The 219,063-nt window shown below is 47.6% G+C and overlaps 54 protein-coding genes across 54 annotated transcripts; 31 read left to right on the top strand and 23 right to left on the bottom strand.

Moving 5' to 3' along the window:
• Positions 1-11,224: 11,224 nt before the first annotated feature.
• On the bottom strand, positions 11,225-11,787 carry LHYA1_G003807 (uncharacterized protein; the record flags this gene model as incomplete). The annotated part of the gene is made up of 4 exons (XM_031148776.1): positions 11,225-11,286; positions 11,345-11,525; positions 11,575-11,640; positions 11,692-11,787. The coding sequence occupies 4 exons, from the start codon at positions 11,785-11,787 to the stop codon at positions 11,225-11,227; spliced, it is 405 nt and encodes a 134-aa protein (XP_031006567.1).
• Positions 11,788-18,373: 6,586 nt separating this feature from the next.
• LHYA1_G003806 (uncharacterized protein) lies at positions 18,374-19,396 on the bottom strand (the record flags this gene model as incomplete). The annotated part of the gene is made up of 1 exon (XM_031148775.1): positions 18,374-19,396. The coding sequence occupies one exon, from the start codon at positions 19,394-19,396 to the stop codon at positions 18,374-18,376; it is 1,023 nt and encodes a 340-aa protein (XP_031006568.1).
• Positions 19,397-20,486: 1,090 nt separating this feature from the next.
• On the bottom strand, positions 20,487-20,952 carry LHYA1_G003805 (uncharacterized protein; the record flags this gene model as incomplete). Its single annotated transcript, XM_031148774.1, has 2 exons — positions 20,487-20,822; positions 20,908-20,952. The coding sequence occupies 2 exons, from the start codon at positions 20,950-20,952 to the stop codon at positions 20,487-20,489; spliced, it is 381 nt and encodes a 126-aa protein (XP_031006565.1).
• Positions 20,953-22,486: 1,534 nt separating this feature from the next.
• On the top strand, positions 22,487-24,606 carry SPAC926.02 (UPF0656 protein; the record flags this gene model as incomplete). The annotated part of the gene is made up of 8 exons (XM_031148773.1): positions 22,487-22,503; positions 22,574-22,674; positions 22,732-22,770; positions 22,846-22,862; positions 22,919-23,004; positions 23,058-23,198; positions 23,387-23,957; positions 24,043-24,606. The coding sequence occupies 8 exons, from the start codon at positions 22,487-22,489 to the stop codon at positions 24,604-24,606; spliced, it is 1,536 nt and encodes a 511-aa protein (XP_031006566.1).
• A 723-nt stretch (positions 24,607-25,329) lies between these two features.
• Positions 25,330-27,188, top strand: nxt3 (putative G3BP-like protein; the record flags this gene model as incomplete). Its single annotated transcript, XM_031148772.1, has 4 exons — positions 25,330-25,662; positions 25,710-25,784; positions 25,833-26,840; positions 26,892-27,188. Coding segments are annotated over 4 exons (1,713 nt in total), but the record flags the coding sequence as incomplete, so codon positions are not given.
• A 1,114-nt stretch (positions 27,189-28,302) lies between these two features.
• Positions 28,303-30,150, top strand: ctc-1 (FACT complex subunit ctc-1; the record flags this gene model as incomplete). The annotated part of the gene is made up of 4 exons (XM_031148771.1): positions 28,303-28,569; positions 28,615-29,126; positions 29,176-29,547; positions 29,595-30,150. Coding segments are annotated over 4 exons (1,707 nt in total), but the record flags the coding sequence as incomplete, so codon positions are not given.
• Positions 30,151-31,405: 1,255 nt separating this feature from the next.
• On the bottom strand, positions 31,406-31,967 carry LHYA1_G003801 (uncharacterized protein; the record flags this gene model as incomplete). The annotated part of the gene is made up of 2 exons (XM_031148770.1): positions 31,406-31,750; positions 31,833-31,967. 2 exons carry the CDS (start codon positions 31,965-31,967, stop codon positions 31,406-31,408), a joined length of 480 nt encoding a protein of 159 aa, XP_031006561.1.
• A 2,823-nt stretch (positions 31,968-34,790) lies between these two features.
• On the bottom strand, positions 34,791-38,546 carry ppk6 (Serine/threonine-protein kinase; the record flags this gene model as incomplete). The annotated part of the gene is made up of 3 exons (XM_031148769.1): positions 34,791-35,065; positions 35,115-38,248; positions 38,365-38,546. Coding segments are annotated over 3 exons (3,591 nt in total), but the record flags the coding sequence as incomplete, so codon positions are not given.
• Positions 38,547-41,730: 3,184 nt separating this feature from the next.
• On the top strand, positions 41,731-43,872 carry FBXL2 (F-box/LRR-repeat protein; the record flags this gene model as incomplete). The annotated part of the gene is made up of 1 exon (XM_031148768.1): positions 41,731-43,872. The coding sequence occupies one exon, from the start codon at positions 41,731-41,733 to the stop codon at positions 43,870-43,872; it is 2,142 nt and encodes a 713-aa protein (XP_031006592.1).
• A 4,457-nt stretch (positions 43,873-48,329) lies between these two features.
• LHYA1_G003798 (uncharacterized protein) lies at positions 48,330-50,057 on the bottom strand (the record flags this gene model as incomplete). The annotated part of the gene is made up of 1 exon (XM_031148767.1): positions 48,330-50,057. One exon carries the CDS (start codon positions 50,055-50,057, stop codon positions 48,330-48,332), a length of 1,728 nt encoding a protein of 575 aa, XP_031006593.1.
• A 481-nt stretch (positions 50,058-50,538) lies between these two features.
• TBC1D5 (TBC1 domain family member) lies at positions 50,539-53,181 on the top strand (the record flags this gene model as incomplete). Its single annotated transcript, XM_031148766.1, has 8 exons — positions 50,539-50,561; positions 50,611-50,716; positions 50,778-50,936; positions 51,007-51,545; positions 51,595-51,737; positions 51,787-52,171; positions 52,222-52,818; positions 52,935-53,181. 8 exons carry the CDS (start codon positions 50,539-50,541, stop codon positions 53,179-53,181), a joined length of 2,199 nt encoding a protein of 732 aa, XP_031006586.1.
• Positions 53,182-54,642: 1,461 nt separating this feature from the next.
• On the top strand, positions 54,643-55,836 carry rnc1_0 (RNA-binding protein rnc1; the record flags this gene model as incomplete). Its single annotated transcript, XM_031148765.1, has 2 exons — positions 54,643-55,057; positions 55,109-55,836. Coding segments are annotated over 2 exons (1,143 nt in total), but the record flags the coding sequence as incomplete, so codon positions are not given.
• A 533-nt stretch (positions 55,837-56,369) lies between these two features.
• coaA (Coactosin) lies at positions 56,370-57,408 on the bottom strand (the record flags this gene model as incomplete). Its single annotated transcript, XM_031148764.1, has 3 exons — positions 56,370-56,456; positions 56,839-57,160; positions 57,293-57,408. 3 exons carry the CDS (start codon positions 57,406-57,408, stop codon positions 56,370-56,372), a joined length of 525 nt encoding a protein of 174 aa, XP_031006584.1.
• A 375-nt stretch (positions 57,409-57,783) lies between these two features.
• Positions 57,784-59,218, top strand: hut1 (UDP-galactose transporter-like protein; the record flags this gene model as incomplete). Its single annotated transcript, XM_031148763.1, has 3 exons — positions 57,784-58,019; positions 58,071-58,876; positions 58,944-59,218. The coding sequence occupies 3 exons, from the start codon at positions 57,784-57,786 to the stop codon at positions 59,216-59,218; spliced, it is 1,317 nt and encodes a 438-aa protein (XP_031006585.1).
• Positions 59,219-60,265: 1,047 nt separating this feature from the next.
• pmp1 (Tyrosine-protein phosphatase) lies at positions 60,266-62,584 on the bottom strand (the record flags this gene model as incomplete). The annotated part of the gene is made up of 1 exon (XM_031148762.1): positions 60,266-62,584. The coding sequence occupies one exon, from the start codon at positions 62,582-62,584 to the stop codon at positions 60,266-60,268; it is 2,319 nt and encodes a 772-aa protein (XP_031006590.1).
• Positions 62,585-66,994: 4,410 nt separating this feature from the next.
• LHYA1_G003792 (uncharacterized protein) lies at positions 66,995-69,681 on the top strand (the record flags this gene model as incomplete). The annotated part of the gene is made up of 2 exons (XM_031148761.1): positions 66,995-67,843; positions 67,975-69,681. 2 exons carry the CDS (start codon positions 66,995-66,997, stop codon positions 69,679-69,681), a joined length of 2,556 nt encoding a protein of 851 aa, XP_031006591.1.
• A 4,798-nt stretch (positions 69,682-74,479) lies between these two features.
• LHYA1_G003791 (Adenylosuccinate synthetase) lies at positions 74,480-77,179 on the top strand (the record flags this gene model as incomplete). The annotated part of the gene is made up of 15 exons (XM_031148760.1): positions 74,480-74,508; positions 74,628-74,655; positions 74,772-74,820; positions 74,973-75,166; positions 75,218-75,335; positions 75,390-75,535; positions 75,590-75,680; positions 75,746-75,767; positions 76,029-76,136; positions 76,271-76,402; positions 76,493-76,537; positions 76,606-76,651; positions 76,740-76,900; positions 77,021-77,045; positions 77,123-77,179. 15 exons carry the CDS (start codon positions 74,480-74,482, stop codon positions 77,177-77,179), a joined length of 1,251 nt encoding a protein of 416 aa, XP_031006588.1.
• Positions 77,180-77,829: 650 nt separating this feature from the next.
• Trpt1 (tRNA 2'-phosphotransferase) lies at positions 77,830-78,988 on the top strand (the record flags this gene model as incomplete). Its single annotated transcript, XM_031148759.1, has 2 exons — positions 77,830-78,189; positions 78,317-78,988. 2 exons carry the CDS (start codon positions 77,830-77,832, stop codon positions 78,986-78,988), a joined length of 1,032 nt encoding a protein of 343 aa, XP_031006589.1.
• Positions 78,989-80,980: 1,992 nt separating this feature from the next.
• efg1 (rRNA-processing protein) lies at positions 80,981-81,947 on the bottom strand (the record flags this gene model as incomplete). The annotated part of the gene is made up of 2 exons (XM_031148758.1): positions 80,981-81,546; positions 81,602-81,947. The coding sequence occupies 2 exons, from the start codon at positions 81,945-81,947 to the stop codon at positions 80,981-80,983; spliced, it is 912 nt and encodes a 303-aa protein (XP_031006559.1).
• A 308-nt stretch (positions 81,948-82,255) lies between these two features.
• SEA4 (SEH-associated protein) lies at positions 82,256-85,553 on the top strand (the record flags this gene model as incomplete). The annotated part of the gene is made up of 5 exons (XM_031148757.1): positions 82,256-82,838; positions 82,883-83,500; positions 83,557-84,096; positions 84,145-84,237; positions 84,286-85,553. The coding sequence occupies 5 exons, from the start codon at positions 82,256-82,258 to the stop codon at positions 85,551-85,553; spliced, it is 3,102 nt and encodes a 1,033-aa protein (XP_031006558.1).
• Positions 85,554-86,013: 460 nt separating this feature from the next.
• fnx2_1 (Vacuolar membrane amino acid uptake transporter) lies at positions 86,014-88,010 on the bottom strand (the record flags this gene model as incomplete). Its single annotated transcript, XM_031148756.1, has 4 exons — positions 86,014-87,200; positions 87,254-87,420; positions 87,476-87,576; positions 87,765-88,010. The coding sequence occupies 4 exons, from the start codon at positions 88,008-88,010 to the stop codon at positions 86,014-86,016; spliced, it is 1,701 nt and encodes a 566-aa protein (XP_031006551.1).
• A 580-nt stretch (positions 88,011-88,590) lies between these two features.
• Positions 88,591-93,014, bottom strand: snf21 (Chromatin structure-remodeling complex subunit; the record flags this gene model as incomplete). Its single annotated transcript, XM_031148755.1, has 3 exons — positions 88,591-88,812; positions 88,863-92,843; positions 92,919-93,014. The coding sequence occupies 3 exons, from the start codon at positions 93,012-93,014 to the stop codon at positions 88,591-88,593; spliced, it is 4,299 nt and encodes a 1,432-aa protein (XP_031006550.1).
• Positions 93,015-94,204: 1,190 nt separating this feature from the next.
• Positions 94,205-95,368, top strand: LDAH (Lipid droplet-associated hydrolase; the record flags this gene model as incomplete). The annotated part of the gene is made up of 4 exons (XM_031148754.1): positions 94,205-94,899; positions 94,947-95,076; positions 95,126-95,255; positions 95,301-95,368. The coding sequence occupies 4 exons, from the start codon at positions 94,205-94,207 to the stop codon at positions 95,366-95,368; spliced, it is 1,023 nt and encodes a 340-aa protein (XP_031006553.1).
• A 7,880-nt stretch (positions 95,369-103,248) lies between these two features.
• INO80 (putative DNA helicase) lies at positions 103,249-108,518 on the top strand (the record flags this gene model as incomplete). The annotated part of the gene is made up of 4 exons (XM_031148753.1): positions 103,249-103,635; positions 103,712-103,978; positions 104,037-108,288; positions 108,349-108,518. 4 exons carry the CDS (start codon positions 103,249-103,251, stop codon positions 108,516-108,518), a joined length of 5,076 nt encoding a protein of 1,691 aa, XP_031006552.1.
• Positions 108,519-109,472: 954 nt separating this feature from the next.
• IP5P8 (Type I inositol polyphosphate 5-phosphatase) lies at positions 109,473-112,586 on the top strand (the record flags this gene model as incomplete). The annotated part of the gene is made up of 1 exon (XM_031148752.1): positions 109,473-112,586. One exon carries the CDS (start codon positions 109,473-109,475, stop codon positions 112,584-112,586), a length of 3,114 nt encoding a protein of 1,037 aa, XP_031006555.1.
• Positions 112,587-114,230: 1,644 nt separating this feature from the next.
• amt1_0 (Ammonium transporter) lies at positions 114,231-114,704 on the top strand (the record flags this gene model as incomplete). The annotated part of the gene is made up of 2 exons (XM_031148751.1): positions 114,231-114,317; positions 114,369-114,704. The coding sequence occupies 2 exons, from the start codon at positions 114,231-114,233 to the stop codon at positions 114,702-114,704; spliced, it is 423 nt and encodes a 140-aa protein (XP_031006554.1).
• A 174-nt stretch (positions 114,705-114,878) lies between these two features.
• On the top strand, positions 114,879-115,983 carry amt1_1 (Ammonium transporter; the record flags this gene model as incomplete). Its single annotated transcript, XM_031148750.1, has 4 exons — positions 114,879-114,927; positions 114,983-115,126; positions 115,448-115,622; positions 115,683-115,983. 4 exons carry the CDS (start codon positions 114,879-114,881, stop codon positions 115,981-115,983), a joined length of 669 nt encoding a protein of 222 aa, XP_031006557.1.
• Positions 115,984-116,845: 862 nt separating this feature from the next.
• sfc4 (Transcription factor tau subunit sfc4) lies at positions 116,846-121,988 on the bottom strand (the record flags this gene model as incomplete). The annotated part of the gene is made up of 9 exons (XM_031148749.1): positions 116,846-117,058; positions 117,221-118,063; positions 118,136-118,221; positions 118,308-118,679; positions 118,739-119,098; positions 119,147-119,374; positions 119,419-120,175; positions 120,230-121,334; positions 121,393-121,988. The coding sequence occupies 9 exons, from the start codon at positions 121,986-121,988 to the stop codon at positions 116,846-116,848; spliced, it is 4,560 nt and encodes a 1,519-aa protein (XP_031006556.1).
• A 626-nt stretch (positions 121,989-122,614) lies between these two features.
• VTS1 lies at positions 122,615-124,589 on the bottom strand (the record flags this gene model as incomplete). Its single annotated transcript, XM_031148748.1, has 3 exons — positions 122,615-122,643; positions 122,695-124,011; positions 124,079-124,589. The coding sequence occupies 3 exons, from the start codon at positions 124,587-124,589 to the stop codon at positions 122,615-122,617; spliced, it is 1,857 nt and encodes a 618-aa protein (XP_031006574.1).
• Positions 124,590-126,264: 1,675 nt separating this feature from the next.
• Positions 126,265-126,568, bottom strand: RPL29 (60S ribosomal protein; the record flags this gene model as incomplete). The annotated part of the gene is made up of 2 exons (XM_031148747.1): positions 126,265-126,300; positions 126,362-126,568. Coding segments are annotated over 2 exons (243 nt in total), but the record flags the coding sequence as incomplete, so codon positions are not given.
• Positions 126,569-128,416: 1,848 nt separating this feature from the next.
• Positions 128,417-128,989, bottom strand: tsp-1 (putative tRNA-splicing endonuclease subunit tsp-1; the record flags this gene model as incomplete). Its single annotated transcript, XM_031148746.1, has 1 exon — positions 128,417-128,989. The coding sequence occupies one exon, from the start codon at positions 128,987-128,989 to the stop codon at positions 128,417-128,419; it is 573 nt and encodes a 190-aa protein (XP_031006576.1).
• A 730-nt stretch (positions 128,990-129,719) lies between these two features.
• Positions 129,720-131,342, top strand: LHYA1_G003776 (uncharacterized protein; the record flags this gene model as incomplete). The annotated part of the gene is made up of 1 exon (XM_031148745.1): positions 129,720-131,342. The coding sequence occupies one exon, from the start codon at positions 129,720-129,722 to the stop codon at positions 131,340-131,342; it is 1,623 nt and encodes a 540-aa protein (XP_031006577.1).
• A 641-nt stretch (positions 131,343-131,983) lies between these two features.
• On the top strand, positions 131,984-133,421 carry LHYA1_G003775 (Uncharacterized protein; the record flags this gene model as incomplete). Its single annotated transcript, XM_031148744.1, has 3 exons — positions 131,984-132,067; positions 132,154-133,097; positions 133,157-133,421. The coding sequence occupies 3 exons, from the start codon at positions 131,984-131,986 to the stop codon at positions 133,419-133,421; spliced, it is 1,293 nt and encodes a 430-aa protein (XP_031006578.1).
• A 2,774-nt stretch (positions 133,422-136,195) lies between these two features.
• On the top strand, positions 136,196-137,443 carry LHYA1_G003774 (uncharacterized protein; the record flags this gene model as incomplete). The annotated part of the gene is made up of 1 exon (XM_031148743.1): positions 136,196-137,443. The coding sequence occupies one exon, from the start codon at positions 136,196-136,198 to the stop codon at positions 137,441-137,443; it is 1,248 nt and encodes a 415-aa protein (XP_031006579.1).
• A 1,062-nt stretch (positions 137,444-138,505) lies between these two features.
• On the bottom strand, positions 138,506-141,239 carry palB (Calpain-like protease; the record flags this gene model as incomplete). Its single annotated transcript, XM_031148742.1, has 5 exons — positions 138,506-140,132; positions 140,186-140,499; positions 140,547-140,754; positions 140,803-141,167; positions 141,222-141,239. 5 exons carry the CDS (start codon positions 141,237-141,239, stop codon positions 138,506-138,508), a joined length of 2,532 nt encoding a protein of 843 aa, XP_031006580.1.
• A 448-nt stretch (positions 141,240-141,687) lies between these two features.
• ANT1_1 (Peroxisomal adenine nucleotide transporter) lies at positions 141,688-143,002 on the top strand (the record flags this gene model as incomplete). The annotated part of the gene is made up of 4 exons (XM_031148741.1): positions 141,688-141,893; positions 141,995-142,542; positions 142,593-142,830; positions 142,879-143,002. Coding segments are annotated over 4 exons (1,116 nt in total), but the record flags the coding sequence as incomplete, so codon positions are not given.
• A 697-nt stretch (positions 143,003-143,699) lies between these two features.
• Positions 143,700-147,285, top strand: tpr1 (Tetratricopeptide repeat protein; the record flags this gene model as incomplete). Its single annotated transcript, XM_031148740.1, has 2 exons — positions 143,700-146,312; positions 146,362-147,285. 2 exons carry the CDS (start codon positions 143,700-143,702, stop codon positions 147,283-147,285), a joined length of 3,537 nt encoding a protein of 1,178 aa, XP_031006582.1.
• Positions 147,286-152,508: 5,223 nt separating this feature from the next.
• On the top strand, positions 152,509-155,019 carry LHYA1_G003770 (uncharacterized protein; the record flags this gene model as incomplete). Its single annotated transcript, XM_031148739.1, has 1 exon — positions 152,509-155,019. One exon carries the CDS (start codon positions 152,509-152,511, stop codon positions 155,017-155,019), a length of 2,511 nt encoding a protein of 836 aa, XP_031006583.1.
• An 820-nt stretch (positions 155,020-155,839) lies between these two features.
• Positions 155,840-157,519, top strand: dapA (Aspartyl aminopeptidase; the record flags this gene model as incomplete). The annotated part of the gene is made up of 2 exons (XM_031148738.1): positions 155,840-156,005; positions 156,060-157,519. The coding sequence occupies 2 exons, from the start codon at positions 155,840-155,842 to the stop codon at positions 157,517-157,519; spliced, it is 1,626 nt and encodes a 541-aa protein (XP_031006541.1).
• Positions 157,520-162,141: 4,622 nt separating this feature from the next.
• Positions 162,142-162,472, bottom strand: LHYA1_G003768 (uncharacterized protein; the record flags this gene model as incomplete). The annotated part of the gene is made up of 2 exons (XM_031148737.1): positions 162,142-162,294; positions 162,347-162,472. 2 exons carry the CDS (start codon positions 162,470-162,472, stop codon positions 162,142-162,144), a joined length of 279 nt encoding a protein of 92 aa, XP_031006540.1.
• Positions 162,473-162,722: 250 nt separating this feature from the next.
• AIM9_6 (Altered inheritance of mitochondria protein, mitochondrial) lies at positions 162,723-164,251 on the top strand (the record flags this gene model as incomplete). The annotated part of the gene is made up of 2 exons (XM_031148736.1): positions 162,723-162,726; positions 162,819-164,251. 2 exons carry the CDS (start codon positions 162,723-162,725, stop codon positions 164,249-164,251), a joined length of 1,437 nt encoding a protein of 478 aa, XP_031006549.1.
• A 1,516-nt stretch (positions 164,252-165,767) lies between these two features.
• Positions 165,768-168,380, bottom strand: FAO2 (Long-chain-alcohol oxidase; the record flags this gene model as incomplete). Its single annotated transcript, XM_031148735.1, has 5 exons — positions 165,768-166,504; positions 166,552-166,636; positions 166,781-167,648; positions 167,701-167,913; positions 168,016-168,380. 5 exons carry the CDS (start codon positions 168,378-168,380, stop codon positions 165,768-165,770), a joined length of 2,268 nt encoding a protein of 755 aa, XP_031006548.1.
• A 2,590-nt stretch (positions 168,381-170,970) lies between these two features.
• Positions 170,971-172,410, top strand: SPBC9B6.03 (FYVE-type zinc finger-containing protein; the record flags this gene model as incomplete). Its single annotated transcript, XM_031148734.1, has 2 exons — positions 170,971-171,663; positions 172,009-172,410. Coding segments are annotated over 2 exons (1,095 nt in total), but the record flags the coding sequence as incomplete, so codon positions are not given.
• A 1,438-nt stretch (positions 172,411-173,848) lies between these two features.
• ARL3 (ADP-ribosylation factor-like protein) lies at positions 173,849-174,544 on the bottom strand (the record flags this gene model as incomplete). The annotated part of the gene is made up of 2 exons (XM_031148733.1): positions 173,849-174,438; positions 174,496-174,544. The coding sequence occupies 2 exons, from the start codon at positions 174,542-174,544 to the stop codon at positions 173,849-173,851; spliced, it is 639 nt and encodes a 212-aa protein (XP_031006546.1).
• Positions 174,545-174,853: 309 nt separating this feature from the next.
• Positions 174,854-176,812, top strand: LHYA1_G003763 (uncharacterized protein; the record flags this gene model as incomplete). Its single annotated transcript, XM_031148732.1, has 5 exons — positions 174,854-174,951; positions 175,087-175,353; positions 175,403-175,762; positions 175,815-176,453; positions 176,506-176,812. 5 exons carry the CDS (start codon positions 174,854-174,856, stop codon positions 176,810-176,812), a joined length of 1,671 nt encoding a protein of 556 aa, XP_031006545.1.
• A 1,590-nt stretch (positions 176,813-178,402) lies between these two features.
• Positions 178,403-180,785, top strand: YEL023C_2 (Uncharacterized protein; the record flags this gene model as incomplete). Its single annotated transcript, XM_031148731.1, has 11 exons — positions 178,403-178,458; positions 178,518-178,575; positions 178,605-178,727; positions 178,780-178,903; positions 179,032-179,192; positions 179,240-179,327; positions 179,390-179,651; positions 179,699-180,004; positions 180,163-180,289; positions 180,393-180,643; positions 180,782-180,785. 11 exons carry the CDS (start codon positions 178,403-178,405, stop codon positions 180,783-180,785), a joined length of 1,560 nt encoding a protein of 519 aa, XP_031006544.1.
• Positions 180,786-184,584: 3,799 nt separating this feature from the next.
• trz1 (Ribonuclease Z) lies at positions 184,585-187,107 on the bottom strand (the record flags this gene model as incomplete). Its single annotated transcript, XM_031148730.1, has 1 exon — positions 184,585-187,107. The coding sequence occupies one exon, from the start codon at positions 187,105-187,107 to the stop codon at positions 184,585-184,587; it is 2,523 nt and encodes an 840-aa protein (XP_031006543.1).
• A 935-nt stretch (positions 187,108-188,042) lies between these two features.
• On the bottom strand, positions 188,043-190,384 carry lkh1 (Dual specificity protein kinase; the record flags this gene model as incomplete). Its single annotated transcript, XM_031148729.1, has 6 exons — positions 188,043-188,294; positions 188,347-188,434; positions 188,486-188,948; positions 189,005-189,352; positions 189,408-189,489; positions 189,539-190,384. 6 exons carry the CDS (start codon positions 190,382-190,384, stop codon positions 188,043-188,045), a joined length of 2,079 nt encoding a protein of 692 aa, XP_031006542.1.
• A 1,843-nt stretch (positions 190,385-192,227) lies between these two features.
• Positions 192,228-193,435, bottom strand: fsf1 (putative mitochondrial transport protein; the record flags this gene model as incomplete). The annotated part of the gene is made up of 4 exons (XM_031148728.1): positions 192,228-192,917; positions 192,965-193,059; positions 193,110-193,243; positions 193,332-193,435. 4 exons carry the CDS (start codon positions 193,433-193,435, stop codon positions 192,228-192,230), a joined length of 1,023 nt encoding a protein of 340 aa, XP_031006572.1.
• A 614-nt stretch (positions 193,436-194,049) lies between these two features.
• Positions 194,050-196,782, top strand: LHYA1_G003758 (uncharacterized protein; the record flags this gene model as incomplete). Its single annotated transcript, XM_031148727.1, has 3 exons — positions 194,050-195,297; positions 195,914-196,236; positions 196,281-196,782. 3 exons carry the CDS (start codon positions 194,050-194,052, stop codon positions 196,780-196,782), a joined length of 2,073 nt encoding a protein of 690 aa, XP_031006573.1.
• A 3,608-nt stretch (positions 196,783-200,390) lies between these two features.
• Positions 200,391-201,204, bottom strand: LHYA1_G003757 (Translationally-controlled tumor-like protein; the record flags this gene model as incomplete). The annotated part of the gene is made up of 5 exons (XM_031148726.1): positions 200,391-200,475; positions 200,524-200,683; positions 200,735-200,872; positions 200,928-201,039; positions 201,190-201,204. 5 exons carry the CDS (start codon positions 201,202-201,204, stop codon positions 200,391-200,393), a joined length of 510 nt encoding a protein of 169 aa, XP_031006570.1.
• Positions 201,205-201,973: 769 nt separating this feature from the next.
• On the top strand, positions 201,974-203,142 carry SUR2 (Sphingolipid C4-hydroxylase; the record flags this gene model as incomplete). Its single annotated transcript, XM_031148725.1, has 2 exons — positions 201,974-202,670; positions 202,721-203,142. The coding sequence occupies 2 exons, from the start codon at positions 201,974-201,976 to the stop codon at positions 203,140-203,142; spliced, it is 1,119 nt and encodes a 372-aa protein (XP_031006571.1).
• A 3,090-nt stretch (positions 203,143-206,232) lies between these two features.
• Positions 206,233-207,828, top strand: LHYA1_G003755 (uncharacterized protein; the record flags this gene model as incomplete). Its single annotated transcript, XM_031148724.1, has 2 exons — positions 206,233-206,517; positions 206,581-207,828. Coding segments are annotated over 2 exons (1,533 nt in total), but the record flags the coding sequence as incomplete, so codon positions are not given.
• A 613-nt stretch (positions 207,829-208,441) lies between these two features.
• klf1_3 (Zinc finger protein) lies at positions 208,442-211,772 on the top strand (the record flags this gene model as incomplete). The annotated part of the gene is made up of 5 exons (XM_031148723.1): positions 208,442-208,461; positions 208,728-210,099; positions 210,154-210,426; positions 210,642-210,786; positions 210,832-211,772. The coding sequence occupies 5 exons, from the start codon at positions 208,442-208,444 to the stop codon at positions 211,770-211,772; spliced, it is 2,751 nt and encodes a 916-aa protein (XP_031006569.1).
• Between the last annotated feature and the right edge of the window lie 7,291 nt (positions 211,773-219,063).

Here is a 219,063-nt window from a genome sequence, read left to right as displayed (position 1 = left end):
ATATGCATCACATAATATTCCCCCAAAAGGAGGATATTCGTGGTGTACACTAAACTTTAGGGCCCAATGTAATTTCGGTTTGCCTGATAGGCTTCTCACCAAGTGGAACTTAACCCTACGCAATTTGTTAATTGAAACAGTTCAAAGGCGATTGATATATCCAATTTAATAGGAGAAATGGGGAGTTTAATTTATAGCATGTCGTTGGATTTGAATCATACCCCGCTATTAGCACGGATGTTTCTGAGAGCTGATTCGCCGCCACCCGAAGGATTTCCGGCAGTCGGGTTTCTAGATCCGGACTAGGCTAAGGACGGGACTTGCATATGCCGGCAGATTTCCTGGAGGCTAGAAATGAGTTGGAGTATGTTATTAATTCTTCCTGAGTGATGATGGCGGGGGTTAGAAATTGCCGCGTACGAAGGGCTTTTTACGGGGTAAGAAGTTGAGATATGCTGTAGGTTAATTACGGACTTGAGCTAGTATAAAAGTCTAGCTCAGGGGCAATGAAGAGGCGAGAAAATGGCATAAATTTAGGGAGCATGAATATGCAAAAGGGGACTTCCTCCCTCTTTTAACTTTACATCAAAGTTAATATTACCCGAGATATCTCGCAGACACATGATCCTTACTAGCCAATGCTTTTAAAACAGACCCTACATACCTACGGTGCTTCAAGTGGGGTACTTGGAAAAGTCATGGGGTACTGACATTGGGAGCGGGTTTGTTATATACGGAAGAAAAATTATTCCAAAAATTCGGAGGGATTTCCAGAGAGGAGAACAGTGGATTGGGCATTTCTAGGGCAGATTCATTAGGAACACTTGCTGGCGATTGACCGAAAAGGGGCCTTGGGAGGATATATTCACACTCGATAGAGCACTTCCTAATTTTCTAACTGGCAGACAAGTAGACCCACTATCCTACGATATGCAAGAAACATGAGAAGAGTGCTGAAAATAGTACAAATATACATCATGTAAGGCGTAATATATCTAGTTGTGGTATACCGTAGATGGGAATAGGGTGGTGCGCGGAGGCGCTTCTCCAGACGCCTCTTCAAGTGAACCATTTTACTTCGTCACAGGCCAAACTGTTACGCCAAGAAGACCAAGGTAAGGGGGCCTTGCTTTGGTGCATTTACCACCCTTCTTAAACCCCCTGCTATAGATTTCTTGGCGTAACAGTTTGGCCTGTGACGAAGTAAGCTGGGGAATACTCATTTCTAATTCGCAGCAAAGAAAAAAGGGCCTTTTTGACGACGTGCAACAATTTACCCAAAAGGGTTTTAGAAAGATGTATCAATCGGTCAAGGTGGATATTGTGCTGTGAACGTGGGGTACTAAGTAAAGTGAGATGGATAAAAAAAGGAATGACTTAATCATGGTTGGCAGAAAGCCATGTGGGGAAATCCGACGAGATGTAATGGATAAGAGCGGGTTAAGAATGGAGAAATGTTGCTTACGTGGAGAGACTGTGCTGTGGAATGAAATGAAATGAAATGGAGTCAGGTGGGCACGTGGGGTGGCTAAGTGGTTCTGGTACTTTACAAGTAGACCATCCGTTGAGCCTCATTAATGGAGATAATACTTGTCATTGGCGGTCAGGACTTGAACCCCCACTTGCTCGACGTGCAGCAAAACGACCGAAATTGGGCATGTACTTACTTCTAAAAGTATCTGTGACACTAGGGGTGGAGAAAGTTCCCATATATAAAATGGATATTCAGGGGTGGTGGATGACTTTTGCCTAACTTTTGGGCCATACAGTAGTGACACTAGAAAGGATGTGGAAACCTTATTGCAGACCGAGACTTGTAATCGATTTTAGGTGAGTTTTGGATCGCCCCGTTGCCCCGTCTTTCGGGCCCGCTCTGACGCTTCTAGTACGAGTGAGTATGTCGAGAGGGATGGATTTGGGGACTATGGGGAGACGTTCTGGTGGATGTTTTGACGCTGTGTACCTACCCCAGGTATCTTGGGTCTCTTCACCCACCAGACCTTCACCTTCTAGAAGGAAGGTTTGTAAGACAGACATGGATTACGCTTAACCGTACAGTATTGGATACACAGTAGTGGGGCAAGGCACTTCCCCTCTTATCGATAAGGATTACGAGTATCCACGTGATCGTATATCCAACACGCGCGCGCCCACGTACTCGACTTCAACACAGCGACAGCGTTACCTTATTTGTCCCTCACCTTGTCCTACAGATCTCTCATACGTGTTTTTACGCCCCCTCTCTCAACTTCAAGTACTCGATCTCCTTGCCGAGTCTCTAAATGCTACCAGACGCCCTCCTTCGTCTTTCGAGTGCTTTCCTTCAAGTCATTTAATTCATTCATCTTCACCAACTCTGAAAGTAAGCTCGCTCTCCTACACTAAACATCTTTCTGCTGTCACATTCACTTGAAATGTAGCTTTGGCCGCTTCCTCTACTTCTACCCCCACCGAAACCGCACTGCATCGTCTTCGAATTCACTTGCTTTAGTCTTTTGCTTCCTTCCATCTTTTATCTCCCTGCCATGTCTCCCCCACCATGCCTCCATTCATGACTAACTTCCATTTAGCAGGTCGAGACGCTGTGCTTCGCTGGCTCGATCTTCTCCCCATCCACCCAAGTCTCAACCTTCCATCCTTATTCTCCAAGACAAGTACAACCATGGACGATGATCCATGGGATTGGGAGGTCGATCGCATCGTGCAGGAACTTTGCACCGAGAATCGAATATGGCAACCATTCTCAAGAAAAATGCCGAGACCAGACCCCGCACTCTTGGAGAAGGGCCTGCGAGAACAAATGGTCACTGGCGCCGTATTACTGATGGTTATAGGTGATAAGGAGATCAAGGAGGATCTCGGGATCAAAGTTCTTGGTCATCGAGGATTCATTCGCAGTGCTATCGCTGACCTCAGGGTCAAGAGCGCTACGTATAAGGTGTACATGGACGAACACCATCCCCAAAGTGCCTCGGCCTCGCACCGCACCCGAAGCGTCCATAACTTTGCGCCTGAGCACGTTCCTGCCATCCAACACTCAAATCCAAGTCAATACCCATTGTCTCCTAGCCTAAGTCTTGGCAACATAAACACCCCAATCAGCAGGCAATCCCCAAATGGAGAATATGCTCTCGATGCTTCTGGTCACAAGAGACGTAAATTGGGCTTTGATGATTTTACTGAAAATGACGGGGGCCAATTTGCAAATGGTGTCAACCAGGAAGACTCCACAAACCATATGGTCAACGACCTGGAAGATCACAATGCAGGGTCCAACACTGTTGTTCAACCGGATGCTGATATCCCTTTTGATAAGGAGAGAAAGAGAATCGCGCCCACCTTGATCACATCCGAGATCGACCCCAACCGGAATCGTGATATACCTACCAATGCAGACAATGTCATTTTAAATGCTCTAGACGATCACAACAAAGGGCCCGACACTATTGTTGAAGCGGATGCTGATACCACTCTTGATATTAACGGCAAGAAGAGAAAAAGAATCGCGCCCACCCTGGTCACATCCGAAATCGACCCTAACCGGAATCGTGATATACCTACCAATGCAGACAACGTCATTTGTAATGATCCTCAAAGCATTAAACCTGGAGTCCAAGTTCTTAGCGATGAGGGCAATACGAGACTGGTACCAGTTCTTCAGTCAAATCCCAAATCGAGAAGGGAGCCTATATTTGCAGAGGACAACATAGGTACTGGTTATCTAGGTAAGCAGAAGATGTGTGTAGACGACATCTTCTTTGAGGGAGTAGAAGTCGGGCAAGAACTCCCAACCTCTGCCAACAGCAACGATTTTTTTTCTGGACACACGAACATCTCAAGTGGACGGCGTCTATACGTAACGCGCATGATGAGGCATTTCTTGCGTGCACAGCCACAAACTTTTGTTCGTGGCGGCAAATCTTTTTCTGCTATAGTTCCTTACGCTTCGGAACTTATGCCTAGGTTTCATAAGCCTTCGTTCATCTTGTACTACTCATCTTCAGATGGCCAAGTGCTCTCTAGAAGAGAGGAAATACCTTCTTGGCCCGAAATTTACCGTGAAGCTACGGCTGAGAAATCGTATTCGGGACTTGAGGATCATTCGGCAACTTTCAACCCAGTCGGTCCTGATATGCTTAATGGTCTTGGGTCATATGACCAATGGGACCCAGACTCTCTTCAAAAGTATCAGCACCTTGAAGGTGGGGATCAAATCTTGCCTGTCTATGGAGAATCTGACGAGGAAAACGAGTACGACGAGGAAACATGGCAGGAAATCGAAAAGGAGCGAGGCGCGAAGCTCGAAAAGCCTGAGAGGCCAATGAGAAACCCGCCCATTAATGCCAATGAAGTTAATGCTGCCATTGATCGTGGTATTGCTGGCCTTGTTGCGAAGTGGGTTGAGAAGAAGCTCCCGAAGTTGCAGTTCAAGGCTTTCAAACTGTGGCACAAGTCTCACAAACTCAAGACTTGGAAAGATGATGTATTGTCCGCCCAGGAAAAGCTTGTTCACATAGCACACCGAATCACGAAAATCCGCGAAGAGATTTTGTCTGACAAATGGTCAAGCGAGATGCAGGTCTTGAAACAAGTTTCGATCCTAGAACCAAGTGTCTTCGACCGTGAGGCTTTGGCATGGACGATTGCTGTTTTGGAGAAGAAAGTATCTCCTGAAAAGCCGTCAAAAGCACCCTCGATTAAACCCAAGAAGTCAACAGTACGCAGTGATGATGGCGAAGGCGACGGCGAATCCCTTGACAGCGACAGTAGCTCTGATGATGATATGGAAGATTTCATTGTCGATGATGATCCTATGGATCTAGAAGAGCACGAGCTTAATCTGGCAGATGGCGAGGCCAGTGACGATGATGACACTATTTCAGAAATAAGCGTCTCTGAGCGGCATCCCGCAAAACTTGATACTTCCATCGAAGCTACGAAAGTCGTCCGCAAAAGCCCTCCGGCAATAGGCACTGCTTCAAGTCCTCAGATCAATGAGAGACAGACACCGTCAGCTACAGCTCCAGTGAAAACCGAAGAGCCAAGTCTGCCGAAACGCCGTCCTGTGGCTGCAAATGCCCCTAACACGATTGATTTGACGGGGCTGACATCAGATTCTGATCCCGTTACACCGAAGAAGAAACCTAAGCTTAAATTGTTTAACCGCAACAGTCCCTTCAGTAGTCCTATTTCGTTGGAAGTGGAAGAGCAGCCTGATCCAAACGAATTGCCTGACCTCCAGGATACCCGAAGCATTGGCAGATACCAGAGCCAAGCTTGGGAGTATCTGATGGACCGAGATCGCCTATTAATTTCTATTCTGTGCCGCATGGAAGGTCTGACAAGAAGACGAATCTTCGACTTCATCTCGACCATATCAGAACCGGAACTGTGGTACAACATGGCACAAGTCATGTCCTCCTGTAAAATTCCTCGCTACAGCGTGAAGGGTATGGACTCGCATACTTTTGAGACACTCACCTTTTTCATTCGGCTTTTCGAGGTATATATTGATTGCAAAAGCCATCCATACCGCGAGTTGCCAACGCCAAGTTCTATCCAGAAGGTGGAAGACGGACAAAACACGTACTTCTCAAAATTCTACAAATGTTTCAAAAAGATACCCGGTTACTTTAACTGCAAGCTGTCGCCGCACATATCTCCCTCGCTCACTAAGCAAAAGGGCAATGCTATCGCAATTGATGAATCAGATGAAGACGGTGAACCTGTCCCTGTCATGAGGCGTCGACGCTTGAGAGGACTTACGTAAGTTTCACGACTTATTCTGTGCGATAATAACAAGTATTAACACTACATAGAAGCAGCGAGGATGAACTCGTCGAAGATACACCTCGCAAGAAGCCGCGGAAGATCTTTGAAGATAAAGATGCGCGCAACCTTCGAGAACAAGATAGACAGCGGCTGGCTGAACAAGAGGAGCGGCGGAGAATCTTGCAAAAGACTTTGGCACTCAATAACCAAAGTGGGGCAATCAACAAAAGTCAAATCATAATCAACGATGCTAAGGCAGACGACCAAGGATATGTTTACGTACATCCGCACATTTCTGGTCGCATCAAGAAGCATCAGATTGAAGGCGTTCGTTTTATGTGGAATCAGATCGTTGGGGACGAGAATGTGATGCAAGGATGTCTTCTCGCTCATCAAATGGGACTAGGGAAGACTATGCAAGTGTAAGTCTAGTTGTTTGAGACGTAATTACCTCGCTGATTCAAAATTAGTATCACTCTCCTCGTTACAATCGCGGAGGCATCTGCGTCGAAGGACGAGACAATATCATCTCAAGTTCCGAAGATTCTTCACAAACCTCGGACATTGATTCTCTGTCCCCCGGGCCTTATCAACAATTGGATGGACGAGCTTATGATCTGGGCACCTTACGACCCTGAGGGCATTAATATTCTCGGAGGCTTCTGGCAAGTTAGCTCCTCAGTACTTTCACTTGGACAACGGCTACAGAATATCGCCCAATGGTACGAACGCGGTGGGGTTCTTGTCATCGGCTACGAAATGTTCCGGAAACTCATTCTTAACAAAAAAGCCAAATCTGGGCGTGCTCCTCTCGATGAGGAAGCGCACGCTCAAGTCCAGAAGGAGCTTCTGGAGGGTCCGACCATTATCATTGCTGATGAAGCGCACAAGATGAAGAACGCGGCTGCTGGCATAACTGAGGCTGCTAGTCAGTTCAAATCGTCGAGTCGCGTTGCCCTAACTGGTTCCCCTCTGGCTAACAATGTCGAAGAATACCACACCATGATTGACTGGGTTGCACCTAACTACTTAGGTCCTGCCAAGGAGTTTAGGGGCAAGTACGTTGGACCAATAGAAGCTGGCTTGTGGTCAGATAGTTCATCGAGCGAGCGCCGCAAGAGTCTTAAGATGCTGGGCGTCCTCAAGGAAGACATTGCACCGAAAGTCCACCGAGCAGACGTCTCAGTTTTGCGCAACGACTTGCCTCCAAAGAAAGAATTCGTCATCACGGTCCCTCTAACGGAGCTGCAGAGGAAGGCTTATTCTCTTTACGTGAAGTCTATGCTGTCCGGAACTGGACATGCGCTTACGAAAGATGGAGAAATAAGACAGAGCACACTTTGGCACTGGCTCGCAGTTCTTTCATTGCTTTGCAACCACCCGTATTGCTTTAATGAGAAGCTCAACGAGCGCAAGGGGGACGCGAAGATGGAAGCTGCAAGAGTCGAAGAAGCCCCCACTTCTTTAGAACCTACCGATCGCGGGGAAGAAATCGCCCAGAAGTTCAACGAGTCGATCTGGAAAGTAGGCGTCTCGCAAGAGCTCATCCAAGCAGAAACAGCCTTGTTTGAGGCCGAAGGTGTGGACATGCAGTCGATCGAATTATCAAATAAGGTTAAGATACTTTGCCAGATCCTTGATGCCTCGAGAGCTGCCAAAGATAAGGTTCTCGTTTTCTCCCAATCCATCCCGACACTCGACTTCTTGGAAAGGCTTTGTATCAAGCAAGGCCGCAAGTATGCCATGCTAACCGGTAAAACCAAGATGAGCACTCGTCAGAGTTCGACGAAAGATTTCAACACCGGAAACGATGAGTTGTATCTCATATCAACTACCGCCGGTGGTCTTGGACTGAATTTGCCAAGTGCTAATCGAGTTGTTATCTTCGATTTCAAATTCAATCCTATCATGGAAGAACAGGCTGTGGGTAGAGCCTTCCGAATCGGCCAGCAGAAGGAGACATTTGTGTATCGGTTTGTTACTGGGGGCACTTTTGAAAACACTGTGCACAACAAGACGATTTTTAAGATGCAATTAGCATCTAGAGTTATCGACAAGAAAAACCCTGTTGCGCACGCAAAGAAAAACGTGGGGGACTTCCTTTTCGAACCCCGGATTGTAGAACAACAAGACTTGACAAATCTGAAGGGAATGGATCCTAAGGTTCTTGACCGTATATTGGAACCTCAACACACCGCTTGTACGATTAAAGCCATTGTGCAAAGTGACACATTTGAGCTTGATGACGATGACAAGCTCACTGCCGAGGAAGAAAGAGAAGTGAAGCAGCTACTCGTTGATCAACAACTAAAGCGCTTCAACCCTCAAGCTTGGCATGAATTGCAACTTCAAAAATCCGGCCGATCAGTGCAGCAACAGTATGTTTCTCAAGCAGCCCCAGCCATGACGCATCAGGGAGCCATAGTACATCCTGCTATCAGACCGCCACCGAACCTCACAAACACTCCGATACAGACTTATTCACAACCCATGATGGCTTCTACCAACTCTGCGACGGTAGAAAGCCCCGCTATCAGACCGCCACCTAACTTTACAAACACTCTAATACAGACACCATCAAAACCCATGGTAGCTTCTACCAACTCTGCGAAGGCAGAAAGCCCTGCCATCAGACCACCGCAAAAGCAAAACCCCACTTCAGCCGCTGGTAATTCTGCAAGCGCTGCCACTCAACAGACTTCCCCAAACACTTCCAACACAGGAGTGAGTCGCACCAGTAAAGGAATTAAAAATGTTTCGCCTCCACCTGACCGAGGTCTAGCGAGCATCCGTTCCGTGCTTGTCGAAGCAGCGAAGAAGTCGCACGTATGGTCTAATACAGCCGAGCAGACTCTAGCAACAGCTAGCAAGCTCTCTGACCAAATTGCTGCAGCGATTGAACGTCGTCCCGGATGTAAACTGTCGCTAAATGTGGTCAGGGTTGCACTTCAAGGCGACAGCATCAAGTGCCAAGCTCTTCTAAGCGCGCAAATGAGTCCAGATTCATTCGTGCAAGAAATGTTAGCCTCGGATGAAAGCCCTGGCAGCAATATGGAGATTGATGAGGTAACAAAAGTAGGCGCTTCACAAAACCCTTCAAGTTCTGTTATTTTGCCATTCAAAACGACTCAACGGTCAAATAAGACAACAGTTTCTGGGAACAAGGAGTCTCAACGGCCTAACAGCCCGAAGTCCCAAGTGGGCTCCCAGTCTACAGTACCGCGCTGGGAATTCCAGTTGTATTCCCAGCTACAGGAGTATCTAAGAAGTCATGGCTTGAGCGAAGAAGGCAGTAGGGAGGAGCTGATTCTACGTTGTCAAGCTAAGCAGAAAGAGTTGTCTGCTCAAACGATGAAGGATCAAGAATGAAATAGTGAACCATCAACAACAGGGGAGCCGTCTCAGTCAACTGCCGTTGTTGCTACTGCAATGGGCGATTCGTCTATGTCAGGCGATTGACGACTATCTTCATCAAAAACTCCAATTTAGCGCGTTCTCAATTCATTGATTCATCTGGCTTCAAGCGCTAACACAGTAACTCCAGTCCAACATGTTCGTCGCGATGAACCGACGACCGGTACCAGTCACTATCAAACCGCCCACAGTCCAGATTGAGAAGAGTCGTCGGAAACCCATGCGAGAAGACGATGCTCGAGAGTTGCAAAGAATCAGCACAAGACGGACGCGTGCAGGGAACAGAACACCTTCACAACTCCCCGGCTGGGCTCAGAAGGATATAGACGAAGCGAAATCCAACCGCTCAACACGCCGTCACCACTCTCGCACATCATCTATGGCGAGTCCTTCATCTTCACGAGGAACATGATACCTTGCACATTTTGCTTCTTTCTGTACCATATCTCATTTCGTTTGTCATATCACATTACTGGCATCATTTGCAAAAGGTCGCATACATATGGGAGGAGCTATTGGCATTTTTATGAACGAAAGGCGTTGGTGCTTGAGATTGATACCCCTGGGTGGCACTGGCTATACATCTTATTTGCTTTTCATTGCTTGCGTGGGTCTGGGATTGCATGGATTAGATTAAGGAGGGTATTGCATTCAACGATTCAACGGAAGGACTCGCTTAGACTTCTCATGATTTACATAAAGTCGTGGTCAGCCAGTAAATACCATGCTTTCTTTCATGCTGCTTTCGCCTCTCAAATGTGTTCTCGATGAAAGATGTGCTCATCTTGTAACAGGCAGAATCTTCCAGCTTCCCTAAACATCTTTTGCCGAAACCACTGAAGTACAGTTCTTGACCACCAATTTCAGCGCTGTGTAAGGAACACATCTTAGACTTGCCTTTCTTTCATCGTATCTCACCACCTTGGCTTCAATCTTCCCGAAATGAAATCTATCCGTCTATTGAAGAAAAGCCCTGCATTGTAGTATCAAGGTAAAAAGTCATCATCAAATAATCACCTCAGTGCAACTCTGCAAGGAATGGAAATACTGTACAAGTACAAACGCAAAAGGCTATCCACAGAATACCGCCGCGAGGGCGAGGGCCTGGTCATAGAGCTGCATAGGCCAAATTACTCGCGCATGAGAAAGCCGCAGAAGAAGATAAACGGACTTCAAAATAGCTAACTACTCAAACCTCCCTGAGATCCAACCCTCCACCTCCACCCAAAACCAGGAAGCAGGGATACCCCGAACTTTCCCCCTCTTCCCAAGAACAACCCAGCAAGCAACATTTCATCTTCATCTCAATTCTCGTCTTCCCCCTCAGCCTCACCCTCATCAGATCTAATCGACGAATACAACGCCTACCAGGAAACGCAAGGCCAAGAAGCGGACGTGATGTGGGATATGCACGGTGATGCGTTCAAGAGGGAATGGTTCGGAGAAGCACGTCAAGAGTATGTCGAGGAGTGAGAGGGCGAGTGTGGTGCGTCAGGCTGAGGAAATGGGGATGGAGGATTGTGAGGCTTTGTTGCCTTCGTGTAGTGATGATGGTGTGGATGGGGGCGGGGACAGGGACGAGGACGAGGATGATGAGAATGATGAAGAGCAAAGAGCTGCTGGAGGTAATGTTCTTCTTAAGGCGAAGTTAAAAGAAAGTAGAACGGCTGAGGATGCGGTAGTTTACTGATACCTTCATGTGCCTTTGGATGGGCGGGTTTCACTAGAAATGCAAGAGCAAACTTGCCCCTTCAATCTCTTGAATTGTGAGTGTTCAAGAAACTGGGATACGGAACCTTTTGAAACTAGATCACAAGCCACAGGAAGTGGGGTAGCGAGGAGGTCAGACGCAACACAAGAATACCATTATTGATTACTCGTGAAGAGCTTCCATCTCTACCTAAGCAATGCTTTTGTACGATGAAAAACCATAATACCATGCTACAAGCCCAAGGATGCAAACATTACACAACGCCTCCCACAAACAGAACCTAGGCCGTTATTCCAGGGTGTCGCACATGCCAGCAACCTCCATCATCTAAGCATGAAACTCGACGAACTTCTTGGAAGCCTCCGCGTCGGGGAAGTCGTCCTCAAAACCTGCAGACGCGTTAGTCGGATAATCAATCATTCAGGACTGAAAGAGCGAGGAACATACCAAACGAATAAGTGGTTCCATCATTCGAGATTGGTGGGACATTGTAGGTGAAGGGGGCTGCAGATGGAGTTCCGTATGTCGCAGCGATACCATTATTCTGGGTGTCCCAGCTGAAAGAGAGAGAGTATCCGGCATTGCAAGTGATATCGCCAGAGGTAGGAAGATCGCCTATTGTAGCGGTCTGAAGAGCAGTTAGCAGAATCCGACCAAGGCTTGGGGAGGGAACATACGCCCTTGCAAGTTGGGTTATCGCCTACGTTGCCGTTCAAGACGGTGAGAGTGACATAAGAGCCGGGCTGAGAATCGTGTTAGCAGTTTCTCTCATCTTATAGAGTGATGGAAAATACTTGGGCGGTTCCATTGATTGCAAAGATACCTGCTGCAGATGCAGAGCCGAGGAAGGTGGCTCCCGCAAGGAGGAGGGTGCTTGCTGTGAATTGCATGTTGACGGTTGGATGAGATGGATTGGGGTGTAAGAGTTTGTTGATTGATGTGTTTATTGTTTGGAGTTGTGGTTGCGTGCAAGTGAAGATGTTGTTGAATGTTTAGAAGTGAAGACAAGAAGAGGGAAGTGCTCGCTCTTATACACAATCCCCCTTTCGCTCTTTCCTTTTTCTTTGGCTACGGTACTCCCGAGATGAGAGTGATGGCGCGTTTGCGAACTTGTTCCTTCCCTTGCCTCGCTCTTTCGATGCGAGTATAGATCGCCAACCTCCTTCCTCTCAGGAACAATTCCACTCCAGGATAATCCGGGGTCTCAAATACGAATTCCAATGACGAATGCCAAGTCTCCAGAGTATGAAGATTAATGCATGCGGATATAATTTCATGTCAGCTGATTATGTCGGCACTGCGCACGCTGGCACTTCGTATTCATATCCATATGATCCATATACATGTAAACAACGCAGGTGCAGGTACCGAACATTCGCACCAACCACAGCAACGTTCCCTCGTGATTGTGGCAAATCAGAGGAGCGGAGAGGTATCATAAGGCTCATTGGTTGTGACCTTCATTCTTAAATTCTTTGAGGGCCTTTTGGAAAATGCGGGGAAGATCTCAAAATACGATGGAGGATACGAGGATGTTGATCTTCACTCCAAGGGGGATGCTTGGCGTCGTTTTCAGTTGACGAGTACCTATAAACATCAATGCAGGTACAAGGCTGACGATGTCGGTGGCTCGGTATTAATTAATTTCGCCGGTCTCCCGTCCAAGGGATACTTGTACTCGTAGAATATGATTCTGCTGCCTTGTGCTAGGGCTCGTATCTGCTGTCGAACCTACGAGCCACTTATTGTTGGTATTCAAGATCGACATGAAAGACAATTGATCTTTTAGTATATACGAAGTGGAACCTTTGCTTTCCGCATCTCTCCGGAGACTTTCCCAATGCTGGATCAGTTTTAACACTTGAGTAGTTTAAACAAAAAAATCCTACCACGTGGAAAGACCTAAGGTAAGGATTCACACACAATCCTCGCGTAAAACGAGGCATTAAAAACAACCCGACAAAGTTTCTCTCAACAACAATGACTTCGTAGCGTCTTGTTGCTCACCGCTCATGCGACGATGCTTGCTCATGAGTGACTTCCTTCCTTCAAATCAACTGACTTCGCCCCTAGTTCTAAAAGGAGTGACACCATTTCTAGTGTACCAACGTCTAGAGCATAGACCATCGGCGGAGTTTTCGCAAAGGTTCCCAAATGATCGCCATCAACTACCTCGGCTTCTCCGTCAGGACAAAGCCGAAGCGTCAGAAATAGCCATCGAACCATGTCAAGGCGATTCATTTTCATCGCGTTCCATAGAGCGTAATAGCGCCATCCTTTTGATTCTGGTGATTTAATATGAAGCCCGTGGTTTATGAGGAAATCTGCAGCTTGAATCTGACCAGCATGTGAGGCGGCAACAAATGCTTGGAACATCCGATTGCGAACTTCCATGTCTATGCCGCGCTTCAGCATCATGTCAAGAACTTCTAACTGCCCACCTTCGGCAGCACATATGAATGCATCGTGGCTGAATTGCCTCACGTTGGCACCACGGTCTAGAAGGAGGGCCACCGTGCTGCAGTGCCCATTTTCTGCGGCACCCGAGAGCGCCGTCCCTTCCCCGTTATTAATTGTGTTCTGATCAAGCCCAGCATCCAACATCTTGGTTACAATTTCGTCGTACCCGTGTTTGGCAGCCAACCAGCAAAGTCCCTTCTGCGAATATAGTGGTATCTTCGCGTTCCTGTTCAGTATAATTGACGCGATTTCTGGGTGCCTCCGCTTTACAGCCTTACAAGCTGCTTCTCCAAAGTTGGGTGTAGAGGTTCTCAGATTGTACTTTGGGTGCAAAAGCAATCTAACAACATCGATATGCCCATGCCACGCGGCTGTTTCCAATGCAGTCCATCGAGTAGAATACGCCAGTTGGTTGATATCTGCTCCTGAATCCAGAAGTGTCTCCACCGTGTCACAGTATCCATATTGAGAAGCAATCTGTAGCGGACTGCCAAAATACCTAGTTTGAACGTTGCTATCAAAGCCACGTCGTAGATATTCAGCCTGCACCTCAGTATAGCGTGATGCTAATGCTACAATGAAGCTAGAAGCTTGGATATCTTGGCTTCTGCTTTCTTCCGGCGTCTGGATGCTACCTTCATCCGCGTCTTCTAGGTCGTAAAACAACTTCCAATAGCCACGGCAGGCAAGTGCTGTTTTGCAAATGGATTGCAAGACATCCAGCCGTTCCAAGGTGTGTTCACATTCAATCATGCGAGACACCAGCTCATCAGCCACAGCGTGAACAGCGACTTTGATGGCAATCTGTCCGTGATATTGCATTCCAACATTCTCTACTATCAACCGAAGTTGTAATGACTCTGAAATCTTGCGTTGATCGTAACCATAGTGCGATCGTAACTCTGCAAGCCTAGTTTTGGCCAGTTGTTTCGTGACTTCGCGATCAAAGAGCTCTGGAGCACATAGAATTAGTTGAAGCTCAACAGTTGGATGGCATGCGGTTCATACGGTTTACCTGACGCAGCCATAAGCAGTCTATAATCTGGCCAGATGTTACAGTTACAGCTATGATGTTGGAGATGAGATCTAGAGGTAAGTCCAATAAATCCATGGTACTTTTTCCGTAGATGGTTATTAGAGATTGGAACGCGGGTGGGAAATATTTGATGGCTGTCAGTAGCCTTGAGAATGCCGAAATACTGGTCAATTAGATTTCTCCGATTGAGGTTCCTATTTTGAAGTCGGAAGATACAGAGTAGGACTCGTCTCATACAAAATCTGGGCTGTACACAGTGGGGTATTGGGTATTTGTATTGTCGTGCACAGCCTGGACCTTGGCATGCTAAATTTGAACTCTCATCCAGCTCTGGACAGATTGTTGATATGACGGTATTCAAGCTTTCATAACCGAAGAGTTGTAAGGACCAATAGACTTCTCGTCGGAGAGACAGGTAGGATCAGGATCAGGATCACGGTTCTGATGGTGACAAATGCTCTTTCAGGTCACGAGACCAACAACCTTATTTTGACAAGCACTGAGAATTTCCTCTTGCTTGACTGCGACCATTAAACCGGGGACATGAAGAATGCAATCATGAATCTTAAGGTCGATTTACAAATTATGCCAAGTAAATCTTTCACTTCATAATGCCATCTACGGAGTAAGATCTTGTCTGAAGAGAGATCCCCCTTCGAAACTAGTAGCTCTGGATGATGGAGCGTATTTCTTATTTCAAAGTACTATGATCCTTGATTCCTGGGTGGAGTTTCACCTTATTTGACGAGTAAACGACCGCTACTTGTTTTGACATTCTCATGAACCAAAGCACTGAATATACAGTTAATCACCCCCCCTCCCCTCTTTCCCCCACCCCCAAAACACCACAATCCACACCATCTAGCTAACAAGAACGTGCAAGAAATGGCAGAACTCAGGAAGCAGTCTTTGAGCCCCGCCTTGTTTGCATCCTATGCTGGTCCAAGCTCGAAAGCTATTCCCGAAGTTTTTTCACCATCAAATTTGGGTCCGCCGGGGACTTGGTCCCACACATGCACTTTTTTTTATTGCCTGTGTCCCAAATCCCTTCGTATAGTCTTTCAGCCAAAACGGCGCTGCGTTTCCATTCCTAGTTCCTTCAATCGTAACGGCAGCATCTACATCATTGGGCTCCGAGAGATCGAATGTTCCTTTACCATTTGCGTTAAAATTCTTCGGGTATCTTTGGTGAGCGGTCTTGATGACATTTATAGTGCCGTCGTTGTCGATGGCTTCTCGGATTATGTACTTGATATCTTTCATGTTATCAGTCCCTCGAACCTTGTTCAATGTCCCAAATTGCAGATCTGTCCACTGGACTTTGTTCGTCGCAATGTTGTTCTCTTTCATATCATTCCATTTTGCAACAATTGAACCAGGCTATATGTATCTCAAAAGTCAGTAAGATACTTTATTGGCTAATTGTGGGAGTAAGGTAGGCCTGGACTTCATCTAGAAGTGCACGTACCTGCCCTGCTGATGCTGCATCTTCAGATCTTGAGATATAGTTTTCCCCAACAAGTTTTGAGTTCCCTCCAGAATCAACCGCACGAGTCTTTACGCCCTTATAGATCGTCTTACTTTTGTCAAGACCAAGGTCTCTGAAGATGGTTGGAACGGTCTCAAAGTAGGCCCAGCCTGGTGTCTGGCTAGGAAGTTCCTCCATTTTGTATGAGCCACCTTCATCAACATTCCATTTTGGTGGAGTCTTATCTGGATTGCCTGCGGGGTTACTCTTGACCTTTGCAATCTTCGCATTCGCATCGGCACTTGCCTGCTTTCCCTTTTCACTGTATGCGGTCCATCCCAAGTCTCCGAGATGCGGGTCGTCTGGTTCAGAGGCATCATCCATACTGAAGCGAATTAGTATCGTATTCCAAAGAATAATGAGCAGCAGCCGAGAGGGTTGAGATGCAGATCAGAAGCTGCCCAACGTAATCATCCAGGAGGTGAAACAAGAAAAGTGTTGTTTACTCTAAATCCGACTCTTCTTCATCTGAACAACGCCCATTCAACTCTCGTGCACATTTTCTGGATTTTGCAATTGCAGGATTGGTTCCCGAGTCACCTGGGTTCTTGCCTGTCTTTGGTGCATCGGGCGCTTCTTTCGGTCGAGACGTCTTTGGTTTTGGTGTAATACCACGAAGCTGATTTATGACTGAGTATACATCGTTCAGCACGCCTCGTTTGACTGCATTGTTAACATTGTTGTTCCTCTTTTCAGAGGCTGAGGATCTATCAGTACACGGGGTTGATTGATAGGATGGACTAGATTTCACCAATATCAATGTTCGTTTCAATGGGAGCAGAGCCCATCGAAGGCAAGGCCGCAAGTGCTGCTGCTGCCACGGCCAACAGTGTTTTCAGGTTGAAATACATCTTGAATGTATCCCGCTAATAGGAGGAAAGACAGTTCTCGGTAAGCACAAGGTGATAAAGCACAACTTGGTGAAGAGTTTTGATGATAGGAGAAGGGTGACGAATCGCTTTCAAGATAGATAGAAGCACATCTCTTATGTGTCCATTTCTGTGTATTATTCTGCTCCCGAATTGACCAAAAGTCTGGATCTATTTTGCCAAGTACTACTACCTGGGCAAAGGAATGGCGGATGCGAATATTGACCCATGTTGAAGCTATTTAGAAACATATTTCCATGGCAAGATCACACTATACCAGTCCTGCTAAACCGAACATCCAACTGCGTCTGGCTCGACGGCAACGGATCAAACGGCCTCCGCTACCAAGGATTAGGAATCCGCCTCCTGGACTTCAGCTCCTCCAAAGACTCGTACAACGATGGCCGCGAGAAGCAAAACCACGCAAACCCAGAGACGATGTGCAGCAACGCTCCCAGGTCCAACATGTACAAGGCCATGCATGCAAAAACCCAAATCCCCATCTTCTGGCCGAAGCTGTCGTATAACACCGACAACAGTGATCCGAACCTCAAGGCAGTGACCAAGAACAACGGAATGATACTGAGCAAGAGACGCAGAGCTAGATCAAACCGCGCACGTGCACAAGACGCATACGTATATATTCCATACGAGCCAGAGAAGGCCCAGAAACGAAGCTCGTACAGTAACGGCACTGCATCGTTGAACTCCATAGCCCCCGCTTCATCAAGCACCTCCCTCCCTCCCTCTCCTGCGCAACACCCTCGTCAAAAGCCCCTACGCCCAGCACACAGCCAGGCACCTCTGCAACAACAGCAACGCCGCAGGTCCAGACTTGGTATCTCTAGCCGAAGGCATCTTCTGCGCCATGGCAGCCAAACTAACCTGGCCAATCTGCTCGAAAACAGCCACTCACGCATGTTTCAACTTGGACACAAACCAAATGCGGCCTGGTGCTCTGGGCCGTCGTAGTACTATTAACGGCCGCCAGATTCCGGATAAGTCGTATACTGAGGAGGTTCAGTGGGGTAGTGGGTAGAGGATTAGCCGCGGGAGGTGTTAGGAGGAGGTTCATCGGTGCTTGGGGAGTGTGATGTTTTCTTGTGTGTTTTGATAGATTAATACACATATACGGTAATGGAGTGGCGTATAGGTTGCTATGTATAGTTCGCACCGGTCGATATTGCAGGGGATTTTGAGTATTGGGAGTAGGAGGAGTAAGGCTCTATGGAACGGTCATCTTTCTTAGATCTATGTTTTGGCGCTCAGGAACATAGTTTATAACAATTGTAAGACAAAAGTTCACTCTCATTGCTGGACTTTCTCAAAAGGGGTCAACTGGTCGTCAATTGAATAAGCGAGACAGTAACCCGTCGTATCACGTGCTGATGCTCCTCATTATACGAGTACCGACCGGAAGCAAGCCGAGTAGGATTCCAACCCCGTCGCTTTTGTTTCCGGGCAGATTTGCCGAAGGAGAAGGGAAAACAAATAAGCAAACCGGGCTGCTTGGTAAATAAATATTCCAGAAATAGACTTACATGAGAGATATCGGGATACAATGACAACAAAACTCCCTTCTTTCAGAGCTTGGAAACTCTCAAATCCGCTTCATCGAACGGCCCGAGAAAGGCGTCCAACCTTGCAATCTCAATCTCGTCCCTCCCCTCCTCCACAACCCTATCAATCCGTCCCTCGTCCCAGGCAAATCCCCACCAAAGCAGTATCCCGGCTATCCTCGCCATCTCCACCCTCTTCCTCTCCTTCTCACCAACTCCCTCGCCCAACTCCCTCCAAAACACCTCTCTCAACCCCTCTGCAGCAGGATGATACTCCCAACCATCCTCCGTCATTTCACCCAGTATCTCTTCCAGCCCATAGAGACACAGTCCGAACGGCAACACCTCTGCCTCTGCCCAATCCACCAGCCCCGTCAAGTATCCGCAGGAAGGCGAAAGCATGATATTACCCGGCACGAGATCGCCGTGCGTGAGGACCCAGGGTAAACTGGTGATATTGTGCATATTGTCCACGAGCTGTCTTGCTATGGGGCGGAAGCGGGCCGGGAGGGCGGTAGTGAGGAGCTGGAGCCGCGCATACAGAGATATGCCTATTTTGCCGCGGGGCGTGGGAGGAGCAGGAGGGCGGCGGTGCCATGAGTGGACCAGAAAGGCTGCGAGAGACGTACACAGGTTCTCTAGGAACTGTGGGGAGCGAGCGAGGGTGGGCGAGTGGGAGCGGGAATCACGGAGGGAGGCTCCGGGGATGCGGCTCATGCTGTAAACCTCTAGGCCTGAACTGCGTAGCACGGCACGGTGGGATGTCTTGGGGACATGGACGCTGTGTATAGATGAGGCGAGGGAAGTGACGAGTAGGTCTAGACGGTAAGGGGAGGGGCGAAATTGGATGACGGTTGAGGGGCCGACGAAGAGGGTGAAAGAGCAGTAGCCCTGACATGATGCTGGGGAGATGGTTTGGTTTGGGTATAGTTGTGAAACGATAGCGTAGCACTCGTGCTGGTCTTGAAGAGTGAGGTTGTTGCGGGTGAAGAAGGGATCTATGAGTGTTGATGTCTCTGCATCTTGAATCTGTGGTTCTTTAGCCATTGTTATGATGCATATTTAGACATTAATGAAATTGTGAGAGAGGAGAACTTGAACGGATAGCTTATATATGGGGGTTGTGAGGCAACTGAGGGGTTGAAGTGGTGTACCCCACGCTTATCAGTGATCCTATGACCTGCTTGCATGCGGGCGGATAAGACCTTGTGTAGGTGGATGTGGATGCACGAGGTTTGAATCGTACGTTGAAATTGCACCCAGGCAGTCTGGCTGTTATTATGTGTTGTATAAGGTAGTCTGTGTTGGCGAATTGGATGAACAATTCGGGCGAGATAAGATGAAGCTTTGCACATCGCTTTCACATGGTGGGAACCTAATGATGTGCTATAGTATGCACAGGACTGATATAGTGTTTGTATTAGCTTCAAGTGCTAAACCGATATAAATTTGTTGACTTGAACTTACCTCCCTGTAATCCAGTCAATCAAAGTTGATTCCGGATTGGCAATAGATTCAGCCTCCTCAATGTATCTGAGCGTTCGATGAAGGGTACATAGTTCCTCAGATTCATATGCTATGTCTATTGGCTTGTCGAATGTAGGAAGATGAGAGGCTCCCCTTCGATAGATGGATGAGTAGAGCTTGAAGAACACGAACCACCACTACGGCCCGCCCTTGGTTAATCTCAAGTCAATCATTATAAATAGAGAAAAAAGTCTTCACGATGCCCACCATGCCAAGTCCTGTAGAACAGAAGATGATATTTTTGAGTCTACAGCACTCTTATCGCATATATATCACCAACGATGGACCTGTAGGAAGAAAGAAGAATCACCAGACAGATCAAGTCCTGACCCTGACAGACCTCTGTAATGAAAGCTCTCAACGTTGGCATTCAGCTATATAGAGAAAGTGCTGTGCTGTGCGAAAAAGGAAATGGTATAAAAAGGGCCAATAGGGGATGTGCTGTAAAGCAAAACAAAATAACTAGAGGGAGAGAATAACGCCTTCGTATGCCCAAAGTCATCTCGATCCAGAATCTCACAGCCGAGTCGGCCATATTCCACCTTCCAAGAGACCCAAATTCTCACATCGACCGTCGTGTCATAATTAAGCAATCCGATTCATACGGTATTCAAGCAAGGGCAGTTTTCTCGCTCAGCTCCCCATCCTTGTTCGTAACCGTCTTCCTTCTGTCTCTCATGACGGCATCCTGGCTACCCATTCGTCGGCCCAGAGCTCTCTCCAACTTCGCTCCCAATGCCAACTTGCTCAGACTCTCGGACTTCTCTTGGCTAGGGACGAAACGCTGACTGGCCAATTTCTTGTTCTCAAGCTTATTCAGGCCTTCCTCAATGTCTTTGATTTCTTGGGTCGCGGAAGCGGAGGAGAGCGTTGTCTTGACGGTGTTGGCAACAGAGGGTGCTGTGCTGTAGGTGCTGTAGCGGGCAGATGCGCGTTTTGATCCTACCTGTCAGGAGATTATTGTTAGCATTGGCTCAACGAGACGGCGCGGATGCGAGGAGCTGGGAAGGAGATGTAGTATTGGGACTAACACTAGAAGCCATCATCGGACGAGATGATTCGAGAGAGCCTCCCATGTTTGGCTATTGAGATTTGTATGCGGTGAGTCGCTCTGCTGACCTGTCGCGATGAGAATGCTTGTGGCGGTCGCAGATGAGGTTTTGGTTGAAGCTGACGGTTTGTTTCTCGTAACGTTCGTGAGAGAGCAAGTGTGATTGATGCGCAACAGAAGGGTTTTTCTTTTCTTTAAAGGATCGTAAATGTTGAGCGGTCAGAGCAGAGGGGGTGCTTCGTTTTGTTTCGTTACCACCAGAAGTCTCAATCTAAAACAAGAAGAAGTGGAGGCTCCACTGCTTGGGTCAGGGCTAGGAATAGAGATTGCGCACTGTGCCGTCTTAGATAAACTTTGTGATCTAGTCTTGGGGACACAAGAGCTGTAGTAAGTAGTGCGGTAATACGTCAAGAGGAGAGGAGGCAAGAAGTATCTCTTCTAGTTGTTTTCTTTCGTCTTCTGGCGTGGTTTGAATGTTTGAATTGGCAGCTGGAATGGTGGTTGGCTCCTTGTCAATAACATGGGAGCGTAATAAGGTACGGTACGGTACTGTAGCAGAGGTCACTGGGCTCGGCAGAAGAAAAGATAGCACGAATCCACATGTGCAGTGAGTGCAGTGCAGTTGCTTTCCCGCCCGTACCTACCTTCGTACCTACCCTACTACCCTACTACCCTACTACCCTACTACCCTACCCTTCTCCGAATGCTCCGTACTAAAATCCTCCGCACTCCACACTGTTCAGTAGTCTACTTCCCTTCCTGTTCTTCTTCCTCGGCCAGATAGCTGATCCTACCCAACAAGTGACCTTGATTCCGGTTCTACTCGAGTAGTCAAACCAGGAGGACAGATGATGATGACTGGCCGATCAATGCATCAAATGGGATCCTTCTCCCGTGTGGGCCTATGCACCAATACGGGAATCCAAAGACACAGGCAGTGAGGCACAGAGGGAAAAGCCAGGGATTGTGCGCCAGGGTAGAAATTAGCACCCGGTCCCACGTGGCTCTGCTTTATGAAACAACGTGGGCTTCAGGCATTACATCGACACCCCGGTAGTTCATCAAATGCTCAACCATGTTCTGGTCGTTGGGGTTGCCTTCCTTTAGCAGTAGTATTACGGTAGTTCTCGGCAATCATACGGAGTAATGCCAAACCACATGGCGCCATGGGAAACCATGAGAAATAAATGTACAAATCCAAATCCAAACTCAAAAGAATCTTGAGATTTCTATCAAGATGTACTTCGTAAGGTGGGGCGATCATGCCATGCAAGTGGCCATCCCATCCCATCTGATCTAGGCACAGTCATACATGATTATCAAATCGGCGGGTAGAAGCTGGTGGAGTGCGAGGGCAAAAAACCTAATCTGCCTGCACCCGCATCATCTCAACTCAATGCTTTGTGCACCGTAACCGTACTCCGTAATACAACAACGCCATTTCAACCGTCTACGTCGAAGTAGAAAGACAGCCACTAGGTTAGGTAGTGACTTCCTTATCCCAATTGAGACCTACCTTACCTTACCTTACCTTACCTTACCTCTCCAATACCGGTAATATGCCAAAACCAAAGCAGTTTCTGAAAGAATCCAAAAAGAAGTCGAAGCACGCTCCTCAGGTGACTCTCACCCCCACCCCCCACCAGACGATTACAATTTTACAATTTTGGCTATGAGGGGCATGGAGAGCTGACTTCAAGACTTGGCTTTGGACAGGTTCCCACTACTGCAGATGAGTACTTGGCGGGTAGGCCATGACAATGGATCAGCGGCGAAATGCAACAACAGCTGACTAGAATAATAGCTGGGGTTGATTTTGAAGAGGCTGGTGAGAAGTGGAGAGGTATGTTTTTGAGCAGCGGCTCGCCCGCGTCCGTCATTGCTTCAAATCCATAACTGACCCTTCGCTTTCCTGCAGCGGGCGACGCGGCTAAGGTTTTGCCCCTCCGACTATGGACCTAGGATACACCACTAATCTCGTCCTACCTTAGTCAACAAGATTCTTTGTGCGGGCTATCGACTGCTATGATGAAGGACTGAAGAAGTTCCCAACTTCATTTGATTTGGCTTATAATAGGTGCGTAGACCTTGACATCATTTGAAACGTCCTCGCCTACTCACTACCTACAGAGGTCGACTCCAATACGAGCTTACGCAACATCCCAAGTTGCTCAAGGAGCTACCCGGCAGTCTTCTGGATCTATTGCAAGTCGCATTGGAGTCAAGTAAATATGCTCTAACATTGAATGGAGAGGATCCGGATGCTTTATTGTGAGTGACTTGTGTCTGATCTTCCTACAAGTTCATTGTTACCTAAAGTTACATATTTTCTCTCATTCTCGTCCCAAGAAAACTCTTGGAAAATCGAGACTGAGAATCTTCCAACGAGGTGCTCCATACCTGTTGTGCTACTCTTCCTTTATGAAGCTGCCACGTTAAGCCTATGCTGACCTGGTTAGCAATACGGCACAAGTCCTCACCAGTATTGTGGATACGATTAACGAGCAAGGTTCTGCGGCTTACAATCCAGATCAGCCAAGTCTTTTGCTTCAAGAGGCCCTGGAAATCTTTGCACAATGCTTGAAGCAACAAGAGGCAGCGTACTCAGCATTTCAAAACCAACTTCGCAGTGATGACAACGAACCTGCCGATGCTATTTTGGATGACACAACGATTGCCAATACCTCCAGCACATCCGGGAACCTCCAGGCCAAAGATGGAGATCAAGTTCAAGAGCAATGGGCAAGCGTGATAGTTCCTGTCTCGAAATCTTCGATCCTGGACACAATCCTGGCCCAGTTAGAGACAATGTCTACATTATATAGCCTTTTACGAAGTGACAAGCTGATACCATCTATCGTGGCATATGCCCAGCCTCTTGTCGTCGAGAAGCTTCCGTTCTACATGACCGAAACTGGTCAAGATTTGGAGGCAGCTATTACTCTCGCTGGTTACGTTAGCGCAGAGGCAGATGCGAAGTTCCGCCTGATGGGGCTTGATATGCAGAGTTATATTGTATCAGTGCAGCAGGTATGTAAATTCTGCATGACTTAGATTTGCTGAAAGCGAACTTCTCTCACTCCTTGTGGCGCTCATAGCTAATCAAATGTTACAGGCTTGGAAGGACGTCCAGCTAACGTCAAATGCCTCACACGTCGAAGGACTTTGTGACCGAGCAGAGTCATACATCAACTGCAGCAACACCCTGCGCTTGAGCGGAAATGGCAACTCCTTAGACTGCAGCAAACTGCGTTGGGACTTGCTCACGGCTGCAAACCAAGACCTCACCATTGCCTCCAGCTTCAAAGACGACAACAATGTTGTAAAAATCCATCTCAAGAAAGGCGATGTGGAACTCTGGCGTTTTCAATTGGGACAGGCACCGAGAGGTCTCGAGGTTGCAGCTAAAAACAAAGCGGTCCTGCTTAAGAATGCCGAAAAACATTATCGCGGTGCAGTAAACTTGTCAACAGTAGCTGTCGCGTACGACAATGAGGATACCCAAGCCAAAGTAAAAGAATTATTAGCTAAGGCGCTTGGCGGTAATGCAAAACCATTGACTGATGCACAGGCGCAGTCTAAGGAAGCTGGGGATATTCTAGCGGATGCTGTGGAAGAAGGGCTAGTTGACTGGAATCAGCTTCAGGGGCTGAGAGATCTAGATGCGATGGTTGAATAATAGTTACATGTAAATACCAAATTGACCGATTGTCTACAGATTGTATCAAGTCTAGACATGTAATTCGTCTCTTAAAAGCTTATTTCGTTCGGCATTTCTTAGTCTTTTATCCATTTAAGATATACGAAAGACCAAAGTATATATACACACTTTGAATTATATGATCTATAGTCCTGTATGAAAAGTAGTTCTCTTTATACTATATTTTCTAGTGAAAAGTTGTCTAAAGCGATCTGACTGCGAATACTTATTAAGATATAGAGCTTTGCTTTGCTTGAACTTTTCTTTCTTACCTTGCTGGTGCTTGTTTCGCAACTCCAAGACTACGTTAATTTAACTCATTCTCCCCAAAAGTAAAACCTACCTATTAAAATTACCATAGTTCTAATATTGGATTTCACAAGACAGAGCTTGCAACTTTTCAACGATGCACACTAACGCCCCCACTTTGCTTTCAGTCACGTGGCTAGATGGATGACCCACTTTATTTGATTTATGAATTTTGAACTCTGATGTCCACCCTGACCTCTCAACATCACAAATTGTCCTCACTCTTCCCCTCAGCTCTTGATCCTTCCTCTAGAACTTCATTTCAGTTCCGATATTCCACTCTTCCTAATCTTATTGTATTTTGACCTTAGTGGTACTGCCCATCCCTCTCTTCTAGAGCTTCTCACGGTATTCTCCTTCGGTCCCAGAAAACGCGTTCGATATCCGTGACAGGACTCGATTTCTTTCACGACCGATTTCCTGCATTTGATTCATCTCGCAGCGGCATCTTCACGCCTCTGTCTGAATAGCGCGCCAAAGTCTCTCCGTCCGGTTCTACCACCCTTCAATTCGCCTCCAGAGGTTGTTCTCAAGTCACCTTTCCCCCTCCGACCTCCATCCACCATGGCGACCAACGGCAACTTCACGCAGCAGGAGCAGTATACTGCTACCTCGGGTGCCGCTGACTCCAATGCGTCTGGCAATGATCTGCCCAAGGAAGAGGTTGCCTGGTACTTTGTCGAGCAATACTACACCACCTTGAGCAAATCTTCCGAGAAGCTTCATGTAAGTTTAAAGCCCCAATTCCAACACCTCCTGCTCACAAGTAATAGCTCTTCTATGGAAAGCGCTCCCAGTTTGTTTCAGGACTTGAAGGTGTTACCTCCAACGTCTCTGTTGGTCGACCCGTAAGTTTGAAAAGCTTCTGCATACTGCAACTTATCTAACTTTTTCAGGCTATCCAAGAGCGCATCCGCCACCTCAACTTCCAAGACTGCAAGGTCCGTATCTCGAATGTCGATTCCCAAGCTTCCGAGGATAGCATCGTCATTCAAGTCATCGGCGAAACATCAACCAAATCCGCCGAGCTCAAGAAGTTCTGTCAAACCTTCGTTCTCGCTCAACAACCAACTGGATACTTCGTTCTCAACGACATTTTCCGATACATCAAGGAGGAAGGCGAGGAGGAGCCAGTTGAGGCAACGCAAGAGGAGACTGCTGCCGCTGGCCCTTTAGTTGAAGATGTTGAGATGCCGAAGGCGCAAGCTCCAGCTGAGGAGGCAGCGCCTGCTGTCTTGGACGCTGATGTTGTGGACGAGAAATTGGAGAAAATCGAAACGGAGCCTACTAAGGCGGTTCCAACCACCAATGGAACTGCTGAGACTACTGCCGAGGCCAAAGACGCCGCAGTTGCTGCTCCTACTAAGGTTGAAGAAGTTCCTACACCCGAAGATGCTTCGAAGGCCATTGAGGAGGAGATCAAAGAGCCAGAAAAGCCCAAAGACCCACTTCCAAGCCCAGTGCCAGTGGCCTCCAAACCCCAGCCAGCCGCTAAACCTGCTCAAGCAGCCCCATCGAAGCCATTGAGTTGGGCCCACCGTGCTGCTGCTGCCGCTGCCTCCACACCAAAGCCTGCCGTTCCCGCCCTTACTCCCAAGACCGCTACGCCTCCTACACAGACTCGGGCTGCCCCTTCCACAACTAAACCCGCCGCTACCCAAGCCACACCAGCTCCCGCTACTGCAGCCGAGAAGGACAAAGAGAATACCGCTCCTGGTGGCTGGCAAACAGCTGGTGACAATGCCAAGAGACAAAACCGCCCTCAGTCAATCTCGGGCCCACCTGAGAAGGAAGGCACAATGGCTTACATCAGAAATGTCACCGAGAAGCTCTCGCCTGAGGAGTTGCGATCTGCTTTGGAGGCCTATGGAGCCTTGATCTACTTTGATATCAACCGAACAAAGGTGAGAAAGAGTCAGTGCCATTTCATTTGAAAGTGACTAATATACATCTAGAACTGTGCCTTTGTTGAATACCAGACTCCCGAAGGCTACCAAGCTGCAACCAATGCCAACCCACACCAAATCGCTGGGGAGGCCATCTTTGTTGAGCCTCGCAAGCCAAAGGCCAATGCATATGGTGGAAATGGTTATGCTGGCGGACGTGGCGGCCCTCAACGAGGTCGTGGTGGATTCCAAGATCGACAAGGATCCCAGGGTGGACGAGGAAACTTTGGAGGACAAAACCGTGGTCGTGGAGGTGCTGCTACTCCTCGAGGAGGTCGAGGCGCGGGTCAGGTCGCAACCGCATGAACCTGGTGATCTTTTCCCTCGATCCTCAAGAACGTCGATGCATCCCTCATGTTTTCCATTCCGCGACTTCGGCGATGTACCATACATACTTTGGCCACGGTTTTTTCTTCATCACGAGACCAAGACCTTGTACTCTACCTACTATTTTCGGCTGCCGTTCATCCCACAGCATGCATTCTCGTCACACCTCGTTCTCCTCTTTTATATGCAATTTCCCTTTTGGTCAAAAAGAAAAGTTCAGCGGCATGATTACAATGGATGAATGGATTGATCTCGTCATTCTGGGGATTCGGGTGGGTATCATGTTTCAAGCTTGCTTTGCTTGCTAGTCTCAAATTTACCTTGCGTTACGATATTGTGCATTTTCATGGGAGGAACTGGGCAATTGCTTTACTGGCAAGGCAGAGCGTGTCTCTTAATATCCTTGTTCTCTTTTAATATCTATGGGCTGGATGACGGGTTGTTGGGCGGGGTGGATGGGAGATCATGCTTATGGAGGGGGATGAGTGTTGGATTTGTGGCAGTGGCAATGCGGGGATCCGTGGAGAATGTAGTATTGGGAGAGTGATGCCACCGCATGAGTGATGGATGAGTTCAGACCAACTGTAATTATTCGGCAGAAACTAATGATAGCATGCCTATATCTGAACAAACCATATCATTATTAGACTGGTTTTGGGAGCGCCGCGAAATACTGTGACTTGTTGTGCGAAAACATCCCAGCTCTGAAATAAGCACAAGGCTCTAACTTTCAGGGGGGGTTATTTTGGTTAAAGCAAACTATGATTCTTTCTATATTAACAAAATCTTTGACTACCTAACTTACTAACTTAACTAAATAAGTTGGTAAGTCTATTTAGTTAAGTTAGGTCGTGGGGTAGCTTGTTGTAACATTATAAAGTGGTTTTTATACATGCACTGCCAAGAGTCACTCTTCCCACGCCTAAAATCGCGGTGTCGTAGAGACCTCGCGTTTTGTTACGCGCATTTCCTCTAGACGGCAACCCGCATCTTCAAACCCAGTATATCATTCAATCAGCTAAATTCACCGCCATGACAATGTAAGACACTATAATTTTGTGACCTAATCTCTTCTTATTTCTGCAAACCCAAGTCCATCAACTTAAATCAAAAGCTGACCACCATGGCTTCATCTAGGGAAAGCTTCGACAATATCTACCTTGACCTATCCAAGGAGTCAGGTAAATGCCGATTCGCAGATTCGGGATTTGGATGGAAGCCTTCTGGTGGCGGCGATACCTTCACCCTTGATCACAGCAACATCGGTGGCGCAACATGGAGTCGAGCAGCGAAAGGCTATGAAGTCAAGATTCTCCTTCGAAATTCAGGCACCGTTCAGCTCGACGGGTTCGCCCAAGAGGTTAGTCGAATCCACTTTTTACATATATGGATCTGACAGAAGCAGGATTTCGATCGCCTGAGCAAAATCTTCAAGAACTGGTACAGCACGAACCTCGAACACAAGGAGCATGCGCTTCGCGGTTGGAACTGGGGCAAAGGTGAATTCGGAAAGGCAGAGCTTGCATTCAACGTCCAGAACCGACCCGCGTTTGAAATCCCCTATTCTGAGATCTCGAATACAAATTTAGCGGGCAAGAACGAGGTTGCGGTTGAGTTCTCACTCCCAGCTAATGGTGACGACACGGGAACCAATGGAGCATTGGGTGGCGCAAGAGGAAAGGGCAAGAAGGCTGGTGCCGGCAAGGATCAATTGGTTGAGATGAGATTCTATATTCCTGGTACTACGACGAAAAAGGAGACCTTGGAAGGTGAGGATGCGCCTAGTGATGCTGAAGCTGAGGAGGAGCAAAATGCGGCAAATCTATTCTACGATACTCTCATGGATAAGGCAGAGATCGGAGAAGTTGCTGGTGATACCTTTGCTACCTTCCTTGATGTGCTGCATCTCACTCCTAGGTACGTTAACGGTTCTCGACTATGCTTAGAATCTACTGACATGACGCAGAGGCCGTTTCGATATCGATATGTACGAAAACTCCTTCCGATTGCGTGGTAAGACATACGACTACAAGATTCAGTACGAGCATATCAAGAAGTTCATGATCCTCCCGAAGCCCGACGAATTGCATTTTATGATCTGTATTGGTCTTGATCCTCCCCTGCGGCAAGGTCAGACGAGATATCCATTCTTGGTCATGCAATTCAAGAAGGACGAAGAGGTTACGATCGATCTGAACATGACGGAAGAGTTGATGAACGAGAAGTACAAGGACAAGCTGCTGCCACGTTACGAACAGCCATTACATCAAGTTGTCACTCAAGTATTCCGTGGTCTTGCAGGAAAGAAGGTCAACCAACCTGCTAAGGACTTCTTGAGGTGAGAAATCCCCAACTTTACATATAGCAAAGCTAACAAAACCCTAGCCATCACCAACAATTCGGCATCAAGTGCTCCATCAAGGCTAGCGAAGGTTTCCTCTACTGCCTAGAGAAAGCCTTCATGTTCGTCCCCAAGCCCGCAACCTACATCGCATACGAGCAAGTAAAAACCGTCATTTTCTCTCGTGTCGGCGGTGCCGTTTCTGCTAGTCGCACTTTCGACATCACGATCGACATGAAAGAAGGAGGCGAGTCGCAATTCTCCAACATCAACAGAGAAGAGCAGAAGCCCCTCGAGGACTTCTTCAAAATCAAGGGTCTACGCGTTAAGAACGAGATGGACGAAGATAGCTCTGCAATTCTGAAAGCAGCCCTGAGAGCAGAGGAGCTGGCCAGCAGTGATGAGGAAGTCGTGGCTGCTCGCGCCGATAGAGGCAGTGCGGATGAGGACAGCGAGAGCGCGGACGAGGACTTCCAGTCAGATAGTGATAGTGACGTCGCGGAAGAGTTTGATTCCAATCATTCGAGTTCGGGAAGCGACGAGGAAGAGGCTGGCAGTGATAAGGAGGAGAGGCCTAAGAAGAAGGCAAAGACTGGTTAGGTTGGGTTAGTTTAGGTGCTGTGTTTGGAATGGGAGAATGGGAAAATTGCATTTATTGCGGCGTTGGAGGGAGGCGGTGGCCCGCGATCAAAGGTCTTCAATTACGTTTGTTAGCACAGTAAAGAAAGGATCTTTGCGGGAAATAATATAAGTTTTTTATTCAAGTCGGCTTTCAACTAACCGGCTAGCTTGAATCCGTGATTTTGACTCTATATTGAGGCTTGCAATGGATTGTACAGTAGGTAAGTTCTTCTCTCCCCTTTTTTATCATTTACAATTGTGTGATTTAAGCTGCCTGCCTATCGCTAAGTAGGTTACAGTAGAACTTCGGTGAGCAAGGACCGGGACCGTATGTCTTATATAGCGTGTTTTGTTTGAGGGCCAGGGGCTGTCTTCGGTTGACGTCCAAGTCTCTTTCGAGATGCGGGGGTTGTTTGGCCTGCCCTGGGATTGAACACTGTGTGGGGATTGGGCTGGAAGGTGTTCTCTGGGGGCGCTGGTGCTGGTGCTAGTACTGTCCCGTCTGGGCTGAGTGAGAACTCGGGAGCGGCGTCGTTACCGACGTTCAAGCCGGGAGCATGCTGAACTGGTGGTCGTGTTGGGACCTGGATACGCAGCATGAGATGATAATCTTACGCCTTTTGTGGTCATGCGTATTGGCTCTGAGCGGCGTACGCTGGAGTGGAATTCTCCCTGGTTGGTTGCTGACGGATTCGGGGTTTCTGCTGGCAGACATGTTGCTTGCTTGTTTGTTTGTTCTCGATTTATTGGGGGTTTGAAATTGTTTGTTTCTGCTTGAAAGAGGGGGGGGGGGTTGTTAAGGGAATTGATATATAGTATAAGGTAAGGTAAGCTGTATATATGTCTATATATAAGGAATGAATGAGTTTGATGTCGTATGTCCCATGGCTGCTGACATGAATTTGTTACATGATGAAAAAACAGGGGTGATAAAACATACCCGGTTGTACTTCGTACGCACGAAACTGTGTTGCAGGGCTCCGAGTTGATTGTACTGTAAAGAAATGATGACATAATACTACTTGTGATGTGTATTTTCTTACCTTTCCCAGTACCGTGTTCGTTTATACCGTGAAGAACGCCCGTTGAAATAGCAACGTTATATTCCTCTGCGCCGTCCCAATTCCCATTTCCCGCATTCCATAAAAGTATATTCATTTCATCCATCCATCACGCCCTCCTTTTTATCCCTTCCATCCTTTCCTACATCTCAAGTATCTCGCTTCCCCCAACCTCAATACTCCCCATTCTTCACCTCCCCCCTCGGCGCCTCCCCCTCCCTCTTCTCAACCTTGACAACCTTCCCATTAACCAGCTCCACCTTCCCGGCGCCCTTCACCGGCACAAGATTATATACCCATCTGACCACCACAAAACTGCTCACAGCCCAGATCCACACAATCAGTCCCAGCGACACCGTGACAAACAGCGTCGGCACGAGCAAGAGGAGCGCGACACCGATCCAGAACAGCGAGAAGAGGAGCGCGCTTATGAGCGAGAGGGAGAGGACGCCGAGCACGAAGGAGGTGAAGAGGAGGAGGGGTGTGAGGGAGAGGGATAGTTGGATTGCTAGGAAGGACTGTTTACGAAGAGATAATTAGATTACTGGTGATTGATTGATTGATTGATTGATTGAGATTAATAGAAAGGAACAGACATACGGCTAAAAGAGGCTGTTCTTTCGCAAAGCTGATGCTGCTGTTGTACAGGTTCTGGCGTGTAGAAGGGCTGATGATGCGGTCGACGAGGGATTGCGCGTAGGCGATGAGGCCGGATGCTTGCTGTTTGATTGCCATTATTTCAGATGTTTGTTGGGTCTGTTGGAGAGGAAGAAAGGGTGGTGAGTGATGGGATTGAGCGTTCTGCGGATTGGCAGAGGGTCGAACAAAGAAATGCCATGTGCAACATTCACCATGGTGGTTATTGCTGACACGTGATTCTGTGGCATGCTTGGGCTTTGATTGGCTGAAGGGTAGCACTAACTCCCCCCTATTTCTATGCCGACTTTAGTGCCTACCCACGGCTCATAATCTAGTTCTTCGAAGGTTTGTTTTACTTTCACCTGCTATAGATCTCATATATTGGTTCTTGTCTAACAGCAATAATAAGTGAGAGAGCGAGTTTTATGCACGAAATATAGTAGAGCATTATATTCTGATATCAATTAATACCTTCTTACTTATCTTACTTAGGACGGACATATGAGACCACTCTTTTCACATGCAAAGTCAAAACTCTTGTTTTCTCTGTTCTAGTCCAAGAATACTTTAACGTCTTCAGTAGAGTCTTTTCTTGTATGCCTGGCTCCCAAGTGCCCTTTTATATCGAGCTTACCCGAAGACGTCTGTCCAAGAAGGGTTAACCATACCTGTAGAATCATACATGAATGCATACCATAAAAGGCATACAACTAGATTGATAAGAAAGAAACAAAATGATATCCACGCATCTTCCTCTATTAGCGTCTCTTCGACTGAGGAATGAGCGGCTTCAGATCCGGACTGAGCTGGCTGCTCAAGTTCTTCTCCAATTCGAGGCTCCCGAGTAATCAACAGCGCCTCACCAACATCTGGCCAACGTCTACAAACCGAACTCATTCCCCGGAAATACACATAAAAAGAAAACTCCCATATAGCTCCATATACTTATAACATCCGCCCAGCTGTTAAAACGTGATGGTGGGGGACCTTTTCCCCACTTTGGGACAAGGCAGAAGAATAACACAAATTTCGGCATCCATAATAACGAGGTTTTGAGGATCCGGTGTATGATAATGTTGTAATCATGACCTGAACATCTAAGCACCAATAGTATAGCAGTTAGTAGCGAAATTAAACCATAGATGCATAATTGTATCCAGTCGGCCATATGACTCGCGGAGGACGAAATATATATTGGTTGCAGCCCAGCGAGCCAGAGTGTCTGAATGGTCCAAACTATCAGAATCATGTGGGCGATAAGAGCAAAAACGAAGAGCGTAACGTTAAAGGCTGCCATCTTGCGGGCCAATAGGCTGGTCTTGAGGCGGAGGTTTTCATGATGAGCCTCTTCCCACTCGAATGCGCTGAATCCCAGAATCGCAGGGACAGACGCGGTGTCCCCAGCAGACCGAGAAAGCAAAGTAAACAATTCTATTGTTGTGAAAGATGCTACGAACATCATTCCAAAATGCCTGTGTCCACGGAACCCCAGTGAAGGAGCCAAGTTTTATAGCTGCTGGGAGCGTTCCCATAATGAAGAAGAGCCACCGGGGCCAGGTATGATTCTGTGGGTCCTCAGCTGGCTTCTCCGTCGACAAACCGTCTGACTTAAGTAGATTGACTAGTTGGCTGGCTTTCTTCGGGCTGGTCCTCAGGTACAACATCGTGCTGGCAATGCAAACAATAAAGGACACTGCGTCAGCTGCGCAGATTATGGGGGAGCTGGACAGATAAAGCCGGTAGCGACGTGAGGACCCATATAGTTTTGTGGGGGGTTGGGCCATTGAGTTGATTGCTAGGCTAGTAAGAAGCCAGAATAAAACATGCCATGTTACTGGCGACTCTGAAGATGCCATACTCGGCAAGGCTGAGGAGTTGACTAAAGTATAATGTTAGTTTGAATCTGGCAAGGAGGGTGGTTGGTGTAACGGTGTAACTGACCGGACGGTATCAAACAAACCGAGTTCTAGGTATAATAACAAAAGGTCAACAGGAGGTAAGGCATCTAAATATACTCTTGCAATCAAGAAAATCCGGATAAGTTGTGGTGGCGGAGTTACCTTACGAGCTTACTGTATGTACACAGCACTGCGGGGCGAGGTACATTAATGCAATTGCTTCTGGGCAGTTTCCAGGGCTTCCCTCGGAATTTTGCATCATTCTGGGAAACGAGCCAGGGGTCTGGTCTGCTAAATGGTACTGTACGTACAGTAAGCGAAAACTACACTCCGACAACATCAGCGATTTTAGGATTTTAAACTTGGAATTTTAGATCTTTAATTAAATATATAAGACACTTTAAATCGTTATAATCTATTATATATTATAGATAATAAATTAGATAGCCATAAAGTAAACTATATTAAGTTACAAGTCCACTCGTTTGGCTAGACAATGAGAGAATTTGAGCTTGATGAATACATGGTTCACTATTTCTTCCTGCTGAGATTTTGCACATTAGGGGAGACCTCTGTTTCGACATAGTGTTCAGCTTGATCTAACACAAACTTTGCTTCCAATACTAGTGTATTTATTGATAATAATAATACTGGATGGAGCACGCCCACTTCCGGGGGCTCCTTTCTAGAAAGTTCGGATCTGTATCCCAAAATGACCGTACGCCAGGCGCCCTGTAATTCCATCTAAAACATCATTCATATACACGATAAAAATCTGGTATCAGCGCTCAACTTTAGTGGTATAATCCTGGATCCATCCCACGCAGTCTCTTCCTCTCTCTTTCCTCCGGGTATCATCCAAAAACCTCCTATCCTGTACTCATGATATCTATCTCTTTCGCGGGTTTCATCTCTTAGGCTTTCTGCCTCACGGACTCGTGCGTATATGTACCTATATTTGGTGCGTGGGTGTATTGCGTCTCTTCATGAGAAGCTCGAATGTTTCGCTCCTCAATATCCTTCAATCATCTTCGTCGGTTGAAAACCAAGGGTGCTCTATCACTTTCTCGATCGTGATTCTGGAAGACACATCGCGATCTAGCATTTTGCGGATCAAGTCAATGCTGTCCTCGCTCATGATGTATGGGATTCGGAGATCGCGGTCCATGATTTCGTCAATGCTGTAGAATGGGTTCTCCTTGTAGATGATGGTGTAAAGTAATATCCCCAGAGCCCAGACATCTTGCTCTTTACCCCGATATGGCTTGCCAGCTAGGACCTCAGGGGCTGCATAATCTGCCAAAAGTTAGCTCGATTTTGATGCATTGTATAAAGAGCCACTTACCGATTGTACCAACAAAGACGTCGAAGGGCCCGTTCTTGATATACGCAGCGCTCCCGAAATCAATCAATTTGATATTTCCTTCCCCATCTAAAACTACATTCTCGTCTTTAATATCGCGGTGGACCACAAGGGCTTTCGTGTGCAGATGGTGGATCGCCTTTGCAACCTGGACAAATATGCTGCGGCACTCGTTCTCCTCCATGTTGACTCTAAGTTCGATATAATCAAAGAGATCCATCCCAGGTAATCCATGCGGTATCATTTCGATGTAGTAATTAACATCATCTTCGAAGAAATCATTCATTTCGACAATGTTTGGATGCTTAAGTCCGTCCCGACGCAGGTAGTCAAGAACGTGTATCTCCAGGGGAACAGTTCCTAGCTTCCGATCCCGAGTCCATGTATCTACGAGGATGCGTCGCTTCGTAACATACTTAATAACCATCTTACGATTGCCGTTCTTCTTGTATCTTGCAAGTTTCACCTGCCCATAAGCACCTTGACCCATTTCTTCGAGAATGACAAAGTCATCGATTGTCTTTTTCTCAACTGGCTCGACAACTTTTGGTACGATGTCCTTTTCTTTCACTTCCTTGGGGGCTGGGGGCTCGCGCCCAGTGATCTTGGCGGCAGTTTTTATGGCGGCAGCCTTGAGATGAGCAGTAAGTAGAGAAGCATGAGACGGTTCATTCTTCGGCTCATCTGAGTCCATCTCCATGGGAGTAGCAATTTCGGTCTGTCCGGGAGAAGGCTGATGTAAAGGAGTCTGCCAACCCGAAAGCAGTGGTGAAGCGGCGCCAAGGTTCTCTCTGTTGGCGTGAATATGGCGTGAGTAAGTAATCCATAGAGCGTAAACAAGTTCCGCTGATGATTCTGATTTCGATCCACTATGATCCTCCTCTTCATCGATTCTTTCCTCGATTACATTCTCGTCGAAACCAGGCTTGTTGGAATCCGACTTCACGACCCTCAGCTGCGCATCGATCTTGATTTCTGAACCGTCTCTATGCTTAGCAGGGAGGCCATCAGGTCGTAGAAAGTATGATGCGGCATCTGCCTTTCCATCTCGTACAGCTAAGAATGCTCGGGCACGGCGAAAACTATGCTCGGGTACAACAATGCCATCAACTAAACGCACGCCATCCTCATCGGTTAGAATTTTCAAGATCCGGTCGAAGTCAGGAATGAGGTCGGTAATTGGGCGCCCGTCGGGCTTTTCTTGCCCAAATAATGCGGCGGAGAAGACAGAATTGGAGCTTGTAATCTCTAAACTTTTTGCTGAAAGGACCATGATGCCTGCGATGTGTGGGAAGCTAGAGACACGCAGATCGGTACCACCTGGGACCCTATCAACCGCACAAGGAATATTCACGCGCCCCGAGTTACGAGCTGTAAAATATCTGCGTTTTGCGACTTCTGCGTAATCAATCTCACCCGTTCTGGAGTCGATTCCTTGTCGGGGTATTCTTGGTAAGAGCTTTCCGATGTCCATTCCAACTCGAGTGATATTTTCACCCCAGATTGGGCCAGTGGCGCCAGTAATCTTTGTAACTTGGGCATCATCATCAAGACTCAGGACAGACACATCTTCATGAATCTCCTCGAGGACCCAAATCAAACCTCCTCTTTTCTCCTTGACCCATAGGCTTGCCGAACCGGTTGCTCCATTTCTCTTCTGAATAGGTACTACATCGCCACAGAGTAAGACGCCCCGGGACTTATTGCTAGGATGATATAGACCTCCCTTGACAGCCTTCGTCCTTGCGACGATACTAGAGCCTGCGCCATCGTCAGTTTGCGCCCTACGAGGCGTTTTGGGGGCCTGTCGAGAGTTTGGCCTGTTGAGAAGACTAGCCGTGACTCCAGTTCGCCCAAGGAGGAAAGAGGTTGTTGAGGTTGGGCTTGTATGCTGGCTCTGACTTTCGTCAGGTAAACGGGGAGTTTGTTTCCCCGACGGCAGTCCAGAAACAGTTCCGGGTGAGCGCAACTTTTCCTCCAGCCAAGATCTCCTCTCCTCTTGTACTACTTCCAATATGCCCATTTTCCGCACTTCTGCCTTTGTAACACCAAAGACGAGACAAGCGAGATCATTCGCTGCTAGCACCGTATACGGTGCAGTACTGTCTGTGGTAAATATGGCCTGCGCTGCGGGAGCCCATCGACTTGAATGACCATGTACAGCGGGGCCAAGAGGATGAGGGCCAGACATCCCAAAAGAAGACGGAGGACTTGAAGGGGACAGAATTGGTTCGTGGAAAACATCATTAGCTATGAATGGTTGTGCTAAAGCGTCCATGAGTTTGTTCTTTAAAGTCAAAGGTGCTGTGTCTGTATATGTTCTTTTGAGACTTTGCCGCCGAGTGACTGGAGGTGAAGTCTTTGCGGTTGTCCGGCTTCCGCTGGTTTGGGTTCTAGACGAAGGCTCGGAATTTGGCTCAGAAAAAGTCTCCATCTCATTCTTTGGCTCGTCTAACTGTACTGTGTCTTCAGGGACGGTTTGGACCGCAAGAACAGGCTTTCGCAGGGTATTCGGCGATGAATGAGGACTTTCAAACATATTGGGACTATCTGAACGAGAGAAAAAACTAGTATCAAAAATGTTTGCAGCGTCTTCGGCTGTTGCAGGTCCAGTTAGTGGGCCTGCAAAAGCTGCTTGGCCAGAACCCGAAATGTTGTTTGCCCCTACAAGTTTTGCCCTTGCCAACAGATCCAACATGTTTTGCATATCGTGGTCTCCGCTGACCCGCGCTTGAGCGCTTGCTATGCCAGCGTTTGTATTCACCCACCCCATCTTCTGGGACATGAACTCCACAGACCTCTTCAATACATTTTGGCGATTATGAATGGCTTCTTCGGACTGATGGGCGAAGGAGAATGAATGCAGAGATTCGGAAGGAAATCGACTTAAGTCTTCGGTGAAGTTAAGAGTAGGCGAAGATGATCCTGGTGCCAGAGATCCCGAGCGTGAGTTGGGGAAGGACGAGGTCATGGAACTTGATCGGGGGCCGACTGAATGGTTCCGAGAAGAGACCTCAGAAGAAGGAATAGTTGGTACTCGGGAGGGGGGTTGTTGTCGAATACGCCTAAGCCCTGATGCTCCGAGGCCATGCTCGTGCTCTGTCATGATAGGAGATCTGAGAGAAGAACACAATCAGCTATCTGCGAGTTGCCATATGCAATCCATTTTGGGCCATGAGGGACAAGAAGGCCATGTCTCTTGTATTATAAAGTCGAGACAACTATAACTAACCTCGAGATGTTATCATATTCTGCAGCTGACGGTCCTGCATCGAATGAGAAGCGTATTCGAGCCTTCTCTGTTCCTTTGTGGCCATACGCAAGCAGGTTGCCTGTGCTTCGATTTTTGGGAATAAGAAGCTCGCCGGGCGCTTCGGTTTTCCGGCCTCTGGTCGTGTTTTCATATATGTCGTCGCCTGTATAGAATCCGGATCAGCCACTACGCATATCTATCATCATCACGAAGTAGTGGGAGGGTGTCTTGGTTCACCAGATGGCGTGTCTGTCTGACCTGACATCACGCTTGCTCGTCTCGGTACGAGGTCCAGTGAGGATGTTTGCAGAGGTCAAAAGGAAGACAAATTGCTTACCATTTTGATGGGGTGGGCCATCTGACTCCAGCATACTTGGACACGTCGGGTCCTCTGTCCTCAATACTCGATGTTCGTGGTACGTTGGCAGATGACTCGTTTGGACTGGGAAATCTCTGGGGAGATCGAGGCTTTGAGTGGTGCGGGGAGGACGAAAAGATCCGGCTTCTGCTGCAAGGCTACAACTTAATGGAGGGTAGATCTCGAAATAATCTATATGTATCAATCTCGTCGTCCGCGTTTCCTTCAATGGTACGCGTTGCTCGGTATCCGAAAGGTTGTCGCAAGAAATCTCGGACTCTGGGGTGTGGTGTGGTGTAATACAGTATTGCTTGGTTGGTAGTGGGGCTGAAGGGTGTAGGATCTCTCGGGGATTTGTGATACGCCACACAACTGGAGTTTACGGGGAATACATGCCCGCGTCTTTGAGATGATAATAGTGTGTGCTTATGGAAGATAAAAGTTGTACGTGAAAGCAGAGATATAATGATCTTGATTCATTCGTTCACTTAGTGCTTGGGTAAGCTGGGAAATATTATATAATAATTTCAACCCCGCCGAAACCCCAAGTGCGGGCGGGCTTCTTTAGGAGTCCGGAAATCATGAGACAAGTACAGTACTTGCAAATCAGGTAAACAACATCCATTCCCGTACTCTTCCCAAGTTAGAATCAATTAAGCAACAATAACAATCGTGTTGTGGTTTCTCGATTTCGAACCTTTTGTTTTTCGTTCTGGAATATATTATTCCGATGCACATTTTGGTCAGCACTGAACATTTACATCTCAAGGCTGCGGGAGTGGCACGCGTTTTGATACCGGAGTACCCGCCCGCCCCGCGTTTGTTTGGGCATCGAGACCGATCTTGCGAGTCTATCACGAGTCATTACATATTTTGTACTTTCCATCGTTCTTTTCATGTCCACCATAATCAAGGATTCATGGTGGCTAGTCTACGACAAGACACAGTGCTTTGCTGTGTGAGTACATGCTCTTCATATCGGGCATCTTGTGATACCTAGAAGGTGGTTGGTCTCCAGCCCTACTGTACGCCTCTTCTATACCTTGTGTCTCACACCTCTTTGAATTACATGGCTGGCGAATGATTCGGCTTTCATCCGGGAGTGGAATTAAAGACATCTGTATGACCTCTCTTTCAGCAAATCATGTGTTTGCGAAGCTTGTGACCAAAGGCAAGCCAGCCAAGTTCACATGAAAGATACGCTGAAGCTGAAGATTAAGAGCGTCTCTACTATAGTCTGTAGGTCAAGTACACCGCTTTCTTATAGCTTCTCTTTCTAGCCACTGCGATTGCACTGATCCTAATTCGGGCTTCATCCTCAAAACATCAGAATAGTAAATCTTGTAGAAGAGAGGGAACAGGATAAGCCAAGATGCTTAGAATCGAATTAAGCAGTACACGAGTACATAGGAAGGCACTTTGGGGTTGAACTCGGAAGATCTCTGGTATCTACTACCGTATGGTGGGGTAACCCTATTTTTACATTGTCGGCCGGCTAAATGTACTAATTTGGAGTATGCCGCTTCTTACGCAGAGAGCATGCATTTGTACTGATAATACTTCAAAGAATTGTGCAATATCTTGATGACTGTTCACCATCGCCCTGACACATGATCCACTACACCTAACACAATGTTTCTGAAGCACCAAGGGTCCCTTATCGTTGTAGGAGACCATATCATGGTGTGGGCTACTCCCGCCGGATGATCAGCTCAGGCACTCACTCGCAAGGCAAGGCAAGGTTGTAGAAGACCGATATAGCGCCGTTTACAACGCTGCTTTTTGAGATATCTTCTCGTTGGACCCTTACTGTACGTTTCTTTGTCTGGCTCAGCTACGCGAGCTGAGCATAGCGTCGCGTTGTAGGACATCTATGGCCGAGACTGTACTCTACGGCATGGTATATACCTAGCCTAGATAGGTACCTCGCCCTGGGCCTTGGGTTCGGACCCCACTGTTCATCGGACACCCCGCTATTTCAGCGTCAAGCATTTGGCCCACAGTGATCGACTCGGATGGGTCCAAAGCATTATTGGATAAATGAAGATGCCTTACTTGTTCGGGTTAACACATATCTATATGATGGAAGATGGGATGGTACAAAGCGGCAGCACAAGAGGAGAAGATGGAGATGGGTGCTCTCGTGTCTCGAGCCGTCGAGCCTCTTAGAGTGAAATAGCGTTGGTGGGTGCAGAAGGGGCCCTGCATACTACGGAGCGTAGAAGGCGGAAACAATGCTGGATGGATAAACAAGCCAAGCCGATTAAATTCCCGACAACCTTTTTCTTCATTTTCTACCAGTCTCGCCAGTCTTGTCTTGAAAGAATCCATCAGCAGTTGCCGTGTGATAAGAAGTTGTGGCCTCGTGAGCCCCTTTATCACTCAAGTCAAGGCAATCCGTCTTATCGATAAGAGATAACGAAACAACCTGGACTGGAATACAAGACATGTTTAAAACCTCCATTTCTCTCTCCCACTCTGAACCCTGCCTGGCCTGCGGTGGCAAGTGATCATTAAGGTATTTGCCCTTCTAATTTTCCGTCTGCATTATGATCTATGGTTGTATATATTCACATATATATTTACCAGGTGTCAGGACGCGAAGCTAATGTTGAGTGGTGATAAGAGCGGTACATTTATTGTCAATAAATTCCGACTCGAAAGCCGAGGAGCAAGAGCAAGCATCGAACCACCAACATTCTCCATCTCCCCTTCTCCCTCTCGAATATAATTCCATTCTTTGACCAAAGGCGATACTTCACCTCCTGGCTTTGAGGCATTATCTCATTACCGACCTCACTCACCCCTCTTTTCAACGAAGCCCCTGCCTTGCATCGGTCAGGATCAATAGGATTTCGCGCCAAAAGCAACCCTGGCTTGACCCCGCCTCCAGTACACATTAAAAGCCTGGTGCGTCCACGCATCACATCAGCATTCGCAATCACAATAAACAAGTGCAGACACCATTTCGCGCTCAGTTGTCAGCCATGGAAAGCCCTTTGCCCGACATGATTCTGCAGGCAGAAGGACCTGCGGCAATACCCGTCGAACACTCAGAAGCCATTGCGATTGAGCCATCTCCGAAGCTGAGAGGCCGAGCGAAGCTTTTGCAGAGCCTCCAACGAATATCCTCTTCCCCATCTCTAGCACAATTAGGTCGGCCAAAGGCTTCAAGCAATCCATACGGTAGCAGGAACACACTGTCCTGCGTAAGTTTAGCTTCCGCAAGCTCTCCACGAAACTATGACAACTCGTACTCCTCGCAATCATCTAGAGATGGGTACTCCACCGTTCCCACTTCCGTACCCAATACACCTGGAGTCGATACGCCTTCTTTCGATGGCTCTTTTAGTCGAATTGCTATTCGGAGAAAGGAACAAGGTTCTGTGACGCCAGGAAATTCAACCCCGACAAGCGCCTTGCCCTCAGACATGAGACCTCACTCTAGGGGAGGACTTATACCTTTTCAACCACAGTCATCCATGCCAGAGATTCTAGAAGACTATTTTTCTATGCCGGTAGTAAAGGTGAAACGAGCACCTCGGACGAATTTTAATTTTTGGGAAGAAATGCCTCATGAGATTAAATTATCCATCTTCTCGTATCTCGAACCTAAAGAATTGGTACGGGCTTCTGTTGTGAGCAAAACGTTTCACAGGGTTTGCTTTGATGGGCAACTCTGGACAAGTTTCGATGCCTCCGAGTTCTATAAGGACATTCCAGCGGGATCATTGGCCAAAATCATTGTTGCGGCTGGCCCGTTTGTGAAGGATCTAAATCTGCGAGGTTGCGTCCAAGTCGAACATTATAAGCGGGCAGAGATGGTGGTGAAGGCATGCAAGAATCTCATCAATGCAACTCTGGAAGGGTGCCGGAACTTCCAAAGGTCGACGCTGCACAGTCTTCTCAAAAGCAATGAGAGATTGACGAATCTAAACCTCACTGGACTCACGGCGGTCACCAACGGAACTTGTAAAATTATAGCCCAGTCTTGTCCATCGTTGGAAATGTTTAATATTTCATGGTGTACTCATATGGATGCTAAGGGAATCAGGACAGTCATTAAAGGGTGCCCAAAATTGGTGGATCTTCGCGCAGGTGAAGTCAGGGGATTCAACAGTTTAGAACTAGCTCAAGATATCTTTGAGAGCAACAGGCTACAGAAACTAGTTCTCAGCGGCTGTACCGACCTCACAGATGAAGCTCTTCAGACCATGCTGATAGGCCAAGATCCAGAGATGGACATACTCACTGAACTTCCCATGGTCCCACTTCGCCGATTCCGCCACCTCGATCTCAGTCGCTGCACTAGCCTCACCAGCAGCGGCGTCAAGACTCTCGCAAACATGGTTCCAGATCTCGAAGGTCTCCAACTGAGCGGCTGTATTTCTCTAACTGACAACGCTCTCATCGACCTCCTAGCCACCACCCCCCGCCTCACACATCTCGACCTCGAAGAGCTCTCGGAGCTAAGCAACACTCTCCTATTCGAGCACCTAGCCAAAGCCCCCTGTGCGCCCATCCTCGAGCACCTATCCATCAGTTACTGCGAGAACCTTGGGGACACGGGAATGATCCCCGTTATCCGCGCCTGCAGTAACCTGCGCAACATCGACATGGACAACACCAAGATCTCGGATCTCGTATTGACCGAAGCAGCATCCATGATCCGCACGCGCTCCTCCCGCACAACCTGCGCGCGATCCCGTCCCCGCGTCGGGCTCCGCATGGTGGTCTTCGACTGCCAGAACGTGACCTGGACAGGCATCCGCGAAGTGCTGTCTCGCAATTCCGAGGTCAGGAAGCCGACGGCTACGCAGAAGGATGTCACATACCCGACAGAGATTATTGGCATGAAGTGCTTTTATGGCTGGCAAATGACAGTTAATGAGCACATGACGCGTGTTCTGAAGGGAGATTTGCCTGCTGCGGGGAGGCTGGAAAGGAAGTGGACGGAGTATATGATGGCGAACGAGGAGGCTGGTGCTGGTGGTGCGGGTCTCAGACGACGCAGGCGAAGAGCCAGGGAGGCGCAGATGTTGCATGCTGATGAGGAGGAAGGGGGTATAGGGATGGGTGGTATTGGGCGCCGAAGAAGGGCGCGGAGCAATGGTTGTGCGATTATGTGATGGACGATTACGTACGCTTTGATTTCGCTGCGAGTTTCTGTCATCTTATGTTTCGGGAGTTCTATCTGATAATTCATGCATCGGCATCGGTTTAGGTTATGGAGTAGGAAGGGCATGTGGCACGGTTAGATAGGGGCACGGTTTTAGGAAACATCACTCCTTACTTGAGGGGACGTAGATTGCTGTAGCATTGCCCTCATAGATGCGAATGCAGTATGCAGAAATACATATGCTATCACAAAAGGGGTTCGCTTAACTTACTTGCCAGCCTCATTGCCCTTTATAGTACTGCTATTAGTGTTCGTGTGCTAGACTTCCAATATAGATGGTCCCTAGCCAGTGCTAGACATCAAAGGTTATGCTTAGTTGGGAATTCTTGAGATTGTCAATTTCAGTGGTAACGCATGTTTACTTTCCTAAATATGCTAGACTAACAGTCTGACTACCGCACGCCGTCTAATTTCATGTTCCAAAAGCACCAGCATCTGAATCTGCACCTCCACCACCTGGACTCGGCGACCTTCTTTCGCGCCAGTTCCTCTACACTTGATCAGTAATAATCTCTTAGCGGTTCTGAGACCTTCACCTACCCTTCTACACATTTTCCATCGCTTCAACTTGAATTTGCCGATACGTGACCCAGTCCGCTTTGTGGCGTGTGCCTTATTCGTGATCTGTAAGCCCTATATTAGCCCAAAGATTCTCAGGATTGTGGAAGGGTAGCTTTCGCTATGAAATGAGTGCCTGGTTGCCCTTGATTCCCGCCTATCTCTCATTCCCGGACCATAAGGTCAATCACAAGTATTGAAGATCGTGACACCCGTTGGGTGTTATACGTGCTCGGCGGGCCCCCTCAACCGTCCAGGCAAGCGCAGCAGCGTTGCGCGCTGTCGAGTCTGGACTGTAGCATCGTGGCTGGAATGTCTCCGCTCTAGGGCTGCAAAATGTCAGCTTCCACCTTGATAATTGGAATGGTTCTCTTAGGTCAATATCCATAGGACTACCTGGCTCTCACTTCAAAGTTGGTTCCGGTACGTAACTCGGATTCCATGTGAAGTAGCTGTGTTTTCTGTCAGGAGACGCGCTTGAAGAACGGCAAGAGAATCTACCCTTGATGATCCCTATAAGTGTTAATCGGGAGAAGGCGTGGATCGACGTAGGGGTTGAGCTGGTCTGGAAGGTGGAGAACCGGAGGTGCATTCTCTTGAGCGTTGCTCGTTAGGTTTGGGTGAGGCCGCAACTGCAAATTTTGAAATGGTGTGAGTCCATCGTAAGGATTGGTAACTATCGAATCTGGTGTTGATGCTGGTTCCGGACCAGACTCATGAGTCGCAAGTGAACTGTTTGGAGAGGCTGCACCCTTCTCTGGCTCCTGTTGTACACTATTCTGGATCGTCGCAGCGGTCGTCACAACGGTTGACACAGTGGTCGTCTCCATGGTCTTGAAAGGACTGTTCTCTATGCGGCCAGGGTCGGAAACAGTGTGTTTACGGGGTTTACTCTGTGGAAACCGACTATCATCCACACTGAACTTTATGCAGGACTCAGTCATCGTGAAAATAGCATTGGAGGTGGGAATCAATGATAATGTTGATGATGATGGAGAGCTGGGGCTTTCTCAAACATGACTTTTGGACAATAAATATTTAACTATCAATAGAAGGAAGGAGCTTCCCTATAGTACCTTCGAGTTGTAAGCCGAGATAGGGGCAGAAGCAATTAAAAATGACCAGCTTGTCTAGTGGAATACTGGAATGCTCTCGACAATAATACATTCATCTCCTTGTTTCTGTTTCCCAGCTTGAGCAAACTATTGTGCCCCTTTCCTAACTGCTGCAAAGAGAAAGCGCCAATAGTCAGAGAGCCGCTCTTTGTCTGACAACAAGCAATAAGAAAAATAGAAACAATTGTTTGCCTACATACCTACTTACTAGATTCTTCTACATTAGGTTAATCATGACCCACGATTGAAGTGAATTGACATCAAAAGAGGCGGCTCGGGTATACTTGCGTCGCTCCTTCCTCCTCGTCCATCCCAACTCAACTCAAGCTACTTCAAAATACTCCACCCTCACATCTTCCAAACTTAACACAGAAGTATACAAACACGACTTCTGTCATTAGAAGCAACCGCATGTCCCGATGGCTGGTCTAAAGTCCCGTGGAGGCAGCGCAGCTAAGGTATGAAATGCACATCTCCCTTGTGAAGCACTCTTGACTCTGGATGATAGGGAAATAAGTCCGAGGAAGTCGCCAGCGCTCGAGACATTCCAGAGACCTCATCTACAAATGCCGGTGGTAACGAACCAACAACTAGCGGCGTAACCAATGTCGAGAGCAAGAGACTGCTTCGTAGCGACACCCGGATCATTACGGAAAAGACAGAAAGGGGAGAATCAGGTAGGATGATAGAGACATCTCAAAGACTCTCCAATACTCTCTGACGGCTCCTGGGAATCCTTGAAGTAAAGCTAACTCATGGTTCCTTGTAGGTGAAGCCTCCACCCGTCCTAGATCACCACCAACAATTCCTTTTGTCACGCGACCAAGAATGCTCTCACGCTTCGGAGGGGCAAAGAAGATGGCTGGCTTATCCTTCAATAAGCCAACGGCCTTTCACTTGTTTGGAAAGCTTCCGCCAGAATTGCGAACAAAGATCTGGAAACACGCAATTCCTGGCCGTAAGCACATCCCCATCTTGATTGCATGCTACTTTCAATTTCTTGGAATTTTCGAGGTGCATATAGGTTCTTGCTGATTGTAAAACTTGTAGCCCGTGTCATTCAGGTCAAGGTGAAGCATGTTCCGTCACAATACTCTTCCCATCTCCTCGGCACGACCTTCGACTCGTCAACACCGGTGCCAGCGATGCTCCACACATGCCATGTAAGCGAGATCGATCCCTTTCTAATGTTTCGAGCATTCGGAGACCTTGAGGGCCTCTCCTATTTCAAAAATAAGCACCACTGACTAGAAGGTAGGAGTCGCGTGCTGTGGCTGTACTCCACTACGAGCTTGGAATGAGAAGCCATATCCAAAGTCCACGCATTTATGTCGATTTCAACAGAGATATCATTTATTTCGGCCAAATCAACTTTGACAAAGGTTTCACTCTTTCTGGTCTGATCCGTGACGTGCCAGAGAGTGAGCTCTCGAAGATCTGCTTCCTGGGAATGTCGCAAGATGTGTGGAACTTCAAGCCTTTCTGCAACGGTCACGTCCTGATGGATTTTCGTTCTCTCAAGACCCTTACACTCGCGATGGAGAGACCAGATGTGAGGAATTCCTACCTATAAATGAACATGGCTAATTTCGAGGGCGGGCAGGCCATGAAACATAAGAATGTTATGTTTGTCAAGCTGAGAGAAGCTGATTGTACATTGACTACCTTCTACGACCCCGATATTGATGATAGTGACATGGATATTTTATGGGTATGTCAAACTTGATCTATGCAACGCGAGTTCTGAGCACGCCTAAAGAGCTTGGCTCTCTGCTCTCAACTCTCAAGGCAATTTAGGAAAAGCTCAAACTAATTCGTTGACCAGCCGGACGAGATGGACGAGATAATCTCGGAGAATCTGATCGGCGCTTATGATGAGTATAAGACCCCTATTTCTCGCAAATCCCAAGAGACTATTGCTAATGGTCGGCAGCCACGATCTTGATGTGCCAGAAGTCAAGTACAAGATGCTTGCGGGACATGATATCAACTCCAAATCCAAGGGAAAAGGAAAGGGAAAGGCTGCTAGGAAGTGATTGTGGGAGAGGATACTACAGGAGTGAAATATGCTTCAGAAACGATGATGGATGGCTTCAAGATTTGCATGCATAGACGTGGACACGATTTTGGCATGTTGCTACACTATGATATGAATCGAGGAATGGAAATACGGATACAGTTGCTCTGCGGGAACACCATGAATTGTACGATATTAGCCACAGCATTCTAGTATTAACCTGAAGAACATACATTGCATTCAAAGATTCGTTGGAGGAGAATATAAACACTAAAATTGACAAGGCATTTGTTCATAGCTATTGGACCCAGAGGTTCCCATACAAGGCGAGCATAGCACAATTGCAGAAACAGTACGCGAATCAACCACTTGATATATTCGACTTATCTTCCTTTGTACGACCTTCATCCATCGATCTCTCATTCGGAAACCACAAGGCCGACCTTACCGTTTCCACGTTTCCTATACCAGTACCTAGGTACTTGCAAAGTAATAACTCTTCGTTGCTTGTGTCTGGTTGGTATGGAAACTTAAAGGCGGTACCTAGACCCACGTGGTTCGAGGGTGCTTCTATCTGAAACAGGAGTCTTTTGACCCTTCCTTGGGCGTCTCGCTCTTCTTCGTGCTACCCCTTTCGCCATGAGATGCAAACATCTCGGGAGGCGGACAGACGTATACAAATCTTCTCATCACGGAGTTAAAAGAGCGGGACACAAGTCATCGATGCCTCAATTTCGCCTCATGCTCCAGCCAGAAATTCCTACACGCCCTGTGGCCCCAATGCTCAACCCACCACTCCCCAAAGCTATCCTCCACGCCCACATCAACCTTCGCAACCCTCTCCTCGCGCTTCAGCCCACACACAACACACTGCTTCGGCGCCGTCATCCCCCGTTCCTGCACCCTCACAGCCATATTCTCACTGATCTCGGGGATATCCAAATGAGGTCCCCCGTCCCTCATACTGGAATTTGCCACCGCAACTGCAGATCTCAACCGCCCAATCTGCTCCCGCCACATGCGCACCACATCCGCAGCTTCGCGCTCCTCGCGCACGACTTCCGCCTTATCGACGCCTGCTAGCTTCATGCCTCCTTTCCCGCCGGAGGGTCCGATTTTCATGGCTTGCGAGAGCAGGGTGTCGCGCTTCCAGCGCTGTTTTCGCCCGGCTATTATGTGGGCTGCTACGGTTGCGAGGAGGAGGTAGGCGCGCAGGAAGGTGAGGGTGGAGGGGTCGGAGAGGATGCGGTTTTTGAGGGGGAAGGGTTGGGTTGAGAGGGTGGTGAAGAGCGTGGTGCGGGGGAGGTCGAAGAGGGGTGGGAAGAGGGTTAGAAGGACTGAGGGGGGTGGAATGTTAGATGGTGGTGGAGGGGCTGTGCTTGTAGTTGTGGGTATTTCTGGAGGAGTAACTTGGTCCGCGGCGTCCCAGGCCCATGCATCTGCTTCGATTCCTGAAGCTGGTTTTGCAGTTGGTTTAGCTGGGGTCTCAGGAGGGAGGTCGGCGAAATCGCCCCAGTCATCGTCTGGTTGATTGTCTAGGACGGGCGAGTCTCGGTATATCTCTGGTGCTGGAGGCGCGAATGATGGCCATGCTGTTATTGGGGAAGCTGTTTTAGGTTTCTCTTCCTTCTTCACTGCTGTTACAGGATTCATAGATAACCCTAAGCTACCAAATGGATTCCTTTCCTGGAAGGAAGGTGACTTTGGTGCTTGGGGATACGGCAAGCCGCCAGAATTTAGATTACTTGGTAATAGATTGTTGGGTCTTTTGGTTGGCTTCGGTTCCAATGTCGTTGCACCAAACATAAGATCTAGGGACTGAGATGGCTGAGGTGGCTGAGTTTGTACTGGCACTTGAGGTTTCGGTGGTGGAGGCTCCGGAGAAGTGACAGTCTCGAAATCACCAAAATCATCCTCGTCCTCCAACTCCTCGGTAGCATCAAAGAGAACGTCTCCGGGAGAAAATATGGGAGGAGCCGCTTGCATGGGAGGTTGTGGCTGGGCCTTTGGTCCTGGTATACTATTGAATGAGTCGTGATGGTCATTATTCGAAAATAAGTCCAGCGTCGGTCTCCGGACGATCCCAGGGTTTTGCTGGCCTTTATTTGCGGTGGTAAACGCTCCATAATTTGATGCTGAAGGAGCAAAACTCTGTGTATATGGCTTGACTGGTTCGATAGCAGCCTCAAAAGACCCCCAAATATCATCCCGCGCCGCGTTTGCTTGTGTTGAGTTCGCATTGGACTGAAAACTGGTCATTCCTCCCCATATATCGCCGCTCGGCTGGGCAGATTGACTCTGCGATTGCTGTCCATTCTGACTCTGTAGATTCGTATGGCTTAAGAATGAAAGATCGTGAGACGCAGGGGTTGAGTTCGCCGGAGCGTTCGGCTTCGAAGAAGGGTTGTAGAAGCTGTCAAACTCGGCTAGGAGGTCGGACGACATGATGGAAGGTTATACGCGGGTAACACCGTATAAATCGTAGAGTTGACACTCATGGAAGTGCACTCTATGGTTGGGGTGCATCGCTGAAAATGCAATTCCTTTTCTCCCAGGGGTCTCGAAATTGAGCGAGATGAATACCTTATGAGGTCGTTTGATTCAGCCTCAAAATGCCTTGCTGGAAAGTATAAGTCCAGCAATTGCCGCCTACAGGTCCTTCGCTCTTTCTCTGTGCCGGATGTGAGTTTGCAGGAACGTGGATCCTCACGTTGTGAATAGCTTCCTTCCTCCCTTCCAGTATCGATGTTGTTTGCTTCGTAGAGAAGGCTGAGCTTAAATCCTATTGGCTAGCTCGTGCCGAGACGCACTAAGCCCGTGCATCAAACAAGGCAGAAGGAGGTTTGGACGAAGGCGCAACGTCAAGGATATTACGAGGCTCTCTAGCTCAGGTTACGGTCAGGTTACGGCTTAGACGACGGTAGTAATGCGGTCGTTGGAAGAATCAAGGTGAAAAGTCTACGATAATAATTAGGCGCCTCTACTAACTTCATACCAGAAAACGATGGGACGTTACAACAAGGCACGCTACGAGCCTCAACGAGCTCAAGAAGTCCGTGAGGCTGAATGGAGATGACAACCCTTGTATTTCTGGTCTTCGCTCCGTTTGTTGGAAGGCAAGTATCGCGGTTCTAAAGAAAGACCCGGACTGACTCGACTTCTTAGACCTTTTTACTCTTCCAAAGCACAGAAGTCACGGGATGGTCGAGAGTCTTAGTTGACTCTAGAAGTGCATACACTTCTCTCCGAGAGCACTTGTTGAGATACATAGAAAACCCCAACGAAGTTGGCTCTGTGTTGGATCCCTTAGATGACGATAAGAATGTAGGTGTTTCAAAGTTGTCAGCCCACTTAGGATGATTCTATAAAATGATGCGGTCACTGACATTTGCAGTCCCCTTGGAATACTATGCGACAGGATGAAGAGATTCGCGCAGAAATCTACCAAGACGTCCAGCGATGTATGCCAGAGGAAGAGTATTTCCGTCGACCTGAAACACAACGGATGCTACTAGACATATTATTCGTCTTTTGCAAAATTAATCAAGATGTTGGGTATCGACAAGGCATGCATGAGGTTTTAGCTCCAATTCTATGGGCTGTGGAAGAGGATGCTATTGAGTATGATTCTCAGAAGTCCGCAGGATCTGAATCGGATTTAATCATGAAAGAGATCTTGGACCGGTCCTATATCGAACATGATTCTTTCACGATTCTTTCTCTGATCATGAGGTCAGCGAAATCATTCTATGAGCTGGGGGAACCGGATAAGAGATCCGGTACCTCCTCTACAGCGACTGGAACCCCACAACAAGGAGCTTCGCCGATTGTGGAAAGAAGCAAACAGATACATGAAGTTTATTTGGCAAGGCTGGACCCAGAACTTGCCAAGCATCTTACAGACATCGAAGTTCTCCCGCAGATATTTTTGATGTAAGATTATACTTCTACAGACCCAGATAAAAACTAACAGTCGTCCCAGACGTTGGATTAGACTCCTGTTCGGGCGAGAATTCCCATTTGAGGACTTACTAGCTTTGTGGGATACCCTCTTTGCAGAAGATCCAGACTTGGACCTTATGGATATGGTTTGTGTCGCTATGCTTCTGAGGATACGATGGCAATGTAAGTACCGTTCAGTAACGCTAGGATTGCCAACTGATTATTTGCCCAGTGATAGAAGCCAATTATTCGGTGGCGCTTATGCTTTTGCTCAAGTATCCTGCGCCCGAACCTCCGTATGGCCCTCAGTCTTTTGTAGATGATGCGATTTACCTACGTGACAATTTCAGTGCCGCTGGGGGTGCCAAAATTATCAGCAAATATGGCGCCCAAGCTCCACATTTGCAATCATCAGACTTTCGGCCACCAACACCTCTTGGTCAGGGACTTAGCCCGAAACATAAATTGTCTAGGGCAAGATCGCCGCTTACATCTCCAGCCAGCTTCTTGCAGCATCAAGGAGGAGTCGAAGGCTTATTCCAAGGCGCTGCTAGAGGTGTCATTGACCGTGGGGAACGGCTTGGTATCAATCAAGCGTCCGAGATGCTGTGGGAGAGGTAAGGAAGAACATGCAAGGTCTGCAAGCATCAAGGAGCAACTCTACAAGAGGCCAAACTTCAGAAGGACCCAGATGGTCACTTGATGAGGGGAGGTCAGTGCCGACGCAATCCAGAGCAACTATTTCGGCTATGAATATCCGTAATCAACAGCTAGCCCGCATGCTTGATAAAGCGATGATCGATCTGCGAGATGTATCATTATCCAAGGATGGCGACAAGGACAAATATGTTCAGGCCATGGACATGGCAATCGCCAAGGTGGATTTCGTCAGAATCTACTTGGAAGATTCAACAATGCCTCTCACGCCCGATTCTCCACAACTTGGCCCAGTAAGTTCGCCTGCTAATTTACCTTCGCCTCCACCTCTAAATATTGCACCTCCAATGGTTCCTGCTACATCAACTTCAATATCAGCTCTAATACCAGAACGAGCTCCCAAACAGTTGATGGCGTCATCTAAATTGTTAGAATCATCAAGTCTTGCGCAGAGTACTCCCAAGGACCCGGAAAGTCAACCAAGCTCTGCATCAAGTACTGGTCTCATTCCAGATGCTCCGATAACGAAGCCTACGAATGAGACAGTTGAAGGATTACTGGCAAGACCGAAAGCGCCAGTACCGACACGTTCAACTATAGCACAATCGTAAGTGTTTCAGGTTTTGGAATCTTATTCATCCACGGGTCAATGTAAAACTCCTGCCAGACGCAATAACACTCTTTGGTTCACCAAACATATGGCCTAGCTAATTCTATGATTAGGTCATTCAGTTGGATGCTAGAATCGGATTCTCCTTCCCGTTCCCCGGCCAGATCACCGCCTCCTAAATCATCATCATTTTCCAAACCTGGCAGGAAACCAACCTCAGGTCCCAGCCGAGAAAAGGCAGCATTTCTCTTTGGTGAAGACAGCGCGGCGTCTAATGGTTCTGGCTCAAGATTGCCTTCATTAGCCGACGCGGAAGAGGGCTATAATATGGGCAGTATAGGCAGTGGCAAGGTTAAATGATGCTCTGAAAAGCGAGGCTGAATGGGCCGACTGGTTTCTAGTCACCCCATCCTCTTCTCAGAGCTACCTAAAATATATGACTCTTGCCCGGATGTAGGATTGATGATACGGAAGGACGGTAGATGCCATTGGTGTGGCCTTATGCCGTTGAATTATAGCCGACTTCTCATCGAGCGATTGCGCATGAGCCTGACCACTTTGAGATATGCAAGAGCGTGCGGCTACTGCAAAGGCGGCAGAAACCCCGTGTCGTACCCCCCGCAAGCGAAAGCACCAGCCTTCATTTGAAGGGGTTTCAATCAGACGAAATGTGCGGTGTAAAACTACCTACACAAACAAGATGAATACCACTCGTAGTGGTCGTGGTCCATGTAAACTGACAGCATTATTATGGGTCGTCTTGCTTGCTATCTATCTATTGCCCATGTGAAGGTGATGTCCCAACTGTTCTCAATGGCTTGCTTGCATAGATAGTGGGGTAGGTCTCTAGGATGCTCCTGGTTCCATCGTCTCGGATGTTCCCATGGGCTCAATGGAAAACGGCCATTACCCCTCGTTCGCATCGGTTCAGTGCTGCCGTTGAAGCCGGACTTGGCATGAGTGAACATCTACCATGTATCCAGTAGTACGGAGTAACATGTGTGAAAGGAAGCCAGTAAGGAGTCCAGTGAAGGGTCCAGCAAGAAGTGAGACCAGTGAGAGGCGGAGTGGAGAAAGTGGAGTGAAAGAAAGACTCGCTAGGTCAGCGAATTGGCAGCTGCAACCCGCCTACAGACCATGTCGCTAGTATCGCGGGGTCCCAGCCAAGCCCAGAGCAGATGCGGACAGAGACAAGCACCGCACCTTCGAAAAAGCTCTTTCTCCAACCTCCCCCGATCTCTTTCACGCCCCTGCTCCTGCATCTTCTCCCCTTCTCACAATCAACGCGACCTGCCGAACAAGATCTCCTCCTCTTCTTCTTCTTCTTCTTCTTCTCCTCCTCCTCCTCCTCCTCCTCCTCCTCCTCTTCTCCGTTGACGATATCCTAATATCGCCTCCTTCCTTCCTCCCCTCCTCCTCTACTCCTCTACTCCTCACCGTCGCGACTTTGTCATATAGCCAGACGTCGCGTCCTTTTCTTCCCCTCCGACATCCGATTCCAACCCCAACCCCAACCCCACTACTCAACCGCAACATTCTCGCCACGTCCTTTCCATCTACCAGAAATACATCCAGGTATGTGGCAATCAATTTACTGGCTATTGAGATTTAGAACCTCTTACTTCTCTTTTTTCCTTCCCTGCGAAAATTTCCTTTCCGAATTTGCTCGCGCATCTTTTCGTTATCGGCATGCTAGTCTCGCGGAACAAAGTGACTGATCATACTTCACAACAGTGTCTCTCCTTCCAAGTGACCCTCCAATTGGTCTCTACTCCGCATCATACTACCTGAGAATATTTCCCCCGAAAAATCCTCCCAGAAATCTCCAAGATGTCTACTCCTCAAGATAACGCTTCAAATGGCGAAGAGCTTGCTGAGAGCATCAATTCCATGAACATTGGTGGTGAAGAGGCCCGCCTCGGACCCGATGGTGAACCTCTCCCCAAGACCGACGAAGAGTATGCTGAATCGCAGCTCACTCTGCGTGCTATTGTGTCATCAAAGGAAGCCGGTGTTATCATTGGCAAGGGCGGAAAGAACGTCGCTGATTTGAGAGACGAAACTGGATGCAAGGCGGGTGTGAGCAAGGTTGTACAAGGTGTACATGACCGGGTTCTGACAATTGCCGGCGGATGTGATGCGATCTCCAAGGCTTATGCTATTGTCGCAAAGGCTTTACTTGAAGGTGCACCACAGATGGGCATGGGTGGAGTTGTATCAAACAATGGCACACATCGTAAGCAAGAATCTGAAAATCTCAAATGAAATGCAAACTAATCAATTGCAGCCATCAAGTTGTTGATCTCCCATAACCAGATGGGCACGATCATTGGCCGACAAGGACTCAAGATTAAGCATATTCAGGACGTTTCCGGGGTTCGCATGGTCGCACAAAAGGAAATGCTCCCCCAATCCACTGAGCGTATTGTTGAAGTCCAAGGCAGCCCAGAAGGCATCCAGAAGGCAATCTGGGAGATTTGTAAGTGCTTGGTTGATGACTGGCAACGCGGAACTGGCACAGTCCTCTACAACCCCGTTGTTCGTACTCAGCCAGGCGCTGCAGGTGGAATGGGACAGGGTGCCATGGGCGGTAATGGCGGCGGACGCGCCGAACGCGGCGAATACAACAACCCACGTGTTATGCGCACTGGAAACGGAGCCGATTTCAGCGAGGGTGCACCCCGATCTTACAATAACCGTCGCTCGGATTCCGACGCTGCTCAACGTGGTCCTCCAACCCACGATGAGAATGGAGAGGAGCTTCAAACTCAGAACATCAGCATTCCCTCGGACATGGTTGGATGTATCATTGGTAGAGCAGGCAGCAAAATCAGTGAGATTCGCAAGACTTCTGGTGCCCGCATTAGCATTGCGAAATCACCCCACGACGAAACCGGAGAGCGTATGTTCACAATCATGGGTACCGCCAAGGCCAATGAGACGGCCCTTTACCTTCTCTACGAGAACTTGGAGGCAGAGAAGATGCGCCGAAGCCAAGGGACGCCTCAGGACTAGGACTGAATTCCATTGACCTCATCATATTTCCTTTCATGCTGGCAACCATTTTCCAGGTTCTTCCAGATCTGACTTGCCGCAAGGCTGCTGATATTGATGCGATGGATCTGGGAAGCTGATCTCTTCTTTAATTGACTGATATTTTCTTTCACCAAAAGCAACTCATGGCTTCTTTCTTAACGATTTTCACTTTCTTTACGACACAGACTTTACGAATTTACGGTCATCAGCGCTTGCCTGGCACCTTATGCTGCTTAAAGCAAGCGTCATTCCCCCTTGATACTGGATACAGACGATTTCGAATTGACACTCAATAACTCAGGACACCGTCACACTGTCTTGAATTCTCTGCCAACCCGACGTCCACCCCTCGAACGTACGAGAATCGCCCTAATCTCGTTATTCATGCGGCTATGACCTGATACCTATAAAGTCACAACTCACCACCAATGCTCTCTCCTTTCCCCTCAGTGACGACACCATCCAACACAATTCATCAGATGATCGACTCGTTCGCACTCACTCCCTCAATACTACAACTCAATAGCCATACTCAGCTCGCTTCCCTTAACTTCGCACAAGCTACGATCTTCGGAGATGTATGTAGATTTAGTGGTAGGCTAGGCAATATGAGCATGAATCAATATCATGGTCCTGTTCATGTGAACTGAGTGATGCTTCAGACTGTAAGCTAGGTTTCCTTCCAGTGTCCCACAAGCAGTATAAGGGTTTTATCACTTTCGTTGGGACTGCAAGATAAAGTGAATACTGAAATGTTTAGCACATTAGGAGACTCTTTCTTGACAAGAATCTCCCACGAAATATAGAATTTTATAAATTCTATGCCATTCTAAAAAAGCAACAAGCCTGCCATTGATCTACTTAGCAGACACATCAAAAGTCTAGTATCAGTACCGCGAATGCGCTCAACAAGCCTCCCAAACCCCCTCCATACTCATACTGTACCTCTAAACATCTACCAACCCCTGCTTCCCCACCTACCCTCTCCCCCCCATTATAATCCGCGCCGCCCGCCTTCCTCAACCTCACGACAATATCCCCCTCATCCAAATCCCCCTTATCCCTCGCATCAACCTGTATACTATGATGACCCAGCACGCGCTTGACCTCGCCGCTCTCAATACTCACCCGGGCCTTGCGCATGACCTTTGTGCCCTCGCCGATCCATATCACAAGGATGAATTTCACGCGCTTGCTTTCCGTGTCGTTGGCGTACTCGATGCGCGCGTATGCGTATTGCGCTTGTGCCGGGTCGAGGGCGGAGGATAGTTCGCTGAGGCCGCCTGTGCCGGTGCTGGTGAGGCTGGGTGGGGAGGAGGGTGTTAGTGGGGGGTTGGAAGTAGAGGGGGTTGGGCTTGGGCTTGGGATTGGGTTTGAGATTGGGGGAGGTATTGAATGGGGTTGAACTTGTGAGGGGGGGGGGGAAGGTACGTACGTGAGTTTGTCGCCTACTGCTGAGGCGTAACTTATTATGAGGTAGTTCGTTGGGTCCTTGTCTGAGCGGACGGCTTCGTATGCTGCGAGGATTTCGGGGGAGTTTGCGCCGGACATGGTTGGAGTTGTGTTGGGGTATCTGCAGTTGTGGAATATGGGGCAGGATGAGAAGCTGGGGGCTTGCGAAGAGTGGAAAGGGAATTGTGTGTTTTGAAGTTGAATTGCTCTATACATACTCCGGTAAGAGAGGGGGGTATTAAGGTTCATCCCGAAACTCGACGAGTACTGCCGCTACCGCTCGTTATCGTCCCGATAAGGATCCTATTCAGCAGTAAGGTAAAAGGCAAGGTGGCATAATAATAAACTCTTACATTTTACACGTCACTCTTTCAAACTCAACTAACTAACTTTCTTTTGCTTGTTGCGCATCTGTCTCGCGACTTTTCAATTTTCAGTCATTCATTCATTGCAATTGCGCGTCTCTAAATCATAATGGCTAGGTCGAAACAAGCTACGCCGTTGCGCAGAGACCCATCTTCTGAATATGTCCAGGGAGTTGGAAATGGGACGCCGAGTCGAAGTGCCAGGAAATTGGACACAGAGGTTGTGAAGGAGAATTCTACAAATGGATTCGCCCATGGAGAAGTTCTAAAGCCCATTGTGCCGGACACGAAGGAAGCTGGCGCATTGCAGTTTTTGGTAGCTGTAGGAGGTATATATGGCTCTTTGTAAGTCAACACGCCCTCGACTCGGCGCTCACCAACTAACATATGCATAAGTCTTACCTGGGCCCTCCTCCAAGAACGGCTGACAACGACTCCCTACGGCGATGCCTCCAAGCCCGAAGTCTTCAAGTTCCCCGTCTTCCTCAACACCGTACAATCCATCTTTGCAGCACTCACTGGATACATCTACCTGCGCCTCGACACCAAGCCCGGCGCGTCCCCAGCACCCATCTTCCCCAGTAGCCGCATCCTATTCCCGCTCTGCATCGTAGCATTGACCAGTTCCCTCGCCTCCCCATTCGGCTACGCATCCCTCGCGCACATCGACTACATAACCTTCATCCTCGCGAAATCATGCAAGCTGCTCCCCGTCATGTTCCTCCACATCACGCTCTTCCAGAAACGATACCCGCTATACAAATACCTCGTTGTGTGCGCTGTGACTGCCGGCGTAGCGGTGTTTACTCTACATGCAGGTTCGCACTCGAAGAAACCGTCCAAGGCGTCTATAAACCCGGATAGGAACGGTACATGGGGCTTGCTCTTACTAGGGGTAAACCTGCTGCTCGACGGCCTGACAAACACAACGCAAGACTATATATTTACGGCTTTCCAGCCCTACAAAGGCCCGCAGATGATGTGCGCCAATAATATCATCAGCACACTCCTTACGTTCTCGTATCTAGCGCTGAGTCCGTATCTGGTGCATACGGGTATTGGTGAGTATCTGGGTATGGATATCACGAGTGGTGGGGGAGGGGAGTTTGCCGCTGCTCTAGCGTTTATGGGGAGACATCCAGGGGTATGGTGGGATGTCGTTGGGTTTGCAGTTTGTGGAGCTGTTGGCCAAGTTTTCATCTGTATGTTGTTCCCTTTTACTTCCCCTTATTTTGCTCCTTACCCCACCCTTTTCACATCTTTACACAGGGGAGAAAGAAAGAGAAAAGAAGAAAAAACTAACCAGCAAAACAGTCTACACCCTCTCAACATTCTCCTCCCTCCTCCTAGTAACCATAACCGTAACCCGCAAGATGCTCACCATGATCCTTTCCGTCGTCTGGTTCGGCCACACCCTCGGCGGGCGACAGTGGATGGGCGTTGGGCTTGTGTTTGGAGGCATTGGTGCCGAGGCGCTTATTACGAGGCGGGAGAAGGCTGCTAAGGATGCTGCTAAGGCCAAGGGGAGAAAGAAGGAACTATGAAATTTCATAAAATGAAAAGAAAAGAAATAGGAAGCGTGAACTAACTATATGTCATGTGTGAAAGAGAGAAAGAGGCAGGCAGGCAAAACATCTTGTGCATTTCTAAAGGCGTTTACTGGGATACCATACCATACCATACCTACTTACCTAACCTGACTTGTTATGCTAGATATATACAGGGTTGCATTCGAATGGAATTTAGTCTGGTATTGATATTCGATATTTGATATTGTAGAGAGCAGGCATATATGTGAATTCCAAACGTTCCTTTATTTCTTTCTACAATACATAAAACTGATTTTCGTCTGCGTTGGCTTCTGTGTCATCTATTTAATTTGGACAAGGCGTTTGCTCACTTTGATTCTGAAGAGCAGCTTATTCGTTTGTATTCAAATTTGTAATTTGTATGTATGTACATATGTATGTTTGTATGTATGTATGTATACATTCATAAATCTTGAATACCGTATGTTGCTATATACCAGCTCTTTGTGATATTTATTATATTCGACATAGCATGTGCAGGAATTTGACGCTAGGGCCTCCTTGTGACCCCTTATTATTTGCAACATCTTTTTTCAGGTCAAGTATTCGGAAGAAGATATTATTGAAACTTTGTTTCACCAACGGACGACCAATGAAAGAGCCAATTACTTAATGTGCTCCGTAATATCCTCCAATATCGTTTATTCACTCATCGCAATTCACATCATTTCACATGCAGACAGACTAAAAACACCTGGGGTATGTCGTTGTATTCGAAGCCACAGCCTCTTCATTCCCCACCCAACCTGCCATCCTTCCATCCTTCCATAAATGTCCAAATATATCATTACATTTTACACATCAGCGGTTCCCAATCGGAACATATATATCGTTCCGAAGGACCAGCCGATCAGAACGCCACCAATGCAACGCCATCTTCCCTCCATTCATGACAGCGTATTATTTCTTCATGTCATGTCAAACAGAAACGCCTTCGCTTTCATTTGCCGCTAAATGTGATAGCTACTCTTAAGATTCAAACAGATCTTATCATTCGTTATATCAAAGGACATCATCGATTGATCGCGTGATGGGAGCTTCTCCCTTTGTTGGAGGACTCCGCGGGTCTTCGTCCACGGCTAGGGACATGCGTTGGCCAGGGGAAGGGAAGAAAGACGACCGAGGGAATTCGAAGACGCGGGGGGAGAAGAGGCCGGGTGTTGGTGGCGTTTCCGAGTCTTCTTTGGAGCTGAAACTTCGCGAGAAATCCTGCAAGGGATTGGCTGTCATTTCTTCTACTCGAGGTGACAAGAGTGCTTCCCAATCGTTTTCTTCCTGCCTTTTTGGCGGGGCAATCTCCATCTTGCTGGACATGTCACTGAACCCGAAATCGAAATCAGCGAACCGTGATGCCTGGGGTTCTGTGGTAGGCTCTTTCCTCTCTTCAAACTTGGCCACGGCATCATCCCTGGCTGCAACGCTAGGGTCAGAATTCCCACGAGCACGTGTTGGGGTTGAGGGTACGTGAATAGCATCTGCTGAAACTGTCGGCCGGTGCTTGATTTGGGGTTTCTGCGGAGCTGCCGTCTCCTTCTCAACCTTCTTGCTCTCGATGACCTTCTTGAAATCATTTAACGAGAACAGGAGCGACATGTTTGGATTCACCCAGCGTGACTTCGCCTGTGCTAGTGCATATGCCTCCGTCGCTCCTAGGTCTTGGTTCATGTACATTCCGTAGGCGATTATAAGAGTTGCTGATCGACTAGCTCCTTGCTGGCAATGTACTAACACTCGCTTCCCTTCCTTTGTTTTTGACTCGATGAGTTGGCATAGATCCCACAGCTCGTCCTTCACATCCGTGTTGTGATCCCAAGGCACGTGAATATACTCAGGGATTTTAGTTTCCACTAAAGGTTTCGGGGTAGTTGGCGATGATTCCGTAGAATTTGGGGGTTGCACTTCGAAAGCGGTTCTGAAAGACATCATCGTTGCGGCCGTATCTGGTTCCACCGGACTCATAGCTATATCTGAAGATGAACCTCCATGGAAGGGACTTTTTGAACGCATATTTTCCTTTTCCTTTTCTTTTTCTAGCGCCTTGAAGGGATTTTTGACTTCTCGAGCAACATTGAGAATTACGTCAAACTTCATAGCCTCTTCTAGTTTCGGTTCTAGGTAAAGGTGAACACTAGGTTCATGCATCAAGATCGGGCCTTCTGGATACGAAGGCGATTTCGCGTCTTCCCCAGAATGTGGTCGATCAAAACTGTCACCTCCAACTGTAACCCCAGGTACCCTCGTAGCCATTTGAACACTGGCAGGGGCTTCTAGATCTACATCTTCACTGATCGTGAACGTGTTGGTTGGAATATTTGATTCCTTGAACCGCGGTGGTCCGAAAGGCTTCCCTCCACCCAGTGTCATGCCTCCAGCAGGACCATATCCAGGGGTTGATATAATTTGGGGAGATGAGACAGAATGCTTTAAACTTCTTCTTTGTAACATAGTGGGCAATCTAGGAGATGCTATTGGTTCCACCAAAATTGGTACGCTGTTGGTGGCTCCAGTATTCAGACTCAGTAAGCTCGGCTTTTTCCTGGGAGGATTGGTCGGGGGTTTGATAAATGAGGGCGAAGATGGTTCAGATGCTTGGATTTGAAATGCACCACTGTTAGAATTAAGATTGAGGGCGAGAGCCTTTGGATTTTTGGATTTTCGCGGCGAGGGCGATGTCATAGGTCGGATATTGTTAAGTGGTAATTGATTGGGGGTGTCGGCCATCTTGAGGCGTTGGAAGGCGTCCAAGCCGAAGGTCGATCCGGAAAATGAAGATAATGGTATTAAGGTGATAGGGGATTCTGGAGAAGACGAAGGAGAAGGATCTGATAGTGAGGACGAATCAACCGTCGATATCGTTGTCGTGGGTGAGGAGTCTGTAGAATCCGAGGTCTGAGTAGAAGTACTCTCTCGGTGTTGGTGTGAATGTATTTGTGATTCCAAGTCTGAATCTGTTTGTTGCGTTTCGTTTGTGCTCAATTGTTGTGACCTTGTTTCTTGTTGTGGCTCGAACTTCGCTCCTGACAGCTTCGGGGCTGGAGATAATTCGGGACTTTCTACCACCGTCTCCATGTCGTACACAGACATGAATGACGGTATGTGGTTCTCATACATCCTAGTACTCGCGGCTGATGGCATCTTCACAGAATATTGAAGCCCTGTTCCTCTCACCCCCCGAGACTGCCTCAACTTCCTCCCTTGTGTTTCGGCTGCACTCGATACTGCCGTTCGTTCTGGAGAAGGGGGTGATGAAATGGTGACAGCAGTGAATGATCTTTTCAAGGTTCGATTGTTAGCATGCTGAAGGTCTAGAAGAGGTGCCATGATTTGGGGCGTAGTCATAAAGAGAAGAGAGGTAGAAGAGGGGGTTTGGATCCATTGTGTCTGCTTAGAGGGAGGGTTGAACAAGCGCAAACATCATGTATCCTGACACTGACAGGTTCCTTGCAAGTTCTTTGGCAGACGCAGAATGTAGTATGGGGGAAACAAATGCGAAATGGAGAAGATTTACCAGCGGTCTATGCGGCGCTTCGGAGCAGGCTGATTTGATGGCAGACCCTCAGGCTTAGCGCCGTCAAATGTACCAGCGGATGAACGCGCCTCGATATTTCGCACTACCAAATAGGGGGTGATGCCGCAAGCCTGTAATCGGAGACGGTATCGTTTGAGTGCCACACGAAAGCCCGCAACAGCCAAGAGCCAACAGCCTCGATCAGATCAAATACAGCTTAATGGGTGGGTGGAGTAGGGCTGTGGAGGCGAGGTTTGCCCGTAGTGCGCCGTCGGAGTTCGAGATGCGGCAGGGCCACTGGAGCGCTCTGGTGCAGAGTGTTGCGCAACGCCTGGCTGAAGTGTTGATGTTGGTGCTCACAGTCGCAGAGCTCAGCAGAGCACGCAGCAAGCACACCGAGTATAATAAGAAAGACACTATTTGGAAAGTTAGGGTCAAAGAAGAAACGGACGAACGAACGAAGATGCCTCGATGGTGTTGGCGAGAGACAGGGCAGGGGGGCAGGACAGCAGGGGGTGGCTCTACTCTAACTAAAGAGTGAAGTGAACGAGTAGTGAGTGTCAGCTTGCATGCAGCCCGTCGAGCCAGTGAGGACAAGGCGAGTTTATGCACGATCCAAAAATAGCCTCTGCAAGGGTGGTGGGCGCCAACTAGCGGCGAATAGCCGTCAAGGGAAAAGAGGGATTGACTTACAGCCAAAGGCCAGAACAGAACAAGAGCGGCCGGCCACAGGACGTTTGATGGGTTGGGTTGGTCGTGTTGTGGCAATCGAATCAGCTGCCAGAATATCTGTCTACGGTTATTCCGGGAAACCACTCAAAGCTCTTGCTGTGGAAGGGATTGATTTGATTGGTGTAAGTGGTGTAAGTGGCAGAAGGGTGTGTGGTTGAGATTGCGGTTGCGGTCCGGGTCGCGATTCGGATTGTTCGTTGCAGATGTATAAAGAACTTGCTATGAAGATGAAGCCATGAAAGGGACTTGGTATAATTATCGGTCATTAATGAATGCGGTGACGATGGGATGATGCTTTTTGTTTCGGTCGCTCTGCCTCCTATGCACGCACGAAGGAAGGGCCAAGGAGTGTCCTGTTTGTTGCTGGCGCCCTCTGAAGTATCACCGCGTTTGAATTGAACTGAAATGCTGGACAGTAAAAAGGGTACTACTGTAAGAGTATCGTAATAGAGACTGAAGAGTTTGCAAGGCGCCGGTCTTTGCAAATAATCCTGGGGTTTCGTCTTGTTTGAAGCCAATAATCCGCCGAAGGATTTCTCGAGGGACAAAGGCGCTTGTTTACGACCGCGAGCGGAGGACGTTCGCAAAAGTGACGATGCCAGCAAAGGCCAGTGGAGGTGCCGTACGGCAATGGTAACTCGATTATAGATCCATGGCTCTTCAACAGACGGCGGTGTAGGTGGGAGGGTGGATGGGTAGATGGATGGAAGGACAGCCAGCAGGAACAGAAGGCAAAAGAAAAGCTGGTGTTTATTTAGAGAGAGAGAAAGGATGGACTACGAGTGAGAAGCCTCACTCACTTCACTCTTCTGTGTACATTTACGAAGGTACATACGAGTACGTACGGTACTCTACCAGGCAGTAGGTACTGTGCACACTACACTGCCCCAGCCTCGGGTTCTCCACTCTTAATGGATTGGCCAGTCCACTCTACCCTTGTCCCTCGTTCTTCTCCTCCCTCTTCTTGCTGAAACATTAGCTTGGACGGAAATTCGAATTCGATAGTGGGGGGAAGTGAAGGCGAACCCCTTCTTGGAATAGCTCTCCGGAATATTGCTTCTATCTTCGGAAATTAGTCTGCCTTAACCTGAATCTGAATCTGACGCGGGATGCTATTTCAAAATAATGTAAATACCCTTCACGACAGTACTATGATAGATACCGAAGTAGCTTTATTTCAGTCCGTTTTGACGCTGTTCCCAGCAGTTCCTACTCCTACACTGCTACAGTAGGCAAAATAACGCAACTCCCTCCTTTCATCTGTGCTTTGCTGCTGTACTTCGTAGATCTGCTCTTTCTTGCACGATTTTAATGTCGTGTGTCTCGAGTTCTTCTGACTCTCATCATCTCATGCTTCACCAAACCGCTTTGGCCCGACGTGAACATGGCTCCTGATGCACGCAGACTCTGTGCATATTTCACCTGCCCTTTCCATGCTCTGACCTGTCTGTTAATCATGATGCCTTCTTCCTACGGAATCCACTTCGTCGGGTTCACTACGAAGTCCCTTCCTTCGCTCTCTTCCGGAGAGCCATCCATCCATCGGGACTACCGTAGGAGCCGGCAACAGCTAGGTACCGATTCGAGAAAATGCACCGCGTCCGTTTCTGTCCTACTATTGTTTCTATCATTAGAATCCGCGGGGATCATTCGGAGGAGAGGGCGTAGTGGGCCACCAGATGGCCCGACGGTTTTCTATATTAATCGTATTGATCCTCCCCTCCCTATCGCGTACCATGTTTTGGTGGTAATTATTTGTCTCTGGAGCCATGCAAGAACTTTCTTCAGCACGTTCCTTTCTCGCGTGCCTCGAATAGCACGAATGCTCCAATACATCATCCCAGCTCAAGTAAGTAATTTCACTTTGAAGATTTCCATACCCCGCGAACAAGCTGGGGTGTTTTCTCATCACACATCTCATATCTTCTCGGATCTATCGCCATCTGCATCGTTGCGACATCCAATTTGTTTTTCGATCCCAAACCTTCGGACTCTTGATGACTCAACCACTGAGAACGCGGTATCCCCTCGCTGGAAAAAACAACCAATAAGTCCCTGGTACGGTAGCCTCAAGAATGAGAGATATAGCCTTACTACACCAACTATAGTTTGGCAGTAGAAACACTAACCAGTGACTGTCCAGTTACTAGAGACTCCATCAATGGTTTTATATTTCGCCATTCAGTAATCAATACAGGCCTTCAACCACAGGCGAATAGACAGTGAGAGATGGAGAAAAATAATCCATCAGAAAGATCACTTGGGAACGTCTCATAATACCTACTACTCCCCCACTAGGTTTCTAATAGATCCTAGCCCTCCGTGAGCATAAGAGAGTAAACTTATACATCCCTTCAGCCTCATTCATACTTGGTGTTGGTGGTGTCTCAAGGATGACTAGGCCACTGGCTACAAGAAGAGCACTAGAGAAATATGTTCCAGGACACAAGTGAAATCAACATGAAGCAGAATGAAGCAGAATGTTCAAGTTCTCAAAGTCTTTATTAATGTCCCTGGACATCTGGGACATTTATAGAAGTACGCAATACGTATGTACGTTGTTCAACCTCCGCCTTCTCCCCAGATGTCGTACAGTGGTATACTGCGGCATCAAATAATTTGAAGACTTCAACCTGGTCTATCATTGGTGGATGGGGGCGGGTACACGCCACGAAGCTGCAGGCGTGGTGGGGTAAATACCCCTGGGCAATAGAAGTAAATTAGCGGGAGACCTTGCCCTTGCCCTGCCCTAGAAAAACTCTTTGACAATTTTGGATGTATGGCCGTGAATAAATTGTGGCCGAACATCTGAAACAGATTCTCATTGCTTCAAACCGGTCGAGTCAAAAGACCGGCGGTTATCTTTCTGGCTAATTGCAGAGGTAAATTAAAGAAGACCAAGAAAAGGCCGTAAAAGCTGTTGTTACTAGACATAAGCTTCTGCCAAAGTCTCCCAACCCCCCCTACTAAATAGATGCTGGACTGCATGAACCAAAGCAACTACTGCAGGTCCAGCGGCGGTAGAACATCGAAGCCCTGGACCTCGCCGGTGCCATCAGATGGTTTATGGGTGAGAGATACAGAAGGTTGGTATATTTCAGGGGTGGAGAAGACCTTTTGGGAATACCGCGCCTCACGCAACTCCTCGTGGGAATAACGTGGCTGGTATCTTTCCTGCGGGACATGAAAACATATCAGACGATTTGGGCCATTTGTAGATATATCTCGCGTGCCTATAGTAAGTACATGAAGCTTGGGAGGAATCTCCTGAAGTAGTGAGCCGAGTGTGTGATGGGGCTGCATATGCCTACCAAGACCAGGACCAAGACCAGAGTAGGATGGGATGGAAAGTTATAGTTTTTGAACATTCCTCACCAATTTGTATTAACAGACCTGCCTGGTTCCCTCCCTCCCTCCCTCCTTCCTTCCATCCTTCACTTCTCCCAGCTCTTCCGTGTTGTTGCGTTTGTTTACTCCCAGTACGGAGTAACATGGAACATCCACATCCTACCTATGATATCAATGATCTGAGGCGCGATACTGCTAGTCGGCTACCGCGGGGGTCAGTGATGCACGGTCAACCTGATTCCTTAGTCCACGCGAAACAACAGCAGCACCAGGACCTCAGCAATACTCGTAGTAGTGCCAATAATAATAGCACGACAACACATAATACAGCAAGGAACAACAACGTCGCCTACCGCAATCGCACCTACTCCACAAGCACCATCGCTGTTCCTAGAAACCCACCACGCCGGCTCACGCACCCTCTCCCTCTTTCCAACGTCGACCGCGAATCTATACCCATCTCTTCTGCTCCTGTGCAACCGAAGGGCCAGCCCACGTCCACGAAGCCAGACAGGAGGATACCTGCATCACATTCACGGAATGGGCTACTAGAAGAATTCTGGTCTGGACCTCCCCCGGCGATGATCACCCAGGGCTCCTACAAAATAGATACAACATCGACCACAGACTGGGTTGCATCGCAACAGCAACAATCCCTCGTTTCTCCAACTTCTGGCGACGGGTTACCGTCTCCCAACCCAGCAGAACCGCTCTCTGCGAGGTCTGGGAATGATAACAGTGGATCGCGACCTTTGATCAAACCTATTCGCGGCTTCAAGCCCTCTTCGCGCAAAAGCGCAGAGATGGACTCGCGCCGTATAACCACAGGCACAGTTATTGGTTTGGACGGATACACCCGTTCGAAAAGACCGTCCAATCAGATGGAACAAGATGAGCACAATAGCGACGATAGCGATTTATTCCTACGGGCTGCGAGAGAAGAGGAGTTGGCGCGTGCTGGGGACTCCCTGAGCCGCACGGATAGCAGAATGGTAAGACATGCGATACTTTGTTTCATAAATTCCCCCATCCCCCACCCTGCTTTCCTTCTTCAAGTTTCATACATACTATAAGCATCGAAGTCCAAAAGGTGTCTATATACTTATTAACATTGTACCTCTAGTCCCGAATCGGCCAACGTCCATCCCTTCCTCCCTCGAATCTCTCATTCCAATCCTCAACTTCTCGTCGACGTGGATCCGACCAAGAGAGCTCTAATGCATCACGCACAATGGAAGAACATGGAAATGTTGGACAGGCACTTACTTACCGTCCATCGGAGAGAGAACGAGCCCCAACAGCTCTCGATGAACTCAATCGAAGTCGGTTATACGGAGTCAATCCTCGTTCTAACCCTACTACGCCTACCAGTAGAACATTTGGAAGCCGAGAAATATCTCCGGAATCTACATCACATGGCAGAAGAGGTTCCATACCAGACCCCGCTTCTGTATTACCACCACGCGCGTCGTACAGGCAGTCAAATCTGTCATATTCGGCTCCCCGAACCTACAACTCGTCACCTCTTGTGTCACGATCAACGGACATGCATGAGGTGCCGGAGACACCTCGCGGAGTAGAAGGCACCGAGTCAACCGTGTCAACAACAGCACCATCGACTGTTTGGGACGAGTTGGAAGATCTCAAGTCCCGGATACATCGACTCGAACTGACTGGAAAACTCCCCGCTACCTCCGGTGCTGCAATTTCTCGAGCTTCGACTGATCGACCACATACTGCTACGACGACTGTAACCACAATGTCGAGTTCTCCAAAACGAGCCCGCGGCCATAGTATATCACCAACAGAGGCCACCGGTGGAGAAGTACAACCACATGAAGTTCATCCTCTTCTACACGCCGCGTTGGCCAAGTCTAAGCCACTCCTTACTTCTGAGGTATACAAGGCGTTAGAGGCCACCACTTCAGATGCCCTTGCAATCGCTTCAATGATGGGGTCATCAGGTCAACCTGGACCCAGTTCAAGCTCACAATCAACAGTCGGAGGATCAGGACTCTCGGACCGGCAAGTGCGCCGCAAAGCAGACAGCTTGTGCCGCAGTCTGACCGAATTGTGTTTGGCCCTGTCTGATGGGAAAACGGATAATGTTCCGCCAGCGACTATTTTGACCGCTAATAGGCCAAGCAATCGCGAACTGGAGGTACTAGATAGTGTGGAAGAGGACAATATTCAACACCAAGCATTGAGCACGGATCTCCTTCGAGTCAAGTCCAGTCCGAGAGCTCTCAGTCGGCTTGAACAGCGGAGAAGTAGCCTCCTTGCCACGAGCTCATTACCCAGTCCTCGATACGCCCCGTCCGATGCCGGCACTCCTACACAGTCGTCAATGGGTGGGCGTCGAACCTCTTTGCTGCTTCGCAACCGACGTGGAACAACTGAGGAACTAGAAGATGAAGACGAAACGCGATTCCGGGCACCTTCGAGGGCAACCACCGAAGTTGGCAGAATGAGGGGATCTCCAAGAGAATATGCCTCCCAGGAGCCCTTGCCAGACAGGCTTTCTGTCCAATCTGCGCTACCTGTCAGGAGGCATTATGCGACGTCAAGTCTTCCTAATGCGGTGGCAGCACCGGCACCAATACCGCCCCCCACAAATCTCGGTGGCAGGCGGTACTTGGACCGTACTGACCGGTCAACGCCTGAGAGGGATAATCAGAATGCGGTGGGCCGATTGAAGGAAGAGCGTGTGCAGAGGAAATCATCCATCGGCCAAGGCTTCGGTCTAGGAAGAACCGGCAGTCTTACGAGGAGAACACGGCAACCCAGTGGTATGGAATCATCTGCAGGGCAGAACGGCGGATATCAATGAAACATGATCTACAGATTCATCCCCTTTGTAACAACAAGACATTTTCTGGAGTTCGGAGCTAGTATATCAAAGGGATGGAAGACTTCAAATGGGGAAATAGGCATGCGCGTATTCTTTTTAATCAGCATTTGGTGGCAGCTGTGTCTTGATACTTACATCGAAAAGGAGCACTTTTCGAAATACCCCAAGAAGGGAGACCTCGGTACATACGAAGGCACGAAATGAATATATGGATTTATAAGGAAGCAATCAGGCGTATTCGAAGAGCAGAGCTCAATTTTCTTGTCTGGTGGCCTAATTTGCTTCGCTGCGTATAATTTCGGTTCAATCGTTTGATGGACCAATGGACGGGAGCTTGGGTGTTGTCCTTGTAGTATATTTTGGGGCGAGGGGTGGTATTGGTGCTTCTAGAGAGATCCGGGCGGCTTCTTTAGAGTGAATCCGATTCAGGAATGTATAACAATTTCGGTGGTCTGTTACAACAAGTCCAAGAACGATGTGATGTCTCTTCTTTCGACCCAGCAATCCATGATTCATCTCATGGGTTGGTTCTCATTTCATCTGCATCTGGTATGCCCTTCATCTGCATCTGGTATGCCCTTCCTATGCAAACTTGCATTGTCTGGTCGCCTCATTTTCTTTCCTGTGCGTTTGCCTCATCCCAACTGAACGGCAGTCAACTGAGCTAAATGTTGTGGATTGGTTTTATTGTAAGTGGGGAAAAAATGCAGGTCCAATAGCCAAGATATGTATGTAGTCATTCCTCCTCCACCTCTCCCCACGCCTCTTCCAGCTGACAACTACGAATGTATTAAATATCAGCCTCATTTCAAGCCATGCCCGCAGCGCCCACTCCAAGCACTATATATGCAAGATCACCGATATCCTATTGCGTTCAAACCATATACATTACTACCGGATGAGGCTGCAGGTGGCGCATTTCATTGGTGCCAGATCCCTGGACAGACAGCCTCGCTGCGAGTGAGCGAATGCATTATGAGCGAGCGGTGTGGCCTCACTTATGCTTTTTGTATAAGGAATGCTTAGATTCTCACGATAGAGGGATCCTTGGAGTTTTGCGCCTGTGCTTGTGCTTGTGCTTGTGCACGGTCGTCACGGTCTAAAACTTACTACTTACTTGGTTGTATGATACTATATTGATTTTTACGGGACGTAATTAAGGAGTGAGAAAATGAGGACCGATGGCGAGCTTACATGCAAACGCACGAATGAATATTTTGTTTCCGGAGAGGGGATCAGGTGGGAGGTGGTTGAGGAGGACCTTGTGAGGTATTTAGGGGGTGACGCTACAGTTAGGAGGGGGGTTTATGAGGTGAGTAGTGTAGTTCTAACCCGCTTTTTGTTTTTGCGAAGGAAGGTGATGGGAGAGAAACTCGCCTCTCTAACGCTCTTAGGACCCTGAGACGAGACAGATTCATCAGGGGTATTACATCAAGGCTTATAGGAACTTGACGGGAGTAAGTTATAATTAGGTAAAAAAAAATGTTATTGAACTGCGATGCTAATGAAAAGCAGGCAATGATCGAGGATCTTCAAACTGATAGCGAGTTGTGGGATACTGAGAGGCAAACTTATATGCTAGGTAAAGTACATACGAGGCTTGCTCGAAGTCTCACAAGGAATGATCTCTGACGTGCTACAGCTATGGATTCTGACAGTACCAAAACCTATTCGCCAAGGGCTTATACTACCCCAGACCGTTCCTATACACCGGATTCTTCTGTCAGTAATGATTGGCATGTGTCGAGGAATGCATACGAAGCACATTGCGGCCAAGTCATCGGTCTAGAAGCAGAGCTTGAAGCCCGCACCAAAGTCTCGTCAGCTATGTCTGCTATAAGTCACGATCGAGGTACTATGCTTTTGTAGTGTTTGAAAGCATAGTTAGCTGACTCACCTTAGACGTCGAGCACCTCAAGCACACCTCGACGAGCTCTTACGGTTCACACCAACCAAACGATTGTGAGGCTCTCTTTGGTGCTTCAAGATCTTGCCATTGTGGTCCTTTTCATCAACCGGGTCCATACCTCGTCAGTCCCCTAGGTCTACCTGATGATCTTGGTTCTGATGAAAGTGCACACTCTGCTGTTTTCAATACGTATCCCGAGACTTTCTCAGGTAGAGAGTTCCAGCTCAGGTTGCATATGTAGAGCTAACTTTCACAAGATAGTGTTGCCTTTTCGGACAAGACAATAGCGGGTGGGCAATGTTTTTCTTTCCATTGCGCTGCTCCACGAGTTGGGGATACCCAGTTACACAAGACTTCCACTCCACACGTTTCGAGGGTCTGTTCCCATGGTCTCTCTTCAAATCCGCGTCCTGTGGCAAATAGAGGGGAGACCCAGGCACCGTTCGAGAAAGAGTCTGAAAGATACTCGCTTGGTACAGTGCCCACGTAAAGTCAAATTCTGCATGGCTGATTTGCATTAGATGGCACCCACACGATTCGCTTGCCGACAAGCGATGCCAACGCCTACGATTGTGGAGGTTCTCTCGAGTATCAAGCTTCTGCTAGCAACCAGTATAGACCAAACTTTACCACAACTCATACAAGCACCCCTCCACCGAACGTACTCGCCGCCGATAGCACTATGCGAGCAGGTGAGATTCTAGAATCTATCAAAGATTCTGCAGATTCCTGTTGGCTTGTAAACAGTCCTCCTCAACAAAATAAGGGCAAAGGAAAGGAAAGGGAGAATGGACGAGGTTCTACGTATCTCAGCAGTACCCCTCAGCATTTGAGAGAGTTTAAGCACTACTTGCCTGAGTCTCAATTTGGGGCTAGCGACAAAGACACCCAGTATTTGCGGGGAGATCACCACTCAGAAACAAGCACGATTAACCTGACTTCCCCAGAAAGAGACGAAAGGGATCAAGGAGCAATGGATTGGCAGAACACACCTAGCAGCCCCTTAGCCCCCTCCTCACCACACACACCCCGCCCTTTCCCCATAAACCCTACGGCTAGGGCCGGCCTCCCTGTCGCATCATACGTTGTACCCCCGAGGAAAGACATGTCTATAATTCTCAATGGACGGCACACGCCAGCTCGCGCCGACCCTGGCACCGATCTAAACATCATCGATGCTCGTTACGCCAAGGAAATAGGGGCAACTATAAGCTTCCGTGAGATTTACTGCCCAATCCCACTTCCTACTTTTGAAAGACAGATACAACCAATTGGAGTAGCCGCCATCAGTTGTGAATCCAGAGGAGCCGCGGAGAGAGTGGAACACTTCGTTGTAGTGGAGAATTTTGTGTATCAGGTTGTGCTAGGCCGCGCCTTCTTCCATGGAATGGAGATGGAGAGAAATTGGTGCGAGCGGCGTCTATACACCCGGGACGTTCCTGTTGTCCCGTATCTTAACGGAGGAAAAGAAACTTTGAAGTGCAGGCTGGACGGAAATGAGATAACTGCGATTCCCGATGTTGGGGCTATGGTAAACGTAATGTCGTTGAACTTCGCTACTAAATCGGGTTTCAACATTGAGAATATCACGGCCGAGGATGACGGCCAAATACGTTTTGCGGATAGTTCTGTGCAGGATATTCAGGGGTTGGTGTCTGTTCCTGTCTTCTTTGGCGATGTCCTGCCTTCGGCAGCTGGCCTGTGGCGTGGAGCAGGTTTTTCAATTGTAGCGGATTTTTATGTTCTGGAAGGATTGAATGTTGATGTGATCTTGGGGGAGGATATCCTCAGCACTGCCAGGGATTTTGCGGTCCTTCCTGGGAAAGTGACCAGAAAGCATGGACCTTCCGGTCCCATACTCGATGAATCCCAGACCTTGGAATCCATTGACAGCTCTCGGTACAGCGTGTCGAAAGACGCCTCGAGACATAATCTTTCACGTGCAAATTCCGCGAAGCAGCGGGATATGAAAGAGACAGAACGCTATGTGAGGGATCGAGAGCGCATCCAGAATCTTCGGGAGAAGCGCCGGGCGGAGCGCAGGAATGAAAAAAAGCGGCATGAATACAATAGGAAACGTGCTGAAGGTGGCGCGCACCCGGAATCAGGCACACTGCATTATCACTTATGTCCTTGCAAACTTCATAACTCAGCTAAAAGTAACTGATTTAATTGACTTCCAAAATTCAAATCTCATCTGTCGGGAATACAGACGCAATTCCAAAGCGTTTTTGAAAATGCAGAACGTGAGCCATACGCTGAAAGTGAAAAGAGACAACAAGTTCTCTTTAATGATTCGAAACGAGAAGTGCACAAAGGAGAGAACCTGCACAAAACTACCCAACTAACATTGTCAGACTCCAAAGCCAATGTCCATCCTGCAAGTCGCCAGTATGGAAAAGCTTGACGTCCGAGACGAAAGTACTGAATGCGTTAAGGTCTAAAGTTAGATGACACGCGTAGATGAGCTATATACGGTACGATCCTGCGCAAAGCTAAACCACGTGCATGCCACGTGATATGATGATGTAACAATTTCCTACTTAATTAGGTACCTAGATACTCTCTCTAAATGGAGACGTGGGAATGTTGAGAGACTAAGTGGGTATATAAATAGAAAGGCATACGTGAAACGCTAAATGGACGATTACCTTAAGGAGAAGGATTTATCGTCAAAAATTTCCCCGCGCTAAAACCAACCCCACCATCGCATTGCATCCCACCATCACCGGGACCGGAGTCATTTCAGACTTCTTGCAACAATACAATAAAAGCAAAAGACATTGGAGTACAACCAAGACACCCGTATCTCTCCTCTACTCTTCAATTGGCACGTAAGGATCTGCATTCTTCAGCACATATCTAAACATGGCAACCGTGGTCTTGGGCGCGCAGTGGTACGTTCGATAATTGACTCTGGGTTTGGTGCTGATCTGGGGGGCTGGTTGAGCCTAAGAGTTCAGCTCTGCAGCTCTTCCCAAGAAATAGTTCGGAGCTAATACTAAGCGCTTTATAGGGGTGATGAAGGGAAAGGCAAGCTGGTGGTAAGTAGTTGGCCCCTCGACAGTTAGATGTAGGAGTTGGGAGAGTTGGGAATATCCTCCGAAGAACCTACTATCTATAATTCACTCCCAATTGTTTCTGACTGAGTCGTTATTAGGACATCCTCTGCCAAAAGGACATAAGACTCTGTGCGAGAGCTCAAGGAGGTTAGTCGTCCTATATATTGTTTCGCGTTGGGTGTCGAGATGCTCTTCCTTCTACTTTCACAGCGGAATCCGTACTAACTCGTCTCACTCCAGGAAATAATGCCGGGTTAGAATCATGCGAACTCGTTCCTCTCCTTTCCTTCTCTGACAAGAACGATATAGACATACAATCAAAATCGGCTCGACGACCTACGACTTCCACTTGCTTCCCTCTGGTCTCATCAACCCAGAGTGTATGAATTTGATTGGGCCTGGGGTTGTGGTAAACATAAAGGCATTCTACAAGGAACTTTCAGATCTCGAATCCAAAGGACTACAGAATGTTAGAGAGCGGATATTCATCGCAGTATGCTATTCTATCCGTATCTGACTGTGGGCTGTATTTATTCTGGTATAGGATCGTTGCCACATAGTTCTCGACCTTCATCAGTTGGTCGACGGATTGGAAGAAGTCGAACTGGGTAAAAAGTCGATAGGAACGACAAGGATGGGGATAGGTCCAGCGTACTCTACCAGTTCGTAAAACCGCTCAGGCTGTCCTGCTTATAGTGCTAATATATAGTTTGCAGAGGCATCGCGTTCTGGCATTCGAGTCCACGAAGTTTTCAACGAGCCGCTGTTCGAAGCCAAGATTCGAGAATTGGCACGAGCGGCCCACAAACGATGGGGAGACCTTTTGAAGTACGATGTGGAGGAGGAAATCACGAGATTCAAGGTCAGTCATACCTGTCGCTGGTAGATCCCGGCCATAATTAATACCCTCTTGTAGGGATACCGAGAAGACCTTCGCCCTTTCGTAATTGATGCTATACCACTCATCCAATCTGCACAAAAGGCAAAACAACCTCTACTCATTGAAGGTGTGCATATTCTTACCCGATTGCCTATTTATCTTAGAGGATTGGCATACTGATTAATTGCTTAGGAGCAAACGCACTAATGCTAGAGTAACTAACCACTTTTTGTTCCCCCCCCGCCATCCCCCCTTCATATTCCTGCTGTGTTGGGTCTCCTGAATAACTTTTCCTCTCCCACATTTACATCTTATTGAGTGATTACCATGCTGATTCTCTGCAGTCTTGACCACGGAACTTACCCGTACGTTTTATCCACCCCGGGCCGTAATACATGGATTATCTGAAAGCTGCGCTTTCAAAATACCCCTTTCTCCCATTTGTGGCGTTATACCAGACTGACTCGTTGGACAGGTACGTGACATCTTCAAACACTGGAATCGCTGGTATTTTCACCGGACTCGCAATTTCACCGCATTTGCCATTGGATATCATTGGGGTTGTCAAAGCATACACCACCAGGTACGTCTGTTTTTGCCCTTCAGCCCCTACCTATTTATCAGCTGGCATCCGCATAGAAGTCGATCTTTTGAAGCCTTCTCTCGCTCTTGACTCTGCATTTGTGTGAGAATTGGCCGTAATAACTGGTTGTACAGAGTCGGTGGAGGCCCTTTTCCAACAGAAGATACCGAAGAAGTCGGTACCAAGCTCCAGAAGATTGGGAGAGAGTTTGGCGTCACTACAGGTAGACCGCGACGCTGTGGATGGTTAGATCTGGTTGTGGTGAAGTAAGTATACCACCCATCATGTGGATACATCTGGGGGATTCCCCCATCAGATGCCTAATATGATATCAAGAATTGTACTGACTTTGATAGATATTCCCACGCAGCGAACCACTACACAAAACTAAACATCACCAAGTAAGAGCTTGTCATTTGATAATTTTGAAACTCTTACGGACAATGAACGCTAACTCGCTTCCCTCTAGGCTTGATGTCCTAGATGATTTCCCCACTCTCAAGGTTGCGACCGCCGTAAGTTCTCTTAAATTCCTACCTTTCTACACCACTTCATCTTCATCTTTATCCCACCCCGTCGTGCCTCAAAACTAACCTAAGAAAGTATATCCATCCCGAGACTGGCGAAGAACTCGCCTCTTTCCCAGCCGACCTAGAACTTCTCGGAAATGTCAAGATCAAGTATGAGACATTAAAGGGCTGGCAGAAGTCTACTGTTGGAGCTAAGACATATTACGATTTACCGAAAGAAGCGAGGGCGTATATGTAAGCTGAATCCTTCTAGCACCGTGCTTTTGCATATACCGAAAACGCGCAATGCTTTATTTCCACGGCATATCGTGTGTCTTGATGAGATTTAACATTGCTAATTTGTTTCATCTTTAGTGAATACATAGAAGAATTCATTGGTGTAAGTGCCCTCCTGGAATTGAGCCAAGATTGACGATCTAGCTCCAGTTCTAATAAAATGATATTAACTTTTTGTAGGTGAAAGTCAGTTATATTGGAACTGGTCCCGATAGAGAGGCTTTGATTAGCAAGTGATGTTTCCTATTGGTTTTTGTGGGTGGCATTTGGTAGAATTTGCATAGGCTGGAATTGATGTATATTAAGACTACCTTGCTGGTGATCTAGGGGTCTCAATGAATAGACCGGTTTGCAAGAAGCTGTATACATTTGGTAGGGTGACTTCTGTAAAGAACGCGAAGGTCCACAGGATATAGACTTTCAAATTTGATGAGGCTTTGCAGTCGAGGTAGCGATTTGAAGAGATCTCGAAGCATGTAGCCAGCTTAAGGGGAATCTCCTCAGGAATATCGCTGATTGTCCGGTGAAGCGACTCCGGGTTTGCATTGCGAATGATAGGTCTTGCAACTCCTGATGATGGTGTCCTTTAAGAGCTGCTCGTGAACAAAATGGTGGATGGCAGTGGATGCTTGAACCAGCCTGCTGTGCGCTCACGATGTCAAATTAGTAGGTATGATTTCACAAAATAGAGGCGTAGGTCGTAGAAGAAACTCTGCCCCAACTGTTGCCCATGAATCAGAAGCCAGGGGTAATTGCTTCTAGGTTCAAGAAGCCCGGCATGACTGTTTTTAGGCGGATATATTCTCGTGACACAAGGCTAATGATAATTAAGCGAGCTCTTCTCCCTTAGGTTTGCACCTGCTGCCTTCTTCTTTTGTCCATGAAATATGTTAAAGAGGGCTTTTACTCTTCCAAAATTATTGAGTTTGTCAAAACCCAGGTGTTTTCCAAACACGGAATACTGCCCTAAATACTACTCGCAAAACGCCAGCCTTAACACATCTCTGGACATGGCTAATCGCAAATTGGAAGAAGATATAGGTGATCCTCCCGAAGAGCTAGCCTTTGAAGAGAAGTTTCACGGAGGACGAGGCAGAGGAAAGGGGGGACGAGGGGGGAAATCATATGGGGGTCCTCAAAACAAAGAGATGCAGATTTCTAAAGCTCTGTCGAAGCTTTTGAGACATGCAGCAGCAGATGCTGGTCTGAAGCTAGACAACGAGGGCTTTGGGAGGCTAGACCAAGTTGTGAGTCGGCCTTTTCTTTTCAGCTCTGAAAAGCAACCTGCCGCCAGGAGTATAATCTATACTAGTCCCGTGATCTCTAGAAGTCATACGCCAACACTTCAAGCATCATTTACTGAGTCCTTACTAGATGAAATGGCCCCGCCTAGCATCTCTCAAAATCACGTTCGCCGATATTCAAGATGTTGTCTCAGACAACGAAAAGCAACGTTTCTCAATGAAGCCCAATCCTGCCCTGGAATCCACACCAGATCCCAAATCGGAAGACCCATCAGACTGGGTCATCCGCGCCAATCAAGGCCATAGCATCGCCATCGAATCCGCAGCTCTGCTCGTACCCATCACTCTAGAAGCTGGCAACGTCCCGGAGATAGTAGTACATGGAACGTATTTCGCTTTTTACCAAGCTATTATTGAGAGTGGTGGTCTGAAGAAAATGAGCCGGAATCATATTCATATGAGTACTGGACTACCGGAAGATAAGCAGGGTGTCATTAGTGGGATGAGAAAGGATGCCGAGGTACTGATCTATGTGGATATTCAGGAAAGTTTGAAGGATGGGGGTGTTTTGTGGTGGATCAGTGATAATGGAGTAGTATTGACAGAGGGAGATGAGAAAGGGGTTCTGAGCACTAAATACTTCAAGAAAGTGGTGGGAAGGAAGTTAGATGTCGGTACTTTGTGGGAGGATGGGGAGAAGGTTGCTGAGTTGCCAGAGAGTGCGAGGAAAACGAGACCACCTCAGGGAAAGGGTGCTGCTAGTGGAGCTGGCCGAGGTAATCGCCAGCAGGGGAAGAAATGAGGCGAAACAAACTCAAATTGGGGTCGGGAGGTGGGCTGCGGATCATGGGCGTTGGGAGTTCAAGCATGGATGAGACGAGGCAGGTGAGACAGTAGAGTTGGATAGCATATTCTTGCTGGCATTCGACTTTTACCAAAACTCCATATGCTTATGATTTCCCCAACAAATGTACCCATTAGCATAACGCCAGAGAGCCTTGTGCATCGTAGTCCATAACAGTACCCAGAGTACCAAATTCTGTCTAAACTAACGGAGTCTTGTTCTCCATCACTTTTTTCATGCCCTCCCAGATCTTCATAAATCGTAACTAGCCACAATGAAACTAATCTACACGCGTGACTTTCAACCATCAATCTTCCCAACTTCTTCAGCAGGCTGTTCCTGTTGCGAGCTATCAGAGCTTCTCTTCCTCTTCTTCTCCTCCGACTCATGCTGCTCCAGTCTCTGCCTCTCAATATCTTTCAAAAAGGAAACCAACTCCTTCGCAATCTCCTCCTTGGCCCTTTTCTGCCCAAATACATTCTGCACCGGCCCAAACTTCCCCACAATCCTCGGATCACCTCCAAAATGCGCATGACCACTGTAAAACGCTTCCGTCTCCGATGTTTTGGTGATTTCGTACGTCGGTGTGTCATATCCCAGCCTGGTGCACAGCTCTGGCACCTGACTTGCCCAAGAGCTTGTTTTCGTCGCCGCCGCTGGTGCGTCTGGTGAAACGGAAGTTGTAAATGATGGTGATGGTAATGATGATGGTAATGGTAATGGTAATGGTAATGGTACTGAGGTGTTGGGTTTTGGCGGGAGGGGTGGTAGCTGTTGCACTTTGGGGAACTTCACCGTGCCGTCGGCGGGCATGTAGTTGTGCGTGATGAGCCAGTCGACGGCTAACTTGGACGCATATTTCTTGGCGTTCTTCTTGTTGGAAAAAGAGAAGCCTTCGCCGAATTTCTGGATACTTTCCGGGATGGTAGCAATGCACGTGTGCCGCATGGGGTCCTGGGGTAAAGGGGTTTCCTTGTAAGGGGGCCCGGTTACGGGTGTTTTCACGGGGTTGACGCTTCGATATTCTGGGCATTTGTAAGTAAGCAAGTGAAAGGAAAGCTTAAGCTGGGGGTTCTGGACTTAGAGCTGACCGTTAAGTTTCCCGATCCAGTTCATATCACCCATTTCTTCCAGCGCCGCGGCCTCCGCTGCTAGGGCGTTGACGTCCACGATCTTCTTTTGCTTTTTGGCCGGAGGCGGTCCCTTTACTTTCTTTTGTGACTGCATCTTCACTTTCTCGGTAGCTTCTCGTTCCTCACATTCCCGGTCGAACTCTTCCATAGACTGAAAATGCAGTCTCTCGGGTATATTGGCGGACGGAAAGGGCCCGACGATTTTGGGGTCCATTTTGGCACTAGCACCGTGGTGCTTTAGACTGCCTATAGTAGTCCTCTTTGTTGGATAAGGTGCAAAGAAATGCCGACCTGACAATAACCTTCTACAAAGAGAGATGGGAGGAAGAGAAGAGAGGTAAATAGTCACAATTGTCTATGTTTGCCAAGTGTTCGGGGATATGCAGGAAAGTGCAGGGATTCATGTGACCATGAACCAATCACAGGTTCTGAATTGACCTGGCCTGGTTGGGAGAGACCAAATTTTTTTGGTAGAATTGGACATTGAAACAGGTCGGGTAGCAACTGTCAGTCTATCTTTTCACTTGTTCTTGGGAAAGTCGCTGAGTCTGATCCAAATGTTTTGAAAAGCCATGGTAATGGAGGGGTCATTTTGAAGACTTCAATGCTCAATCTCCCCATCTATTCCAATTCTTCTTCAACATCTGGTATATTTCACCTAACACGACCATGTATTTTATTTCTGCCTATTACAGAGGTGAGGACGTCGCCAATTTTTGGCACAAGCTTGCTTTGCAAAGGGTATCATGATCGACCAACGCCAGCAAACAGCACCACAGACATGCCTCCCCAACCAGAGACCTGTAACATACAAATGCTATGCTTCGAAGAACCCGCCATCACTGTCATCGTCATTTTCCGGAACTTCCTTTCTCCCTACGGTTTGAGACGCCCCAAAAATAGCATTCTTCTCAAAGCCCATGGATTTGTTCTTGCCCTTTTTGTCCCCCTCTTGAACCCGTTGTTGGCTCCTCCTCTGCCTCCTATTCAGTCCCGATGTATCTGGTAGAGGGGCAGGCTGTGATTTTGACTTTCCAGGTTTCATCTGCTGCGATGGCTTCGATTTTATAGCAGGAACAGCCCCAACCCTGTTCCTAAGTTTGTTGAGAGTTCCCTCTCCCATGCACTTCTCCACCTCTGACCACATGGGTGGTTTCGGTTGCGAATCGTCTGCTTTAGGCGCATCTGCTGAGTCTTCTGACGAGTTCTTCTGCGGAGGGTAGAGACTAATATATGTTTCGCAGAGAGGGGAATATTGTGTGTAATTAAGATCGACCTCGGCAATATGCATCTGGGCCTTCAATGTCTCGACTTCCTCTATCGATTCGGTTGCTAGCAAAAGCTTCCGGAGCCTCTTGAGTTGCCTGGTAGCCTTTTGGCGCTCTGTGATAGCCGGGTTAGAACACATTATTTTCAAGATAGGAACAATGTAGCATACCAAAGAACCGGACCATATGATATTTCTTAATCATCTTCTGCCTTAATTTCTCCGCCTCCGCTGCAGCTAGTTCTTGCTGGTACGCAGCGAGAGCACGTTCATCCTCTGCCCGCACGTTTGCTGGGAGGTCCTCCACACGCTCCATCCTTCTTGTGACATTACGTATGCGCTTCTTGATATCATTGACGCTTGACGCGTGCATCTGTTTCTTGTACTCCTTTGGCTCCTGTCGGCGGGGCTTCTTTGCGGGGGTGGGTTTTGGATCGCTGCCGTAGACTTGGATTTGTCGAGACTCGTGAACGGCTTCACGAGCATCGGAGTCGTCGAATTTCCTCTTCCCAGCCATAATGTCGATGTCGATTTTAATATCAATGCGAATCTTTCCCTTTCTTGCCAGTGGTTGGTTGTAGTCAAGACTTGGTTGTTACTTTTTCTGCGGAGAAGAAAAAAACAGCCCCCAGCGGCCGCAGCCAGCCGCCTTTCAACCGGGACGCGATTTGGCTTGGCTTGGGCAAGAGCGGAGCGTGCTCCTATATCTTACATGGGGTATTTCCTATCAAACCCAATATCTACAAATGGCTAACAAGGATCGCAACTAGGCTATTTGGCTGAGATGTCAGATCTAGACTACCTGTTCATTAAAATAGTGGCACAATGGAGCGAAACGAGGGTATCATAAGATGGTCGCCAAATGCTTCACGGGACGAGTTTATGGTCCTGAACCTGAATCATAGGATCATTCAGCTATACGGAGCCAAAAGAAATGCCCAAGCAGGAAGCTTCGATTACGAAAGGCTTTCCAAACACAACGACTTCCCCGCTCTGAACACATATGATTGGTCACCAGCAATCCGAGGACTCGTGGCTTTGGGGACATCTCACGGAGAGGTCAACCTGCTACGGGTTGACGATGACTCAAATGATCATTTTACCCTGCCCCTGACGCTCAAAAGGTCCTGTCAGTCCGTGGCCTTCAACACCACTGGTCTTCTTGCAATCGGCCTGGATAGAATCCGGAATGATTCTTGTCTCAAAGTATGGGACGTAAACGAAAGACTGGCTGACTGGGACGTCAAGAAACCGGGCTGGGGCGTAGGGAAGGAGAATAAGGAAGCCGAACCCATGAAGAAGCTGGAAGGTAGTGTGGCTGTCACGAGCGTCAGGTTTTTTGAGGATTCGCCACAAACCCTAGTCATTGGTATCAAGAATCAGAGCGTTCGCATCCATGATCTTAGAGGTTCGTAGTCGATACTTTTATTGGTTGGACTCAAATATTGACAGATTTAGATCCAAACTCGGCTGTAATCAATTTCCCGACGAGGTGCAACAACAATCTTGCAATCGACTATGATGATTGCAACTACTTCGCTTCATCATCTCTAGACCAGCCTGGACTGGTAGTTTGGGACCGCCGTGTCTCTGGACGTTCTTCAGCCTCTCCTATGTATCTGGAATCCTTTGATCAGGAAGAAATACCATGGGGTGCGACTTTGAAACTGGATCGCGCTATTGAGGTTGAGAGGACCGTCCATATTAAACAGCTGAGATATTGTAGAGAGCACCGTGGGACCCTAGGCGTCCTGTCGTCAGCTGGTCAGCTCCAAGTCATCAAAACAAACAAGGAATACATAGAGCCAGGATCTGTAGATGATATCCGCGGGAGCCCCAAACTACTGGAAGTCGGGAAGTCTTTTAGCTTGGAACATCCCTATTTTGACCCCGATCACAAACAAAGACCCGAAGACCGTATTATCTCTTTCGATTGGGTGAATGTTGGTACTTCAGATCTTGACCCTCGCGTTATAGCGTTGAGGGCAAATGGGAAATTCGAAATACTGCAGTTACCTTCCGCCACTGCGGGCCACCTGTCGCAACTATTACCTTGGGGTACTCGCCGCGGTAAGCTTTGCATGGTTCTAGCTTTCTGAAGTTGACCTTTACTCATCATGATATAGATGGTCTACCCTCGACGGCACTCCTAAATTTTAAGGATCCAATTGAACAGGAAGCGACTATCGGCCCCTTATTTGCAGCTGCAGCGAAAGCCAACGCTCCTGTTTTTGGACCTGACGAATTCAGCTCGGCAGAAGCAATTCGGAAGTTAACGACTACGATCAAGAAAGCAGTACATTCAAAAGACAATCCTGTGATCGATCTATTGGCGCCAGCAGATTCGGCAATGCCTCAATCGTCGAAGGATTTGGGCGATAAGTTCTCAAAAGTCAGCATTGATTCTAAGACTGACAAGGACAGCCCTGGTAATCTTGAATTGTCAGAGACAGGTGGCAGTAGGAGATCTCACTCCAGCACAAAGTTCCGTGACCGATCCCACTATTATACCTCTGGTACTTCTCCAGAAACAAAAACTAAGGGCGAGTTAATCGATACTACCATGCTTCGCCGTGCCCTTGGTGGTTACTTGTTTGATTGCAAGAAGAATTGGGAGATCACTGCAGGCGATCAATGCCTGCAAGAGGTCTGGGAATGGATCGCAGGTAAGCTTCCTAGACCCGTAAATATCAGTTCTCTGACACCATCACTAGACGCTGAAAACTCCACGAAAGACGATGGAATGGTCTCAGGGTCCTTTGACTTGAGCTATATGGGTGTTTATACTGTGTGGATGAACTCACTTGGTGAGATTATATGTCTGCAGTGGTGATAAAGAGACTAATTCTCTATAGGTGAAAAGGCAAAGTCTCGTCTCGTCTCTGGTTCAATTATTCCCGATGATTCTCAATGGGAACGAATCATTGCTGGTATTAACAAACAAGCTGGACGCCGAGACTTTGAAGGTCCAAGCACAGAAAAGCCGCATCACCGACAGCTGTGCCTCTCAATGTGTGGCGTGCTTAGATCAGCTACTGAAATTGAGGAGGATTTGAATGATCTGGTCAAGCAAGAGAAGTACACTAGGGCTGCTGCCTTGGCCCTCTTTGAGGGACTTGCAACTCGCGCTGTTGATATTCTCAAGATCGGCGGCACGGAGCTTCTTTTTGTAGCAATGGCGCTTGACATCAAACTCAAGAGCAACACCGCATTGGATCTTGGTGCAACAGAATGGACCAATGCTCTCGATAGTCACCCTCAAATGGCCCATGATCCATATCTCCGGGCCATATACGGCTTCATCACTACCGGAGATTGGTCATCTGTCGCAGACGAAGCTTCTCTACCACTCCGTAGTCGAACTGGAGTTGTGCTTCGAAAATTTGATGATGCCAAGTTGACAGATTGGCTCACAAAACAAATGGAGCAAGCAGTCAGCACAGGAGATATCGAGGGCATCGTTTTGGCGGGCATCACAGAAAACATGGTCGACATCCTAGCAAAGTACATTGAGAAGTTCATGGACTACCAGACCCCAATTCTCATCATGTCGTTCTGCTATCCTCGATATATCAGCGATGTTCGCTGCGGAGCGTGGCGTAAGAACTATCAAAACCTACTGCAACGAAACAAGAAGTTTATCCTGCGAGTCAAATTTGAGCAGCAATCTACAGCTAAGAGTCGTCTCCGCAATGGCAAGTCTGTCATCACAGCACCACCTCGACAAGTCACTATTCGGTGCTTGAACTGTGACGCTCAGTCTGCACACGACTTGTCAAATTCCACTGCGGCACCATCATCGATGTCTGGCCCATCAAGCACCACTGTCGATACTCGCAACCCCCTCACGGCTTCAGGCTACAACGCTGGTCTCTGTTGTCCAAAATGTGGTTCCCATCTCTCTCGGTGCGCTGTGTGCATGGAGGTTGTGGGGGTTCCTCGCTCCGATCGCCCTGAGTTGTCGAATGATCCTGCCATTAGCCGTATGGCTAACTTTCCAACTTTCTGTCTCAAATGCAAGCATGTCATGCATATGGATCATTCGGTTGCTTGGTTCAGCCGCCATGTCGAGTGTCCGGTCCCTGAGTGTCGATGCCAGTGTAACGAGAGCACGCATCGTTAGAACTAAGTTGAGATATCACTTTTCTGCCGGTAGGAGTATCTAGACTATCTCTTTTTTATATCTGTGAAACATATAAAGCATGGCGTTGGAGGGGTATATGTATAAAGACGGTGTACGGGAGGGTGCAAACAAGCTTCACTGTATCCTAGACGACACGTAATGAAGCAAATCTTGATAGATGGTTTAGTAAGGGACGAATACAGATCAAGGTTTTGTATTCTGATAAATAGGACAAGCGCAAAGAGAAAAAAGTTTCTGAGGGAATAGTCACTTATATACAGTCGTGTGTAATACGTGCAACCTAACTCCATTCGGCCATACTGAGGTTGAGATGATACCATGACATGATTATGTTACCATGCCATGCCTTTTCAGCGCCTCATAATCCTCACGCGCAATGTTTACGGGGTGGCAGTCAAAGGTTGCTAGATAACCTCATTTAATTGGCGCTTGTCTCATTCTATCTACTCAACTTCTTCTCCCTGATATATAGCGAAGATACCAAAGCGCAGATGATGAAAGCAATCGAAATTCCAAATGCAGAATTTGTAGCCTTTTGATAACACTTTCTCACCAGGACCCGAATCTGTGGCTCTAGCTTCTTAATGTAGTCTAGATTCTGCCTCACATGGTCAACAATCTCATCTGCCTCCTTCCCACTTTTCAAGCTAGCTCTCAGACGTGTCCGGAGGCTCTGCTGCACCACTGTAGCAGCCAAGCTGACGCCTGTGACGCTGCCCAGGGAGCGGAAGAGATATGAGCAGGCAGTTGCAATGGCCTGATCTTTTGGATCCGCGTTCGCCAGAACACTGATCAGAGTGGCAACGACAACTGACCCGGCCCCGAAAGCAGTGATCCCCATCCCTGCGACCATAGCCCAGCCAGAAGTAAACAAAATCCCCGAGCAAAGAAACACTACCACGGACCCAGCAATGGATATCGCAAAAGAGCATACAGTGAGCCAGAAATAGTGACCAGTCTTCTGCATATAGAACCCAGCGAATAGAGAGCCGCTGACTGAACATATCATAGCTGGGACCAGACGTAGACCGGCTGATGTAGCGGACATACCTTCAACAGCCTGGAAATACAACGGAATGTAAAAGATCATGCCCATATGTGCACCGATCCCGAAGAAATTGCAGAGGTATGCGGGCAACAGGGAGCGTTCGAAAATGATATGCCCAGGTGCGAAGGGATGAGATGCCACCTTCATTTCGATGAAGATGAAAATCGCAAACAGCGGGATAGAGACGCAAGAACAGACTATGGCGACAGTATCAGACCAAGAGACGTTGCTGCCACGATCGAGACCGATGAGCAGGGAGAAGACTGCGAACACGAGACTAAAAGCGCCGAGGAAATCGACACGTTTAATCTTCTCGAGCCAGTGTGAGTGGTCTGTTCTGGGAAGATCGAGGACGAAGTAGACGGCTATTGTTGCGACGAAGCACATGGGGAATTGGCCTAGGAAAGCCCAGCGCCAGCCAATGGAATCTGCAAGGAAACCACCTAGAGGGGCACCGCCCGAAGCTCCGACGGCGTAGACAATGTTCATGTATCCTTGCCAAGAGCCTCGTTCTCTGAGGGGTACAATATCGCTAAATAGTATACTGACAACGGTAGTCACTCCACCACCACCAATTCCTGCGACCGTATTAGCCATGACTGTCCTCTAAGAATCAGCTGATTCAGCTCACCTGCAAAGGCCCTTGCTGCAACAAGTTCCCCTAAATTCCTTGCCAGACCACATAATAAACAGCCTGTACCAAAGACAATATACGCAAAAAGGAGCGCTGGCTTGCGTCCAAAAATGTCACTGAGTTTACCATATAGCGGCTGGAATCCAGTAAGTGTAAGAAAATATCTGTGACTCCATTAGCATCTTTGTTCCGATCAAGTAGGGGGCATGAGATACCTACGCAGTAGCAATCCAACTGGTATTGTTCAAGGCGTTCAAATCACTCCCCATGCGAGCGTAGCTGCTTACGACGAGTGTCTGATCTGCTGCGCTCAACAAGATCTATAGATAGTACTCTTATCAGCACTAATTCTCATTCGCAACATTTCCACAATACCGCGCTTGCGATATACATAAAAAGCGACATCGATTTACAATGTGTTAGGCGGGGCCTAACATTCAAAGCCGAAGATTATGAGTGCCAAATTTTGTGTCTGGCACATTATTACACGAGGAATTGGAGTTCTTACGCCAATAGAGACAGCCGGAAACAAAAGGTACATCTTCTGAGCGACTTTATGATTTCCCTCACCCCCATCTTCGACCTCCCCCCTTTCCTCGTCTCGATCATCCCCCTTTGAGCACGAGCTACTGCTATTGACATCCATCCCCGGGGTGATAGCATCGCCAAGCGAGGGCTCAATTGTTTCCGGAACGTCTTTGCTCAGGAGCGATGTCCTCTCGTCTGGTTCCGGGTTGCCGTTTGAGGGTGGCATGTTTGACGAGGATTGTCAATTGAGCTCGGCGTGGGGAGGTAAAGCCGTTACTGCGTTACTGCTATGTCAACACAGGTTTTGAAGAGGATGGTGATATATATTTTGGATTTTTGGGACGAGATAATTGGCAGCCCAAATTTAGCCTCTTTGCTGGAGGTACGGGGTCAGTAAAGACAATCGGCGTTAAAAAGGACGCTAGGTGAAATTGATAGAGTTGAGTAACGTCGAAAAGGGACTGACTAGTGGGGCGTATATCTTACTTTACCTAGGTAGTTCTTTGCAGATCTGTATAATGAAATGAAAGTCAATTCACAAAACTAGACTTCACATCTTACATCTTTCATTGCCTTCTATTAAAGGTACAATCTAAAGCAACACAAATTCCATCCTGCAAGTCAGCAAAGCTACGTTACAGCGAAAGATCCATTTTCTTCCCCTCGAAATATCCACCACCATGTATAAAACGCCGCAAGGCACAGAACCACGCCAGCAAAACCCAGAGGATATGGAAACCATCCTTCATACTCCATAGCAAACCAATCAATAAAAGTAAAAGTAACAAAGTTTAATCAAAAGGCCTTCAGTCATCATCGTCGCTCTGTATACCGCTGCTGCCACCATTGGCAATTTGGGAATTGTTGAAGGTCAGCTTCAACTTCCCACTCGAAGTCGAAGGCGGCATAGGAGTGCCAGCGCTGGTCGTAGGAGCCGTAGAACCGCCATTGCGGGAAGAAGAGTCGTCAAGATCACCAAGCTCGGGACGGTCATTCAGTTCGTCACGGATGCGAGATTCACAAGCATTCTGGAATCTGTTAGTATATACCTCTGCATTAGACATGTAAGTGAACTTACTTCAATTGCGACAGCATCAGTATATATCATGCTGCCATCGTCGTTGTACGTCTTCGCGTTAGTGCAAAGTAGCTGAATATCTCTCCTTAGGTCACTAAGACTTGAATACTCTTCTTTCTTGATCTTCTTCTCGATCATTTTCATCGAGATCGGAACTTTGATGAACTGATAATAGTCGGGGTAGTCTTTCTTGGAAGGTAATGCAACAAAAGGCCCAATTATAAGACGCCCACCTTCATCATCGTCCTCATCGTCATCAGACGCAGAATCGGATTCCAGCTTCATTAAAGCCTCGTAGACATTCTTGAGACTGCTCTGGAGCATGCCCCGGTGCTTTGCATCACCGTTTGATGATGCACCTTTGCCTCGACCCGGTGCAGGGCGCTTTCGTTTGGCTGGTGGTTCGTCATCGGGCTCCTCAGCCTTACGCTTGTCAACTTTTCCCATCTTGCGACCTCGTCCTTTCTTCGGTGTTGGCTCTACCTCCACTTCCACCTCCGGCTCTTCGGTGCCGCTTCGACTCCCGGCTGGTGAGCTTTCAATGGAACCAGGGATCTGGCCTGCTCGCTTGAGCCTGTTCTGCTCACGGCGGTCTTTTCGCGCCTGCTTCCGAGCTGCTGCTGCTTCGGGGCTATCTTCATCATCGTCAACAGCGTTGAGCCACTGTTCTTCCGTGAGGCCATCGTCGTACTTCACGCGAGTTCGCTCCCGAGCACCACGACCCTGGACTTCTTCCGGCTCATCGGAGATAGGGTTTCCATCGGACATGTAAATCTCAGGTAGCTCGCTCTCAGTCATGAGACGCGGCACATGCTTGCTTCCAGGAAGGGAGCCGTACGTGAGGTCCTTATTTCTCTCAGCATCCATCCTATCAAAAATTCCTTGCTCGTCAGGCCCGCGTGCTAAGATCTCGTTGAGTTCCAGGTCGTCCATTTCTTCCTGCTCCAGAGTCTCCGCAGCTTCAGCGGTTTCCAACATCACACGGAGCATGGCGTCACGATCCGTCTCTGAGGATTTGTTATCAAATCGACCGGCCTGAATAACCTTACCATCCATATCAAGCTTGTATTTAGCACGCTCCAAGATCTTCTCCTCAACTGAGTTTGAGCTTATCAAGCGCAAAATTCGAACTTCATTCTTCTGTCCGATACGATGTGCACGATCTTGAGCTTGCAAATCTTGATGAGGATTCCAATCTGAATCGTAAATGATGACAGTATCGGCAGTTTGTAAGTTCAGACCGAGACCACCAGCACGAGTAGAAAGTAAGAACATGAAATATGGCGAATTTGGCGCATTGAACTCGCGAAGGAGCTCGGACCGGTCATCAGACTTTGTTGTACCGTCTAATCGTAAGAACTGAATTCCTCTATAACGTAGGAAGTCCTCCATAATATCCATGATTGCTGTCATCTGGAAGAACATCAAAACCCTGTGACCAGTCTGCTGGTATTTAGGTAAGATACGGTCGAGGAGTTCAAATTTTCCAGAAGTTCGCCACAATAAATCGTTGCTGGTGTTTAAAGGGTTCATTTGATTCTCCACCTCATCAAAAACAAAGGGATGGTTGCACAGCTTTCGCAATTGCATGATCATGTTGCTGAGACCACGAGCGCCAGTCTTTCCACCTTTGCCATCACTGACAACCAGTTTGTTGTGCGTGACCATCTGCTTGTACAGACGAGATTGCAAGGCAGAGAACTTGCACTTGATGACCTTCTCCGTTTTGTCAGGCAAATCCTTCTCAACATCCTTCTTGAGACGACGGAGCAAAAATGGTCGTAAGACCTTGTGAAGACGGCGGATAACGAGAATTTGTTCTTCTTCAGTGAGCTCCATCTTATCTTGGCCACCAGTGTTTGCAAAAGGTGTGTTGAACCATTCGTCAAAAGATTTGACGGATTTGAAGATCGTTGGGAGAACGAAGTTAAGTAGCGCCCAAAGTTCCGGGAGATTGTTTTGCAGTGGGGTACCGGTAAGAATTAGACGGTAACGTGTGACATAGTACTGAGTCAAGGTGGCACTGAGTTTAGAAGACGAATTCTTCATTCGATGACCTTCATCAATAATCATGTGCACCCATTTGATCTTGCTGAGAACAGGTCTGTCCTTGATGATGTATTCGTAGGTTGTCAGAAGAACCTGGAAGTTACCATACCGAAGCTGCTGCTGTTGTTGCTTACGAGCTGTAGGAGGGCCTTTGTATACAACGCGAGAAATCGACGGCGCCCATTTTTCGAATTCCAGATTCCAGTTAGTCAGCGTACTCAAGGGTACAATGACCAAGAATGGTCCATTTTGCTTCTTCTTCTCAATGAGATAGGTAAGCAAACTGATCGTTTGAATGGTTTTCCCGAGACCCATCTCATCGGCAAGAATTCCATTGAGGTTATTGTTGTACAACGATATCATCCATTGAAGACCTTTCAATTGATATTCCTTCAATGTACCACCAACTAACATATTAGGTTGTGCATTGACCTCTTCTTTGATGCGATGCGCAACAGCATAGTAGTCGATCTTCCGGGTGTCTTGCTCTTCCTCCTCCTCATCATCTTCCGATTCGTCTTGGAAATCACCAGCATTATTGCCGTAATGCTCGGCGGCTTTTCGTTGTTGAGCTTTGACGGAGGCAGCGAGCTGTGACAAGAAACCGTCCGTTTGTCTAAGAAGATGCGTGATACGAGTATCCTTAGCCTGGTCTAGAAGTTTCAGGTAGGCCTCTTCATCGTTCGATTTCAAGGCTTGCAGACGTTGCTTGGCGGTACGCTCGATTCTCTTCTGCTCTTCTTTCTCGATATTCTGGTGCTGAGCTTGCATCATACGGCCAAGCTTCTGCATCTTCTGTCTTTGATTTGCAGCAGCTGTGTTGACCTCCCGAGCATGCGTAATAACAGTATGGAGATAATCCGAGTGTTTCTTCTTCTCCCGGCTCTCGCGAGCATCACGTTGTTGCTTCTCCAGTTTTTCGGTGATACGAGCCTCACGAAGCGACTGCTTCTTCATTCTTCGATATTGGCTGCGATTGGCAGTCATGGCAAGATTATCATATTGGATAATCTGGCGGCCAACTCTTAGACGCATATTTCGCTGTTTCTCGGCCAAACCGAGCATCTTCATCTCAATTAAAGCCTTCCGTTTCAAGGTATCTTCCGGGGTGAGATCATCGCGCCGGACATCGAGGTGGGCCATATTTGCTGGAAGGGATTTTAACTCTGCCAATCTTGCGCTCATACGATTGTAAATGATCATTTCGCGCTCTTGTCGGAGCTTCTCCACGTCAACGCCAGATGGCATGATGCTGGGTATCATCGGACGCAAATGACGCGTCTTGTGTGCGGAATAGCTAATCGTATCCGAGAGGTGATCATAAGGGGATTTGAATTTGGTATATTCATGATGCTTTGGTACAGCAACATCTTTCTCATTAGCAGATGGATCAGAACCGTTAGGCGTCGGCTTGTCAACACTTGATGCAGACGTTGAAAACCCTTGGTCGACAGCTGGAGAAGATTTCCTTTGTAGAGAGGCGAAAAGCTGCTGCTGAGTTGCTTGAGGAACACCAATATTCTTGGAAAGGCACTTGAAGGCGTATATTTGATTTTTCAAAATGCCCAGCTGCTCTGTCGAGAAGTATCCACTTCCAGCTGGAGCTGATCGCTGCACTCCACCTTTAGGCGTACCTGAAGCTACCGTAGCAGATATAGCAGAAGGGCCAAGTGATGTCGCGGCTGGAGTTTGCTTATTGATTGGTGTGGTATTATTCGACCCCGGAGCGGTACGTGTACCGTTCGCACCATTCGAAGGGGCGGTCGTGGCATTTTGTTGTTGTTGTTGGTTCAAAATTTGCTTCTGAGCATAGGCGGCGGCCCTCTGTTGTTGAAAGGTCTGCTGTTGTTTAAGGGTGAGGAGCATCTGGTGGGCCTTTTGAAATTCGGGGTCCTGTTCCGACACGCCTGACTCCTTCATCTGTTTGTACCTCTACTAGCCGTCAATAATAATCCGGGAACGGACGTGATATTGACAAGAGAGTAACACGCTATGGGAGAGACTTACAAGCAATACATCCTTGACACTCTGCGGCTGTGCTTGCGTCGCGTTCCCTGACTGACCAGTCTGCTGGACCGCCGGAGCAGTTTGAACTGAAGCCATGCTAGGAGGCGCAATGTTTGTTCAGTGCGATATCCCTTTATGTCTCTATTGAGATGGCGTTCAGCGCATATCAGGAAGCAGCCTTGCGCATGAGGTCCGACGTGTAAAAGGAAGCCGGTGGTGCAGAGAATATAGGGGCGCAGGCAACAGCGGCGATTGAGGGTGTCGGGAAGGGTTCAAGACCGAGCTTGTTGCGCAGTGGGAGGGGGGATCGCGTTGTTTCTGATGAAGATGCACAAGCTTGGCGCGTCCCGTGGAAGGACTTTGGAGATGTTGATGGGAGATGGAATGACTGAAGGATGGGATAGGGCAAGATTTTGCTTGTAGTCTGCCTGGGCGTGTATCAATGGCGCAGGCGGAGAGTTGCGGCAGCTGATAATGCCAAACGTGGTTGTGGAAGTCTGTAGACGAGGCTAAAAGGGGGGCCTTTTTCGTTGCGTCGCGAACGAGGTTGAGATTCAAAGTTGTGGTTTTGCAGAGCTGGGCTGACGAGCATGTTCTTCCCGGAACTGGCTGGTCCCACTGGCACACTGGCCATAGCCATATCTTAGTCATCCACGCTAACTAAGCGACTCCAATCAGCAATATATCCACGTGACCTTTCCTAGACTTTCAAGTACTTCAACAACTCTTGAGTGAAGATATATGGCAGAGTAGAAAAGCACATTATGATTCCTTCAAGTCAATAATCATGTGTTGACCTGAATCACAGCTGCAACACGGTATTCTTTACAGCGGAAACAGGCCGGTTTTGCAGGACTTACCTTGGTTGATACCTATCTTTAGATACCTTAGTTAATTATTAACTAACTGTATAGTTCTTTTAAAACGAATAGCGTTGTTATATCTACAATATAGATTGGTGAATACTAGGTTGACAGTTGCCATATTAGATGCAGTAGTTTCCTTATATTAGAGTTTGACAGCCTTGCCAATCCCTTTATTTCTCTTGAGAGCAGCGCATTTGCCGAACCTGGTCACCGGAGTGTCAATTATACCAACCAAGCTTTAAGCTTTCATCAACTTTCCTTCTTTCTCAGCAACTTTCGCAATTCTCTTGAACATACATATTCATTTCCCAGGAGACACAGGCGGCAAGCGGTCGGGCAGGAACATTCTGGAGTTAGAGTGACCTGAGGATCTCGGAGCGTTCCTTTCAAATTCTCTCACTTTCCGCTGACTTTGCTACGATGCCCCCTAAGTGGGACACTGCTTCCAGCTCTCAAATATCACTTTGTCCCAAATCTAACGATGAATCCGCCTCTTACCACCTTGTTTACATGATCACTGGAAATCCAGGTCTCATCGGGTATTACGACACATTTCTCAAGACTTTGCACAACCGACTTTCTGATTCCCTTCATTTTCCTCCAAAGTCTAACACATTTCACGTCTACGGCCAATCTCTAGCTGGCTTTGAGGATGACACCTGTTCTGAACCTATGCTAGAATCACCCTACGGCCTTGAATATCAGATTCAGAGATCTCAGAAAACTCTTGAAGGGTTGCGGATCGAGTCGGGCCCACACAAGGGTGAGCAATTCGACAGCATTTTCCTAATAGGCCACTCAGTCGGCTCTTACATCCTTCTTGAGATCATCCAACGCCTCAAAAAGAGCTCATCGCCTTTGAAAATAAAATCTGGAATTCTACTGTTCCCGACAGTCACTCATATTGCTCAAAGTCCTAGTGGGGTCAAGATCAGTACCTTGTTTCGGATTCCAGACTTCCCAAGAAGAGCAAGTATTGCTGCAAAAGGTCTGGTATGGTTGGCTCCAGAAGGAGTTCTGAAATGGCTCGTTGGTCTGGTGGCGAGAATGCCACCTGAAGCTGCAGAAGTTACCACAAGATTTTTGAAGAGCAAAATGGGTATTTGGCAGGCTCTGTAAGTATCTATCTTTACTGGAAGTGCAATGGCTAAATGTGATCAAGGCAATTGGCAAAGGAAGAGATGGACAACATCACAGAGGATCGGTGGGATGAGGATATCTGGGGGATCGAGCAAGAAGTCGCTGAAGTGAAAGATGAGAGACCCAAACTCATATTCTACTTCGGCGATAATGTCCGTCTATGCTCACTGGATCCCAGCCATAATTGCTGACAAATTACAGGACCACTGGGTTGCGAACCATACCCGCGATGCTCTGATCGCTGCAAGGGGACAGGCAGGGCCAGGAAACGAGTCATCGAAACCCATCATGCTAATTGACGAGAACGGAGTAGATCATGGTTTTTGCATCAGTAAGTCTTCCAAAACTTGTAGGACTATGATCCTGATTGTTCCAGGGCATAGCGAAAGCATTGCCGAGAAGGTCGAGGTCTGGATAGATGATATGATAGAGTCTCAAACATGATACTAAGTGAGTAGATGGCGGTTCATTTCTTGTAGATGTATATTGCTAGCTAGGAGCCTAACCTAGTATGTCATTGGCTGTTGTAATGTAAGGCTGTTTTAGTGGTAGTGGTAGACAAAAAGGCAACGTTTATACACAGCCTCAGCCGACAGTTCACCTCACGACCACATTCTGAGTTCTCATTACATTCCAATTCATATCACAAGTCAACTTCAGCCTACAAACATGCCGGTTTTCGACGAAGTGTCCTTCAATTACCAACTACTCCTTGCTCATTCTGGTACATATTAAATTTATAGTCCTCCAGGGCATTCATCCTCTTGAATTGAAGTCAATATTAAGTCAATATCATACCGACGACGTTGCGTCATAACCTACCCTTTGAATCTCTATCATATGCTTGGGGTGATCACAGGGGACAAGTCTGATGACATTTGCCTTCTCTTTAAGCCATCTCGAGCGCAAGGAAACCAACTCAAAGACGTTCAAGATAATATTTACTTGAAGGAACAACTTGGAAATATCCGTGGGATTCCAGCTTATACGATGAATACCACCTTGAGTCAAATTATCCGGAAAGCATCTGATGGCAGAGCCATTTAGCGACTATGTACTATGGAGATGCTGATCTCGAGCGTCGCACTGTCCCAGGTCACGGATTCAAAGGACACTATCTACGCCTTGTAGGTATTGGCAAGAGATACAAGACTAATGGCTGACCAAAAGAAGATCGGTTATGGCCAAGATCTCCGAGACATATGCAAAGACCTAATCGGCCATACCATTAAATTAGTCGGGAGTCTTGATATATTCTGCCGTTCTTGGGTACCTGTATGTTCTACACTGCCATCTTGAGTTGCTCAGAAATCTCGACACCCTTTCTCTACTTTAGATGACCAGCGCATCAATGATGACAAGATGGAAACTACGAATTCATCGGCGAATGTTACGTCAATGGAACCACAGCTGTCATGGATGGACATGCCGCTGATGAAGCTAGAGCCGGAAAATACGACGTTATGGAGTTCTTTCTCAAATGATGCTCTTTCAACTTGGACATTTGGCATTCAATTATTAAGAGATGTATCCAAAACATTACCCGCAAAGAAACACTCCAAAATAATGGACTACCACGTCCAAAACCCATACCTAAACTTCATATTTGGTTGTGCATAGGGCTAAAAATAACACCTAAGCTCTCAGAAGCAACAAAGTCGGCACTAGCCGGCTCCCTCTCCTCAGCACCCGGATTATCCTCCCGATTCATGCCACTATACCCCTTCGTCCCCTTCGGAAACTCAATATCCAGTTTTTTCTCATTTACCACTCAATTGTGCATCATGAATCTTAGCGCATTTACGAGTGAGCTGGTTTACTCATCGAGTCATAAATCTAGCTTACTCGTAACTCTGAGCTTAGCTTAGCTCTATGACTGAACTAGCTAGATTCATGAATGAATCGCGGAACACATGCTTTCCAGAAATATGCTTGCTCGGATGATTATATTTGTTATTTTCACTAGTCCTTCCCCAATCCCTATTCTTCTTCTCGTACCAAGTCGTTTATCACCGCTATCCTTAATTCCATCCATCCTTTCCATCATCCATAGCTAGTCTCACCTCCAACCTCTCCATCCACAAGAACCTATTTCTTTATAGCAAGACCAACAAACCTTACACCTTCCATCAATCTCTGTTTCAAAGTTGGAATGATATCCTCTCTCGCTTCATGCTATCGCACGCGCTTCTCTCTCGGGTTGCGAATCATATATACATATCTCATATTATCTGCGTAGCATGGGCCCGTGTGAGATATATATAGACAAGACAAGCTCGTGCGTGATATATGCTCTGCATTTTGTCGACGTGCAACAAAAATTGACAGTCCACTTGACGAGTCACATCTAATTGGCTCCGCGTAATTTTAGGGCCGGCAGTCAGTCTTCCATGTCGTTACAGTCTGCTTATTAAAGACATATTAAGGTTGTACCTAGGTACAGAGTACTACATACCTATCCTGTTGTATCCTGTACGCGAGATGGTCCTGCGGCTATGGGCCTGGCTTTGATCTGGCAAATCATAAAGTATAGGTTAGGCATGTGCAATGGTTCTATGGTTATAAGCCAACTTCTAATTATCCGATGCGTTGCAGGTTTGGAAGGCCAGCTTGTATTAGAGCAGCAGATCAGTTCACTTTATATTATGTTTCAAGTTGGGGTTATTTTTCAGCCGTTTTCGTTTTCGTCTCCAAATTATAGACCTCTTTCCCTAAAGAGAAACCGATTTCAAACGCTTTCAAAGTATTACATGCACTTCAAATATATAAGAGATAGCAGCACTTCATCTAGTCAGATACCAAGACACATCAAATAGAAGTTTTATAGTTTATTATGAGGATCACATGTAGCGAGCATTGCACCATATAATCCGAGAAGAGGCTCTAGAATGTCACCTCAAATATTAGTATATCCTATGGGCTATGGAAGGTCCCTATTCGCCTGGACGAAGAGAAATCCTACGTACATTGATGCGGAGTTCTAACAGCTAACCAATCAGAGAGCTGCTTCTAGGAAAACCATAGCGCAAAGCCGCGCGTATATCAACATGCCAAGACCTTTATATGCCGACTACAACTCATAGAGTCACAGTACAGATAGAGACCAAATAGGCAGGTGTCTGTCACTTAAGCTTCAAGAATATGTCGTGCATATTGAGGACGAAATAGGCAGGTACTTATACACCGACGGAGTATTTCTTCATTTTCGGATAGGGCTCTAGATCTACTGATCTCCAGACCAAAATGTGTTTTGCACGTTGAAGACGAAATAGGCAGTTGTGTTAGGCATGCGATTTGTTTTGTGTGGGACGGGGACGGGGTGCTAGATGTGTTTTGCATGTTGATCTTCTCTTTTAGCCGCGAAGTTCGAACACAATTCAAGATCTACCCCACGGGACCCATGTAAGCTTCGTGGCGTTGGCTATGCTAGTGTTTGACTGTTGAGATGGGGCTATTAGAAGGAAATGTAATATAAAAAGAGAAAGAATAGAGTAATGAAGGAGGGGGAAAGTTATGCAGGAGGTGATAGCTATTCAGTAAGGGCTAGTAGAAAGGATAAAGTAGGTCGGCAAGATTGAAGTTAAAGGGAGTAAATACATGCGAATTAAGGCATCATCTGCCTAAATGCTCCCCTGACTACCCTATTTTTGCCGTTGTCTGAGCTAATTGAACCAGTCCATTCTTGCCCATCGCGAATCTTGTCTTTTTCAAGTTTAAACCCCTAGTAAAGCGGTTAAGAGTGGGTAGTTTTACGGGACGCTTGGGCCTTGTGAAAACGTGGAACCTGTACCTGTGTGCTCGGACTATAGTATAAATACGTATTAACACCCGCGTGATGGCCCCTCCCTGAGCAAAGATAAGAAAGATAATAACAACGAATACGCGGAGGCTCATGTTGCCAAGTCTTGCTTTCTACGCCGCTCTACTGTAGAACCTCGGTTTCTTACTCACTCTGAAACTCTCCTCAATTATCTAACGCTAGCCGCAGAAACCTGGCTGAAGACAACCCTAAGAACGCCTACTAGACTAGCTTTCACGTAAAGAGTACTGTGGCCAAATCAATACACAAACACAATTGGTAAAAATCATTGTGAGAATCAAATTCCCTATTAAAAAAAAGGATCCTGGGAAAGGTGGATGGTTTAGCTATAATGTTTACAAGTGATTTATATCAATTTTATAGCGTTTCAACCGATGAAGTGCTAAAGAAACGCGCCACTCGTTTTGAAGTAACGTCGTAAAGGCAGCATGGCGCCCCAGGCTTGGCGCAATATAGAAGTAGCAGAAAGCACCGATATACATGCATCTTCAAGAAAGGTGATACCTCCGAAGACCCCAGTTATGAGAGCGTGAACCACCCCCACGAACTGTATATACCTGTAGATAGCAAATAGTATATTATCACCATGTCCCTCTCATGGACTTCAACGCCAGTTTCTGGACCATTGAACTATAGCTAGTCTATACTTCCATGCAGATATCCAGGAGAATTGACACCGCCCTTCGCTGGCATGGCACTAAATTACTCTCTTCCCGACAGTCTGATTGGCGTTCTATATGGGCCGGACCCTTTAGCCAACTTGGAAACGATCTCACTGGATATACCGTCCATTGGTAATTCCACCATCAAAGCGGCTCGCATAAACGAAACACTCATTCGACTTGCGCAACTTTACGAAAGTACGAATGGTACTGCGGATAAACATGCTATAGCGGATTTCCTGGGTGCGCCTACGTATAAAGTCGAAGACCTCTTTACGATCTTTGGCGGCAATGAAACATTTATGCAAAGCGTCCTTTGGAGTTCTCGCGAGGTCAAAGTAGCAACTGATTGGCATGTTCCCGGGGGAATCCTGGCCGTTATCATCATCTTCATTGCCATATCGTACATCACAACAGGACTGAGATTATGGTCACGCTGGAGATGGAATGCTGGAGGTGTGAGGCATGTTGACTACTGCATTGTTGCAGCGCTTGCCATCTCTACTATCATCACCGGTGACTTTGGAAATAGTAAGACTGGCCAATTGCTTCATTTTCTGGTAACACTTGGCTGACTCATACAGATGTGGTGCTTTTAAGTAACTCACACAAGCTCTTACTGTTATTAGCAAAAACTTAATATTCTATAGTGCATCAGGGGACCGGCTCAATCTGGAGAATGACTTTCGATGCTCTGACTTTAACCCAGGTCGTAAGTACAGATTTCCATACCCTTCTGATAGATGAAAAAGTGTATCCTAATCACCCATATCCAGCATGCCGAAATAGAGGTTGTTGTATACCATCTCGCGATTGCGTTGATCAAATTCTCCCTACTCCTTTTCTATAGCGAGATGACGCACCCCCAGTCCTGGCAGAGGAAGGTCGTCTACTTCGTAATGTTTCTCGTTGTAGCTTCGAACACCGCCGGCTTCTTTTTCCAGATCTTCAAATGCAGCCCCGTGGATTACTGGAACACATGGACACATTATACCTGTGTACCCTATCGAGCGAAATTCGTGTTCGGCGTGGGCATTGCCAATATCTGCACGGACTGTATGCTTTGGTAAGTTGTTTCCCCAACCCGATCTAGCTTGATGTTATACAGGCATTCTTCAAAACACTAGCGTTTTTGATTAACACTTTGGTGGTGGTAGGATTATGCCAGTCCCGACACTTTTCACTCTGCGACTACCATTGCGAGCTCGTATTCTTGGGCTTGCAATTGTATTCTCGAGCTCTATGTAAGGCGCCCCCCGCAGTTGCAAGTCTTGTGAATATGAATGGGATCTAACTTCTCTAAAGTGCCGTAATCTTTTCCGCCTTGCGAGTAAAGGCGATCTGGCTTGGACATGCGTCTGCGGTTGAAACAGGCAACCTAGCAGACTTCAGCACGTCGACCTATGCTCAGATCGAACTCCATGTTATGATCTGGGCCTACAATGTTCCCGCCATCCGTGCATTTTATATTGCCTGGAGGCAACACACGAGGCAGGTGGCAAGTAAATACTATAAAGATTCTGGTAGTGTGTCGCGGGGCATTGTTGAGACGAGCAAAACCGCGCCCGTTGAACAGACGGATGGTTTTGGAAGGAATGGCCATTTCCCGATGAACACGCTGGATGCTTAGTCGCAGTTGGGCGCCTCTGCCGCTAAAAATGATGCAGTTGCAGAGGATAATTCTACGAAAGGTTATTGGAAGCAACAAGGCGTGGAACGCATTTTCAATTCTTATGCTTTACTATCGGGTAATAAAGAGAGCTCATAGTGCTTGCCAAGAATACAGAGGCATCTTTCCTAGCATGAATTATATATGGCCACATTCGTTCAGCACTGCCTATAATGTGCAATGTAGAATTGATGCGGACCCTGAGCTGATTTGAACTTGGGAGAGGTCTTGTTTGCCTTGTTGACCGTCATGTATTGATTCTCCTTTCTAAATTTTCATAGTCCATATCGTTCAAGTTGCTTCCACTCTCACTCGGTAGGACATGCTCGTGGAAAACTCGGGTCTGTTTGGTATGCGTGTGAGTATGCTGTTTACGGTATCAGCAAGAGCCAGCTTTGAAAATAGAGACGTGGAAAGGGTACCTAGGATGTTTGGAAAGAATAGCTTGCTGTAATAGCCAGTTCCGTTCCTTTGCTCGTTTCGCTCACCATCAGGGGAAGCGAGTGTCGCGTGCAAGCAAGCGGCGAGTGTCGCATGTTCAATGTGCACCAAAAATCAGTTGGATTTATGCCTACAATTGTAACATCAGGCATAGTAGAAGATGAGTGAAGTGAGGAGAGTATTTTCTTATTTGGCAGACACAGCTACTTAGCTAGCCTAGCGCTCTGCTCTCGACCGAGCTCTCAACCGAGCTGACGGATGCGCTAGTGATCAACATGTTGATCCATCCCGGCGGAGACTCCGGTCCGGCGAGTGAGTGACCCTAGCTAAGAACTATCGCACCCATTCAAGGGGCTTGGATGCTAGCTAGAGGTGGAAAGGAAAGAAGCACGTAATGTGACGAAGATGCAGTTAGAAAGACAAAGTTGTAGGTTAGATCTAGGAGGCTATAGGTACCTAAAGTACGGTGGAGCTAACCTTACTGCGGACAAAAACACTTCATCTAAAAGAGTGAAGAAGGCTAAAAATCTTCATTTTTGTGCAAGCAAATGAATATCAAACGTAGTAGGCATCTTATTTTCTTTCACTATCCAGGCGAAGGTTGAGGCCATGTAAATGCGTGAGTTAGTATGGCAGGTAGGTAGGAGGCAGGTATGGTATGAAGGCAGTAACGTTCAATTTACGGGACCCTGTACTGGGAGGGAAGATGTATCACTTTATTGTAGTCTTCCGAAGCTATCTTGGGCACTTTCTTTTTGTTTGATAGATGAGCATGCTCAAAACGACCGAGTTAAAAGTTCAGAGTCGATGAGACGAGACTGTACCGGATCTGGAAGAGTCGCGCTTGTCCGAAAGTGGAAAGGGCGATGAACAAGACAAGACAAGCAAGTCAAACCCCAACACTCCTTCGAGATTCGACTGCGAAGAACAAAGTCCGGCCACACCACAAGAACGGCAGACGCCAGGATACCCACCCGGAGGAAGGGCTTAACCTACGTAGAGGAGATGAATAGAAAACGAATAGAAAAAAATCCCATGGCCATGTACAGGATATGCTTCATCAGCGGCGCCATATGCAGGGGCAGTCTTCTATGCCAATAATTAGAAGCCGTCGCGTGCATCATCACAGCTTCAAAGAAATGGGCTCGACGGGGCTTCGGCAACAAGGCTGCTGCTGCTGGGTTGGGGCTTCTCCCACTCAACTCTCCCTATGATTACATTACCAGCGCGTTAATTAGTATCATCCCCTTCTTCACTCTTCCCCTTCCCTCCCTTCCCTTCCCTTCCCTTCCCACCCATCGCAATATTATACTGCATTGCTGCATCCATAGATCCTAGATCCTAGCTCCTCCATCCACCACATCGTCGCTAGGTTTAGTCGCGAACAGCCAGAGGGGAAAATATCTCCAACCCAGCCCAGCATAACCTTAAGGCCAGAACAGCCCTCTCCGCCCCATACGACAATAAAACAATCTTCCGTCCCTCGCTCCCTCCCATCATCCCGATCCCCCATTCCATTCCATTCCATTTCCACTCGGCCGCCCCACGATCCATCATCCAGACAATCATTCTTTACAACACCACGCCAGATTATATTAGCTGGCCGTTGTCATAGTAAGCCAGAGTTCGCCTGGGCTCCTCCACTCTCTGTCCGGCAAATCCCCCCATTGCACCTTCTATGGAGCGGTGATTCCGGGCAATTAGTCGTCCTGTGAGTGAGTGCAAGGTGGGAATGTATCAACGACCTCAAGAGGAGGATGACGGGGGGCTACGACGCGCGAGTAGCTCAAACACTCGACCCTACAACATTTCTCCTACGCAATCAGACTTTCGCGCCCCATATTCACCCACGAATGGAACTCCATCGAGGTCCCAATTCAACACTCCCTACCATCCTCCGACTCCAACTGCTGCTCCGCTGTCTATGACATCCCCTCACATTCCTGGTCATCCAACTTCGCCGATGACTTTGGCAGCCCCTTTATCATATCACAGTGATTATCAGCCGCCGCCACGCGACAAACCGGTCAGCAATTATTACGATCCAACCTCCGACTCGAGCGAGAGAAAGGCGACAGAAAGTACGGGATGGAGTGAAGGGCAGACCCAGACACCACAGGTAAGGCGATAATCGGCAGAGCTAATCGGTGCCCCGTTCGTTCTATTCAATTGCTAAATTGCTAACACATCATCAGAGTCGAGAACCTTACCCGTATCCAACAACTTCTGTCGAGCCACCGAAATACCCCAGCCATCAAAACGGTGCCTTCACTTCACCCATTACCTCCAACTTTCCACCGCGATCACCCATCTCACACTCTCACCCTCAAGCTCGCACAATATCGCAGTCACCAAGACTGGCACCGATGGCTTCGCCAGTCGTGCGACATAATGGCGTTTCTTTGGGAGCAACAGTCAAAAATGAAGCTCAAGTCAAAGCAGACCCCCTACCTCCCGTAACCGTACGTTGCCAACTTGCCTTCAAATTCAAATATTGTCAGTAATTAATACGTCCATCAGACACCCAGCAGACCAGCAGACCCGATGGCATTTTCTAGTATTCTCTCGAGCGCAGATCCTCCCCCGAAACCAAAACCGACTCCAGTTGTTGCGAAACCCCGGAAAGCCTCGAAAAATTCGCTTCCTCCACCCCCAGTCGCCGCCACAATGTCAAGGGATAGCTCTTCACACTCATCTCTCGCACCGACGCCAGCCCCAACATTATCACGAGTACCTGCGAAGCGCAAGGCTAACGGGGAGTCCAAGAAGAGCCCTCCAAAGCCTAAGCAATTGTCTAAAGAACAAGAAAAAGAAGTACAGGCTCAGATGGCGAAGCTAGACGCTGAACAAATTCATACCGACATGCCCGATTTTGAAGAGGACAAGAAGGTCTACAAGGCTTTATGCACCAAACGCTTGCTAAAAGCCGAATCTTTAGAAGTAGTCAAGACGAAACGACGCCGTACGCATTACACCGAGAAGATGGCCACCATGCTGGGTAGACATGCGGATATGGGGGAACAGCGGTACAGAGATATCTACGCTGACGATGCTGTTACTGCTGTGCAAGAAAAAGAGGTCCAGGCCGAGAAGGAACGGAAGAAGGACATGCAGAGAAAGCGTCGCCGCGAAAAGACTGTTGCTATGAACATTGAGCAGAAAGACGCGCTCCTGGCCAAAGCACAAGAAGCCAACGACGAAACCGAGAAGCAGAAACTCCTCAAAGAGGCGCAGAGGGCAGAAAAGAAGGCTCAACAGACGAAGCTCATTCTCGCACGAGGAGATAAGGGTCCAGAGATCAAAGCTGTATCACCTCTGGAGCCGAATCTTTCTGGTGGTATGATGTCTACTTTCACGGCAGTCGACCCGGATCCAGCACCGAAGCAGAAAAGCAAGCGTGGTGGTGCTCGGTTACGAAAGTCGAAAGAGCAGAAACAGGCGGAGAAAGATTCGGCAGAAGCTGCTCAAGCTGCCATCGATGCTGGAGAAGACCCTCCCCCACCACCCCCTATTAAGGAAGAGGCTCCGAAAATTAGACTCAAGTTGTCTAAAGAGACTAAAGAAGCTCGAGAGGAGTCCCCCGCAACCTTCGAGCCGTATGTCTCCAAGGGTTACAATCAGATATATGATCAAATCTGGCGTGATCTCGCTCGAAAGGATATTAGCAGAGTCTATAAGCTCGCCGGGGAATCTTACGCGACCAAAACTTCCAATCTTAAAAAGACTGCCATTCTCGCCTCGAAAGAAGCCAAACGATGGCAACTCAAAACGAACAAGGGTACGAAGGATCTTCAGGCCAGAGCGAAGCGTGTTATGCGTGAGATGATGACTTTCTGGAAGCGGAATGAGCGAGAAGAACGGGACTTGCGGAGAGCGGCAGAGAAGGCAGAGATTGAGAATGCCAAGAAGGCCGAAGCTGATCGAGAAGCTAATAGACAGAAGAGGAAACTCAACTTCTTGATCTCTCAAACCGAGCTTTACTCACATTTCATCGGCAAGAAGGTCAAGACTCGCGAGGTTGAGAGATCGACCGATCATCCCGACGAAGCTGTTTCAGAAGCAAAAGCTACAGAAGATTCAGGTGCTTCGATGATTGACGTCTCGGAGCACAGCACTGCTCCTGCAAAGGTCACTAACTTCGAGGATCTGGACTTCGATGCTGATGATGAATCGGTTCTCAAAGCGGCCGCTATGGCTAATGCTCAGAATGCCGTCCAGGAAGCTCAGAACAAAGCCCGGGCGTTCAACCAACAAGACGGTGCGCCGGCAATGGACGAGGAAGGCGAAATGAACTTCCAAAATCCTGCGGGAATTGACGACGTTGATCTCGAGCAACCAAAGATGCTCCAAGCTCAGCTTAAAGAGTACCAACTCAAGGGTCTCAACTGGCTGGTCAATCTCTACGAACACGGTATCAATGGTATCTTGGCCGATGAGATGGGTCTCGGCAAGACTGTTCAGTCTATTTCGGTCATGGCATACCTTGCCGAGAAGCACGGGATTTGGGGACCCTTCCTCGTTGTTGCGCCGGCTTCGACGCTCCACAATTGGCAGCAGGAAATTACCAAGTTCGTGCCAACTTTGAAGGTCTTGCCTTATTGGGGTACAGCTGCAGACCGAAAGGTTCTTCGAAAGTTTTGGGATCGGAAGCATATCACCTACACCCAAGATGCGCCATTCCACGTTCTAATTACATCTTATCAGCTCGTCGTCTCGGATGTTGCCTACTTCCAGAAGATGAAATGGCAGTACATGATTCTAGACGAGGCCCAGGCTATAAAGAGCTCGCAGAGCTCAAGATGGAAAAGTCTTCTCGGATTTCACTGCCGCAATCGTTTGCTACTTACTGGTACTCCTATCCAGAACAACATGCAGGAGCTGTGGGCCTTGTTGCATTTCATCATGCCTTCCCTGTTCGATTCTCATGACGAATTCAGCGAGTGGTTCTCCAAGGACATCGAAAGCCACGCTCAGAGTAACACTAAACTCAACGAGGGTCAGCTCAAGCGGTTGCATCAAATCTTGCAGCCTTTCATGCTTCGTCGTGTTAAGAAGCATGTCCAGAAAGAGTTGGGTGACAAGATTGAGCTCGATATATTCTGCGATCTCACATATCGCCAACGCGCTTACTACCGCAATCTCCGCAACCAAATCAGTATCATGGATCTCATTGAGAAAGCAACACTGGGTGATGACAATGATACTGGGACTCTGATGAACTTGGTGATGCAATTCCGAAAGGTTTGCAACCACCCCGATCTCTTCGAACGAGCAGAGACAAGTTCACCTTTCTCATTTGGCCATTATGCTGAGACGGCGTCATTTATGCGTGAGGGTCCGAGCATCAATGTTGCCTATTCAACCCGCAACCTAATCGAGTATGAACTCCCGAAGTTGATCTGGCGTGAAGGTGGCAGACTCAGTCAAGCTGGACGAGACAATGAGAAAGCTGGTTTCAGGGGCAAGTATTTGGATCAGCTGATGAATATCTGGAAGCCAGAAAACATATTTGAAAACACAAAGGACAACGAAGCATTCTCATGGCTGAGATTTTCCGATACTTCCATTAACGAGCTCTCAACGGCTTCTCGCAAGGATGTCTTTGGTCGCGCTGTGGATCTTGCCCAGAAACCTCGCCGCCTTGGTGCATTGAGCATTGTGTATGACGAAGAGGAAGAAAAGACTTTCACTCCAGCTCAAGCCATGCTTCGAGTTGTCGATCGTCAGGATCGTAAGCCGCTTGCAGAAGTCACCAACGAAGGATATCTCAACAAGCTCTTTAACGTGGCCAAGGATGTTTGGGCCGATTCTGGTCTTAGTAGGATGGAACAATGCGGTCGCCCAAAAGCATCCGCCCCGCCTATCGATGTCTTCTGCGCTAGTCGTGGAGCAATCATTGAGAAGGAAAACATCATGTTCAATGTGCCCATCCGAAGAGCCCTCTATGGTCCGTCGCCCGTGGAGGAGAAGGCCTTAATTACATCCAAGGTTCCTTCTTCATTCTACCCACCTACCAAGATGCTCCCGGCACCAACATCAGAGAAACAGCGCTTCACAAACATCAGCGTTCCTTCAATGCGTCGCTTTGTCACTGATTCTGGCAAGCTCGCCAAGCTTGACGAGCTGTTATTCAAGCTCAAGGAAGGTGGCCATCGGGTGCTGCTATATTTCCAAATGACACGTATGATCGACTTGATGGAAGAGTATCTTACGTACCGGAATTATAAGTTTCTTCGTCTTGATGGTTCTACCAAGCTTGAAGACAGAAGAGATACAGTCCACGACTTCCAGACCAGACCTGAAATCTTTATTTTCTTGCTCAGTACTAGAGCGGGTGGCCTGGGAATCAACTTGACAAGTGCAGACACTGTCATCTTCTACGACTCCGATTGGAATCCGACTATCGATTCTCAGGCTATGGACAGAGCCCATCGTCTGGGACAGACCAAACAAGTCACTGTGTACCGTATGATCACCCGTGGTACAATCGAAGAACGTATCAGGAATCGTGCTCTGCAGAAAGAAGAAGTGCAAAAGGTTGTCATGACTGGTGGCAGTGGAGGTGGTGTTGATTTCAACACCAGGAGCAAGGAGAATCGTACCAAGGATATTGCCATGTGGCTTGTGGATGACGAAGAAGCTGCCGAGATCGAACGTAAGGAAGCTGAAATAGCTGCCCAGGAGGCGAAAGAACAACCGACTGGCAAAAAGGCAAAGGGCAAGAAGCGAAAGATCGAGGCCAGTGGGAGCTTGGAGGACTTGTATCATGAAGGTAAGCTTCTTCCTGCCTGGATACTCGTTTGAAAGGATTAAAAAACTAATTATGTCTTAGGCGAGGGGCACTTTGACGATGGAAGTAATAGACCATCTGGAGCCGCAACCCCGGTCCCAGGAGAAGCTTTAGGCCCGAAGGGAAAGAAGCCTCGAAAGTCCGGCGGGAAGAAGGCTAAAACGGCGAAACAAAGACTTGCCATGGCTGATGGGGATGTTGATATGGGCTAATGCTCATTCCTTATGTGGAGGTGGGACTTTTTGATTTTCAAAGGTGTTCAGGGTCAGGGTCAGGGCGCAAAAGCACATTTCTGGACTTGTCTCACAGGGATCGAAAGTAAGAATAAAATCTAGAGATTTACGGGCAAACACACATTGGACTTTGTATTATACAATAGGGATTGGTTTTGCTTGCTGACGGAACAGGCCCGTGTTACTATAGGGTCGAGCTGGGAGCTGATTGCAAAAGTCGGGGCGTTCTATCAAATGCAGCTACAGGTCAGATACAGGACAAGCGCAGAGTCATATAATTCAATGATTCTTGTACAATTATTGTATGAGTGAGGCCCGAGTGATGCTGATGCTAATTCCCATATTATGTCTTACCTTGGGCTTTAAGGGTCTGCTGACACTGACACTTGCAGAGCCTTGGCTCCTTATGCTCCATTGACAGACAGACATACTTGTACTCTATTAGCCCATGAGAGATAATAAGCCACGCTTATCCAAATACAATGTCTCGGTGAAGTGAAATGAAGTTATCACGATCCCCTTGGCTTCGGTGAGCTTTCGCTCCATAGTTCGACAGGGGTTCATCCCACCGTCTCAAGTCCCCCCCACCAGGTTTGACTCGACTTCAAAAAGCTTCTTGATAAACAAAGCTCAATCTCCACACCCTGCTTGCTTCAACCTTATCTCTCCTTACTTCACATTACCAATACCCTAACCCATATTCTATCATTCCACATAACTCAGCACCTTCCTTGATATCACTCACTATCCTCATAACTCAGCGCCTTCCTTGATATCACTCACTATTCCTCATATTACGTCATCATTCCCCCAAAGCTACATCTCAACATGCCAGGCTGAGCCCATGGACTAAACCTCCCCAAGTCCTCCGTGACTTCATATTAGCCCTTATTTACTCTCCCACAGCCGATCATCAAGCGGCGAATTCAAAAAATGGCATCCAGCCCCCGTAACTCCACCGACTCGCCGCCGCCCCCCGAATCACAAACCTCCACCCCACAATCCCTCTCCAAAGCCGTGCACGCGCGCCGTTCCGAGTACACATGCCCGCAGAAACTGAAAGTCAAGATCGGCTCCTGGAACGTGGCCGCATGTCCAGGCACAGAGCTCGATCTCGGCGCGTGGTTCGTGCAAGGGAGGGGCGTGGATGAGCATCTCTCTGGCGTCACGATCTCCGATACTGAGATTGAGAGTGTAGGTGCGCAGGAGGCAAGGAGGAATAAGAAGGAGAGTACGGTGCCGAGGGGTGACACAGGTGCTGCTGTGACTGATGGGGAGGAGATTGGGCTGTATGTGCTGGGTCTACAGGAGGTCGTGGATCTTACCAGTGCAAGGGAATACGTTGGGAGGGTATACACAGATCCGGGGCCGACTGCGAAATGGCGGCGTGCGCTGAGCAGCGCTTTACCTAGAGGTTATGAACTTGTGGCTGAGCAGCAGCTCTCTGGCCTGTTGCTCCTGATCTTCGCTTCTTCTGCTCTTGCGCCCACGATTTCGGCGACTAGTACTGTCAGTGTTGGGACGGGCATTATGGGGTATCTTGGAAATAAGGGCGCGGTTACTACAAGGATTGTGCTGGGCGAGACGACGAGAATGGTGTTTGTGAACTCGCATCTGGCGTCCGGGAGCGATCCTGCGCATCTAGAAAGGAGAATCTGGGATGTGCAGCAAATATTGCAAAGGACGCAATTTGATCCTATAAGTTGGGGGGGTGTTCTGGATGATGCGCACGAGGGAATTGGACAAGAAGATTTTGCGTTTTGGTTTGGGGATTTGAATTTTAGGCTGGATGGGTTACCTGGTGATGATATAAGGAGGCTGCTTATGCTACACACGAAGGGGGAGTATGATATTGGGCTGAAATCGAGGAATAAGATCGAGGGAGAATTGGCAAACGCTGATGGGCCTATTGTTATAAGAAGCATTGACAGCGATGATGAATCAGAGGAATCAGAGCATCGAACGAGCAGTAATTTTGAGCAGACGGACGATTCATCAATCTCTTTACCAGATCCAGACGATTTCGTTCAACATCCGAGCCAGGACCCTGCTTCTCTGCAAGCTACCCTGGATTCTTTATTACCTCACGATCAGTTGAAGCATGTCATGAGAAGGAAGAAAGCTTTCCACGACGGGTGGCGTGAAGGTCCGATTACATTTCTACCTACGTACAAATACGATGTTGGGAGTATGGGAATGTTCGATTCCAGCGAAAAGAAGAGGGCACCCAGCTGGTGCGATCGAATCTTATTCAGGACACGGCGGGACAAGCTTGAGTTTGATGGGAAATCGCAAGAAGAAGAGCTGGCCAGGATAAAGGACGAAGAGATGAAATCTAGGGGTATTGATCATGCTGGAGACGACGAAGACGTTTTATTTGATTACAATCCTGACGAAGATGGGGTGGAGGAATCTCTAGCGAATACTGACTATGATGAAAATGAAGAGGCAGAAATGGAGCACCCGCCGGTAGAGGTAATTGCAAAGGAGGGGTACGTGGATAGGATACGGCTGGGTACGTATACTTCACATCAAAGAGTGCTCTCTTCGGACCACAAGCCATTGGATGCGGTCTTCCTCCTGGAGTATGATGCAGTTATTCCAGAACTGAAGTCCAAGATACAGCAAGAAGTTGCTCGGGAGCTAGACAGAGCGGAGAATGAAGGAAGGCCAGGAATTACCATCGTTGTTGATCTCCCTCAAGAGTCAGAAGTTGTTTCACAACCCGATGACTCTGCACCACCTCCGACTAGTGCCGTTCAGGGCGTGGATTTTGGAGGCGTGGCATATTTACGGAAAAAGACTCGAAGTCTAACGATCGCCAATACCAGCCAAGTACCAGCAACATTCGCATTCGTGGATAGACCGAGTGTACAGGGAGAGGGGGATTGGATAGCTCCTCCATGGCTATCTGTCCAATTTGTAGGTTCTGAAACCGACGAAGACGAGCGAGTTGCGCAAGCTCTGAAGAGGGAAGTCACTCTAGAACCGGGTGACGCTGTAAATGCGACCCTCGAAGTCTTTGTCGACGACATCACCCAAGTCAGAGGATTAAATGAAGGCACCGCACAACTAGAAGACATCCTCGTACTACGAGTTACAGAAGGCAGAGATCACTTCATTCCCGTCCGTGCCAATTGGAAGCAATCCTGCTTCGGACGCTCGATCGACGAACTCATCCGTATTCCGCAAGGCGGCGTCCGCGCTCTCCTTCCTCGTCCCAGGGGCCAAATCGGAGGCCCTATCAACAGAGGACAAGAAGTTTGTTGGTCAGCTCCTCGCGAGCTCTTCAAACTCACTGAAGCAGTTGAAGGCCTCACAGAACGCGTAATCGCCGACTCCAATATGCTTTCAAACTCAACAATTCCTAGAGAATCACCAGGCTGGCCATTTGATGCCGATTCCTGGATACTCCAAGACGAAAAAGCGCGAGAAGAGCGGAAGGAATACGTGCTGGAAGCTCTAGATACAGACCAGAATCTCAATGAAGCTTTTCCGCCGGAAATTTCCGCTATAGAACGGCTGGAAATCATGTCCGAAGTCCTCGCCGCTTTTGTATCAAGTCTAACAGATGGCATTGTGCCTTCCCCGCTCTGGGCAACACTCGAGTCGGAAATTCAGTCACGGGGGGCCAAACAGCTCTCTGACCCCGAAGAGATCAAAATGTGGGTACTAGACACTTTGTCTACTTCTCCAAACCATAACATATCATTTGTATTTTTAACGTCCATGTTATGCCGCGTAGCCGGCGAGTTGGCACCGCTGCCGAAATCAGGTCTGGGCAACGCGGGCCAGGAGAGCGGGATGAGAAAGAGTATTGACACTGTAAGGAGGAGTCTGAGCTGGAAAGGGAAAGGGCCTGTGGTGCCCGAGGACCCGGCTATTGGGAGGAGGAAAGAGGTTGAGAAGGCTTGGGTGGATATTTGGAAAATGGTGTTTAGGGCCGAGGTCGGCCGCGGGAGCTTGAAAGATAAAGAGAAGAGGGTGTTGGAAGAGAGGAGGGCGTATGTGTTGGAGCCTTTTTTGAGAGGTGCGAAGGAGAGCTAGTTGGTGATCTAGATGGATTATTGTATATTATTGGAAGAGAAGTACGTACATAATTGATAATTTAAGCGTAGAAGATTTCGAATGAAGACTTTGAAACAGCTGGATTCCTAGTGTATGATGTGCGGATATTCTTTTCTCGTATAGCTCCTTGCTTGGTCCAATTGAGGCTGTGACTTGAACAGCACAACTTGGTGCAGAGCTGCATCTTCGTCACCTCTGATCAGGGGTAAAACAGTCAATTAAGTCCTGTAATATTTTACGGCCGTCTCTATAAAAGGAAGCATCCTGGTGGACAGAAAAAAAAGCGGCACAATTTATAATGTGCTAGGTAGCGTAGGACATTATTAGAAGTTGATGAGAGTGAGTGTCGTTTTTGTGTCCAGCATAGGGAAGCACAACAAAAGGCCTAAGGGTTAATATCTGATAATCTTTTTGTAGAGACAGCCGTAAAGTACCATAGGGTTGAAGTCTCCAAGCTCCATGCTGTCCCACAGCAAATTCAGAAGTGACCAGCTGCTCTCCTACGCATTCCGTGTGACTTTGTATAAACCCACCTCAGCTATCCTCCAGCTGTATGCTACAGTGGGAGGAAGCAGCCATCCGAGAGTACAGTACCGCACACGATACAGTACAAAGAGATTAAGATATGATGACAGAAGGAAACCGCAACCCAAGCCGCAGGAAGATACACCGATGAAAGAGAGGCGTTTGTAGGAAACTTACTTACAGCCTCGTTTGCAGCAAGGCTACCGTGCTGGTAATATAGGGTTCAGGCTATTCCCGCGGATCTGATTAGAGAAGTTTGTCATAATGGGCGCGTTTTAAGAACAGACCCTTGAGGCTTGGGAAAAGAAAAAGAAAGAAAGGGGAAATGATCATAAAGAACTTGAAGTCTAAGTATTATTTGCATGGCCTGCATTTCCCAGCCACAGGATCTTGGCACCAACGACACGACTCCATCTCTTATCTTTCGAGGACGTTATCGAAGAATTTACCACCATTACCTCTGATCCTTATCTGTTTCCATTATCTGTCTGTCCTCGTGTGCATAATAATTTTATTCTTCTTCCCGCAAGGTCCTGCAAGCGGCATAATATCTGTATGTATGGGGAAGAAACAGGCGAATATTTTGAACTTCGACCAGTCAAAGGCTTCACACACGCCCTTTTTCCCCCAAACAACTTTGCAAATATGGGAATCGACCCGTTCAAACGCGTCCATGTTCAGTCATCAGTCACAGAAGTCCTGTGGCATTTCAAATACCAAGACTCCAAGAGATATTGTATCCGTTCTGGTTACTTTAGATCCCACAAGCCATGCATCAAACCCCGCTGGCCTACTCTAGTTTATGCCCAGCGGCTGGTAGATCCAATTATATGGATGCTGGGCTGTGCATCTTGGAGATCTTGATGGCGAGGCTGTATCTTGCAGCTGTTAGCCTATATTTGGGTCTCTGTCAGATAATTGCCCCCATACCCTTATCAGTCCTTGCTCTTTTTTTATTTCTCTTGTCTCGGGGACACCGTGACCTGCTAGCTGCCCTCTTATATCAACTGGTCGTTGTCCTGTGCTTTTTTGGTTTGATACCAGATTCCCGGCCAAGGTACCAAACGAATAGAGGATATCATCTGGAAGCACGTCGAGATGTCGTCCATTTATGCTATCCCATACAATGGGACTACAGCAACGGGCTGTGATTCTCTGACTGAGAATTGCAATCTCTACTACGAGGTATAACTCCTCCTATGCGCAGAACTTTCGGAATCTATCTGACAATCTCAGTCTGGAGATATTGCATGGATGCTCACGTCTTCAGCCCTCGTGCTCCTCATGATTCCCGGTGTTGGATTCTTCTACTCCGGACTCGCACGCCGAAAGTCGGCACTCTCGCTCATTTGGCTGTCTTGCTTGTCGATCTGTGTGGTGTCCTTCCAGTGGTTCTTCTGGGGTTACTCCTTGACTTTCTCCCATACGGGCAGCAGTTATATTGGTGATCTTGCAAACTTCGGCTTCAGAAATGTGCTGGCGCAGCCTAGTGTTGGGAGCCCGAAGATTCCGGACTTGCTCTTCGCTATTTACCAGGGGATGTTCGCAGCCATCACGTTTGTCTCCCAATAGCTCGAAGTGATGGAAATGGACAACTGATATGAATACAGTCCAGCACTTGCATTAGGAGCGGCCGTGGATCGCGCTAGGCTAGCTCCTTGTATTGTGTTCATGTTCGTCTGGTCTACATTAATATATGACCCCATTGCATACTGGACTTGGAACCCAAATGGGTGGACCTTCAAAATGGGTGGCTTGGACTTTGCTGGTGGAACACCAGTCCACATTTCATCTGGTTATTTCAAACATTTCTCAGTATCAAAAGGTTTCATGCTGACTTCCATATCTAGGAGCTGCTGCCCTGGCATATTCGGTCATGCTTGGCAAGAGATCGGGATATAGCGACACGAACGGGCTCCCATACCGACCCCACAATGTAACTCACATAGTTCTCGGTACGGTCTTCCTGTGGGTTGGATGGTTCGGCTTCAACGGTGGTTCAGCACTTGCTGCCAACATGCGAGCAGTGATGGCTTGTGTTGTGACTCACTTGGCAGCTTCAGTTGGAGGTGTGACTGTATGCAAACCCCCAACCGAGCAGGCTATATCCTCATCCGGTCAATTTCAGGAGCTTCTACAATGTCTCAAAAGCTATGAGGCATTAGAATCCTCCTGAAATCCCAAATACTTCTTCCAAGGCAATGCTGACCCCGAGAACTTACAGTGGGTTCTCCTCGATTACCGCCTGGACAAAAAGTGGTCAACAGTCGGTTTCTGCTCCGGTGCCGTTTCGGGCCTCGTTGCCATTACACCAGCGTCCGGATTTGTACCTGCATGGGCCGCAGTAATCTTTGGTGTCGTTGGCGCCGGTGCTTGCAATTACGCAACAAAATTGAAGTACCTGATCCGTGTCGATGATGCTCTCGATATCTTCGGTGAACACGGTGTAGGAGGAATCGTGGGCAATCTCTTGACTTCATTCTTCGCTGCGTACGTCCCTCCTTCTTTCCCCGTATCTGCGGCTATACAAACCTAACATAATGGAAACAGCGATTACATAGCGCATCTCGACGGCTTTACCGAGATCCCAGGAGGCTGGCTCAACCGCCACTGGATCCAACTTGCGTACCAGCTCGCGGACTGTGTGTCCGGCTTCGTGTACTCTTTCTTCGGTACCTGCCTCATTCTCTTCGTGATGAACCTCATCCCCGGCCTGAGTCTTCGAGCTACAGAGGAGGAAGAGGCTCTTGGCATGGATGATGCGCAACTCGGTGAATTTGCGTATGATTATGTTGAGCTTAGGAGGGAGACTAGCGATGTCATCGATAGCGAAGTGGTAGCAAAGGTTTGATTGTTTGGAGAAGCGGGGGGGAGGGGATTCATAATGGGTGGTACATTTTCCGGCCAGGAGAAGTGTGAGCTTTGTTCTGTGCTTTCACTGATGCAGAGTCGGTGATCGTTGAATTAACAAATATTGTAGGCTCGTACAGTAAATTCCATACAGACGTTTTATGGCCCAAAAACAGTCCATATGGTTGTCTTGAGTGAAAATCCTATCACTAGGATGTCATTTGCTCCCGATTCTTAGACTTACCCCACTACCCATGAGACCCAAATAACTAATTCAAGGCTCCATTTGACGGAGGCCACCGAGGCTTAGAAACCAAGCTGTTGTTTTGTAGTTCCTCAAAGATCGAGCGAAATAGCTCAAAGGCAGAAGTAGCTTGAATGCCCGCCCCACTTCCCCTAAGACATTTAATTCCTGTAAACACAACTTACCTTGGACCCAATGGGCTTTTTCTCTAGAGTAGTCAGACGTACCACTGTGTCTCGCATATAGCCCAACACTACGACATCCCTCTATGGGGGTGCTGTGAACACTGTTAGAAAGCCTCTGGTGAACGATGGATCGATCTATTAGTTAGTAATGTCGACGAGCCTACGAAGGACGTCCTATTTGTACAGTAGATGGATTTGAGAAAAATAAATAATTTGCCAGTGAATGAGATGCGGCTTGTATGTGGTGAAGCTTACGAGGGAATGCGACATAAGGGTCAGAGTAATGTTTAAGATAAGTTTGAGAAAGGGTATAGAGGATCCTTTGGCTAATAGAGAAAGAGCTTTTTTCTCCCTTGGAACCGAATCAATGCTAGACCCTTGAATTGTTGCTCCTATAATAGGGAGATATGACTTAACCTGACATTTAACCCCACTCAGTTTACTACACCCTTCTCCAAGATTGAAAAATCATCGGCGTCCGAATCTAGCTTAACCATCCCATTCAACGGAATCGTAAGCATCGGACTCGTATGCCCCACATCAACGTCGAACAAAATCGGAAAGTCAGTCCCATTACACTGCTCCAACACCATCTTCCCAAACGCCTCCCTCATTCTGTCGTCATGTCCAAATGGTCTTCCAATTACCTGGTACAAACGAATTAGCATGGTAAAAATCCGACTGTTTGGAGAAAACCCCCAGTGCTTGAGATCTATCTCGGGAGCTTGCATATGGACTCCCGAGACATTTCCCAGGCTCCTCGGCTTCTATAAGAGCAAAACATAAGTTTTAGAGGAGAATAAGCTTACCAATCCCACAATATCATCCCACATACCCACATTCCCCAAATCAGCCATGAAGCTGGCTGTTCTATAAATCGGAATGGGAGTAATGTCATCCTCACCCATTGAATTTTCCAGCAACAGAATTTTCCCTTTATGACTAGGCCAGAACTTGGTGCCTTTCACCCTCATCATCACAGAAAGACAGCCTCCAATAATCGGCGCGCTGGCCTGCCCACCACGGAGCCAGCGCCATGGAGGAGTAGTCTGCAACGCTCTTTCCTTCGTACTACTGTCTCCTGAGATAAAAAAGTCAATTGGCTCTTGCGTCCATTCCAAACTTCTTGGGACGGCACCCACTCCTTCCCCGGTAAGCACTTTTAGGAAGTGATCTGCGGTGAAGGAATGCGGGGAAGGGGGTTCCCCAAATTCGATAACAGCAGTAGGGCCATAGAAAGTCCTAAGCCCACACTGCGTGTACAGAGCGTAATGCAAGAGAGTAATGTCCGAGTAGCCACAGAAAATCTTGGGGTGCTTTCTAATGAGATCGTAATCCAGGAAACGTACAAGCTCGTTACAAGTGGTCCCTCCAGATGTGCAGAGAACGCATTTCACTTCTGGGTCCGCGAAGGCAGCGTGCAGTTCTTCGCAGCGCTGTAGCGTCTTTCTTCGGAAGTCAGTGGAAAGTAATTTGGTATCGAAGGTCTTCACTTTGAAGCCAAGAGCTTCGAAATATGATTTTGCACGCGTGACTGCGGAGGGGTAGATCTCGTTCAAGCGCTCTGAGGGAGAGACGAATGCGATCGTATCGCCTCGATTGAGACTGAGAGCGGATGGAATAATTTCATTTGTCATTTTGAGTTGAGTTGGCTTGATCAGCTGTTAGAGGCGTTTCTTATTTATGTTAGGTACTCGTGTCGAGGAACAACGTTGTGAACTTACTACCGTATTAACATTATTCAGCAGGGTAGGCTGCCGTCCCGCATTGGGCCAATGAGATGGGTCATCCCACTTTAGCTCGTGGAATTCTAGCCCTAATCAGCATACTCAAATCCCACGCCTTTCGAGAAACATTAGGCAACGTCTCATATGACGAGGAATTCTCTCGTGATACTTTGGGCCATCTCTGCGTTTCCAGACATCATGTAGATGGTTTGCATATTGTAGGCCGCATCCATAAACAAACCCTCCTTGATGTCCTCGCTCCCTTCGTTTAGGACCTTCCAATAGTAAGGCAATGCAAGGTGCACAAGACCCAGCATGTGATATGCTCTAGCCACGTTGTAATGTGCCTCTAGTCTTTCCTCAATGTGTTGCGACTCGCTACGAGCATCGTAATAGCGAAAGATGAACGTCAGTCCCTGAAGAATGGAATGCTGCCTATTCTCAATCTGCCGCTTGAGAGAATCATGAAGGTAGGCAAGTCCTAGAGTAAGATTTATAATTGGATTGTGTGGATCAAGCGCAAAGGCTCGCAGGAAATAATCTATAAGTAAAACATCAGTAGTTTTTCTATGCACCATAGGAATGAATTCAGGTACGTACTCAGAGCAAACTGGAAATTGTTATTCGTCGAGAGAATATAACCGTAGAGCATGAGGAGGGAAACGTCTAGGTCTTCGTTGATTACCAACTTTCCATTTTCATCCATAGCGGAATACGCTGCCTTTTCGACAAAGTTCTGTTTCCGCGATTCTTCGTTGACCAGGGCATAATCCATAACTTTGATTTGACGGAGAACGAACTTCTGTGTAGGACCTGAATTATACCATGAAACAGGAGCATTGTTCATTCGGGCGAAAGCAGCAAATACTCTATAGGCGTCCGTGGTGAATTGATAATCTTTCATGAAGAATCGAGATATAGCAAGGAGTGTTTGATCGTCGTTTGAGATTAACGCACACACTAAGATATGGTTAGAGAGCAAACTTTATCGAAAGAATCCTCACTTACAACACCAACACAGATGTATTTGAAATTTATACTCCCGAGAGTAGCAGAAGATGATTGCCTCGCTGGCAGCCTCCACGATCTCGTAAGACTTTTGTTGTTCACCTCTTTTGGCCAAACATATTGCATATTCCATGAAGATGTCTAGCCAAGTACTAAAAGAGAGACCTCTATGGTCATCTGGTAAATTCTTTGGAGCTATAGCATAGTCTGAAAGCTCTGCGCCAAGACCTGTGAAAGTCAATATGGAATTAGGAATGGGACGATGGACCAACTTTGAGACAACCGATCAGCCATTAATGAGAGATCTGTATTTAAAGTATGTACACCCATTCTTTCGTCCGCTCCATACCCTTTAAACTTGGATATTCTATCAAACGAAGAATAGAATGTGGTGACATTTCTGAATTCGTGCGTTAGATTTTCGGCAGCAGCAATCCACATTTCTGTTGCCTCAGCGTCACCATTTCTCATGCCTTCGAGCTTGGTCTTAAAGGTATTGTATTGGGCGTCCAGAATCTGCTGACTCATGCTCGTTGATGTGCTGGCAAGCTTATTGCGAGGCTGATCTGAAATACGAGAATCGTCTTTTGAGGGGCCTTCAGTTCGGGTTTTCTTCCTCTTCTGCTTCCTCCGGGGTGCAGGGAGATCCGGCTCCGGTTCTTGTAGTCGTTTACGTTCACAAACTTGACTGACCAGGTCAAAAGCTGACTTCTCCTCGCCCCTTGCATCATATATACTTGCCAGAAGCTCTCGAGCTTCAGTATCAGAGTCATCGAGCCGTATAGCCTCCTTGAAGCTTTCCTCTGCTTCTTCCTCGAACTTCTCCTTTAAGAAACATTTCCCCATTTGTATATGCAGGGATGCAGTACTCTCCTCGGCAATCTCTTTCAAGGGCTTGTAAAATCTTAAAGCACTACCGTGAAGACCAAATTCAACAAAAGTATCTGCAACCTTTCTACACAGAGAAGGGTTGTTTGCCACTCTGTTTTCTCCAGTCTTGTTTTCGGGATCGAGAAATTCGAAGTGACGCTATACATGGGTGAGCAAAATCAAGGTGATAATAAGTGGGAAGGGCGCTTTTACCTTGTATTCAGGACTATAAAGATGCAGACGATATAATCCAAGTTTGATTCGCAGTTCAATAGGCAACCCAGGTCCATATGAAGAATTGGGATATTTGTCACGTTCAAAAGCGTCAATCGCAAGTCTTCTGGTGCTACTGGCATCCCATTCGCGATCATCAGCAGTTACGTTGTCCCAAAAAGTTTCCTCTTCACGGCCCAGGAGCCATCGCGCCAGGGATTTGAGTTCTTTAATGGCCTCGTCATACTGTCGAGCATACCCATAGAGCTCGAGGTAAATATCAGCATCTGTCCAACTGAATGATGAACCAGTGGTGCGTGGTGATTCTCTTAAATGTGCTATGCTTTTTCTGTAGAGTTCTTGCGCAGGGTCAACATTATCCATGTCAATACATAACATGGCCACCTCTTCTAGTATCTCCATGTCATGTGGTTTGAGATCGAGGACTGCAATAAACTCTTTGAGTGCATTGGGCAGCATGTCCCGCTCGGCGTAACATCGTGCTTTCCCTATATGTGCTTTCAGGCTGGTGGGATCAGCACGTATAGCCTTAGCATAGGCAAACTGGGCATGAAATAAATAGTCCGATCGCTTATCCCCAGTTTCTTCAAGTGCAAACTCTGCAAAGTTGAACCACATATCCAGATGTTTGGGGCGCATATGAGCCGCAAACATTAAACATCTAATTGCATAGTCGATCCTGCCAAGTTCCTTCCATATGGTCGCCAGTAGGGTCCACGCCTCAAGGGTTTCTGCATTGATGGCAATGATCTCAAAGGCTAGCTTCTTAGCTTCATGATATTCTTCCCGAAGGAACATCTGCGACGCAGTACTCAGTCGCATCTTGACATCACCTGTTGGTGGTGCTGCCCTTCGAGGCCCCCGAAACGTCCCTCGGCCAGAGAATCTAGGACCATTTTGACCAATACGTCGCCGCCCCGGACGAGTTTGGGAGAAAAGGCCCTCAACTGCTTCGCCATCAAGATCGAGATGCGAGTCGTTTGTGTCGATATCAGGATTTCTCAGCTCTTCTATTTGGTCATCCAAATTTGCCATTTGAGCTCTGAACTCTGCATATTCAGAATCGGCATCAGAAATATACCCGCTGCCAACATAGTTAGGTACAATCCAAGTACAAAAACGGGGCCTCTGGTATATCTTACTCGCTGTCCCTTCTCTCTGTTTCCACAAAATATGGTCCTCTTTTTTTATTCCGTCCCGAAAGTATTGGCGAGCTCGGACTTGGAGATCTCGAGAGATTCGGAAGGCCTGGGCGATCTTGTACAACGGGTTCTATGCGGGCCGCTGCAGATGAAATCATAGGGTTTTGGTATACTCTGGATTCGGACAAACGGTCTACGAAAGACTGAGTGTCAGAATTTGGCGGGCTTTTCGATCCAGTCTGACTGGAATCTGTTGCGGAAGAGTATCTGCGATGCCAATCACTCGTTTGTTCGACTTTTGGTAGTTGCCCAGCCGAACCTGAGCCTAAGCCTGCCTCTTGCCCCAGCTCTCCATGCTGCTGAGTACTACTGTACCAGGCGGGGTCATATGACGGAGTGAGTGCCGGATCTAGAGGTTGCGCTTCAGCTGGATTATATACAGGGCGCGGTGAAATTTGCTGAGATTGATGAGATTGAACAGGTGCACCCAGACTTCCTCTCCCACTTCCCCTTGGCCTTCCCCTTCCTCTACCCCTCGGTCTTCCCCTTCCCCTCCCTCGGGCTTGCGGCGGTGGGGTGCTGTCCTCTTCTTGCATTCTTGGGGCGACTTATCTACTACATAAATGGATCGAGCGATTCATGTCAGATCTGAAAGCGACTGGCATGGCTTTTCACAAGTTGACATTGGACCGTGGTTGTGCAAACTTGATGCAGTAGACGAGGCCCGGCGCGAAATTACAGCCTCGCCGGATTTTCTTTTTAGCGAACCACCCGATAGGCTGGGCTAGGCCATGCCATGCACCTAATCTCACCTACCTGGCCTGGTTTCTTGACATAAGTTGAGAACCTAGAGCGCTCCTAATATTCAGGGAAGAAGAGTGTAGCTTTGGTTCTCTTTTTTATATATTCTGGTGTATCCAGAACTTAGAAATTAGCGGCAAGTCACAACAATCAACGGCATGGTCATCAAACATAGCATGGTAGATGAATATCATATAATCAAACATTTTGACATTTCCAATCTTCCGCAACAGCTGCTAAACAAAGAGCGCCTAAAGTCGTTTATTTCCCTATCATATGTTCACAAGAAGCACAAGTGGCTTGCATAGCCCAACCATCCACATCCAGAACCAGCTTTGATATACATCTCTGCTCCTTGCAATGACTGGGACTCCTTATGTCGTAGCGAACATCTTCTCTCATTTTGGGGTTAATTGAAACATTACGCGAGTTTGCCTTCCGCCTTGGCTTCTGTGTGATCTTTAGTTTTTTGAACAGAGCATTATATAGATGTTTGCTTACCTTTAACTTGGTCAAATACTTTCAACATCTTTCTCCTCGCACCTAGAGCATTGACACCTCTATCCTCCAATGCTTTTTCGTCTAGCTCAACGAGCTCCGTCCAGTTCATATCCTTGAGATTGTCTGTATATTTATGAAGCCTCAGACTTCTCAGCCAGCTGGGGATGTCTTGGAGGAGGCTAGGGTCAGTCGGATCCTCTGGAGGCTTCGAGCTGCCTCTCCTACCACGTGGTGATCGACCTCTAACCATATCGCTGTGGTCAGAGATGTAACCCTCGTGCCCGCTGAGACCAAATTGGCCCAGATTGAGCGTGCCCATTCCGTTGTTGTTCATGAGTGGGGATGACCCATATTCAGCTGCGAGGAACCCATTGTTCTGGGGGGACGCAAAACCTAACTGACTAAACCCGCCGCCCTGCATGGGAAGACCGGGAGAGCTTGGTCGGGATCTCCGGCCAGCAAATGCTGAGTTTTGTTGTTGTTGAGCTTGAAGTGCGAGCACTTGTTCTCTACTCAGTACCTGGCCATGCTCGTTGATCATGACAACGCTTGCTCCGGGCATGTTGTTTTGGAGCCCAGGAGAAAGCTGCCCAGTCGATCCTTGACCATCATTTGATCTAGCTCGGCGATACTTACGGACATCATCCAAAGCAAAACGATTGTTCACCGTTGCAAGAGCCGCAAGCTTCATAGTGGTGGCATTTGCAACCATGTCAGCCTGCGTCGTACTATTTCCGGTGTTGAAAGATGGGACCATTGGTGTGTTCACCATCGAGGCCCAATTTCCGCTGCCTGCATTGTAAGGTGATAGGGGTGGTAGACCAGACCCTTGGTTATCCGGAGCAATAATTGTAGTACTTTGCACGTTGGAGGAGCCAGGAATCTGATTTACAGGGGATCGAAGACCAGCGGATGGAGGCGGCTGCATGAATTGGCCCATAGGTGCCTGTCCTGATGAAGATTTTGGTCTCGCATTTTGGTCATTGCTACGAGTACCCCATGGTGAAGGCGGCGGTTGACCATTATTATCTGCGGTATCGGCAGGGCCAGAGATAATGGGCGCTGCGAGGGAGTTTCGATTGTCATAAGCTGCACTATTTCGGTTGGACGATGGGGGGTTCCCGGTCTGTTGGGTGAACTTTGCTTTCTCTGTGGCTATTGCTGCAGCGGCATCCGGAAACATAGCATTGATTGTAGACGGGTCGAGTCCAGAATGTCTCTTTGTCCCTGGTGTCGTGGGAGGCCGTGTCAGGGAATTTCTCGAGCCATCGACACTCAGTTTGTTCATGGCATCACTAAGACGATTGGACATTGGGTCTAGATTGTTTAAGACATATGTTAGTTTGGGCCGAATATCAAATAAAGTGACTATAGCCATGCTTACCTTTGTCAAAATTGGCAGGAGATAGTACACCAGACATAGGATGACTCTTGCCCATTTGTTGTAGAACCTGGATGAAAAATCTGATTTGCACTTGCGTCGTCTGTTGTAGAAGAGCATACAAAGCAGCCGTACGCTCGGCCTCACTTAGTACTCTAAACCATTGCTCGATGGCACTCAGTTCATCTTTGAAGTCTTGGTCCAGAGTAGCAGCCGCCATCTCTTCCAAAGTTGTCTCGTATTGGTCGATATCAGCTATCCACTGCTGTGCAATTTTTTCGGACGCATCGTTCTCTTGCCCACCTTGTGCTTGACCTTGTTGAGTTCCATAAAAATCGGACGAAGGGCGTATTCGATTCTGGGAAGGAGAGCCTGAGAATGCTGCCATATCTGCGGATGCTCGAAGGTGGTGTCCAGAGCCCACAGCACGAGAGGAAGGAGGACGAAGAGAGGAAGCGTTGTTCGACTCGACAGGCGTACTGTTTCGATTACCGATGGCAGACATATTGAGCATCGTAGCGGTGACCTTGACGACGCTGGAGATGCTGATGTTGAGGGAAAATCGGTCGTCTGTCTATACGAGTACAGTAGTCTCGGGATCTGAGAAATCTGAAACGAAGTCCAAAAGGTCAATGCTCCAACCACAACCCAGGGAAGATGATCGAGGATTTATTAGGGGCAGGGTGGCGCGCCCGTGGGGAGGATGTAGTGTTTCGCACTGATGCGATTCCAGGTATGCAATCAATGCCTGTATGTTTGAGAATGGATTATAGAAAAGACGGTGCACCAAATATAGAACTGCCGGAACAGTGAATTGCAGAGTCGTCTTCGGGTCTTCGGTCAACGATGGTCAAGGAGCCGCGAATCCTATTATTGTGGTAGAGTTGGGGTTACAATAGTGGGCAGGGTGGCAGCGAGAGTAAGAAAGCCTCCTGCAAACCTGCTGACAGGAAGGTCTGTGAAGTATTGCCTGCCTACAGTATCAGCCGCATTAGTTTGAATTTTGATCTTTTAACTAGGTTTGCTTGTCAATAGCAGCTGGCCGGAACTACAGTATCGGGAAGACAAAGAAGCAAATGCGCAAAGAAAGATACCAAAGCGCAGGGCGGACTCACAGCAGCACAAGAATTACAAAGCTGCGACCAGCGTCTGGAATGAGAGTTGGTCAAAAGTCGTAAATGCTGGAAGCTGAATAGCGTTGATATTTAGAAGAGAGGGGAGTGGCTCGTGGGTAGCCTATTATAGCTCCGGTTGGGTCCATGTCCATAGATTTGCAAAATAGTCTCATTCTGTCGATTCTAGCTGGATAAAATCGTGCATTGTATCTCTACTTCTACTATATCTCTTAAATGACAAAGAAGCCTGAGACAAAGCACAGAGTTCATATTTCGTTAATGATTTACGTGCTTTTTAAGAGTGATAGTTCTTCTCAACTTCCCACGCATATCGAGTACTCGGCTACTGTATGGCATAGGTATCGATGGGACAGACAGGGTCGTCATGTCCCATTCAATCGCCTTTAGTCGCAGTTTGGATTCCAAATTACCTCCAATGGTGTCAATTTTCCATATCAAGGCCGATGACAATTTTACTTGTTCGACCCAAGTAGTAGTTGTCTTTCTTCCTGCCTAGGTAAGACATAATAGCCGCACGAGTCATTGGCGTTAATGCGGTATGGATGTGTCTGCAATTCCAAAAGAAAGAATATAGGACTTAAAGCCCAGTACTTGCGACTCATAGCAAAACCTCTACTGCGACAACTGCGCAATTCCAACCACAATAGCATCACATAATTTGTAACCCAAATCTTCATGCACCTACGCCTCATAGAGTATAGAGGGTGGTGTTTGGTAATGAAAGGGTGGTTTTGATCTTGGCACGATAAAGATAAATCCTTCAGCTAATGAGCATAGAAATGGCTCGTAAAGCTGTACACACAAATGCCTTTCGTTTGTTCATCATCATCACATCACTCACAAGGTATGTATGTTTTCGATCGGGATATGGGAGGGGAAGGGAATTCGGAGACTGCTGGACTTGGTTCGTATTGCTCGTGATGATTTTCTGACCTGAACTATCGTCCCTGAGCGCCTTCGTTGCGAATGTCGATTGCCCCAAACCGCTTGTGCAACCTTGCCAATGCAGCTACCGCAACCAAATCCCAAGACAAGGAAACTTCATCGAGATGCTCATGCAGTGTCCCGCTTGCCCTCCTTCAACTCCTTCTGTGGAAACCAGATCCATCAGCACAGCCGTTCACTAGGAGCTGGGATTATGTAGACGTACCAAGGCCTTCATTGTTCCGTGCAGCGCATGTCTGTGGTTTCTTCGGAATTTGGGGTCGGTGCCTTTCAGAGATGGGTATCTTGAGGTCTTTGGCTTCTTGATACTGAGAGCACCACATGTCAGCCCTTGTACGAGAGGGATAGGGAAAGGCTTGCCCGTTGCGATGAGCTTTTTTGCTTTGATTATGTTGACTGGAATTCTTGGACTCTATTTGCGTCGCGGGTCAGTACTGAGGGTATCAAGTGACAGGTAGGACAGGCAGGACAGGCAGGACAGGCAGGACAGCCATGCTAGCCAAGCCGCCGCATACGATTGAGGTTACTCACTCGCCATTGCGCCGACTGTGAGATGTGGATTGTCGGTGGTTTTGGAGACGTTGACTGTGACGTTCAATCGTCGAGATCGCGGAATGGAAATTTGAACTGTGCGAGCTAGCGGATTTGGTTGGTCTTAGCGAATTATTGTAATAGCCACGTGACCGCCGCCAAAAGAAGTGCGACGCCTCTTTACAATGTGCCAGACAGAGTGGGACATTGGAATCAATGTGCCAAACAGAGTGGAACATTGAATCAAATCAATGTGCCAAACAGATTGGAACATTGAATCAAATCAATGTGCCAAACAGAGTGGGACATTGGAATCTGATCATGAAGCCCAGATCATTCAATATGTTATTGCTGGCGCACAGCATCTACTTTCCTCCCCTGGAAATTCTATGCGGCTTGAGAATTGGTCTGCATTATATACTGAAATGATCACATTCTTGTCGAGTTATCTGATGACTGTTATTATCGACAGTAGGGCTATAAGTGAGATGATTTCATGTGTTGCCGGTAGCAGGGGTGATATTACAGATCAGAACACGTAACGGATATTACATCGTGAATCCTTTTGGTTTTTGATATATACCTGTATTTCTTGATCACCATCGACTTAACAAGGGTTGCAAGTATGAGGGCTACATTTTGTAAGAAGTGCTTCTGGCGGCATCATATAAGTTATCAGGCGTCTTGAGCCCAAAGTCGACCACGCAGGGGAGCTTTATATGACTGCTGCTGTGAGAACAACTGCAAGTTCGCAAGAGATCGTACAATGAGCTTAGGTGTGTCCTTGAGGAAAAGACATCTGATGTAAAAAAGGAAGAATAATCGAAAGGATAAATACTGCGCAAGGAAGGACTAACATAAAAGAGTTTAAGAATCTGGAGTGAATTCTATTACTTATAACAAATTGTACTTGAGATTCTTGATATGTGATGAGAGAAGACATGGGTTTCGTTCTGTGCAGGCACTATAATAGTAAGATATGGATATGTGATAACTTTCCGATATTTCAAGACGAAAAGTGAAGGGCCTCGTGCAATGAAAACATGTTTAGGAGTTCACTGGAACAGCCTGGCGAACAGCCATCGGCAGACTTGCACCCCTTGATTGATTGACAGCGAGACACACTTGACTTGACTTGCCGGGTTCCGATTTCCCGAAGCACATGCAGCAGTACAGTACAGTTCTAGAAGTCTGGAAGGGAACTTGGGGAAGAGAGGAACAAGTAACCGGACTGGCCCCACGTTTCGAATTTGACGGGAGCCTTTTGCATGGGTAGATCACATTATATATGTGATAAGTATACTGATATGGGTTCAACAGAGTTTCAATGGTAGATCTTATTATCTACACTTCCAACTGTTTCTTGTAGGACAGCGCGAAGATCCCAATACTCCTGATGGGACAAATTGGCTCCACTAGTCTTAGCATCGACCATGCTCACTCTGATGCCCGTGGTATCCATGGTCCGGGGAAAATGAGGATCATAGGAGTAAGCGAGGTAGCTTAGCATAACTATTGCTTATACTGGGTTGAGCATATCAATAAAGTAGGTCCCCAATTGCACAGCTTTCTTCAAGCGGGCTTTCGAATATAACGGTGGAACCTCGAGGTTCCTTATATCGAGATACTTGGGGATATAGCCAGGCCAGAGTTTGACGAATGCTAGCCCCTCATTGCCATGTTACCCTCAGTGTATTCAACAAGTCTTCAGGCTTACATGTCCCTCCCTTCAATTCTGTCTCGGCTTCACAATCCCATCATGCATAATATAGTAGACCACGGTACTATCATCATGCACTGTCCCGAGAAGCAGCCTCTTCTGTCGATTCTTCCCCTGCCACTTCCATCCCACACTTCTTTCCCCCTCATCTTCCTTTCCACTATCACCCGGCGGCACCGTATCCAGCGCATCAAACACTGCTGTAAATTTGGCTAAACTCCATGTCTCTTGGATCTGGCTAGGGAGCACCCATTCTCGCTCCGGCTCGTGCTTAATAGAAACCCCTGATTCATGTTCTGCTTTTAGAATCTCAATTTGCTCGTCGGGGTGGATGTAGGCCCTTCGTGGAGGAAGACCTGAGATTATGGGGCGCGGAAGAGGGTTGGCTGTGAGCGTCGAGCGCTTGTGGATGGTGAGGAAGGTCCAGTCGTGTTGATGTTGTAGGTCGTGGAGGATTTGGGTTGCTAGGTGGTGGAGGTAGGCGGGGTGAGGGGACTGCTCTATGGTGATTTTGGAATCATTGATGTTGTCTTGGAGGGCAGACAAAGGGGGGAGATCGATATCAGTAGCTGAGGGTGTCATGGTTTATGTGTTGGAAAGGTTCAAAAGCGTTGGTGTTGTGAAGTTCTGAAGAATCAAGAATAAAAATTAAAGTTTGAAGCTTGTTGATAGACACTGCGGAACTAAGTCGCCTACCTAGGTACTGTAGTCGCTGACTGCAACATAATACCGGTACAGACAAGATTGCTTAATAGAGACGGATTGTTCGACAGCGGGAATGAGAGTTGTAAGTTCAGATTTAAATCACCTACTATTATCATAATATTGGAGAGCAAAACTCTAATTCCTCGACATGGCTCATTGAGGTTTAATTGATACCCTATCGATACTACTTCGTACCTGGCAGCCTGGGTATGTACCTAGACTCGCTAGATTGAAAAATTAGGGTCCGGGCGAGCCGGGTCTGGATCTCTGGGGAAGTAGACGGGAGATAAGAGCTGATAATCCACTTTCTCAAATCCCCAGAATAATAGTTACCTAGCAGAGTGTTGACTTCAAGTCTCATCAAGTCTACAGTTCTTATATCCTTATTGCTTATATCCTTATTCTTATTCTTTCGTCCAAATTATCGTATCCAAAGCATTTGCTTTGTTCCAACTCGCTCTTGCCATCAATATTGCCCCTCCCCGTCACATGCGACTCGAAACTTCTGGGCGAGTCTCGAAAGCCTGGTCATCGTTGCCACAACCACGCGATCCCCACTCCCAATCCGCAGCAATCCGCAGCAATTCGCAGTGGGCGACCTCACCTCATGGCATCTTCATCGACGGCGCCGGCCACCGGCGCTTCCATACAAACCGGCGCATCCATACAAAATGACTCCCCTGAGCCATTTCCGGCAGTCAGTAGACCACCATCTCCCAACAGCACTACCTCAGCTCCTCGTCAGACGAATACCGATACCGAAGAAAGCGGGAATCGAAGCAGAGGCCAGTCGAGCACTTCATCTCTTTCAGAACGCCTGCGAAGCGCCTCGAAGTCATTTCAAGAGTCCAATCCACCTACTGGGTTTATGATCGCCACCGGGACCATTGCTTCGTCGTTGCCATCGGTATCTGATATTAGGAGAGGTAGCTACGGTAGTGACGGTTGGTCTGGCGAAGGACAGGTTCGAGAGAAGGAACGGCGCGCGAGTGTAACGAGGCCTGATATCTTAAGGCACAAGAGTTCGGGGATTCTCAACAGACCTAGAGAACCATCAGCTGGTTTTCAGACCGTCCCAGAGGTAGTGGATGAATTGGAGGCGCAGACTCACGGCATAATGGCACCCGACGAACCTCTGGATACCTCGGAAGAAATGTTAGAGAAAGCGAAAGTTGCAGAGATGGAGATTTCACAAGCGAAGAAGGGGGTGGATCAGCGCAGCAGCAGCGACACAGATATCTCCCCCAAGTCGACGTCTGCTAAGTTAAAAACGACCTCTTTCGACAACGGATATCAGTTCCCACCGAAGCATACTTGGCAGAAGTCCACTATGATTGGATTGAAGGCATTCTGGGGATTCTTCCTCACGCCCATCGGATTCCTAGTCACAGTGTATGGACTCAACGTTGTTGCATGGGGTGGGATGCTGTTTTTGTTACTCTGCAATGCATCTCCAGCTATGTGCAAGCCGACATGTAACAATATCAACTCTCCTCGGCGCATCTGGATTGAAATCGATTCCCAGATCTTGAACTCCCTCTTCTGTGTTACTGGTTTTGGCACTATTCCATGGAGATTCCGCGATCTCTACTACTTGTTGCAATATCGTCTCCAGAAGAAGGAGGTTGGTCTTCGAAGACTCGCGGGTATTAACCGGGGGTGGTTTAGACTAGCTGGCTCGGAGACCTTACCTGTGGAACTGGGCCCAGCGAATGTGGTGACTGAAGCTCCCAATTTTCCCGAAAACAGTCTGCCTTTTCCCATTATCAAGGTCTCGGATGCTCCTTTGACAGGCGTTCGCGCTCCCCCAACAAAAATGTGGAAGCTTGATTTCGTGATTTGGACCATGGTTATGAACACATTCCTCCAAGCCGTTCTTTCAGGTTTCATGTGGGGACTGAACAGACACAAACGTCCATCGTGGAGTACTGGTCTTTTTGTGGCATTGGCTTGTATTGTAGCTGCCATGGGTGGAATTATGAGTTTCATTGAGGGGAAGCATGTGAAGGCTATTGAAGGAGTTCCTGTTTCAGAGGAGGACCAAGAGAGATTGAAAAGGGATAGGGAATTGGGTATCCAGCATTACAACAATATTAATGACGAGAAACCGAAGGAGCACAAGGTCAAGATAGAGAAAGAAGGGCACTTCCAGAGGAAGCATAACAAAGATGAAAGCGTAATGGTTGTGCAGAGTGCTATGAAGGAGGGCGTTGGGCAACTTGCTAGGTAGCGCAGGAGTTGGTTGGTTAGATTTAGAATATGTAGTTTGAATGTATCTCTTGATCTAGAGAAAGGATCATGAATAAAGTAATGAACTTATCAAAAAAAAAAACATTATGTTAGAACCATGTCTGGGTTGAACACTCATGTTACCATATCAGGCTTTCAGCTCCGATCCTCGGTGCACAAGACGATAGAAAGCGACATCCCAAGCCTGTTTCTTGGCAAAACAACAATACACAAGAGCCTCAGCCTTATGAAAAGCGTACGTTCATTCTAGATTGTGGAGACCTGTGACACCAGAGAGCCTCTATCACTTGCTAGATTTGGGGGCCGATCTGCTCGATACATTTGACTCGGCTCGGTTAGCGAGCATGGGTGCTGTTGCTGAGCTGTGCTGTTGCTGTACCTCGCTCGACTCAGTGTCTTGTGTCAGAACAAAGAGCACCTGAGCACCACGACGATCATAAAGGCTTCAACGCTACCTACTGCGAAGATCTCATTACCACGACCCAATCTTGATTTCGCTACTTCTGCTTGCTTGTTACAATAACTTCTATCGTCAGAAACGAACATAAAGCTCATGAGCTAGCTGCGTACACCCGGACTCTTATCAGTGACGAGGAGAGCGATAAAGAGTAGACGGTCAACATGGCAGGCAAAGCCTTGATCCCGTTCCTGGTGGCCATGATGCTGGTCACCGGCGTCTGCAACACCCTCCTAACAAAATACCAAGTTCGTTTCCCGTATCCCTATCCTCTATCCCCTCTTCCCGCAGACCGCGGGAGCTCCCAAGCATCCACTGACGATGAGATATCTAGGATAACATCTGCGTCCGCCACTGCTACGATCTAGACCCGAAGAAGCGCAAGACCTTCGAGCAGCCCGTCCTGCAAACATGCCAGATGTTTATCGGTGAGATGGGGTCCTGGCTGTTCGTCGGCGCCATCAATCTCTACTCAAAATATTACCCCAAAGCCGTGGCAGAGGAAGAAGGCTACGAGTCCGTTGCTCAGGAGGAGAATGGTTCTCACGAGAATGACGCAGATTCTATTCGCTCTAATACCACGCTGATAAACCCTGCGGTGAAAGTAATGGTGAAGCCGGCAGACGAGAGCCGAATTCCGCTGGTGGGGTGGAAGGTGTTGATGCTGTCGTTGCCGGCCATTTGTGATATTTGCGGGACGACTCTCATGAATGTTGGCCTTTTGTTTGTGGTTCCCAGCATCTACCAGATGACCAGAGGGGCCTTGGTGCTCTTTGTGGGGGTGTTCAGCGTTATCTTCCTGAGGAGGAAACTACATCTGTTTCAGTGGTTTGCGCTGGTTACTGTTGTATTAGGGGTGGCTATTGTTGGTCTAGCAGGTGCCATCTACAAGGAAAAGGAGAAGGCGACCGCTGAAACGGTTATGCTTCTGATTAGAGCTGCTGCTTCTGCTGTTGAGAAAAAGGCAAGGACGCCCGAGGCAGTGAGGACTATGATTGGCGTGTTCCTCATTGCAGGAGCCCAGATATTTACAGCGAGTCAGTTTGTGGTGGAAGAGTATATTTTGGAGAATTATGCTCTGGAGCCCCTGAAAGTTGTGGGTTGGGAAGGCCTCTTTGGATTCTTGGTCACTATCTTTGGTATGGCCGTGCTGCATTTGGCGATTGGCAGGACCACCAAAGGGCAGTATGGGTATTTTGATATGAGGGAAGGGTTCTATGAGATGACCCACTTCAAGGAAATTGGGATTTCCAGTATTTTGATCATGATCAGTATTGGGTGAGTCCTCTCCTCTCTTCCACTTTGTTACCTCATCAGCTAACCTTTGCTTCTCTCAGTGGCTTCAATTTCTTCGGCCTTTCGGTGACGAGGAGTGTTTCTGCCACCTCCAGATCAACCATCGACACCTGCAGGACACTGTTCATTTGGATTATCTCGTTATTCCTCGGGTGGGAATCCTTCAAGTGGCTTCAGGTCCTTGGGTTCGCGCTCTTGGTTTATGGGACCTTCCTCTTTAATGGTATTGTCAGGCCACCCCTCGAGAGCTGTATGGTGCGAGAAGTGGAGGAGTTGTTACCAGAAGAACCTATTGAGCATGTGTAGGGATGCTTGAGAAGTGAAGGAGAGAGAGGAGTACACGAGGAAGGCATCGGGCATCGGGCATCGGGCATCAGATTGGATTGGATTGGCGTAAGGAGTTTTGCTCTAGCATTGCATAGGTATATAGGTGCATCCGAGATTCACATCTCATTTTTGGATGACTTCCCATTCTCACGCTGAGAAACATAATCTCACTCATCATCCGGCGGGAGTTATTTGCAGCCCCTGTCGTGGCTTTTCTCATTCAGCCTCTAAGCTCCTGATGCTCGGCCGACGAACCAATACTTTGGCTCTAAAAATTCAAAGTTCAGAGGCTGCTGCCTAGACACCTTTTAGGATTGGCTCTATTATTAATTAGAACGATGTCATCCATCACTTCATTTCCGACAGCTCGCAAGTTTTCCCACGCCAGCAAGCCCAAAATGTTACCATTCAAACTCACGTGAGACGAGCTGGAACGTATAGTAGATGTGGCTTGGTGGGTGGCTTGTAAACTCTCCCCGCGATCTTAATAATCTGTGCAGAGCTAAACTGACTGAGGTCCACTGTTCGGCAAATTCGCTCCTCCGTACAAGGATTCAGCGACTGATGGACTTTTATTTTTCGGTATTTAAGAAAAAGGGTACGTAGACTGGACAGTACGGTCAGGGTTAGTAGCGAAAAGAGGACGCGGCATGCATGCTGTAATAGGAATGGTTGAGAGGGCTGGGGGCTAGGTCAGACGATACGAAGGCAGCTCGATGGTTTCTCAAAGGTTGTGTGGGATTCGCTGTGGGTGTTCTGGATGTCCGAAAGAACTTGCGAATGGTGCGGCTCACTCATGCCGGCGTTGTTGGGATAGGATGCTGAGGCTCGCATTCTACTGGATGCGGGCAGGTTACGGTAACGGCTGATCAGTGCTGCATATTTCGACCTGATTCTGCGTGCCCATAGTAGGAATATACCGGTAGTAGTGTACACTTTGCATTTGCAGTGCTTGATGAATCATGGATACTTTGAGAAAATATAACATAACGGAAAACGGGAGCATAGAGACGACAACAACGACAACGGCACCACGGAGAAGAGACTGTCCGAATCGGGAGTTGTAGCTCGCGAGGTAGATATGGAGGCAAAGAAGATGCCGAGGATTGCGGCGAAAGCTGTAAGTGATCCCAAAATATTACCACCACGGCAGCCATGGCATGGATTGCACCGCATGAGGTAAGTCGCAGATCAAATTGGTAACTAACTATATGCGGATAGGATTGATGCTGGAATTAGGATGTAGAGAAATAGACTCGCTCTCGCTGACCGGACATCGGATGTTGAATACGTACTTCTGTACTGCTCTGTGCGTTGGAATTACTCGTAACTCGAGTCGTCGTTGAAACATGCATAGCCGTTCCGTTCTGGCCCTTACGCAGGTATTGAGGCTGAAATTGCGATATGGCGTGGTTCATCTGCTTCTTGCACTTGTAAACGGATGAAAACATCATGGTATGCGTTTATAGATATATATGTTGTAGAAGGAGAGGTTGGAAGAGTAACGACGAGATGCCATGACCATGTTAATACCGTACTCTGTAAGTTAAGGTCCCTTGGGGTAAGGTAAGGTAAGGTAAGGTAAGGTAGGGAATGGAATCAACCAAACCACCCCTGTCTAGTGAGGCTGGTGCAGACATTGGCGGGCTCGGAAGGTCAACCACTTGACGGCCAGTCGGCAGGTGTGTGCTACTGTGCTGTCTGCTGTGCTACTACCTATTGGTGCTCTAATACGTTCCAAATTGAGTTGAGTAACTCGAGTTGAGGTTCAGCGGAAGGTAGCGGAGGCCAGCCAGCCAGTATTCGAGTAGCAGTCAGAACTCTGTGCAGTACGGTGCAATGCAGTGCAGTGCTTTGCTTTGCTTTGCTTTGCTTTGCTTTGCTATGCATGGTTGCGCCGTCGCTGCTCTCAGCCGTCTGCAGAAAACAGTATAGGAATAGAAATAATACTGGGCTACTACTGCCTGCGTTGTCAACGTGGAACAAACGAATAATCAGTCCATAGAAGGCGTTCGTTAGATGAAATAGGTCGGTGGTATCCTTCCTCGCTCTTTCCTACCATACCTACCCCATCAACCCATCAACACCACCACTACTAATCCTTCCTTCTGATTCTCTATTCTCTACTCTCTGTTCCCTCGCAAAACATCTCCGCCGCATATCTCACCTATACCGCCAATTCATCTTGCTTCGATTTTCTCTGTCTATATATATTATCAATCTATTATATTTCCGTGGGCGCATCGCACCCCCACCCATACGATTCGACTGACTGTGCCTTGACCATCCTGGTGCGATACTTTAACATAGCCTCCTTCCTTAAAGTTACTACCCTTTGACGGCTCTGCTCGCCCACCTATCAACCAACGTGCGCCCACTATTCTCCTCTCCCCTCCCTGCTCCCCTGTCCTGTCCCTGTCTGACTTGTCTTGTCCCCCGCCTTAAGAACCAGACCTGGCCGCACAGTACCGCACCGTTCGTCCAGCTACCCACGTCCACGCCCAGCACAAGCGGCGCCACCTGGAGGCTCACAGGACAGGATCCACGCTCACGCTTTCTTTTCTACCACTGCACTGCGTCTCTACAGTCGGTATATGTACATGGCAGCCAGTTCTACGGGGTCGCATGGTTACTCTGGCTGATATGCTATGCTGATGTGATTATCCGCCTTGCCTTGCTCTGCCCTGCCTCCGTCCTTGTCTTGTGCAATCTTCCTGTACTCTTGTGCTTCCGATGGCGATTTGGACATAATTATGACTACTGTCGAGAACCAACACGTCCAAGTTCCACCAGCTCCCAACGACGACTACTACCCAGACGATGCTGGATTTCCCACCAGCCCAGGACAACTCGAACCCATGAAAATTAACTTCAGGCCATCGTCGACTCCTCCACTGGCCGTTCCATTACCTCCCGTCAGTCCCGATTCCAGCTCCCCCGGCAGTCCCGATCGCAAGAGCTCCTACAAACCGAAAGTTCGTCCCAGTCTAAGCGATGCTGTATTGATTGATTACATGGGTAGTTTTCGGCATTCTGACACGGCGCGCAAAGCTGGGTATGAGCCTTTAGCCTCGGGGGAAGAGGAGGATATCACAATGGGCGGTGTCGAGATCACCATAGAAAAGGACGACGAGAAGGGAAACATGGAGAAGGATGTGAGAGATGAAGAAGAAGTAGGAGATGAACCGGTAGAAAGAATTGGAGTAGAGCAGTACGATCTCTCCTCCGTGGCAGCAAGAGCTATGAACGTATTGAAGGGCAGCTCCCCACCAACACCCACCCAAGCGATCCCTGCGACGAAGTGCGCCGAGCCAATTTCGGATACGAGAAGTGCAGAAAGAGATATTATGGAAGATGTTAAGCCGACGATACCTTCAATAACAGCTACATTGATGGGTGGGGCTCGGCTGCATCCTTCACCAGACCCAAATGTCAAGCTTGAGATTAAAGCTCCTGGAGAACTCCCACCAATTCGCCACAACTCGCCGCATTCGGTCTCAAATGGGAATGGAGGCCCAATAACTCTTCCGTCAATAACGGATCAACTTGGAGATATCAGTCATATTCCAGAACCTCTTCAGACAAGCAATTCCCCCTTCGCGCAGTCCCCCCCAGGCCCAGGCCGACCTCCACAATTCGCTACTGTTCCAGGCCACGGCTCACCTCCAAAATCACCTAATGAATATCGGAGGGAACTTCCATCACCAGGTCGTAGCGGCTTTTATACTACATTTGGGCATGGTTCAGGGCTTCATCGAAGGCAATCTCAGACAGATGGCCATCAGTACTCGAGCACTGGCGAATATAGTAGTAGTACCAACGAAACTCCTAGTACTGATCCTTCGGGTGCCACGCCTACAATTGATAGGATGAGTATTGATGGCATAACGAATCCGCAAATCGGTGGGTTTCAATGCACTTATCCGGGTTGTATGGCGCAACCATTTCAGACACAGGTGGGCTATACATTGATTGTGTCATCTGAAGGAAGCTTAGACTAATGATAAAATAGTATCTGTTAAATTCGCATGCGAATGTCCATTCATCGAATAGACCACACTATTGCAGTGTGAAAGGTTGCCCAAGGAGTGAAGGTGGCAAGGGCTTTAAAAGAAAGAATGAGATGATCAGGCATGGTCTGGTCCACGATTCTCCCGGCTATGTGTGTCCCTTTTGTCCTGACAGGGAACACAAATACCCCAGACCCGACAACCTCCAAAGGTGCGTAGCTATTGAAATACAGACCCTCCTCCACACCTCTTTGCTGGAAGAAAGCCAGTTTGAGCTTTAGATCTGAGCATAATTCTAACAAAAGTTAGACATGTTAGGGTCCACCATGTAGATAAAGATAAAGACGATGCGCAGTTGAGAGACGTGCTCTCCCAGAGACCGGAAGGACCAAGCCGAGGCCGACGACGGAGAGGAGGAACTACTTCATGACCATTCTCCGAGCTACTTGGGCCCAAGCCTAAATCGCGATTCCTACATTTCGCAAAATCGGCACCCAGTAGCGATGACATGGAGAAGTAGAGCTACATACTCTTAAGATACATATCATATGATATGTCAGGTCAAAGATATCAAATTTGATGGATGTTAGGTGTTTGCTACGGCGTTAGAGTTGGCTGGCTTGGTCTGGTGTTTATCAAGGATGGTGTTTATTTAATTTATGCTCGCGCGCCTGTAGGTTGTGCAATTCATGAGACGAGTCTATGAACAATCGTATCTGGAGTTTGGGGCATTTGGCGCCGGGGCGTAGATTTGGTTCGGTGGTTATACCAGAAGCTGTTTGAGCGGCTTCGCTAGCTTGCAGGGAGAGAGATCTTGTCTCGCATTTAAGTTCGAGAGGGGTGCATATCTTGATTGGCATGATACTGTCGTTATCACCTTCATATGCGGTGAGGCGAGGTATGATTGATGGATGGATGTGATAAAGAGGATATGAAAAGGCGGATCCATCTTATGAATACCTTTGAGCAAATAGCCAGGTAGCTTCTAAATACTATGAATCATAGTTTCTTGACTCCCTAATAATGCATACAGAGTACGGCATTGTCAAGACTTCACTTCACCTCAACCCCCCACAAACCAACGCTAATAGCACTATCACTCAAAACCTCAACCTCAACTTCATCAATCTCATTCCTGCCCCCAAGCCTTTCAATTACAATCCACAATCCACCTGGTGCACTCACACCCGGACTCAAATCCAAATCCGCACTCCGAATTCCCATTGGCGCATCACTAAAATCACCACCGCAACTTTCATCCAAGATCTTCTTATTGGGCCCCTGTCCCCTCTCGATACTAATTTTCAGAAGCGGCCGACTCGTAGCCCCCGACCTCACGACCACCATCAGCTTCGTGAGCCTGCTGACAGTCAGCGGTGCCAACGTCCTATCCACTCCGTTGCGGAACACTAATACTGGCAAGCGCGTCGAGAGTCTTCCTGCTGTCTCAGCTGGGATGGGGAGCACGGTGCACGGGACGGCCGAACCAACACGGAGTGTGAAGGAGGCCGTCTGGCCGGCTGAGAAAGTGGAGCAGACTATTGTGTATTTGCCAGTGGGGACGACGGACTCGGAGGGGTCGGAAGCGAGTGCACAGCCGCGTCGGTAGTCGCCGGAGGACATCACCATGTCTTTTCCCTTTATGCTTGTGACGCGCTGGCCGGACGAGTACACGAGCTTGACGTGTACGGCAAGTTCTGGGTCGCCACTCTCGAGGATGAGGGTTATTGGCGTGGGAGATGGGACTGCGATGGAGAATTGAGGATTTAGGGGGTAGGATGGAGCGGATGCATTGCCGCCGGCTGTGTGGCGCGTCCAGGAGCCGGTGTGTGTGGTGAAGTGAGGGAGGCTATCCAGGGCGGGAGCGACGGTTAGGGGACTGCGGGAGAAAAAGGAAAGTGTGAACGAGTACTTGGGAAGTGGAAGTCCGTGTTGAGCGGGCACGATGGTGTAGGTTTCCGAAGGGGAGACTTCTAGGCGGGCGAGTGTTTGCGGGGAGTCGACGAAGGCGCCACGGTGGACAGCATTGTCGCTGAGATATACTCGCTGGCCAGCAGCGGGGGAGAAGACGTACAGGCTTATGAAGCCTAGAGCATTAGAAGTATCTGAAAGAGTGCTGGATTTGTTCTGTGCTATGTCGTGCTCTGAGGTGGCGAAGTGTCGGCTTAACAGTACCCATACCGTCTCTGCTTTCGTCGAATGGAGAGCATATTGTGGGTTGTGAATAAAGGAGTCCGGAATCTTCATTGTGGGAATCATCCAGGAGAAGTGGTGATCCTGGCGATGTTTGAAGAGCCCGGGGTTCCAGTTCAGGTATAGAGATTCAAAATGCTGTACAACGGCCTCCAGATTCATCCAAAAAGTGCCAGGCTTCGTTGTGTTATTGTTTGGAAGTGCTTCTCTAAGGTCCTGTGTCCAGGTTTGAGTTGATAGTTCTTCTTCCGCAACTAATACTCTTCCTTTCCATACCATCCCATCGCACCAGGGGTTTTTGACCAAGAGTAAATGTTGCGAACCAACTTCCTTCATGTCAAGGACTGCATAATCATGTTCGCCAGCTAAGCCAAGCTCCTTCTCTTCCTTACGACTCAGTGTGCCAGTGCCCAATGTGATCATAACATCGCCGTATCCAAAGGAGTTGAGGATCCGCTGCCAGAGCAGTTCAGGTTGCAATTCATCGCTATGACAATCGTCAGTATGCTGGGTGACAAAGGTGATAGTTTTGGAGCCTACCTCTGAAGAAACACTTGCTCTGGGATCCACCCTGTCATGACCCATAGATCTGTACCAGAATTCGAGCCTGGAAAGTCATATCCACCTCGCACCTTCAAGTATGCCTTTTCTATCAAAGCTGGCCAGAGCAATTTTGGATTATTACGGTCGATTACGTGAAGACTCCGTGAGGTATTGGATGCCGGGAGTCTATCATCTATTGTGACTTTCCTGAAGCAGCCATTGAAGTGAAGACGAAAGATATATTTTCCGTTCTTCGATACTCGAGGCCTCGAATTTTGCTGATCAAAGGGGTACATCATTGTGGGAAGCAGCTTGAGATGATTTAGCATTATTACAATCCCCAATTGAGCTGACTTACCTGTCCACGACCCTTTCTAAAGCGTGCAGTACCAGCACAGAGACTGGCTACAACGGAACAGTCTGTGGTAATGTCTTGGACCAAATCCATCTCATCGATAGAAATAGTGATGTCCTCATTAGTGAGGATGCCAAGACTTTCATGGGGTCTTTTCCATCCCGCAAAGATCGCCTTTTGGGCATCCGATAACTTCAAGTCTGCCGATTCACTATGAGATATTAGAAATGATCTTAGAACGGTTATGAGGAAAATATACGTATAAAATGATGTCTCATCAGGGTTATCAAAGAGCGAATTGTCCGGATCATTTGTCCAAGGTGGAAATTTGAAGCCATGTAACTTGGAACCCTCGAGAAGTATAACTTCCTCTCGTCTAGAAATTTGTCTCCTGGACAGAGGTGCTTTCAAGAGGACGTCCTTGCTTACAGAAGGAGTCCATTGTGCTGCTTGTTTGATATCTTCTGCTTTTGAAAGGAGCTGTTTGAACTTGCCACGGAATCTTGTCCGTTCCGTATCACTACTGGCCAGTTTGGTGATTTTCATGTACAGCTCTGCAGCATGAATAGCATTCTTTAAGGCCTCCTCTTTAGTGAGCGACTTGTCGACCTTGAATTCGGCCGCCTATTGACTCGTGAGTACAAAGGCTTGACTTGGGCCGGAAACAGTGGAATGTACCTGAGCATCAGCTTCCATGCTGAGGACTGTCTCTTTAGGTCGACATAGATAGAGAGAGAGAAATCTCCCGGCAACGTAAATACAAAATACAGTAAGGCATCAGATTCGGTCGTATGTAGATATTAAACCTGGACCAGTGGATGAAACTGGAACATTAGGTGGGGCGGGGTGGAGGCGGAGCGGGACACAAAGAAGACTAGCCTTCTCTACGGATAATCAGCGGCTTCCCCAGCTTTTTTGGAACCTCGGTCGTTCGGTCCGCTCTTCACCCAGACTTACAGTACGGAGTAGGTCCCTCGGATGCGATATGATTGTTTATATAATTTTGTTACTTAAAATTGCATTGCATACCTAGGTAGTCGAAGATTCATTTTTCAACCAATTCTTTCTTCTTTGAAAACTGCCCAGATTTTTGCAGGCTTCCTTCTCACTCTAGCTCTATCTCAAGTTTCACTTCCTCGCAGCCGTGGGTTCTTTAGCCTCGGCTTCTCTCGCTGTCGATATCAAGCTCACAAACGCCGATTCCTCTCAGGCTGTTGTCGACCATCTTACTTCAACAATCACCGTAATGGCGGCACAAACAAAAGATGCTTTGCTTCCCCCCTGGGGTGGAGCAGTTGCTGGGGCCACTGGGGCAGTCATTGCCAATGCTTTGGTGTATCCTTTAGACATGTGAGCCCATCCTCTTCTCCGGGACGTAGCCCTTACCGGGCGCATTCTCTCACTAAACACTTCCCCGAGAACTTCTGCTGATACGGCTGTTGCTATTTCAGAGTCAAGACCCGGCTTCAGGTACAAGTCAAGCAAAAAGTAACAGATCCGGTTGATGCTGATCTACCACCCCACTACACCTCGACCTGGGACGCAATTACCAAAATTGTTGACGATGACGGAATATCTGGTCTTTATTCTGGCATCAATGGTGCCTTGATTGGTGTTGCTTCAACGAATTTCGCATACTTTTACTGGTATTCTGTTGTTCGGTCGCTTTATATCAAGTCCCAGACATTACCAACGCCCCCCGGTACGGCTGTAGAGTTATCACTGGGTGCTGTTTCAGGAGCTGTGGCCCAGCTTTTCACCATTCCAGTCGCCGTGGTCACTACTCGTCAGCAAACGCAAGGAAAGAGCGATAAGAAAGGAATGGTAGACACAGCCAAGGAAGTGATCAACAGTGAAGATGGGTGGACTGGGCTCTGGAGAGGCCTCAAGGCTAGCTTGGTCTTGGTTGTCAATCCTGCTATAACATACGGCGCGTATCAAAGGCTAAGAGAAGTTATCTTTCCCGGAAAGTTGAATCTTAGACCGTGGGAAGCATTCTGTACGTCTTTCGTTCAATTTCTCATTGCAAGCCACTAATGTTATATGTAGTGCTTGGAGCGATGTCAAAATCTTTGGCTACAATTGCAACTCAACCACTCATTGTTGCCAAGGTGGGCCTACAATCAAGACCTCCTCCATCCCGTGCAGGGAAGCCATTCAAAAGCTTCATCGAAGTGATGCGGTTTATTGTCCAGCATGAGGGTCTACTGGGCCTTTTCAAAGGTATTGGACCACAGATTTCAAAGGGACTGCTCGTTCAAGGGCTTCTGATGATGACAAAAGAACGGTATGCATTGTTTCGTTCGTTTCACTCGTATATGCTAACTTGAAATAGTATGGAGCTACTTTTCATCGTTTTCTTCCGTTACCTGCGAAAGCTGAGGTCCGAACAACTCCAGAAAGCTGCGGATCTTGCGACTTCAAAGGCTAAGCAAGCCTTGCCTTTGATTACGAAGTAGGTGATATAATTCTAGAGTCAATTTCGTCATTCAGAAAAGACATGATTAGGGAGACCTGGTTGATACTGGCATGGAGTTTACGCGTGTTTGTGACTATACGATTACAATTTATGAGACTATGTAAAAATCATCTGTTGAACCTACACCTATATATACGTAGGGCTCCACCCCCTTGCCCCTGTCGCAAGATATGGAGAAGTGACATGGGAAAGAAATGTCTTATAACCAGCAGGTTAGATCGTCATAGTGTTAAAAGATTATTTGAAGACGATAGTATTGCTTCATTTGATTTTGACGGTCCTCCTATGTTGTGGTTCGACGTCTGAGTAGAAGAGAAATCCTTTAAGAGTATTATTTACTTATTAGTGTTGGTGTTGTGTCGGACGAATTGATCCTAGCTTCGTTAGCGTAAAATTGTTCGCGCGCGAGTCCTGTCAACTTGAACAAGTTCAAGCAATTCAAAAACTTGTAACCTCTACTCGCCCAGAACCTCGGGCAACTTCCTAACTACTCTTTACATATCTTTCAGGTACTCACCGTATGACCAGATGTTCAGCAGGTTCTGACTGGCTTCCAAGCTCGCCTGAAAGCTTTTGCGATTCCGCGCGCTGTTCACGTCTTCTACACCCGCATATGAACCTCGTCTCTGCCACTCCCTTTTCTCCATTCACCATTCGAGATTCGACTTCACTTCAAAATGGCTGCTATTAGCAATGGAAATGCCAACGGGGGAACAAATGGATACGGTGCAGGTGTCTCCCCAGGTCATCAAATGGTCAGCATGCGCTTCTCCGACATACCTTCCGCCATCGACATTCCAGTTCAAGGCGAAGGTGACGACGAAGCTGTAGAGGTTGATCTTGAGGATCTTTTGGACGATCCTACCGAATTATGTACACTGCTGGAGAATGAGGGCGCGGCGCGGACATATTGGATGACAGTCTCCCTTGCGTATGCGAAGCAGAAGAAGGTCGACCATGCTATCGAAATGCTCATCAAGGGAGGACAGGCAATGAAAGGTGGTCCAAAAGAGAGGCTTAGTATGTTGACTTGTCTTTGCTGGATGTATCTGTGGAAAAGCAGAGAAGCACCTCGAGTTGCTCCAGAAGGCGCTCTGGTCTCGGAAGCAAAAACGAAAGAGTACTACCTGCAAATCTCGACTTCGACACTGAACGAGGCGCTCCGAATAAACCCAGCATTCCCCCCTTTGTACCTCGCTCGTGGAGTTCTTCAACTATTGAAGGCCTCCCTCCAACCGCCTTCGAAATCTGCGAATCCTGGCGCAATTGATCCAGAGAAAGGAGACATTTTACGAGCCTCTTTGAAGTCCTTCGAAGATGCGATTCGAGTCTCTGCGGGCAGAAACATGATGGCGGTGTTGGGCAAATCTAGAGCGCAGTACTCTCTGGGGAAATATGCAGACGCCTTGGAGGGTTATCAGGAGGCTTTGCATAAGATGCCTGACCTGATTGATCCAGATCCACGGATAGGAATCGGTTGTTGTTTCTGGCAGCTGGGGTTTAAGGAAGATGCGAAAACAGCCTGGGAACGAGCTTTGGAGATCAACCCTGACTCAAAGATTGCAAACATCCTTCTTGGTCTTTTTTATCTCGATGCGAGTTCACATGTTCCCACAAATGGGCCCGAATTCATTCGACTCTACAAAAAGGCAATGACGGAATACACACAAAAAGCTTTCAAGGCTGACAAGGACCTTCCGTTAACATGTGCGACATTTGCTGGCTACTTTTTGTCCCGAAAGTCCTTGACAAATGTGGATACTCTGGCGCATAAGGCAATTCAGTATACAGACGTAAATGCAATTGCCAGTGATGGTTGGTACTTGTTAGCTCGAAAAGAGCACTACAAAGACGACTACGAGCGAGCAACTGATTATTATCGCCGAGCGGACGAAGCCAGAGGTGGTGCTGAGCGTGGTTTTCTACCTGCCAAGTTTGGTGCAGCGCAACTTGCAGTCCTAAAGAGTGATTTTGGAGAAGCAAAGTTGAGACTTGAGAAAATCATTCAGCAGTCTAAGAATGTCGAAGCTATGATTCTCTTAGGTACTCTCTACGCCGAAGAGGTGTTTACAACTCAGCAGAGTGGCGTCAAGGAGGATAAGTCGACAGAATTCAAGAAGGCTGTCGGTTATCTTGAAAATGTTCGGACGGCCTGGAAGGATCCTAAGAAGAACCTCATTCCAGATGTTTCCGTGTTGCTCAATCTTGCACGACTCTACGAGACCGACCAGCCCGAAAAGAGCCTGCAATGTCTCCAACAAGTGGAGCAACTTGAGTTTGATCAAATTCCCGATGATCAGAAACCAGAAGATCCTGAGGAGGAAGCTGCTTTCAAAACATCTATTCGAACAAGCCTTCCACCCCAACTGTTAAATAACATGGGGTGTTTCTACTACCAAGCTGAGAAGTATGACCTGGCCCGAGAAATGTTCCAGGTTGCCTTGAATGCCTGCGTCAAGATCAAAGACAAGCAGGATGACTCTGACGGTGACGCGCTTGTCACTACCATCAGCTATAATCTTGGGCGAACTTATGAGGCCAGTGGCTTACTCGACGAAGCCAGCACGGTATATAATGGGCTTCTCGACCGCCACAACGACTACACAGATGCAAGAACGAGACAGGCTTATATTGCCTTACGCCAGAATCCAACAGAAGACGGACCCAAGGCCATTTCCAAGCTTTACCAAGATTCATCTGCTGATCTCGAAGTACGCGCCTTGTACGGTTGGTATCTGGGACGAATCCATTCTCGAAGGGGCCGCGGCAATATTGCGGAAGATCCAGAGTTACGCCATTACAAACACACTCTTCAAAACTATGAGAAGCATGACCGATATGCTTTGATTGGAATGGGAAATTTGTATCTCATGACGGCTCGTGAGATGCATCGAGAGACCGATCAAGAAAAACAGAAGCGCAGTGCCATGTATGTCAAGGCGGTTGAATTCTTTGATAAAGCTTTACAGCTTGACCCAAAGAACGCATACGCAGCTCAAGGCATTGCTATTGCTCTTGTTGAGGACAAGAAGGACTTCAAGACCGCTCTGTCGATATTCGTCAAAGTTCGGGACACAGTTAAAGATCCAAGTGTATTCGTCAATCTAGGGCACATATTCGCCGAGTTGCGGCAGTTTAGCAAAGCCATTGAGCACTATGAGGCGGCGTTGTCAAAGGACCGGTCTCACGATGCTCAGATCTTGGCTTGCTTGGGGCGGACATGGTTGGCCAAGGGAAAGACAGAGAAGAGTTTATCGGCATTCAAGAGTGCTCTTGACTACTCTCAGAAGGTTTGTCGCACATTTATTACATCTTGATGCATCAGCTAATCTTTTACAGGCCCTCCAAATTGCACCCGAGCAAGTTCACTTCAAATTTAACGTCGCTTTCGTACAGATCCAGCTAGCTACCACTGTCTACAATATGCCCGAAGTTCAGCGTACACTCACCGAGGTACAAGCTGCCGCTGCGGGTCTTGAGGAAGCCATAGAGTCTCTAGAAGCCATTGCTCAACACCCCCAGACACCCTATCCTAAGCATGACATCGAGCAACGTGCGAACATGGCTCGAAATACAATGCGTCGGCAATTAGAGCGTTCAATTCAGGCCCAGAGGGAGTATGAAGAGAAAAATGCCGAGAAGCTGCAGCTGGCCAAGCAGAAACGAGAGGAAGAGCTCAGGAAGCGAGAAGAGATCAAAAAAGCTGCAGAAGATGCCGAGCATGAGAGGAAGAAGAAGATTGCTGAAGAGCGACAGAAGATCATAGAGAGAGATCGTGAGCTTGCGGAGGCTAGAGCTGAAGAGGAGAAGCAAAGGGAGCAAGCTGAGATGACCACGGATAGTGAGACTGGGGACAAGGTGTCCAAGAAGTCCAAATCCAAGAAGCGTGGTGCCGGAGGCAAGCGAAGAAAGAAGAACGAAGATGGCATCTCTGATGATGAAGATAGAGGGAGTGAGGAGGAGAAGCCCAAGAAGAAGAGAAAGCTTCAAAAGAAGACTCCTCCAGAGAAGCCAAGCAAGTACAAGAGTAGCGAGATCGTCGTGGACAGTGACGACGACGACGGTGCTGCAGAAGCCGCTAGGGAGATGCAGGACGATGTCGCTGAAGGCGAAGATGCTATGGATGTTGATGAGGAAGCTGCACCTGCGCCTGTCCGGAAGAATCGACGAGTAATCGACTCGGACGAGGAGGATGAAGCTGAGGACGAAGCTCCTCCTCCGAAAGAAGATTCCCCTGCTACCGCGAATGGCGATAGTGAATGATTTGTATTAAAATAGTCTTGTAATAAAAAGTTACACCTGGATCCCCTTTTCTGATCTAGCCATATCTCTTTTTGTTCTAAAAGGAGGATTAACGATACATTAAGTTGCAGATTCACTCCGGTTCTAGGCCTAACTTTGGGGGTTTTATCAAGAATCCACTGATAAAATGTTCTAATTTTTATATCATGTTGAATCTGAAGTGTTTGGTTCCAGAAATAGACATCTCAAATTCATGCATCGAGTACTGTACGGCGTATCAATAGCTGATTTACCTATTTTATCACGTCAATCTCGGTGATGCAGAGGATGTGATATTTGGATCGACGACATTTATATCCAAAGAACACATCACTCTACGCGCGCGGTGAAGGGTCAAGTATTCGCTACACATCTTGACTTCTTTCAGACCAAGACGCTGCTGATATGTATGTACCTATGCGGGACGGAAGTGGCTTTTAAGGATCTAGCTTGCAGCGTGGGGGCAGAAAAGGATCGTCTGTGTTTAGCTTGTTATATATTTGACAGCTATCATATGCAGGTACCATTTTCTATTTTAGCTTCTTATGATGCGAGGTAGTAATAATGGGATCCTATGTCTGCTATTTGTAACTCCCGGGCCCGGTCCGGATTTCGGGTTCTTCTCGGGTAGAATTTCATCAGGCGAGAAGAAAGTGAGCTAGGTAGAGACGAAACATTTTCTCTGCTCGGTACCAGCATCTAAAGTTGGATGTTGATTGATGAACATGAGAACTTGAGACAAACTCGACTTTCCCAAAGTGGCAGATAAGAAAATAAGACCATTATTTAGGTTTGTGAATGGCCTCACTTTGTGGTCTTGTTTAGACCGATCCTTCAATTTCCGGCGTGCTAATCCCTACGGAGTAGCTACTTGGCAACACTGCACTTTTCCACCAGGAGTTTCAAAGCGGGCTTTGCACTATTCGCAGACAGGCGGGTAGGCACGCACGCAGAGTCGCAGGCAGGCCCATTATTGAAAAACTTACGAGGCTTTGTGCTGCAGTGTGCAGTAGGTAAGTTTTTGGGCACGCTTCGTGGGAAAAAGTAGTACGAGTGAGTAGTAGCGCGAAACCCAAGAGGGACGTTAGACTTGTCGCGTTGGCATTCTGACCAATGGGCCGTGGGCATGGTTTAGACTTTCTGAAGCATGGGGCTTACGGACTAAAGAGATCTCCTCTTCTGAATAGTTGCAGATCTCGCCTTGTGTCTGTGCAAGACCTAAAGGGGAAGAGACCGGGTGATCTATCACAAAATGGCTCTTTTAGGGACTTTTCGTTGGCTGTTTTGAGGAGGTGGGGAAAGGTGACGATGCAGTTGGATCCGACTCCGTCAGGACTCTCGAAGGAAGTAAGGTACTGTATGTAGGTACAAACGGGGTTGATTATTAGAACGAACGGTACTTCGTTGTGGGGTTTGCGAACTTGTGATAAGAGGGAAGGACAACAGTACAGTAGTGTGCTGTAAGAATTTACGTAGAGAATAATCGATAAGAAGTACCGAAAGCTTCAAAAGTAATGAGGAGAAGAAATAGGATCTAAGAAATACTCTGTTGGTGAGGGTGGAGATGTCTTAGCATCTTATATGCGGGGACTTGGTGTTGTTTTCATGGGATGAGTTTGGTCACAGGACCAGGGGGAGAAGCGTTGCGGCAATTCGACTTCTATTGAGTCTTGACTCGTACGACCCTTGAGACTCTTCGAGACTTCTGCGAGTACGAAAAAGTATATCGGCATCTACTGTATAGAAAGTCAAAATAAGATATGCATAGAATCATTCAGAAGAAAATCACATCCGTGCGAGAAGTAACGACTGTGCGCACCAGTGTGTACCCAGCCAGTTGGCGATCTTGGCGATGTCATTGCAGGCAATCTAATATTCTTCTTTTGAGTTCAAAAATGTAAAGGTGGACGAACGGTAAATAACAATAAGGGATGGAGAGCAGCATCTCTTCCCGTTATTCGGGACAAGGCATAAAGGTCGATTTCAGGGGTCAGTATCCACCATCCATCGCTTACAAGCTACGGAGTACGGAGGTATGCGATGCGAGGCTGGGAACGCGTTATTATTATTAAAGTGCTCAAAAGTAAGTCTGCATCCGGCCATTTCAGGGTCTGTATTGCTCGTTATGAGTAGTCCACTCCACACCACAAGTCTCAAGTGGGGAAGCGACGACGAGGTTCCTCTTTTACGGTACGGAGTACTGTACTCTAGCCTGGCAATCTCTTCACCTCTTCCGGCAATTGAAAACAGCGAGAGTGTCAGATGGAAGGAAGCTATTGCCGTCAGCCTTCACTTGCACCAGGAGTCAAGCACAAAGGTCGTGTTGATACTGTACCGATAGTATTGATATCAAGCCATAACAGAATATATACCTTTTACGTATAGGCGGTGTACTTGTGAGCCCTTATTCCCAGCAAAAGACCATCCCATCCTATAACTCTGGCTTGGGACTGACAGGTTCACCTGCAAGTTGATCCTGTTCGGAGCGGACCGCAGAAACAACAAACATCCCCGTCCCGTGCCAACATCCAATGAAAGGGCCCAAGGCGCGCAAGAAGCCGAGAAGTCTCGCGTCAAGTTCGTGATTTGTTTTTGGTACTGGCTGGTATTTCCGCCTCCTGGAGAACGGGCATAAAGGCCTCTGCATATGAATACTCCTCCACGATCTTCACTTACATGTACGGACTGTACGCATACCCTGAATAATGGGTGAAAGGAAGCACGCCCCTGGCATTGCATGAGCTAGATCTTTCATGGCCTTTTCGTAGAGTCGTAATGCATCTAAAGTGGGCCAGGGGAGGACGGCGAGGACTCGCACCTCAACTCCACTATCGAGCTCCATTCACAGCATCAATTTCCCCTTTTGAGGTGAGATTTTGGGAAGGAAAAAATGTGTCGTGCCTTTTGACTTCTGCATGAGCCTAAGATATTACATTGTACCAACAAGATAGCTGCCAATAGGAACTAAGTTTTTCCACAGTATTACTGGACAAGGTAGGTCGGCAGGTACTGTACAGAGATCGTACTATAAGACGGTGTGAGATAGTGAGGCAGCTCCTCCCTCTCTGCCACCACCGCAGCGTACTGTACTGCAATCGTCTTTTCAGCCTTGGGAGCGAATCTTGGGAACGGACGTTCCACCATTATGGCGAGAGGACAGGATGTACCTGGTTCCCAAGGTTTAACCGTTGTCCGTAGGCCGCGTTGAGTGAGACCCCTACCCCAGAAATCCATCGCGGCTACGGCAGGAGTACCGGCGAAAACCAGGCCCAAGTGGCTGGGTCGTCGTAATTCTACACTTTCGGTCTGTTTAGTCCAAGGAGACAACTTTTCATATATTATTCAAACGTAGGCTTAAACAAGCAAATAGAACTATTAATATCTGTAAAGTCATGACTACTAGTGCTCCTTATGCCAAGCTACTTAATTCTACGCGAGTTCTGCGCCTCTTCCGCACCTTTCCACTTCGCTCTTTGGTGCAGAATTAGGCCTTTTTAGACGGAAATACTTCACCAGCGCTCCATCTACGTAAGTGCAATCGTCCGATGAAGAGGTACCTAGGTACGGAAGAACCGATGCTACAGGTTAGAGAAGAGATGTACCGGTACATGCTGTGTTCAATAGACGTACAACAGCTCGGTCAAAACGGGTTGGGATTCAGCCTCTATCCAGATTCCAGAGCTGTTGGTTTTCGTGGACGGACGGCTACGTGCACCTCTTCCCCGGCAAACCCCTGTTCTATGCTCAACCCGCCATTGTTCACACGTTCCGGGCATGTGCTTGAGTTGAGTTGTACTGACAATGGTAGGGTAGGCACCGTACCGTGTGTGCACACTGCACACTGCACTGTGTATCCTCGTCGGGAGGGATCTGGACATGGGATGTCGTTGCGGCGCGTCCAAGTCAACGGCGATCTACATATCTACCTACTCCGTACGCATCTTATTTACATACACATACAGTAAGGCCAGCATCGTTAGCTTCCACGAGAAACAGGGGGTCTGTTGAGCGAATCAACGCGCCTCTCTTGCGGGATTACTGCGAATTGGCCAATCAAGAAGAGGCAATCTCGAGGCCATTTGGCCTTTCTTTGTAATTATTACAGTATCACGGAGTACCCTAGCTCCCTACATGGTATGGTAAATTATGCACGAGGTACGCTGAAGGAACATCTGAAGGGGAAGGCATATCGTTTATCAACAGGGCCCCCTGGAGGTCGATTAACCCCCCAAGCATTCGGAGCCCATGCTGGTCGGTGCTGGGGTCTAATTATCGGATTGGGTCCTTTCCCTTCCACCTCCACTCAAAAAAGAGTCGTCTGCGTCTTTATCACCAAGCCCATGCCTCTCCTGTAAATATCTTCAATTCATTATTCATCACCGACGAACCTTCTCTCCTCCTCTCCTCCTCTCCCAAACCCTCCACCAAGGGAGCGAGCAGTGCCTGCTGCCATCTTTGCTCCTATATATTTTGTGGCGGCCAGCGAGGCGAATACGGGTCTCAGTTCCTACTTCTGTCGTTGCATGAACGAAGGCTTATTACGCTATATGCATCGTCTTCACTGCAGCTTCCAACAAGGAAATAGCTCAAGCCAACCCAGCCTTATCACCAACCAACACTAGAAACTCACCCAAGATATTCACCAGTACTTGGGTGAAAGCCAACCAGAAGGTACTTCATGCACAATATATTGAAGTCAACAGCTTCGAACTTCCAGAGTACGTAACCTTTATCAAGAGCTTCTTAGATTCCTACCTATAGTAGAGTATGCGCAGTAGGAAGGAGGTCCCAATTGGGACACGCGACGCGAGTGAACCTTGGCCTATATATTAATATCACGGAGAAAATAACTTTACTACACGTCTCTTGAGCACAATTGGCACAAACTAATTTGACTTTCTAGCCACCAAACGCCCTCGAAAGGAAATTCGAAGAAGCGATTGACCGAAGCCATACTGTCCCGACAGCCGATTTTCAGTGTCAATACAAATTCAGTTCTCGTGCCTGCTGCGTTCAACACTACAATAAATAACCCTTTCTATTTGTGAACTCGCTTGGGACAATTCATCCATGGTTTCCCAGGGGTGTTATAGTATACCCAAGTCTGGCTACCCTGTTGCGCCGCGTTTATAGTTGGCCAAACCCTCCCCCACTGCTGTACTCGTCTTCAACTTTATACTCAAGTTCGGGACTTGCAATTTCAAGATGTTCAGTTTGAACAGTTCTGGGAGGGCGGCCGCCGCTCCTACCATGTATTCTGTTAATACCACCAAAAGTCATACAAAGAATGATTCTTCAGTTGGTTCCTCTGCAGACTCCCTCGAGCCAGCTATCGATGGCCCGCCTTCGCCCGAACGTATACGTGCCTATACCGAACAGATGAAAAGGAGTTCGATTTTTGGGAACAATTCGAGGACCAATACATTATCTTCTGGGGCGTCGTCCTTCCGCTCACGCGAGTCTGCCTACGCCTCGACCGAGAATTTGTCTCGAAAATCATCTGTAAGGTCAAATACCAGCGGTATGCCATCGCCACGCGAAAGACCTGAGAGCCTCCAAAAGCTTGGCTCTCTATTCTCAAGGAGTGGAAGGAAGTCGAGACGGGATAACTCTTTGGGAAACTTGGCGTCGCCTTTTATTTTTCCAGAAGGAATCTCCGAAGAAGAGTCCGCTGCGGAGCATTACCATGGGACAGGACACGGTTCCCGTCACGGCGCGCTGCATAATTCCCCTCCGCGCACCCAAGAAGGACGAAGGTGGCCATCTATCTCTGAGCCATTCAACTTCCAACATGTTACCCATACTCGCCAAGACCATTTACCTGATTTAGCACGATCCAGCCGTATGGAACTAGTTTCGGAGTTCTCTGCTATTCGCGCATCTCAAACCCCCGCGCACGGGGAACTGAAAGAGATCAAAGTCCAGGACCTACACTTCAACAATTTTTCCTCTGAAGCTCTCAGCACCCCTCTTGAGAAAACCCCCAACACTTCTCCCCAGGGTCGACGGCAACGAGCTGTACTTCGCAAGTCTTTGAGCCCCCCTCAGCGTCCAGTTCCTCTTGCAAAGTCTCATGACAACTTGAGAGTAGCTCCCCCCCGCCCACCACGTTCACCTTTATCGCCTACCTGCCCAATAGCGCTGCCTCCGAGAACCTCATCTCGGACGGCTTCAGTTCTTTTTGATACATTTGACCCTGTATATAATACAAGTATTGAGCGTCCACGAACTGCCGGAGCATTTCAAAGACCTGCACCCTTTGATCACCCACTCATATTTGAGCAACAAGAGCATGTACCAAATCATGAAACATTACATGCCTTGACTCCCCCTGGAGATGATGCCTGGCCTCTGACAGCACCTTTGGCGGGAAAGTGTGCAATGGAGCTTACCGACGTGAAAGAGGAAGAGGAAGAAACTATGAAAGCGTCAAGAGCCAGTTCAGAATTGAGAGCGTCCCGATCAGTTCCATCGCTTCAGTCCAATACTTATGAACAAGTACAAGATATTCGAGCGTCCACGGTCCTGCTTCCCGGGCTCTCTAGTCGCGCCTCTGCTCTACGAAGATCTCCTTTGTCACCTGGCTTCCGTTTCGACCAAGACTGGGAAAAAGACATTGACTATTGCTACGAGAATGAGATAGAAGCGGATTGTGATTACCAATGGGTTGAGGAGCAGAATGTCACAGTGGATGCTCCATCCCTCACCCCTCAACCGCAGATGGATCTACACCTCGAAGATGATAATCGTCCCACCTACCATGGACGCTTCCGCCCGAGCCTCATCGTACCATCTGCCTACGAGGTACCTGAACTGTCCCCCATGTCAAATATATCAGCAGTCTCTTCCGACCTGCGTTCCCCTGCGGCCTTCCTACAGCCAAATCCTATCCGATCGTCTTATGCATCCTCTTTCAAGGAGTCTCATGGTTTCAATTTGTCGCCGTCACTTTTGATCCCTACCGATTTTCGTTCACAAATGGAGCAGGATAGCTTGTACGGTGACCAATATGGTACCAATCACTCTACATCGGCGGCAGTCTTTGGGCAGCAGGAGCCCTACTGTCATTATATACCACCATCGGATGAGACATCGTCCAGTATTGTCTCGTACCGCTCGTCAAACTTCTCTCGTGGTTCAGCCCGCAGCTCTTCTAGCACTCGCCTTTCAGCGACCAATTCAAGAAACAGCAAAGATTCGGCGATGTTCTTGAGTCAGACCTCAATTAACGAAACCCACCGCAGTATAGGATCTGCATCGTCGCTCCCGGATCTCGTCCCCTCTGCAGTATGGAGGCTTGAAAAAAAGCCAGATACCGGAGATCTTGGTAATGATACCGCAGCACCAAACCAAGGTGAGGATTTAGTGGTACAAGTTTCAGACTTCGTTCCTACGCCGCATCGCCGCTATAAATCTCTTGCTCCAGAAGCACGCGTTGCAGAGAGTATCGGCCAATTTTCACCCCAGATCCCTCTAGCAGCTCGGTCAGAACTTGTTGACGAAAACTCTACTCTCAGCCCAGTTGCAGAATCTTTCATCGATACAACTAAGCAAGGGAAGACCCATGGGCAAGTTCATGGAAGGAAAAGTTCGGCTCCGGTGGTCAGTCACTCGGCGCGAGAAAAGGGCAGAGCAAGAGCATCGACGTTAACTCTTGCGGGATCTACGCCGGGTGGGAAAAAGAAGGCCGGGTACATGCTATTCCCTCAAGTTTAAGGTCTTGGAAATATAAGAATTTCACATTCGCGAAAGGTGCGAGTAGATATTCTACAACAGATGATAGAGCATCTGTATTTCATGAATCATCACGATACTACGTATTTCTTTTGTTTGGGTTGTAGATGGATTTTTGGTGGCTTGAGCAGCTGGCACGCTTGCAGGAAAAGAAAGACGGCGCTGTACTACTATTCTTGCTCTCGTTTGTATATTTCTGTGGGGCATACTTCTGGTGTTGCATAAATGGGTTCTTGGATGGAAAAAGGGTTTGGTTATAGACTCGGCATGGTGGTGCATTTGGCGGACACTGTATTGGATGAAAAGGTGCTAGGGATGAGGGATGAGGCATAACGAATTAGGTGCGACAGGAGCATTGGTCGGTGATTTATGACTAGGGGCATGTGTGAACATTGAGGCAGTATTATAAGGATTTCGGAGGCACAAAGCAGGTGTGGCAGGTAGTGTTGAAGAAGAACTTCTTGAAGAATCAACCATTATTACCTTTACCTCTCTGTTGGATGGCGTGCAAGCTGCTACTGTATAACTCTTTAAAAGAATTACTAATTTTCACTCAAATGTCCCTAATCACTCGGCCAGTGGTGATTATATGTAAATACCCAAAAACGTTCCTTGTGCGGGAAGTCTTTCATTCCTAGCTTGCGATAGGGCATTATATTATCATATGTGCCAATTGCACGGGATAGTATTTAGTGTTGATATCGGATCTTCAAACGTCAGATTTGGACTAGTGCGGGGCGGTACTTATTGCTTTGACGCCCGACGACTTCATTAACACAAACACAACTCTGTCTGAGTTTAAATGTCAAGAAGCTCCTCTCGAATCTTCTGCCTCAGCTGTTCCGCTGTTCCAAGTGTACTCCGAAGATCTTATTCAATCACTTCCACAACCACAATGTCCTCCAAGGTCTCCGCATCTGTTGCCAAGGCACACGACTTCATCGATTTCCTTAATGCCTCCCCTACCCGTGCGTATATCTTGGTTTGACTATCCTAGGAACCTTGATCTAACATTCTTCCAGCTTACCATGCTGTTCATTCCGCTATCCAGCGCCTCCTTCAAGCTGGGTTCGAAGAGATCAAGGAGCGGGATAGCTGGTCTTCCACTCTTAAGCCCGGCGGCAAATACTACCTCACACGAAACGGATCATCAATAGTTGCATTTGGCATTGGCAAAAACTGGAAGTCTGGCAATCCAATTGCCATGATTGGAGCGCACACAGATTCTCCTTGCCTCCGCATTAAGCCTGTGAGCAAGAAGACCGGGGCTGGGTTCATACAAGTCGGAGTAGAGACATATGGTGGGGGGATTTGGCATACATGGTTTGATCGAGATCTGAGCATTGCAGGAAGAGCTATGGTTAAGGATGGCAAGGGTAATTACGTCCAGAAGCTTGTGAAAGTGGACAGGCCCATTCTTCGGATCCCTACGCTAGCCATCCATCTCGATCGGTCTTCCGTCTTCGACCCTAACAAGGAGACTGAGCTGTTCCCAATTGCAGGCCTCGTGGCGGCTGAACTCAACAGAACGGGCGCGAAAGAGGCTGTTGATGAAAAGACATCAGATAGCGAGCAGGAATTCCGGCCCCTCGAGGCCCTTTCAGATCGTCATCACCCATATGTTGTTGAACTTATCGCGGAACATGCAGGAGTTGATGTTGAAGATGTTGTCGATTTCGAGGCGGTGCTATATGACACCCAAAAATCCTGCATCGGAGGAATGAACAACGAATTGATATTCTCTGCTCGACTAGACAATCTAGGGATGACATACTGTGCTGTCGAAGGTCTCATCGAGTCCCTCTCCTCTCCGACAGCCCTTGAAGGCGAATCATCTATCCGTCTCATTACGTGCTTTGATCATGAAGAAATTGGTAGTACATCAGCGCATGGTGCCGCTTCTAATTTACTTCCAGCAGTACTTCGAAGACTAGCGGTACTTCCAGCGCACCACGACTCAGGTTCGGATGCGTCTTACGAAAAGATTTCCAGAGAAGCAGATATTGACGTTGCTACTGCTTACGAGCAAAGCCTCGCAACCTCATTCCTCATTTCCGCTGATATGGCACACTCGGTGAACCCAAATTACACCCAAAAATATGAACCAGACCATCGACCAGAGATGAATAAAGGGACCGTAATCAAGATCAATGCGAATCAGCGCTATGCAACAAACTCTCCGGGGATTGTCCTTCTCCAGGAAGTTGCCCGCAGAGCGAAGCCGAGTGAGGACTCTACGACTTCGAACGGCGTACCACTTCAGTTATTTGTCGTGCGCAACGATTCTTCATGCGGCAGCACAATCGGCCCCATGCTGTCCGCAGCTCTAGGTACAAGAACGTTAGATCTGGGAAATCCACAGCTTTCTATGCACAGCATTCGAGAATGTGCTGGCGTATATGATGTCGAACATGGAATCAGATTATTCGAATCCTTCTTTCAGAATTTCTCCGAGCTAGAGGCTAAAATTCTAGTCGACTAGGTGGGCAACGATTAAGCTCCGTGTATTCAGATCGGATCCAGACTCACAGCATCCGATGTGATATCTGCTCCAGATTCCCAATCTTCATACATGCAGCTATTATTCTACGGCATGCCCTTTGGGTGTTGTTCTTGGGGAGGCCTGTCGCCGAAGAAACTACTGGTGTTCAATCGCTTCGACTACCAATCTCATGTCAAGCCATTACTTTCAATGAAAATCCTGCGCCCATGGCCTTTTTGTGCGTTCAAGATAACCCCCACCTCGTTCGCCACTCTATGCCTACACATATACTCAAGTATGATCGGTAGGGATCACCAATCAGACTCATCGAGTTCTAAACCGCAGCGCCTTCGAATTTCGTCACTAGCGGCGTACTGGTTCTGTATTTCGGAGGCATCTGTAATTAGCTTCAATGGATGGTCGATATTTCCAGCATCCTTCAATTACGCAAGTGTCCATGTCCGCTAATCATTAGCCTTTTGACCACCTTTATTTAATGCATCCACCTATCCGTTCAAGAGCAGAAATATTTCCATCCCAATCTTCCGCGGTTTTTCTTCCCCTATGTTGTATTTTTTATTTATAAAAGACCATTATGGTCGGTGGATCTCAAGTAGCTGTATTCCCTACGGATTTACTAAGAGACGTTGGCTTTCTGAACCTCTTATATTGCCGCCGAGTGTATTTATTTTAGCTCTATGTTATTCTATATTGTTCGTCGTTTTTTTCGAGTAACCTCAATATCTTGTCACTGCTAGAGTTGTTGGAACTCACTTGGTTTAGCTCAAGATAAAACAGTCCAAGGACCCGGTCACTTGTTTCGATTTTCTAGCTTCAGTAGAGGCTAAAGAGCACAATGGGTTAGTCTATCTGTTCAAGTACCAATCTTAGTCTCTTATGCTTCTAGTGTAACCAAGTTTCTCCATCGTTGGTAGTTCTAGCCGCAGAAGAAAAGGATTATGTACCCACCACACCGATATTTATTTCTCTTTCGCAAACGGCTTCCTAAAAATCGAATTTCGGCACATTTATATTCATATGCAAAATGGTACTCAGCAATCTTGGGCTATCTTGCATTAGTATCTTCTTGCACCTGTTCATCGTCCGGGCACTCCTCACTTTAAACGAAAACGTTTTCAATACCCCCGGCGCCCTTGCTCTTTGGGCTTTTTTGGTGTTTTTGCAGGACTTGTTAATTGGAAGGACAAGATCCGGCTTACACGACCAAAACGTCTATCCAGTCCCGCACAATTGGGATCCTCGACATCTGTATCTGTAGCCCTCTTCTAGATCAGAAGCAGCCATTTTGGATTTACTTGTCTCCTCGGCGATACGAGCACAATCCAACCCGGAATCGCACCCTTCGGACGTCATATGATATTACTCGCACATTACCACGATGCCTTTTGCCCACGACTGCTCTTCTAGCCCGTGTTCTAGCATTCAAGAAGGCATTCTCGTGGGGAGGGGAGGATTAGGTTCGACGCCAGCTATTGAAGCACTCATCTACCGCCTCACATGGCTTTTCTCAGCTTGCACATCATCTCACTGGAGAATGACGCCTCGACAGATGATGGTGCATTCGCTCCCCGCTGGCTGCATTTGGAGGTTTCGAGGTTTCCTGTCCGCCATACATCTATAGGCTAGGGAGGAGGGATGTTTTTTCCTCGTTACCTTTGTTGAGTTTTTGACGCAGTGTTTCTCTGAGCTTAGTGTTTGATGGAGGTTGAATAGTGGGCGGAATTTTTTATGTCGATACCACGCGTCTGCAGGAATAGCTGTTTCTCTTCGATTATTAGACAAAATAATTAGAGACATATAAAACACTCCAACTCTCTACCAAGACCCTAATTGTGTCCCACAGAACTACCATTATTCCAATATTCTTAGATAAAGCTATTAATAGGGTCATTCATCTCGGCACGTCATACATTGTCACACCAAACCCTACCAAAATCTGCTTCCAAAACTATCCATCCCCATCGCTCAAGCTTCCATGCTATTCTTGAAGTGGTAATTACGCTAGTGTGCAAGTGAGTCCATATCGAAATATGAAGAAAACCTCACATTCTAGTTCTCATAGTGTATTTGCTCACTTAGCCTCTCGCTTGCCATTTTGATCTCGACTGGGAGTTTTCCACTACAAAAGGGGGTATGTTCTTTCGAAATAATATCCTTTCTTCTTTCATCGCTCACACATCACACAAATCTTCAGATCTTCAAGGAAGTCATCTCTGGTACTCAATCATCAACTCATCAATCATCCCATCGACACTTCATCACAACTTAAACAATCATGCCATTCCACTACCCATTCGGTCCATCTGCGAATCTTCAAGCCCAGGTCATGACTACGATTCACGGCGTATCTCTCGGCCAAGATATCCAACGCAAGAAGTCGCTCCCAATATCCGGAGTTTCTACCATGGTCACCTCCATCGCCTCTGACGAGAAGCCTGCTCAAGACACCACCGCCAAGGCAACTACCAACGGCAACGCCAAGCTCTGATTCCACGAGGACTTTTCCGAGTACTTGGGAATGGGATGTGAATAGGGACCCTGTGTATGAGAGATTTGAGTGTGATTTGGGGGGTCGGGGGGCCGGCGGTTAGTTTTGAAGGATTAAGGGGAGTTGGATTTGGAATTTTGGTTCTGGGGGTTTGGAGTTGGTAGGACCTGTATCTGCGTCTGAACGGTATCGGAGGAGTTTAAAAATTGATATCAGGCAGGCTCGCTAGCTTGCTGGAGGATCAAGGAATAAAAAGTGTTTCTAGTGTAATCATACTTACCATTGATTGACTTTTCAGTTGTCTACAAATTCTTCTCCGGTGACACTCCTTCACCATTTCCATATTTCCGAACATGCTCCTTTCCTGCATTCTTGTCTACCTCAAACACTGCAACCTCCTTGCTATTCATCATCGCTACGGACGACTTGGTAGCTCTCGTTCTTAATTTATTGAATAACCATTGCCCAGCCATCAACGAGTGCTTGGCAGGCTTTATCGAGGGGAATGGATTTGGAGAGATCGGGCTGCCAGTCTTCTGTCGCAGAGGCTTGGCGGACCTCAAAGTTCTCGCCCGGGGTTAAAGCGGTGGTCATTTTGTACCTGAAGAATTAGAATGTTCGTAATACACGACGGATATTTGGTGCGCATGTGAGTGATGGCGAGGTGAACATCGAAAACATTTGAATGGAAAACATGCTTGAGAGAGCTCCAATATATATATGTACCAGATGCAGACATATTCTATAGCCATTGCATAAGGTACGTCGATGACCAGACTATTCGATGGTGGTAATATCAAGGAAAATGAAATGCTGGGCATGTAATCATTTTCTAGCGGCTCAAAGCTTCGTCCATGCCATACCAAAGCATCTGAACTGTTGCTGTGAAGATATTAATGTGCTGATCTTGTTTGTTGATGTTGCTGTTGCTGGATTGAGGCACAGGTTACACAAGCAAGCAGCAAAACTTCGGAGTCACTTTTATTTCTTCCTTCAACGAACTTCCCACAATACAGCCATTTTTCTCAACCTTCTGAAGGAAAAAGAAATAAAAATCAGACATTCAAAATAGCAAAACTTACAGGTGAAAGTGGGGACCTGTTACTAAACCCTCGGACGGGTTTTATCGAGAAGGAAACTCCAGGCGCAACCTGAAAGTAGCGGCCTTAAGAAACCCGGAACCATGGATTTTGAAGCGAAAGTAATCTAATGCGATTTGCAGACTAAAAAGCTAAGCCATTGACTTTAATGAATTGTTGCCGTACTTCTACATAATTGGATATATACATTCACCTATTAAGTCGGGGACTTGTCGGTAAGTGTATTGCAGGAGGGGTGCTGTTCTTGTTCCTGCGAGATACTTTAGACTTGAATCATACTTGAAGCAATTTCAGGTAAGGTATCCAGCAGATACTAGAATAAAATTGCAATGTCACCTTCTTCCTACTTCATTCCACATTTAATCGGCCTTTTCAGTCTTCTTAAGGAGTTGCTATAGGCTGATATTTGTGGCTAATATTGACGCTTAGATGATGGTTGCCTCCCTTTTTAAGTATTTTTATACTAGCAATTGAGCCTGGAGGGCTGAACACTGTCCATATAATAGCAGCAAGTTCACACTTAGGCATACGTATTTAAAAGAGGATTTTAAGATTGCGTGCCTCATTTTCTGGCTAAATTATCATTTCATTGCATGCATAGGCTTTCGTTGTTCTCATGAAGTGCCCTTTATCACCCTCTTACGGACTTATATCGAATACTGAATATACTGCCGGAAGTGGTACTTTTCGCAGGGGGTGGGGGGGCTCGCTTGAGCCAGACCGTCACGATAAAGTATATATGTAAGGTATGGTTTGGCTGAGAATATTATAGCATTTTTTCTTGAACACAAGTCGCAAGTCAAGGATGCTAAGGACAGGATGTTATTTGCAATCCATCGCTATATAAGAATCCTATACAATATCATATCTATGCTCCTCATTCCTATTGCTACAACAAAAATCATAGGGTCTGTTTCTGTCACTCGTCAATACTTGTCAGTAAATTTCGATAAATCCTTCAGTGCTGTTCTCATGATGATCAAGAAGTATACATACTTTTAACTTTCCTATCGCTAAATAGAAATACTCTGGATCAAGCCAGACCTGATATCAGCAGTAGTTGGAGGATCATCCTTCTTCACGAGAAAAGTAGCAACTGTTTGTGGTGCTGCCTTTTTGAGCGTCTGAACCTGAAGATTGTGACACTTGGGATCCTTGCTCGTCATCTGCAACGATGGATTAGTTTCGGCAAATGAACGGATATAGAGAGAGAGATACGCCTTGCATATCCAAACGAAAGTCTGTATCATTGTAGAGAGTTCCTCCAGTGCTAGGAAGGCCGTCCAATTTCGAATCTGGAATGCTCTCGATAAATTCTTTGGTTCTCTTGGTATTTTTGCCCATTTTGATAGTACGTGTATAGGAGCTAGACAGAATAGCTATTGCCCGCTAGGATTTGGTAATAATACTTCGGGGAAATGATGGGTTCTGGGCTCGGAGAGTGAGTATAGAAAGGAGTATACCCTATCTAAGGTGAAGAGCTCTATCTCTTATATATAAATGATAACAAGTCGAGAAACCAAACGTGTTGGTGACCTCGATGCGAGGCTGGCGCTAAGTGGGATTCTGCCGCTTTCTACCGCCACTACTCCGTATGAGTATGCCCGTCCGGCAGCTGAGCCAAGGCCAAGCCACCATTCCTTTTCTTTCACGGATGTATCATAATCACCATAACCCATCACCATCGCAGTCACTATCGAAACTGCATTCACACATTCAAGCTCGACATCCTTCTACTATTGGATCGCCTTCCTCCAAATGGCCAAACAAGACGGCTTAGAATGGGTGGCTGAGACTTTTGGCCTGGAGCCTCGTTGGACGACAGAGCCAAACATCGCAAAGGTCGAATTATTAGCGCGCAAACACCTCAATATCGAGCAGAATACTTACTGCCCCGTCACTTTTTACGCACAGGGGGCTTTCAACAAGCTTTATAAAATCGAAACTGAGGCTGGTTGCTCCCTTATGCGTGTCACATTACCGGTCGATCCTTCCAACAAAACTAATAGTGAAGTCGCAACTATCCTTTTCGTTGGCCAAAACACAGACATTCCAGTGCCCCGGATATTTGCCTTTGACGACTCAAGGGAGAATGAACTTGGCTTTGAATGGATTTTAATGGAGATGCTACCTGGCGTAACCTTACGAACGAGATGGAGGAAACTCTCTAAAGATGCTAAACGAGATTTGGTCAAGGAGGTGGCCAAGTACGAAGCCCAACTTAGCCGTTACAAGTTCCCTGTCATTGGAAACATATTTCTCAAACCAGGAGCCCAGCTCACGTCAAATGATTCACCTTACATCCCGGTGCTTGCTGATACAAAACCAGCACAGGAAGAAAACCAGCAAATACCGGTTTTGCCTGTTCTAGGTCAATTAGTCTCAATGATCTTTTTTTGGGGTCATCATATCACACAAGATGTTCCTAGAGGCTCTTTCACCGATTCCGAAGACTGGATTCGTGCTCGTCTTACCTTGATTCTGATGGACCAAGAAATAATCCTAAAAACCTCAGATGATGAAGACGACATTGAAGATGCCGAAGATGCTAAGACAATTGCCACAAAACTACTTCAGCTACTCCCATCTACATTTTCTTCCGAAACTTGCTCTATAGAGCTATCTATGCTCTGCCACGACGACCTTTCCATGCAGAATATCCTTGTTGATAGCGACGGAAGAATTACCGGCGTTATTGATTGGGAGTGCGTCTCGGCGTTGCCATTATGGAAAGCTTGTGGGTTGCCCACTTTTCTTCGGGGGAGAGACAGAATAGAGGAGCCGAGAAATAATCAATACCTTCCCGACAACGATGACGAAGACACCGTTGACGACACTATTGGGCCTACGAAGAAGGTGCTTGACAACGAAGGAGTGAACAGCCTCTATTGGGAACACTTACTGGAGTACGAACTAACTATACTGCGCGAAGTTTTCCAGAAGGAAATGGGAATCCTCGCGCCGAGATGGAATGAAGAATCGGAGAAAGGCGCCGTTAAAGCTGATTTTGAAGAGGCGGTTCAAAATTGCGATAGTGGCTGGTGTACGAAAAAGCTCAAGTCTTGGCTTGATGCATTGGAGAAGGGCAATATCTGGGATCTCAGAAGGAGTTTTCTTGAGTAGCTTCTCAGACTATTAAACGGTCTCATTGAAGTTGTGATAACGTGATGGTACTAGCGATCTAGTGGGGACAAAAGATGTATCCCCAGCCTCCTATAACTTTGCTCCTTATTTATGGAAGCACGGGTATTTTTCATGGCTTATATCTTCACACTTATAATGTTTATGAGCAGAAGAAAGCTCAGTAGTAGCAAGCTAATTACACTCAAAAAGCTGCTGAGGAGAAAATAGAAATTTGATGCTGGTGTTGAGCTTGGAAGAATAAAAAATGAGGCGGGCGAGGTACCCTAACAGTTGAAACAAGTCCTAACAATATGATTACTTTTGCATATCGTTATAATATGGTGAATGGCAATTTTGTCCATACATCTGCCTTCATTCTACTTACTTCAAATGACTAATACCGAACCCATAAAGGTGTTTATGACTGAGACCAGACTCTCCACCAAGAAAGTATATCCTCAGCTCTGAGTTTAAGGTTTTTCCGCGACGCAACCACCTTCTACTCCTACAAGAAACGTGGTAATTTAACAGTAATGCAATAATTACAATTGTATTACACTTACTATTATTGATTCATCGTTATTACACTTACTATTATTGATTCATCGTTTAATTTCGCGTTGAGATAGAAAGCAGCGGTGTAATTGTATAATTTTCTATGCTTCCTATATCTTAGAGCCTTCGCTATTCCCCGTCACTTTCCTAGATATTTTTGGTCTCTTTTAGGGCATCTGGAAAGGGAAGTTGAATCTGCATCTTGGTCTGGTTTTGTATTTAGCTGTGGGTTTAACGTATGACATGATTGTCTCCAAGTGGCATGCGCTTATTGCGGTATATACATACAAATCTAGACACCTTTTAGGGCGGTCTATATATCGGCGCCCGGGCATCGAATTAGGGCGTCGATTTGTTTATTGGTCTCGCTTAGTATTATGCAATTCATAATACACTCTTTTAGATCGTGGTGTTGAGGGCTTCTAATGACCAATTAGGTAGGACTGGCGTCTTTGAAAGTCGCTGTCGCTATCTCCTAGCCCTACCTAGGTAGGTATTTAAATCATGTTCCTTAGGGAGCAGTTAGAACTATAGCTATCAATAACTTGTAGTTCATATCAGCGTATAAGTGATTCTGTAGAAGTTAATAAAGTTCAAGAAGAAGTGATATCGCCATCTATAGGGTGTTATCACTAAATCTGCATCCCAAGGCTTATAAGAGGCCTAAAGAAATGTCTTGATTGGCTGAATAGATCCCTGGATATAATAATTTATGTCTTGTTTAAAGATTAAAACGCCTAAAAAGAGTTTATATACTAGAATAAGAACGTTTCCAAGAGCTGGAGTCCATTATCAGTCATCTGACGCCCTATTTATCCAAGAAAATTGTTTCAATAAGCTTGCATATTCATAAATCTGTGCATGATCATCGTATTATATGCTACTTCCCCTCATAATCTCAATTAAAAGTCCTGCCCTACAATGCAACCTCCCAACAGTACAAACTCAAACGCCCACAACCTCACAACCTCGCTTCCACCGTAGATCCGACACCCCTCATCTCTTTAGCAATGTTATTCGAAATCCAATCACTGATTGCCATGTTCGTAACCATGGGATTGACACCACTTGCGCTAGGAAACACACTGGCATCGCTCACATACAGATTCTCCGTACCCCAAACCCTGCCTTTCACATCCACAACCCCGTCTTTCGCAGTGGCAGACATACGATTGCTACCCATCTGATGGGCAGAAGGGAAAGATCCAGCAGGAGGCTTATTGCCAATACGCTTAAGTTCTTCCAACCATGCGCGGAACCGTGGATCCGAGACCCCCAGGTCCGGCTCATTCCCTGCCGTACTTGCTGATGTTTCCTGATCTGGATCACGGATAAAAGGTTTGACTCCTTCAATGAAAGGATGGATCTCCGTAGCACCCTCGACATAGCAGATTTTGGCACCGGCAACGAGGCCTTCTATGATATGCGCGCGGTCGTAAACGCTGGGCGTGTATGCGATTCTGGGTTTGCCGCTGATGGGGTCGGGATAGATGCGACCGGTGTCGCGGTCGCGGGCTATGGAGATGAAGCCGTTCATGTGTCTGAATTTGAGGGCATTCAACTTGTATTCGAGGCCATTTGTCCAGTTCATCATAGTCATAAACAGGGAGGGGAGCATGATGGTTGTTTCGATTTTTGTGCCGTGTCCGTGTCCGTCTAGATCTTCGAAGCTGGTGCAGACTGAGGTGAGAATCCCACCTAGATGGCGGTTAGTGTGTGTCGATGTGCTGGCTGGTTCGACATACCTTCCCAAGGCCTCACATCCTCCTTGAAGACAGCCGCAAAAAAATTTACTGGATGGAGGTACAAGTTCCGTCCGATCTGCCAGTTCTGTTGCTGTTAGCGCTACTTATTCCCATCAACTTGAATGTCCTACGCTACCTGGCACTTTATAAATCAGTGCCGCGTTTTGTGTCCACCGTAAGGCTTTTATAAAGGCCGCAAAACACTATAGGACTTAAGGTCATTGCTCACCTTTAGGCCACTATTCATCAGTACTATGGGACTCCACAAAGTCCCACAAGAAACGACAACCTTCTTAGCTCTGATGATTACCTTGCGCACTATTCTCTCCGAAAGTGGACCATCTACGTTGCCCCTGCTATTCCGTGAAACCCATTGGCCCTCAACCCCAATAGCTTTGGTTTTGTTCGAATCTTCAAACAAAACTTTGTCGACCTGGAAACCTTCCATAAACTTAGCCCCTGCTTTTGCGGCATCCGGCAAAAAGGAGACAACAGGGCCTTGCTTCTGGGCCGCGCCACAACCAACGCCGCAGTGCCCACAATAATGCTCTGTACCGCCTGTATTTTGAGGGACTGCTTTGGCATGATAGCCAAGCTTCTGGGAGCCTTCCAAAAGAACCTTATTTCCATGGTTATGTCTGATATAATCCGCCGATACGCCCATCCGATGACAGACTCTATCAAGACAAGATTGGAACTCGGCCGTTTCGAAAAAGGTAAGCCCTCTATCCCGAGCCCATTCTTTGCGTACATAGCCTTGCGTCTGCAAGCTTGCCGACCAGTTAATCGTTCCTCCACCTCCCCACGAGCTACCGGCAATTACAGTCAATGAATTGTCATCTGTGACGACTGCTCCCCCATTGTCAAACATGTGAATACCTGCATTCTCCTCGGTCATTGGGAGCTGCGAAGGAGGGTAATAATAAGCTTTATCAACCACCAAGACACTGTTACCCGCTTCAGCCAGGTTCTTTGCACAAACGGCACCGCCACATCCGGATCCCACAATGACAACATCTGTCTCGACGATTTCAGGATCCGAACCAGTGGGAAACTGTATGAATTCGTACTCGTAGTGCGGTCCAGGTTCGTAATGACTTGGAATTGTCAGCATAGGTTTCACAGGATATGGTATGACCGGTGACTGACCCCGGGACTGATGGGAAGCCGGAGACTTTCTGGAATGTAGGACTTGTCCTCAACCAACAAAGCTTGGCAAGTTGCGACATTAGCTTCTTGAACGTATTCAGACTAGGAATATATGATTGACTCCAGCGGTGGAGGATGTCTTGGCGAATATGGATTGGTTGTTTGTGAATGGGTAGGGCATAGCCAGTGAGTATCAGGGATCCTACTCGGGTGCTATTTACCATTAGTACTGTGCTTTAACTTACCCATTCTAAATGGGGCATTCAAAACGTCAAAAATCGTATATTTTCTGAAGTGGCACTGTCCCGAACCTACTTTAATGCCGAGAGAACAAGAGCCAACCCTTTTCTCGAATCCTCGGGGGTATAGTGTGCGAGTGTACGCTTCAGCAAGGCTTGGAAGCTCGGAATATCGGAAGCTTTCTCGTTCAGATACTGGTCCAATGACCTGCTATCCGGTGCATCAACTATGGTCTTCTGAATATGACCTGCCGCCGCGTTGTATTCCACATCTGCAATTGCCAATTGAGATATTGTACGGTTCGTTGTTGTATCTCGATGAATTGACGGTATTATTGTATCCATTATGGCCATTATGGTGGTCCATTGCCCTGCAGTGAGTGGTTCCTCATGAGGTCCATCTGGTAATGGTGTCACTAGAGGTTTGGCTGTGGAGGCCATCTTGATAATGAATGAGCTTCGTAGGATTAGCGTGCCCAACTGTAAGTGGCGTAGAGTTAATTGTAAGTGCTTGATTTTAGATTGGAGAGAGCGTTCATGTCAAGAACATTGCATGCATATAAAGTCTGACGGTATACGCTTCAGAAGTGAGATGTCTATGTGAGTGAGGTTTTGGGAACGAAGCTGAATGTGAATCATATATATTACCTCGGTGTTCACATACGAACACGAGCCACGAGGTAGGGAACCCACAATAAACGCGGGGTTGCGGCTGAGGCTTAAAAAGGTGGGGTTGATGCTTGTGACAGTTGCTCTCTCTCTCTCTCTCTCTCTCCCCCTCCTTTGTTTCTACCCAATGTAAACCTTTCTGCGATGAAATCCAGGAAAGTGTTGGGTTATTTTGCATCGCAGGTCAATTCCTCTTCCTCTTCCTCTTCAGCTGCACTGGCACTGGCGCTGGTCTTGCTTTTGAAGGTCATGGGAATCAGATGAAACGATATATACTCTGTGAGAACATATATACGGATGGTAATTGAACTTCGATACGTAGGTATCTGATAGCTCAGTCTACCTATGTAAACGGAGATGTTTTGAAGAGTGTTACTGTAGAAGTTTAGAAGTTCGGTAAGCCGGGCCAGCCTTGCTTTGCGACATTACAAAGCAACCGCAAGTCTCGGCTTCACAGTTGTGGCCAGCCCAGCCCCTTTCTTCCCGTACTTGAACTTGAACTTGAACTTGAACTTGGACTTGCTTTTGCACTTCAACGTAGCAGGAGATTTACTTTCGGTTCTGACGGCATCTTTTTGATCGGCGGGTAAACGGGGGATACCTCCGTATACCCTTTGCAACTAACTTATTTATTGAACATTAGAAGAGATCCACTGCTTTGTGCCTGGCGCGCTTACAACTTTCTTTTCTTCTCTTGTCCCTCTCGGCTGAATATAGAGTTTACCGTCTTCTTTCCTTTCCTTTCCTTTCCTTTTCTCGGAAAAGGTCTCCAATCAATCACCCACTTCTTTTACCCGGCCCGAATGTTCTACGTCAGATCCTCATGCGCTTCCACCCCACCACTGCCGGCAGGAATCCTGCACTCCAGTCTCCAGATCATCGAGAAGGAATCATACAGTAACAACGAGGGATATATTCCATTCCCCAGGTCGTCTCGACTGCTTTTAGCGACGGAGCCGAACTCCCATCTTTCAATACAGCTGAGGAATGTGGTGCGACGACGCCAAGTAGTTAGTTTCCCAAGCCAATGCAATGCAATGCATTGTTCCGAGCTCGGCATTAGCTTGGGGGGGGGGGGTATCTTCAACGCTGAGGAGGTGGCTGGTTAGTGTTGCAGCCATTCCCGCCACAGCACGGCCTTGACCGCCTGGATAAGGTCCGATAGATAGGCAGTGAGAGGGAGGCAAGGTTCAGTGCCCGCAATAAGTGGAAGGGTATGATTATCAGTAGCCTCTCATTTCATGGCGATAAGACTGGGCCGTGCGGCCATACTTTAAGTCTCGACCCAACATGGCTAGTCTGTGGTCCGTGTCCGCTTAGCGTCAGGTAAGCAATGCATGCACACACGAGCAGTTTCTCATCAAAATAGGGTCCAGACGATGGATCGACAGGAAGAACCTAACTCTATCTATCTAGCGTCTTTGGGCGCAACATCACATCACGTCACAGTCGGTTTGATTGACCGTCCAAATTATAAGGACGTATTACCTCCGTATGAGGAAGAGATGCGGCTGATTCGCATGCTCTGGCCATATTGAAGGGTGGGTGCAGTGAAATATCCTGCGAGTATCAACACCACCTACTCCGAACAGTAGCAGCCACCCTTCTTTCCCGAGGCTGCAGGCTGGTGGAGGGAAGAACCTAGTACCGAAGCGAACCTAGCCGCAACACCAGACTTGGCTTGGCTTGGGTCTACCAGCCGATCCGTCGACCCAATGATAGCCCGTCTTTTGCAATTTAAGTGCTATCAACTACCTCGTAGCTGCGACGGAGATGGAAAACCCCCCGATAGAAGGAGTGAGTGGAGAGGAGAGGAGGGAGAGGAGCTTGGGGTACTACTCGTAATTTACATGTACGTATTTCTGGTGTAGAGTAGATGGATCTTTACTAGTCGTGCACTTCTCGAGTCAAACACCTCAAGCCTCAGTAGTGAATTTCTATAGACTTCCCTTTTCCCCTCCATTACGAGGATCCTCCCTTCAAAAGGAAATCATTCATCTTGATTTGGTCAACACCTACCTAATCTAATCTAATCCTACCCTCGTCCCATACAGTACTGTAATCAATCAATTGCTCCCTCCGTCATTGTTGTTGCACCTTTACGCGCCGCGCTATTGGTACACCACAGACAGGCCAGAGGGAGAACCACGATAACTGATCGAGGGTTGACATACCTACGGCTCCAGCTTCACCTTCATCCCGACTGTCGCACCTGCACCTGCACCCGCACCCTCGAATTTACCAGCACGCAACGTTCTTCAGTCAGATCAACCGTCAAGAGGACGTGGCGTCGTTGAGCTCGGCTTCTAGAAAATCGTTGTTGCGTACAAGGCTGTGCTACGTACAAAAAAAAAAAACATAGGCCTACAGTACCCGTCGCGAAATCCGACGGTGGCAATCTGACGCTGGACCACCTATTGTACCTCCTGTCGCATTATCGCAATACTTGAGCGTCAGGAACAGTCACCGAGTCTTATGCACAAATCCTCAGCTCGTCAAATCCCACCTTTCGAACTTGATGTTTCTCGAGAAGCCAACTCAAGACACACTTCACCCCTCTACCTCGCACGATAAGGTCCAGTATCAACCCCAGCCAGCCCGCGCCATGGCTACAGACTTCGCCATGCCCGTGCAACAGTTCACCGCATCGCCCTCCCAGTCCCAATATACCCTCTACAATTCCCAATCGCAGCCCATCTCCCCAATCAACTCGGCCTCAGCAACGCCCAAGAATGCCTCACCTACCTCTCCTCGAACCACCCTGCCTCCGCATCTCGCTGCCCACACTCGACAGCTTCGCCCGCCCAAGTCACCTCTCTATGTGCCCGCAGTATTGCGGCCTACAGATCCACCCAAGAGGATTTCCAGGCCTTCCCCGCTCACTCCGCCACAGAGCATGCATGGTAGCTTCGATGAATTAGAAAATGCTCGAACGCTGAATAGACGGTCCACGGGAGATAGCGGGAAGTTCGGTCTGGGCGCAATCACTGAAGCCGAATTCAGTTCCGAGGGGCTTGGAAAGGTGACGGCTCTGCCTACGAGAGAACACTGGAAGGTATGTTAGCAGTTTTTTCCTACTCCGATGTTGGGAATGCGAATGCGAATGTCCCGCATATTTCACAAGCAAAGATGTAAAGCTGGGGAGCACGGAGCATCTTATATGATGTTGCAATACCCGGTTGGTCATGGCGTGCTGAAAATATGTTGCAATCCATGCAACAAAACATTCTCACCCACAGCTCGCTCGCTTGGCTAGGAGAATTGAAGGCTCGCGTGCTGAGCAAAAGTCTCACCAGTGCATTTTCGCCCTGCATATGCTCACGTCCTTTGTCGTCCCCCACAACGAAAATTAATACGTCTTACGTACTGGAGAAAATCTGCTAATTGTTTGTCGCTACAGCCGGATTCCGAATCCTCCGTATGCGACGAGCCGTCCTGCACTAGATACTTCACCTACTTCAGGCGGCGACATCACTGTCGGCGTTGTGGAAATATCTTTTGCGAGACACACTCCACGTACACCATTCCTCTTGACCAGGATGCCAATTACCATCCTAGGGGTAGCCGCAACCGTTCATGCGAGCACTGCTGGACCGAATATCGCGGCTGGCAAATGGCACGTTCAAGCCGCTCAAACAGCGAGAGTTCTCAAGACGACCCGCAAACACCCACCACCCCAACTGTCGTCTGCGCCGGAAACGGTGCCAAAGGCGCGCTGGGCAGTGTTTTTGGGAAGGGCCAAGGCATGTCTGAAAGCCTGGGAGCTAGCGTCCCTCGAGATTGGAACTGGAGCACATTCTGAATGGTTTTAATCACGGATGATGAACATACGTTGCAAACTAATGACGACACGGCTGATTTATAGACGCTGCTTCTGCTTGCTTGATTGCTTGCTACATCTGGAGGTAGTAGGCTTGTTTTCGAAGAGATGGGCAAACTTGTTTGCCAGCAATACCCTTCCTGCACTCTGTTCTGGGAAAGAAATTCCCATATACAGTTTCGCTTTAGCGTTCTCCTTTACGAGCCTCGGAGCTTTCTAGACACGATATCATGGTATTTTGCAATCAAATTTAGCGATAGACAATGATTTGGGAGGGGGTAATTAGGGTAGACAGAGACCTGGCGTTGAGAAAGGCGTACGGCGGTATTTAATGCTTTAATAGCAAATGGAAGGATTTGAGACGTGGGTATCTATCAGACCATTTGTCGCACACAAGTGACGTCTCGTGATACCTCCCCTGGGTCCCTTTCTATCTCCCGCCTATGACAGAGGCTATAGGACTACGCAGACTCATGTATCCCACGCTTTTGACGGCCAACATCCCACGATATTGCCCCCCGGTAGTGGCACTAACAACGCCGCTTCGAATGCAAGGAGATAAGATCTACCTCTTTCTGGACCGTCCGTGCGTTGCGTTGCGTGCACCTACCTCATGTAGTCGATTCATAGCAGGCAAGCAGGCAGTCTTTATTAATAAGTAAGAGATGTCTTTGCAAACCCTGGTCCTCGATTTTCTGTTCATCGTATCTCGATACTATAAGAATAGGTATGCTACTACAGTACATCTAGAGATTCAGTTATCTTTTCAAAAGAATGCTAGTTTGTGAATAGAAAGAAGTTGATTGATTGGGTTGGCTTGCTGGGAGGTTTTAAGCCGGGGGTATGTATGGACTGACCGGACCTCTTGTTAAGTTTTCTGAGATGTAGAGGGAGGGGAGGGGAAGAGGGGATCGGATCGGATGGTTTTGGGTGGTATGGTAGGTACGTTTGTTGATTTTGAAAGTTTGAAAATTTGAAAGTTTGCATGCATGCATGTACCTCCGCATGTATTTGGTAAGGGAATTGGGGGAGGAGAAGGGAGTGTGGGGTGATGTTAAGTGGAGTTGGGTGGTGTATATGTGTATGAAACGTGGAGTAATGATATAGGAGTTCTTGGGTATTAAGGAGGGAAAGATGTAGTACGTTTGTTTTATTTTTTGGTTGTAGCTTGGCGTAGCGATAGATCTTGTTTTCCTTCGTAGAGCTTTTCGTTGGAACGATACGATACTGATTGGAAGTATGCTACAGTGCTGGTTGGTGGGAAAGGTAACGTAAGGAAATATGGCTACACAAGTGACATTCATCGGGATTGACTGCAATTCCGGAGTATCCCACGTTATACTGAATCATCCCAAACACCATGATATCCTAACGCCACGCTCCAATCTATAAGTTCGGGAAAATATCCCATCCCCAATTGTCACCTCATAACCGGCGGTCTCCCTTCCTTATTCCACTTCACTCTGGTCCTAACCCATTCCACTGCTTCCTTCACCCCCGTCCCAGTCAGCGCACTAACAGGCAGAACCCTGGAGTCTCTGATCGAGGCGCCCTTCTCTCCTTCGAATACCTTTTTCACTAGCCCTTCCTTAATTCTCACCACCTCAACACAATCCTCCCTATCTTGCTTATTGGCCAGAACCAACAGAGGCACGCCCTCCGTCTCGGAATGCTGTAGCACATCTTCAAGCACCAACCTGCATTCCTCCAACCTGCCAGAATTATCATGCTCCAGGTTCCCATCTCCAATATCCGTGCTATCGATGACAAAAACAATCGCGTGGCAGGAGGTGTAGTAGCTTTGCCAGAGCTTGCGCAGACTGTGTTGGCCCCCTACATCCCACATCTTGAGATACATGTCCGGAAGCGTAATCGTAGAGACATTCTGGCCTACCGTAGGCACGGTCCTGAGTTTGGGCGCAGGATTATTAGGTAGGAAGAGGGATTTGACCTGCTCGTGAAAGGTAGTTTTGCCGGCATTGTCGAGGCCGAGAAGGAGGACTGAATATTCTGCGCGCATTTATCAGTATATTAACCCGGTAAAGGAGCAGAAGAGGAGAGGCAGACCTTCTTTGCTTGTCGCATATAAGTATAGGCCTTTAGCAAGGTGATACATGGTCCAGACCACCCGCAATGAATATCCGTACTGACGAAAGGGGAAAGACTGAAAGCCTTAGCTCTGAGTGCAGGTATACCTTCATAAGGAAGTAGTATTTTCCAGAGTTTTGACCGCAATGTTGTGATCCCTCAAGAAATGTGTCAACAGCTCAAATACATCCCTGCCTTAATTGGCGCAAGGCTGAGGCGTGGCGTGGAATATGTGCACGTGATACTGCTTGACCTTCTGACTTTAATGACAGGCGCGTCTGTCTCTAGCTTGCAACCCATCGCGGGTAAACAAACTACATAACAGACGTGGAATCTCATGTCGACTTATGTGTTAAGAGTTCTTCCAAAGCCGTCACGTATTCCAGCGCACCAAATCGCAGCTATGGCCCCGATCGACATTGTCTCTCCACCAAGGTGGGTTTAAATTCCTCAGTTCAGAGTCACGTGTAGCTATCTATCCAAAGTTATAAATGCTTTACTTTGAAGCTTGCTGTATTTGTCGCTAGGATCTGGTTTCATTCTGTAGGACTTGCTGATCATCTGCTACAGTTACCTTCCGTTAGCAACTTCAGCCGCGCATCTCTTCGGATTAGGTTGGCTGTCAGTAGTCGCAGCTCGAACAATATATCGGTCATATGTTGCTCTTCCACCTTCTTCTGCAACTAGACATCGTGAACCCTCGCGTCGAGGTCATGTCCATACATTCACGGCTTTAGCTGTCATTAGCCTGGCTGTAGGAGGATTCTTTGCGGCTACTTTTAGTGGGCTCTCATATCGTATATGGGCTGCTCAGCGAGGTATTGAGCTTCCCGAGAGGTCAGTTACAGATTTTAGGCTGTTCACTGTGGGCACTGAATTTTTATAGTGTATTCGGGGACAAGGGTGCTCTTCGTGGAGGGGAACATCCGGGAAGATTGCACCTCGCCAGATGGCTTAACGACGTCCTATTCTACCAAGATGCTCTCGAGATCGTTGCAGAGAAACATCGCCATTTCTGGTGGGGCCAACAGGTCAATCTCGGCCTTGTCTCTTGGAGTGTGTATGTCGCGGTAGAGGGACGGAGACGAAATATATCAAATCTCTGGACTTTCCTGGCTCTGGCACAACTTGTCAATCTGTCTTACGCTCAGAACCTCTTCTTTATTGCCGTCTTGCTCACCCCAGTTCCTCTTCCCGAGAATGTCTCAGAACTGACCAGAGACTCTGTGCCAGCTACGTCAACGAGGTAAGATGGAATCATTCTGAGCCACGTTTGCACTATGCTGAATCTGCTCTAGGTACTCTCATTTTGTCAAGAGGTTTGCCAAGCCAGATGGATTCCTACCAAGACCAGCTCTCTACATCGTTCTACTCGTCGCAAATTTCACGAGTATCTTCCTCATACCATTTGCGGCGAATACGCCTTCATTTATGACCGTATCAATAGCCTCCCGAGTCATACCTTTCTCATTCCTGTTGCTGCCATATATCATTCCAAATAGCTTCGGAACGATTCACACGCATCCACATTCAGCTCAATCTACCTACACCACTCTCTTCCGAACCATTTCAGTCATTGCCGCAGCGCTTCACCTAAAGAGTACGATTATTGCCCTCGTTTCAAACACGCCAGAGAGATATGCCTACAGACATAGTCTTCTTCACCCCTTCCAGGAAGAGAAATTGACGACACTTGACCGCGGCTCCACCGCCCTAGGTCGATTATTCGGTGCCATTGGGGAGCACCCGGCTGTGAGTGCGGTAGGATGGGATGTCATTATGAGCGGTCTTAGTCTTGGGATCTGGGCTGGAATCCGTGCTCTTGATGCATGGGAGATGCTCGATTCGAGTGCAGTATTCATGAAAAGCACAGCCAAGGCAGTTGAGGGTACGAGTGAGCCAAATTTGAAACAAGAGATTGTGGAAACCACTGAAAAGTAAGCCAGCTATCACACATGTGAGTACCACATGTCACTAAACAGTTCTTAGTATTGTCGAAGCAACCCTTTCACGCCGCGGTCCTGGACGCCCAAGGAAGACTGAGAAGGTTGAGGACACGGACGACGCAAGCTCTGTTGTTTCCTTGCCTAGGCGTCGCGGCAGGCCATCGAAGAAAGCGGTTGAGAATCATGCCGATGCCACGTACAAGCCAGCGGGGGGTGATCAATTAGAGGAAGGTGATGAGGATGTACAAGAGGATTGGGAATCTGCTACAATGGCTTGGGGCATGATCATTACTGGTGGCTTGGGCACAGGGAGTGCGGGGATTTTTGGTGCGGATATGAAGGCGAGATGAGTGTGATAGGATACACTGGTGGGTATTGCGGTTGAGAGCATGAGGAGTTACTGGCGTGTATACATTGAGCGGTTTGTGGTTTACTAGTTACACTTATGAGGCGAACGGCTCAGTATTATGGTTATGATGACGAATATGAAACTGATTTTCACCTCTTGATTGTTTCTCTTAGTCCATGTCCTTCCCCGGAAATTATATACTAATTATACTCTCAATCCTCCCCGAGACTTCTCCATCATATCCCAAGTTTGTTTAACTATCAATGCTTCCCCCTTTCTAACGCTTATGCTATGACAAGATCGGGTCCTCGATGGACTTCTGGATTTTCGGAAACAGATCAAAGAACGATTGGCAGTAGTGGGTACATGGGCATGTTTTGGTATATCTCGGTTTTCGGTACAAAGTTTACTGTAACCAAGGATCAGTGGTGAGAATCGAATTATAGGACTAGTGATAGTTGCCAAGTTTTTTGTATGGTGGTCTTGTTTTCTTTATTAAAGCGAGTTCTTTGAAATGCGGGGAGGGGGTAGGCATTAGTTGCATGCTCAAAAATGAGAGGATGGAGCTTTATTACATGCGCCGAAAAGTCGCTGCTAATGTGATTCGTAACCGGCCCGCTAGTTTATATAATGCAGATATCTGATTCCTCTGTCCTACTAAAAAAGGCCTATATGAAGGCTGAGATGCAGAAAATGGGGCTGAAAGTTAGACCTGGAATGGTGGAATTCTGCTCGACTCGCTTAACCCCTTGATATTATTCGCGCTTCGTATTATTTTCTAGTTCAAGAAATGGACTTCTTAAAGGACCGCTTGTAATTAAGTGCTCAGTAAAAATGTTGAAATGGAAGTTTGCAGTAAAGTATAATTAAAAGGAGGGATAATCACGGATTGGCATTTCGATTACCTAGCCCTATGTGTCAGCGGGCGCTACTGTAAAAGGAGTGAGCGTGACCAGGGTCGTAACCAATAGCCAGTGCCCAGGGACGCCGAGTACGAGTAGCAGATTCTATTAGCAAATCAGGGGCACTTTTGGCGAGGCTGTGAAAATACGACCACGACCACTCACTCATTACACCAACGCCAATCAAACTGTTCTCGAGGACAGACAACACCTCCATCACAGGTTACGACACCCTCATTGTGCTCACTTCATATTGGACACATTCCCTCACTAATTGTTGCAAATCCATCTTTCGAGCCGATCAACGTGACAAGTGCCACGGCGACCCCCGGATAGGTCACCGGCGTCTTGTTCTTAGCTTGGAAGCAGTGCCTGTAGCCTCGAATTGATGGTACACATATGCTACCTACATATACAAACATGAACACTACCTCTGGGCCCTTTGAACTGAAAAAGGAAAGAGAGCGGCGGCGTGTCGCACTTGCTGCCTTTCTTCAGTAAGCTAGTGGCCGTGTCAGATAACACGGGTCGACATTCGATGGAAGGAACTATTGTTGGCCCTGGCTTGAACCTCGAAAAGTAATATTATCTGCTTCCATTCAAATTACACCAACCCGAATACCTAAGAATCTCTGGCCACATCATCCAAATTACCATCCCGAATATAAATCACCGGCCGCATCAACATTATGGCAGCCACGAGAAAGCGTTTAATCCTTTGCTGCGATGGGACGTGGATGGACAGGTATGTGACCGTTGAAGAGATCGCCAAAGTTCATTGCTCAGCCCTAACATTCTATGAAGTGATTCGGGGTTCAACAAACCCACCTTGATTCCCTACAAGCCTACGGGCACTCTCCAAGTACCATCGAATGTTACTCGAATCGCTAGAGCTTTGAAAAGAACGGGTCGAGATGGCATCCCGCAAATCATATATTACCATTCCGGCGTAGGACTTCATCGAGCCTTGTTGATACCTTGACCGGTGGCATGCTGGGCAAGGGCATCTCTGAAGTAAGCAGCGCCCGAGAACTCTAGCGAAGTATTAACTGACTCGGTTGGGAAGAACATTCGTGAAGTCTACAGCTATATTACGGCAAACTACGTTCCCGGAGATGAGATAGTTCTAATCGGATTCAGCAGAGGAGCCTTTACAGTACGAAGTGTAGCGGGAATGATCGACAACATTGGTAAATATCTTTCATCGTTTCCCGTGTTTCGTCTCCTGTGGTCCAATAACTTTTGTACATCTCTAGATTAGAATATGGCTTATTCGTAGAGATCTTAAATGGGATTTACTGACTCGACCGTTATCTAGGCCTCTTGACCAGAAGTGGCATGGAAGAATTCTACCCGATCTTCAAAGACCAACAGAATTTCAGAACTTTGAAACACAAAGATATGTTCCCCGATCTCCCCTTCTCAGACAAGCCCAGCGGATACGATGCCCCAAAGAGGTACAAGCAGATGCTCGAAGAGGTAATTCCGAGTCTGAGCTTTGTATGCCACCTGCTGAGTTGATACAGCGAGACTTGACGAGGGTCTATAACCCAGATGGCTCGAAGATTCGTGTACAGGCTGTAGCGGTGTGGGATACAGTAGGATCTCTTGGCAGTACGTTTCGGCGTCATATATCCCCAAGCGTGGCATGGATGGAATACTAATCAAGCCTGCAGTTCCCAATCTCTCCATACTTGCGAGGCTCGGCTTACCGCACTCAACCAAGGAGTACAAATTCTACGACACAAACCTAGGAACTATCAGACATGCCTTTCAAGCCCTAGCGCTAGATGAGCATCGACGACCTTTCAGCCCTGCAGTGTGGGAGAGACATAGAACAGATAAAACGGATTTGCGGCAGGTCTGGTTTCCCGGTTCGCATTCAAATGTGGGGGGTAGCTACGATGATCAGGAAATGGCGAATATCACATTGGCTTGGTAAGGGTGAAAGGAGAGCTGGATTCCACCAATCTGACTATCTATAGGATGATGGATCAACTTGCTTCAATTGGAGTCGCGTTTCAAGACGAGGTCATCGAACATATCTTTCACCAGAACGCCGAGTATTATAAGAACCTTCCAGAGCTCGAAGGTCCTGCAACCAAACAATGGGCCACCAAAGCAATTTACGATAAACATAAGCCCGTTCGACCTTGGGGCCTGGGGAAGCTATACGAGTCCGAGACTGGATTTTGGCGCCTCGCTGGCAGCACGCGCCGAACACCCGGCCTCATCAAGCGCTCAGATCCATGGCATGGCATCCTGACAGACATTCCAATGAAAAACACAAAGTAAGACGATCGGGGTTCCATTACTTTCTTATCTAGGCATTGTCCGACTCCTTGTGGCATTCCTGTGATGCTTTTATGCCAATAATCTCTTTTGGTTTTTCGCAATTTACTACGTTTAGATACCAAGAATATGTAAGCTAACTCTCAAACCTTTGCAGTGAACGAATTCATAGCTGCGTTCGAATTCGTCTTGATCTTGAAGGTCTCGGTTTTGATGACAAAAAATTGTATACATGCCCTGCTTTGTTAGGAAATGGTCTCTGGCGCTTGAGACAAGTTCACATGGTTAGTCTACTACTTTGATTTTATCCCAGCCACATCCGATCCATGAGCGGGCATTATGGTTACTGAGCTTTCCGAGTTGCTGTTATGTTAATACATCAGACAGGATGTCGATGACCCAATCCCGTATGATTCTTCTTGGGGCCCTCCGCCTGCAGGTCGTCCTGATGGTCTTCGCTGGATCTGGGAGTACTCTGGACCTAGTGATGGAGAGTCACCATCAGAGCGTATTCTAGTCGAGGAGACCCTTGGCCCATACGAAAGGAAACTTCTTCTGTTGAATAAAGGTGAGGATATATCTCCTAGCGTCATCGAACGAGTTGGAGAACACGCTGTCATTGAGAGGTTGCTGCGAAGGTATTTGGACGGTCGATTTACACCTCATTGACCGTATATCCATTCACTACCCCTAAATTCTCCCTATGGATGTCGTTTGCTAGTCTCATGGTTCAATAAAAATTAAACCGTCCCCTTCGCCGCTAAGAGTGACCACAGCTAATGCTTGTAATTTGCACCAGGAAACGCGTCTTATAAACACCACCGAAAACGTAGACGGCGAAAATCTAGGAGAAGGAGTCCTGAACTTAACTCTATACAATTTGAGGTTGGAGGGGAAAGTCTGCTCGATGAGGAACTCGGCACACGATTTAGGGAAAAGGAGAGAGATCCCCATCGCCAATATCGCTATGATGAGATTGAAGTTGAGATAGAGGAGGATAGTCTGGTGGATGATGATTCTAGAGAGGAAAAATATAGAAGTCGAGACAGGGTGCGAGAGAGAAGGTCTGGAGATTATGAGAGACGTGCGAGGTATTAGTTCAACACCATGATTCAGGACAGGACGGTATAGCTACACAGAGTATCCATGCTGTTACTTACGGGTCCTTGCGGCGCAAGGCTTGCGGTGGATACAAAAGTGGCACCTATATATCATGTGTCAGGTGGCGTAGGACATCAAAAGTCGATGAGAACAGGTGCCGCTTTATTTGTGTGGCAAACTCAAGGGTTTATAATTGGCGGTCATTTTGTGCAGAAGACCGTAAAACATCGTAGGAGTTGCATGTCAAGTTGCAATACGCTCTTTCTTGAGATATATCTAAAACACACCAGCAACCTATTCATCGCCAATTACTAGGTAGCCAAGCCATCGTTTCCCAAGAGTATATGTACTCAGTGTTTCTTTCCTACGGTATTCGAAATAGAAGTAGGAGCATACAAGTCGACGGTTCCATACATATCGATCAAGCTATCATCATTTTTCTTTTCATCCGCCCCTGTCCCTTGATGATATTCAGTCTCCGTTGCCTGGATACCCCCCTCCAGAACTTGATTGTTGTGGGTGGTGCCATCATCCTGCTCCTGCGCCTGCTGCTGACTCGTCTCTTGGTGTCTCCAACGCGCTCGCCTCCTTTCTACAATCTTCTTGGGAAGGACCCTGACGCCCAAATCCGAACGGACGATATTGTGCCGAAACACCTTGAGAAAGTTCTCGTTTCCCAAGCACGAAGGGCATTTTTTGTTCTTGTAGCGGCACTTGTTTGGCTCGAGAGCTTTAGATTTGGGTTTTTCTACGCTCGCGCAATTCTTGAGGGCTCCTTGCTGCGGCTGGGAACAGTCGAAGCAGTGGATCGTTATTGTATAGTAGTGGCCACAAACTAGAAAACAAGTATAGCGCTGGTGGCAGGTTGAAGAAGACATTTCGCCGGTTTGTTTGTTGCTCTATAGGTACTTTTCATTTGCAGAATGGTAATTGTTCGGACAGGATCAACCTTTGGGTTCATCTTATCCTTCCCTCGCATATTCGAGTGGCCGTCTCACAGACCCCTCCAAAATGGGACAAAGGACTTTTGTTGGTAGCAGATGTTTTCGGAATGCTATTGCATTGGATGCCCTCATTTCAGTAGTAAGATTCTTTGTTAGAAATGACACATGAATCATCGGCTTTTCTTGAAAAGGGGCAAGCTCGCGTATTTCTGGGTGTCTTAACAAATATGGGCCCATCGCCTCTGAAAGTTTCTAACGGGATCAAGACATTTTGCCCGTTTGTTGAGAGGTTATAACCACATATATTGGGCAATAAGATAACATGAGCATCTTAGTTTGACTTCTCCAGCAAATTAGAATCGCGGGAGAATCGCGGGCTCTACCAGCTCCACTATTGGGATATTGTCTGGAAACAGAACGATGAGATATGAATATCAACAAGTGGCATAGTTATCAGTACCAGCAAGGACCTAGTAGCACGCGTTTTACTGGCACTATCCAAGTGGTTCCGAGATTGAATCATGAAGTCTGTTCCATTTTTTTTTTTGGGGGGGGGGGTGCGCACTTTGGCTTGTGCAGTATGTTCGGGCGTTGTGGATATAACACTTCCTGTATATACTGACTGCTACCCCTAGCTCATTAACATTGCAAATTTAGCCCTGCTAAGGTAAAGTTCAAACAATGACTTTGGCAGTGCAACGTCTTTGTGGGAATCTATTCCAAACAAAGTGTGCGTTTTCTTGAAACACGTCTACTTCTTCTATCTAACGTTCATGACAAAGGAAGAACAACTTTCATGAGCATTCTATAGTCACTACACATTTCTAAGGCACTAAAACATCCTAGTCTTAGGAAGCTTTAGAACAGTTGCTCCTACCAAACAGAAAGAAGCGTTTCTTCCTATAAAATGGAGATTTTATCTTGGAATCTTCTAACTCCCAACCAGGACGCAATAATTAGGATAGATAAAGTGCAAGTAGAAGAATCACGGGAAATGACAAATCGAACATTCCGCAACATCGAGGACCTGAGAGTGGAAGACCTAGAACTCCTAGCTCAACTCCTCTCCCTGCAACCTGAGGCCGAAGCCAACGAGACATGGCTACGCGACCAAGCCCGCCTCATTGCGGCGTTCCCACCAAGACTTCGAAGACCAGAAACTCTTGTTTCCCGTCTATTACTTCATCTCACTCCAAATAAAGCACATCTGTGTAAAACCCACAAAACACTGCATCCCCAACTCATCCGAAGCATGTTCCTCCAAATTACAGCTGAATGTACGACCCGCGTGGCAAGACTTTCAGATCATCCATTGCTCCCCGAAAACGTATCACAGTTCCTCAAAAGAATCCAGAGCCTCAACAGCCTTTGGATGTCTCCGGAACTTTACCTGCACGCGTTCAATGTCAATTCGTGCGAACCACGATTCGAGCGTGTGCCAGATGGGTGTGAGGCATGCATTTTGGCTGCTGTTGGAGGGAATCGCCAGTCGATCACCGATCTCAGAACGTCAATATTCGGCCGCAGGAAGAAGCGTGGACCATCATCACGACTTCTGCCACTCGTTGAAAACTGGATCGAGTGGACTGGGCAAGATGCTGAAATCCACGGAGAATCTGACGCCCTTGCCCGCGAAGTTAGAGACATCAGAAAGCAGCTGCAGCAGGCTAGAGGACAGCTTCGCCGGAATATCGCTAACGGCATAGTTGACCAGGGACTTGAGCCCCAGCAGGACGAGTCTTCTGACTTCCACGGCCTCAATGCTGACGATGACGATGAGCACATCAACGAGGACGACGACTTCGAGGGACCCATCATTGACTATTATGCGGGCATCATGTCGACAACAAACCTCATAGAACCTTCCCAGCATGCAGAGAACCTTCACCCTGCTTTTAGAGACTCGATTGCCTTCGACCCTGCGTCAGGGACGTTCGGCCGCGCTGTGGCCCACGCTCCAAGTCAAAGGGCCCCCACAGGATATTCAGAGAGTGTCTACAGCCAGTCGACCAGAGCCGACCCTTCAAGAAAACAGGTCCACCAAACTAATCCAAGACGCTATTCCGATCATCGTGCACGCGCCTACGAGGCCCTGACGGGCCACTCTGAGATGGGTAACTCATTGAGGCAGCGAGAAGTTGGTCCGAAAGTCAATGAACAAAATAGGGGCTCTCAACCAGGGATCCATAGAGACGAAGGATTTGAAAGCGCAACAACGGGGAGCACGAGCAGACATACCCGGATAACAAGAATGTCCGATTTCCAGTGAAGCTATGCCTCGTTGTCAGTCTGCGGTCATAGGCTTAAGGAGGGATTGATTTTGATTTTAGGCGGTATCATCTAGTAGAATACAACACTGTACACAACCACAGCCTTCTTTGAAAGTGAGACCTCCGCCACAACGCCCCGTTGCACTAATGCCCAGTTTTTGCCATAAACGCCGTGCAATGCCGTGAAAATGGGAGAAAATGAAACATGACTTCGCAGAGAATTTCTTTCTATCCTCCACACAGTTTGCCCATATGGCACTGATCTCATTGATTCTCGTCATAAAGTTTCATCAACGCAGGTTTGAAAGCATCAAGCTTGGCAAAGTCTTCCAGCTTCACCCGCATGTAATCGAAAGCAACGATAGCCACTTGGTCTTTCCCTCCGTGGCTATCCATCACTGGAATCTTCTGATATCTTTGTGAGAAATGCGTCAACAGGATTCGTCTGGCATTCATCCGCCTCCCAACACCGAGAGCCTCTGCTGTCGTAGAATGTTTCTTAGCCATAGCATCTCCCTGGAGCTCATCATCGAATGTAGCCTCGTGAACTAAAAGGGTAGCCCCTTGACCAATCCTCACAAAATTCTCTGAGGGTCGACAGTCTCCAGAGTATGCGAGTTTGAACCCGTTAGAGAAGTTGATAACCACAGCAGCAGCGCCGTGACAATGCTCGACCGGGCAAGCTTGAATGGAAGAGATACCGGTCTCCTTTACTTCTTGAGGCTTGAAATGGTGATTGAAATCCCAGAATTTCCAGTTTGAACGACCAACCATTAGGGTTTCAACTCGGCCGTAGCCATAGTCTTCTACTTCTGAGTACTCCTCGAGCCAGGCTGTCATACCTCCATGAGACACAACGCGAAGCTTGTTATTCTTCGTCAGATCGTGCAGAGCGGTCTCCGCAGCCCATGCTTTGATCACAGCGGCCGTCCCAAGATGGTGATCAGCATGAAGATGGCTGATCCATATTGCCTTTAAATCACGCAGAACTTCCGGCAATCCCTCCCCGTACACTCTCTTTAGCTGACCAAGTGTATTCTCACCACAATCGAGAAGGTAGGTGCCATATCCTGGAACTCGAATCAAAGTAGCAGAGACGTTCCGATACTTGGAAGGTAGGGCTGAACCAGTTCCTAAAGTCACAATCTCAGCATCCTTGCTAGGGATGTCCTTCTGATTCTCATCGAGTCTTGCTAGGTACTCTGGGTTCAAAACTTCCGCGCGGGCAATTTCGGCCAGGTCGAGGACTTCTTTGGGCATCTCCTTGACAACACCTTCCGTATCGAGATGGTGTATAATCTTGTCATATTGCAATTCAGCCTGTGGCTCCAGCTGCAACGTTAGCCCAGGCACTGCCTTTTCATAAGGCCTCGGCTCTCCACTCTGCTGTTGAGTGACAGAATTGCTGTGGTTCGGGATTGGGAACCGTTCGGGATCTATGAGGTTCAATCGGATTGCAGCCGAAGCAGCCGATTCAAGTGCGAGATAATTCGAACAGCAATCCTCGGATGAAACAATGTGCTTCAAGTGACTTCGATCTGCCATGAATTCCTGCAACTTCGGATTATTGATCACACCTGGCCCAAGAATCCAAACTACGGCTGCCACGCCGTCCATGACTTCTGTTGACTGCCACTCCCCACGCATGAGCAACGGCTTGACATATGAAGCACTCGGCAGTTCTACAATTGCAAATCCGCTGCCTACTCTCGTTGGTCCCAACACCATCTCAGGAGTCACTACACTTCCGCTAGCAGTTGTCACACTCTCTCCTTGGGTCAAACGCCTAAAATTAGGACCTTTCTCAACCCCCAGAGCAATAGCGGCTTTCGCATCAAACTTTCCCCGCTGGGGGTGACCCTTGATAATATAGCACACTGAGGTTGTCGAGGGAGTTGTAGGCGGGAGTTCTTCGATAAGAGCTCCAGGCCAGGGACTTCGGACAAGGACGTCTATATCAGGGACGTCCTTTCCTCCTTCTGGCATGGGGCCGCGGTACTTTTCTATCTTACCTTGCTCATTTCTGACGAAAATAGCAGCTGGCAATGCGACCTCGGAGAGCTTTCTGGTAGTAAGAGCATCCAAACGCCAGTTCGAGTCGAACATGGACGAAACCACCGACTTTCGCAATTGGTCACATCGCTCCTCCTTTTCTTCCGCACTTTCTTTATTGTCTTCAGGAGTAACTTCCTGTGAATCAGCAGAGAATTCTTCGTGGCTTCTCTTCCTCGGACTAAGAGACTGATCTTCTTCTGGCTCTAGAACCAAATCCCACACCTTGATGAAGTCATCCTGCCACGCAGGGTCCCAATTGCTTTGTTGACCTGCCTTTTTAGGTCTGAACTCGGTTGTGCGTAGTGGCATGCCCTGCCTAAATATGAATCGTCTCGCGGTAGCAAGGAGATGCGTCAGGTTCCTGCCGCCGTATATGTTCAGCCAGGCCTTCCCCTCGTCGGCGTTGTCATTGTTATTCGGAGGTTCCGACCGCTTGTTATTGTTCTTCTTCTTCTTCGTTTCGTCCACTTTGCTTTGTTCCCTTGAATGGGCAGAGGAATCCGCAACAGTAAGGATCATGCCCAAGATCCCCCCAGCATTACTCCAACTGATGGGGCCCGTCAAAAAGATATCTCCAAGCTTGATAAACCCTATTTTTCTCTGCGCAGCGGCTCTCTGAGTCCCTTCCCCCACATTTCCAATCAAGTATCTCTTCTCGTCAAAGTGTAACACCAACGTCGTGCCAGGCGTATCCGCGGTTGGCGTGCTCAGAATCTGCAACCAAACCTTCATTTTTTTAAAGAATGGCCAGAATCCCGGCTTTCGAGAGTCCGCTGTACCCCCGAGGCAATTCCCGTGTAGAGAATTGAAGACAACGTAGTACGGCGCCTGGAAGAACCTTGAATTAGTACTTAGGCGGGGACCTGGAAAGATTTGGTCGAAAGATGTAGACTCTTTCAAGGATCGGGAAAGAAACGATTTCTTGCTCTGGCCGGCTTCTGTGGGGACTTGACTGTGCTTGGTACTCGAGGATAAGAAAGATCGAGGCGGGCGCAGAAATCGTTGATCTGCCCCCCTTAGCAGTGCGGTGGTGTTGCGCCCTTTAGAAGTGGAGGTGCGGGATCTGGATTCTTTGCTCAGCAGTTGTGAGGCAGGATTCTTGAATGTGAGTAAGGAGTCACGCATGAAGTAGTTGGGGTGGGTATGTGTAGGAAGGCAAGGCGGGAGCTGTGGTGTAGTTGAGCAGTAACTTTTTTCTTCGGCAAGAGCTCCAGGAGTGCGATAAGCGATAAGCCCAGCTAAAGAGATTAAACAGGACAGGACAGACAGGATAGGGCAGGTCAGAAACGTGTCAGTATCACTCAGTCCTAACCAGACGTATATTATAAAGAATAGACTTTAGTTGGACAAAGAGGCAGCCTAAGATGGAAATTATAGACTGTAGATATTTCGATAGTCATCAATGGAAAGAATCACTGTGGAAAGGACGAGTCTCTTTATTGGGTAAAGATCTTTAATGCTTTGCATTGATCGTGATTCGCTGTTTTCCAGGTCGCTGTCCCCTGGAAGAAGTTTCCAAGAGCTGTTTCTCTGCTCAAACACCACGCTTAACACATTACAACCACCAGTATGCAAGACCAACATTTGCGCTGATCCAATGCAAGTTAGATTTCCTTCCGTACTCCGCCATCCCTGTACGCCGTCATTTTTCATGCATCATGTCATTATCAATGGCGGTATCCATTAACTCTCAGATTGGCAGCCGCCGTAGCGGTTGCAACAGCTTCTTCCGCCTGCTGTTGTCTTTGCAAACGAATCTTGGTAGCTTCTGTTCCATCATCTGGAGTTGCCGCTTCCTTAAACCAAGGATGCTGGAGGGCTTGCTTCGCGGTGATACGTTCAGCAGGGTCGTAAACGAAGATCTTCCTTAGAAGATCTAAGAAATTCCTACAGAATTTGTTGTTTTCTGGAATGATAGTCTAAACATGTGTTAATTAAAGTCATCTTAACAAGCAATCAGTGGGGCTCTACCTCTAATCGCTTCATAGCCTTCACAAAACGCCGAGAAGCTCTGCTTGTCTCTGGCTGTGGATAATCCAGCTTTAATCGCTTGAAGAATCTGATGAAGAGTTAGCCAAAGGAAGAATAAATTTTATTACAGGAGACATACTTGGAGGCCTGATTTCCTCCACTGCGCTTCGACATGTTGTTGACGGTTTGGATGAGATGCGAATCTATTCTGCTACCGCAAACAGCTTCCATCATCGCCAGGTGCTCGAGATTGTCATGTGTTTGGAACAATGCGTCCCCAGTAAAGAACTCCACTAGAATACACCCGATACTCCAAATATCACACGGGAAGGACCATCCAAGACCCAGTATGATTTCAGGGGCTCGATAATGACGTGTTGAAACAACAGAAGAATGGTATTCATCTTGAAATGTTGCGGAGCCAAAGTCGATGAGTCGAATCTCTGTGTCCAAAAGAACCTTCCTTTGAGCCGCTTGTCGATTGACTGTGCTGGAGGATGAGGGTATCCGGCGACTGTAAGTGAAAGCTTGGTAGGCATTCTCACACAGCAGAATGTTTTCCGGTTTTAGGTCAGTGTGGATAAGATTCAGGTCGTGCAAGACTAAGAGTTCTGTTAGCATATGCATCAAATAGCGTTTGAAATACCGAGAGACTTACAAGCAACACTAGTGAAGAGTTGCCTCGCAAAACTTTGTATCTGACTATTTGGGAATGGAACAAAAGAGTTGCCCTTGAGGAAATCAAAGACACTCTGCCCGAGCAAGTCCATGACAATGCATACATGGCCTCGGTAGTCAAAACAGTCACGGAGGTGTATACATCGGTTTCGGTTCTCCGAGTCGTTGGCCTTCAGCGTTGAGAGGACCCGTAATTCTATTCGTGAAGCATCCCGGTACTTCTGAACAGACCTTATGATTTTGATGGCGACGAGTTTGTTCCTTCTTCGGTCTTTGGCTTGCACAACTTTGCCAAATGTTCCCTGGCCAAGAAGTTTTGTTACCTGATCTGGAATAGGCTGTCAGTTTTACTCCATTATCAAGGCTAGGGTTTTGACACTCACATCTGTCAGTCAGATCAGTGTCTGCCACTACGATGTAGTGGCCATCGTCATCATCGACTTTGCTATTTTTTGTGTAGGAATTCTGCTTGATAGTCAGTGTCCGTTATTTGGGAAGACGCGTCAATGCTCACATCTGCGACGACCTTCACAACCACATCTGGTGCCTTGATGGGTGGGCGTGGTGGGGGTTTGTAATTCGTGTATGCGTCCCCGTTCACCTCAAGCTCTTTCCGCTTGGCTTCGTTGGCAATCTGAAGCCTTGTTGCTGTCCTCTTTCTCTTCTGGCCGGGCAGGGCTTCCGCAGCCTCGTACCCGTTGGAGGAATGTGAGCCCAATGAAGTGGCTGCTGTCGTATGGATGGCTGATGTCGTTCTATCGGTGGAAATAGTAGAGCCGGACGCAGAGTCTTTGTAATCGGGACTCGGATTATTGGAATTAGAGGCTCCATTTTGATATATTGGATCGTAGGCCGAACCAACGTCATCGCGCTTTCTCTTCTTTGCCGGGTGTCGACTACTCTCGTCCGCTACAGCCCGAGCTTGCGGGGCATTTGACAGGACAGATGCGGATGGGTCTGGGGTGGGAGAATCATCGATCACAATGACCTCCTTGGGGAGACCATTCTTGTAAAAAGTGTGCCAGTCGGCTGGTTCCCTCGAGCGCTGTCGCTTCTTCGAATTCTGTGTATTCGAGGATACAGACGAAGATGCGGGCATAGCGGCGGTTTTGCTTTCGGGTCTTGTAGATGATAATGATGATGGGGCCGCGTTGTGCCGTGGGGGATCTGGTGCCCCAATGCTATTTGATGAGGTGCCGTTACTCGACGGAGTCGGGAAGTGATATGACGCTCCTAACCGGCTCCCGCCGTTCAAGAGGGGATTGTTTGCTCTACTGTAACCGGCGTTCGATTGGTAGTTTTGATGGTGAGATAGTCCGTAGTTTGGATGATGGGGAGGCAAGATTGACGGGGTCGACATTGATCGAGAGGTGTACTCGTCTTAGCCCAGGGCTCAAGGCGAGCCGAAAATTGGTCTTGGGTTCCGCACCACGGCTGTGAATTATCGCGAATCTCTCTGCAGCATTGAATCTGCAGTTGAGGAAGTGATGCTGTCCGCTGTATGGGGTGAATTGTGATTGTCGAGGGATACTGTGATGCTTGGTGTCGTCTTCGGGCGCGTGAAGAGGGTGTTGAGGCGGGCCCACAGTCAGACTCGAAGCATTTCGCTCGGATTTGTTGGTGGCGAAAGATTCTTGGGTATCTCGGTGACAGTTGAAGGGCAGGATGGCATCAAAAGAGTAGTGGTGAAGTGCCGTTGACAAGATGTGTAATGATGGACTTTTCGAGTGAAGTTGGCTTTGCACTGTCTCCCGCAAGCGACACTCACGTACTGTAGGTAAGAAGCGGAGTGGAGTTCACGACGCAGGGCTCGCCGCTTGACACGGCCAGACCAGGACAGGATAGGATGGATGGACCTTCCCTATCGCCGCTCCTGAGTGGTGGAGGCGATCGATGATCGGCTCAGATCAGAGGGAGAGGGGTTTGGATTATCAATACAGTATCAATTTATTCCTTTCTATTGTATCATTATTTATTACCTTTATTTCCGAGTGTGTGGTAAATGGACGCATAGAGCCAGTCTCTTTCTTTCTTACAGCTCCTGCCATGGCATGGGCACAGGCAGGATAGGGTGCACATATATAATGAGTAAAAAGAGACTTCCTGTAAATTACGACGCCATATCCACTCCCCTCTTCCCCTCATTCACAACCTTGGCTTGGCTCTCTTTAATGTTAACATTAATAACATCAACATCACCATCACCATCACCATTTATTCTCTGACTGTCTCGCATCTGGGGGCAAGCGGTATGATGCTCCTGTTCGCTGATGCTACGTACCATATTACCAGCCCATCACGTTTTGTGAAATTCACGAATAGTCTTACCTTGTCATCGGCTCAGCTGGACAAAATAAACAAGCGTCCCTTGCTACTTTTACGGAGTGAGGTACAGTAGTGGTAGGTATGGTATGTACCTAGGTACCTTAGGTATGCGTGCTTGTGCCTTGCCAAGTTGCCTGCTCGTTGGTTCGTCTCGATTCAGCATCTGATTTGATACCTCACCGAGGTCTTCCGACAGCAAAACGAGTCGGTCAGATGCGGATATCATCAGTCCAAGCTGATCAACTCGTGAGTATGGGAGTTTTGCATAGAAACTAATCGGTAGACAAATATTATCCTCTGGCATTCCACTCATAACCATTCTCGGACCTTTCCCTTCCACCACACATCACGGGAGATAACCCCATCCCATCCTTTGATTTCTGCCGAAGGTGGCAATTTCACAAACGAGATCCCAAGGATCATTCATCAACGTGTCTCATCGAACACGTTGATACATGTACTTGTACACCCTCGGGAAACGAACCCACGTAGTAGATAGATAAGCTATTCCATTGTTTGTGCCAAAAAGCTTAAGGTCGTCTCAGTGGTCACATTGGTTCATGCGGAATGCTTCGTCCAGGGCAGGCGAAACACGTGATTAGGGCTTTCAGGGGTGAACACTTGAGACAAAGTAAGGGTACCTGTGTAAGCTGCCGTGAGGCGCTGCATCTAGATTTGCTTTCTATGTAACAAAACAACCCAAACCATGTAGGTTGTTGCTTAAGACCTCGTACTCTCTGTAATTGCACCTATTGCCATGGTGTGAAGTTAACTTGGGCCGGGTGCAGCGCAGGAATTCTGCTTGACAATTTGGTCCATAACCCAGGAAGCTTCAGGATCTCTGCGCGGATTTAACTTTCTACCAGGGTCTGAATTGCTCAAATACCTCTGTTAAAGACAACTTTGCCACCCTCTCCACCTTGATCCCAAAATTCTTTCTCCAAACTTTTCGCATCCACACTTTGCCTCTGAGGGAACGCTGCAAGGGCCAATGGTAATGCAAAGAGACTTGTACCAAGGATCAAGACAAGATTAACAGGTAAAGTAAGTCTTGGATTTCTCTTGAGCCATTCTTGCTTTTGTAGGCGGACAAGTATCAAAGGCGGGATGACCATGATGGGAGAGCTGTTCAGGACTCGGCTCAGAGCAGTTTCAGAAACAGCAAGTGTAGCGGCTTTCTTGCTCTTGCCCAGAGAAGCTACGGACGATTCTGATTTCCCCTCATCTGCGAGCTTGGCCTTGTCGGACTCTGAGAGGACAGGGTAGACATCGATACCCCGTCTGATCTCCTCTCCGCGCATTAAGAACACGTTGAGGGCTCCGGCGCTCGCCACAGCAGCAAATGGTACCAGTCTTGTAAGAATCGTTTTTGTAGCTGGACTAACTCGTTTTAATCGAGGCACGAGTGCATTAAGACCGAGGGCAACGGCGCAGGAAGCACCGACAGCAAGGAAGTAGGATTGAGTAATTTTGGAGGTAGATAATGGGATCGATTTGTTGGCATTGGCGTTGTTGATTGCAACGTTTAGGGACTGATTTGTTATTTGCCAGAGGAGAGTTCCAGTCGTCTGCAAATGGTTAGGAGCTGCGGTACAGAGAGGGGAAACAAACATACCCCCAGACCGGGTGTAAGCATTCCTGCCGTGACAACCAAGTTCGAAAGCACAAAGGATGACATCCGGAATGGTAGCAAGACTGGTTCGCCGGTATCTGGAGATTCATGAGTTCCAATCCACCTTGTGCGTAGCAGCCCAACGTACCAGGATGTAATGTAGAATCAACGATCTTCTTCGCCTTCCATAACTCCACATTCATCTCCCCGATCTTTCCTTGCTTATATCCTGCGATCAAGGTCTTTGCATGTTCCAACCCCGCCTGGTTAACTAGCAATGTCCTGCCAGATCTTAGCATGAATCATGGAGGACGTCCGCAACAGAAGTGCATCCACCTTTGACCAAAGAAATTGAACATGTCCTCCTCACCTAGGATCTGAAATATTTGCTGAATGCCAAACTCTTCCCCAGTATGTGCTGAGATCATATTTAGAGGCTGGCAGCTCTCGACTACCCGGGAGAGAGCTCGACATGATGGGATGGATCTGCGACTCGGCTGGCGATTGAAGTTGACAATTGCAGGACCCAAGAATGTCGATGCTCAAGTTGGGCGAACAGGAGTGTCAACTTGGGCCACCAATTGAATGTGGCGGTGAGTGATGTATATCTCTAGCCCTCGAACTTATAATTTGAAGTTCCCAGAATTTCCAAAGAGTAAATAAAGCAAGCTCCGCTCCGATACCGCTAGTGGCTGATACGGATAAGGTAGGGTAGGGTAGGTACAGTACTGTACTCCGTATGGGGGCTGGTTTTGGACGATAAGGAACTATAAATTTATTTACACCAATAAGGTACCTACCGATCTGCAAAATAATGAAGGAAAACAGCTTCCTTCATATGCTCTTCTTGCCTAACAGTTACTTAAACAAAGAGAAGTGAGGTACTCTCTACTTTATTTTATCCCTTCCAAATAACCTCACCTCGTTGGGACCCAAGCCCGCCCAAGCAGTTACTGGACTGGTTCTAAGCGAAACTCTTCTAAGTTCACGACCACGGTAAATACATGCACTCTTTCCTTCCTTGTACCAAAGTACGTCACGCTTCCCTCCTTAATAGATACATTCTATCGTACCTCGTTCCACGAACAATGTCAATAACGGGGCTAGGGATCAGGAATAAAATCACAGGGGGAGGTAGCAAAGATGGCACGTCGAAGGAATCATCATGGCGCGGTGGTGACCTCAAAGGAAGAGGAATGAATCACGTTAATGGATGGATGGGGAAAGGCAAAGATTCGGAATCAAATGACCATGTTGCAATGCCAATATCAAGTCTGAAAGACCCTGCTGCCTTTGGGCCGCCTCCCAAAAACGTCAACTTTCATGGAGGGGCAGCTCTTCCAAACCAGATCACCCCGGATAGGAGGGGCTGGGGAGCACCGTTATCACAAGAGGAAATACAGGCTCATCAGCAAGCAGAGGAAGAGGAAGCACGACGGGAGGCGGAAGAGGCAGCAAGGCCCAAACCACCTCCTATGCCATACAGAGCAGACACTACCGGCTTATCAACATCTCACCTGCCTCCTCCTCCGGGACGTAAAGATGGAGCAGATGGCCGGAGTCCACCACATCCACCCATCAACAAGCCAAAGCCCCCAAGTCTTCCACCAAGACTTCCACCCCGACAAAACTCAAATCCCGCCCCATCTCCTCCTCCCACACACAATACTACAGCATCCGAGCCAGATTCGCATAGGGGCATACTCAACCAGGGATCCTTGAGCAGATTAGGGGCAGCCGGTCTTTCCGTTCAGGGCTTCGGAATCGGAGAGCAAAAGGGACGGGAACCAGTCCCTCCTCCGGCAGCAGCATCTTCGTCGCGAAATTCCTCGAGAGATCCCCCGCAAGCCAATACCTCGCAGCTCAATGAGCTGCAATCCCGCTTTTCCCGTCGTGCCCCATCTTCACCTAAGCCCGAAAGTCCCAGCGAGGGTACCTCGTTCGCCCAAAAGCAGGCTGCATTGAAAACCGCATCTTCGTTTCGAAATGATCCCTCCTCTGTCTCTCTGAGCGATGCCAGATCAGCAGCAAGCACGGCAAATAACTTTCGGGAAAGACACGGTGAGCAGGTGAAATCAGGATGGCAGTCGGCAAACAAACTCAATACCAAGTATGGCATTTCGGATAAAGTTGGGGCCTATGGCGGAGTTGGGGATTCACAGCAAGAGGTTGCTTCTCCGCAGGGAAGGGCAAGTTTGAATGGCTTACCGCAGGTGGCTGGGTTGAAGAAGAAGCCTCCGCCTCCACCTGCGAAGAAAGCCCAGTTGACGAGCCCGAATACTGGCAAAGAACCACTGCCGCCACCTATCCCGCTGTCAAGTAAACCCAAACCCCAAGTAAGTAGACCTTATCAATAGTGTTACTCCAATTGAACTGCAGAATCATCTTTTAGCATTCTTTGAGCTCCATTCCTTAGTACAACTGTTGCAGAAGAAAGCCTTGGAGCAAAGCTATATTTCTTACCACTTAGGGTGGTTTCCAAGAACCCCTTTGCCATGACTCTTGCAGTGCTCTACTCGGATTTCCAACCCCTCCCACAGTACATCATGTGTGTTTACATCCAATGCTGCATTCGATTTATAAGTACTACGATGTCCTAGCACTTGCCGATCATCATATCGATCTACTAGAATAGTAACTTTTCGTATAACCTAAATATGAATTTAGCCATGATTGCATAGTCAAATCATAGTGGAGTCACTTGCACGCTGCTGCTGAATAATAGACCTCCTAGACTCATAGTCAATGGAACTCTGGGTCTTTTTCTTCTGTTTGAAATGCCCTGCCCCTATGAGTATACGCCGCTGTGGTTGGGAACATCCGTTTCGGGTGATTCGCCTTGTCTCCTGCCATTGAATATTGTCGGCAGTCGAGTAGCTCTCGTAGAATCACAGACAAAAGCCTCACTACTATGTGTCCTGCCAATGTGGAGAGAATTCGCTAATTTTGTAGTCTGCTAGCTCTCATGGTACGGGGGAACTCGACCTTGACCTCAAAACGTTGTGGTTCGCCCAAATGCCGCCGTTATTCCCTCCACCTAGCCTCGGCCGCAATGGTAAAATCAGCCACGCATCGAGTTCTGGCTGGAGCTCTAATGGCGTTCGGAAAACCCATACGTTCAACGCTGTTATACAAGATAATAGTACGATGGCGAGGACGAAGATACTCCTAACATGGGATGCTAGTAATCCTGGCTTGACAGTCAACGCCCAGCAGAAGCATTTCCCCCCTCCACGTAAACTGAGCATGCACGAGCTTAACGACTGTCGAGAGAAGTATGGATCCAACGGTAGTACTAGATTATGGCTAATATTGGCAGATATTCCGAAGCCCTTGCAAGCTGGTGCGAATCGAATATGGGCCAACAAGTAGGTGACGGCGAGTGCTGGACCCTAGCTCATAATGGACTTCAGGCTATCGCAGCAAAGTGCTCTGCACGCGGCCAAGAACCCTGCATGACCTCCCAGTCTCTCGTACACGGTTACAAACTGTACTCGTTCATGCCAGCAATCTCCCCACATCCTGATCCAAGAGGTGGCGTGCTTGAAGCCGGTGTATCAAGAGGCGATATTATACAGTTTTTAACGGCACATTTCCACGCGAAGGATGGGAGCCAGAAATGGGCGGGTGCTCCTGATCACACAGCTGTGGTTGTTGGAATAGGTTCCAACGGGGAGTTAAACGTGGTTGAACAGAATGTTGGTAATGTAAAAAGGGTCCAACGAGGCTCATATGACATGTCTGAGCTGGTCAAGGGAGAAGTGCGGATTTTCCGGGCTGTTGGCATAAACTGGGCAGGGGAGCTAGATCCAAGTTGGTGATGACTTTTGGACCTTAAAACATGTTCCGGCTTTTGTATTCTTGTATTATTTAGCGGTTCTCTACTATTGTTTGAATACTCTTCCTCTCTTTCACGTCTTGTCTTTTGAAACAATTCTCCTTCGGTTGTGCATATCAACCTTAGCTTCTCTGTCGATTCTGGAATGTTCAGAGCAGTGTGAATACCACCTAGCCTTAACCCCGTTAAGTCATGTTCGGTCCCTATTCTTAATTCACATTGCTTCGCCTCCATGCATCGCCGCTAGCAGCTCTCAACGCAAGGCTTAATACTCCCGATAATACATGCATGCACTTGCTTGGACCTCTTCACCACCACCACCACCAAGTGCTACTCGTCAAACGCTTGGGTGGCGACGTCGGCTTCCTCTTCATTTCTGCACACCACCTGCTTACCTTCATTCTCACTTTCCGCCTTCCTTTTCCATGACTATTTCAGAAACCCTCGACTCAACCAGTCCTGTAAATCCATATTCACTTTCGATTCCTGTACATCCTTCAGCGTGCGTCACAGCATCGACATTATTCTCGATCTACCCTCATTCAAACTACAATGGCAGAACAGAGGAGCCATTCAGCCCCTATAATGGACGGTCGTCCTTCCAAAAGATTCAAAGTACGCCAGAACCCTACAAAATACCAGCAGGACGGTACAGCTGAGGTTCCAGACCTATCGTCAGTCTTGTCTCCCATACCCTGCGCCTCATCGCCCTCTAACGAACCTCAGGAGCCCACAGAATGAAGTTATTACAGTAGTCGTTGGGAAGGGCAAGCGCAAGGAAAACTTCCCCGTATACAAAAAGTTCATCTGCTACTACTCGCCATATTTTGCCTTGGCGTTTGATAAACTAGACGACGATCTCTTCATGGAGGATGAAAATCAAACAGGTATATCCTGGAGCCAAAACTAAAGATTTCGGCCTTTAAGACTGACACGATATAGTGGTTTTTGAAGACACTACACCTGAGGCCTTCGGTATCTTTGTCCGCTGGCTCTATCGCCAAACCATCAGAGACAATAGAGGCGAGCTCCCGCAAGCCCACCTGCTAGTTACGCTCTGGATCCTTGGTGACAAGCTTCTTTCGTTCGGTCTCCAAAATGCCGCCATTGAAGGTAAGATACTTGGTATTCATCTATTTCCTGTCTCGGTATGTTTCGGGGGCCTCTACTACAAGTAGATCTCCACGAGCCTCAAGACGATCCCTCGGCTCATCTATCGCTACCCCAACACCCCGACAACATCATTTGAAGCAACATCAAAGCTAACTTCCGATTCTTTCCATCAAGGTCTTTGCGAGAAAGACTGGTTTGGTTATAACGGCAGCACCGCCGAGATTACCTACGTTTACAAGGAAACCAAGGCTGGGAGCCCTCTGCGACATCTTCTCATCGACCAACTTACTCACAAAGCACCATATGCAGCTCTCGCTAAAGTATTGAACAGTAAAGTGCAAGATTTCCCAAATGAAATGCTGGCAGACCTTGTTCTTTCGCAGAAGAAGCTTCTCTTAAAGTCCGATATTGCTCCCGAAAGTCTCAAGGCCAAGAATTACTACATTATGGAGATCGATTAATCAGGGAGTCTCAATCTATGGTCGAATTCATTGTTGTAGACTTTGGTCGTTGTGAGATGGAGACTGGATTTCGTGGAATGGTGATTTGACTATAAGGCATGAGCAGATGGTCTGTGAACTCTATGGATGGCTGTCTATCTCAGAAGTGTGAAAGGGGCAGGGTATTATGGGACATACTTTTATGAACAAGTCACCATGAATGGTATACGGAGAGGGGTGGGGATTCATTCTGCAAGGATAGTTCAGCGCAATTCAATGCAATTTCTTTCGTGTGAAGGTTTATTACTCCTTGACACAGTTGTGGTCGTTACCAAGCGTACCATATGTGACGACAGACTCCAATCTTCCCTGTTTGTGACACATTGAAGTGGTAAATTTCATTTGTTAAATATACGCATCGCTGTGTATATGTGCACTATCCTAATGCCTCTCTGAGTACTCCTCTGGTGCTTAATTTCCTAGGAATTGGAGCCAGCTTCGAGGATGAGACTCTCGTACTCGACTTTTACGTCCGACTCTAGCAAAACAAGAAACGTCCTGGAACGACCACCCACTTCTCGTCCATAATCAAAATCTACATATATATTGCAGCACACTAAATTCATGAAGCAAGGCTCCTCATAGTTTCTTACTACAAACACCATTCTCCTTTTCTTATCTTTCGCATTCTCCTTTCGATCTAAGAACCTTTCAAGCCCAACTGCAAAATCGTTTGGAGATACACCGCAACTTTTCGAAGTTGGTCAACTTCAGCTAAATTGACTTGAGCTCATCGTATCCATCCAGCTTCCTCTTTCAATCCCAATCACCGACCACCAGGGGCCACTTGAGCAGCTCTGTCCGAAATTATTGACCTCGATATCACACCTCCCGAAGTTCGCACCGTGCCGCCCCAAGCAACGCCCAAGAGGCCATCTCCTATGGGTTCCCTCCAGTAAGTTGTCACCTCTCGTCCAAAACACATACTAAGAATAAGAGGTTATAAATCATACAGCTCACTCACAAACGCAGGCTAATCTCCGACCCCAAAGTTGATGTCTACGTTGGTGCGCAAAGGAAGCACTACTCGCTCCCAAAACTGCTCCTCTGCCACTACTCCAACTATTTCGATCGCTGTTTCAACGGCAAGTTCATCGAGGGGCAGAGCCAGAAGTTAGATCTCCCGGAAGACAAGGTCTATGATTTCGAGGTCCTGCTGGAGTTCATGCCCGGAGGCATTGCGGGGAGTCTGCAGGTTCAAGAGACAAGCGGCGAGGCCATCAAGAGGTGTATTGAATTCCTAGAATATGCAGACAAGTACGGTCTAGGTGCTGCTACCTGCGAGGCGGTCTATGAACCTCTCAGGGACGCCGTTCTGGAGCCCTACATGGCTCAAAACCGGAAAGTTCCTAAATCTGTAGCTAAACCACGATCCACCACCATTACCCCGGATGATATCAAAACCGTCTACAGAATTGCTGCGAACGGAAGCCCGCTGAGAACCCTGGTCACACAGGGCGCTTTGTCGGCTCATGGCATCAAGGAATGTACCGTCTGCTTCAGATATCCAATTGCAGAAGTTCCAGAATTTGCCGCTGACTTGCTGGCACAAATCTGCACTTCACTGAAGTCACGCCAGAAGTGGATTGATCCAACCACGCGATTGATGAAATTTACTTGAGGGGGGTTAACTCATGATACGTGGGAGATTATGTTCACTTTCAGTTTCCGGGGGGTATTTGCGTCAGATGGGTCGATAGTGCACATGGAAAAACATGGAAGAGTGTATTAATGAAGCGAGATAACCTGTCTCTAAGCCTCAAATTGAAGCCTTAATCCATTTGCACTCTTCGATTTCCTAGAGAACGACCAAAGAGGACAAAGTTCACATAATGATGGAAGGATGGGGGAATGGATTTCTGATTTGGGAAGGATTGATATCGCTGATGGTGGAGGGAAACTCGCAAGGAATGCTTTACTAATCTCTTGGCAATGCATCAAGAGCAAAAATTCCACGCGCAACAAATGATACGCTCGTCTAAACCTTCATCTCAGTGAGACCATGCTTCCAGACGGTGACGAAAGGGGTGGTTCCGTCCTCGCGGTAGTTCATGAGCACGACCCTGTATATCTTAGCATAGCACTCCATTAAGAGACGGGAAAAAACCTACATTCCATCGGGATCCATGGATTCGCCAATGTAGAAGTCGTAGTCCTTGAAGTTTGCAACAATCTTCTTGGCATACGTAGCAGCACCCTTCTCGAAGGCAGTGACGGTAGCCTCATCAGCTCCCTTTGCCTTCAAAGCCTCCTTGACCTTCTTCATGTATGCTGTAGTCCAATTAGACTAGACCTAAGAGGCGTGTAGATATTTGAACGTACTCTTGAGATGGCTGAGGTATGACTTCTTGTCGAAGGAGCTTTGCGTTAGACGGAATGAGTTGACGACGTTATTGACCTGTTGAGCGCCATCCTCGACACCCTCTTCGGCTTCCTCAGCAGAGGCGTTGGCTCCAGTGTCTGTACTGCGCATTAGTAGTGTAGTGGCAGGATTGAATGCTCGGGTTGCACGTACTGACTTGGACGGCGCCAAGGGTGATCATTTGGCAATCACACTCGTAGACGGTGCCATCCACCTCCTTCAAATCGTAAGAGTCGGAAATGATCTCGTCACCGGAGAGGATATCCTGCAGTACCAAAGATGTCAGCGCATGTTCGTTCACGGTTCAGTTCAGCCCCACAAATCGGTGTCGGGCCTTGAGCAGCGGGGTTGTCTGGGGAGGGGAGGGGAATGAGGGAGGGGAACAGGGGACTGGGTATTAACAATCTTGACTGACTTTGTAGATGATCATGATGGCGGTGTTAATGCGAAAAAAAAATTGAGGTTTTTGGGTAGAGAAGAGAAGAGACTGGGTATCAAAGACTGTGTGGACTCGAAAGTCGAGATTCTGATTCTTGGTGGGTTTGGGTTGGAAAAAAGGGAGGGGCAGAAGGACTTAGGCCGAAGTAGGTTAGAGGAGCGGCCTAAGGCGAAGAGTTCTCCGACAACCAAATCTGGTCTGGAACTTATTCCAGTCTGACACGTGCAAATACACGTGACCAATAGGTCACATGGAATTTTTGAAGAATTTGAAAAAATCGAAAGTTTTGCTACAGCCACACCAAGTCGGTCCCACATTCCATGCATGACTTCACATGCTATGCTTATCGCAATGCGATACGATTTCTTACCGAATGCTTCTGCACAACGCCTCGACAACAGAAAGACGTACCACCAACAAGTACGGCTGAATAATGGAAAATTCGAAGTAGTACTCCAATTCCTGTCTTCTATGTAGATTCATCGTGCCAAAAGTCACAAGTGAGCCGTTCCGCTCAGGAGATCGCGGGAGTGCCGGATGTAAGGAATTTAAACGAGATTGTACCGTCTAAAAGTAGCCCCATCTCATTACTTCCGTACTGACGGGTGGCGTGCCTCTTTCTCCGTCTTCCTCAAAAACAACTTGGTGCACTACCACCACCGTCAATCCTTTGTACTCCTTCACTTCACTAGACAGCTACTTCCCTCTATTCTCCTCCATTTATGCGCACATAATTATAGAAAGCTGCTTGCATTCCGACATGGCCAATATTACTCCTCTCGCCGGCAATTTGTCCACCATGTCCGATCTCCCCCCTCTGCCATCATACACCCTCACTCCGGTCCAGCCGCTCTTCTCCTTCGTTTCCGACTTTTACGTTTCGCTGCTCCTCCCCGTTGTCGCATACTGGGCCGTGTCCATGGTCTTCCACTACATCGATGTCTACGATATATGGCCGCAGTACCGCTTACACACCCCCGCCGAGATACAACAACGGAACCACGTCTCGCGCTATGAAGTCGCACGCGATGTCATCATACAACAAATTATACAGACAGTGGTCGGTGCGATACTGGGACTGACAGAGCCGGAAGAAGTTACTGGGATGGAACAATACGACGTAGCACGCTGGGCGACAAGACTACGAATTGCGCAGAGGGCTCTGCCGAAGCTCCTGGCTCTTTTTGGATTGAATGCTGCGGCACTATCAAAGAACTTCTCGGGCTCTTATCCTATGATTGCGGGGGTACTAGCGGGAGGAAAGTACCCGTTCACCATGGAGATGGATGTTGTGAGCGGGGCACCCGTGCCCGCATTTACGAGCTGGGAAATGTTTGCTGCGAAGATGATCTACTGGTTTATCATACCAGTATTGCAATTTTCTGTAGCTATTCTTTTTGTGGATACGTGGCAGTACTTTCTTCATCGTGCCATGCATATAAATAAGTGGCTTTATAGTATGTCAATTTCCGTCCTCTATCACCTTTTGTCTCTAACCTCAATATAGCAACTTTCCACTCCCGTCACCACAGACTTTACGTGCCCTACGCCTTCGGAGCCCTGTATAACCACCCCTTCGAAGGATTCCTCCTCGACACCCTCGGCGCAAGCATAGCCTACAAGCTCGGCGGCCTGACAGCGAGGCAAGGTATTTTGTTCTTTCTTGGTTCAACAATTAAAACAGTCGACGACCACTGCGGCTACACTCTTCCCTGGGACCCGCTTCAGCTCATTACAAGCAACAATGCAGGCTACCATGATATCCACCATCAGAGCTGGGGCATCAAGACGAACTTCTCACAACCCTTCTTTACGTTCTGGGATCGATTCTTAGGCACGCGCTGGACTGGGGGGGATACTACAGCGAGATATGAGCGCACCAAGAAAGCCGCGCAGTTCAAGGCCGACGCGAAGAAAGTGGAACTGTGAGCAAATTACAACATTAATGGAAGAGGTGGTTGTATAATACGGACTAGAGGGATATCCAGGGATTTGGCATTCTACTGTGATGTTCATGTGTGTTAGCGTGGATTGAATTATGATGGGTTGGTGTTCGGGCTTGGAATTGAGGGATTGTAGGAGTGCTGTACGAACACAAGCCTAGAAGTGCTTCATCTCATCCCTGGTAGTAGAGGTGCCGGATACCTAATACTAATATTAATCTCTTTGTCACATACATTTTCTGTTGGCCGAGCTGGACCTCGACGTAACTTCAAGCTAGTTAAGGGTGTGAAAGGGCTGGGAATGGGTTCAGAAAAGAGCATCCTATAACATAAGGCCTTGTCACAAGAAGTATGTGGAGAGGCACCAAGTATTCCCCTTGTACGCCTCGTCAGAAACGACTTTCTAGGAGGGAAAGCAACCACCTCACTACAAACGCATTCGAACAGAAACATCCGAGGAGAGAGTGATAATGATGTTTTAGACCTAGTCGTAACTTTAAGTGCTTGAAAAGAAGAGATGAACTGATAGATATTTTTTTCCACAGTAGGCGAAGAGACATCGATACAGTAGGTCTACCTGTAAGGCTGTAATAAAAGACTTGAAACATGATGACTCGGGCTGCGGCTGACACAGCCTGACAGGAGTTTGTTATAAGTATAATTAGCAAGGAAAGCAAAGGTTGGAACAAAAGCGCTGCGGTATTTATGAGGAGCATTGGCTGATGTTGGGGGTTGTAATTGGGGGTTGCAATAGGGGGGTTTCAGACGAATAACCGAAGAGTTGTATAAAGCACCGGGGTATGGTTGAGTATTGAATCGAGACATCTTCTCATCTCATCTTGTTCCTACCCTCATCCTATGAGGTCTGACACGCGTTTCTCCTATTTCACGCGTCGCGACCAGACCAGATGGATTTATTTTGGGTGGGTGGGTGTGTGTTATGGAGTGTGTGCACGGACGGTGGCGTTATTTGCCTTATTGCAGCATCGGCCAATCAACGGGCCGTTTCAGATGTAACAATGGCATTGCATGGCTGATTCGCTACCTGAGAATCTGAGATCTATGCGATACATGGATAACTCTACCGATAGTCCTGTGGCAATGTCCAATGCACCAGTGAGAAGCTATTACCTGTGCACAGTAGATAAATAGTACTTCGTAATCTACCTACTTTAACCTTGATTTTTAGCCATGAGGGTCAGGAGGTCCTAGTTCTACGGAGATAGGTAGGTACACAGCCGTACGGATGTAGTGATACCTCAGGTACGTACATGCAACACTGATCGATGCATGCGGATGCATAATCAAACAAAACCCTCCGAATTTGGTACATTTCGACGGTTTAGTCCGTTCCATCCTTGCTGCCCTCCCCTACCCTGCACTGCCAGTCCTGCTCCATGCATTCGCGCCTTGGTCCTGGGTCCCAAATTGCAGGGTCACAACCAAACGTCATAGTATTATACAGTATGGCAGAAACTGACTGCCGACGCCTTTCCGCCCCCATTGGCCATTGGGGTCGTTTGAGGAGCTGAAGCTCAGCTGCTCTGGCCTCTGCGCCACTACTGGACTGTACCTAGAGATTCGAGAGTTTGTGACTGAGGTGAGGTGAGGTTATTAAGGTTGAACCTAGAAGATGAGGAAAGGAATGCAACCGCCACTCACTCGGACCTACGGTACTGTACAGCAGCATATGGCAAGCGCATTGCGCATCCCCATTTCCATTTCCATAATCCCATTGTTCTTGTCTGGAAATGTACCACGTCCCACGTCTGTATAAGTTCATAGCCGGTGCCGTGAGGCGATTTGACTTGGTGCAATTTCCGGCTTACTACTAGCATCCACAACCCGCCGTCCAAGCAGACCAGACCGCTTCAGTAGTAACTGGAATGATAGGATGGTTTGGAAACCTTAAAGGGAAGATCATCCATCCATCTTCCATCATCTCTCCTCGTTGGTCCACATCAACAAGCACCATTGCCCTCAACGTCAGGAATAAATACTCCCCAGCACAGCATAAGAGTGTTCCTTACAAGGCACATCGATCAAACACCGCCTTGTTCCAAAAACTTCCTTCCTGAAATACTTTGTACGCGCCCAATCCTGGAGGCCTATCGCGAACAAGTCCAGACCAGCATCACGGCGCTTCCAAGTCAGGACCCCATCTCTACTGGTCACTTGACCAACACTCCAATTCCACGAGAACTTCTCAACGTCGCACCTCAAAACACGCGGTAACCTCAAACCTATCCGAGGAAGCAATCAGTACTCCAGTCTACCGTTTCATTCCACCAAGCCACTTCCTCAAGGCTCGACTAGGTCCCCACCGGCTCCGAGCGGCCTGGTATGGAGGTACTGGACATTGATCTCATCCAACTTATAAGACAACGTCGACGCATCTTTTCAACTACCTCCAACCTACCTTCAACATAATACTTAATCTTTGTCTTGGGCCGGTCCTGAGCACTAATAATACGACACAATGGACACAGCTCTGACAACCTTCATGACGTACGTAACAGCTTTTTCTTCTTTCCCCAAAAACATAGTAGTCTCCCACGTCCTTTTCTGCGTCACGCGGAGAGATTTTGAGAGCCCCTTTCCACTAGCACGAGGGGCATTTGGAGCGGTCAATTGATGAAGTGCCTCGTCAAATCAAAAGCCTCAAAAGCTTCAATACCTACCCGTACAACTAGTACACGGCGCTACAGGGGAATCAAATCTGGCAGAGTGGCCGAGTAAACGTGGAAACTTCCCGTTTGAATCTTGCGTTGACTATGTCTTTGCCCTCATTCAACTGGAACTTTTGCAAAATCCATTCGCGGCTGCTTTACTTTGGGAGCTCTGGGTTACTCGGCCACGAAAGTACTCACAACGCATTGCGGGACCTCTCCACTCTCCGTGTCGCAGGATACTTCCATTGATGATGTCCGCTTCTTCTCCCGGGTTGTCTAGAGGGTACAACACATATATGGCTTTTTATGATCAAGTTGATTACCGCCCATTTATCCGACCTTTAAAGTGGAGGGGACGGCAGAATGTTTTATTTTAATCTGCCACCAAGTCGTTAATATAAGAGCGACATGACCCCTACAAGCTTGGCCTTTCATTTAAATATTACCATTGTTTCACCACGCTTACTGTTGATTTTTATAGCCAGACGTCACCATCTACACATTCTGTTCATCTAATTGGATCATGGGACAATTTTTCGAAACATTATCCGATGGAACGAGATACCAGGCGCTCGCGCGGTCAATGGCGAGGCTGTTACGCATTTACGGATATCATCTGCGACGGAGATGGCGATGGCAGCCCTAAACGGACTGGTGGTTTGAAAATGGGCTCCACCTATTATTACTACGTATGTTATTCTATATACGAAACAAACCCGAAGGAACAAATAAACTCACACGTGTACATATAGTACGAGCTCGACGATGGCACCGAACACTATGACCCCTCACTTCCATCAACTACATCTTGCCCATATCTCCCAGGTCAACCGGTCAATCTTCTCTCGGTCCCAGTTGAGGTTCAACCCCTTCGATATCGCAGCGCTTCCATGACCTCAATGGCGAATAGCGATATCAAAACAATGAACCCTGCCGATAAATTTATGGCGCCGCGACCTCCACCTCCGACCCCTACCATCCTCCCTCGTTTGAACACATCACCGTCCTTGGTCGCTAAGAAGAGGAATGCACGTTCCGTCTCACCACCAAGCAAGCCTGAAAGGTCTCCATGGTCTCCAAAGGCCTTTTTCGGACTTCGATCACCAGCTGTATCATCATTCCAAGACAACGATAAGCGTGGCCGGTCGTCCACGTCAACAACCAATACGGTAGAGGGAAGTAGCAGTGCCAGCAACACGTCTCTCATCAATCTATCGGGGGATTTGAGGAAGGTCACGTCGGTACCCCAGACGCGTGATCCATCCCCGCAGTCAAAGATATCTCTTTCCCGGGAACCTTCTCCACTCCGACAGTTGGCGACTCACGAAAGCAACACATATAACAGTACCACGCTCGTCATCCCCGACGAGATCGTTGAAGAAGCTGAAGATGACGACAACTTTGCTAGCCAGCTGAACCGTACTTCCTTGAATAATCGAGGCATTTTCACCCAATTGTCACCTGCACCATCACGGATGCGTCCACAGTCCCCACAAGTACGCACCGCCACGAATACTTCTAAACCTCTTCCACTGCTGCCGGAAGAAACTCTTGTGCCACCCCCTCTTCGTCTGCGAGCGACCATCTCTGCTGCAGAGCTACCAAGATCCCATTTCTCCGTCTCGACTGTTTCCACAACTATCAGTTCGCCTGCCGATAGTCACTTCGACTTTAGTGAGACACCTTCCATCTCGGACTCATGCGACGATGATGAATTCTCTGTAGATATTGGCAGCGAGAATGAGTTCACTTACAGTCCCGTGATCGACGAGACTCTACTCAGTGGGTTTAGCGGCTACAGCTTACCCGATGATCAGTATGCTTCTGAACAAACTCTCCGAAAAGAGGCAACAACATCAAACCTGACCAAGTCTGCCGCTAGGTCTACGTTTGGAGGAGCCTCTGCGTTTCCCGTGCCTGATGGCGAGAACATGAGCGCTTTGGAGGAATTGATGAATGACATGGGATACCTCGGTGGCGTCATTGTTGCAAGGGATTAATTGAATCATATCATGAGTCATGTCTGATGATGCAGTGCATCAACTGCCAGTTTAGGCAGTATTTCCTTTGTTAACATTAAAGTCATTGCATGGCTTAACTAGGCCTGATATTTAGCATGGAGTTTAGGCATTACCTCAAGCACTCACGTTTTAGTGTGGAACATTACGGATCAGATACCCTGGGCAGGTTGGCTGAGGTTTACGGCTACGTCCTGTTATCTTTGTACAGACATGAGATACGTTGAACCTTATGAAGTTAAATAGATGTAAGGATATAGAAACTTTCAACGGGAGAAATATTTGCTGCATCTTGAATATGTGACCCACCACCTATCACCTCAACATGCCCTAGTATCATTACCCAGATATTACCAGACGGCCGGAGAGTTCCCATTAGCCTTATTAGTTTATCAGAACCAAGTACTGCTAGCTGCAGCAAGTACTAGAAGTCAATTGGTTTGACACGTGACTATTGCAGAATTCATTGGCTGGGGAAGCAACCACCTCCACAAGAAGTCTACATTCTACTGTACCCCGCATTATAGCTCCACGTGCTCCAAAACGTAAGACAACTTTCCAATGTCAACGACACGAGTCCTCGAGGAACCTGATTATGGCAGAATGTTCCAATGGGTGAGTCCGAAATTCCTGGAGCATAGACAAGTAACTAAGCTTCATCAGAACAGAATGCAAGTAACGTTCAGGATGGGCCTCGGAGTGTACGGGTTTCCTGTCCGGAATGTCACCAGACTTTCAGCCGGGTGGAACATCTGACCCGGCACTCGCGAGGTCATACGAAAGAACGCTTTCTCAAGTGCACGTATTGTCGAAAAGCTTTTTACAGAATGTGAGCAGTGGCATATATGTGTTGCCAAATCACATGTTGACGTTCTATGCAGCGATGCTCTGAGACGGCATGAGCAAGTCCACCAAGATCCAAAAAGGAGTGTTCTTGAAAAGGGCGCAAGAGCCTGTATCCAATGTGCTCTCGCGAGGAGGAAATGTACCGGCGGTACGACGTGCTCTGGATGTGGGAAACGTGGTCTCGAGTGTAGCTATCCCGATGCTAATCGGTCAAGGAGAGGGACCCCGAGAACTCCCGGTCAGTATGAGCATAGTTCATCGCCTGTACGTGTCGGACAAGACACAGCTAGTTACGAAGACTCGCCGATGACTTATTCTACGTCTGCCTCGCCTAAGGACCAAAGCCAGGGTCGGTTTCAATCAAGCGCGCACGATGGTGGTCGTGGTTTTACAGCTGCATATGATTTGAGCTCAGCAAACCCCCCTCCTCTTCGAGACTTCAATCCAAGGACTGCTGAGGCGACGCAAGCACAGAGACCTTCTATGTCACAGGATGTCCGACTGGAAGTTCACAATTTTAAAGAACCAAGCTCACTCCCTAGAGACTTCGCTAGGCCGGTTGGCCTCCAACCAAATTCGGCCCAACTTCAAACAAACGCCTTCATAGAAACCCAAAGTGAACGAGGTATTTCAGATCGTTGGTATGAAAGCAACAACTCATCATTGAATTGGCTTCCGTATGATTGGACTCCTGATTTCCAGGTCGGTCTCGGAAATACTTTCGGCTCACCAGATGAAATGCAATCTCCAGGTCCGGGACGAAACAATCAGAACACCTCTCTTGACTTTGGCCGCGTGGTAGATCCCGCCAGTATCCAGCACGAAACATCCCTTGGGAGCCTGCATCTCAACAACCATGCGCTAACAAAGTCTGGGGATTCTCAAGAGGTATCAAGCCCGGGATCGCTTTGTACTCAGGATGCTGGTCATTATTATGTAAACGGTGGAGGGGCCAGACTACCTCGCGTTCGAAAGGCACCATATTCCACGGGACTGATACTCAGTAATGATTCAAGGGACTTGAATACAGGTTTTTGTTTTCCTGATTCGGACGAATATCTGCACTTGGATATCAACACTTCAAGTCTTCGCCCACTCCCACTCCACATATACGACGAGATATCGGAAATCTTTAGCCTCACATGCATTGCCTCGAACCATTACTCTGGGTTCTCTAGCTCTTCCTTTCCACCATTGCCATTGTTCAACCATTTCATCCAGTTATACTTTGATAACTTTCAATCGATCTTACCATTCACACATCCACCAACATTCGATCTGTCGACATCTCACTGGCTGTTAATATTAGCATTGGCTGCTGTTGGGAGTCATTACCTTGACGTAGAGGATTCCAGGATCTACTCTGCACCCATCCATGAATTCCTTCGCCGCGCGATTCAGACAGTTGTGAGTACTGCTTCTTCTAATTTGCAAGACCAGGCTCATTAAAACAAAATGTAGGAAGAGAGTGGGGGCGACCACAAGCCAAACCTCTTAATCCTGACACAAGCAAAAGTGCTGAACAGCGTTGGGACAATGTATTCAAGCGATCAGCACTTGACGAGCACTGCGAAGAGCTACCATGGTGCACTGGTCTCATTCTGTAATACCGAGTGGAACAACTCCAAATCATTAACAGAAGAAGAAGTCAATAATACTGGGATTTCGGTTGAGGATAAATGGAGAACTTGGTACGAGGGAGAGATCTGTCGCAGGACGGGATATTGTATATGGGTACGTCTTCAACTCCTTTGCTTGTTTCTCGAGTGACCTTGTGTGACTTTCAACCACGTCCAATGACATATACTGCTTACTTCGTTACTCCTCGCAACTTGGGATATCTAAGGTGCACACTCAGGTGTGCACACTGGGAATGAGTGATCTGAGACTCACGAGATGTCTGGAAGAAATATTACACGTTGTACTAAAGTACTGACATGTTGCAACAGTTATTAGATTGTATGTGGGCATTTCATTTCCAAACATGCCCATTATTGTCACTTGAGGACGCAAGAGCCCCCATTCCTTGCCAAGAGGTATTGTGGGGGGCAAAATCAGCACTTGACTGGTATCAACTCTATAGCTGCTCGACACGTAAGCCACCATTTCCAGCCAGTTGTCCACGCTGACATCATCCAGCAAGTCCGTCACTTTCTTCAGCAATTCAACTAGCATACATTGAGAAGCGTGTTCAATCATCAACCGGAGAATTCAGCCGCATCTTATGTATTCACGCACTTTTCCATCGAACCTGGGAAGTGGAGAACTACTTCACACAGCCCCTGACGCTCTGGGATCCTACGGCCGATCGACAAGATGTTCAGATGATAGATAGAGGAAATCCGGTATGGCTTCCAGACATACAAGCATATTCAAAATGGCGAAATTCCGCCTGTGATTGCCTTGACATCCTCCACTGGCACGCCAATAGTGTCATCGGCGCAGCATCAGGGATGGAACACACCACTGTCCTCCACCTACATTTGGCTCGCGTCATTCTGCTCACCCCGTTTCGGAAAATCGTCCAATTAGCACGGCTCATAACCCACGAGCCCACAAATTCCCACGGGGACGAGATATCTAGCCTCACCAAAGACATCAAGCGTTGGGCAACAGAGGATCAATACAAAGCTCGACTCGCTATAATCCATGCTGGAGTGCTATTCTGGCATATTCGCCGTTACTCCGTCGATGCATTCTACGAGCCCTCCTCCGTCTTTCTTGCTACTCTCATTCTGTGGGCTTATGGGCGATTCGCAGTCCATACTTCCGGAATTAATACCAATCATAACAGCGAGAATACCGAGGTAACTCGAGATCGAGATGAAGATGATGCAGGATTGCTATTCCCTACTTCGATGCAACTAGATCGTCCAGCGGATGACGAGCTGGTGCAGCTCTTTGTAAAGAGAGGTTTGACCATGAAGGCAAACATTATGGGTGTAGGTAATTTGTGTAGTAAAAGGGGGTATATCAAGGTCTTAGTTGAGGGCAGGAATCTTCTAGCTCGATCAAGAGGATGGGGTGCGGCAAGGAGAGCAATTAGGACTTTGGATGTTTTAGCTGAAACATATCAATAAAACATAAAACTTACTAATAATTCAAGCGCGTTCTAAATGCGGCGGTGCGTACAGTACCAGACGATTACTTATTACATGAGAGAAAATCAGGCGCCCGAGGAGGAACTCGCGCTTCACCGGCGAGCGTAGAATGGACAATCATGCTTGCAAGTGAAGCCATACAAGCCATCACAGCTATGGAAAAGAGTCTCATCACGGTTGATGCAACAGAGCAAGTGTAGAAGAACCACTCTTTCCTGTAGACGACGTTGAGAGCGTCCTTCTTGCTCTCCTTGGTGCTGGTGATCTGCTTGCCGAGCTGGTCGTACTCCTCGACCATTTCATTCTATGGCGCCCGACTGGAAGTCGAAACTCAAATATTTCTTCGATTAGTCTAGTCAAATCCCAGACCGTATGATTCAACTGAGGGTTGCCAGCCCGAAAAAATAGAGTGGAAAAACTATGTTCAGCACCAAACAGGCTTCATTTCCCCGCGAAAGGACAAGCTATTAATGAAAATAAACATATGATAAATGTTTTCTATAAATCTATCTAAAAGACCCCTTACTTATCAGTTATACCTCCAGCTATCCCACACACCCTGCAGCTATACAAGGAATCTTTAAATCTAAGGACACACTCTTGCCTTTATGTAAGCACAAAGCAAGACAGCGAGAGGAAGCGAGCTTACTGTTGTAGCCTGTAAGTGGCAAGTGGCAAAGCTTATAAAGCCTGTGGCGAAGCTTAGAAATAGGGCTTGAAGAGCCCTATATATACAGCATACTTCCTACTGTAGAACAGCAGTCAATTCAAGTTATTACCCCCAGAAACAACACTTACCTTCTTAAGACCAAATTTAGTGTCGTACAGGGGGAACAGCAGTCTGGGCCATGTGGCGTAGCATCCGATCGATCGCTCCCGCGTTGTTGCGGACATGGTATACCGTTCTAGCCGGGTCTCCAGCCTCTGCCCATTGAACTAGGCGCCGGTTCTCTGGCAAGGTGTGGTGATACTCATAGAATCTAATTCCACTGCCATGGAAAAGCAAGGCCTAGCAGCGACCATGTTCAGTATTGGCATGCTCCAGGGCGTTCGTAAGCTGTTCCAAAGAGGCCCCTAGAGAATCGGCTGCCTTCTTCGCTTCTGCAAGAGTATGATCCACAAGGCTTCTATCTCCTGCCCAACGATGCTGGATTCGGAGGATGATGAAGTCGGGATAATTGTCATTGCGATTCTGTTCAGGAGCAACGCTGAAGCCGTTAATGGCTTGGAAGTAGTAGTTCAGGATTCCGGATCCCATTGCTTTTACGGCATCTTCGTAAAGGGAATCATTTTCGGCGAATTTAACAAGCTCATCCAGGATCGGGATAGAGATGTAGTTTTGATTTGCCATCTTGACTGGAACTGTATATTCGTTAACATAACACAGAAGGGATGCTAAGCAGCCTAGTCTTTCCTACCGGCGGCGACTCGCGTATTGTTTACCAAAATCTGATTTTAAAGCTGCCTTGTATATACTGGTAGAGAAGTGGTCGGTGATTAAGATAATTGAAGTCTGATCTCAAGGGATTGATAGAGGAATAGATCGAGAAACTAATTGGATAGTTGCTCTAGAGATTGAAGCAGACACTGACAGTGACTGACGTTATATATTCATTGGGAAGCGGCAGGCTCCGGGATCCTCTTACCGTTCTACAGTAAGACCCCTGAGCAGTTGCAACATCAGCTAAGACCCTGTTCGGCGCGTATACCCCAGAAGATGTTCCGATCCACTAGATCATCGAAACTCACACCATGCGCGCGGCTATGTTCAGCTTTGAGCCTATATAGAGATGCTGAGCGTGACTGCCTAGCCATACAGTGGGCCCCTGCCACCTCGCCGAGGTAACAGCCCCATTATAGCGCTAAACATGAAATCTAAAGAGCTAGAAAATTTCCTTCCCCACATTCCCGTTAGACAATCTTTTCTTGTTCTTATGCTTGTTTGCTCTGGGCACCTGAGCGTACACATGGTGTGGTGGTGTTTAAACCGACGTTGACATTAGTACGGAGATCCACCACCGCTTACGTCAGACGTCGGGCTAAGCGCGCGCTTGCATTCAACGGTCTCTCGAAAGGGTCTTGAACATCTGGCATTCTCGCCTACACTCTGCCGCCATGGTCACTCGAGGGTCCTGGAATGTGCATAGAGGGGGTAAGTTGTCTTCCAACTCACTTGCTTTTCTACATTGAACTCCCTTTTCAATTCAGGGAAGTGGTATCAAATTCACCAAAAGCGTGGACGAATTAGCACTCCTGGTGATGCATCCACGTATTTAACGGTGAAGGATTTTCAAGATAGCATTACGAAGCTAGATAAAGCGATGCCAATCCCATTTCCATTTCCGCTTCGGCAGAATCTCGATTACGTTTATACACTAGACCTGGATTCAGCATACTTGACTGTTTCGTTCTGGCACCGCGAAGAAGGGGACGAAGATATGGGGTTATCCCTAAGCATAAGGCGCCTCAGCCTTAAATCAATCGATAAGGCTTCAGACTTAAGCATCGAGGCTTTGCTGCAGAATGGAATAAATCCACTTCTTGACATATCCGCCGGACAAGGTTCGCTGCAGGCAGAGAAAGAGTATGAGCATTGGGAGACTAAGATTGGACAACCGAGCTCCTTGAATGAACTTCAATATCGCATGTTTATGGACTTCGTATACCAGTGGCGGTTCTTCATCGATGACCGTACAGCCTGGCAATACCCTTCATCAACCCTTTTCCGCAGACTGTGTAATGCGTTCTTGCGTCTTGCCGCTTGGGACTTTGAAGTATCCTCTGAATGCGAGATTGCAAAGCTACCGCTAGGCGCTGAGTCCTTTCCAGGCTGGGACAGTCCTCCTACAGAAGTCTACTGGTTTCATGGGTCTCTCGTCGTTCTTTGCGAGGATCTCGGGACATCATCGTCCATATCGGCCGTTGTGTCACGAGCAAGGGAGTTCGTAGGTCATTTAGAAGGTAGAGGAAATGAAGTGAACTGTATATTGATATCGCTAAGCGACATCGCTTTCGTCCAAGTTTCGGCAGATAAGATACAGTGTTCGATAGTATTCCCACTGCTCACCAACTCCTCCGCAACGGAATGCTCAGCTGGTTTCCGCATCTTGACGTATTTTCTCACATCTCCTTACGTTAAGGAAGGGGAAAGGAATCTTGCAGCGCGAGAAGTTTCGAGCATAGCTCTTCCTACGGAAGTTCTTGGAATGGTTCTCAACGCCGTCGCGCCTTATGATATCGTTTCATTTGCTCAGGCTTCATTCATGGTTAAGAACTGGTATTACTCCTCTCTTCCGCAACTACCGAACATGGCCATCCATCACCTTGACGTGTCGATTCCTTGTTGTGGGAGGAGGAACAATAGCGAGGGAAAGGAGGGAGTGTGCTGTTCTGATTGTTATGCATGGCGACACTTAGAATGCCTAGACCCGAGCAAGCGTACGCTAGAAGAGTGCTACATATGCTCCAAATGTCGCCTCTTAAGAGAGCAAGCTGGTGCTTGGCCGAAATTAATACCAGGCGCTATCGGACGTGCAAATCGTCGAGGAGATAGACCAGATGGATGTCGTGTTATGATATGGAAGCAGGAGAAAGTCCTGCAGTTGAGGGTTTCGGCTCCAGCGGTCATGAGACCTGAGTTAAGATTGATGGACCGCAATCTTACTTTAACGCCACCTAATCAAATTGATTATGTTGTGCTTTTTGGTGGTTCGTGGAGCGGTCTTGCCTTTGGGTTAGATGATATAGGTTCTAAGGCGAGGATACGAAAAGGGTTGCCAAAGCCTGCGTAGATCTGGGAGTCAAATTTAGCACTAGCAATTCTCAATATGCAACGGAGCTATTATATGCGCTATCGGCTTATAGAAAGTACGTGTACTTCAAGCCAGCAATCGCTTTACTATCTCTGCCATGAATGGCGGCCACGATGTTCGTCAAGCGCCATCGCAACGGATGCGCCAGCGTCAGGGAGCTCAATTTTGCTCCATTCCCAACGTTAGTGTTCCTCATGCTTTGCTTTTCAATTTAACGTCCGACCCGGCCGCTTAGAGCAGCTATGCAGACGGTTGGCCAAAATGGCCCTGTATCTATACTATGTACATTCTGTTGCATTGACTTGCCCTAAAGAGCGGCTCCGCTGGAGCAAGTTCCAAGATCCAAGACTCCCCTTCTCCCCGAAACAAGCCCCAAGGTTCCCCGCCCTCCTATTTAGTACTTCATACCCAAAGGTTCAGTCTCCACAATCATCTCAGATATAACAGCGTAGACTCTCCTATGTGGCTGCATCTGTGTACTATAATATCTTGACATCAGTGCAGTGCTGTGTGATCTTGGCCTCCTGGTCTCCTGGCCTATGGCCTAGAGATCAGAGAGTTTATCTGGACTGCGAATTGGTACTATGCTTAATTCGAATGTCCTAGAGTTAGTTAAGTTAGTAGAGTTATTTATTTATTTATTTATTCCATTAACGTCCTATGTAAGTCTAAGACTATATAGGACGGCGCTAGCCTAATGCTAGCGCGGGCTAGTAATACAGTCAAGAGATATGTTAATATATTTCTGGTTGGAATCTGTAGGACTAAGCCTAATGCGGACTAGGTCCATAAAGCAGTAACGCCATAATAAAAAGTACCCTAAATCGCATAACTAACAAATAAAAAGTAAATCAAAAAGTGGCAGAAAGCAAAGGCGGTTAGCTAGCATAGCCGTTTCTTATGCTGCAATCGCGCTCTTATGCATTCTAAGCCAAAATTAGGAAAAATTAATAGATTTAGCCAGTAGAGGTAGGCGGTAAGACTTCTAAGTAGTATATTACTTAGTTATTATCAAATTCTGCCCGTTTAAGCTGCTATTTACAGGTGCTAATACCTGTTTCACCTAAAAAGGTTAGCAGATGCTAGCATCTGATTTTCGTCTTAAAGAGGGAGCGTAGGCTAAGCCTAAACAGGATATTATCTTTTAGTCTTTTACGTTCTTTACTATATTTAGGGCATTATAGTATTAGATACTATAGTAATTCAGGCTTATAACTATATATATAATAATTAGTAGGTGTTTTATTAAATCGTTTTAGGTATGTCCCAAAGTAGCTATGTTATAGCTTAAGCTAGAAAAAGGCGCTAGCAGTGGATCTAGCCGTTTTAGGAAGCTATATTTAAGAGTGAATTTATAGGTTAAAAAAATCGAAATAGTATCCTTTACTACTAGCTAGAGCATTTGCCCACGCATGCTATTATATTTAGTTAATTTTTATACCTATATAGGCATAGCTTATATAGGCAGCCAGAGCGGTCTAGGTGGTTAGAAGTAATTTAGACCCTAATTTAGCTAGTTTATCCGCCTCTTTATTTCTATTAATATCTTAGTATCTAAGAACCTACTCTATTACTAGCATAGATCTATTTTAGGCTATTTTAGTAGCAGCTATAATAGCGTGTAACTAGTAAATTTAGCCTGGATTATTAGAAGGCCGCGCTAGCCTATAAATAGCTGCTTAGTTATCTGCATATATCCGAATATCTCTATTTAGGCCTAGTTTTATCATATCTTTAAATGCTAGAGTAATGCCTTCTAGCTTTCTATTATAGATAATTTAGTGCAGACCTATATTTCAGGCTAGTTATATAAAAGGGCAACTAGCGCATTTATAGCCTGCTAGTCTTACTTTAATTCTAGTGCTTTTAGGCATTTGCGACCCGTTTAAGTAGTATAATACCTAATTTAGTAGCTATATCTGCATTTAGTAGCAGTATACTATAGCAGTTTCCTCTTTTAGCAATTTAGCAATTTATATATCCTAGGGGATAGAGTAGTCCTAAGAGGCAAAATGGAAATAGTATATAGGTTTAATTTTACTACTAAGCAGGGGTATAATAGTCCTAGCAATCATCTAAAGTCTATATCCTAAATAGCTAGATTTAGCAATTTAGCAATTTACTAGATAGTCTAGACTTAGCTTAGCTAGCTAAAAAGCGTATTTTCAGGTAGCTATATCTAGTTGAATTAAAAGCAGTAGGAGGCTAGCTTCCACTTCTATGGCCTAAATAGGACTAGTCTAAAAAGTGCCTAGGATTTTGCATAGCGCTAGGTTTTAGAGGTGCTAGAGGTAATCCCTAGCATATATCTAGCCTTACTACTAAATTAGTAATATATAATCAGATATGCTTATTATATAGGCTAAATATAGCTATCTAAAGGCAGTAGGACTTAACTCTTACTTGCTATTAGCCAGCCTAGACATACATCTAAATGCGGACTTAGCCTTAGCAGTGCGGATAGTGATATGCTCCCTAAATTGTAAAAGGGCGTTAAAGTGGATGCTAAGCCACTTAAATATCTGCTTTAGGGGGACTATAGTCCCATCTAGAAGTATAAGGGGCGCTAGCTTAGTGCATTCGCCTATACTAAAGTGAATCAGTTTAGACTTTTTTAGGTTAAATTGGATTACGTTTTTACTAGCTAGCTGAAATAGCTCTTTAGCTACTAGCTATAGTATCTTAACGTTTTTATAGGGGCTAGTTAATACAAAAGAGAGAGTGATATCATTTATATAAGAGATAAATTTAACTATATATAACCTAAATAGGCCTTATATATAGATTAAGAAAAGGATAGGCGAAATAGGGCTTCCTTATAGGATTCCGGTCTAAATAGGCTGGTTTTTATCTGATTATCTGTTAAATAGAAGCTTAAGTGACCGCCCGCTTATAAAGGATAAGACCCACTTAATAACCGAATCGGGAAAGGCTAAATCCTTAAGAATTATAAGTAGCCGGTTCTTAGATATGTGGTTATATGCCCCTTTTACGTCTAGTAGAAGCGTACTAGTGATTTTGTTTCGTAGCTGATTTATATGAATATAATCCGCTAGCATAGCGCCTATGTCTATAGCCGACTTTTTAAGTCGGCCACTGATTTAGCTAGGATGCAGCAGATTTAGTGTGGTTTCAGCTAAGTAAGCTAGTCGCTTAGCTAGGATCCTTCGCAAATGGCGGCTTGAACGGGCAGAATTCGATGATGACTAAGCAATACACTGCTTAGAAGTCTCACCGCCCACCTCCACTGGCCGAATCCATCGACTTTTCCCAATTTTGGCTCAGAATGCATAAGAGCGCGATTGCAGCATAAGAAACGGCTATGCTAGCCGACCGCCTTCGCTTTCTGCCACTCCCTGATTCATTTTTTATTTGTTAGTTATACGTTTTGGGGCCCTGGGGATTTTTATTATTATAGCGTTATTGCTTTATGGACCTAGTCCGCATTAGGCTTAGTC

This window comes from Lachnellula hyalina (assembly GCF_007821495.1).
Source record: "Lachnellula hyalina strain CBS 185.66 chromosome Unknown contig00042, whole genome shotgun sequence".
Lineage (NCBI taxonomy): Eukaryota > Fungi > Ascomycota > Leotiomycetes > Helotiales > Lachnaceae > Lachnellula > Lachnellula hyalina.
The sequence above is the reverse complement of the archived record's forward strand: the minus strand, read 5'-3'. Positions and strand labels throughout refer to the sequence as shown.